This window comes from Pan troglodytes, chromosome 13 (assembly GCF_028858775.2).
Source record: "Pan troglodytes isolate AG18354 chromosome 13, NHGRI_mPanTro3-v2.0_pri, whole genome shotgun sequence".
NCBI lineage: Eukaryota > Metazoa > Chordata > Mammalia > Primates > Hominidae > Pan > Pan troglodytes.
Window position 1 is genome coordinate 124670354 of NC_072411.2, and position 245980 is coordinate 124916333.

Below are 245980 nucleotides of genomic sequence, written 5' to 3' on the forward strand. Positions count from 1 at the left end.
AGACCTGGACATTTCTCTCCAGGTGGCCAGCCTTGCTGATAATAAGAGATGTGCAAAGTAAAACTACCACAAGATATAATATTTAGCCTATCAGATTGACAAAAATTAAAAAGTTTGGTCATACTTTGTAGCCAGCAATAGAGAGGAATAGGCAATTTTATTGACTGAAGAGGAAGTTGGTACATCACTCTCTAGAGGTCCATTAAGCCATATCTAACAATTACAAATGCATAGGCCTTTTGATCCAGCAATTCCATTGCCAGGAGTCTATTGTATGGAAGCGCAGGTGGGAACAATGGTTATTTATTGCAGCATTGTTTGTAGAGTCATTGTTTGGAAACAACCCAAAGTGTTCATGACTAGAGGACTGGTAAAATAAATTACAACACATAGGATGTGCTGCAGTTAAAACAAATGAGTGAACAAGGTCTTTTAATAATGACATGGAATAATCTCTAAGTATATCATAATGGGCAAAAGAAGACAGAGAACAGCATGTAATAAATGCTACTATTTGTGTGGTGAAAAAGAAAGGAAAAGTCAGTAGATTCATGTTTGCTTTAATATGCAATTAAGTGAAATTTCTTCCATCTGAAAAAGTCCTATTAAATCTGAATTATGGGGGCCTATAATGGATATCCATATCTCCAGCATTTCCCTGCTTCCAGACACTATTTACTAAATAGTAAACTTCCCAATTAATTTTCTGGAAACACCGCTTTTCTCATGTCCTATGTCCTTTATTTGCTTTCCAAAGTTTTTTTTTTTTGTTTTTGTTTTTTTTTTTTTGAGACAGAGTCTCGCTCTGTCGCCCAGGCTGGAGTGCAGTGGCATGATCTCTACTCACTGCAACCTCCACCTCCCAGGTTCGAGCGATTTTTCTGCCTCAGCCTTTCAAGTAGCTGGGATTACAGGCACCCACCACCATGCCTGGCTGATTTTTGTATTTTTAGTAGAGACGGGGTTTCACCATGTTGGCCAGGCTAGTCTTGAACTCCTGACCTCAAGTGACCTGCCTGCCTCAGCCTTCCAAAGTGCTGGTATTACAGATGTGAGCCACTGCACCTGGTCTGCCTTTCAAAGATTTCTAATTGCCTCAAACATATACCGTAAAACTCATAACCCAACATCCGGGACTTACTATTGGGAAGACACAATTTATCCTTCCCACATTATATTCTGTTATTGAAATACAGAAACTTTCCATCCAACCAAAATCATGTGCTCACTGACCCCAGACACAGTAAACACTTTTATTTTATTGAGGAGCCTTGACAAGAGTGAGTGTAAAATATTATCAAATGGCTTTTCTACATCTATCAAAACGATGATGTATTAGTGTCCTAGGGGTGATATGACAAAGTACCATAAACTGGTAGCTTAAAACAATAGAAATTTATTGTTTCACAGTTTTGGAGACCAGACATCAAGGGCCATGCTCCCTCTGAAACCTGTAGGGAAATCTTTCCTAGCCTCTTCTGGCTTCCGGTGATTTGCTGGCAATCCCTGACATCCCTTGGTTTGCAGCTGTAAAACTCCAGTCTCCGCCTTCATCATCACATGGTGGTCTCCCTCTGTGTCTCTGCCCTCATGTGGTCATCTAAGTGAGTAAGCATCTGAGTCATAATGGATCAGGGGTCCACTCCGTTACAAGTTGAGTATGCCTTATCCAAAATGTTTGTGGCCACAAATGTTTCAGTCTTCATATTTTTTCAGATTTTGGAATATTTGCATTTCATTGACCAGTTCAGCCTCCCTAATCTGAAAATCCAAAATCTGAAATGCTCCAATGAGTATTTCCTTTGAGTGTCATGTCAGTGCTCAAACAGTGTTAATTTTGGACCATTTTTGAATTCTGGATTTTCAGATTTAGGATACTCAACCTGTAACAGTATGACTTCTTCTTGACTAATTATATTTGTGGAGACCCTCTCTCAAAATAAGATGACATCCTGAAATATTAGGAATTAGGATTTCAACATATCTTTTTTAGGGTAGGGAATACAACTCAGTCCATAACAGATCATATGATTTTTCTCTTTAGTTCTATGAATATGATAGATAATATCAATGGATTTCTAATACTTAACTTATTTGCATTACTATAATGAATCTCACTTTTTAAATTAAAAAGTATTTTTTTAATGAGCTGCTGAAGTCTGACTCCTGATATTTTAAGATTTTTGAATGATTTTCACAAGTGATAGTATTCTGTCATTTTCTTTTGGTACGATTTCAGGTTTCAAGATCAATATATTGCTTCATAAAAGAAAATTTGAAAAATGTCTTCATCTATGATCTGGAATATGTTAATTAGCATTGTGATTACCCATTTTTTAAATGATGGATAGAATGTTTTTGTGAAGCCAGCTAGGCCTGGTGCTTTCCATAGAGGAATATTTTAACCCCCTTTCTCTAGCTGTTTTATGATAATTAGTCTGGTTAGACTTTCTTTTCTGGGATCAATTTTAGTAAGTTGTGTTTTCCTTAAATAATATCTGTTTCATCTATTTTTAAAACTTATTTTCATAGAGGTGTACAAAGTAGCCTCTAAGGCTTTTAAAATTTTTCCTCTGCTTTTAATGATTATTTTTCCTTCAGTATTTAAAATTTTGTGCTTTTGTTTTTCCTCTTGTTCTTTCTTTATTAGATTAGCTAATGGTTTGTCTATTTTGTTGCATTTTTTCCCAATAACTCTATTTTGCATTTGTTAGTTTCATTGTTTTTCTCTTTTCTAATTTAAGAATTTATACTTTCTTTGAAGAGTTCCGTAATTTTGGCAGATTTTTGAGATAATTCTGATTCCGGATTTGAGAATTACAGCTGTGATACGTGTAGTTTTTAATAGAAATTGTCATCTGGTGCTCCATTTTTTTCCCTGTAGTATTTTTTTAAATTATTGCACGTGTTTTTCTCTGTGTATGCATCTTATATGTGTGCAACAGATGGAAGCTCCTTGAGGCCAAGACTATGCATTGTATTTCTTAGGGACAATAAATATTGATATTGTGGCTATGAAATTAGAGAATTAATGTAAACATGAAGAACTTGTAGTATGCAGCTTCTGAAAAGGCCCCCAAGAATCCCTACCACTTACTACTCATATTCTTGTCTCACTCCCTCTGTCCTTCAGTGTGGGCTAGATCTAGGGACTTGCTTCTATGAAGTAGAATAGGATAAAACTATTGGAATGTTACCTCCAAGATTGGGCTATAAAATACTTCTATTTTGTCCTGTTCAGACACTCTGTATGTCTTGATTTCCTCATTTGCTTGTTTTGGTGAAGTAAAGGGCTGTATAATGAGCTATTCTATGAAGACGCTGTATAATGAGCTATTCTATCAAATGGCCCATGTGTTGAAAAAGAGGGAATGGCCTGTGGCCAACAGTCTGCAGCTAATTGAATCTACCAACCATCGTTTGAGTGATCTTGGAAGCAAATCCACCTCCAGTTGAGCCTTGAGATGATGTAGCCTCAACCAGCACCTTGACTGTGACCCTGTGAGAAACCAGAGCCAGGGGACCCAGCTAAAACCACTTGGATTCCTGCTCTGCAAAAACTTTGAGATGATAAATGTTGTTGTTTTAAGCTACTATTTTTATGTGATAATTTGTTATGCAGCAATAGATAATCAATACAGAACCCAAATTCTGTATACTTGTCTTGATCCAGGAAGCATTGCCCAACTGAAAACTGAACAGTCTAGTTGTAATTTGGAAGTAACGTGCTCTGCAGAGAAATAACTCTAAATCAGAACTTAAAATGCAATAATGTAATTAATACCAAAATTTTTCATTTAAAATGAAGGTATTTTGACAACACTTAAAAAATTACTTTAACTTATTAAAGGTTACCAGTTGTCCCTGCCCCCATTTTTTTTTTTTTTTTTTTTTGAGAGAAGATCTCACTCTGTTATCCAGGCTGGAGTGCAGTGGTGTGGTCACGGCTCACTGCAGCCTCAACCTCCTGGCCTCAAGCAATCCTTCTGCCTCAGCCTCCTGAGTAGCTAGGGCTACAAGTTCATGCTACCATGCCTGACTAACTTTTACAATTTTTTTGTAGCAATGGAGTCTCCCTGTGTTGCCCAGGCTGGTCTTGAACTCCTGGCCTCAAGCAATCCTCCGCCTCAGCCTCCCAACGTGCTGGGATTACAGGCATGTGCTACCACGCCTGGCCAATTGTCTTTTGGAATAACTTATTTTTAGTGTGGCTTCTTTTAAAAAATTGTATCTGCACATGAGTATTTATAACATGCCAAGTGAATGACAAACTGCCTAGATAAAATGTGTAGATTATGGCTGAATTATAACATGGATTTTTACTGTACAACATTTTAACCAACATTAGTTTCCTAATACTGGTGGAGACTGCTGGTTGCCCACAAAAAGATTCTGTCCTCCACTTCTTCCACAGGAATATAGCTTCAGCTTGACATAAAGTTGCCCTGCTAGAGATAACATTTCCAATTGTTTCTCACTGATGGAATGTCAGTGAAAGTGATGTGTGAACTTCTGCCTCACTTGCTTAATAAGACATTGCTGCTCAGAACACTCTCTCTCTTCACCCTTTCAGGAGCTGAACTTCAGATGTTCAGCCCTAACCCAGATTCAACCATGCAAAAGAGGACGATGACCTAAGGCTCAGTTTCAGGGCACGGTGGAGCAATAAGATGAAAAGAACCAGAGTCATGGAGTAGGGCCATGGAGCAGAGCTTCCTACTAACCTCAACTGCTTGCCTTAGAACCATTCTATGAAAGAGAAATACATGTCTGTGTTCCTTAAGCCACTCTATTTTGGGGTCTCTTTGTTACAGTAGCTTAACCTTTATCCGAACTAATATTAATATATCCATCATCGATTCCTTTTAAATATGTCATTTTGTAATTGTTACATATATACAAGTGAGCAAAGTACAAATAACTGGATTTCTGCCCTGGCAAAAAAAAAAAAAAAAAAAAAAAAAAAAAAAAAAAAAGGTAGGGGGGCGGGATGTGAAATGTATTTCCCACAGGTATGACTAGTGTTCAGTGATCAAAGAACTACAGGGTATTTCTCTGGTATCAAGAAAAAAAAAATTTTTTGCATGACTGCAAGCTACTATTTAATATCTCTGCACCATTACAGCAGTCTTTCAGTCCTACCACTTCTCAAAGATGTTGATTTTTGTTAGGTTGGTTGGGAAATTCATGTTCAGAATAATCAGACTGGGCCTTAGAAAAAAAAGGTTCTGGGGAAATGTACTTTACCACTGCCCAGGAGGCTCAAGATGTCCTACTCAAGATGTTCAGAGCCAAATTCTCTTGAGGATTCCTTCCTAGATTGAATGACTCCAGCACAATACACCTTCTTATCATGATCTCACTAGGCCTTATAGAGCTTGTCTCAAGGTTATTTTTACAAGAGCCTTATAAGAAAGACAAGAAGTGAGGATTATCATTTCATTACAGGGATAAACTGAGACATACGGTGTCTTACATCAGGTGACTTGGTGAGCCACTAGAAGCTGGAATCAGTAACTGATCCTCCATGGAGATAAAATGCTCTGTCTACAAATACAATTCTTTGGCAATTAACTTAATGCTGCGTGTGCCATGTTTTGCTTTGCCTATTTTTCCTAACTGGTAGAAAGAAAAATCGAAGCACTAAATTCGGGAGACACATGATGCAAGTGCCTTCACAGGAAAACATATTTCTTTAACACATAAGCAGAACAGGTCCCCAACGATCACAGCTCCAGCTTCTAAAACCAAACCACAGGGTTTTGCCTCACACCTGTAAATGACAGCCAGCAGCATTGTGGAGAGATGCTTCCACCTCCTGGGCCGGACATTTCTGTGTGTGATCCCGCCAGACATGACAATAACTCTGCGCGTCTTCTGTAAGAGGAAAATGGTTTCCCTTAAGAGCTTCAGCATTCTCTCAGTCCCCCTTGACTTTTCCAGACAGGACTGAGAAGCAAGAAAAGTAGAAACTAGGGCATGAAGGGGACTACATCATCCTGGAAAGTCACATCCCAAAGACATTCAGGCCTAAAAGGACAACTGAATAAATAAGGCATTGACAGGTGTTCATTAATCATTTGTGCAACCAAATTCTTAGTTGGCTTTGCATGGACAATCAGGAAACATGCAGGTTTCTGCTGCAAACGAAAGACGGGATTGAATTGCACTTTTGTTGCAGACCGATCACCTGGGCCTAATTTGATTGTTGCCTCCCAAGGGATCTCTGAGCCCAGGAGGGAAATGTAGGAGGGAGGAGGGAAAACCAAGGCCGGCCTGCAGGATGTTTCCTTTGCTGTCTTCTGCTGAGCGCTCTAAAGCAGGTGCAGGTGAAATGAGATACCTAATCCTGTCCCCAGTCCTCCAGCACTTTGTTCTCTTCTCGTTTAAACTCCCTAAATGGTCTGGGGCGGTCTTCCCAGTGTCATTGCTTAAAGAGAGGCAGAGCGGAAAGAAAGAAGTAGGAGAGAGCGGTAAGCATCTTTGTTCTCAATGCGGAAAACCCAGAAGGGAGTTTCCTCCCCACCCACCTGAAAGTGTTCCCCAGTTGCCAAATCAGAAGGGCAGGGGCAGCGACGCGGAAGATGACTCAGGGCCCACTTTGAACCTCCTGGGTACTTGAGCAAGCTCAAGGGTGTTCGGACCTCTAGGGAGACGTTGCATCACGCAGTTTGGAAAGAACTTGGGAATTCTCCCTGGGGGGGCTCGCTTATTTACTGGGAACTAGTCTTGCAGGAAGGTGGGAGTACGTGGCTGGCTGTGGGGAGCTGGCGTGCGAGGAAATCCGACTTCACCTTGGGCTCAGAGTTGCAAGGAAGGTCACTGTGGGATCAGCCTGAGCCCAAAAGGATGGGCTAATGGGAGCGGCCGCAGGTGCACGCGCGCTCGGCCGCTCCCATTAGTGTCACGTCTGCCGAGGGGGAGAAGGTGGGGTGGGGGGTTGGGGGCGCCGGGAGAAGAGAGGCGCAGTTCGGACATCTGCACTCCTCCGTCCAGTTACAGGCGGTCCTGCCCCCGTGGCCGCCCGGGGCCGCCCAAGCCCTCCGGGACGGAGAGAATAGGGGACGCGTTGCGCAAGGTGGAGGCAGACACCTGGGCGGGCGCTAGGACCCGGGCGGCGCACCTGTTGGCTGGGCCCGGGGCCCCGCCCGCCCGGCCTCCGCCCCGAGTGCGGGACCGGCGGGGGCGAGGCGGGAGTGGCGGTGCCTGCGGAGGGCACCGGCCCGGCGTGGCAGCGGCGGCGGAGTGCGGCCCCGGGCACACCATGGCCGAGCTGCTGCGGAGCCTGCAGGATTCCCAGCTCGTCGCCCGCTTCCAGCGCCGCTGCGGGCTCTTCCCCGCTCCGGATGAAGGCCCCCGGGAGAACGGCGCGGACCCCACGGAGCGCGCGGCGCGAGTCCCCGGGGTCGAGCATCTCCCCGCAGCCAACGGCAAGGGCGGCGAGGCCCCGGCCAACGGGCTGCGCAGAGCCGCGGCGCCGGAGGTAACCATGGGCAGGTGTTCGCCGGGGACGGGGAGGGGGCGGCTGCGGACGTGCGGGTCCGGGCGACTCCGCCACGCGGGGCCGGCCGGGCCGAGAGGGCGCCGTCCCCGGCAGTGACCCGGCTCCCGCCGCTGCGAGCGGACGGGGAGGCCTGGCCTTCCAGTAACCAGGATGCCACCCTCCAACGCTGCCAGGGGCAACCGGGTCTATTGAGATATCCCCAGACGCTTTCAATGCAGTCCATTTAGAGACTTCCCACTTTCAAAAGTAGTTAAATTCACGTAGATGCCAGCAAATATGTAAGAGTTACGTAATGGAACGGAGGAGCGGGGATGTCCTTGGCACTTCCCCGGGGAGACGTTCTTAGACTCCCCCCCACCCCCGTATTCTTGCATTTCCGCCCATCCCCCTTCCCTGATCCGCACAAATGCGGGTGCAGCCCGGCTCAGCGCGCTCCTCACCGCGCTGCACCGCCAGCTCTGGGCACAGAACTTGGGGCTCACACAGCTCCTAGAGAGATTTACAACCTCCCTGCACTACCCCCGGCGATGATGTCTTAACAGCAACTCCCGCTTGCCCTCCCCCAGAGTCTGGGGGTCCCTCCTGCCTGGTGGGTCTTTTATGGACCGACACCAGTGACTTCTAACAGATGCTTCTGGGAGGGAAGCTCGCTACGCTCCCGCTAGGTGTTCAAAGCGTGGTTATACAACCCACTGCGGCTTGGGGGGAACCAGCGTGCGTCGTCGTCGCAGTGCACAGGGACTTTAGGCAGGAGGGACCAGACGGGCTGCACTTGGCTTCTGGGGACGCATGTCTACCGGGAGCACTGGCAGCACCTGCCTTTTCCCTCGGCAAAGTCAAAAGTGTGGCGCAGGAGAACAGAAGTAAACGTATTAATAATTCGAATTCCTTGTACACAGCCACATTTTGTTCTTCCTAGAAGGTTTTGGTGAAAGAAAGGTGGCCTTTATTTACGTGTAAATTTCTAGATGTAGTAACTGAGGAATTACGAAGAACCTGGCTTCTGTGTGGAATGGAATATTATAGGCATTGGATTACAGAATTTGTTTGGGAGGGTGAGGGTGGTTGTGTGTTCCACTCCAGAGAAATCCCCCTCTGTATTTTTTCCTCTTTATTGTTCCTTCTTTATCCCATGTGACATTCTGGTAACCTATAGATGAGTATGAGAACCCCTCTTTTTTCTCTTGCCTTGTCTTAAAAACGGGGCAGAATAGGGGGGATAAGAAATCAGCTGGGCGTGGTGGTGCGGCCTGTAGTTCCAGCTACTCCGGAGGCTAAGGCAGGAGAATAGCTTGAGGCGGAGGTTGCAGTGAGCCAAGATCACGCCACTGCACTCCAGCCAGGGCGACAGAGCAAGACTCCGTCTCAAAAAAAAAAAAAAAAGAAAGACCAAAACAAACAAACAAACAAAAAACAGTCCCATGGCTGAAACGTGCCGTGACATATTCGGTGCACACACTGTTTACACCCACAGGTAGACACGTGAGTTGCTTTCTGTTGCTCTCTTCACAAGCTTCTACCCTGTTTCTCTAATTCAGGAAGCTGAAAAAGAGTGAATTGTTCCACCAGTACTTCTCAAACTGTTTTAAACATCACCCCTGGTAACTTAACTTTAAACTCCACAGTTGGATCCTCTTGACCTTTAAAAGCAAGATAAGCAGATTTCTTACACAGGTTTATCTTCTTACTGCTTGACAATCCTGGTGGGTCTTCAGTGAGTGAAACTGTGGCGGTTTCCCCACACCCACCCAGCCAACACAGGACTTCTGCTTACAGATCATGTAAAAGCAAGAAAGCTGAATGCCCAAGATAAGAAATCATTGTGTTGGTATATAATGGGGGAAATCATAAACTTGAGAGTGCTTGATAAATGAAAGGTTAATTAATGTTTTTACAGGTGGGTTGGTTTCAAATGACTTGGGAAGATTAATCCTTTACATACACACATTGAGTCCCCCCCTCAAAAATTATCTCTTATCTGCACTCAGGCAATTTACAGAACTTTAAGGGGGCAGTTGTGAAAAGTGTGCTGCCCTCTCTGCAGGCCTTTGTACAGGCCTTGGCCTGCCTGAGCTGCCTGTCTTTTCTCTAAATATCCTCCCCACTCATCCTTCTATTTCCAAAGGTCAGTTCCTCCATGGGTGACTTCTCTGACCTTCCAGCCTAGCTCCCCCTGCTATAGTTTTTCTTTGCTTTCTGCGTTTCTTCATTACAGCATTCATCACATTGTTTAAATGTGCCTTTGTGTGGATATCTGATTATTCCCCGCCCCTCCAGAGGATGATAAACTCTAAGAATGCAGGCAACTTGTCTGTTATGGTCCTTATTTTTTTCTCATAGCCTGGCACATAGGAGGGGCTAGTGACTTTTGTGAATACGTGCGTGTAGATTGCAATATAAAATTATAGTTTTAAACTTTTTTTTTTAAGAGACAGGGTCTTGCTGTGTCACCCAGGGTGGAGCGCACTGGCACAATCATAAGTCACTGCATCTTCCACATCCTGGACTCCTGCAGTTCTCCTGCCTCAGCCTCCTGTGTAGCTAAGACTACGGATGCATGCCATCATCTGGTTTGTTGTTGTTGTTGTTGTTGTTGTTGTTTGTAGAGACAGGGTCTCACTATGTTGCCAAGACTAGTCTTAAACTCTTGGCCTCAAGTGATCCTTCTGCCTCAGCCTTGCAGAGTGCTGAAATTATAGATGTCAGTCACTATGACTGGCGATGTTTCGTTTTTCTTTAAAAAAAAAAAATGAGTGAATGTTGAAAATCAAGTGATTTTTCCGCATAGCCTAGAAGGTAGCACCAGGACATTGATTTAGGACCCTTCAAACAATAGAGAAGTTTTCTTCTTCATTTGAGTGACTTTAGATCTTAATGAATCTAATTTACCTTCTCACCTTTCACATTGTCTGTATTTGTTTTAATTTTGAAACAGGACAAGTGTTTCCTGTTTTCAAGTGACTAAAAGTTTCCTCTACAAGTTCTCATTACACCACACGCTGCTAGCTTAAAGATTAACTGCATCTTTTACAAACCAGGAGTGGGCTTGGCTTGTACAAGCCTGTCATTGAATAAATTGGACTGGGCCTTAGAAATTGCCCAGTAGTCATGAATTTCACAGAAAGTCTGAGTCCTGAAGGGTTAAGAGATTTATTGAGGACTTCCAGGATATCCACACAGTCAGGGGAAGTCAGATCTTTTGACTCCCAAGTCTAAACTTCTTTCCTCTGTGCAGATTCCAGGGAAAATTCCAGGGCCTCACTGTATCTGATTCACTGAGGTGTGTCCTGTTGGTACTGGCTGGGACAGGGTGGAGATTGTGTGAAAAGAGGTGGTATTGCTTTCAGTTTGCAAGGGTATCTGACTTGCAAGAGTAACTGTAGGAAGCCATTTTTGGTTATTGCTTTGGGAGGCACTGCCCTGAGCAGAAGGCAGGATCCTAGGACTGGGCCAGGAAGGTAAAGGTGTGATGAGAATTTCATTTATTTGTCCTGGGGTAAAGCCAGCCTCGTATATAATGGTATTTTGATTTCTAACATTTTTGCTTACTCAATACAGTTGTATTTAGTTAGACTCTGCAGTGCCTTCCTCAGCATTACATTAGACTAAGGATCATCTTTTCTAATATCCCTGTGTGCAGTACTTTTTGATAACTGCTCAGACATAGTTCTCACATTGACTTAGGGAGAGGTTCAAAGATAAGTTGTTTCTAGAAATCTTAGACTCCTAGTTTCCCTCTTGAAACATTTGAGGCTCTAAATCTGTTAATCTACGAAACCTTGATTTCATTGGTGTGCTAAAGTACAAATACTACATCCTGGAAACCAGGAGACCAGGATCTAGTTTTACCTTCATGTCATTTTGGACTTCTCTGAACCTCGGTTGTCCCATCTGCAGAATGAGCAGAGTGGGGGGGAAAAAAACATGGTTTTCTTTTCTTTTTTTTGCGACAGAGTCTTACCCTGTCACCCAGGCTGGAGTACAGTGGCTCCATCTCAGCTCACTGCAACCTCTGCCTCCTGGATTCAAACGATTCTCCTGCCTCAGCCTCCCAAGTAGCTGGGATTACAGGCATGCACCACCATGTCCAGCTAATTTTTGTATTTTCAGTAGAGATCGGGTTTTGCCATGTTGGCCAGGCTGGTCATGAACTCCTGACCTTAGGTGATGTGCCTGCCTCAGCCTCCCAAAGTGCTGGGATTACAGGCCACCTCCCAAAGTGCTGGGATTACAGGCCACCTCCCAAAGTGCTGGGATTACAGGCCACCTCCCAAAGTGCTGGGATTACAGGCTGGGATTACCGCACCCAGCCAAGAACCATGGTTTTCTAACCATGGCTGTACAGTATAGTCACTTAGAGAAGCTTTCAAAACAAAACAAACATAAACCAATGTCCAAGATCCAGGTTAGAAGAGGGGTCCAGAGAAGCTGACCAACAAAGTTGGGAAGCTCTGAGTTCTCTTCTCCTGGGACCCACCACCCTTAGTATATTCAGTAGGAGGGTGGTGATGGCTGCAGGCAGTGGTCATGGCAGCCGTGACATTTTGGCTTCACCATAACTAAACTGGCCAACAGATCAGACTGCAAGTTTTTATTATCCTTTATTGGATGCTTACATCTGAAATGACAAAATGAGATAGTTCGAAAGAATACATTTGATCTTTTTTTCTAGTTACAGATATCATCATTGTTCACAGGAGAAAACTTGGAAACACACGAAGAGAAAGTTAAATTCATGCCCGTTATATCACCGCCCATTGCTAATCCCTTAGTAAATGTTCAGCCCAATTTTTAATGGCCGCATGTTCCTCCACAGGATGGATATACTGTAATTTAGTCAGCTAGGTGCTGTGCCTTTGGTTTATTTCCAGTTTTTGCATTAAAAATGATAACATCTTTGTATAAGTATCTCTCCACCTATCTTTGAGTATCTTTTAAATAAAATGTCCAGACTTGAAATTGTTGAGTGAAAAAAATGCATATATTATTGCTCTTAATAGCTACTACCGAATTGCTCCACAGGAAGGGTCTACTAGGGCAAACCACTACAAGGGCAGGTTTTCTCACACACTCACCAATGTTAGGTATTAATACTCTCTTTAATCTTTGGAGAAAATAAACCACTTTGGCTTCTATCTCACCTTTGCTTTCTTCATTTCCAATCAACATCCATTGATCACTACCATGTTTCTGGGACAGTCCTCAGACTTAGAGACATAAAGATCAATACAATTTAGTTTCTTCTGTGTGAAAGCCCAAATAAAAGGGTGCAGTGCAAAAAATTAAAAAAATACTAGAATAGAACGATGAATACAAGGACAGGAAGACAATAGCAGGAGTAACTCACCTTCCCAGGGGAGCCCATGAAGTTTTGAGTTGGGGCTTAAAGAGTGGGTAGGAATCAAACAGGCAAAAATGGGAGAAGCTCTTTCTTTACCTGGATTCTCATGTGCTAGAACATAAAGACACATGTCATTTTTGGTGAATGATGACAAGTTCAGCTTGGATATCATCAGAGTGTCAGCAGGAAATAGTTGGTCTACTTAAAAAGGGTGATCGAAACCTTAAAAATAGTTAAAATGGTACATGTTATGTATATTTTACCTTAATTTTCTTAAAGAACATAGGCTCTATTCCACCTTTTAGGGAAGGAAGCATAGCTCTCTATTTCTTTTCTTTTCTTCTTTTTTGAAAAAAATAGAGACAGGGTCTCACTATGTTGTCCAGGCTAGTCTCGAACTCCTGGGCTCAAGCGATCCTCCTGCCTTGGCCTCCCAAAGTGCTGGGATTGCAGGCATCAGCCACCACAGCCAGCCTCCCTATTTCTTAAACATGGGCTGCACATAGTGACTTCCTTCCAAAAAGTGCAATATGGAAAGAGAAGGGGGAAAAAAGTAATTTTACAATGTAGAAACTTGACAGACACTCCCTTGGCCAGATGATCAAGGTCAACATCACCAGTGTTAAGTCATGTTGACATCATGTTCTCTTGATGCATATTAAAATTATGTATTCTTGTTACATGTTGAGGGACATTCTGCAAAATATCTGACCAGTACTCTTCAAAACTGTCAAGGTCATCAGAAACAAGGAAATTCTGAGAAGCTGTCACAACTCAAGAGGAGTCTAAGGAGGCATGACTAAATGTTATATAGTATCCTGGATGAGGTCATGGAACAGAAAAAAAAATTAGGTAAAAAATAAGGAAGCCTGTGTAAAGTATGGACTTCAGTTAATACTAATGTATCAATATTGTAACAAATGTATCATACCAACATAAGATGTTAATCATAGGGGTACCTGCCTACAGAGTATAAGGAAGGCTGGGAGTATATGGGAATTGTGTATTATCTTTTCAATCTTTTTATAAATTTAAAACTTTTCTTTAAAAAAAAAAAAAGTCTATTTAGGCCAGGCATGGTGGCTCTCTTGAGGTCAGGAGTTGTAATCGCAGCATTTCGGGAGGCCAAGGAAGTCGGATCACTTGAGGTCAGGAGTTCAAGACCAGCCTAGCCAACATGGTGAAACCCTGTCTCTACCAAAAAATATAAAAATTAGCCAGGTGTGGTGGCACACGTCTGATGTACCAGCTACTTGGGAAGCTGAGGCATGAGAATTGCTTGAACCCGGGAGTTAGAGGTTTCAGTGAGCCAAGATCATGCCACTGCACTCCATTCTAGGTGACAGAGGAGACCTTGCCCCCCCCCCACCCCGCTCAAAGTCTAAAAATTTTACAAGGTGGGGGTAATTGAAGGACTATTTACAAAGATGTGGGCAGGGTTGGAAGAAAACCAACATGGGAAGATGAAGCATCTTGGAGCAAGCAACTTCAGCCTAAAAAAGCAAGAACAGGGAATAGGGTTCGGGTAACCCCAGACCCACTGAGAGCTTAGATGGCAGAGGGAATCCCCTGACCAGAGCTGAGGCCCTTAGCAAAGAAAGGCAGCCACAGCCAGGTAGGAAGAAGTTGAGGGGTGGGGATCAGATCTCAAGCTCATTCTCCATATGCCTTCTTTCTCATATCCTACCAGTGCCCCCACTTTAACCAAATTTAGCCCATAGTCAGGGAGCTTGGGAGCTGGCTGAGGCAGTCCATCAAGGTCAGCCTCCCTGGAGAAAGGCAGAGAGTGGACCAGAAAAGAGAAATGGAACCCACCCAGCGCAGGTTGCATGAAGAAATTGGTGTGATAATACAGCTGCAGTTTTGGGCTGCAGCCAGAGTTTTAGGCTGAAGCCTTAATGTGGCTTACTGGAGAATTTGGACTTTATCCTATAGACAAGAAGATAGCAGTCAATTTCATCCCGTGTGCCAAATCGGAATTGGCAACTGAGAGCACTGTGTTAAGAAGGGATCTCAGGGTGTCTCTGTGCAGGATTGATGGAGGTGCCTGTGTGAGTATGGAGGGAGCCCAGTGGTGAAGCCTTTTAAGAAATAGTGATGTTAGATTCAAGCAGCAACAAATGTAGGACTCACATGAAATCAAACCTTAATGTCTGTTTTGGGTCCTTCGTGATACTTCTATTGTCACTCTCACCCACAGATGCTTTACGAGGAAAAAGCACAAATGGTTTCTTAAGACAGAGGTTGCCATGTTTTGAATCATAGGATCCCATCATTATGACTACAAGCTGATTGAGCCAGGGCTCAGCCCTGGAGTGAAAGGCAGCCTTCTATAGGCTGGTCAGCATTTTATGACATGGCTTGGCATGGGGACGTCATCCAATTAAGATCATGCATATTGTGTAGTGACTAACAGACTCAATCGAATTGCTCCCTCAGCAAGTCTGAATGCAAGACCCAGACATAAATGTTAGAGTTCTGACAAACCTCAGAGAAAAGAGGGAGGTTGTAAAGAAACAGAAGCCTCAAGACACAGGAAACAATAGGAACTCAGAAGCCAGAGATGGAGGGGGGAATGAAAAGTCTGTAGAAAAGATAGGCCAGATACGGTGGCTCACACCTGTAATCCCAGCACTTTAGGAGGCCAAGGCGGGTGGATCACCTGAGGTCAGGAGTTCGAGGCCAGACTGACCAACATGGATAAACCCTGTCTCTACTAAAAATACAAAATTAGCCGGGCATGGTGGCACATGCCTGTAATCCCAGCTACTCGGGAGGCTGAGGCAGGAGAATCGCTTGAACCCAGGAAGCAGAGGTTGCGGTAAGCCAAAATCATGCCTTTGCACTCCAGCCTGGGCAACAAGAGCGAAACTCTGAAAAAGAAAGAAAGAAAGAAAGAAAGAAAGAAAGAGAAAGAGAGGAGAGAGGGAGGGGAGACGAGAGGAGGGAAGGGGAGGGGAGGGGAGGGGACAGGCAAAGCCAAACAAAGCAGAAAAAAAATTTCTGAATGGAAAAAGAAGCTAAGACTTGAGTATGGCAGATTCCACTGAGCATGAGAAGCTAGAGGAACTGTTATGTTTCAGGATAGAATGGCTCAGAGAGGACCTTAGGAAAGAAGCTGGCTGTGTGGCTGCTGCAGTTTTCTTAGTTCTTGAGGAATTATATTATAAACCCCTCTCAGTGGAGGGAGCCTGTGGGGATCTCGCAGTGCAACCAGAATGTGCTGATCCCTACTACTTTGAAGGATTTACACTTAATTGCAAGTAGGTCGTTATTTCTCTCACTGTAGTTGCGAATGGTGGCTGGTGAGGAAGAACAATGGGGAGAGGAGGTTAGATCCCTCTGCTCACCTGTGTACCCTCAGGGCCTGACATGCCTGGAGCAACCAGGTACTTAATCCTACCTGGTGAATGGAAGCTTGAAGGGTGTGCTAAACTCGCCTTTGTCTGACTTGGCAGAAATTTGATCACCTGCCCTTTCCTGTCACAACAGAGGTAACTTATCCCTGGACACTTGGCCTGGCTGTGTCTTCTTGTAGCTTGATGATTTTTTTCCCCCCCATGTTGGCTCCTTCCTTTTTATCCAGGAAACTGATAGAGGGTTTTGATTAATGAATAACTTTTTAATTGCTTTGCTTTCTTCTGATGGATGCCATGAAGGGAGGTATTGCTAAAAAGTTAGTTGATGGTGAAACATCTGACAAGTTTAAAAATGTATTTCAATTACTATGTTTTAGGAAGGCTGTGGACAGCGGGCCTGGTGTGATTTTAACTTTTTTGACTTCTAATTAAGATGTCAAGACATTTGCATTTTTCAAAAAGCACTTTCACTTCCTCTTGTTACAGTTTTCGTTAATCATTAAGTCCTCTGTGGTTCGGATAAGAATTATATCCTGAACTAAGGCATTCTTGCATTTTATCTAGCAGGAGATTTTCTTGTGAGAAAACACTGTCACAGTTTCCAGGCAACGCATCAAGAGTGTTCCTGTCTATATTAGGAATCTATGAAAATACCAAAATTTGGGGCATCTGCAGGTCTTTATTATTCTTCTTGCCTGGTGAGATGCATTCCATATACTGAGAAAGTGAAACATTGAAAAATCAAGGCGAGACTGTGACTTGTATTTTTTGATTAATTAATTTTTAATTTTATAATTGACACATAATAATTGTATATGTTTATGGGGCACAGCACAATATCTCAGCACGTAGGTGTGTGACTCATGTTTTTTGTCCCCTCAATCTTGCTTCAAGCACAACAAAAAGTCCCTGAGGCTTGGGCCAGAACGGATGAAAAGGAAAGGCACCAACCACCTAAGATCTTGAAGGCAAGGCTTGGGAGTCTTGGGAAAGGGGGCAGTGGTTTCCCTCAACCATTTTAAATACTATTCTCTCCTCCCCCAAATGCTCATTGGCAGTGCTATACCTCTATTGTTTAATGAAAAAACAAAACACCTGGTTCATTGTTACTTTGTTTATTTGGTAAATGCCTTCATAAGAAATGCCCTTTCTGCCATCTCAGGGTATGTTTTGATTTGTCCAAATGGCAAAAATTTTGTTTCCATAAAATTTTATGAAAAACTGCCCATCAAAGCAAAGATTCCTGTGGGTAGGAGAAAGAGGTGTGGTAGTGAATGCACAGGCTGCTGGGGTAATGTTTCGGCAGCTAAAAAAGACCAGGCCTTAATTGGTAGAGAAAGGGCTTAGGTGAAAGATAATTAAAGGGTGGCTGTGAAATAGAACATCAAGTATTTTGTTTAAAGCTTGACAAATGGAAGGAGCCTCTGTTAGAAGTTGGTTTGTATATTAGGGTTCTCTAGAGGGACAGACCTAACAGAATGGAGATATATATATATATATATATATATATACACACACACACACACACACACATATGTGTGTGTATATATATACACACACATATATGTGTATATATGTGTATATATATATATACACATATACACATATGTATGTGTATACATATATATGTGTATATATATACACATGTATATGTGTGTATATATATATGGAGTTTATTTAGTATTAACTCACACAATCACGAGGTCCCACAATAGGCCTTCTGCAGGCTGAGGAACAAGGAGAGCCAGTCTGAGTTCCAAAACTGAAGAACTTGGAGTCTAATGTTTGAGAGCAGGAAGCATCTGGCATGGGAGAAGATGTAGGCTGGGAGGTTAGGCCAGTCTCTCTTTTTACATTTTTCTGCCTGCTTATATTCTAGCTGAGGTGGCAGCTGATTAGATTGTGCCCACTCAGATTAAGAGTGAGTCTGCCTTTCCCAGCCCACTGACTCAAATGTTAATCTCCTTTGGCAGCACCCTCACAGACACACCCAGGATCAATACTTTGTATCCTTCAATCCAATCAAGTTGACACTCAGTATTAACCATCACAAGTCCACCTTTTGTCAACTTGAACCCATGTACATCTCCTGAGATCATATGTAATCTTCATATACAGACAACAATAAGGTTATAATTATGTCTAACATAATACAACTATCCTTCATACAACAGGAAACTCACCACGCCCCAACGCAAGTACTATTACATAAAGTTAACAATACTTAAATGCTGATATGAAGTCAATAAATCTTATGTCACATGATAAAGGAGAAAGGAAATAAAATGAAGGTATTTTCTTAGTACAAGTGTATACGTGCACAAACATGTTTTAACAAAAGAATAAGGAAATACTCATGACAATTACAGTCCTGGTTTCTGTAGCTGGTCACGTGGTCATAGCTGGTATTGATGACTACCTTCTACTACCCATTCCCTTTGCCTTCAGCAAGCACTTCAGCAGGTCGTGGTTTTTTTCCTCGTAGAGTGATCCAAACCTTCATTCCTGAAGGGTCTGGGTCATTTGTAGTCTTGCCTGGATTGGGCTGTTGTACTTTCCCATTGACCTTAATCACAGGGAATGGTAATACTAAGAGATGCCCTAATGGATCTTCTGTATTCCATGCATCCTCTTCCTTAACTCTGTTGTGAAGTATCATCTTGATAGTCTGGGTCAGTCACCCCAGGCAACACTGTAACTCCTTTCTTAGCCTGTTGACTTCAAGGTAGGAGAAGCCCAAAGTGTCCAGATGGCAATCTTAACTTCCAGTTTAATGGAATCGTCGTTGTGCCTCCTAGTGGCAGCGTTCCCCACTCTGGAACTAAGACCTCTAGGCCAGCAGAACATAATGTCACAGGAACAGGAAGCAAAAATTTTGCTAGTGAATCCCTAGGGGTGATGGTGAGTTGTGCTACTTCTACTTCCACCCCTTGATTCCTGGAAACATGAATTTTGACTATGAGAGAAATAGTACCATATATTGGACACTGATTCAGAGCATACAAGGCCTTCTGGAGAACTTTGCCCCAGCCCTGTAAACTGTTGTCACCAAGTTGGCATTGTAATTGTGACTTCAAAAGGCCATACCAGCATTCTATCAATCCAGGTGCTTCAGGATGATGGGGAACATGGTACCACCAATGAATTCCATGAGCATGAGCCCACTGCCATACTTCTTTAGCCGTAAAGTGAATGCGTTGATCAGAGGCAATGCTGTCTGGGATACTATGACGGTAGATAAGGCATTCCATGAGTCCACAGATGATAGTCTTGGCAGAACATTGCGTGCAGGATAGGCAAACTGATATCCAGAGTAAGTGTCTATTCCAGTGAGGACAAATCTCTGCCCTTTCCATGACAGACGAGGTCCAATATAATCAACCTGCCACCAGGTAGCTGGCTGATCACCCCACGGAATGGTGCCATATCGAGGGCTCAGTGTTGGTCTCTGCTGCTGGCAAATTGGGCACTCAGCAGTGGCCATAGACAGGTCAGCCTTGGTGAGTGGAAGTCCATGTTCCTGGGCCCATGCGTAACCTCCATCACTGCCTCCATGGCCACTTTGTTCATGGGCCCATTGGGTGAAGACAGGGGTGGCTGGGGAAAGAGGCTGAGTGGTGTCCACAAAATGGGTCATCCTAGCCACTTGATTAATAAAATCCTCCTCTGCTGAGGCCACCCATTGGTGAGCACTCACATGGGATACAAATGTCTTCACAATTTTTGGCCACTCAGAGAGTTCCATCCACATACCTCTTCCCCAAATGTCTTTGTCACCAGTTTTCCAATCCTGCTTCTTCCAAGTCCGTGACCATCCAGCCAAACCATTGGCTACAGCCTATGAGTCAGTATATAATTGCACATCTGGCCAGTTCTTCCATGCAAAGTGCACAACTGGTGCACTTCTTGAAGTTCTCCCCGCTGGGAAGATTTCCCTTCACCGCTGTCCTTCAGGGATGTCCTAGAAAGGGGCTGTAGTGCTGCAGCTGTCCACTTTCGGGCGGTGCCTGCCTATCATGCAGAACCATCTGTGAACCAGGCCCTAGTCTTCTCTTCCTCTGTCAGCTGATCATAGGGAACTCCCCATGAGGCCATCGGTGCAGGCTGGGGGAGAGAAGGCAAGGTGGCAGGAGTGGAGACCATGGGCATTTGAGCCATTTCCTCGTGTAACTTACTTGTGCCTTCGGGACCTGCTCTAGCCCAATCACATATATACCACTTCCATTTGATGATGGAATGCTGCTGTGCACGACCCACTTTATGGCTAGATGGGTCAGAAAGCACCCAGTTCATGACAGGCAGTTCAGGTCCTATGGTGACTTGATAACCCATAGTCAAATCTTCAGTTTCCACCAAAGCCTAGTAACAGGCCAAGAGCTGTCTCTCAAAAGGAGAGTAGTTATCTGCAGAAAATGGTAGGGCCTTGCTCCAAAATCCTGGAGACTCCCACTGTGAGTCACCTATGGGGTCCTACCAAAGGCTCCAAATAGCATCCCTATCTGCCACTGACACCTCAAGCACCATTGGATCTGCTGGGTCATATGGCCCAAGTGGCAGAGCAGCTTGCACAGCAGCCTGGACCTGTTGCAGAGCCTTCTTCTGTTCTGGACCCCACTCAAAACTGGCAGCTTTTTAGGTCACTCGATAAATGGGCTGGAGTAACACACCCAAATGAGGGATATGTTGCCTCCAAAATCCAAATAGGCCCATTAGGCATTGTGCCTCTTTCTTGGTTGTAGGAGGGGCCAAATGCAGCAACTTATTCTTCACTTTAGAAGGAACATCTTGACAGGCCCCACACCACTGGACCCCTAGATATTTTACTGAGGTAGAAGCTCCCTGAGTTTTAGTCGGGCTTATTTCCCATCCTCTGGCACGCAAATGTCTCACCAATAAGTCCAGTGTGTTTGCTAGTTCTTGCTCACTGGATCCAATCAGCATAATGTCATCCATGTAATGGACCAGTGTGATATCTTGCGAAAGTGAAAAGCGATCAAGGTCTCTCCAAATAAGATTATGACACAAAGCCGGAGAGTTAATATACCCCTGAGGTAGGACAATAAAGGTATATTGCTGGCCTTGCCAGCTGAAGGCAAGTTGCTTCTGGTGGGCCTCATGGACAGGAATGGAGAAAAAGGCAGTTGCCAAGTCAGTGGTTGCATACCAGGTACCAGGAGATGTGTTAATTTGCTCAAGCAATGAAACCATGTCTGGTACAGCAACTGCAATTGCAGTCACCACTTGATTAATCTTACAATAACCCACTGTCATTCTCCAAGATCCATCTGTCTTCTGCACAGGCCAAATGGGAAAGTTGAATGGGAATGTGGTGGGAATCTCCAACCCGGTGTCTTTCAAGTCCATGATGGTGGCACTAATCTCCGCAGTTCCTCCAGGGATGCGATATTGGTTTTGATTTACTATTTTTCTAAGTAGATGCAGCTCTAATGGCTTCCATTTGGCCTTTCCTGCCATAATAGCCCTCACCCTACCAGTCAGGGAGCCATTGGGGGGGTTCTGCCAGCTGCTAAGTATGTCTGTGCCAATTACGCATTCTGGCACTGGGGAAATAAACACAGGATGAGTACCCACAGTAAGTTGGACCTGAGCTAAAACTCTATTAATTACCTGACCTCCATAAGCCCCTACTTTAACTGGAGGACCACAATGACGTTTTGGGTCCCCTGGAATCAACGTCAGCTCAGAGCCAGTGTCCAGTAGTCCCTGAAATGTCTGATCATTTCCCTTTCCCCAGTGCACAGTTACCCTGGTGAAAGGCCAGAGGTCTCCTTGGGGAAGGATGGGAGAAAGATTCACTGCATAAATTGTCAGTAATGTAATGGGGTCCTTCCTCAAGGGGACCTGGCCTCCCCTTCATTCAAGGGGTTCTGGGTCTGTAAACTGGCTCAAGTCTGGAAATTGATTAAGAGGCCGTGATTTTCTACTAAAAATACAAAAATTAGACAAGTGTGGCGGCATGCACCTGTAACCCCAGCTACTTGGGAGGCTGAGGCACGAGAATCACTTGAACCTGGGACGCAGAGGTTGCAGTGAGCTGAGATCACACCATTGCACTCCAGCCTGGGCAACAGAGCAAAACTCCACCTCCAAAAAAAAAAACAAAGGAAACAACCAAAACGTTCCTCAGGAGATAAATTGTTAAATCAACTGCAATACATCATGTCATAGAATACTGCTCAGCAGTGAAAAGGAATGAACAATTGATACACATGACAACTTGGATGTATCTCACGGGCAATAACAAGCCAATTTCAAAAGATCAAGTTCTGTAGAATTCCATGTATATAATGTTCTTGAAATGGCAAAATTATAAAGGTGATAAACAAATTAGTAGTTGCTAAGGGTAAGAAAGGAAGGATTGCTATAAAGGGGTAGTCTGAGGGAGATCTTTGTGGTGATGGAATGTTCTGTCTTGATTGCACAAGTCTGCACTTGTGATAAAATGGCTCTACACATGTGCCAAGGTCATATTCCTGGTCTTGCTGTTGGGTATAATTATGTAAGAAGGAAGCTTTGGAAGGAAATGGTGAAGGGTATATGGGACAACTCTCTACTACCTTTGCAACTGCCTGTGAATCTATAATTATTTCAAAATAAAGTTAAAAAATCAATACTGCCTTATAAAAACTGGTTCTGCCATTTTTCTCACAACTTTTACTACAGGCATTATTTGTACTTTCTGCACAAGGAAATGTAGAATAGCATTTGGGAGAAGGTGGCTTCTGAGCCTGCTGTGCTGCTGTTTCCAGAGCTTCAGGGCTTGGCTGTCAACCTTCTGCTCACTGACTGCTGCTATGTGCCAAGGAGAGCACAGAGAAGTGTTTGAGTGTCAGAAAAGCACATTTGTCCTTAATTTTATTTTGACAGACTTGTTTTATAGCCTCATGTTTTGTGTGTTTTTGTTTTTGTTTGAGATGGAATCTCATTCTGTCGCCCAGGCTGGAGTGCAGGGTGCAACCTCAGCTCACTACAACCTCTGCCTCCGGGGTTCAAGAGATTCTCCTGCCTTAGCCTCCTGAGTAGCTGGGACTCCAGGCGCCCACCACCATGCCCGGCTAATTTTTGTATTTTTAGTAGAGATAGGGTTTCACCATATTGGTCAGGCTGGTCTCAAACTCCTGACCTTGTGATCTGCCCACCTCAGCCTCCCAAAGTGCTGGGTTTACAGGCATGAGCCACCGCGCCCGGCTGTTTTTTGTGTTTTAAAATACTGTTTTTTTAACATTTTGTTAAGCTACTTTAAACTGGTGTTGCAAGTAGATCAAATTTGCACATTAGGACAACTTCAGTCTCTCTTCCAGTTGTCTTTTTTTCCTCCTCAGTCTACAAACATACTTCAAGTCATTAATCCCCTTCTTCACCCACCGCAGAACATCAGCTTTCAGCCTAGCAGCGCTGGAATCTGACACTCTCTGCTTCCTTTAACCATGGAACATCTTAAAAGAGCCATCTGAGATCTACACTCCCTTCTACTTTTTCACACATTTCATGCCTGCTGCATGACTCTAGCTGGTATAGTGTGAACTAAAAGAAAATAAAACCAGGAAAGTGTATTCAGCATAAGAGATCATTTTTGAGGGTTACTTTGTCCATGTGTAATTTCATTGAGAGTAGCTGTCTAATTTTAAATGAAAAGTTTTAAAATAGTTAATTCTCTTCTGATGTACATAAAAAGTAGATTCCTCTGTATTTAAACTGTATTCTCAATGGTGAGGCCCAGGGCTTTGGCAGGGAGGCTGACTCATGGTTCAGTGGCTTCTTTCCCTGGCCTCAAGGTCAACAATAGCCATTCCTCACGTGGTAGAACCATTACATTTGTTTAATAGATTTATGTTCTTCTCCCACAAGTAGTTTTCATCATCAGAAAGTATTTGTCAAATATCCAATTGTAAAAGGTTTGTTCAACTGTGTTCTACAAAGGGAAAAATTTAATCACAATATCCAAAGGATATTATAAAAGTAATTAAAATTCCATATACTTCTAGACATGGAAACACATTCATGATCTATTGTTCAACCAGAAAAAGCAGATTAAAAAGTAGAGTTTATAATATGAAGTTTAAATGTACACATTTTAAAACTGTAAAGTATATATTTGAATATATTTTTTCAAAAGGATCTGGAGTGATGAACCAAATGTTTCCAGGGATTGTTCTTGGGCACAGAGGGTTTAAATGTCATTTTTATTTTCTTACTTGTAATTTTCTGTATACTCTGCATTGTTTACAATATGAAGGTAGGAATTTTATATTTAGAAAAAATTAAATTATTTTAATTTTGTAAAAAGATTCTAAGGACATTTTATACTTTTGAGGAATATTAGTTACTAAGATTATTACCATTGATCCACATTAGAACCTTAAATTATCATTGACATCTTTTTTAATAAAGTGCCAAATATCAACTGTATTGATTAAGAACCTTACCTTGAAGAAATATTTATTAAACTATGTGAAGTACTCCAGTAGCTTTCTTAAATGAAACAAAATGGTACCCCCATGTCTCTACGTGAAGACGCCACATGGAATTACAGTATATCTTTTCCTGTTCTGTCCAAGCAACCACATGAAATGCTAAGAACTTAAAATACATAATGTTCTTTTGCACTAATGGGAATTTCTTAATGCACTGAAAGATTTCAGCCTTAAAAATATCTTTCCTTGGGCAAGAATATATTCTTAAAGAACTCAGGAACATCTTAAGAGATGCAGATGTTGAATGTTATATCTCCTCTTCCCTCTGGTATATTTTTGGCATGTATCTTCTGTTGTTTCTTCAAAAGTTGCTTTTGAATATCTCTTTTAATTGTTGTACGTCATTGTTTTAGCTATTTACTCACTTGCAGGCAACGTCTTGGGCATGCTTTTTGTTGGATCTTGGTTTCTCTTCATCTGGTGACAGTGGTTGAAGTAAAGGAATTTTTAAAGTAAGATTAAATAACAATACTTAGTACTTATAGCAGACATAAAATATTATCTGACAGACTTTTTATACTGGTGTGTTTTAAAAGTATCTTTTTATCTTCTCCCTTTTTTGATTTTGTTGGGTGATGTTTTTCATAAATACAGAAAAACATTGAACAATTTGTGTAATTCATCTTCATGTCTGTGAATATTAGATACCAGTATCATAAAATTTGATTAATTATGCAAATATCCTTGAACATATAAAATACCTAGTCCCCTAGGTGGTTACTAAATGAGTTTCTTTTGGCTAAGAATCTAAAATGCTTTTTAAGAAACCAAAATGTAGTTTCTTTTTACAATGTGTTTCTGTACTAGTATTTGAACTCTGAAGTATCTAATGGTTTTTGAATCCACTCTAATATAATGGTGTAACATTGGAAAGATCTGTCTCAGGGGACCCTTAAATTTACCCTTCCTCAGAGCAGACAGTTTTATAGCCCTCAGTATTAAGATTCAGACCGCAAGCTCAGCAGGAGTCAATAGATCAGTCAGAGTGGAGCCTCGCTGAGCAAACCTGAAATCAGAACGATCAAATATTGAATCATGACATTATAGTAAGGAATGCCTCCGAAGTAATTGTCACATTTGCTTGTAGTGACCTTTATAAAATACCCACGCTTGAAAATGACATTTTTAATGCTTCCTCCTCTAAAAAACTGTGACAATCTTAAAATTGGAAACGTTACCAGAATGGCCATTGTCTGGTGAAGTAGAAGTGCTGCATCATGGATTGAAACCATTCTCGGCTTTGCCCTATGAATCATATTTTTTTTTAATTTCAGCTTTATTTTACTAATTTTTTAAAATTTAATTTAGATTCATTGAGTACATATTCAGATTTGTTACATGGGTGTATTGCGTGATGCTGAGTTCTGGGTGTCTAACGATCCCATCGCCCAAGGTAGTGACCATAGTACCTGATGAGTCATTTTTCAACCCTTGTCCCTCTCCTTCCCTCCCCGCTTTTGAAATCCCCAGTGTCTATCGTTCCCATCCTTGGGTCTGTGTGTACCCAATGTTTAGCTCCCACATATAAGTGAGAACATGCAGTATCTGGGTTTCTTTAGCTTATTTTACTTCCGAAGAAAAGGATTTATGAGGGGCTACCATAGAGAAAAGGAATAATGACAATTTTCTTTCCTGTTGCTCTTCCCTCTGCCATTTCTTCTCTCTGGTATTTTCTTTGCAGGTCTGTGTTGTGCCAAGAGTAGATATTGTTTGTTTTCCACTTGTTTGTTTTTTTAACCATTGGTTTTGGTGCTGTTGACTTAGGTTGTGTGCTACAGGGATCTTGGCTATAGTGAGCCTTTCAGGGCCTCACATGGCCCCTCACAGAGGTCTGTGTGTTCCATGTCTGTGCTGTATTTTGCAGGGGAGGCAGTGTAATAGGCTAAGATGGTGCTTGGCTTCTTACACATCAAAAACATGTCATGTAACCTCTACTGTAACCTCTACCACCTTGGTTTCCTTATCTGTGAAATGGGGAGAAATAATCACATATACCTCCTAGAGTTCTGAGATGTAAATAAGATCATCTGTGGAAGTGCTGAACACATGGTATTTGGTGTCAAGTCAGCCTTCAAAGGTTAGTTTTACTATTGTCTCTACCATCCCAACATCACCAACACTGCTGTTGCTGCTACTACTACTAATGGCACTTCTATTATTTTAATGCAACAAGGTCTTTTCCAAGAAGAAATTCCTCTCTTGTTGTAGAGCATGGGTGATGGGAGATAAGGGACCTTGGGACCATACAGATGGTGCAGATCTACTTTCTTATGCCACTTCATAAGGGTAGACTCTAGTTTGAGCTAATCATGTGCTTTAAATTGTTGCATTGCGGCATAGGGAAGCATTCAGCCATATTGTTTTCCAGGATTTGCGTGGTAGGAGTTTGGCAGTCCTTCCTTCTGGTGGTCTGTGGCACCCAATCATTTGCCATAAAAATGCTTTTCCAGGTTCTGCTGCTTTTCATCTACACTTACTGAGTTGTGGAAAGTTTTAGAGAGTTTCTTATTCTGAAATAACACTATTAATATTCAGCCAGTGTCTATCAAGTGGATACAATGTGCCAGACTGTGAACCCTCTGGGGTGGATACGCCTGCTGGTCCCTGCTCTTGAAGAGCTCTCAGTGCATTGGTGGAGACAGGTAAACAGGTGAGCAGGACATATGCGGGAAAAGGACAAATTCTTTTTCAAAGTTCATCTGAACGAGATCTCTTTTTCTCAGAGTCCTTGATTCCCCATAAGAAAACACCAAACCAACAATTTTGAGTGCCGTTGCCTCCAAGACTCCTGATAGAAATGTTAAGAGGATTTGAAACTTATCAAGGATAGAACTAGGTGCAGCAGAAGGTCTCAGGCTTTAGAAAACAATACATTGCAGCTTTGGGGGAAAAAGTCCTTGGAGTTTTTTTTTATTAGAGTATACGAAGTATGGATTCATGCATAAGACTGAAATATTATGTTAAGAGAATTTTAAGATAGGAAAATAAATTGTGAGCATGGGTAATAAGATAAAGCTTTGAGCATGCAAGCATCCAGACTCCAATTAGTCCCTGACCAGACCCTGACCCAGGAGACAGTTAACTGTCCAGGGACCAGGAAGAGAGGATCCTTTAGAGGTCCTTGACTCTGAGCAAAGTTATGAGAATAAGGCCACTTCTGTGGAGCCCCCATGGGTAACGATCATCCTGTGTAAGGTGAAGATAGTAACTAATTGCTGCTGCTGCTGGAACCTGGCCTTGCTGAACTTGGTGGACCTCCTTGAACCTCAGAGCAGGGGATCACAAACCAGGACTTGTTGGACCAAACATTGACCACTGACATGCTTTGTTCACACATGGCTTTACTAGTGGAGCCTGTCTAAACTTTCTGCCTTCTGTTCTTTGAGACAATGGAAGCTGTAGCAGCACTGGCTTGCATTCCTGCATAACCATAAGAGGTTGCTTTCCAGTTCCAGTTGCTTCCTTGCACCATAGCAGCTCCCTCAGTCCCCAGGGCTCCCTCTTGTCCCACACCTACAGTTGCTTTGCTGACTCACACCAGTTGCTTGACCCACATAGGCATTTCAATTCACGACTCCTGGCCTAGAAAATTCCAGAGAGAAGGAGAATAGCCATGGTTCCTGAGGGAGAAGGACTGTGCTACCCTTGGGACTAGGATGACCCTGTCTAATGCTCCCTGATGTAGTGGGCAGTCCCCAGAGGAGAGGCTCAGAATCACTTTGGAACGATTAGACCATACAGAGCTGCGGCTCTCGATGGGAGGATGTGTGGAAAAGGCTGATGACCAGCAATTAGGTGTGAAGTCTTTTTATTCTGTGCCTGCTCTGTAGAACCTGAAGGCTTAGATGTCCTCTCCTCTGAATCCTCCCAATGCCAGGCTTAGATGGATCTACTACCTGCCTCATCATCTGGGTACCATCCCAGGAGCTTCCTGCTTGGCCTAGGCTGAAGAGAAAGGCTACAGTGGGCTTTGCAGAATGTAAAGGGTTCAGATTGTCAGAAGAGTTGGAGAGAACATTCCAGAAGGGCGGAACTACAGAGCAAAGAACTAGAAGTGGGATTAAATGTGCCATGTGGAAGGAACATTTGGGGACTGAAAAGAGCAGAGGAACGAGTGGAAATAAAGTCATGGGTCTACTCAATCTGCCCTTGAATGCTAGGTGAACACTCTGGGGGCTTATACCTAGAGAAACCAGTCATTGTTAATTTTAAATCAGGGGGTAGCCTGAAGAGTGTTGATGATGAGGGAGCTGAGTACGGTATAGGTTGAAATAGTGAGAGATAAGAGGTGGAGGAGTCATTGGAAGGTGGTGACTTCAGTCACCTTGGATTTCTTAGATGCTGGTAATGGCAGGAGAGTGGAGAGACAGGGATGAGTCAGAGACACCAAACACAAAACAAACAAACAACCCAAGAAAACCTTTTTTCTTATTGCACAAGCAGTATGTTTTTAATGTAGGAACTATAAATAGTCAAAAGTTTTAAATGAAACAGTCGATCCGAGTACCCAGAACCCTGAGGGTTACTTGTTGTTGCTATCTGGGGGAATAGCTTTCTAGATAATGTTTTCTATGCATGGGTTATATCCATCTTTAATAAAAGTATGGTTTTCCAGCTTAATTTTCTAATGTATAAGTCCATCTTTAGCTTTGTTCCACATCAATAAACATTCATGTACAAAACTTTAATCACTATTTCATTGGCTGTTCATTATTCATCATGATTTATCTCTGCCAGCCAATTAAGATCCTTTCCATTTTTGGCTAAACAGTGGAATAAATATTTAATGTAGATATCCTTATTGATTTGATTGAGCCATTTTGAACAGATTGACAGGAATCAAAGATGGATGCCTTCTTTGTCCTTCATATCCAGTGATAACTCAACATTTGGAGCCTGAAGGATTTGGGGCATGATGGTAATGTTACTGAAATAAATGAGAAAATATGGAAAAAAGAAGGATTGAGTTGTAAAGGAAGTCTGTAAACTCAGTAGTAAAGAAATTTTTGCTGCTATAGGTGACAGTAATCGCTGTTAATAGTTGCTTGAAATCTTTATTTTTTTCTCATAGAACAAGAGGTTAGAGGCTGGTGAATGCTGACATTTGTTCAGCTGCTCCACAATATCATCAGACTCAAGCTGCCTCTTTCTTTATGCTCCTCCATGTTTTGCCTGTTGGCTTGTTGCCTCATATGCTAAGATAGCTGCTGTTGCTTCTGACATCAGAACCATGTTCCAGCTAGGAACAAGGTGGAGTAGTGATGGCTGCTTGTGTCCTTTTTATAAAGAAAACAAAAGCATATCCAGAAGATCTTGCCTCTGACCCACCCACCTCCCTACTTCTCACTGACAGGACTGAGTGTCATGGCCACCCCTAATTGCAAAGGAGGTTGGGAAAGAAGGAAGTTGAATTGCCAGACTGACTTGCACTATTGCCTGAGGTTTGGCCTGAGTTTGAGTTCTGCTAACAAGCCACAAGAAAGTGGGTAGTGTCCGGTAAGCAATTAACAGTGTCTGTGTGTTATGCTTTGAGAAATTGAGTCCCTGGGCATTCACGAGGTTTTGTTGTGGGCAGTAAAGAACCCCTGATATCTGGGCTGAGGATCCATAATAAAAGAGAAAATTAGAGTGATTGTTGCAGAACCATAGAGGGAACAGAGGTTGACTAATCAGACACATAAAAGTTAAATAACAGATTGTTCCATTTGAAGGAGAAAACCCTATGAGAAGTGAGAAGAACTATGCTTTACTACATTTTACATAGATGGTTTCATTTAATTCATGTAATTTTCCTACTGAGAACCTAGTCATTCTACAAATATTTATTGAATGTTTATTATATGCCAGCCACTGAGCTAGGCACTGGGAATACAGTGGTGAGTAAAACAGGAAAAGCCTCTTCAATGCTGAGCTCACAGGTTAGTGAAGGAGGTAAAAAAAAAAATAACCAGAGGGGCACATAACAAATAATGTCAGGTAGAAATAAGCACAGCAAGAAAACTTATAGCTAAACAAGGGGATAGAGAGAGCAAGAGAGGTGTATCTCCAACACCACGAAGCAATTTCTCTTGTCACCATTTTATTGCCAAGGATGCTGAGGCAGGCCAGCTAGAATCCCAAGTGACCAGGTGATATTCGGCAGAACCTTGCTTATGATCTAGGTTGGACTCCGAAGCACATGCTTGGGAATACGTCATGCAGCTGGGAATTGGGGAAACATTTAGTGTCTGCATCTAAGTGGAGAGCTGGAGTCTCTCATGGGACTCGGTGAGAAGAATTCCAGCTCTGTACCATAAAGCTCTTTGGAGTTTTCTTTGCTCTACATCAGGAACACTCAATGCATGATTTTTACCATGACTTCTTGGTCTCTGCTGGCCAAGTGTGGTTGTTCAAACAAAAGGACTGTACCCCACCATGCCATGAACCATGTGGGACATACCAGCACCTGCTTTGTGTGCAAGCCGGAGGGATGGTTGAAAAGAGCACAGGCTCTGGAGTCCAACTGATTGGGTTTGCACACTTACTCTCCCACTTGTGGGTGCATAAACATGGGCAAGTTAGCCTCTATGGGACTGAGTTTACCCACCTGCAGAGTTTCTACTGTGTTGTAGTGGAGAGCATGTGAGATAAGGCAGATAATGAGAGCACAGGAAATGCTTAATAAACGCTGTGTTGTTTTTGTTGGTAGCATTTAGAAACTCTGCATTATTTTTTGTTATGCTCACATTGCAGAGCTAGCCTCAGAAAGACATGCTTTTCCATGCAGAAGTCTCAAATTCACAAGTTTATAAATTGTGAACAGCCTGGTGACATGATAAGGCACAGTGTTCCCCTGATGGCATATTTCTGAAGCACAGCATGCTCAAAATTTTATCTTCCCGTGTTACATGCTTTTGCAGACAGCACAATATGGAACCAGTCAGGCTCCTAATTATGACAGCAGTCCAGAGCCAGAATCCAGTCATCCAGTTGACAAAGGACTTGGTACAGAGAACAGTGACCAGCTGTTCCCCATCTCCAGTGAGCAGCGAGTAAGAGGAAATGGGTTTAAGCTGCATGAAGGATTTGGGTTATTTATGGCAGAATTTCCTGACCGTGAAGGTTGCTCAACATTAGGACTAGATTACAGAGAGAGGGTGTAGAATTCCCGTCTGTGGAGATTCCGAAAACATGTTCTTGTTTGCGACATGACTACAGATGCTGCCTTCCCACTGTGCGTTCTGTCTTGTCTCTCTCCCTTTCTACCCATCTGGTCGTTGAAACCGAATGAACCTTCTCTGAGACATTGAGGGTGGGGCTGCTATGTGGAGAAGGGAAAAGGGCTCACAGTTAACTGGTCAGAACATCATCCACTTTTTGACATTTTGATTGCAGGCTTTGGCATTTTGGGTGAGGACACACAAACACAAATTCATTTAGTTAACCTAGGACTGAAAAGCCCACCTGGGCCAGGTGAAAAACAAAAATGGTCAGCTTTGATGAACTTGGAGAACACGTGCCCCATCCTAAGGACGCAGCCTTTACTCAGGTCAGCCAATTTTTTTTTTTTTTTTGAGATGGAGTCTCGCTCTGTCACCCAGGCTGGAGTGCAGTGGTGCGATCTCAACTCACTGCAACCTCTGCCTCCCAAGTTCAAGTGATTCTCCTGCCTCAGCGTCCCAAGTAGCTGGGACTATAGGCACCTGCCACCACGCCCAGCTAATTTTTTGTATTTCTAGTAGAGATGGGGTTTCACCATGTTAGCCAATTCTTATCACAAGGACTGTGGGAATGCACACTGCCACCAAGCTGATTTTCAGGAGCAGTATGAAATCTGGGGAGTTTTAAAATTCTGGCAACTAATTTTCTAAAAGCCAGTTATGTGTGTACCAAGGGGAATGTAGATCTGTGGGTCATAATTCCATGTGCAGGGTGCTTGTTTGTGACTTCTGATCTGTGAGGTCACCTTGGTCCGTTGGCCCTGCTAGCAAGTATGGGAATGAGCATCTCTCCAAGTTCAGACACGGGTTTGAGGTGGCAGAATTTGTCTTTTAAAATGGAAAACCTCTATATTTATATTTATGAGCTGAACCATAAGAAATTGACATTTTCGTGTATCAACAATAATCAAATATTGTCAATTTCATGTGCTTCAATCTAAAAGGAATCATCCACTTAAGAGAAACTAGAATATGAAATATAGACTGTGTTCTGTCCTGCAGCATCAAACATTTCTGCCTCCTCTGAGACGAAGAAAGCACTCACTCACTGTTCCAGCACCTCACGTTATTTACTAGCAGACCATGCCTGGCAGATGGAGGTGACATCAGCCATTGCCTGAGTAACATCCATCTTCTCATTTGCACCAAGCAGCTTAAAGAGTCTGCCCTTCCTGGGACTAATGGCTTTAACATTGTTGAAGCTCCTTTTAGGAGCAGCATAGCCATTTGTGGAAATTTTCCAAATAATCATCTTTCTCTTCTTTTATCTTTCCTTCCATCAATTAGTTATAGGCTATCATTTTCTACAGATATTGTTAGTTTCTATAGGTATCATTGCAGAAATCAACTGGACATAGCTGAGGATGAAACAATTGTTACCCTCAGGTAGGTGGACAGACTCCACCTCCAAAAGCAGTAAGATGGGTTTCATCCAGGATCCGCAACTTCAGTGATTCAGGTGTGAATCGAATTGCTTACTCATGGTGCGTTCTCTTAAACAAAAAGGTGCATTGAGAGAGACACAGCTGGCAGACGACCTAATGGGAACCTGGAGGGGAGGTTCTACCTCGGATGCCACATCTTCCCTGCCACTCCCAGACCAAATCCTGGGGTTTGAAAAGGGGGTTGGTACCAAACCTTTGCCATGTTTGAGAGGAAGACAGGAAGAGAGCCTCACTTTTCTCACTGGCTTTCCCATGCATCCTAGAACTCAAACTCTGATGAAAGCATTTCTTTAGTTCCAAGAGCTCTCTGGATGAATAGGGTAATGGGTTTCTTTTTATTTTCTGCATCTTTTTTTTTTAACTATTTAATGTTTACTTCATATTGATTTATAAACAACAACCTCTTTGTGAATTTCCTTCATAATATAGAAAATGTATTTTGACCAAATGTATAATGCATTTTTATTGTCTTAATTAACTGGAATTCCAACATTCCCTTCCCCCATTTCTTTGCTTTTAATGAAAAGTAGCAAATGAATAAAAACCACACAAAAAGAGAAAAAAAAAAACTGCAATCAGAGACTTAACCAAACAAAACTCGCCACTAAAACCAAACTTTCCAGAAACAATTTTCAAAGTTCCTATGAAATCAATCATCTGGAGGGATATTTGAAAGGGAAAAAAGTGCTCTGTAAAATGATTAGCTTAGTTTCTTCATGTGACCTAAAAAAGGGCAAGTGGATGTAATCAACTTCTCACCCCATTGATGGTGAATACTTTGAAAGTCATATTAATCATTTAGAAAGTATGTGACCACACATGAGACACTCCAGCTGCCTCTTTGTCTCATCTCATAAGTGTGTACAGAATTATTTTGATGTGCCCAAGGCACCTAAACCCTACACGCTCTGTGTGGCTGACTGAGAAACTGCAGAGCAGATGTCTGAAGGGCTGATGTGCTGAGCCCTGGGCTGTGTCGTGAGGCACAGCCATCTCCAGCTAGCCTTGCTTTTATCCGCCACTTGCTAGACTTTCCGACTGACCACAGGCTCCCCGCAGCTTTGTGCCTCGGTTTGTAGATTGATGGCAATGCAAGGGGACTAAAAGTAAAGGAAGATAAATATCAAACTCTTAATCAAAGGAAGGAAGAGAAGGGAAAAGATCTATAAATTCAAAAATATTTTTTCATGTTTGCTGAGCATGGTAGCAGAGATACATGGAAACTCATTGCCTAGCAGTTGTTTAATGCTGATGGGTGGAGTAATCATCATTATTATTATCAACAAGAACTTTTATTTACTCAGCACTTTCTCTATGTCAGGCACTGTCTAAATGCTTCTCATGCATCGATGCATTTAATTTTCACAGCTCTGTAAAGTAAGTACAGTTGACTCTTGAGCAACATGGATTTGAACCGTTTGGGATCACTAATAATAGATTTTCTTTTTTTTTTTCACATCAATTTGTACTTTTATTTCTTATTCTTGAGGTTAGATTCTAAACCCTAAAGATATCCAAACTGTATTAGATCTACTTATCTATAGCCAGAGACAGCTTCTATCATGTTGTCCTTAGCAGCCAAGGTTATTAAAATGTCTTTTCTCCAGGAAGATCCAATAGGAAAAAAGAAAGAAACCTCTCTGATTAGGCTTCAACCATACCCCACCCTCCATCATATTGACTGGATAGGCATAATGGAAACCAGAACATGTGGTTTCCAAAAAAGAAAAATCCTATGAGGGAGGGGAGGAGGGGAGAGGAAGGATTCAGCCAGTGCCCAGAGTCAAATTGAGTAATATCAATTTCACTCTCCTTCACAGATCTTCAAGTTGTATGTTCATGGAGTAGTTTAGGAATAAATCCATGGTTTGTGGAGTACTAAAATACCTAGTTGTCTGCTTTATTACGTTATGGCTTTCCCCAGCAGTTTCCAAGGCAAACTGGCAGGAGAATTTGGCTGGAACTACATGCAGGACTGTAGAGATTCCTCTCCACAGTTATAGAAGGGACTGTTCCAGGCCTGATTGTTCCAGAACTGGGTGCACCAGGTCTGAGTGTTCCAGGAGTAGTTGCTCCAGGACTGGATGTTCAGGCTGTGGTTGCTCCAGCTTGAATTGCTCCAGGTCTGGTTGCTCCACATTGGAAGGTTTCCAGTCGTGTTCACCAGGCATTCCTGGTGGTAAGAAGAGTAGAGGCTGGGGTAGGTAGGTGCTGAGGCCTGAGTCACACCATTGCTATTCTGTGGCCAATTGTTTTTCTGCCACCTCTTAGATTTCATTCTCTGGTTCTGGAACCAGGTCTTCACCTGTTTGTAGCTAAGGTTCAGGATATTGGAAAGTTCTTGCATCTGTTGAAGGCTGAGGTATTTCTGTCTCTGAAATCTATCATTGAGTACACACATCTGGGTGGAAGAGAACACAGTTCTGGTCTTCTGTTTCTTGACTGGGACCTTGTCTTCCTTCTTTTGTGGCGCTATTCTCTGCAGCAGTGGGTTGTTTGCCTTTGGGACTGGTAGGAGAATCAGGACTATCCTGAATATGTAGATCCATGGAGGAAGGAAGAGGAGAGACAGTCTCAGTGTGAGGCATCTCAGCAGGAGACATTTGCAAGGATGGATAGTTTTCTTCAGGCCCACAAATGACAGGCATAGGTGAAGATTCTTTACAATCAGATGCTTTGAAGCCAGGCAGGTTTGGGGACAAGCTGGATTCACACTCATGTTATTACTGGGGAAGAGAAGTAAAAAATGTAAGAGCTGGACTGGAAAAAAGGCTAAGGCAGCGTTAAGACTTTTCTGGAAGATCTTAGAGAAATATGACCTCCAGAAGTGAAAGTATCAAGAAGTTGGGATGAGATGAGCCACCTCCACAACAACAGGAGGCAACCAGCTCAGTCCAGCAAAATGTCAATGACAGATTTTCTTCCACCTCTGCCACCCCTAAGACAGCAAAACGAACCCCTCCTTTTCCTCCTTCTCCTCAGCCTACTCAACATGAAGACAAGGAAAAAAAAAATGTGATGATCTACTTTCACTTAATCAATATTAAATATATTTTCCTTATGATTTGCTTAATAACATTTTCTTTTCTCTAGATTACTTTATTATAAGAATACAGTATATAATGCATAGAACATATAAAATATATGTTGATTGACTGTTTATGTTATAAGTAAGGCTTCCAGTTAACAGTAGGCTATTAGTAGTCAAGCTTTTAGGGAACCAAATGTTATATGCAGATTTTTGACTGCACAGGGGTCAGCACCCCTAACCCGTGCATTGTTCAAGGGTCAACTGTATTTTATGTTATATAGTTGAGGAAACTGAGGCATGGCGAGATTAACTCACTTGTCCAGGGCCGCACAGCTAGTGAATAGTAAAGCAAGGATTGAAACCCAAGTTTTTAACAATAGTACTGACCTGCCTCTTTTGATAAGCGTGCTAGAGAACATTTGGTTTATTTCCAAAAGTGTAGATGCATTTTGTAATCTTTTTCTTTTGTTAACAATTACCATTTAATTTTCCTCTCTAGCAAGGAGGTCCTTTTGAATCCTTCAAAAATTTAAGCATTTTTACTTCATGATTTTTTTTTGCCAATACAAATCAGAAAATTTTCTCTCTAACCTGCAAGCATCTGAAGATAAAGAGAGGAGAACCTGCTGGTGTTTATCTTTCTCAAAAAGATAACGGAAAATATGACTCAGGTGGCTCTTGAGAGATGCTGTTCCCATTGCTGATGTTCAGTGTTTTATATCTGCTGTCTGGATTTGACTCTGGAGAAAAGCATGCAAGGTGAAATGTGCTTACAACTCTCTGCCAAGGTGAAAACCTCGATACTATAATAGGAGAGCTTGGATGAGGAAGGAGTGAGTTCAGAGATAAATAACTTGACTCTATCTTGTGATAAATTCTGAAGTGGTCTGTTATGAAAGTCCCTTTCAGACCTATGGGTCAAAGTAGATTTTCTTTAATGTGAACCACAGTGATTTCACAGATACAGTGTAATGGAGGACCAGAAACACACATAGACTTGTTCCTGGATAGCTGAGCTTCTTAGACTTGACAAGCAGGCTTCTGCTTGATTAGCTGAAAACTCAGGCAAGTGTGAGCCTCATTCCCTTCTGTGAAAATGAGGCAATTGGACCAAACAGTGGAGCTGTTAAAAAAAAAAAAAAAAACAGGCCAATTTGAACCTCACTCCAGATCTAGTAAATCAGGCTCCTGAAGTAGAGTCCAGGTATGTGTATTTTTCAAAGCTCCTTGGGTGTCATTAAGAACCCGTAGATGGCTACTTTCTAATCAGAATGTGTGCTAATGGCGTGCTCCACTTTTATTTCTCTGTCTGTTCAGACAACAAGCATTTGTTGAATGCTTACTGCATGGTGGGCAGAACAACAGCCATTGTGTTGATGCCAGGAATTCTGCAGGAACAAGGTGCTCAGGGTCCTTGCCTTCAAGGAGCTTGAAGTCTAGTTTAGATGAAAAAAACTAACAGGTACAAGAGTAAGAGAATTAGGCTGGGCATGGTGGCATACATCTGTAATCCCAACTACTTGGGAGGCCAAGGTGGGAGGATTGCTTGACCCCAAGAGTTCAAGACCAGCCTGGACAACATAGTGAGACCCCCCCACCACTCCAATCTCTTTAAAAAAAAAAAAAAAGTTTAAGAGAATTTCAGATGGGCTACAAGCTATGAAGAAGATAGAACAGGGTTATGATGTGGAGCCAGGGAGGTGAGGGCTTGAGAAGGCATCTCTGAACGGAGATGTATAGGGGAGATGGAATCTCAGAGATGCGAAGGAGCCAACCAGGAGGAGAGTGTGCTTAGGACAAAGCTCAGGAGGCTGGAATGTGCAAGACATGCTCAAGTAAGAGGCAGTAAGCAAAGGCCAGAGTGGCTGGAACATAAAAAAGGAGAGGCAGGGAGGTAGGAGAGAGGAGCAGAGGTCAGATCTCAGTCCTTGACCATGGCTGTGCATTGGGACTTTATTCTGAGTGTGATTGGGAGCCATTGGAGGATGGAGATTGTTTTCAGAGATGAATTGATTCTTGATTTTCATTTGAATAAGACCATTTGGGCTGCTCTGTACGATACCTGACAAGGTGGTTATAAAATTATTACTTGATATTTTGACTAATTAGGCTTTATTTTCTTAACTTGGGATATAACTCACATACAATGAAGTTTACTCTTCTAGAATGTAAAACTCGGCTAGGTGCAGTGGTTCATGCCTGTAATCCCAATGCTTTGGGAGCCCAGGAGTTTGATGCTTCAGTGAGCTATGATTGAACCACTGTGCTCCAGCCTGGGCAACAGAGCGAGACCCTGTTTCTACAAAAGTTTTTAAAAATTAAAAAATATTCCCCGGGTGTGGTGACATGTATCTATAGTCGCAGCAACTTGGGAGGCTAAGGTGGGAGGATTGCTTGAGCCCAGGAGTTTGAGGCTATGGTGAGCTATGACTGTGCCACTACACTCCAGTCTGGGCAATAGAGCAAGACCCTGTCTCTAAAATAAATAAATAAATGTACAACTCAGAGGTTTTTAGTATATTCACAAAGCTGTGCAACCATCACTATTATCTGCTTTTAGAATTTAAGAATAAATTGCTTTAATTTGCAAAAAATGTGATGGTATAGGAAATCATAGTACTGATCCTGGAGTAAATAAAAGAAAGCTTGGCTGGGATGATGGAGAAAACACTCAGACTCTCCCATTCCACACATCTAATGGAAATTTTGTGTGATGATGGACATGTTCTGTATTGCACCGTCCATATTGGGAGCCACTAGCCTCACGTGGCTGTTGAGCATTTGAAATGCAACTGGTACTATTGGGGAACTGGATCTTTTATTTTGTTAAATTTAAATAGCCACATATGGATACCATATTGAACAGCACAGCTCTATGGCAGCTTACAAATTCATAGTCTTATCTGAGATCATTTTCCCCGTCTCTCCTACCTCCCCGGTGTCTAAAATGATTGAAATGTTGAAGCATATTTATTGTATTTATACCTAATCCTCAGTACAAAGAAAAAGCTGGAGAGTTCCCACAAGGAATCTAGATGACAAGAGGCATAAAGGATGGATGACAGATTCTAAGCATCTTCTGGGGTAGAATAGGATCTGAGTGGAGTTAACCCGGTTGTCAACACATGGGTGACATCTGTATGCTCATGGAAGGCAAAGGCAAGTGATGACCTCAGCCCCAGCTTCACAACTCACAGCGAGTAAAAATAATTCCCAAAGCAGAATATTTTAAGAGGGCAATAAAGTAAGGTTATCTCTCCTGCTCCACTTGTGGGTTGCATGTGACAATAGTAACAAAATCACCCTTTCTAGGATTATGTCCCTGAACTATTTAAGAAGCTTCAAAGCGCCATGAAAGACTCTAAACTCTCATGGTTAAACTCATTAAGCCCTACCCTCCCCAAGTTCCATTTAAGCTGTTTCTATTATTTAAAAAGAAAAAAGAAAAAAAATCTTCAGAGCCTTGCATTTTTGTCTAGAGGATTTGCTTTTCCATCCTTCATAAGTAGAAAAGTAGCCCAGGAGGAGCCTTAAGCTTTATTAATATCATAAAATATTCAGTGGTTTTTTTATTGTTCATTTCCTGTTTGTTTTTTAACTACCATGTTTTGCAAATATGAGGCATACATGAAGGTAAACAAGTTTAAGATGTTTCTTGTCTTAAAACTTCCTGTATTATTTTGGAGCCAGAATAAATTCTTGGTATTTATTATGTACGATGTTATGAAAAGATGAGATGACCTTTAATGTGTAAGGCCTATGCATTAATATTTGCCTATAAAATATGGCATGTTCCATAGAAGACCAGAAATACTCTCTTATTACCTGACAGATGTAGAAGGAAAAAAGCAATCAGGCGACCTCTAAAATTGCGAGCTTTTAAGGTAAACACAAATGTAGACTGAGATTCCATAGGTCAATATATTTAAACATTATTTGTTAAACTAAGAAACCATTAAATATAATGTTTTGGCCTCTTATCTTCACATCTGTGTCTTCATGTGACCTGGAAAGTTGGGTTCAAATTTAGAATTCTCGGCCTAGAGATTTACACTAAAAAGTAGCAAAGTAAGGGAGGCAGCCTGTCTACTGTCTAGGACTACAGAAGGGCTCTGTCTGTGTCTATGTTCCCGCATGAACAGCCATCCTCAACCAGGCCTCCAGTCTAGGGTAGTGCATGTCTGTGCTGTCCTCCACCCCAGGGAGGGTAGACCTGGGGCAGAGACCTGTGCAGGCCTGGGATGCAGGCTCAGGCATTTGGGTAGGAAATGCTGGGATTGCCAATGAATGATCTAGAGAATTGAGCATCTTCTCTCGCTTCATAGGGAAGGACATGGCTGGAGCAGGGTCAGAGCAGGGGGCCTAAATCAGAAAGTCCAGGATACGAACCCCAGTTACCTGGTTCTAGGAGCTGATGACCATTAAGTGTCTCTTTGTGTTTTTTGTTTTGTTTTTGTTTTTGTTTGTGATGGGGTCTTGCTGTGTGACTCAGCCCGGAGTGCAGTGGAGAGATCATGGCTCACTACGGCCTCAACCTCCCACTTAAGTGATCCTCCCACCTCAGCCTCCCATTTAGCTGGAACTACAGGCAAGTGCCACCATGCCTAGCTATTTTTTTTTTTTAATTTTTAGTAGAGATGGAGAGTCACTGAGTTGGCCAGGCTGGTCTCAAACTTCTTGGTTCAAGTGATCCTCCTGCCACATCCTCCCAAAGTGTTGGGATTACAGGTGTGAGCCACCGTGCCTGGCCCAGTGCCTCTGTTGAAAGAAACTCTGCTCCTTAACATTCCCGTGATAACATTTCACCAAGCCAGGACAGCAGAACAGTTACTTATTAGAGGGCTAAAATGTCCTATATTGTTTTAGAGCAAAAATAAGTTACTGATATTTATTATGTATGAAGTTATGAAAAGATGAGATGGCCTTTAATGCATCCTTAAGATCTGGCTCTACAGGTGGTCTCTTTTACAGTCAGAAGTTTTCAATTTGCTATTTCTGAGGCTTCCGAGTGCTTTTAAATTTTTTCAAGCTTTATTGAAATACAATTCACATGCCATGCAGTTTACCTATGTTGTTCCTAGTATATTCTCAACTTAGTATATTGTGACCATCACCACAATCAATTTTAGAACATTTTCATCACCCCAAAAAGAAACCCATGCTCATTAGCAAGCATTCCCGTTTTCCTCACCTCACCCCCAGCCCAGCGCAAGCACTAATTGACTTTGTCTCTCTAGTTTGCCTCTTCCTCACTGAGGGCTTTTGTACTTCTAAAGTGGTTTCCCTATACATGTGTACATATTAAGTAGGCCCAGATAGAATAGCAAAATCTCAATACATCCAGATATTTTGTTTTCTCAATAGATGTAGGTTAGTGCTTCTCAAACTTTAATGTGCAAGAGAATCACTCTGGAACCTGGTTAAAATTCCCACTGATTCTGCCAGTCTTGGGTAGGGCCTGAAATTCTGAATTTCTCTCAAGGAGTGCTGCTGCTTGTCTAAAAGACACACTTTTTTTTCTTTCTTTCTTCCTTTCTTTTTTTTTTTTTTTGAGACAGGGTCTCACTGTGACTCCTAGGCTGTAGTGCAGTGGCACAATCTTGGCTCACTGCAGCCTCCGCATCCCAGGCTCAAGTGATCCTCCCACCCCAACCTCCCAAGTAGCTAAGACTACAGGCACATGCCACCACACCTGGCTAATTTTTATATTTTTTGTAGGGACAACAGGGTTTTACCATTTTGGCCAGGCTGGCCTCAAACTCCTGAGCTCAAATGATCTGCCTGCCTCGGCCTCCCACAGTGCTGAGATTATAGGCATGAGCCACCACATCTAGCATGGAAGCCACATTTTAAAGAACAAGGAAGGACACAGGACGCTGAAGTCATTATTTTAACCAAAGCAGCCTCCATTTCAGAGAATGAACTGGTTTAGTATGGCAGAGTCCCATTGTAGCATAGAAAGCGTGAAGGGAGTGGTGTGTATGCATGCATGTGTGTGTGCGTGCATGGGTGTGTGTGTGTGTGTGTGTGGCTCAGAGAGATTGAGAGAGAGAGAGACAGAGATGGGCAGTGGGCAGAGGCTCCCGGAACATGAACCTCTATCTACCATTCTGAAATGAGGGCTGTGAGGACTTTGTACATTTCTTTTCTCCTTTCTGGCCTTCAACTCCACGCTCTTCCTGATTCACCATCCTCCTTGTAAAACTGAGATACTGCAGGTTGTTCAACTTTGGTTCCCTTCTTTATCAAGACTGCAAAACTATGTTCCTCTGACCATCGCTGATGCTCCAGAGTCATTGGTTCTGGTCACACAGCACTTTCTGGAAACTGCATTCTTGTGAAAAGAAATGAGAACCACATTTCCCACACTTTAATATTTTTGACAAGCTCTGTTTCCTTGGGCATAGGAACCACAGTCCCTGTTTTCAGAGCAGGAATCTGAAGCGCGCGGCCCTCGGTGACGGGGCTCAGTCAAAACCCAGGGCCTCCGGGTTTGCTCGGGGTGGGCATTGCACAGCCTGTGGCATTCAGTTGCCATCCACAGAAGAAGGACTCACTTTCTCTGGGTTTTATCACATTGTTTTTGTTCCTGTGGTTTCTTGCTAAATAACTGTATCATCAGATCCCACATGGCAGCGCCAAGGCCAAACACAGAAACCAATTTTTATTCATCTTCCAGGATGGCCCATGAGACTCCCTGAGTACCCAGCTGTTATTTCAGATGTGAGGTGGGAGTGCAGGGAGGCTGCAGTGGGGCTGCTGGGCTGTGGATGGCAGAGGCTGGGTTGTGTATAAAACCCCTGAGAACACGACATAAGTGGTTGAGCTTCATGGCAACATGTCTGTGACTTCTTCTTAAGATACATTTGAATCTGAAAAACAATGCAAAATTACTTAGAAAAGACAAGAATGTGAATCCACTGGTGACCGTTTACAGCAGCACATCTCTGATCATGGCACCTCTTGGCTCCAGCACTTTCAAAGGCTCCCTATTACCCAAGTGCTAAACCCAGCCTCCTTATTACGACCTCCAGGGCTCTCCTCTCTGGCTTTGGCCTCCACTTCTAGCTCTGCTGCCTACAACTCCCTTTATAAATCCCTCACACCCCGGCTGCTCTGTCGTGGGCCATGTACTGTTTCAGGAACACGGTGCCTCACAGCTTCCATGCCTCTCCTCTTGCTGTTCCTTTCTGCTGGAATGTCCCTCTTTCCCTTCTCTGTTAAAATCTGAGTCTTCCTTCCAGGGTGAATTCCTTTCCTCTCCCTTCATGATGCCTTTTTAAAAAATCTCTTTAAATTAATTAAGCAATGGGATCTCACTCTGTTGCCCAGGCTGAAGTGCAGTGGCATGATAATAGCTCACTGCAGCCTTGAACCCCCGGGCTCAAACACTCCTCCTGCCTTCCAAAGTGCTGGGATTATAGGTATGAGCCACCACATTTGGCTGTTTTTCGACTCTTTTTACCGTCTTTCTCTCCTCTGTGTTCTACTCCAACTGGACTTTCTTTTGACATTGTCTTGTGATTTACATTGTTAATAGAAATGCAAATACAATGACCATTTATTGAACACATGCTGTGTGCCTGATGGGGTAGCATGTGATTTACATAAGTGACTCCATTTCCCCTTCCAAATGCCTTAGTAAAGAAGCTGGTGTTGTCTCCACTGCAAGGTGAAGTTAGAAGTTCAGACTTCCCCAGAGTTACCTAGCAGGTCCGGCATTGGTCCCAAGGCTGGTGATGACACCCAGAGCCTCTTAGGCAGCAGTCCCCAGCCTTTTTGGCATCAGAGACCAGTTTCATGGAAGACAATTTTCCCACGGACTGGGCAGGTGGGGGGATGGTTTTAGGATGATTCAAGCACGTTGCCTTTATTGTGCACTTTATTTCTATTATTATTACATTGTAATATATTAATATAATGAAATAATTATACAACTCACCATAATATAGAATCAGTGGGAGCCCTGAGCTTGTTTTCCTGCAACTAGATGGTCCCATCTAAGGGTGATGGGAGACAGTGACAGATCATCAGGCATTAGATTCTCATAAGAAGTGCACAGCCTAGATCCCTCGCATGTGCAGTTCACAATAGGGTTTGTGCTCCCATGAGAATCTAACGGGGCCACTGATCTGACAGGAGGTGGAGCACAAGTGGTAATGCTCACTCACCCTCCACTCATCTCCTGCTGGTTCCTAATGGAACCAGTCCATGGCCCAGGGGTTGGGGACCTGCTCTTAGGTTCTGTTCATATTCGTTTATCTCAACCACAGCTGGCTGGAGCCAACAAAGGAAGTCTCCAGCTTGTGTACAAACCCCTGTGACTTCCAAAGTATAGAGAACTTGGCTTTACCTGTGTGAAATGGGTTAGGGGACTGTCCCTCTGCCTCAGCACAGTGACCGTCATGAGTCATGCCTGTCCCCAGGTCGTTCTTTATTTCTTCAGCAGTGTATCTCTGAGCTGTGGTCCTTGAGAGGCCTTAAAGGGTATGCTTGAAGCTTTTGCAAAACATGGCAGAGAGATCTTGGGTCCTCAGGAGAATAACACAAGCAAACATCGTAAGGCCAAGAAACTCAAGCAGATGGTGGCGGGGAACATGGTCAACACAGATGCTTATTTGGTCAGGTTAAGGAATGAGCAGGGTAGAGAGAGGTCCATGGGAATGGGGTCTCCATGCACCCCAGCAGAAGTGAGTAGGGAGCTAGAAACGCTCTTGGGTGACAAGACTCATGTTAGAGCAAAAGTGAGCAGGGAGTAAGCAGGGAGTTAGAAGACCCTTGGGTGACAAGACTCATGCTCACGTCAACACCGGTCATCTGGTGGGCTTGTTTGCTGTAGGGGTCAGCTGTTGGATCTGCTGTGAGAATGGGTGGATGAGGAAGTGAAATGCAGCAAAACTGGATCTAGACAGGTAAAAAGCTAAGCTCAGCCAAAAGAATGGTCTGAAATAATATTTAGGGACCTAGAGAAATGCTCACAATGGAATAATGCTTTAAAATTTAAGATTTTCGATCTTAATCGCAATCACAATTTCGTTAAGATACATACCACCACCTGTACTCACGATTATGCATAGTAAAGAGACCAGGAGGAATGTTCCAGAGGACTGTCTGAGGGGTGGGACAATGGCAGTTTTGATTTTATTTTTATATAGTTTTTGAACTTCCATGATGTTCTCAAGTAAAATGTGTTAATCAGAAAAAAAATTGATAATCAGATAATCAGAAAAACAAACAAACAAAAATTCTCAGAGCACAAAGCAAGCAGGGTCGGAGGCAGTCTGGGTGGGAAGGACCATTGTTCCCACCCAGCATGGTTTTCTTCTTAATGTTCTTTCATGTGTATGCACCCAACTTCAAAGCTTTTCCTGAGTTTATTTTTGTGACGAATGGCTTTAAACTTCCTCAGCAACAGCCTCCCATTGGGGAACTACAGTGTGAAAATGTGACGGAAATTGATGGAACTTCTCAAGAATTTCTGCTCTAGGCAAGACTTTAGGAGGAGCGTGGAGACAGCAAGACTCTTTCGGCAAAATGTCCTCCCTCTTCCATTCTGTCCCCACTTAGTCTATTCCATCCCTGACTGATCACGGATATCCACTACCACATATCCACAGTCACCCCAGGGACTGGGAAGGATCAAGAAAGGAAAATCCTTCCCAAGCACTGTCTTTACCATCTTGGATTCCTTTAGAGCTCTGAAAAGCAAAGGGCTGGATTCAAGAAATGGGGAAGCGGCTGAGCACAGTAGCCTATAATCCCAGCATTTTGGGAGGCAGGAGGATTGCTTGAGGCCAGGAGTTCAAGAACATAGTAAGGCCCTGTCTCTACAAAATATAAAAAAAATAGTTGATCATGGTGCCACAGAAGGGTCTCTTGAGAATTGAGCCCAGTCTGGACTACAGAGTGAGACCCTGTCTCTATTTTTAAAAAATGAAAGAAATGGGAGGAGTAGCATGAAGATACCATTTTGCTTCATCCTCCTTCTCCACGTACACATGCACCCACTAACATGACTGTCCTGAAGGAAAATTCCAAGCTAAAAATTGTGTGGCCATTTAGCCCAAATAAAGAGGGAAGTGGGAAAGCCCTTGTATAAAACCACCTTGACTTTGGTGACAAATTTGTCAGACTTCAGTTTTGTGTTTGTATGATTTACCTATTTGCTTTTAAAATCTTGGTACATAAAAGATTATCACAGAAAAAACTTTATTTGTGCCTGAATAATTTTCTTACATTTTTGGCAGTGCCTTTTAATGCTTCAGAAAATGTTTTTTGAAGGGAGGTAGGGATGGGTGAGGATATGCTGCCAGGTTAGAAGAGACTGAATCAACCCTCCCAAGTTCTGAATCCTGTACGTGTGTGTTGGGGTGAGGGGAAATGCCTGGATGAAAACGAGTAAACTGAAGTTTATAACACTCCTTCTCGAACATCATACAGCTCTTCCAAGTATCATTTCGATAAGTTAATATAAATGAATCAGAAACATCTGCCTGCCAAATCCCTCCGCACATACAAGGGCTTAACAATTAAATGGAAAAATGTTCGGTTCAATGTGTTTCAGGTTTTAGCAGATCCAAGATGTTTTGAAAAACAGTTAAGTTCTTAAGACATTTTGATTATTTAAAGGGCAGCTGGCTCTCCCACCCACTTTAAAAATGGCAGTGGTTATTTCTGTTCTTTGTATCGATGCCAATGTCTCTTATTGTCTGTGGAAGAAATTCTCTAGCAGAAGTTCACATTCCTGGTCTCTGAAATGATGACTGCAAACTTCTGTCCTATCCAGATAAAGGCTCGCTTCTAACCCTCTCCTTATCCTATGCCCAGATTTGGTTCCTAAGCAAATGCTGTGTCCTTCAAGTACAGAGGTTTTTTGTTTTTTGCTTTTTTGAGATAGGGTCTCACTCTGTTGCCCATGCTGGAGTGCAGTGGCACGATCATGGCTCACTGGAGCCTCCACCACCCAGGTTCAAACAATTCTCTTACCTCAACCTCCCAAATACCTGGGACCACAGGTGTGTGCCGCCATACCTGGCTAATATTTTTAATTTTTTGTAGAGACAGGTCTCACTATGTTTCCCAGGCTCTTCTCAGACTGCTGGCCTCAAGCGATCCTCCTACCTCAGCCTCCCAAACAGCTGGGATTACAGGTATGAGCTACTGCACCCAGCCAAGCACAGGGTTTTAAGTGATGATGAGACAGTGTTTTTTCTAGTTACAAGACCCTTTTCTAGAGTCAAGAAGAGCATTGTTGCCACCATGGGTCACCGTCTTACAATTTCAAGAATTTCTTAATTTGTAGTCCTGGTCCACCTTGAGGAAAAGGAAGAAAAGATATTAGATGTTCAGAGGATGAGCTGAAATATGACAGATTATCAAGAGGAAAACAGTTCAAATTGTGTAAAAGACTACAACTGAAATTCCACTGTAAAATGAAAGCCACATTGGGCTCAGTCCCCTCAACCCCTCCCTCTTATCCTTGGACGCGGCAGAGGGATCCCGACAAACGCCCACTAAGCAGGTGACAGTGATGAGTGTGCAGTTCCCTCTCAAGCTGACTCCAAGAAGTTGTCCTTACATTTTATTGACTTTCAGTCTCGCCATCCTGAAATTTTAATCACCTGAGCGCTGCTTAGACATTGGCTAGATCACCCAACTTGTAATTCTATCTGGACTTGAAGATGAAAGAAGAAGCCCTCGTGCATTTTTGTTCCTTCTGTTTTCTCCTTCAAAGGACACTGTCAATCTTTCTTAGGCTTCCTGAGTAATCATCATTTAATTTTCTTTATAGGTTGGAAAGTCTTGATTCTCTTAAAAAAAAATGTGAGTAATTAAAAGTGACGGGCCAGGTTAGTAAATAGATTTGTGAATTCAGGACACCACAGGTCTCCCTCATGGTAGAAATGATGCCATTTCACCCCAGTGGCTTTTCAGTTCAGAACTGGGAATTAATGATATTTTCTCACCAAGTTTAAGAAATCAAAAAACAAAAGAATTAAAGCAGGGCTTCATCCCACTATTTCAGAGCCAAAATTTGTTCTAGTCTCGCCAGAGTAAATCCAGCTGTGCTCCCATTTAAAACCCTCCCGTGGCTTTCTGCTCCTTCCAGCCTCAGTCTCAAGTCTGGGCTGGGTTTCACGTCTGCTCTTGAGGTCATCTCCTCTCTGTCTCTTTCACACATATCCCAGCAGGCAGAGCTGCCTCCTGCTCGGGGCCTTTCACTAAGTGTTCTCTCTCTGACCCGCAGACCCTCAAAGAAGCAACACCTCTCCTTATCCAGGGCTCAGCTCAAATGGCTCCTCTGTGGTAAGCATCCCCAGACACACATTGATCACTTTGTAACCCATTTCCTGCTTTAATTTCATCATAGCACTTATTGCTAAATGAAGTAGTCTTGCTAGCTGGGTGTGGTGGCTCATGCCTGAAATCCCAGCACCTTGGGAGGCCAAAGGAGGAGGATTGCTTGAAGTCAGGAGTTCAAGACCAGCCTGAGCAACATAGTGAGACCGTGTCTCTACTTAAAAATAATATTTTAAAAATAGTCTTGTTTATTGTCAACCTTACATCACTGAAGCATACACAGTGAATAAATGTTCTATGTAGACATGGCCCCTGTTTGGAAAAACTTTGCTGTTTTCAACTTTTTTTTTTTTTTTTAGACAGAGTCTCTCTCTGTCACCCAGACTGGAGTGCAGTGTCGCAATCTCGGCTCACTGTAACCTCCACCTCCCGGGTTCAAGCGATTCTCTTGCCTCAGCCTCCCAAGTAGCTGGGACTACCAGCGCATGCCACCATGCCTGGCTAATTTTTTGTATTTTTAGTAGAGACGGGGTTTCACCATGTTAGCCAGGATGGTCTCGATCTCCTGACCTTGTGATCCGCCCACCTCGGCCTGCCAAAGTGCTGGGATTACAGGTGTGAGCCACCGTGCCCAGCCTTAATTTTTATTTTCAGAAAACATAACGACAGTTGTTCCCTGCAAAGGCCTGAGAAACCTGTTTCTAAGCCAGGATTCTGACAGTAGTGCAAAAGCCCTTCTTAGGGAAACATGGTTTGGGTTTTTTTTGGTATTGTGATGCTCTGAGAAGTTAGGAAAGGCTTTCAAACTTCATTACTCCTTAACTAATTTCAAATTTGTCATTCCAGTATTTATGTAAACCTCTCTCAAATCAAGGCAAGAAGTGCGGTAGCATATTTCTTTCTGCATCATCAGTCAGTCATTTGATCAGGCTGCTGTCTCAGGGAGGCATGTCTTACCTGTGCCTTCCCTTTGGTACTTTCTAGGGTTGAGGTGCTTGTCTGGGCTCAGTTCCTGTGTTGCAGGATCCTCCATGATATCTGTTCACTGTTCCCCTCTGGTTTGTCACCGGCATTTTAATCTATCACCTGGATCACATTACTTACTCTCTTAATGCCAGTTGAGACAACCTCTAATACTGAGGATTAAATCTGAGAGCCTTACTTTTGTGTTGAAAGACCCTTCACTGGGGTGTTCTTGATCCTAAAGCTACTCACAGTGAGGTCCATGGGCCAGCAACATGGCAACATCAACATCACCTGCGCTCCTGAGAAGTCTCTCCCCTGCCCCAGGTCAACTACATCAAAATCTGCTCATTAACAAGATGCCCAGGTCATTCGGATGCATATTACAATTGAGAAGTGCTTTCTAGAAGCCTCACTGCTACCACCCCCACCATCATCATCGTCATCAACAGCCATGTCCTGTTGAGACATTTCTTTGCCTGCTCTGGTCTGAGTACCTTGCACACACCATCAACACGATCTTGTTTCATCCTCCCAAGGTCTCTGTGTGCTATGTACTGTTATTATTCCCATTAGCAGGTGAGGAAGCTGAAGCTCAGTGAGATCAAGTCATTTATGTGAAATTATCCGGGTAGGGAGCATAGGTAGCTTGAGTTCAATCTGAGACACTTTGCCTCCAGCATCCGTTTCCCTCTCCCCTAGGCCTTCCCTCTTCCCTGCTGGCCAGGTCAGCTCACTCCATATTCATTTCATTTGCTTCCTTCTAGTCAGTCTGCAAAACTCCAAAAGCAAAGCCACTGTGGAGGGAAGGCTGCTTCTTGGTGTGTTTTGTAAAAGAGCTTTGAATCTTAACATTATCTTAAAATAAGACTGAGTTGTACCCTGTGTAGATTTTATCTCTCTCAGCCCCAGAGAACAAGCTCTTTCTGCTGTTTCCAATTAAACTGGATGGCTTAGAGTTGCAGATTACCATCCCCCCGAGATGTGAACTCCTGGCTCTGTTGAAGTGGTGGAGTATCTTGGACTTGACCTTTGGAAGAAAATGTATATTTAAAGCTCTAATCTGAAAAAAAAAAAAAAAAAAAAAAAAAAAAGAGGAAGTAATACAACCTTGCAATGACATTGGTCTACAGTTTATCAAATTCTTTAAAGACCTCAAGGTCAGAATAGCTATAGCCTGTGTACTTGAGACCAAAAGTTAATTACAGGAAGATGATATCTGGCATCTGGAAGAGGTTGAGGTCCATGATTTTCAAATTGATTACTGAACTGCTCTGCTCTGAGAGGATGCTCCCTCTAGGGAAGGACTGGGGCGTGGGGCGGTTGTGGCAGGGCGGGGAGCAGCTGGCCTGAGATAGAGGTTTGGTGGACCCTACTTCATTTTCAGCCAATTAGTACAGTACTTTCAATGAGTACTTTCAATGTTATATCATTTTATATAGTAGGTCCTAGGGTAACATTTTTTTTAATGAGCCTTTCCTTCCTTGTAAAAAAAAAAAAAAATTGTACATTAAAAAACAACTGAGCTAATCCTTCTCCATCCATTGCATTCTTTGCAGTTGAGGCTGTTGAGGCTCGGAAAGGCAAATTGACTTCCCCAAGGTCACACTTTGTTTTGACTGAAAGCTATTTCTTGTATTCCTCCTTTGAAAGCTCAAAAGCTGGGCTGGCCGCCAAGTCTGCTGGGCATTCGCTCCTCTGCTGTGTGGATCAGCCCTTATTATGTCCAGTGGCGCTGACCTGGGTATATTTCCTTTGCATTTAGGACTCGTTTGTATGTGTTTGGAAAGCAAAGCGCTGTTCAGGTGTTCATTGGCAGAGTTTAGTCAGTAAGTCATACATTCTCAATGTTCTTTTTCTTCCACCATGCAGTCAATCTGCATGCCTCCCCTTCTTCCCTGGTTTATTTAAACATTGAAGGCAGCCTTGCAAACAACACTTAATACTCCAATATCAGCAAGATAGAGTAGCTCTTCTGCAACCACAAGGTTAAATGGCTGAAAAAATCCCATTTTAGGAAAATGTGCATTTAAAGAACTTACGACCTGAAAGGGAATATGGGGTTGGGAGCCTGAGATAATAAGGAGCCCTAGGAAAACCTTTTTTTAAAAAACTTTCAGAAAAATAAACCAATAAATAAGAGCCTCTCATGAGGAATATCAGTAACATTTTGCAGCTAGTAATAATGGGTAATAATAATGTGGGTAATTTTCATTTTATCATTTCTTGTTTGTCAGACACTTCTTCATTTGCCGTGTGACAGATGAGATGCATGCTAAGAAACATTTTATTTCTCTTTTTTTTTGAGACGGAGTCTCACTCTGTCGCCCAGGCCAGAGTGCAGTGGCATGATCTCGGCTCACTGCAACCTCCGCCCCGCCAGGTTTAAGCAATTCTCTGCCTCAGCCTCCAGAGTAGCTGGGATTACAGACACGTGCCACCATGCCCGGCTAATTTGTTGTATTTTTAGTACAGACGGGGTTTCACCATCTTGGCCAGGCTGGTCTTGAACTCCTGACCTCGTGATCCACCTGCCTCGGCCTCCCAAAGTGCTGGGATTACAGGCATGAGCCACCGCGCCTGGCTGAAGCATTTTATTTCTAAGAGTGGCTCTCCTCAAAGCCTGCCATCAAGGCCTAGGCCATCAGCTCTTTTGCTGGCTAGTCAGAAATGTAGAGGTAGAATTCTGGAACTTGGTTTCATTGGCCTCAGCTTTTGCTCCTCTCTTCTCTGCCATTCTATTTTACCTACCATTTCTAACCACTATTTCCTCCTTTTCTAATTGTTCCCAGTAGGAACAACACACACACTGGAACTGAAATTCCTGCTATTTCCAAAGATGTATTGAAGTCACACACACTGAGATTTACTACAAAGGAAACTCATCCTTCTTCTAAAAAGACAAATACGTGTTGTTTTATGTTTTAGTGCAGCATTATTTACAATAGCAAAGACTTGGAACAAACCCAAATGCCCATCAATGATAGACTGGATAAAGAAAATGTGATACATATACACCATGGAATACCATGCAGCCATAAAAAAGGATGAGTTCATGTCCTTTGCAGGGACATGGATGAAGCTGGAAGCCATCATTCTCAGCAAACTAACACAGGAACAGAAAACCAAACACCACATGTTCTCACTCATAAGTGGGAGTTGAACAATGAGAACACATGGACACAGGGAGGGGAACATCACACACCGGGGCCTATCAGCGGGGTGGGGGGCAAGGAGAGGGAGAGTAGCAGGGCAAATACCTAATGCATGCGGGGCTTAAAACCTAGATGATGGGTTGATAGGTGCAGCAAACCACCGTGGCACACGCATACCTATGTAACAAACCTGCACGATCTGCACATGTATCTCAGAATTTAAAGTAAAATTAAAAAATAAAATAAAAAAGACAAGTACATGTTGTTTTATTTAGGTACATCTAAGCCCCAAAGAATTTAAAGGGAAGTATTGGCTCTCAAGCGATTTAATCATGTATACAGAGAAGTTATCTAAGAAATCCTTGGGGTGTCATCTATATATGCTGATATTTTAAACTTCACCTTTGGTTATTCTGTTCCTGAGAAGAGTTGGAGAATAGTTAGCTTTTCCCTCAAAAAACAAATTCCTGAGAGATTGTAATAAAGCCTGTCTAAAGATATTAGTTAGTGATATGTAGCACTAAAGCAGTTTGCTATCACTTTTGGTGGTCTTTTCAATTGTTTACTAGGATTAAGATATTGAACGTGGTCTCAGGTCGGTCTCTAGAGTAGGGTAATGATGGTTGCTGAGTACTTATAATGTCATATAACACTTGGGTATCATGAAATGATAGCGGCGAGGCTTTTGTTAGAGTCGGCAAAATTTATCCTTGTAAAGCTTCAAGGCTGGAAAGATTACCAGGTGTATCTGGTAGCTGATGGGCTAAAATAACTAACCTTTATGTAAAAAGGAGCTCTTTATAGGGTGTGCCTCAAGGTCAGGCCTATTGGATTGTATATTTGTAAACAGAACCTGCAGAGATTAGTCCTTACCTCAGGCAGTTCATGATTCCGCTCTAGAGAGAGGCATTTGTCACTTAACTTGTCTCGGACCCTTGTCCTTGTTTTGCAAATGCAACCATGGTATCTTAGCAGAGGGGTGAAACTCTACACTTCCTTATCTAATTCATTTGTGCATTATTGTCATTCCTGTTTAGGATGAATGTATTGCCATTCTCTTTCAATTGAATTCACTTGGAAGTAAAGTTTATCCCTGGTGGGAGACCCCTTTTTAGATTACCTGTACTTACCCCTGACCAGTAACTGTCTCCCGGTAGTCCTGTGCACTGCTCGGCTTGAGACTGAATTCTTATGCTTATCATGACTCCTTTGGATGAATCTAGATCCATTCCCAGAGAGGAGTGTCAACTTTCCCTCAGGGCTATGTTGGGGAGGTAGAGCTGCTGGAACAAAACTGGGAACCTCTTAGTGAGGTAAAAGAGAGGAATGCATACTTGATAGCCAATAGTGTCAAGTACAGTTATGTTCTTGCAGTTTCCAAGGTCATTTTTTTTATTTCTCAAGTATAAAAGTACTCTCAGCCTTTTTAAGGCCTTAAATACAACAATGATCCTTTAAAAATTTATTCCCCCAAATTGTGCTCTTCCCCCCTCTCCCATAAGAGTTTCTTGAAGCAGACATCACACCTGGCTCTTCCAAATATGCTTAGCACTTAGCACAGAATGGGCATCAGAGGCCCAGAATGAATATTTACAGGATAAATACATAAACAAATGTAACTTGTTTTCTGAAGTCCCCCCGGGATTCCAGAACCTCAGACTTTGTGTAGAGCAAAACAAAACAAAAATCCAGATCTCTAAGAGTCTTGAGAAAAATCTCCCTGTAACAGTGTTGTCTCTTTTTCTCTCCTATTTTAGTGTTGGCATTTTACTTTGATTTTATTTTTATAAAGTTTACGACTACCTTAAGTAGGATTAAAATTATGCTTTTTAGTTTCATGTAACAGGGTGACCATGTTTTTGTTTTTTAAGTTGTTAAGATCCCATAATATAAAGGTGTTTACCATATTTTTTACTAGATTGCTGATTTGCTGTTTTAATTCCCTAAGTCTTTCTTTTGTGCCCACTCCCAGGATAAGTAGGAAGAAAAGGATGATAAAAAATGAGAATGCATTTTAACAGGTCTTGTGTGTACTTTCTGCTAAGCATTTCTCACACCATCATTGTGATGGGTTAACTTCATTAGTCCCATTTAAAAGATGAATTTGTAAGGTTCGGAGGCAAGTGATTTTTCTAACATCTTTGTATTAGTTATCCATTGCTGCTGTAACAAATTACCACAAACTTAGTGGCTTAAAATGCAAATTTGTAATCTCCCAATGGGTTCTTCCTGCTGCACAAATAAAACCAATTCACTGAGGCAGGTTGTATTGCAGTTGAGAAAGGGTTTAATTAATGCAGAGCCCACTAGCCAAGTGGAAGACGAGAGTTTATTACTCCAATCAGCCTCTGAGTGGGGGCAACAGGACCAGTGGAGTCATGAGTCATGGGTCCAGGTGGAGTCAGTTGGTCACCAGAATGCAAAAGTCTGGAAAACATCTCAAAAGACAAATCTTAGGTTCTGCAATACTGATGTTATATGACGATGATGATGATATAGATATAGGAGCAATTGGGGAAGTCACACGCCTGGTCAGTAAGTGAATTGTAGAAACGTAAGCTGGGGGACAATGGCTGGTTGTCCTTTATGCCTACATCTTAGCAGAATTCAGGCCTGTCCCAAAATTCTAATCTTGTGGCCTTTCATTAGTCTTACAAAGGTGGTTTTCATCCCCCAACAGGGAGCAGACCAGTTTTAGGGAGGGACTATTACCATCCTTGCTTCAAAGTTAAACTAAACTAAAGGCCAAGGCAGGCAGATTACCTGAAGTCAGGAGTTGGACATAAACCTGGCCAACTTGGCGAAACCCCATCTCTCTAAAAATACAAAAATAAGCCAGGCATGGTGGTGCACTTCTGTAGTCTCAGTTACTTGGGAGGCTGAGGCAGGAGAATCGCTTGAACCTGGGAGGCAGAGGTTGCAGTGAGCCAAGATAGTGCCATTGCACTCCAGCCTGGGTGACAGAGCGAGACTCAGTCTCAAAAAAACAAACAAACAAAAAATAAAAAATAAACAAAGTTAAACTAAACTAAATTCCTCCCATGGGTAGCCTGGCCTACACCCAGGAGTGAGTGAATACAGCCAGCCTGTGACGCTAGAAGCAAGATAGAGTCAGCCAGGCTAGACTTCTTCTCTTTCATAATCTTTGCAAAAGCAGTTTCAGATTTATTCTCTTATAGTTCGGAAGTCCAAAGTGGATCTGATTTAGCCTAAATGAAGGTGTCAGCTAGGTGGTATTTCTTCTGGAGGCTGGAGGGAAGAATCTGACTCCTTGCTTTCTTCCAGCTCCTAGAGGCTGCTCTCCAGATTCCTTGACTCAGGGCCACTCTCTCCATCATCAAAGCCAGCAGCTTAGCGTCTTCAAATCGTTCTCTGACTCTGACCATTCTGCCTCCTCCTTCCATTTCTAAAGAAAATTCTTGTGATTAGGTTGAGACCACCCAGAAAATCCAGAATAATCTCCCCATCTCAAGATTATTAATTTGAGGCTGGGAAGGAGACGGGATGAAGAGAGGTTGTTTAATGCATACAAATATACAGTTAGAAGAAATAAGTTATAGTGTTGGATAGCACAATCAGGTGACTACAGTTAAGAATATGTTATTGTCAGGCTGGGCACGGTGGCTCACGCCTGTAATCCCAGCACTTTGGGAGGCCGAGGTGGGTGGATCACCTGAGGTCGGGAGTTCGAGACCAGCCTGACCAACATGGAGAAACCCCATCTCTACTAAAAATACAAAATTAGCTGGGTGTGGTGGTGCATGCCTGTAATCCTAGCTACTTGGGAGGCTGAGGCAGGAGAATCACTTGAACCCAGGAGGCGGAGGTTGTAGTGAGCCAAGATTGTGCCATTGCACTCCAGCCTGGGCAACAAGAGCAAAACTCTGTCTCAAAAAAAAAAAAAAAAAAAAGAATATCAAAATAGCTAGAAAATATCTGAAATGTTCCCAGCACTAAGAAATGATAAATGTTTGAGGTGACAGACATCTGAAGTACCCTGACTGATCATTATGTGTTATACGTATGTATAAAAATATTACGTGTGCCTCGTAAATGTGTACAATTATTATGTATCAATACAAATTTTAAAATAGAAAGATCATTAATTGCATATTTCAAGTCTCTTTTTCCCTGTAAGGTAATATATTCAGTTCTAGGATTTAGGACATAGAAATCTTTGAGGGAAGCATTACTCTGCCTATTGCAGAGACCCATATAATGTCCTAACAGAATTGACTTTCTCCAGGTTTCTAGCTCTCTGCATATACAAGAAAAAAGTTTTTGGCTTTTTTTGTGTGTGTCTTCTCCTGGTACTTCTGTCTTGGATATTGCTTATTTAATTTTACAAAAAATTCACAGCCTCTGTGTTTGTTTGAATAAATTGAGGTTGAAAAGTGTTCAGCCACAGTAATGATACCTTAATAACCTAATGGGAGAGGAGACAGTGTCTTGGCAATTGAGACCTGTGAGTTTTAGACAGAGATGTTTAAAACTTGACATATTGCATGAACTCACAGAGTCTTCTAACTTTTGTCTTTTAGGCTTATGTACAGAAGTACGTTGTGAAGAATTATTTCTACTATTACCTATTCCAATTTTCAGCTGCTTTGGGCCAAGAAGTGTTCTACATCACGTTTCTTCCATTCACTCACTGGAATATTGACCCTTATTTATCCAGAAGATTGATTATCATATGGGTTGTAAGTATTATTACTACTCATTAACTGATGCTACTTCTAAAACAACTACTTCCTTTGATACTCAAGTACTTTGCAAATATGTTTTTTTTTTTTTTTTTTTTTTTTTTTAACCACTTAGAGTTGAATTTGTTGCCTAATTTACTTTGGAAAAATTAGAAAGCAATAGACACAACTTGTGTTCCCTGAACAGTAAGGGAATTGTAGAAAGGTAAGCTGGGGGACAGTGGCTGGTTGTCCCTTAATGATGCCTACATCTTCGCAGAATTCAGGACTCTCCCAAAATTCTAATCTTGTGGTCTTTCATTAGTCTTACAAAGGTGGTTTTCATCCCCCAACAGGGAGAGGACCAGTTTTAGGGAGGGACAATTATCATCCTTGCTTCAAAGTTAAACTAAACTAAAAGCCAAGGTGGGTGGATCACCTGAAGTCAGGTGCCTCCCAGGTTCAAGCGATTCTCCTGCCTCAGCCTCCCAAGTAGCTGGGACTACAGATGTGCACCACCACGCCCGGTTATTTTGGTATTTTTAGTAGAGATGGGGTTTCGCCATGTTGACCAGGCTTATCTCTTACTGCTATGAACACAACTTGTTTTATTTGTGAAAACCAAACCTGTGATTTTGTGTACTTTGAGATATACTTTCCCAAGGGTAGATCAAAGTAGGAGAGGGCATAGTGATGACCAGAGAAGAAAGGACCTTTCTAAGGACCCATAGAGTGGTATGAAATGCATCCTCCCAAGAGGCCTATTTTAGTAAAATTTGATCAGAACCTAAAATCAGAAGCTGTTGAGCAATACCTCCAAGCAGTATTAAGTGATTATACACATGGGAGAGGCCAAAACACATAAGGCAAAGCAGCTTCCTTGAGGGAACGTCTAGTGTAGCAGGAGCAGCTGCAAATACACAGAAACCATATGACAATCCCAGGTAGACAGGCAGAGCCTTTTTCTGCTGTTTCACTGGTAACCCTGGCATTTAATTTTATTCAGGGCCAAATGAGTTCTGATTTTGTGTCTCATTGAAGGAGATGGTAGTCATTTGCAAGGCAGCAAGGCATACTCCAGATAGGTAGGTTTGGTATCAGAGAGGCCTGAGCTCAAGTACAGTCCAGACCCCATCTGTGTGCCCTTGCGCTGAGCCTTACCTTCCTCATTTGTAAAATTGTGTGAATAATGTGCCTCCCCAGAATCATCGTGGGAATATCTAGAGTGTGCACAGAGCTCTAGGCCTGGCATGTGGAGGACTCTGCAGGTTGCTATTTGAGCATGATAACGCATAGTGACTAGTGCATGAAGGCGAAGGAGTCTTGAAGATCAACCAACTCTAAGGTCAAAGGTTATTTAGCTGGTGGAGGGAACTTCCAGACAAGACTGTTTCCCTGACTCAAGATCCTGCACTAGAAATAGAGGTTCAAAAGCACTTGGTTGGGTATAAAAGAGAAGATTTTAGCAAGTGACTTTCCTATGGTGAGCATTATGTTTTCTCATTTGTAGAACAAGTAGAATGGACTTGATCAGGGGTCATAAATTCGAATGTTCTCAGGGGCAGGGGACAGAAATAAAGCAGCAATGTCCTGGGTCAGGGTGAGGGGTGGCAAGGGCGGGGTATCCACACAAATCCTTCACCAGGTGGTGACAGAGGGACTAGGGAGCAACTGCCCCTGGCTCCACCTGGGACTTCAAATCCCTGTCTCCCAATAGCCCTCTTTTGAAATCTAGCTTCTGTCTAAAAGTATAATCTGAGAGTCCGCAAAAGCATAGGCATCTTGCAAATCATAAAGAGAACATTAGTCCACTTGTCCCTCCCCGTTTCTGAGGCCACTTCTGTGTCCACGGAGCAGGCAGGATGGGGGCAGGAGAGAGAGAATGGGAGTGGTCCTTCTGTTCTTAACATCTGAAAACCTGTGGAAAACCTATGGGCTTGAGTTTCTTTCCTACTGTCGTTTATTTTCTAAGATGTGTGTGTGCGCGTGTGTAAGGTATAACTGTGTATATATATGTATGTGTGTATATAGGTGTGTGTGTATATGTATGTATATAGGTGTGTATATATGCGTATGTGTGTATACAGGTGTGTGTATATCCGTGTGTGTATATAGGTGTGTGTATATGTGTATGTGTGTATATAGGTGTGTATATACATTTTTGTGTGTATACATGTGTGTGCATAGGTGCATATATATGTTTATGTGTATAGGTGTGTATATATGTGTATGTGTGTATATAGGTGTGTATATGTGTATATATAGGTGTGTGTATATATGTGTGTTTATTGTATGTATATAGATGTGTATATATGTGTATTGGAGTATATAGGTGTGTATGTATGTATAGTGTGTATATGTGTATATATAGGTGTGTGTATATATGTGTGTATTTATGTGTGTATGTATATAGGTGTGTATATATGTGTATGTGTGTATAGGTGTGTATATATGTGTATAGGTGTGTATATATGTGTGTTTATAGCTATGTATATGTGAATGTATATAGGTGTGTATATATCTGTGTCTGTGTAAGATGTGTGTATATGTGCATGTGTGTATATATGTGTGCATAGGTGCATATATATATGTATATAGGTGTGTATATACATGTATGTGAGTATATAGGTGTGTATGTATGTGTATATGGGTGTGTATATGTGTGTATATAGGTGTGTATATATGTGTGTCTGTGTGTATAGGTGTGTATATATGTGTATGTGTGTATAGGTGTGTATATATGTGTATAGATGTGTATGTATGTGTGTTTATAGGTATGTATATATGTGTGAATGTATGTATATAGGTGTGTATATATGTGTGTTTATAGGTATGTATATATGTGTGAATGTATGTATATAGGTGTGTATATATTTGTATGCGTGTGTGTATATAGGTGTGTATATATGTTTATGTGTATATATAGGTGTGTATATATATGTGTGTATATATGTGTGTGTGTTTATAGGTGTGTATATGTGTGTGAGTGTATGTATACAGGTGTGTGTATATATGTGTGTATGTGTGTTCTAAATCCCAAAACCTTAATAATTGTTGAGTGGGGCAGATGATGAGAAGTACATTACACGGGAATATCTTATAATGTGTTTGATCTGCTCATGGCCAATTATCTCCCCCACTGAGGGTGGAAAACTTTCCCTGAGAGCTGGGAAGACCTCTAGACTCTATAGAAGGCTGTGGCTAGGGGACACTCTCGTTGCCATTATTGGTGGTTATTTTATGCTTCGGATTCCTCACTTTAAAGCGTCAGAGTGCCTGTTTGAGGCAAAATGACAAGCTTTTGTCATAGAGTGAGGCAAATAAAATCTTTGCCCAAGAAAGGAAGAAATAACCTCTGAATCTGCAGTTTGTCCTGAGGTTTGGCCACCTGTTACTTGACTTTTTAAAATCGGTGCATGGCCTGGTTCACCAGTCCCCCTGTGCTGAGAGTTCTGTAGTTATTCTGTGTGGTCATTGTAAGGAAGTGTGAGAAGCATAAGGTAATGTGAGAAGGCAGTGTGAGAAGCATAAGGTAGTGTGTGCGTTCCTGCCCGTGCCTGGGGAGAGAGTGGAGGCCATTCCAAGGGGCGAGAGGGAGAGAGGGAGAGAGGGAGGGAGGGAAGGGGAGAGGGAGGTGCGGGTGTGCTTGCGTGTGTTTGTGCATCTTCGTGTATGTGCATGCATTTGTGTGTGTGTGTGTGTGTGTATATACGTACGCGTGTTGGGATTAGGGGTGCTCTCTGATGGGCTACAGAGACAATAATGAGAGATATTTGGTTTGGCTCCAGAGTTGAAGGTGGATGAAAGGAAGGGCAAGTCCCGGAGGTTGGGGCGGATTTGGGAGCCTGGGGTGGTTAAGGGTTAGGTTCTGGTACTTGGGCCAGCCAGGGCAATCAGCTTCCTGCTGAGGCAGCCTTTCTTCAGAAAACGATATCCCTAAATTAGTGGCTGCTTCTTCAAAGGGGTAGGGATTAAGAAATGTTAATTACATAAGGGACAGAGCTTGAAGTCTTGTAACTGAACATCTTATCTTGCCCAAAACTCACTGGAAGGCAACTTTGTTCAGGACTGCCAAAGCTTGGCACATTTTATATTAATTTGGGAATTGTCACTGGATGAAGCCCCTATATAGGTTTTATTGCTTTTAAAAATCTTTTGTTACATTAAGGGTGACTCACACTGTCTGAAGTAGCTTAGCAGAATTTATGGTTGTATCAAGTGCTCTCTCTTCACAATCATAATTAGTCCTCACCTGTATTGTACATCTTTGTTGCTTTTATAGGCATCTATGTTCATTATCTTATTTGAGCTTCATAACAATGGGCAGTATCAGTTTTTAGATTGGAATAGTAATATTTCAAATATTGATAAGCCATACCCTATATTGAGCATTTAGTATATATGCCATTCACTGTCAGAGTGCTTTACATATTTTACTTCACTTAATCCTACCAGCAATCCTGAGAAATAGTTATTACCAGCCCACTTTACAGATCCTGAAACTGAAATGTAGAAAGGTTAAATAACTTGCCAAGATCACACTAGATTAAATGGCAAGGTGGATTTGCTCCTGCGCCCAGGCCTTGTCTACCAGGGGAAGCTGCCGTGGTTGTTTCTTAGAAGAACACAGCTAAGTAGCATAAGGAGCACAGTATTTTTTAAAGATGCTAAAACTGGGGCTTCAAGCATTACAATAATTTGCCCAAAGTTTTCTTCTATTGCATATTTGCTTTGGTTTGTGTTCCAGCTCTGCTCTTATGGCATTTATTAACCCTGTGCTCTGCTTAACTGTTTCTCATCTACCCTTCTTTTTTTTTTTTTTTTTTTTTTGAGACGGAGTCTCGCTCTGTCGCCCAGGCTGGAGTGCAGTGGTGCCATCTCAGCTCACTGCAAGCCCCACCTCCCGGGATCACACCATTCTCCTGCCTCAGCCTCCCAAGTAGCTGGGACAACAGGCGCCCGCCACCACGCCCGGCTAATTTTTTGTATTTTTTAGTAGAGACAGGGTTTCACTGTGTTAGCCAGGATGGTCTTGATCTCCTGACCTCGTGATCCGCCCATCTCAGCCTCCCAAAGTGCTGGGATTACAGGCGTGAGCCACCGCGCCCGGCCTCTTATCTACCCTTCTTAACCCATTTATGCCTAGTGTTCCATTATTGGAACGCGAAGCTTGTGGGAGTTATTTATATCCTACTGCTCAAGGTCATCGCTAAGGTCTGATTTTTCACACACAAAAATTTGCAACCTCCAGCATAAATGGGTTAACAAACCTTAACAAACCCCACAGTATGGAATAAGCTTTTGTTAAATTAACTGAAACACATCAATCAATTCACTAACTTCTCTCCTCTGTCCTGTATCAAGGTTTTTAACCTATCTTTGGGCTCAAAAGAATTTTAGACATTGGGCCAAAAAAGACAGCAAATGGATTTTCTGATTAGAATGCTTATAAAGAGATATTGAGGATGATGTTTCAGAAGATGAGTCACTACCCCATGGCATGATTATCTAATCTCTTCACTTTCATTTTGGCATGGTGACAGACCTAACAAAAAAATAAAAGCTTTAAAGTTATATTTCTGTATCTTTAAAAGGTTAGAGGCAACTTCACTGAACTTGTGAGGTATTTAGTTTTGTAACATGAAACAAAATCTCACTCACTTTTTTGCTAAATTCCTCATTTTGTGAAATAGCAATGCAAACATTGACACCGTAACTGATCCTGGGAGTTTGGAAGCCTCATTTTCTCTGTTTTATTATGACATTTTACACTGATATTTCTTTCCACGGATACTTCATGGCATTCATAATGAGATGTAGAAAAAATGAGATAAACAGATACAAAGTGAAAGTAAGGAGAGTACAGATACAATAGAAGATGAAAGCCCAGGCTAAAGTGAAATGTGGCATGCTGGTTCAAAGGTGAGCCACAGATTCATATTTGAGCTTTGTCTTGACCGACCAAAATGAAGTTATGCTATCCACTAGGAAATCATAAGCTTGTTTCTAAGAGAGCAAACCTTTTCCTGACTCGTGAAATTGATAGTGTATTGTCAAGGCTAGTGATACATGTTGCTCAATTATTTTCTCAGAAATATCTGGTGTCAGTACCCGCTTATCATCTGCGTGAGAGTACTCATTCTGACTCCTTTTCCTGAACTTTCTGTGTTCTCATTTTTAAATCATTGCTAATTTAACCAAAGAAAAATGGCATTTCCATGCGTATATTCATTGCAGCACTATTCACAATAGCAAAGTCATGGAATTAACCTAAATGCCCATCAATAATAGACTGGATAAAGAAAAGGTGGTACATATGCAGCCATAAAAAGGAATGAGATCATGTCCTTTGCCAGTACATGGATGGAGTTGAAACCATTATCCTCAGCAAACTATCAGGAACAGAAAACCAAACACTGCATGTTCTCACTTATAAGTGGGAACTGATTGATGAGAACACACAGACACATGAGGGGGAACAACACACACTGGGTACCTGTTGGGGGTTGGCAGGAGGGAGAGCATCAGGAAGAATAGCTAATGGATACTGGGCTTAATACCTAGGTGATGAGGATCTGTGCAGCAAACCACAATGGCACATGTCTACCTATGCAACAAACCTGCATATCCTGCACATGTACCCCGACCTTAAAATAAAAATTGAAATAAAAAAGAAAAATGATACCTCAGTTAACTTCTAGTTCATATATAATTAGTGAAGATGAAAACATTTTTCATACTTTTATTAATCATTTGTATTAACTTGTATGAATTGTCAGTCTGCCTTGTATTTTTTTAAAAGGGGCTTTCATTTTTTATTGATTTCCACCAGTTGTTAACATAGAATGATACTGAATTTTCTGTGTCTCAGAGGCAGTGTATCTTTATATGTAAGATGTTTAGAAGTTCAAGACTTTGAGAAGTGGTATTTAATTCTATAGTATCATCAATAGTGACCTAGGAAAATCCTTTAAAATGGAATTTGAATGCTTTTATACTGAGTGCTCACTTTAGGCACAGACCTCACCATTCCCTTTATGTCTTACCCTTTATGACCTCCCTGGTCCTTTACAGGCCATTTAATGTGGGACTCCTGTCCTCGGGCACTTAATGTTTCTGGTGTGTAGTTTCCCTGCATAAAAGAGTTTACTGGGAGGGTGACCAGCCCTTAGAAAACCTGGTACATGCTGCCTGAACTCCAGTAAAGTTAAAATTTGTTTCTGAGTTTCTTCTTGATTTTTTTCCCCATTTGTAAGATTTGTTTTTTCACCTAACATCAAAAGACAGATTTCCCACCATTCTAACATAGCATGGTTATTTTTAAGTTAAGTGTTATTGTAACTGAACTGTTATTATGGCTTTTCTGATTATGCTGAAGCTCTGGTTGTCCCTGAGAGTTTCCAGACGGGGTTAATCTCTCTTCTAATAATTATTGGCTTTTGATCATCTCCCAGATTGGAAGCAAGGAGTATCTGTGTGAGAAGAGGGTGGGGCTGCTTCTACTTCACCAGCAGCTTTGAGGTTTGGTCAGAAGTTTCTGGTCCTATAATACCATGAAAGGAGCACCAGGCTGATGTAATATAGGTAGTGTTTCTTAGCTTTCAGAAACAGAGACCCACTCAAGCTAACTCAGGAAAGTAGGAATTTGCTGTAAAGTGTTGGAAAATCTAAGAACGAGAAGCTCACAGGAACAAATGCTAGTGAACAGTTTGGCTGTCTGCTATAATTCAACTGTGATTTTCCTGATATCTCCTTCTTTATCTCCTTATGTTGGCTGGTTACTTTCTCAACTGTCTTTTATTTGATTAATTGATTGATTGATTGGAGACAGGGTCTTGCTGTGGTACCCAGGCTTGAGTATAGTGGCACAATCATAGCTCACTGCAGCTTTGAATTCCTTGACTCAAGTGATCCTACCACCTCAGCCTCCCAAGTAGCTGGAACTACAGGCATGTAGCATCACACCGGGCTTAGTTGCGGTCTCACTATGTTGGCAAGACTGGTCTCGAACTCTTGACCTCAAGCAATCCTTCCACCTTGGCATCTCAAAGTGCTGGGATTATAGGCATGGGCCACCCCTCAACTGTCTTTCAGTTCCGATTTTCAAGACAGCCAGACACAGCCCCTGGTGTAGCCTGGTAGCAAAACTCCATCCATCTCTGGCCAATGCATGGATTGGCTGTACTTGGTCCAAACAGCTGTATTGGGTAAGGATGGACAACTAACTAGGGCCACAGAGCCATGGGCCAGGTTCTGGAACATCAGGAGACCTGGACGGCAATCTTAGCAGTGAAACCTTCTTCAAGGAACTTGGAGATTCTGCCCTGCAGATTTCCTAGCTTCAGAGTGAAAGGACCCAGCTAGAGGATCTTCGGAGGCTTGTGATGTCATGACTCTTCATTATATGTTTGTTATGTGACACTTAAAACAGATTCATCCATGGTATAGAGGAAAAAGGAAAAGAAGGAAAGTTGGGCAGGACAACATTAAAAAAATAGAATAGAAGGTATTTCATCTCTTGTGCAGACTGAATGCTAATATGGCTTTACTTATTTTGTCTTGTGTTTTGAATCACCTCAGTATGAGACAGTACACTTGAAATGCATATCAACTCCATTGCTAAATAATTGTTAGCTTGTCTGCTGTTTTGTATTCAACATGACCGAAGGAATGCTTTAAAGGAAAATGCGTAATTGCTTGGCAAATATAAATTTCATTTTTTTTTTTTTGTAGAGCCAAAGTCCTGGTGATAAGGAAGCCTTAAAAGTGGAAGATTCCTTTTAGCAGGTTCTTCTGTTCCTATCCTTCTAAGACAAATTATGTTAAAGAGCTCAAGTTTAAAATGGTGGTTTTTCAGTATCTTTCACATTCTGATTATCAGCAGCTAGCTAGCTGATACTTACAGTAAAAACTACACTGAAAATTTACATTTAAATTGGACATACTATTTAGATAGTGTTTAACTGCTGTAGAGTTTAGGGTATTATTTTATGCAACAGTCATAAATTGGTTAAGAGGTAAACGTTTTGTGATAATGTGTCAAAACAGACTAGTGTGTTTTGGGATGTGGGCAGGCTGCCATCTGGCTGTCTCATAAGGGAGTCTGTCACCTGGTTAAAGACAAGAGGGAAAAAGCCTGTCCCATCCCTGTAATTCACAATCCTTAGACTGGGGTCAGTCTTAGTGCCAAAAGATGACTTTAAATGTGATTATCTCTTAATCCTCTGTTTAAACCACTACCCCTACACTTCAAAAGATTGCCCTGCTTGTTAAGTTGGTTCTTGCTTGAGATTAATGAGTCTTTAAAAGTATTCAACAATGGCCAGATTGTCACCCTCACTAACTTGCATTGAACGGAATAGAATTAGGCGTCAGAGATTCTGCCTAGTCCCTCTGAAGTGGAATCTGTAATTTAGCCTTAGTTAAATATTAAGTAAATGTCTCTAGGGGGTTTATTATAAAAACTGCATTGGTTTGGTTTTGAAACACAATAAGGAAAAGGTTTGGTTTTAGTGTAGGTTTAAAAAAAAAAAAAAGCTCTTAAAACTGGACTTGTGGTGAACAAATAAGTTTAGATCTCTCTAATTATCAACCATCTTTACCAGAAAAATGATTCTCTTTTTTTACGATGATGACTGGAAGACGTGCCCACATTCTTCCGTCCCTCTCTCCTTCCTTCCTGCTGCCCCTTCCCCACAGCTGCTAAGACTGCAGTGCTGTTGGTGGAGTAGAATTGTAGCTGTCCCAGATAGAGCCCGTTGTTCCCCTCACCCCCAGGATCATTTCTGATGCTTCATTCACTGTATCGTGTGGATGGATGGGTGATGGCTTTAAAGCTTTGTCAGGTAGAAAATTGTTTGGATCATCAGGATCCTGGAGGCAGGAAACTTTTAAAGATGAAATTGGGTTGGATCTGCTAAAATGATGCAAAGAACTAAACACTTCATACAGAGTTTTATTGTGGAGTTCATCCTTCTTCCCTCCTTTTGGACTTATGCTAGCTGTAATGTCTTACCGAGAAAAAACAAATAGTCATTGCCAAGTTACATGTAGACCCCAAACCAAGGAGCATCCTGATATGGCAGAGGGTAAGGAACTCAGTTTCTCTCTTGCTGTGGCTAAACCTGATTCCTCCTCTACTGCCTGCAGGCGCATTGGTCCCCATAGAGGCTTCTTTACAAAGGCACTGTTCCAGACTAGATTTTGTTCCAGGTTCTCTCCTACTCATTTGTAAAACAAGAGGAAAGATAATGAGCCAATTTGTAGGCCATGGAGGACTTTCAGATAAAATTTTCAAACAAAATCTTAATTTTCTCTCTCTCTTTTTTAAACCAATCAATTCCACTGGCAAAGCTGCCGTCTTGAATTGTTATGGTTCTCATGGAAGCTGTTCACTGCCCCTCCGCTACATGTACAAGTACTTTACACGCAAGAACCCATTTTACAGATGAGTACAACTGAAGTCCAAAGAGATGAAGTGGCTTGCTCAAAGGGACACAACCCGTAAATAGAATAGGTAGTGTTCATCCCTGGCGTGCTCTCTAAACCCCATCCATTCTTTTCCACTGCGCCATGTTGCCTCAGATGGCGAAACTTTACTCTTCTCCCCAGTCCAATTATTCAGAAATGTGCTTTGCCTATTTGGTTGGAAAGGCTCTGTTTAGCATTACAGTCTCATTTGCAAGTGCCTGTATCTACAGCAGCCATATGTCACAGATTTTCTAGATATTTTCCTTCCAGTTCTCCGTGCCTTGGTACTGGTGCGTCCCCTTCCCACCCCCGCATTTGTCAGACTGAGTGTCCCAGATTTTTCACACGAACTCGAAAGGCCAGAGCATCACAGGGACCTAGCAGGGCGGAGAAGGGCTTTGGTACTTTTGTTTCGGAGCTGGAGGCCTGCAGAGGGCTGCCTGCAGATCCTGTGGGCTTGTCATTCCTGGGCCCATGTTCTACTTCCTTATCCTATTCTGTAAAGCAGCCAAGTGGAAAAGGAGTGAGGGAAAGAGCAGGCCCTTTGTCCCTGTTAGGAGCTAGGGATTTGACCTAAGGGGACTGGGTATTTTTCTTGTCAATTCCTCCCCCTACACAAATTTCCCAGGCTTCTTGCCTCTGCCTGCCTTCATCTTCCCCACACCCCAGGCCTGTCCAGCTCCTGTGTGAGTGACAAGGAGCTTCCAACTCCTTACCAGCTCTCCTGTCGCATTTGAGGGTTAGCAAGCGTTCCCCATGCTGGGAAGGGGAAGGAGAGGCTTTCCTTGGTTAAGTGCTCTATCTGTTCACAGCTAAAGAGGCCACAGTTTATTTTGGCCTCTGGGATTTTCTGAAAGCTTGAGAACTGCAAAACAAATGCAGTCTTTAACTTAACTGCTGTTATTGCTTCTCTTCCCACTCCTTTCACCAGCACAGGGTGGGGCTTCCCAGGGAGCCCTCTCTAGTTAGAGGGCCCGGCCTCAGGGAACTGGCCTTGACCTCCATTCCTCTCTTGTGGGTTTGGCTGCCACAAGATGCTTCTCAGGCTCTTTTGGTGTAGTGGCCTCGATGGGCTGCACGGTGGCAGGGAGGTGCTGCGTTTGCTATGCGGAAGCTGGGCCTTAGCCAGCTGAGGCTACCTCTGGGAAACTGAGGCTTTCTGAATTTGACTCCGTGGGTGCCAGCCCCTCTCTCTGGACATCTGCCCTCCCCCAGCATTCCTGACCATCTCCTGGTGCCTGAAGCCCTGGCTCCAGTGGTCTCCTTGCTTGCGTACCCTTGTTTTTATTATTATTAGCATCATCGTTATTATTATTATTATTATTCCGTCCTCCGTGAGGTGGAATGAAGGGTCTTGAATAAATAATTTGCAAAGAGCCACAATATGGCTGCTTATGAATAAATAACATTATAGAATTTGTAAACATGAGCCACATGTGGCTGTGTGGCCATAGTTTGGCTATTCCTTCAGTGAGTATGGACTGTTTGCCAGCTTTCAAGATATTCACTCTCTGTGTGGCAAGGGCCATCATTTACAAGTCCTGACTACGTGCTAGATGCGGGGCTGTGGCCTTTATAAATATTCTTGAGCGAAGTGTAGGCACTACTATTATGACTCTCATTTTAAGGGGAGGAAACCATGTGAGAAGGCCAGCCGAGCTGACATGGCCAGAGGTGTAGAGCCTAGATTCGAACCAGTAACTCTCTGATTCCAGAATCCTGGCTATGAACTTCTGTACTCTGCTCTAACCTTTTCCCTTAATTATGGTATATATTAAGGCTTTTTTTGTCTGTATTAAACATGTTCCAACAAATTTCATTTTTCATTTTGCGGGTAGTAAACCACATTAACTAAAAATTTTAAATTTTTAAAAATTAAAATTTTTTTTCTTAAATCCTACTGTTTGATTTGAGAGTAAGTCACCTTTTCCTTCCATCTGTCTCTCTGTCCTTTGTTGTGTTTGATCTCAGCATACAGTTTATATCGTGCTTAGGGTAAGTGGTTTGACATAAGATTAGAAATGACTTATAACTCATGATGAATGTGTGAGAAATGGGATGGACATTGGAGAAGACTCATGAGTCTTTTAACCTAAAAGGAATAATTGAATCAAAGGATGGTTTGTTCCTCTTAAGAATTAGGTGACCTGGTTTATAATCCAAGTGAAAATTGCTCAGCCTCTATTTATTTTACCTAGCCCATGTTTTTCTAGTAAGGTAGAATGAGAAATCCAAAGGGAGGACATAGCCAGGTTGGGATGCGCTTATAGCCCGCTGGATGTTACAAGTGTGCAATGAATTGTAGTTCGGCCTTTACTAATAACTAACAAATTGACATTTCTCTGGGCCTCAGTTCAACCATCTGTGAAATGTGAAGTTGAACAAAATGACCACAGGGCCCCTCTCATTTGGAAAGTTTTATGATGATAAAAATACTGGTGGTGATGCATCTTATAGGATATTTAGTGTTTTTCATCATACTCCATGGCTTCAACCATGCATCTGCCGTATGTTGTGCCAAACCCGTATTAACCTCAGTAGAGAAGACACCAGGTTCAGGAGGCCAAAGAAGAGACCTGGAGTGAGCAAACGAGACATGGGGTTTTATTAGGGGCTTTCACAGGAGAGACAGTCCAGTGGCAGTGCGCTGGCAACATATCCGTCCTCCTCCTGTCCAGTGGTGGCAGGCTGGACAGCATAACCACGCAGCCCAGTGGTGGTGGGCTGTACAGAAAATCTGCAACCACTTGCAAATAGCATGCAGTTTATATAGCATTTCACTTAACACCCACCTCCCTTCCAACAATAAAGAAGAGTTCCGCTTGGCAACCTTCATTTAACTCAACTCAGGGCCTCAATCCCCTGTACAACCCATACTCCACAGGACAGGAGTGGGGCTCAGATGTTTATCATAGAGAATAAAATAATCTGCACATTGGCCACTCCTGGATTCCCTAGCTCAGAACATACATTCAGGTGCATCAGCCTTACAGGGTCATTCTAAATGTGTGCCTAAATTATTGCTATCAGGTGCGTTTACCTTGCACCCTGTAAAATCTCTCCTGGGTGACCCCCACACAACTGACTGGGTTGGTTTCTACCAATTTTCCTGTGGTCCCCCATGATAGGGAGAGGATGCAATCATTAATGGTCCTCTGTGAGAGGGGTCCTTAGGGACAGGGGTCCCCTAACCCTGGGCCATGGACTGGTACTGTAGCCTGTTAGGAACCAGGTCATAGAGCAGGAGGTGAGCAGCGGGTGAGCGAGCATTACTGCCTGAGCTCCATTTCCTGTCAAATCAGCAGTGGCATTAGATTCTCTTAGGAGCATGCACCCTATTGTGAACTGTGCATGCAAGGGATCGAGGTTGTGCACTCCTTATGAGACTCTAGCTGATGTCTGATGATCTGAGGTGGAACAGTTTTATCCTAAAAGCATCTTCCCCCACCCCTATCTGCAGAAAAATTGTCTTCCATAAAACTGATCCCAGTGCTAAATAGGCTGGGAACTGCTACTTGAGATACTGGTTGAACCTATCCTAAGTTTGAGTCACTAGGAATCATGTGGCCTTACAAATACAAGCCCAAAGGATATGGAATTCCATGTGAGTTCAGGGCTCCCCTAGTCCAGGCACAAAGGCATGAAGAACATCAAACATGCAAGCCTTACTCTCAGCTTAGGGGTGTGTGTGTGTGTGTGTGTATGTGTGTGTGTGTACAAACATAGACACATATAAATTCATTGTTTGCATAGCATATACTCAGATTTAATAGAAACAGATGTTAGGTTTTTGTTCCTTTTAAAATTAAATTTCTTCTGGCATTCACAGACACTGAAATCAGAGGGGGGAAAATGTTTTGTTCAATTTGAAAATGCTTTTCGAATACATAGCAATTTGATTCTGGGGGTTGGGGAATGCCATTCTGAAGGTTTTCCAAAAACACTGTAACTTGGAAATTAGCAAGTTGTGAGCAGCAGTAAGCTTGCTTCCTTTTAAATTAATACTGGTGAAACAAACAAAGGCTAAATGAGTAAAATAAGAGAGTTGATTTGTTTTATTAGGCCTTAATTGAGGATCTAGACAAAGGAGAACATTAAACCTTGTATTTACTACAAATTCTACAAGTAATTGCACACCTGTAACACTACTGCCAGCAGGATGAGCCCATCCAAGCCCACCCTCAAGGGTTTCTTAAACAAATTCTGCAAAATAAATAGAGGTTGAACAATTTTCAATGTTTGTCTACATAACTGAAAAAAATATTTAGCATGAAGGAATAGACACAAGGTGATGGACTAAAAGTCGCCATTTTTTTTCTGTAGCCAGCAAGGACTGTATGTTGACTGTTAATTAGAATGTATTAAGAAAAAAAAAAAAAGATCAGGGCTCATTGACTTGGGTAAGCATTTTAAACAAGCTAAAGGTTGTTTCAGGACTTTGTCTTTTTGGAGGCTGAAATTAGAAATTTAAACCTAAATTTATACCATAGAAAGCTTTTAGAATGTATGTTAGAGACTGAGCTTTTAAAAAAAAAAAACAAGTCTTCTAATCTACAAAGAATGGTTGACTGTCCTACAGGGCAGTCAAAAGGGCGTGTCTTTAACACTGAAAGGATTAAATTATTAAAACTCTGTGGGCTGGGTGCGGTGACTTACACCTGTAATCTCAGCACTTTGGGAGGCCGAGGCAGGTGGATCGCCTGAGGTCAGGAGTTCAAGACCAGCCTGACCAACATGGAGAAACCCCATCTCTACTAAAAATACAAAATTAGCCAGGCATGGTGGCGCATGCCTGTAATCCCAGCTACTCGGGAGGCTGAGGCAGGAGAATCACTTGAACCCAGGAGATGGAGGTTGCAGTGAGCTGAGATCATGCCATTGCACTCCAGTCTGGGCAACAAAAGCAAAACTCTGTCTCAAAAATAAATAAATAAAATAAAAAATAAAACTGTGAAAGCCTGAGTTGCAGAAAACCAGGTGCCTGTCTTTGTTTAAAACATTTCAGCTACCTAAAAGGATGTGTTTAAGGATGTGCTCATCTGTATCTAGCCCTTGTGGATGTTAATTTTGAGTAAGTTTCTATATTCATGAGGAACATATTTTTATAAATTTTTATGTAGAAGATACAAAACCACCTAGAACCTTTTTAGTATGTCACCTTTAAGATTAAAATATAAAGAGTCATGCATGGGATGGACCCTGGTTCAGGAAATATACTTGGTAAGTGGAACAGGGGTTTTCTGAGTGAGATCATCCTAAAAGCTAAGGGGAACAGGCACTCAAATCAAAACCCAGGCAATGACAAATACTCTTATGGGGTCATTGGACATTTATCAGCCTTTGCAATCTAAAATTCCAAGATTATGTACATTTATTGTTTTGTTTGAGTTCTTTTTGAGACAGGGTCTTGCTCTGTTGCCTAGGCTAGAGTGCAGTGGTGCAATCACAGGTCCCTGCAAGCTAGACTTCCTAGACTTAAGTGATCCTCCAACCTCAGTCTACCAAGTATCTGGGACCACAGGTACAAGCCAACACACCTGGCTAATTTTTTTTTTTTTTTTTTTTTGTAAAGGCAAGGTCTCACTATGTTACCCAGGCTGGTCTCTAACTCCTGGGCTCAAGAGATCCTTTCATCTTGGCCTCTCACAGTCCTGGGATTACAGGCATGAGCCACTGCACCCAGCAGTTATGTGCATTTGAACACTAGAGGTTGATATGAGTGACAAGACAGGCATGAGCCTTAGTAATCCTTTTAAAAGCATCTCATAAAACAGCTTCTGAATCTTGTGTTCTTATAGATTCATCAAGCCTAGGTTTCCACTTGCAGTGTTTTGGTTTGTCTTGTAACCCTGAACATAATTCATTAGTTATCTTTAGCAACACTTTCTTCCTAAACTGTGTCTTGGTGTGCCACTAAGTCTGTAAAACATGTAAAAGAAGATTTTAATGTGCTTGCCCAGTAGGATGATGTGATTGTACTCCAGTAATAATTGTCTCATGCCAGCTTTTCACCCCTAGGAACCATGAGTCAGTTATTATTTCTAAAAATAATCTTTAAGATGGCATAGCACTTCCAAATGTTTTTTTTTTTTTTTTTTTTTGAGACAGAGTCTTGATCTGTCACCCAGGCTGGAGTGCAGTGCTGTGATCATAGCTCACTGCAGCCTCAAACTCCTGAGCTCAAGAAATCCCCCTGCCTCAGCTTCCTGAGCAGCTGGGACTACAGATAGCTACCACCATGCCTGGCTAAGTTTTTAATTTTTTTGTAGAGACAGGGTCTGTTTTCACACTGCTGTAAAGATACTACCTGAGGGTGGGTAATTTATAAACAACGGAGGTTCAATTGACCCACAGCTCTGCATGGCTGGGGAGGCAAAATTCACAATCATGGAGGAAGGGGAAGCAGGCACATCTTACATGGCAGCAGGCAAGAGAGAGTGAGCAAGAGTAGAGGAAACTGCATTATAAAACCATCAGATCTCATGAGAACTCACTATCATGAGAACAGCATGCGGGGAAATCTCCCCCATGATCCAATCACCTCCCACCTGGTCCTTCCCTCAACAGGTGCAGATTATGGGGTTACCATTTGAGATAAGAGTTGAGTAGGGACACAGAGCCAAACCATATTATTCTGCCCCTGGCCCTTCCCAAATCTCACATCCTCATATTTCAACACACAATCATGCCTTCCCAACAGTCCCCCAAAGTCTTAACTCATTTCAGTATTAATTAAAAAATCCACAGTCCAAAGTCTCATCTGAGACAAGGCAAGTCCCTTCCACCTATCAACCAGTAAAATCAAAAACAAGTCAGTTCCTTCCAAGATACAATGGGGGTACAGGCATTGGGTAAATACATTCATTCCAAATGGGAGAAATTGGCCAAAACAAAGGGGCTACAGACCCCGTGCATGTCTAAAATCCAGCAGGGCAATCATTAAATCTTAAAAGCTTCAAAATGATCTCCTTTGACTCCATGTCTCACATTCGTAAGAGTGCGCTCCCACAGCCTTGGGCAGCTCCTTCATATGCTGGCATTGAGTGCCTGCAGCTTTTTCAGCCACATGGTGCAAGCTGTCAATGGATCTACCATTCTGGGGCCTGGAGGACAGTAGCCCTCTTCTCCTAAACTCACTAGGCAGTGCCCCAGTGGGGACTCTGTGTAAAGGCTCCAACCCCACATTTCCTTTCCCTACTGCCCTAACAGAAGTTCTCCATGAGGCCTCCACCCCTGCAGCAAATTTCTGCCTGGACATCCAGGCGGTCCCATACATCCTCTAAAATCTAGATGGGTGTTCCCAAACCTCAGTTCTTGACTTCTGTGTGCCCATGGGCCAAACACCATGTGGAAGCCACCAAGGCTTGGGGCTTGCACCCTGTGAAGCAATGGCCTGAACTATACGTTGGCCCCTTTTAGCCACAGCTGGAGCTGAATCAGCGGGGACACAGGGCACCAAATCGTGAGGCTGCATAGAGCAGGGAGGCCCTGGGTCCTGCCCACTAAACCGTTTCTTCCTCCTAGGCCTCTGGGCCTGTGATGGGTGGCCCAGATCTCTGACATGCTCTGGAGACGTTTTCCCTGTTGTCGTAGCAATTAGAATTTGGCTCCTTGTTACTTATGCAAATTTCTGCAGCCAGCTTGAATTTTTCCCCAGAAAATGGGTTTTCCTTTCCTATGGCATTGTCAGGCTGCAAATTTTCCAAACTTTTATGCTCTGCTTCCCTTTTAAACATAAGTTCCAATTTCAGATAATCTCTCTCATGTTCAAAGTTCCACAGATCTCTTGGGTAAGGGCAAAATGCCAGCAGTCTCTTTGTTTAAAGCATAGCTAGAGTGACCTTTGCTCCAGTTACCAGGATGTTCCTCATCTCCATAAGAACCACCTCAGCCTGAACTTCATTGTCCATATTACTATCAGCATTCTGGTCAAAACCATTTAACAACTCTCTAGGAAGTTCCAAATTTTCCTTCATCTGCCTGTTGTCTTCTGAGCCCTCCAAACAGTTCCAACCTTTGCCCGTTACCCAGTTCCAAAGTCACTTCCACATTTCCAAGTATCTTTATAGCAGTGCCCCACTACTTTGGTACCAATTTACTGTATTAGTCGATTTTCACACTGCTATGAAGATACTATCCAAGACTGGGTAATTTATAAACAAAGGAGGTTCAATTGACCCACACAGTTCTGCATGGCTGGGAAGGCCCCAGGAAACTCACAATTTTGGTGGGAAAGGAAGAGGCACATCTTACAAGGTGGCAGGTGAGAGAGAGGAAGCAAGAGCAGGGAAAACTGCCTTATAAAACTATTGGATCTCATGAGAACTCACTCACTATCACGAGAACAGCATGGGGGAAACTGCCCCCATGATCAAATTACTTCCCACCTGGGCCCTCCTTCCACATGTGTGGATTACAGGAATTACCATCCAAGATGAGATTTGAGTGAGGACAAAGGAGCCAAACCATATCACAAGTCTCACTTTGTTGCCAAGGCTGGTCTCTCACGCCTAGACTACAGCAGTCCTCCCACCTTGGCCTCCCAAAGTACTGAGATTATAGCCATGAGCCACTGCACTCAGCCTAAATGTATTCTTAACTAAGTCTAACATTAATTTTGTAAAGCATTAATATCTACATTTACATATGATGAAACTGAAGGTGAGACATTAATAACATCAGAGCTCATTCTCAAGCCAGCCCTCTTTTTACTTCATCATACTGTTAGGCCTAAAATTAATGATCTCTTTGGAGTGTTACATAACATTTATAGGAGGCTATTGGTTTGGCCCAACAGACCAAACCAAAATGGAGTCACTCATGCTAAAGTTCCACATCACCAAATCAAGACTAATCTGTTCATTTGACCTTCTGAGAGAGAGAATAGCCATAAAGACCAGTTTCAGTGGGCAAGATAATTAATTTCCCTCTGTTTTAATCTTTATAAAAGAGCAACCTGATGTCAACTCATCAGTCATTTTTCTATTATTCTATTTCCCTATTCCCACCTTTCAAGGAAAGTAACTTCAAAACCACCAAACTGCTTTTTGTTCTCTGTTTTGGCTTTCCTCAGCCCTTCCCTGTCTGTAAAACCAGCCTCCTCTGCTGAACCCATTGGAACACTCCTTCTATTTTATGGAATGAAGTGTTGCCCAATTCTAGAATCGCAAATGAAGCCAATTAAGATTTTCAAAGGATCCCAGCTGCACTGAGCACTGGGAAGAAAAAAGATTTTTTAAAAAAATCCTTAAGCTAAATTTGTTGTAATTTCGTCTTTTGACAGGAGGAAATGAAGAGTTTTGGAAAGGGCCCAAAAAGCTGGACTGTAGGCGGTAGAGATAGAGAGAATGTTCACGAATGAGCAAATATACTCCTTATGAAATTTCAGAGAAATGGGTAATGAGACTGACTAGTCAGGGAAATGCTGGGAGAAGGCAGCGGTGGTCTCCCAGGTCACCTTGCCAGCCCACGGCTGCCCAGCTTGCACTTGTGTCTTCACTGAATAGCTATGTGTTCACATGAGACATGCCAAGGACGCCAGCTTGGCCCTGCGTGTGCAGTTCCATGACTGTCACCAAGTGGTCCACAGTCACATACGTATCCAAAATCTTGGCGTGAGGCTTTCTCTAAGGGGAGCTAACCAAGAGCATAAATTCACCTCCAAAACAATTGTATAACTAGTCACTGTAAGATATATGGGGCCAATGAGAGCAGGATTTAAACATTTGCCAAAGACTGTACCTCTCTTTTTTCCCCCCTCTTCATTTTAAAAAGAAGTTTGTCTTTTTCTCTGTGCTAGAAGTCCTGGCCTTGCCTAGCATTAGTCTCTCAGAAAGTTTCTGGAGGCTTTTCTTTAACTTTCCCTTAAAATATAAGAGTTGCTGAGGCAGGAGAATTGACTGAACCCAGGAGGTGGAGGTAGCAGTGAGCCGAGATCGCGCCACTGCACTCCAGCCTGGGTGACAGAGTGAGACTCTGTCTCAAACAAAAAAAACAAAAACAAAAACAAAAGTTGCTGGTGGTTTGAAAACCTGAAGGAGTTTGCTAATGTCAGAGCTTACTTTAAATTATTTGCACCTAGCCAGGCATGGTGGCTCATGCCTGTAATCCCAGCACCTTAGGAGGCTGAGGTGGGAGGATTGCTTGAGGCCAGGAGTTTGAGACCAGCCTGGGCAACAAAGTGAGTCCATATCTCAACAAAACATTAAAAAATTAGTCAGGTGTGGTGGCATGTGCCTGTGGGCCCCGCTACTCGGGAGACTGAGGTGGGAGGATTACCTGAGCTCAGGAGGTTGAGGCTGCAGTGAGCCATATTCATGACACTGTACTCCAGCCTGGAAAACAGAGTGAGGCCCTGTCTCAAAAAAAATAAAAATTAAAAAAAAATCTATCTGCACCGAAGTCCTTTTATATTCAGATTTTCTCCTGCAAATGAAAAACTGTTAGAGAATATCCTCAAGATCTCTTGGCTTAAAAATGAGAGGAAGAAAAATGGCCTTGTTGAATTTTACTTGAGCTCTCTATGCTGCTAGAAAACAGAAACCATGAAGATAATCCTCCCACTCTTTTTTGTGTTCCAAGAAAGGATTTACTACAAGGAACCCCCCCCTTCTCCCTGTGGCTTAGATAAGGCCCACAGATGCCTCCCTTGTTTATTAGTGACAAGGCCGGACACAGACTCTCCAAATTCCCATTCTTTGGCTCATAAATGATTAGCTGAACTCTGTACCCCCTGGTCAGTCTGTACAAAATACCTGCCACCTTGACTTAACCAAACTCTAATTAAGTTTCTCTCCATCTGTAGACCCCTGAACTTTGACCCACCCTTACCACACAGAATAGGCTGACGTCAGGGTACACATGGTTTTAGTATCCTGACCCACCTTCACCTTCCATTTCACTTCCCCACATCCAGTTCTCCTGAGCCTTGTTCATTCTTCCCTAAGTAATAGAAATGCCCGTTCCTCCTTTACATTCGAGACACTTGCAGACCTCTTGATCTCCATGTCACATAGTGCCCCCACTCCCTTCGTGCAAGAATCCTTTCGAATGGCATCTCTCCTTACCTAAATCCAGATTTGCTTTTTATTTGACAAAGATAATAAATAAATAAAGCACAGAGTTCCACCCTACAGTACTTGTGCCTGCCTGTGGAGATGTCTGTTAACACAGGGCAACGTGAAACACAGATGTAAAACAGCTCCCGTCCATGAGGTCTTCACTTCTCAGATTGAGACGCTTTCCAAAGTAGTAAGCAGAGTCTTATTCTCCAGGGAGCCAGGGTTGTTGCATTTATTCATTTAATAAAGACTTACGTTGTATGGACCCTGGAAATTTTGTATTCTGAACATTTCTGGAAACATTCCCTCCGTTCAGGCCTGCATCATCTTTATTTTGCACTATTGCAGTAGATGTTCTCATCAGTCTCCCTCGAGCTATTCTTATACCTTCAAATCCATCCTCCCCACAGCATTTAGTGATCTATCTCAAATGCAGATGTGAACTTTTAAAAACATGTAATGTCTAAGCACCTTAAAATTACCTACAAGGTCTCTCACAGTCAGACTTCTGCCTCAATCTCCACCTCTAGCCCTTTCCCCTGTCTGTTCTTATCTCTGGTGAGACCCCCCCGCCATGCCCTACATATCCAGTAGGTACATATTCTACTTTGTGCTCCTTTTCTGGTGTTCCTCTGCCTTTCATGCTCTCACCATTCCTGCCTGCTACCCACTTTACTCCTGCTAAGTCTCAGTGCAGTCATCATCTCTAGAAAAGCCACTCTGCCTCCTGTGTCTGCATTCCCTCCCAGTTGGTTTCTTATGGCTTCTTGAACCTGGCATCTGGCAGCAATTCAATAAATAAATATTGGGTAACATAAATAAAGGCTATTTCTACAAAAGTGATTTAAGAGATGTCCCCTACAGAAGCACCCATGTAAAGAGGTCATTGCAGTTCAGGATGATAAAGATATATGGAGAACATCTATAAAGTACTACAGTAGCATCCTAGAGGTCTTTTTAAAATGGAATGGTTTCCATCTTAATGGAATGGCTCCCCATTAGCCCTGATGGAAAGTTGCGAAACAAATTTGGCCAAGGTTATCTCAAGGTATTTGCAGGATGAAAATAGAAATTCTACACATTCCTGAACTGCTCAGGAGTCTTTAAACCAGAAACCAACTTTATTTGCTTTTTGAAAAGAGTGTCAGATCTCTTTCTTCTTCTTTTTTTTTTTTTTTTTTTTTTTAGACGGAGTCTTGTTCTGTCGCCCAGGCTGGGAGTGCAATGGTGCAATCTCGGCTCACTGCAACCTCCGCCTCCCGGGTTCAGGTGATTTTCCTGCCTCAGCCTCCCCGGGTGTCCTAGGACTATGTCACCACAGCCAGCTAATTTTTGTATTTTTAGTAGAGATAGCGTTTCACCATGTTGGCCAGGCTGGTCCCAAACTCCTGACTTCAAGTGATCCACCTGCCTTGGCCTCCCAAAGCACTGGGATTACAGGCACGAGCCACCGCACCTAGCAGATCTCTTTCTTAACCTTGTAATTGGTGAGCAACAACCTTTAAATGTATTTAGTCATTTGTTCATTCATTTAACAAACACTTGGCAAGGGCCTACTATGTGCTAAGTGGTACAGATTATGCCATTGGTACATTATTATGTCAAGTGGTACAGATTAAGCAATGTACAAGACAGACTCCATCCTGCTCTGGGGTTTACATGTAGGCAAAACAGACAATAACAAATAATCAATACAGGAATTAAATATTGTAAAACTACTGTTTAGGATGTGATGAGGCAAGAGCAGAAACCTACTTTAGGGAAGGTGGTTGGAGAGGGGCACTTTGTACCAGTTTCCTTTAATTTAAGTCTTGACGGATGAGGAGCCAGCCTCATGAGGCCCCTGGGGGAGAGAGTCCCAGGCCAAGAAAATCTCAAAGCGGAGAAAACTTATCCTGTGGAGTAGTAAGAGAAGCCAATATGACCCGGCAGTGGTAGAAGTGACTTTCTTCTAGAAGCTTCCAGGAGACCACAGGCTCCTGAGTTACTTCACACAGGACCCCTTCTCAGTCTCCTTTTGTGATTGCAGAGAGTGTAGCCCCTTTGGGAGACCTGAGTTCAGTGTTGCCTCAACCATCAACTCACCCTGAGATCATGGATTGTTACTTCGCTGATTAAGACTTGGGTTCTCTCATATGTAATAAGCAGAGGTTGGATGAGGTGCCCTCAACTCTGTATACTATGATGCTATTAACATTAATTACAATGATCACTTCAGCAGCACATATACTAAAAGTTGGAATGATACAGAGAAGATTAACAGGGCCCCTCAGCAAGGATGACATGTCAATTCATGGAGCATTCCATTTTTTTAATGGCAGCCAATATATCTGCGACATTTGAAGAAGCCAACATGGTCTCCCGGGCCAAAGAAAACATTAATTACTAAAGGATCACTGAATCTCAACAGGCATCATTCATTCATTCATTCATTCATTTAAAACAAATGTTGTATTCCGAACATTTAAAGAAATGAATGAATAAATTTTTTTTTTCAAAAAAAAATTTTTGAGCACTTAAACTGCCAGATACTGTTCCAGACTCTGGGCCACACAAAGGCAGAGCATCCACTCAGGGTGAAGATGAGGTTGATAAAATAAAAATATATAGTCTAAATGCAGGCAGGGTATAAAGTTGTATGAAGAAAAACAGAAATAGGATATGAGGAGAGAGTGATGAGAGGCATGCCGTGTTAAGTGAGGTGGTCAGAGAAGGCCTTTCAGAGGAGGTGTTTGTGTACAGGACTGACTTTACTTATAATTTACTTATAACTCCTATTTAAATTGTTTATGGTGAGTTTAGAATGTTTGAAATGTACCATCATCCTTTCTGGTTGATTTCTGTGTTCATATGGAAACCAGTATTTCTCAGAAGTCTAAATTCTCCAGCAAGCAAGCCTTCTGAGAAGATAGCTAAATTTTAAAAAGTACAAAGCCATCTTTGAATTGGTCTTTTCATCTTTAAAACAAAACATGTCCTCTAATTCAAATCTGGTAAGACATTTCATCAAACACGGATTCTGTAAAGACTTCCATTGTCAGCATTGCTGAACCTCAGCCTTACAGTGGAAAGTGGACATTGCACAGAGTAGGGGTGTGCCTGTTTGCCCCGAAGGCAGATTCTGACAGGCTCCAGCCAAGACTTTCTCATTAAAAAGGGTCATGGGGAGGTTATGTGAAGGTTTGAGAGGTGTTGATGGTGTGATCAACCGCCCCTCCTAATGGAGCAGAGTTAATCACTCACTGGCCAAGTGGAAAATCAATGGCTCCCTGCTTTCTCTCCTACACTTTGCCCGTGCTCGGCCAGCCTGCTCCCCTGCTCCCTGCAGTGAACTGGCGTCAGGCAGAGGACTCCAGGATTCTTCTCCCCTCCTACTCAAAGACTGGCTGTTTAGAAGGAGAGTCATCTAACCCCAGGGCACGAGAGCGTGTTCTTTCTACCTGGGAGAAACCTTATAATGAAGCCTTATTGCCAAAGAGGAGGAGGAAGCAGAAAAGAGGACGTGTTGGGGGAAACACAAGTTGGGGCATTGGGGGAAAGACAGTCTTTCTGAGGAAAGACATCTTGCAACCAAAATGAAAAGGAAACAATGTCCATAGATGATGGGCTGGAAGCTTGTCCAATTCAGTGTCATGTGAGTTTTTAGAACCTTTTCATTAAGGAGATGGTGAGTTGCCTGTTTGTGGTTGAGCTCTAAATGTAAATGTCTTCATGTTTACCCTAAATAAGGCCTTCCATGGAACTGACTAGACCAGAGGTCCCCAGGCAGAAGGGCCCAAAGAGTCAGGTTGCCAGTGTTCTGGACCGGAACTTAAAACGTTAAGTTCTCACCTTGGGCCTGACTAGAAGTACAGCTGAACCCTTTGGTTGGCAGAAGGGTGTTACCAGCAGGAAGAATTATGCATTAAGGCCAAAAGAATTGTTCTTTCAGTGAGTCTGGCTGAGTGGTGTTCATCCCAGAGGTATGACAGCCACCACCTGTGCTTCCAGGCTCGGATACTCTGTCACATAAGGAAGAAGGTTGAGAAATTTCCTAGGAGAGAGGTTAAATCTTAAAGTTGGAGCCAGTATTATGATACAGTGAGATGTGAGACTGTGGTTCTCAGTGGTAGTGATGGTGCACCACTGGGATGGAGGGGTGAATGGGGGCTGGAAGCACGGAGGGAAGCAGTTCAGTCATGACGGTCTTGATTCTGACTTCCAGCTGGATGTCTCATTTTCAGTTTTGAAGGAGAAGCAATAACCAGAAAAAAGGGAGGGAGCAATGAGGAGTAAGTGGGGGTGTTGTTACAAACACAACCAGTTTGAGGGTGTTTAAGAAGAGTGCACTCATTCTCTAGACTTTGGACTTAGTTTGCCACACATTGTTGGAAGCCACCCTGCTGACGGTCACCGTGTTGGCAGTTGTTTGGAAAGAGTATGAAATTGGCTTTTCCGGTGTGGATAGCAATAGCCTGTGATATCAAACTGAGAATGGAAACATATGTTGTGTGAAAAAATGGAAGAGTCCATTTGGCTGTTCCCCCAGATTAGCAGATGCACATCCAGGGCGCCCTCACTGAAAACTGGCATTGTCTGCTTTAAGTGAATTTTCTTCCCTGCATCCTGTGATTATGGCTCCCATAACTTTGTTAGCCTTCATATTGAGTTTTTATGCTCGTGCATTTCCTCAGCTCTCCATTTCCTTCCAAGCATCTTAACTGGTAATTCAGTTTGCTCATGGACTGCTTCGTAGCAAAGCATCTCACCATGAAATGGTGCTTCCCCCTACGTGTGTGCAGTTGTTCTAGCGTGAGGAAATAGAACCAGCAATATCAGCCTTTGGAGACAAAGAACTCAGACCTGAGGGTTTGGAGACAATCATCTGCTGTTCTTACCACCATTTGGTTCAGTGTTAATTTACCTGCCACTGTAAGTAAAGTGGGGAGATTTGGTCTTTTTTTAAAGAGAACCAAATTCAGACAAACAGAAAGCCTGTGACCCGTGGGCTTTCTCAACCAAAGACCCTTAGAACAAGTGCACAAGTGCGTTAGGGCTTGAGCAGGAGTCACTTGAGCCTGCCTCATAAATCCAGGTTTCCTTCCTGCAGTCCAGCTAACTGTTCATGGGACAGGAGCTCAGTGACTGTCATTCTGAACCTGGACAGATGAGGTTGCTGCTGCCTGGCTTCTTGGAGTCTTTAATCTCTCCAGAAATAAATCTTACTTATTTTTTTTTTGAGTGATCACCACTTAGATCTTTTCTGAATTCTATTAAGAACAAAAACCTGTGACAGACCCACTAAGGTGACTTCTAGCTCTAACAGCTCACTACATAGGGAGGTTCTCAAACCTCAAAAGCCGTCTTTTTACAGGAGCTTAACATGAAAAGACCCAACTCTGACCAAATGTGTAAGGAGAGTGGGCAGTTGCCTGAAAAATTAGGTGTTCGATGTTAATGATGTTGAGCCTAAAATCAGACTCTTGGTCAGCAAAATGGCAGACCTGACCTCACCTCATCAGGAGACTTCCTCATAAACAGACACTGCCATAGAAGGACAGGTGAGTGAGGTGCGTTCACATTTTCTCTTGTCTCAGGGTAAGTCAAGAATAGATACTCTCTGAGGCTAGATCTCTACCCCAAGATATACTGAGACTGAATCTCACTTTAATATCTATGCTTTTTTCAACTAAACGTTTTCCCCACAAATTGTGAGACATATTAGAAAAATCCAAATAGTCTACAGAGTTGTTTTTGTTGTGTTAAGGGTTGGGGTTTTTTATGATGGTGGCAGTTGGAGAAGACAGGTAAAAACATTTGTTTTTATGATTATCATTTTTAAGACAAATGCTTTCTCAATCTTTATGGTGAAACACAAGTTTACCTGGGTACCACTAGAATGACCAGAGTTTTAAGAAAAGTCTGGACAGATATTCCTTATGCCACCCTCACAAATTTTCCCATTTGTTAGGCACACTCATAGAATACAAGTGATAGAACTGGTTTTGTAAAATGTGTGTGAAGTAAGGAAATTGGCCTAGGTAAGTTGGGAAATTTGCCCAGTTAAACTTTTTTAAACCACCAGGAATCAGGATTTATACATTACAATGTCTTGAGAAAATTACGTAAGTTTATAATTTAGATTTAAACCATATCCCCTTCTTGTTACATCTATGGAGAGAAAAATAAGAGTGACTTTCTGGAGTAATTTGAAGATAGCCAGGATCCTTTGAAGGTAAAGACTATTGCTGTCCTTGAATTATTGCCAGGCATACTCCATACAAATTGAGTATCCCTTATTCAAAATGTTTGGGACCAGAAGTGTTTTGGTTTTCAAATTTTTTTGGATTTCAGATTTTTTCAGATTTCAGGATATTTGCATTTAGCATTCCTAATCTGAAAATCTAAAATGTGAAGAACTCCCATGAGTATTTCCTTTAAATGTCATGTCAACACTCAAAAGATGTTGGAGTTTGGATTACAGATTTTCAGATTAGGGATGCTCAACCTATATTTCTTTATAATATGCGCTGTAGATAGGCTGCTGTTCACAATGTTGATTTCTAACATCTAAATGGCTCCTGAGCAGGTACACATATAAGTGATGGTTTGGATAAAGGCAGCAGCTGCTTATTATCAATACACCATGCTGAGAAGCTCTAGCTTGCTGTTGCTAAAGCCAACAGTGCTGGGGGAAATGGCAGCTCATCCTGGATGCTAACATCAGGAATGGTTTATATTGGAAATGGCACCATTCCTGAGAGAACATTTACACCGTGTACGATTTAGAGAGTTGCATTGCCTTTTAAAAATGTGAATAGGAAGAAATAAGAACTTGAAGTATTCTAGGTCTTCGTTTTAGGCTGGTTGTTAAGTAATGTATAACTGGTTTATTTCTAATTGAAGAAAAGTTACCCATTCTGAAGACATCACCTAGACTATCCTTTTACTCTAATCACCTGCTGTTGAACATTCAGCTTTGGGAGGCCTAAGGAAATACTGAAACTGTATGTTCCTGATAAAAAGATCTATATTTAGATTATGTAGCCCATTCAGGAAAAACAACCAAATAATAGAACCAAAAAGGGTGAAAACCAAGAGCGTTGTTGCTAAGGACGAGGGATGATCAGAAAGTCCTTCGGTTGTAGCTAAAACTATATGTTAAAATGACGATGAATTTAAATTTTATTAAATATGTTATGAAATATTTCAAACATATTAAGGCTAAAATAAAGGGAAGAGAGCATGGTGAATTCTTGTTTTAAAGTGTTAAGAGCATAGATTTATTTGTATAGGTTCACTTTCTTTCAGTATTCAAATCCACCTTCAAGGGACATGTGAGACCCACTTGTAGGGCTGTTCCCATGGCGAAATGACAAAGATCTCAAGTCCCTGGTAATAATTGCTTTGAATCACTGTATAAATTACAGGCCATCATGCTTTTTTTTCAGTATAGTGTGTGGGATTATAATGCCAGTGATTATAATGTCTATTTCATGTGTCTCCATGTGTTTTATTTTCTTAACTGCACCCGTATTGTACACAGTGGAAATTTTCTTGATGGCAGCAATGGTATTCAACAAGGGAAGACTCTCAGGTCCTTCCTTCTTCATGGGTCTTGGATGGGACCTGTATAGAGAGAAAGGAAGGTTCTCAATGTGTTGGGGTGGAATTGGGGCAAGAATTCCTCACTGACCGAGGGCCTCACTCTCCCTCTCATACTTTTGCTGGGGTGAGTGCTCCAGGACTCTTACACCTCAGAGGTCACACAGACCATAAGATAGATCCCCCCAGTCAATTCCTATGGCCAGATTTATGGTCATACCAAAAAAAACAGCTTGATTAAGTGATCATTGAGAGCAATACCCTCCCCAGATCAAAAATGGGATAGTGGTTGTCACAAAGGCAACCAACTGGTCCTGAATGTAGCCCGGGATGCTCTTCCAGGGGCCCTCGATGCTTGCTTCATTGCCTCCTTGATGTCATTATATTTGGCACCTTTCTCCAGATGGCAAATCTCATTCTCAACACACTTTCCACACCAGCGGTGGGGACTTGGAAAGCCAAATCAGTGAACTCTCCATTCAACTCAGGGATTGTCTTGCACACAGTTTTGGCAGGGCCAGGGATTGAGAGATAATGACCACTGACATGACACTACAGCTTGCTGGAGGAGTAATCATGATCTGTGGGGAGCAGTGACGGCATGGACTGTGGTCTGAGATTCCTCCACGTTAGCACAGTCATCATTGATGACTTCTGCCAGGAGAGTCAAGCACTTGGTATGCAGGTGACATTGCTGACAATTTCGAAGGAGTTGTCATCTTCACAATTCTCTCCCATTCTGAGCACAGCAGCATTGGCGCAGGTGGTAGGAATAATAACCCTTTGCTTCCACCTTTCAAGTGATTGCTAGCCTTGTCTAAGACGGTAAAGAGTGCGGTGGGCTCTATGATGTATTCAACATCATGTTACCCCATTTGATGTTGGGGGGATCTTGAACTTGGAAAATGAAGGTAGGATTTCAATTGACTGCACTTACTGTTCTCAGCCTTGATGATGCCGTTGAACTTGCCATGGGTAGAATCATTTCTGGACGCATAGTCCCTATTGTTGAGGTCAAGGAAGGAGTCACTGATGGCCACAGTATCCACTTTGGAAGCAGCCTGGTAACTAGGCACCCAATATAGACAAGCCCATTTAATCCAGCTTTTACAGTCATGACAAGGTGAGGAGGCTGGCACTGCAAAAAAGGTGAGGCTTCTATTTAGTGGAGAGGAACTGAGAGAGCTGCGTGGGTTTTAAATGTGAAAATGAAAGTAATACATTTTAGGCCAAGTCCAGGAAGCAAGCAAGGTTGGATAGCAAGGCTTACAAGTTGTTCAAAGCCATTTGGTTCCTGAATTTCAGATAGCAAGTAACATGAGTTTTGATAGCAAAGAATTTATACAAAAGTTTATCTAAATATATTCAGCTTCAGATTCCAGAAAGCAAAAATTTGGATAGTGAGAGATATTCATATTTACTGCTTGCTTACAGGCACACACACATGCATGCATTCTCTCAGTCATTCATTTAGGACCTCGGCTTATTGCAAGAGCTGGGAGATTAAACAACCATCATCTAAACTAGAGATAATCGTATGAAGGTGAGTGGATATATGTAACTGCATAATTATAAAAGAATGACTATGATTCCCAAAGTGCCCAGTATGTGAGATGAGCTTGTTTTGGTTTAGTTTAAATATGTACATCTTGGATGGAATATACAGTTGATCTTTAAACAACATGGGTTAAATCAAGTGGGTCCACTTATACATGAATTTTTAAAAATAAATATATTGAAAACTTTTCCGTAAATTTGCAACAATTTGGAAAAACTCACAGATGAAAGATGTAGCCTAGAAATATTGGAAAAGTTAAGAAAAAGGTATGTCATGAATGCATAAAACATATGTCAATACTATGTATGTTATTATTTACTACCATAAAATATACATGAATCTATTATGAAAAGTTAAAATAAAAATTAGGCCGGGCCTGGTGGCTCACACCTGTAATCCCAGCACTTTGGGAGGCTGAGGAGGGTAGATTGCTTGAGCTCAGAAGTTCAAGACCAGCCTAGGAAACGCGGCAAAACCCCATCTCTACAAAAAAAATACAAAAATTATCTGGGTTTGGCAGCAGGTACCTGTAGTCCCAGCTACTTGGGGGGCTGAGGAAGGAGAATCATCTGAGCCCTGGAGGTCGAGGCTGCAGTGAACTGTGATTGCACCACTGCACTCTAGCCTGGGCTGCTGAGTGAAACTCTGTCTCAAAAAAAAAAAAAAAAAAAAAAGTAGTTAAAATTTACTAAAACTTATGCACATGAACACATCAAACTATATATGACACCAGTCACAGTTTAGGGAAATTAAACACATGTAAAGATGCAGTATTAAATTATAATGGCATAAATTAATTGTACTGCATACTGCACCTACTGTAATAATTTCATAGCTACCTCTTGTTATTGTGGTGAGCACAAGTGTTCTGATTATCCACTTAAAACACTGCATAACGCTAATCATCTCCACGTGAACAGTTGTCTCTCCAGGAAATTACATCACAGTAAAAAGTGATCTCTTAAAGTTCTGATGTATTTTTCATCATGTTTAGTGCAACACTGTAAACTTTGAATAACACCCGTGGGACCCATTCAAAGTGCCACTAGTGATGCTGGAAGTGCTGCCAAGAAGCAGAAAAAAGCTATGCAATTACAAGAAAAGCTATGAAATTACTTGATATGTACCGTAGGTTGAAGTCTGCCTCTGTGATTGCCGCCATTTCATACAGATGATTCATCTTGTAAACAGATGATGCGTTGATAAATACAACACAGTACTGGAAATGTATTTTCTCTGTTTTATGATTTCTTAATAACTTTTTTGGCTTAGCTTACTTTATTGCAAGAATACAGTATATAATACATATAACAAACAAAATATGTGTTCATCAGTCGTTTATGTTATTGGTAAGGCTTCCAGTCAACAGAATGTTATTAGTAGTTAAGTTTTGGAGAAGTCAAAAGTTATGCATGGATTTCAACTGCACAGGGCACTGGTACTTGCAACCCTCAAGTTGCACAAAGGTCAGTTGTATATTACAAAACATAACTAACGATCAGATCATTATCTCACAAGTGTTTCACTAAAAGGAAGTAAGCCAATTTAAAGACCAGTGTTAAAGAAATAATAACATGGCTTAGAACTTAAAGTATTTTATATAGATAGATAGATAGATAGATAGATAGATAGATAGATAGATAGATAGAAATAATCACATGGGTGGACCATGAGTGTGGCAGAATCTGGAAGGTGGTTTGTGACTGTGTTTGAAAAAGACTTGGGCAGAGTGATCTGGGAGCACAGAGAAAACCTCCAACCCCAGCTTGGTAGGAGACCCACAGAAAGTGTACCAGTGTAGGTCCACTCATATTCCACTTAAACTATTCTGACTCCATCTTGAAAATTTTAAAGAACTAGTCATTAATAAAGAGGAATGATAATGCTTGGTGATTTAGTGAAGGTGATTGGTATAGAGTTCAGCTGTTAGTGCAAATGGCTTGGTTTGCTTTTCCTGAGTTTGTTAGAGTTTATAACCTATGAAAAAGTCCTGGTGCAGGTTTTACTGTTTTGGATGCAAGTAGAAGAAAGAGTCTTTGGTTAGTAATCAATCGGTCAAAACTGAAGAGGGACTTCTCTCCAGATTGGATATTCTGAGACTATCTTTAAGATTTGTGGTATCACATTTAGAGACAGGAATCGTTCATGGTTTTAATCAGATGAGAAAGTTGGACCTGGCATATGACTAACATGTATTGCATTGTTGCCATCAGGGGTTTGTAAAGCTAAAGGTTTTGATCTTTTAATATTATTGCTTAGTCTTTTCATGGTCAGTGGGACTGACAATTAAAATTTATAGCAATGTGAGGGAGGAATCTAGTAGAAAAGGGTTTTCTTAGCAATGCTTCTGTTGCTATCAGAAGTAAATTTTTGTTATTTGTTTTTGCATGAAAAATTGAAACATCACACAAGGTCTGTTTGCAAAGCATGTCTCCTGCCCACTCCAGATCTCAGTTCTAATCCCCTTGTGAATCTACCATGCAGTTTCCCATGTACCTACATGCACTGATATGTAAATAACTTTTCAAAATATAAATGGAAGGAAAATATACTCTTCAGCCTCTTGCTTTCTCATTTAACAGTATATCTCATAATTTTTTTAAGTTACATGATTTATTTAACCAGTGTCCTGTCATGAACATTTAGCTTTGCTCTCAGATTTTGACCGTGGTTGATTGACTGTTCATTTGTTTGAGGGAGGGTGAGCTTATGCATGATTTTCGTGTTTGAGTGTGCTCTACATTTCCTAGGACTGAAGACACCCGTTCCCTCAGTGGGAGTCATTTGGATGTGATGTCCATCTAATGGCAAGTAAAGGACACTGATCCTAGCTTTCTGCACTATTCATTGGTGGGATGGTAGGGATAAGCAATTTTCTCATCAGATGTGATATCGTAATCTCTCAGCCCCAAGGACACTCAGTGTCCTCTATTGAGCTCCGGATGGATCTAAAGAATTAAGATAATAGAGTTTGGGTTTTTAATGCATAGATATCTATTCTCATGTATTATACATATGCCCTCAATTAACTTAGATTCCGTAGTGAGTTTGTGAGATGCTGGACGGCGTGGTGTGGTGAAACGATGATAAAATTTGGAATCAGAAAACCAAATTCAAGTCCAGCTTCTCTACACTGGCATCATTATTGTTGACAAGATACTCACCTTGTCTATGCATCAATTTCCTTATCTGTAAAATAAGGATGATGTGGACATTGAAATAGATAATGTCTGTGAAAGTATACACTAAAAACAATCATTGCACAAATGTCAGTTATTATTTAACCCAACTCCTTTCTTATAATGAAAGGGAGGCTCAAGAGGTGGAAAGTGGCTTTCCTAGGCATATACATACATCTGTGATTTAACAATCTTTGTACCTTTAGTGTTTGTCTTCAAAAATTTCAAAAGCAGAGCTGAGCTTTAAAAAGAGGGAACATTGGAAAGAATGAGAAAATGTTGTAACTTAATTTTTCTCATCTACTCTGTGTGCTTTAGTTATTTCATCTCTATTTTTACAAAACTTGAAATATATAAATGTCAAGTTTGCTGATTATCTTCTATGATTTATGGTGCTTGCTTTGTTTTGGTGGTTTAGACATGAGTAGCACTGTACTAGTTTGAAATTAAAATTGCTTCTCCCAGCGTTACACACACACACACACATCACACCCAGCAAAAAAAGCAAAAAAGCTCTGAATTTAAAAAATAAAAATAATGCCAGAAGTATGAGTGGCTATTCACCAGTTGGAAATAGCTTTTCACACTGGATGGTAAACAGTAGCCTTTAGAGTGTTTCCAAATAACCATCACCAAGAATTGCTTTTAATTCACTCCCAGACGCTAAATAGGAGACCACAGAGCACTTTGTATTCCAAGGAGAAAAAAAAAAGACTGAACATTGAATAGACAAAAACACAATCTAGTGCAGTCAATCTCTTTTTTGTAAGACTGTTGATTTGAGAAGCTTCCGTGATGACCCAACATAAAGAAGAAGTGAATGTTTGGGGTGATGGGTGTCCCAGTTGTCCTGGTTTGATCATTACACATTGTATGCCTGTGTCAGAATATCACATGTTCCCCCAAAAGATGTATAACTATTATGTATTAACAAAAAAAATCAGTATAATTGTTATGACATATAATGATATACTAATTTTGATAAGAGCAATATTTTAGGCATTAATAAATATAATGTAGCTTTTAAAGAAAGCCTCCAAAGCTAAAAATTGTTCTGAAAATGAATCCTGTGTACTTATGGTTGTGAGTAGTGGATTTTCAGCAGCTCTCTGGTATGTACTCACTTCAGTGCCCTGTGGACGGGCAGAATTGAACAGGATTTTTGAAGAAAAGACTATTAATAGTTCTAATAGTTTGCTGCTTCTTCTATTCTGAAATCAATATGTGAAGGCATTGCAATAACATTTTGGAACAAGAGACTTCAAGAACACATAGAAAAGGTACACCAGGACTTATCTTGATGTCTCATTTCTCTTTCTTTTTAAAATTGAGATATAATCCACATATTATAATAGTCAACCTTTTAAAGTATACAATTCAGCATATTCACAGAGTTGTGTAACCATCACCACTATCTCACTTCAGAACATTTTTACCCCCTGAAAAGGAACCCCAATATCCATTAGCACACACTACCGTAGGCAATGGGGCTAATTTACTTTCTATCTCTATGGATTTGCCTCTTCTGAACATTTCATGTAAATGGAATCATACAATGTGTGTCCTTCGTGTTTGACTTCTTTCACTCAGCATTACTATGTTCACCAGTACTTTCTTTCTTTCTATGGCCAAATAATATTCCACTGTAAATATATAGCACAGTTTGTTTATCTGCCTATCAGTCGATGGACATTTGGGTTGTTTAAACTTTTTGGAAACTGAGAAGAATGAGGCTAACAAATGCTAACAACATTTACATACAAGTTCCAGTGAGGACACATGCTTTCCGTTCTCTTAGGGATACACCTAGGAGTGGAATGGATGAGTGTCTGGTGTCTGTTTATCCAAGTCATCTTACTGGTAAGCTGAGAAAAAAAGGGAATGAGATGCATTTGGATAAATTAAGAAACAGGATAGGTACGTACTGGTAGAGAGGCTGTGGTCTTTGGGTTACAGCTCATTGTTCTCTTGCCTCCAACAGTCAATGACATAACCAGTTCCTGACTTTTTGGAAATAAACCCGTAGATAGACTGTAAATCCCAGCAGTTTGCGGTGTTTCTACCCCATGAGACATGAGGAATAATCATACGCTCCTGTTAGTTAACAGCACACCACTTGGGCAATTTCTCCACGGTGGAGGGGGCTATGAGTGTAGCCAAGGGAAGGAAAAAAGATATTGGGATTTTTCAATTTTTTTTAATATGGTGGGTGTAATTTGAAAAGAGCCTCTTGGTGCTCCGTTCATCCTGCAGAGGACTTAGGTTTTATTATGATCATATGGAGCCTTTGCTCTTTTCAGATGAGGGTATTTTGCGGAGATGAAGACAAACAGGGGCAGCTCTGTAGTGTATGCAAAAAATGTAAGCAAAAGTGTAAAACTTTTGTTTTCCTTCAGGGAATGGAAGATGTTAACAGAGAGAAAAGTTTGAAGGCAGACATTTAGAAGAAGCTAGGAGGAGAAGCGTCTTATATTAATGTGGGCCAAAAATGGAAATGTGGCTTGGCTTTTTAAAATCCTGTGGCTGGTTTACTAGTAATAATGTTATTTCAAAATATTTTGTTTTCAAAATTATTTAGGTGTTATTTATGCTAGTGTAAAGAATAAAGTCTGGCTAATTGGAAATGTGTTAGACATGGTACACACTGTCATTTTTTATTGTAATAACCAGAAAGGGCCTCTACACTAAGAGAAAAAGTGCCGTTTTCTCTGCCGTCCCCATATGAGCCCAGCCATCCAGAACAGAGCCCATGCTGGAAGCTTTTCCACACTGTAAGGACAAGTTTCATATTGACCGCATTGGTTCCCTGGAAAACCTTTTGTCTACCTGGGGTGAATGGTCAACTATCCAAAGAACCAGATTTTCTTTCTATCTATATATTACATTTATCCTGCATTCAGAGCAGAAGAAGAAAATAGGCTAATTCCCCTTCGTGAAAACCTACGGGACCTCCATGCCATCCTTCAATACCATGTGGGGGCCCCCAGCCAGTTTACTAAGGTGTTAATGGTCTGTAATTACTTCCCGTGTTGCCTCCTTATGGGTTTTTGCTTTCATGCACAGGACTTTGGGGCCTCAACCCAAAGAAGTATGATGGATGATGGAACTTAATTGAGTCCTTTTTGGAAAGTGGCCTCTTCAACAATACAGAGAAAAGCCCTCCACTTAGGGCAAGCCACAGGTTGAGTTAATCATTATACTCTTTAACTGATAATTAAATGAAGAAATAGTTCTCTGCTGCCGCAGTAATTTTTATTCTTTTGAGACAGGGTCTTGGTCTGTCACCCAGGCTTGAGTGCATCATGGCTCACTGTGGTCTTGACCTCCCAGGCCCAGGTGATCCTCCCACCACAGCCTCCTGAGTAGCTGGGACTACAGGTGTTCCCCACCACACCCGGAAAGTTTTTGTGTTTTTTTGCAGAGACAGGGTTTCACCATGTTGCCCAGGCTGGTCTCAAACTCCTGGGTCAAGTGATCCACCTTCCTTGGCCTCCCAAAGTGCTGGGATTACAGGTATGAGCCACCATGCCTGGCCTGCCACAGTGACTTTTTAAAATAAACTTTTATTTATTTATTTATTTATTTATTTATTTATTTTGAGACAGAGTCTTGCTCTGTCGCCCAGGCTGGAGTGCAGTGGCGTGATCTTGGCTCACTGCAAGCTCCTCCTCCCGGGTTCACGCCATTCTGCCTCAGCCTCCCAAGTAGCTGGAACTACAGGCGCCCGCCACCACGCCCAGCTAATTTTTTGTATTTTTGGTAGAGATGGGGTTTCACCGTGTTAGCCAGGATGGTCTCAATCTCCTGACCTCGTGATCCGCCTGCCTCGGCCTCCCAAAGTACTGGGATTACAGGCGTGAACCACCATGCCTGTTCTAAACTTTTATTTTTTTTTAGAGAAGTTTTAGGTTCACAGCAAAGTTGAGTGGAAAGTATAGAGTTCTCATATACCTTCTCCCCACGCCACATACACACAACCTCCCCCACTACCAAAATTCCCCGCCACAGTGATACATTTGTTACAATCCATGGCCCTACATTGACATATCATTATTTCTCAAAGTCTATAGTGTACATTAGGGTTCATTCTTGGTGCTGTATGTTTATGGGTTTTGACAAATGTAGAATGACGTGTCTATCCTTATAGTATCATACAGAATAGTTTCACTATCTAAAATTTCTCTGTGCTCTGCCTGTTCACCCCTCCCTCTCCTCAGTCCCTGGAAGCCACTGATCTTTTTTACTGTCTTCATGGTTTTGCCTTTTCTAGAATGTCATATAGTTGGAATCATACAGTACGTTCCCTTTGCAGACAGGCTTCTTTCACTTACTGATATATATTTAGGCTCCTCCATATCTTGTCATGGCTCGATGGCTCATTTTTTAGTGCTGAGTAATATTCCATTGTCTACATGAACCACAGTTTATTTATTCATTTACCTACTGAAGGACATCTTGGTTGCTTCCAAGTTTTGACAATTAAAAATAAAGCTGCTATAAGCATCCTTGTACAGGTTTTTTGTGGAGGTAAGTTTTCAGTTAACTTGGATGAACACCAAAGAGTGTGACATCTGAGTCATATGGTAAGAGTATGTTTAGTGTTATGGGAAACTGCCAAACCATCTTCCAAAGCGGCTGTACCATTTTGCATTCCTATAAGCAATGAATGAGAGTTCCTATTGTTCCACATCCTTGTCAGCATTTGGTATTATCAGTGTTTTGGACTTAGCCATTCTAATAGGTGTGTAGTTGTATTTCATTGTTGTTTTAAGTTGGAATTCCCTAATGTCATGTGATGTTGAACATTTATAGTAATGTTTTTAAATCTTAGATAAAACTATTCAATTCTGCCAGACCCAGTACCTCTTTTTTCTTAAAGCATGATGATCCCATTTTATTGGACAAATAACATGCAAAGGAGCTAAGCAGACTTTTTGCTAATGTTTCATTTTTTATGCTTTGTGGGAACAATGATCTCGTCTATCTTATTCTCAGTGGTATTCCCCCAAACCAGCACAGTACCTGGTCCATATGATTCACTCACTAAATATTTACTGTAGTTGGTTAAGTAGTGGCCTCCAAAAAGATATCCCCACATTCGAATCCCTAGAATCTGTGAACATTGCTGTTTTGGGAAAAATGGTCCTTGTAGATGTAATTAAGTTTAGGATGTTGAGATGGTAAGATCATCCTGGATTATCTGGATAGACCAATCCAATGACAAGTACCATTATAAGAAAAAAGCAGAGGGAGAGATGAGACAGACAGAAGAAGAGATAGAAGAGGAGGAAGCAATGTGACTGCAGAGGTGGAGATCAGAGTGATGTGGCCACAGGTCAAAGAGTACCTACAGCTACCAGAAACTGGAAGAGGCAAAGAAAGGACCCTCCCCTAAAACTTCCAGAATGAGTGTGGCCTGGCGGACCCCTTGATTTCAGACTTGTGGCTTCTAAGCCCTACATATCCACTAGTCAATTTTCCATCTCTATGGAGTTGCTTATTCTGGACATTCTATGTAAATGGAATCATACAATGTGTGATCTTTTGTGTCTGGCTCACTAAACTTAGCATAATAGCACCTCCTGTTATATTCTAAATATATTGTAATATTCCTTTTACTTTCTTAAAATTCATAGATAATATGACCTACTTACACATACAATTTTTTAAATAACGTGCTTTATAATAAAAATAACTTTTAAAATAAGTATATGTTGTAACATGTCTACACTAGGCTATTTATTTCATAGGATAGTAGGAGCCTTGAACCTGCTTTACTATTTATGAAGCAGTATCACTATGAATGTGCCAATGATGGTAGCTGGGACACAGATATGCAGTGTTGAAGTCTCAAATGCAATAATCAGCATTTCCCTTGATGATAACCTGATTTCTCCAAATGATGAACAATTCTTTTTTTAAAAAATGTTTAATTTTAAAATAAAATAGAGATGGAGTCTCACTGTGTAGCCTAGGCTGGCCTCAAATTCCTGTCCTCAAGTGATCCTCCTGCCTCTGCCTCCCACAGTGCTGGGATTACAGGCATGAGCCACTCACTACACCTGGCTAGTTCTTGATAAAGTTCCAGATAAACCAAAGTTCAATTTTCTCTCAGTCTACACAGTAGTTATGGCCTTGGAAACTTCAGTGTATGTTCATAACCTGCAAGAAAATATTTGGTGTTTACTTGTAAAAGAGAGTTAGGCTCTCAACTCAGAGGATTACAGATGGATTTTTCACCTACATGAATGTCTGGCAGAACACTTAAGAGTCATGTTAGACACAAAAACTGGTTTTCATAGAGTGGCACTGTCCTGTGCATTGAAAGGCATGTTGCATCCCTGGCCTCCTCCCTCTAAATGCCAATAGTGACCGTAATCACTGCACTGACCAGAATGTCCCCCACGAGAGCATCCATCTCTGCTGAGGACCAGGGGCTGAGCCCTTCTCAACTTCAAAACCACTTCCACATGCCTGATCACCTCTGAGTCCATATTCCATCCATTTCTTTCTCCTCTCTTCCATATGTAATTTCTCCCTGTTGTTATTCTTTGTACATTCATAAACCCATTCAGCATTCTTTCATTAAAAAAAAAAAAAGAAACCACATTCTTCAAACCTCTCTTCTGCCCTACTGCTGACTTACATCATACTGCATCTGTTACCTGGATTTTGCAATATTATCTTAACTGATGTCCTTCCTTCAAGTCCTGATGTCCTCATCCCCACTCTACTCTTGGTATCAAAGGGTGCCATGAGACATGCAGATCAGGTCAGGCCAAGCCTCTGCCCAGGATCTCCCAGTAGGCTAAAGATCCATTCTACAACATGGTGCCTCATCACCAGGTCCTCCCCAAACATCTGCTTCTCACATTTCAGAAAAATGTTGAACCACTTTTTCTTTTCTTTTTTGGGGATGGAGTCTCGCTCTGTTGCCCAGGCTGGAGCGCAGTGGCATGATCTTGGCTCATTGCAACCTCCGCCTCCCGGGTTCAAGCGATTCTGCTGCCTCAGCCTCCTGAGTAGCTGGGACTACAGGCACCCGCCACCACACCCAGCTAATTTTTGTATTTTTAGTAGAGACGGGGTTTCACCATATTGGTCAGGCTTGTCTCAAACTACCGACCTCAGATGATCCACCTGCCTTGGCCTCCCAAAGTGCTGGGATTACAGGCGTGAGCCACCGTGCCCAGCCTGAACATATTTAACAGCTTTATCAAGGTATAATTCATGTACTATACAATTCACCGATTTAAAGCATGTAATTCAATAATTTTTAGTGTAGTCACAGGGTTCACACATGTTTAAAATATACAAGTTGAGGGCTGAGCGTGGTGGCTCATGCCTATATTCCCAGCACTTTGGGAGGCCAAGGCAGGTGGATCACCTGAGGTCAGGAGTTCAAGGCCAGCCTGGCCAGCCTGGCCAACATGGTGAAACCCCATCTCTACTAAAAATACAAAAAGTATCCAGGTGTGGTAGCGCGTGACTGTAGTCCCAGCTATTTGGGAGGCTGAGGCACAAGAATTGCTTGAACCTGAGAGGTGGAGGTTGCAGTGAGCCAAGATTATGCCACTGCACTCTAGCCCAGGCAACAGAGCGAGACTCTGTCTCAAAAAAATAAAAATATATACAAGTTGACATATTTTAACATAGGTACCTATCCCTGAAATCATTACCACAATCAAGATGATATTTATCACCCCCTAAAGTTTTCTTATGCCTATTTGTAATTTCTTTTCCCCTCCCTAGCAACCACTTACTTGCTTTCTGTCATTATAAAGTAGTTTACATTTCCAAGAATTTTACGTAAACAAATCATGTAGTATGTACTGTTTACTTGGTCATTTGTCTTGGTCTGGCTTCTCTTCATTCAGCATAATTATTTTGAGATTCATCCATGTTGTAAGCATATGTCAATAGTTTATTCATTTTTGTTGCTGAGTAGTATTCAGTTGTGTGATTATACCACAATTTGTGTACTTACCTGTTAATGGTAATTGGGTTGTTTCCAGTTTGGGGCTATTATAAAAAAGAGCTGTTATGAACATTCATATATGAGTATTTGCTCATATTGCTTTTGTTTCTCCTGGGCAAATACCTAAGAGTGGGATGGCTGGATCATATGATAAGTATATGTTAAGAAACTTGTATATGTTAAGAAACTTATCATATAAGTACACAGGTAGACTTTTTAAGAAACTACCAAACTATTTTCCAAAGTGGTGGTACCATTTTTGTTTCCTCCAGAGGCATATGAGAGGTTCAGGTGCTCCATGTCCTCACCAACACTTGATGTGTCAGTCTTGTGAATTTTGGGGAACACACTTAGACCATAGCAGTAGGTCCCCAATAAATATTTGTTTAATAAAAATATAAATGCTGACTATTATAGTAATTTATATTGGTCACTTTCTACGTGCCAGGCACTATACTAAGTGTTTTGCATACATTTTCTCATTTAATTCTCCTAACAAATCTAGGAGATGAGCACTATTTTATTTTCATTTAGGAAATGAGAAACTTAGCCCTTCTAGTGGATGTGTAGCGGTGTGCCTCACAGTTTAAAGTCTAGTGGTCCTAACCTCCTAGGAGCTCCCACTACCTATTATCCAGCATCACTTCCCCAAGCCTTTGCTCTGGCTGTTCTTGCAAGCTGGATGCTTCTTTACCCATCCCTTAGTTAAACCGTCTTCCTTTTGATATAGACAGGAGACAGGGAAATACTGGGTAGAAGAGGGTGGTCCCCTGGCAAAGGCCCCACCCTCCAGCCTGGAAACCCACTGCCCTAAATAGGAACAGGCATTCCTGTTTTCTCACCCCCCTATCCTGTACCCATATAAACCCCAAATCCCAGACTCCACAGGCAGACAAACAGAAGAGCAGAAGAGCAGCAGAATGGCACAGCAGAGAAGGGGAGGAGAGGAAGAACATCTGAACATCGAGAGGAGTTCCGCTGGGGACAGTCAGAGGGGAGACTGGCTGCTGGATAACCAAACTCCAGGGGAAGATCATTTTCCCACCGCATCCCCCTTCCAACTCCCCATCCATTCCACAGAGAGCCACCTTCACCACTCAATAAAACCCCTGTATTCACCATCCTTCAAGGCCCTGTGACCTGATCCTTCCTGGACGCTGGACAAGAACCCGGGTGCCAAGATGGCACTGAGCTGGTTAACACTTAAGCTGTCTGTGATGGCAGAGCTAAAAGAGCACTGTAGCATGCCCACTGGGGCTTTGAGAGTTGCAGACACACATCCCTAGACTCCTAACGTGGGGCCAGAGCCCCAAAAGCATTTGCCCAGGCTCCCTGCACCCTGCCCGTCTGTGTGCTTCCCCTCCTATAAGGGGTTTGAGCAGCAGCTGCAGCCAAACAGACGAGCCACACCCCTGTCGCACATCCTGTGAGGGGGGTCAGGGAACTCTCCTATTTCACTTTAACCAGCCCCAGGTTCTCTGGCCATCCAGGTTGAACCAGAGTTTTCTGTATATATACACATACTCATAGAATTCTGTGGATTGTTTTTCAAAGCCTTTTCACATTATCCTCTGAAATCTTCTTATTGTGTCACCATTTTCCCTACTCAAGGATGGGGACCTAATACAAGGCTTGGCTCATCATAGCATCATTGTCACAAATGGCAATGCCAGAAACAGGATACAACCTTCTGAGAGTGATACTTTCCCTCTGCAACTTGAAAAATGTAGCTCTAACTATTTTCTCCTGTTTAAAGAGAGCTGTGATCACAGTCATTGTTATTTGAAAATTATTAATGAGACATAATATGCAGCTGTAGTATTTTTAAATAAAATGAATGATTTTCCTAATTCCACAAAACATTCTTCAAACATAGAAGGTGAAATATAAATGAAGACAAAGGAACTCATGAGCCTCAAAGAAATTTAACTTTATCTGAAGGAGAGTCACCCAATCATTATTTTTATGATTTTAAGGTTTCCTGTTTCTGAGGATTTTAAGTATTTTTTTACCCTTATCCTCTCTGTTAGGGTATGAGGATTTTAAGTATCTTTGAGGGAGGGAACTAGCATTAGTAGTTATGCCTATGATATTTTGTTTATGTTGGTGGGTGAGGAAGAAGTAGGACTGAGAAGTATATTTCAAGCAGCTTCTGAGAAATTCCCAGTAGTCGGTAATACCTGCCAGTTTTTCAACTCCCCAGATAATGGTCAGTTAGATGTGGTTTTTACAGGTTCACAGGAGGGAGGCAGAAACATAAAAAGAGTGAGCTGATTTCCAGGGGAGTAATTCCTGGTGGTTAAGTGGATGGTAAAGAAGTTAAGTTTCAAAGTCCGATTCGAAATTGCAGCTATGGAATTCAGAGTAATTGTCGCTGAGGCTTTATAGCCTGTGGATTTGGCCTGCTGTGCACAGGGAGTGGTTCTTGGTTTTTAGCCCAGAGCGAGTGGCAGTGAAGCACAAACACATATGCAACACCTTCTCAGGGGGTTAGTGGGTTTGCTGGAATTATGCACGGAATTAACCGGCAACTCAAGGAGTTAAAAGAAAGCACAAGAATGTGGGAACTCCTACAGCAATCCAGCTGACTAATCAAAATTATTTTGAAATAGTTCTTCATAGCGGGTTTTGTTCCAAGCAAGGTAATGCCATCCATCACGAGCTAAATAAAACCCTGATAAGGTCAACACAGTCCTGGTAAGATATGTTTTGTGATTAAAGCCCACAACAAAGTGATTTGTACAAGAGGACTATATAGTGCGGTGCTTCTTAAATTCCCCTGTGCACATGAATCACCTGGCAATCTTGTGAAAATAGAGATTCTAATTTAGTAGGTCTAAGGAGAATCCTGAGATGACTACATGTTAAAGCAGCTCCTGGGTGAGGCTGGTACAGCCAGTTCTCAGACAATGCTTTAAGTTGCAAAGGCAGGTACTTACGTAAATATGTTGCTCTTGCATATTAGATTATGAAGTTGTCCTGTAAATTTCTTTGACAGAGTAAATTAGTCTATTGTTAATAATCCTATTCACTCCTTCACAAAGTAAACAAGTCTGTTGTTAATAATCCTATTCACTTTTAGAGGGTATGGACATCCAATTCTTTTTTTAAAAAATCAACTTTCATTTTAGATATGGGGGATATATGCGCAGGTTTGTCCCAGAGGTATAGTGCACCCAGGTAGTGAGCATAATAAACAATAGTTTTTCAACCTACTCCCTCCCCGTCTAGTGGTCCACAGTGTCTGTTGTTCCCATGTTTATGTCCTTGTGTGCTCAACGTTTAGCTCATAGTTAGGATTGAGAACATGCGGTATTCAGTTTTCTGTTCCTGAATTAATTTGCTTAGTATTTTGACCTCCAGCTCCATCTGTGTTGTTGCAAGGACATGATTTTGTTCTTTTTTATGGCTGTGTAGTATTCCATAGTGTACCTGTACCACATTTTCTTTATCCAGTCCACTATTGATGGGCACCTAGGTGGATTCCATGTCTTTGCTATTGTGAATACTGCTGCAATGAACAGATGAGCATATGTGTCTTTTTGGTATAATGATCTATTTTCCTTTGGGTATATACTCAGTAATGGGATTACTGGGTCGAACAGTAGCTCTGATTTTAAGTTCTTTGAGAAATCTCCAAACTGCTTTCCACAGTGACTGAACTAATTTACATTCCCACCAGCAGTGTATAAGCATTTCCTTTTCCCCACAGCCTCACCAGCATCTTTTGTTTTTTGACTTTTTAATAATAGCGATTCTGACTGGTGTGAGGTGATATCTCATTGTGGTTTTTGACTTGTATTTCTCTGATGATTTGTGATGCTGAACATTTTTTCATATCTTTTTTGAGTAGATATGGACACTGGTATGTCTTCTTTTGAGAACGTGTTCATGTACATCAAATTCTGATTTCTATCTTCTGCTTTGAAAAAAAGGAGGGAGAATATGTCTTCGTTAATGACCTCATGGAAAAATCATTTTTAAAAACTCCATATTAGGCCAGGCGTGGCAGCTCACGTCTGTAATCCCAGCACTTTGGGAGGCCGAGGCCGGCAGATCTTCTGAGGTCAGGAGTTCAAGACCAGCTTGACCAACATGGTGAAACCCTGTCTCTACAAAAATATAAAAATCAGCCAGGTGTGGTGGCAGATATCTGTAATCCCAGCTAGTCAGGAGTCTGACGCAAGAGAATTTCTTGAACCTGGGAGGCAGAGGTTGCAGTGTGCCGGGTGCAGTGTGCATTCCAGCCTGGGTGACAGAGTGAGACTCTGAAAAAAAAAAAAAAAAAAAACCCTCCATATCGAGCCCTTTTTTTTTGAGACAGGGTCTTGCTCTGTTGCCCAGGCTGCAGTGCAGTGGCTCCAATCTGGACTTTGCTCACTGCGGCCTTGACTTCCTGGGCTCAAGCAATCCTCCCACCTCAGCCTCTCAAGTAGCTGGTACCACAGGCATACACCATCACACCTGACAAATTTTAAAATTTTTTGTAGAAACAGGGTCTCACCATCTTTCCCAGGCTTGCCTTGAATTCCTGGGCTCAAGCCGTCCTCCCGCCTTGGCCTCCCAAAGTGTTGGGATTATAGGCATTAGCCACTGCACCCAACCTGAGTCTTTATTTAAAGACTGAAAATACCCATGCCATTTATTTGACTGATGCTCCTGATTACTAAAGAAGTTACAGTAAATGCAGTATGTTGCCTTCATACAACGGTGGCATTCAAAAAGTATCTTACTAGCTGTTCGAGTAAGAACAGTCACTTTTGTGGTTAAAATTTGAAAACAAGTGCTGCCTGGTTTGAGTATTAGGTTATCTTTAGTGCAGGACCATCCTGGTTTGGAGGTAGCATCGTGTGGTAGTTTAAGCACAGACTTTGAAGTCAGACTTTCTAGATTCGAATCGCAGTTCTGCCACTTGCTGACTGTGTGCCTGTGGATGAGTGTGCAATGGTTGACTCATCTGTAAAATTGGTCTGCATTCTCCAGGTGTTACTAGATTGAGTAAAAATCTGCAAAGCTCCTAGAACAGTGTCCAACACATATATAAGCTACGTAAGTGTTTGTTAAATACAAGATTAAAATAAATAATATATGCATTAATGTCATATCTTAGTTGCTCAGTGGTCCTATGGAATCCAGAAAGTCTGTTTTCTTTTTACCAACTAAAATATCCTACAAGACTTTGCCAACGAGTAGCTGGTCAGAGAGAAAGGAGCCTTCAATCAACAACCTGAGAACCCCAAAATATATCCATGACACTTGGAAATGCATTCATTTTCCTTATTTGATTAGACTTACCTCGGTCCTTTGGTTTTGCAGTTGGTGATGTATATTGGCCAAGTGGCCAAGGATATCTTGAAGTGGCCCCGTCCCTCCTCCCCTCCAGTTGTGAAACTGGAAAAGAGACTGATTGCTGAATATGGAATGCCGTCCACCCACGCCATGGCGGCCACCGCCATTGCCTTCACCCTCCTTATCTCTACTGTGGACAGATACCAGGTAAGGTGGCCTGGTTCTTCTTCCTACCCACCTACTGAGGCAGCAAATAGAGGCTGCACTTCTGAATTTTCTCTTAAAGCTGCTTTGAGGGACCTTAAGGTTTATGAAATAAAGATTAAGAGAAACTGAAACCGATTAAACAGATGACAATTGCATCATAAATAAAGTGACTATATAATTTAGCATTTAAATCAGGTTATGCCTGTGTGTGAACATCAGCACCATATTAATAATGACACCAGAACAACTAGCATAATATGGGCCATCCCAGGAGACCAGCATGTATTATCACCCTGGGCTGCCTGATGAGACAGTGCTTGAATTAGTGCTCTCATCCTCTGTTTGCAAGAGGAGTTTATGTCCTAGTAAATGATTCTCCAGGGCTGAGATGATTCCACCAAATCCCTCTGCCAGACTCCCCAGGGCCTGGGGCAGCAAAGAGTCTGTGCCTCAAATTAGCCTCTAAGGATGTCTCTGCCCTGGTTAAGGCTCAGCCACTAGAAATGATGGCTCAAAGTTTTCTAGAACAGTCTAAATGGCAGAGGATTAATAAATGTTGAAAATAGAAGAATTTTACTTAATATCTGCTTAAATGCCAATTATAGTAAGACTTAAACAGTTATATTATTACAGCAATGGAAGTTATTTTTCTCCTATTTGAGACCTATGGATCTAATCTTATGTTTAATTTTATAAGTGTTATCTTTTACCCATTGGAAGTTTTATTTGTTTGTTTATTTGTTTGTTTGATTTTAAGACAGGGTCTCTGTTGCTGGGGCTGGAGTGCAGTGGTGCCATCACGGCCCACTGTAGTCTTGACCTTCTGGGCTCAAGCGATCCTTCCATCTCATCTTCCCAAGTAGCTGAGACCACAGCTATGCACCACTACACCCAGATAATTTAAAAAAATTTTTTTCTAGTGAAGGGGTCTTGCTGTGTTGCCCAGGCTGGTCTTGAACTCCTGGCCTCAAGCAATCTGCCTGCCTGGGCCTCCCAAAGCACTGGGATTACAGGCATGAGCCACTGCACCCAGCCCCACTGGAAGTTTTAGATTCCATTAAATCTAGCAGTCTTGTAGATAAATAGCAGTATTGTTTAGCCCTGTCCCTTTACCCCAGAAGCCCAGGGATGTTCCATATTCCAGGTTATGCAGAAGCAGGAAGTCAAGCCTCATGTAGCTGGAGAGACCAGGACTAGTGTGGGGTCCCACCTCTACCGCTGTAGCCTTCTACCTGGTCATCTGGGTTTAGACCTCTGTTACATAAGAAAGGGACAGTTACAAGGAATATATTTGACTAGATATCATCTTTTGTCATAAGTTACTTAAACTTCATGCCAGGGTCAAACAATGTCTGAGCTCCTGGCACTGTCTGAATTAACTTAGTGCAGGCTGCTGAGCCATGTTGTACCCAATGTCAGCTGCCCTAGAAGGACGTAGTGGGCCAAGCACCAGCTCCCACTGGGTTGATCTTGGTGCCCAGAGAAGTCTGTGAGTATGCTAATGTACCTTAAGAGAAAAGCAGCAAGTGGAGGCTCGCAGCAGGAAAACCACCACCATCACCACGGACACATCCATTGCAGAGCCGCCCAGTCCTCCTTAAAAAATTCTCCTCAACTTACACGATGTAGCAGTTTTCATAAGGTTGGAGTCATGTTGTGAATTTCTTTCCTATTTGATTTTTAATAGTGAATGTATTTAGCTAGCTGTTTGCTCATAAACAGCTCTAAATATTGGTTTATTTATATATTATATTTATTGGTTTATTTATATACATATTTATTTTTATATATTATATATTGGTTTATGTGTGTTGAGTACCCCAAAAACTATTGAAATAAAATTTTTAAAATGTGTGTTGAGGCTGCTGCCCACACTCTAATTTCCAAATGTATTAACTCATTAATTCTGAACACTTTTAAATTAAAATCTGAGACTTAGTTAATGATAAACCTTAAGAACAGACATGACAACCAGCTGTTATGGTACTCATGTGTTACAAGGGGAAGAACATACTGGGCTTGGACTCAGAAGGCATGGCCTTCAGTTCTGACTCTCATTTACCAGCTGTGTGACCTCAGGCAGATCATTTCACCTCTCTGAACCCCAAGCTCCTGTTGTGAGGGTCAAATGGGAGCATTGAGGGGAAAGTGCCTTTGTGATAAAGTTTATTAATAATGTCATTTATTATCATGGTTAAGAGCTTCCTCATTTGTAAAATGGGGCTAATAACAGAGCCTACTTCATAGGGCTATGTGAAGACTAAAGGAGATAGTATAAAGTGCTTTGCCTAATACAGACAGTGCCCTATTGTCTTTGATCTTCTTACTACAGTATACCACAGACACTAGTGCTTGAAGCAGGTGGATTTATGCCTATGTCTAGCTTATAAGCAGAGTATCTGTGTGTTCCTTATATGATTCAGCATTAGCCAGATTCCTCTAGCCGCTAGTATTACTCAGCAGCAAATGTTGAGAGTCAGTAGAATCTGCACAAGTGCTTTTGATATCTGGACGCAAATATGCCGATTCTGACTTTAGGCCCATTGCCCCTCCTTCCACAGAGGAGGAGAAGTTGCTTGTTGGGATTTTCAGATTATAGCCCTGGCTATCTATCTACCTTGCTTCTTGGTCAAATTGTTTGTTTCTTATCGTTCTAATTTAAGAATAGGTAGAAATCAAAGTTATTCATTTCACTAAAACTGCCAACACTGTAGTTGTGGTCATGAGTCTTAAAGCCAAGTCCTACTACGTCTCACGTGCATGCTTATATGTTGTGAAACTTCCTCCCAGAACTGTATACCTGGGTATCTTCCCCTTTTCTTTCTTCTGTCTCCCCGTTTAAAAAAAAGTTTTAAGTTAATCAGATTGCTGGTCTGGGGAATGCAAGATTCGGACTAGCAATTCTTGCATTAATGAATCCTATTCCCACCTATGACATCAAATCATGTATGTCTGAGTGTGATCTAATTCCCTTGTTTTTTCTCCTTCCCCCACAGTATCCATTTGTGTTGGGACTGGTGATGGCCGTGGTGTTTTCCACCTTGGTGTGTCTCAGCAGGCTCTACACTGGGATGCATACGGTCCTGGTAAGGCTTTGTGGTCAGGTCTTGTGGTGATTGTTTGAATGATATTGTGGTCACTGTGTCAATATGTTTCTCATACTACTTATTTATAAAATTATTTGCATATGTAATTATGTTTCTCATCATGCCAATGCATTAAGTAATTATTATGTTCGGGTGCATGTATGATAATAGTAATGAAACAGTAAGGTAATATCAATGAGGCTGAGCTACACTGAACCCTCAAGATTTTGAAAATGGGCTAGAACAGCGTTGGAGACTCCGGTCATTTATATTCACATCAGTTTACTGACGATGCAGCAAGCAGTTCAGGAAAAGCCCCCAGGCTCACAGGCACGAGTGAGTAGATGCAGTTCCCCACTTAGGTCCTCATAGAGAGGGGCCTGAAATCAGGGGTCTCCAGTGCCCTTGCAAGGTAAGGGTCCCACCAGGTCAGAGGAGCCCCATATCACGGCTTTGCTTCCTTCCATACTGTTTTAGGCTGGAGGCAGTGGTGGGAACACAGAGTCCCATCTGCATGTAAAGGTCCATCCACGCTTTTACCATATTAGAAATATTTTCCAGGGCCGCCATGATTGGCACAGTTAAAATTCCTTGAGAATTCAATTTCCCACTGTGTCCACGGCTGCCTTGAAGTTCCAGAGCATAAGGCTGGCCATGGTCGACCACAGGGGCGCTATTTATCATCGTAATAGGTACAAGAAAGATTTCTTTAAAAAGAAATGGGCCCTTGCTCATTGTGTGTTTATCTCAATTCTGAAGCTCAAAAGTTAAGTTAGCAAAAAAACCTGGGAGGGAAAGGCCTACACCCCACATGGGCCTTCTTGCTTCTCTCCCTGGTCCCTTGTGTGGGTTTTTTATGGGAAATGTGGGAGAGAGGGGGCAGAAGGGCAGAAGCTGCAGAGTGAACAGATTGAGGAGATCATTTGTCAAAATGAACAGAGGCCGAAGTAACTCAGAGAAGGGGGTTTACGGCTTCCCAAGGGTCTATAAGAGAGCAACATTACGCTTTCCTCTTAAAATGCAAAGGAAGGTGCTGATAGCAATTGACTCGAGGCCAGGCCTCAGAAGAGGCAGGCAAGTCTCCAAGTTAAAGAGTGCTAAAAATCTCAGGAATCGAGATAAATCATTTGAATGCAGTTTTTTAAAAAATCAAAATTCATGCTACAAAACCCCATGATGAGCTAGATAGTCAAATTTTAAGTGAAGACAAGATTTGACCCTGTATTTGCATGCTGTGCCTCAGCTGCTTCACCTCAGCCTGGCCCTGACCTGGGTGCTGCCTGGGTGAAGGCGGGCCTCAGATCTTGGAAATAAGAAAGGAGCAATGAAGGGCCAGTCCTGTAATTTTACCTCCCAAGGCACATCCTTGCTGTCCGCATCCCACGTCACACCACACTGGTGGCTCCTGAGATGGAGGGAAGGAGGGGAGGAGGGCGTTCTCAATTTGCTACACTGCCGCTTCATGTTACAGAGAGGTTCTCTCCAAATATGTTCATAGACTTCAATATGGAATGAAGAACTCTTGGGTTCTCTGGCATCTCTTTTTATCTGGGGCTACTGTTTAATTTCTGTAGGCTTTAATAAAATATGATCTTGGTAATGATAGACTGGATAAAGAAAATATAGTACATATACATCATGGAATACTATGCAGCCATGAAAAGGAATGAGATCATGTCCTTTGACATGGATGAAGCTGGAAGCCATCATCCTCAGCAAACTAACACGGGAACAGAAAACCTAACACCACATGTTCTCACTCATAAATGGGAGTTGAACAATGAAAACACATGGACACAGGGAGGGGAACAACACACACCATGGCCTGTTGGGAGGTTGGGGGTGAGGGGAGAGAACTTAGAGGATGGTCAATAGGTGCAGCAAACCACCATGGCACACGTATACCTGTGTAACAAACCTGCATGTTTTGCACATGTATCTCGGAACTTAAAGTAAAATTTAAAAAAGAATGATCTTGAGAACTCGGGTTAAAGTTAAAATGAAAGTAAGCACGAGCATGTAGAGCTACAGAGATGAGTAAAGAGTACACGAAACCCACCTCAATAGAAACACAGCTACAGCTTTTTCTTTTTAAAGTGAGTTGTGGGGACAGTAAGCAGATATTTAGGGGAAGATAGATTAGGCCTCTCATCCAGATGCAAGGAACATTATATGCTTTTTTTTAGACATAATGCAATTGCATACTTACTAGACAACAGAATAGTGTAAACGTTTTTATATGCACTGAGAAACAACAACAAAAAAATTGTGTGACTTGCTTGATTGTGATATTGACTTGATGGTGATGGTTTGGAACTGAACCCGCTGTGACTCTGAGTTAGGCCTGGATGTCACACTATGTTCATCCATTCATCTGTCAGTGAACACCTGGGCTCACCTTTAGGCTATTGTGAGTAAGGCTTCTCTGAACATGGGGTTTCAAATATCTTCAGAGAGATTTTTTTAGAAGCTTCCCATGGGGTTTGAATATGCAGCTATGGTTGAGAGCCATTATAAAAGACATTCCCTAGAGATTGTGAGGGGCCCAGGGAAGGGGCACCGCCCCCTTTTGGGAGCATTTGTCCCAGAAGAAGCTGGAGCAAGAGGCCACAGCAACCATTGTCCCCAACCCCATCTGTTCTGTCAGGACCCAGGGCTTCTTTCATGCTCATAATTTTATTTCATAAAGATCTTAGACCCTGACTCAGGCTTAGGCCCAGGTACCAGTCAGGCTACAGGACCAGAGAATGGCCTAGGTTGCAATGATGAGTAATTGCTAGTAGAAGGGAACAGTTGGTTTTAATAGTAGGATAAGGGAGAATTATGGATTAGTTGTCTTTATTCAGCAGCAACTTAATCAGCTCCTACAGGCTGCTGGACTTGGAACGAGATCTGGGAGCTCTTGTGGTAAAGAAACCTACGCCACCCCTCAGGTGTCCAAGTCTACTGAAGGAGACAGATGTCTACACTGCTGATTACCTGACATGATGATAGAGTTAGGATGGAATAACTGGATTGAGCCAACTATGATAGCGTGCCCCTTCCCTGGGCCCCTCACAATCTCTAGGGAATGTCTTTTATAATGGCTCTCAACCATAGCTGCATATTCAAACCCCATGGGAAGCTTCTAAAAAAATCTCTCTGAAGATATTTGAAACCCCATGTTCAGAGAAGCCTTACTCACAATAGCCTAAAGGTGAGCCCAGGTGTTCACTGACAGATGAATGGATGAACATAGTGTGACATCCAGGCCTAACTCAGAGTCACAGCGGGTTCAGTTCCAAACCATCACCATCAAGTCAATATCACAATCAAGCAAGTCACACAATTTTTTGTTGTTGTTTCTCAGTGCATATAAAAACGTTTACACTATTCTGTTGTCTAGTAAGTGTGCAATTGCATTATGTCTAAAAAAAAGCAATGTACATATAATATCTTAATTTAGAAATAATTAACTGCTAAAAAATGCTAACAATTATCTGGGCCTTCTGTGAGTCATAATGTTTTTGCTGGTGGAGGGTCTGGCTCAGTATTGATGGCTGCTGACTGAGTAGGGTGGTCATTGCTGAAGGGTGGAGTGGCTGTGGCAAGTTTTGTTTTTATTTTTGTTTTTGAGACATCTCAGTCTGTCACCTGGGCTGGAGTGCAGTGGTGAGATCTTGGCTCACTGCAATGTCTGCCTTCTAGATTCAAGCAATTCTCATACCTCGGCCTCCCGAGTAGCTGGGACTACAGGCATGCACCACCACATCTGGCTAATTTTTGTATTTTTAGTAGAGACAGTGTCTCACTATGTTGCCCAGGCTTGTCTCAAATTCTTGGGCTCAAGCAATCATACCACCTCAGCCTCCCAAAGTGCTGGGATTACAGGCATGAGCCAGCGTGTCCTGTTTCTTAAAATAGACAACAATGAAGTTTGCCGCATCAATTGACTCTTCCTTTTAGGAAAGATTTCTTTGTAGAATGCCAATGCTGTTTTTTTCCTTATTTTTCTCCCCTTTACATATGCCAAATCGTGTGATGATATTTGATAGCCTTTTACCTGGAGGAGAACTTTCAGAATTAGAGTTAATCCTCTCAAACCCTGCAATTGCTTTATCCACTACGTTTATGTAATATTCTGTCCTTTCTTGTCATTTTAACAATGTTCACAGCATCTTCACCTGGAGTAGATTCCATCTGAAAAGATTACTTTCTTTGTTTATCCATAAAAAGCAACTCTTCATCCATTCAAGTTTTATCATGAGATTGCAGCAATTCAGTCACATCTTCAGGCTCCACATCTAATTCTAGTTCTCTTGCTATTTTATTTATTTTTTTAATTTTTTGAGACAGAGTCTCACTCTGTCACCCAGGCTGGAGTGCAATGGCGTGATGTCTACTCACTGCAACCTCCGTCTCCCGGGTTCAAGCCATTGTTCTGCCTCAGCCTCCCAAGTAGCTGGGACTGCAGGCATGCGCTGCCACACCCAGCTAATTTTTGTATTTTTAGTAGAGGCGGGGTTTCACCATGTTGGCCAGGCTGGTCTTGAACCCCTGACATGAAGTGATCCGTCCACCTTGGTCTCCCAAAGTGCTGGGATTACAGGCACGAGCCACTGCACCCGGCCTCTTGCTATTTTAATCATATCTGCCGTTACTTCCTCCATTGAAGTCGTAACCCCCTCAAAGTTATCCATAAGGGCTGGAATCAGTATCTCCCAAACTCCTGTTAATGTTGATAGCTTGACCTCCTCCCATGAACATGAATCACAAATATTCTTAATGGCATCTAGAATAGTGAATCCTCTCCAGAAGATTTTCAATTTACTTTGTCCAGATCTATCAGAGGAATCACTATCTATGGTAGCTATAGCCTTACAAAATGTGTTTCTTAAAAAGTAAGACTTGAAAGTAGCAATGACTCCTTGATCCCTGGGCTGTGGAATGGATGTTGTGTTTAGCAGGCATGAAAACAACATAAATCTTGTACATCTTGTACATCTCTATCTTAGGTGACCAGGTGTATTGTCCATGAGCAATAATATTTTGAAAGGAATATTTTGCTCTGAGCAGTAGGTCAAAACAATGGGCTTAAAATATCCAGTAAATTATGCTGCAAACAGACGTGCTGTCACCCAGACTTTGTTATTTCATTTCTAGAGCACAGGCAGAGTAGATTTAGCATAATTCTTAAGGGCCCTAGAATTTTCAGAATGGTAAATGGCCATTGGTTTCACCTTAAAGTCACCAGGTGCATTAGCCCCTAACAAGAGCATTAGCCTGTCCTTTGAAGTGTTGAAGCCAGACATTGACTTCTGTCTAGCTGTGAAAGTCCTAGATGGCATCTTCTTCCAATGTAAGGCTGTTTTATCTACATTAAAACCCTGTTGTGTAACGTAGCCACCTTCATCAATGACCTTAGCTAGATTTTCTGGATAACTAGCTATAGCTTCTCTATCAGAACTTGCTGCTTTACCTTGCACATTTATGTTTTGAACACGGCTTCTTTCCTTAAACCTCATGAACCAAATTCTGCTAGTGTCAGACTTTTTTTCTGCAGCCTTCTCACCTCTCAATCATCATAGAGCTAAAGAGAGTTAGAGTTTTGCTCTGGATTAGACTTTGGCTTAAGGGAATGTTGTGACTGGTTTGATCTTCTAACCAGGCCACTCAAACTTTCTCTATAATAAGGCTATTTAATTTTCTTATAATTCATGTATTCATTGGAGTAGCACTTTTAATTGCCTTCAAGAACTTTTCCATTCCATTCTCAATATGGCTGTTTGGTACAAGAGGCTTAGCTTTTGGCCTATCTCAGTTTTTGAAATGCCTTCCTCACTAAGCTTAATCATTTCTAGCTTTTGATTTTAAGTAAGAGATGACAGCCAGGTGCAGTGGCTCACCTGGAATCCCAGTGCTTTGAGAGTCTGAGGAGAGAGGTTTGCTCGAGCCCAGGAGTTGGAGGCTGTAGTGAGGTATGCTTGTACAACTGCACTCCAGCCTGGGTGACAGAATGAGATCCAGCCTCCAAAATAAATAAATAAAGTGAGAGACATGTGACTCTTCTTTCACTTGAACACTGAGAGGCTATTAGGGTTATTAATGGGCCTAATTTCATATTGTTGTGTCTCACAGCATAGGGAGGCGAGAAGAAAGCAAGAGAACACAGAGACATAAAATGAACCAGACTGTTGGGAAAGTGGCACTGATAGACTTGCTGGATACAGTATTACCACAAAACTTCAATTTGTAAAAAACACAGTATCTGCAAAGTGCAGTCAAGGGAAGCAGAGTAAAATGAGGTGTGCCTGTCCACATACAATGGAGTATTAGCCTTAAAAGGGTGGGGAATTCTGACACCTGCTACAACATGGATGAGCCTTGAAGACATTATGTTAAGTGAGACAAGCCAGTCAGAAAAGGAAATCTTATATGATTCCACTTACATCAGGTACCTAGAGTAATCAAATTCATGGAGACCAAAATTAGAATGGTGGTTGCCAGCGGCTGTCGGGGAGACAAGGAGGAATGAGAAGTTCTTATTTATTGTGTATAGAGTTTCAGTTTTGTAAGATGAAAGACATTTTGGAATTGGATGATGATGGTAGTTACACAACAACATAAATCCTGTTAATACCGCTGGATATTTTAAAATAGTTAAGGTGGTGAATTTTATGTTACGTGTGTGTGTATACATATTAATAGATACATGGAGGTGGGTCCTGAGCTTTGGTATTTTTTTAAGCTCCCCGGTTGATTTTAATGTGCAGCCGGGGTTGAGAGTCATTGATTGGACTAATGATCTGTCTTCCATGCTAGATATGTGCATGCCCCTGAACAAAACTGGGTTGGAAGGTGGAGACAGATACTCTGTAGGCACCCAGAATCCATATGAACCACTCTGATCGCACACAGCTTTGATGCTCAGGGCGTGTGAGTACATCATTCAGGTGGCCACCTACTTGATAGAAATGGCTCTCTCTAGGCTAGGCACGGTGGCTCATGCCTGTAATCTCAGCACTTTGGGAGGCCGAGGCAGGTGGATCACCTGAGGTCAGGAGTTCGAGACCAGCCTGACCAACATGGAGAAATCCCATCTCTACTAAAAATACAAAAAATTAGCCAGGTGTGCTGGCACATGCCTGTAGTCCCAGCTACTTGGGAGGTTGAGGCAGGAGAATCACTTGAACCTGGGAGGTGGAGTTTGCAGTGAGCCGAGATCGCGCCATTGCACTTGAGCCTGGGCAACAAGAGTGAAACTCTGTCTCAAAAAAGAAAAAAAAGAAAAGAAAAAAGAAAATGAAAGAAAAGAAAAAAATGGCTCTCTCTGCATAAGCAGGAGAGCAAGTCAAGGACAGAAATAATTTGCTTATCCCACCTCTTGGGAAGTCACTCCTTGTCAGATGTGGTTTGGTGCCCCTGTCAAGGCTTTGCTGACAGGCTCCAGCTAGTCTCCTGGGCAGGCCCAACTGAAGCATGGGGAGGCATTAAACCTGCACGGCTGTGTCATCATCCTCACCAAACCAGATCTGGCCCCACCCCAGGGAAGGCGTCCCTGCCTACCAAGACACCCAAGCAAGAAACATGGGCAACACCCCAGCTCCTCCCTTCCCACACCTCCATCAGTCAGGTAGTCACCAAGCTGAATCCGTTCTGGCTCTTAAATATGTCTCACAGCTGCTCTTACACCACTGCTTGGAAATTATTTCCAAATCTGATTATGCTATTCCATGCATGGAGGAGAAGTTTCTCTATCTCTTGCTGGACGTGAATGATGACACAGCCCCATTTGTGAGCAGCAGCCATTTGGGAATGTTTGGGGAATTGGCCTTTGAGAGAAATCAGTATTGTCCATGCCAAAGTATGGAAATAAAACACAGGGGCCCCAATGACATCACTGAGTGACTTTACCACCCCTGGGGCCACCGTACCTCTGGGCTCACCATTCAAGGTAAAACAGAGTTCCTTATTGCTGAAGCCAGTTTTTACTGAGGTCTTACATTTTTTCATGGTGAAAGGCATTCTATGTGAAGTGATAATTTATGAAAACAGTTTTTTGGTGTATAATTTCATGTTCTCTTAGTTTGAAGAATAAACCAATTGCATCCAGCTGAAGGAAAAGACAGAGAGAAAGAGGGAAAGGAGGGAAGATAGAATGTCTTGGAAGGACTGGGGTAGCTTGCGGAGCTCAGGAAGCTGTCAAAAAAACAAGCCTCAGGAGGGACCAGAAGAGGGGTGGCTCTGAGGAGTGTCATCACCTTCCCTTTAGAGTGCCACCATTCAGGTATCCCAGCTCCCGACAACTCCTCCCTCAGATCAAAACTCTAACATATGGAGGTGAGACTTCGGCTGGACCCAGCACTACCCTTGGACCAGTGACTCTTGGCAGGGGGACAGGTCGCAGAGCAGAAATGCAACCTGGGAGCCACTCCTGTAGGATGTGAAGGCAGTGTCCTGAGAACAGGGACTGGAAAGAGCCCAATAAGTTCACCACAATTGAGTATGCCCAAAATCAAGTGGTTACCAGATGCGTTAGTCAGGACTCCTTGAATGAGAATAACAGACATCAACTCAAACTAGTTTAAGCTTACAGGGAAATGTATTGATGTTTATAACCATAGTATAAGGAGGTCAGAGGTGCAGCTGGCATTGGGAGAGTGGGACCCCAGGCCTTGACCTTCATCAGAAACTTCCCTCACCACTCTTACCCAAGCTTATCTCTGCATGGTGGATTCATACTCTCGGGCTGCCATCCTCCCTGAGATTGGAGTTCTGGGCTTCATTTTTTTTTTTTTTTTTTTTTTTCTATTTCGCTCCTTAAAGGACTTCAGGGAGGAGAGTTTCAGGGAAGATGTCACATTGGCTGCACCTGGATAATAAGTCCGTGGCTGCATCAAATGCTATCCCAGGGCTGCTGAGAACTGTGATGGAACCAGCCAGGTCTGGAGCCAACCCGTGCGAGCAGTGGCTCTGATTGGCAGCAAAGGTTAGGGTTGGGATTGGCATACAGGAGGCTGAGTTCTCTAAAATAAAGTGCCTCCTGGCATCAGAAGCAGGGCAGACAAAGTCCCATGATATGCTCTCTGCATCTATAGCATGGCATTTTTTCTACTCTTTCAAAGGCTCAAAATGTGGACCTAATATTGTGTTTGTGGAGGAAGGAGGGCTAGAGCAAACCAAGAAGGCTCGTCATACTATATTTATGATGCCCTGACTATTCAACTTACACAAAACGGATTTTAAGCCCTTTGACTAATGAAACAACCATCCCAAATATATTAAAACTAGCCAGAATTTTTGTTGTTAGCGAATGTGTGAAATATGAACAAACAGTTAATACTTGTTCCATTATTTTGCACCTGACCTAGCTGAAATGCTGCTTTATTTTATTGTCCGTAAATTGTTTGATCTCTGGATAATTATACAGATACTGTTTTATTTGCTTATTCATTTATTTTTTTTTCCTCCCAAGTTCTGTTTTAGTTTTGGTTGGAGTCAGAGAATGTTGAAAAGGTTTCTCAAATACTAAATTATCTGCAGACCATACAAAACTGTGTTCTGGCTTTGGACTAGAGCACTTTTGTTGTATTTTTTCATGTTGTTTAAAAAAACTTACTTCAAACTGCCTTACTTAACATGGGAAAAAAAGCCGATGGCAATATAAATTACACCCTACCAAGCCTTACTTTCTGTTACACCCTGTTGGATGAGTTACTGAGATAAAATGGGAATTTAGTTATGTTTCTGAGCATCAGTCACTATGTTAGTATGTCATTGTTTTCTCTTTACCCTAGAGAGACATATTTTTACCCTTTTGTAAAAATAGGGAATTATTTCTAGTTTCAAAAGTAATGAATACTCATGGTAAAACATTCACTCCCTCTTGGTTTTAGTTTTTTTAAAAGACAAAATAAATCACTATTATTTAACCACCAAAGGAGAAGTTCAGATACCCATTGTTGGGATTAGGCCTTAGCATATTTTCCAGCAAGAACTTTCATATGTATTACTAACAACAAACACAGGCAAATTAATTTGTGTACCTTCTTTCCCAACGCTGTTCAAAAAGCCACAGTGGGGGCGCAGTGACTCAAGCCTTTGGGCACAGTGGCTCACACCTGTAATCCCAACACTTTGGGAGGCAAAGGCGGGCAGATCACCTGAGGTCAGGAGTTCAAGACCAGCCTGGCCGACATGGTGAAACCCCATCTCTACTAAAAATACAAAAATTAGCCAGGCATGATGGCAGGTGCCTATAATCCCAGCTACTCAGGAAGCTGAGGCAGGAGAATTGCTTGAACCTGGGAGGCGGAGGTTACAGTGAGCCAAGATCATGCCATTGTACTCCAGCCTGGGTGACAGAGCAAGACTCCGTCTCAAAAAAAAAAAAAAAAAAAAAAAAAAAAAGCCACAGTGGGGGCACCGTTTTCATCTCTTTGACAAGTGGGGGATGAATCCGCTGCTGGAAGGGCTGGAAGTCTAGGATGGGAGCTGGACGAGCCTTGAGTGCAGACCACAGGAGACGGACAAAGACAGAAGTTGGTCAAGCACCAGAGCGATGCAGAGGTCAGAGGCCCCTGCATGGCAGAGAGCCACAGTCGAAAGGGCTGGAGCAGGCACTGGGTCCATCTGCCTCAGACCAGAAGCCACTCGCATCCTTTCTGCTGCAGTGGAGAAACCAGTTGGCCTCTGACATTCTGCAGCCTGGCACCTCGGAGGCTGCTTCAGCATGGTGTGTGGTCAGACCTGGAGGAGCCTACAATTAACTGACAATTAGCCTGACTGGGAGGGGAAGTGGGGACCTCACTGAGGCTAATGGCCAGGCAGCTGAATGGGCTAGGACTCTGGCTTCAGATGTGGTCCATTGGGAAGTGGCTGGTTTCTCAAAAGACTCAGAAGTGCCAATTAAATTCCAGCATGCTGAGCAGGGAGCTCGATAAAGGCTTAAAGTCTGGGTGGTACTGAGAATGCATCCACTTTTCCCAAATAAATAAAAAGCAGCCACATTTAGGGACAGCATGGATTTGAGATCTAACACTACTGCGTGTTGTATTTGTGTTTCTAGGTGAGTTCCAGTTTCGATTTAAGACTAAGGGGGTGATGAAATCTTCCATAGGAGCCAGGCTCCGTTTGCTTCTTTCTTTTATTAGGTGCTTGCCTTTTGGATTATATAGTGTGTTACAGGTAGTTTCATTGAAGGGTGAAGTTTTTCCATAGCTTATAATTGTATGCCTCTCTTAATGCAAAAAGCACTGTCATGAAAGCACTATTTTTTCTCCCTTATTTATCTGGACTTTATTGAGTCAGATTTGACAAGATTCATCCATTAGTCTGAATATTGCATTTAACATGGGAGCCCAGGCCAGATCATACATTTATTATTTTTTCAGCATAATTTTGTTTAGCTTATAAACTTTTTTTTTTTTTTTTTTTTTTTTTTTTTGAGACAGAGTCTTGCTCTGTCGCCCAGGCTGGAGTAGTGGTGTGATCTCGGCTCACTGCAGCCTCCACCTCCCAGGTTCCAGTGATTCTCCTGCCTCAGCCTCCCAAGTAGCTGGGACTACAGGCATCCACCACCATGCCCGGCTAATTTTTTGTATTTTTAGTAGAGACGATGTTTCACTATGTTGGCCAGGCTGGTCTCGAACTCCTGACCTCGTGATCCACCCGCCTCAGCCTCCCAAAGTGCTGGGATTACAGGTGTGAGCCACCACGTCCGGCCAGCTTATAAACTTTTACTTGTAAAAAATGTAATAGAGTGTCTTGGAACAGCAAATATCATCCAAGCATGGATGCCCACTTTCGTGTTTCTAAAACTCTAAGTTAACTGTGGCAAGTGCAGAGTTGTGTAAGAAACGACCATGGAGCAGTGTGTCAGCAGCATGGGGCTTTGGGGCTGTTTGAGGCACCAGTTCTTAGGACAGAGGGAAGACTGCTGGTAAGAGTATCTCAAGACATGCTGTTTTATGCTTTGCACACTTCATTTAATAAATGGAAGGACAGGATAGCCAGGGAAGGAGAAGAAAGTTCTACAGTTCCTAATGGAATTGAGAATTTCATAGAGGCCTGGTACCTAGGTCTTTATCTGGATATAGGTGTGTAAGTAGCGCTTAGAGATTAAGAAGAGACTTTTAGAGGCTTACTTGTATAGGACAAGAAATGTGCATCCCCACTTTTTTGGTTCAAAATAAGAAAAATATTTTATTTATTTATTTATTTTTGAGATGGAGTCTCACTCTGTCACCCAGGCTGGAGTGCGGTGGCGCTATCTCAGTTCACTACAACCTCTGCCTCCTGGGTGCAAGTGATTCTCATGCCTCAGCCTCCCGAGTAGCTAGGATTACAGGCATGTGCCACCATGCCCAGCTAATTTTTGTATTTTTAGTAGAGAAGGTTGGCCAGGCTGGTCTTGAACTCCTGACCTCAAGTGATCCACCCACCCCGGCCTCCCAAAGTGCTGGGATTACAGGTGTGAGCCACTGTGCCTGGGTAAGAAAAACAATTTAAAACTTTATAAATTTTTATCAACCTGTGGTGTGCATAGAGAAAAGTAAACAAATTGTAAATGTGCAGCTCGGTTAATTTCCAATAAAGTAAACACGCACCTCAGTAACCATCACCCATGTTAGGAAATACAGCATTATCAGTACCTCAGAAGTTCTCTCATACCCTCTACTGTGCATCTCCCCAAAGGTACCCGCTCCCCAAATCTCTGACACCATAGATTAGTTGGATTTCATATTCATATAGATGTAATCATACAGTATGCTTTGTTCTGTATCGGGTTTCTTTTACTCCCTGTTCTATTTGTGAAATTCACCATGTTGCTGTATGTAGCTCTCATTCATTAATTTTTGTTGTTGTGTAGCATGTAACTCATGACCATATACCACACTTTATCCCTTCTGCTATTGATGCATATTTGGACTGGTTCCATTTTGAGGCTACTATAAATGACGTTACCCCAAACTTTCTTTTATGTGCCTTTTAGAGCAAATATGTACATTTTCCTCTTGAGTATGAACGTAGAAGTAAAATTACTGGGTCCTGAGGCATGCATATGTTCAGCTTTAGTATGTTCCATTGTGTTTTCCAAAGAATTTTAACAATTTCATTCTCACCAATAGTGTCTAAGATTTCCAGTTCTCCACATCCTTATTTGCACTTGTGAATATCACTCTTATTTTCGCCATTCTTATGAGTACATCTTTGTATCTCATGTGGTTTCAATTTCTCCTAATAATGACATTTAGCTTCATTTTGTATGTTCATTGGCCATTTAGATACCCTCCTTTGTGGGGTGACGATTTGTCTTTTACCTGTTTTTTTTTATTGGATTGCTTAACTTTCACTTACTGATTTATTGGTGAGTTGTTGATCAGATACATATATTCCAAACTTCTTTTTCTTTTTTTTTTTTCTTGAGACAAGGTCTCACTCTGTCATGCAGGCTCACTGCAGCCTTGACCTCCCTGCTTCAAGCAATCCTCCCACCTCAGGGTCCTGAGTAGCTGGGACCGCAGTTGTGTGCCACCATGCCCAGCTAATTTGTATTATTACTCATAGAGATGAGGTCTCGCTATGTCAGCTAAGCTGGAGCTTTTCCTACTCCGTAGCTTGCTTTTTCACCCTATTGGCATCTTGTGGTGAACAGAAGTTCTTCATTTTAATGTAGTCCAGTTCATCAATATTTACCTTATGGTTACAACTTTTGTGTCTTGTGTAAGATATTTTTTGACTACTAAAAGGTCATAAAGATATTCTGTTATTATATTTGTGAGGTTTTATTGTTTTTCTTATTTAGATCTATAATCTACATTGAATTGATCTGTGATTCCTTTTTGTTCTACATGAATACCCAATTTACTCAGCACCATTTATTGAAAGGGTTACCCGTTATCCTTTAACAGAAACATCAACTTTGTCATAAGTCAAGTGACTTTATGCATACAGTCGTTCCCTGTTATCCTCAGGGTATGCATTCCAAGACCCTCAAAGGATGTCTGAAACTGCAGGTAGTACCAAACCCTATATATACTATGTTTATTCCTATACATATGCACCTGTGATAAAGCTTAATTTATAAATTAGGGACAGTAAGAGATTAACAACAACAACCAATAATAACATAGAACAATCATAACGATATGCTGTCATAAAAGTTATGTGAATGTGGTCTCTCTCTCAGAATAGCTTATTGTACTGTATTCACCTATTTTTGGACTACAGTTGATCATGGGTAACTGAAACCACAGAAGACAAAATCATGGACTGTACTCAGTACTCTTCCCATTAGTCTATTTGTCTATCCTCATGCCAGTGCCACTGTCATTATTTACTGCAGTTTTGTTATAAGTATTGATATCAGGTAGTAACAGCCCCCAACTTTGTTCTTCAAATATCTTCACTATTCTTGTATTCTCATATAAATTTTCGAATCGGCTTTTCATTTTCTCCAATGCTAGACTTTTTCTTGGGATTAAATTGAATCTATAGATTAATTTGAGAGATCTGGTATCTTTTGTAATATTGACTATTCCAATACATGGGCATGGCACATCCCTCTATTTAGGTCTTTAGTTTATCTTATTAATGTTGTTGTTTTCTGTATAGAGGTCTTGCCTATCATATATTAGATGTATCTCTAAGCATTTGATCTGCTAAGTGCCATTCTAAGTGCTTTACATATATTAACTACCTCATAGGGTAGTTAGCAGAAAACTAAGGAGGCACTATTATTATCCCATTTCTACAGATGAGACATAGAGAAGTTAAGTAACCTGACTAAGGTCATGTAGCTGTTAAAAGGCTGAACTGAGATTTTAAGTTAAGCAGGCTGACTACAGAATGCATGCTTTGAATTACTGTTCTGTACTATGCCTCCAACATGTTCATGAATGCATTTAATTGCAAACAATGAAAATATGTTTAATATCCATCAATCAGATCTTGTTAAATAAAGTCATAGAGTGGAATATTATACAGGCCTTAAAATATAGTTTTCCCTTGGTATAGGTGGGAGACTGGTTCCACAACTCTCCATGGTTGTGAAAATCCACAGATGTTCAATTCCCTTATATAAAATGTCATAGTATTTGCATATAATCAGTGCCTATCCTCCTATACATTTTAAATCATCTCTAGATTATTTAGTTTCTAATATGTAAATTCTGTGTAAATAGTTGTTATGCTTTATCATTTAGGGAATCGTGACAAGAAAAAAAGTCTGTACATGTTCAGTGCAGATACAACCATCCATTTTTCTTTCAAATATTTTTGATCCAAGATTGGTTGAATCCAGATGCAGAACCCATGGATATGGAGGGCCAACTATAGTATAGCTCTGTTATTTTGGAAAGGTGCCTGCGACATATTATTAATCTTTTTAAAAAAGCAAGTTACAGAACAGCTTGCACCGTGTGGTGCCAGTGTTACAAAATTGTGAGCGTGTATGGGGCGTTAGTTATGGACAAGGGGTTCTGAAATGCATTTTTAATAGTGGGCCTGACTTGTTATTATAAAATAATAAAGCTATTTTTATTTAATGGACAGAGAGTATTCTTATTCTCCTCCTATCTAAGTATATTTCTCAGTAAGTGATAGCTCATGAAAAATAAAAGCACATAATAGCTATTGACTGAACAAGTAATTTTTTGAGCTCTATTATTATTTACATGAGGATTTCCTAGAAGAGAGGAAAGATTTTAGACTTTACTGCGATGAAAAATAGCTCTACTTTTTCCACTGGTACTTGCATTTATTATGATTTCTTTCTTCGCTCTGTGTCTTTTTTTCTTTTTTTAAAATAGAACAACACTTAATGTAAACTTTGGCAATCAAACAAGTACATGGGTTTCAAAGAGCTTATGTCTTTTTTTTTTTTTTTTAGACAGGGTTTCACTCTGTTGCCCAGGCTGGAGTGCAGTGGCACAATCTTGGCTCACTGCAACCTCCTCCTCCCAGGTTCAAGTGATTCTCCTGCCTCAGGCTCCTGAGTAGCTGGGATTACAGACATGTGCCACCATGCCTGGCTAATTTTTGTATTTTTAGTAGAGACAGGGTTTCACCATGTTGGCCAGGATGGTCTTGAACTCCTGACCTCAATTGACCTGCCCACCTCGGCCTCCCAAAGTGCTGGGATTACAGGCGTGAGCCACCACACCTGGCCTTCAAAGAACTTATGTCTTTTGTCTGTTATTGTTTAGGAATCAATTTTAAAACTCTCAAACTATTGATTTGCAAGATTTCTCTTAATCATTGCAACCCTACCTCCCAAATACAATTGAAAAAGGGAACCATGTTCTCAAAAGAATTAATATCTATCCTTCCCTTCTCTGTGGTGGCTGTTTCAAAATGAGAAATTCCACCTTAAAGAGTGCAGAATTGAGCTGGGCCAAGTAGCCTGTCAAGAGAAATAGCAGATTCCAGCCCATCACAAAAGGGCAAATGGATTGTTTATCCATCACAGCCATAAAACTGCATGAGAACTGGTCTGTTACCAAAATATATCCTGTTGGTGAATTGATGCACGCTGATTGGATACAGCGGCTGTAGAAGAGCAAAGTAGCTGGCTTGCAGCTATGCTCTGAAAATTAGCTAAAGGTCTGGAACTTCATTTCAATCTCAAAACACTGCTAAGGTCTGTGTTTATGTATGCCTGTGGGAATGGTCCTTAAAACATGCTCACTTGGGAAAGGAAATAAACATGTCATGTATCATATGTTTAAATTCACACAGGGTTTCCAGTAAGTGCTATGATTTATTTGATTTTTTTAAAGCCCTGACACCTGCATAAAATTAATTCATGTGCATAGGCCTGTGGCATAGTTGGATTTCCACACCATAATCCTGAGCACTCACCGCATTTCTGAAAGCAAAGGGTCACCGAAGCACCACAATCTTGTACCTCATTACATCTTGGATGTCACTTCCCCATTGTAATAACATTAAATGGCTTAACCTTCTGCTCACTTGAAACATACTTAATAACAAAGATGTCACAATCTCTGTAAGTGAGATTGTCCAGCCTCATCAAAAAGAGAACATGGCCATATTTGACTTCACTGGAACAATCTGCAAAAAACTAACATTTAAAAAATCTCCAGTAATCTCTAGTTCCTAGTATGTAGAAGGGATATAAAGTATTTCCCCAGGGAGTTTTGCTTTTGCACAGGAGCCAGGACTCAACAGCTCAAGCAACATTTCCCAAGGTCAGTGACAAAGGGCTGGGATAGATTTACTTTCCTCTGCATGAGAGCACTCATGTCTCCAGGTCTATAAAGAATTTCCAGATTTTTCTCTTGTGCCTATTTGCGCTTATGTATTACTATATTGGAATATCACTCTAGGACTTTCAAAGACTACAAAAGTACTGATATAATTCAGATGTTTTTATTCTTTTACATATATTGCAAAAAAAAAAAAAAAAAGAACATGCCAGAAGCTCTGATGTGTCCCCTTTAGCATGAAGAGCTCACATTGGCCTCTGTGATTTAGTGAGGTGAATCCTCTGACCAGGAACCTCAGTGTCACCTGGGAGTTTGTCAGAAATGCGGACTCTCAGACCCCTCCCAGACCTACTGAATTAGAACCTGCATTTTAACAAACTTCCCAGGAGATCTGAATGCAATATACAGTTTGAAAAGCACTGAAACAGTGTAGATGCACATCCCAGCAAATATGGTGACAATACCAATTAAATTTCAACCTGCATGGGCCTGCTTAACAATTATATAGTGTCCAACGTAACTCTTTTCTGTTCTCTTATTGCTCAGAGGCCCCTCTGCCCACCCAGATTTGAGCAAAATCGCTTGAATGTTTGACAGTGTCTTTGTGTCTTCTAGCAGATTGCCCTTCCCTAGGCTTGTCATTCTCGCAAGCTGCTTGGCAGTTGTCAAAGATGATGTTATAACCTGCCCGGAGGCTTGTTTGATCTAATGTCACAATCCTATTGACCTGCCAAATCCTGTGATCCATTATAATTAGAACGGTTCATATTTATGTGAATTATGGGTGGGGAAATTTTGTCTGTTTCATGAAGACCTCTGTTTGGACTTGTTAGATTCTGTGAAGTCAAGACAAGCAAGTGATTATATCCTAAATCATGCTTCATATGAAATAAAGTTTAGAAATATATAGTATACTCAAATACTTTTCCAGTTAATATTGATATTATACAAAGTATGCAAATTATACTATTATACTATTATATTATCACATTGAGAAACGTAATACCTGCCTTACTTACCTTTTAGCAAACCAGCACCATTTAAAGAGAACATACAAAGGAAAGCAAAATTAAAATTATAATTGTTTTTACATGCAATATCCATATTCAGTCATCTAACATAATTTTCCTTATAAATATTTAGTCATATAAATAAACACTTAAATAATTATCTACTTGCTAGGGTATAATTTTTAAATGGTAAAATCATAACTCCCTTCCAAATATAAAATGAATATGTGTCAAAGATTTTATTAAATTCATTAATTAATGAAAGTACCAGTAAGATTTAATGAAGGAACTAGTAAATATGTATAGACAATCTAATAAAGAAATATTACATTGAAATTTCTGGGTTATATACAAAACTAGTTATGTGTCCTACAGGGTTATTACCGTCCTACAGGGCAACAAACTGTAACCTTTGTAGGTTTCATTTCCACCAAATCGAAATTATTTGCATTTCAACCAGATAAAAATCTACCAGCTAACCTGTCATTTCACTAAGTCTGAGATCATTAATCAATAGTAAACAATAAGTTGAACAAAGTACTTTCCCTTTTATAATCCTGGGGTGGCCTTTGCCCCCATATGACATGGAAATCAGGTTTTACCTTCTGTCCATGTTTTGTATAATTTTTCTTAACACACTTATAGAAAACCATCTTCTGTTAAAAATGTCAATTTCAACTGCAGGTTTAAATATGCTCACTTTCCAAGTGGACATTTATTCTAAAATTACAGAAGGTGCAAATTGACGTACTTTTTTCTACCTCATGTAGTTACTCCTGAGCCTCAGTCAGTTTTCAGTCTTTTTCAAAGTCTTCTCTTTCCACACCTAATGATTTTTAGTTCTAGACTTGTAACAATGCTGGGATATCTAAGGTGGCTCAGAGGACGGTCATGACATGGAAAAGACATGCTTTCGGTGACAGAGTGCCCACTCAAAGACCCATTCGTATCAGGCGATTCTACTGCTTTTGCTCATACCATGTGACAGGTAAATCAGCTTCCTGCTTTTGACTGATCCCTATGGACATTGATGTGCTTTCAATAGGAAATTAATATTTTTGAACTTATGCATTCACTCTTCTCCCCTATACATATGCTAATTACATGTAGGTTTCTCTCCGTAATCATTTATATTCATATTCATGAATAATGTTGCCTCCTCCTTGTGATTTGGCTGCTATTGAATCTCATCTGCATTATTCTCAGCAACTGATTTCATTTTGTGCTAGCATAGAAAAGAATAAATATTCTGAGTCTGTTAACTAGGAAACATTGACCGATCTATGACTAAAATTTATTTTCTAGAATAACTGCAGTGTTTTGGTTTGTTTCAGTTTGTTTTAATGTCAGTGTCTACTTGCCTACAAAGCATTCGCAGCATCTGCAAAGAAGTGGGTCTTGGCTTTTACTCTGCTTCTGGCTTCAGCTTACTCTGTGAAGGCAGCCAAGGGCAGAGAAGGCCCTTCACATTCTCAGCAGGGGACCTGGCAGAGGGGAAGATGCCAGAATCATAGAGTTCTCGGCATAAATAGTTTCAAGATCTGAATGCATTCTTTCCTAACAATTGACTGAATGGATTTGTTCTCTCCCTTTCTTTCTCACTAGCTAACCTTGTGTTGTGTTGGCCTGTTCAATAGCATTCTTCAGGGAAGATGTTTGGAGATAGAATGGAAATTTGTCGCAGTAAACTGCATATGGGAATGTGATGTAGGGTCAGAATTAATAAATGCTGGGAGTTTTCAGGTTTAGGGTCTGCTGTTGAGATACCCAGTGATGTTTACCAAAAAAAGGAGTGTTTCTGTTTGGCTAAGAATGAAAACACTCTATTTTATGTGTTTATATAAGCATTTACTTTTAAAATTTGTTCTGATGCTTAGGGTAGTTCTATTAGCATTCTTTTCTACACACTGGAGCTTGTCTGCCTCTATTATTGTTTCCTGTAATGAGATATAATAAAGCTCAAGCTTTTACCTAAATATCAAGTTTTATAACTGAAAATGAAAATAGATTAAAAAATCAAAGGGATTTAGAACTTTCTGCATTTGAACGTTGGAAAATGTTAGTTTTGTGTAATGATTCTTTTTTTTTTTTCCAAATAATTTAAAAGGCTACATATAAACCTTGGATGGCAAACTGAATTAAAGGTTGACTGTATTTCAAACAATGCAATCCATAGGGTAAGGCTGGAAACACATCTTGTATGCTTTTTTTTTTTTTTTTTTTTTTTTTTTGAGACACAGTCTCACTCTGTCACCCAGGCTGAATACAGTGGTGCAATCTCAGCTCATTGCAACCTCCACCTCCCGTGTTCAAGCGATTCCCCTGCCTCAGCCTCCTGAGTAGCTGGAACTACAGGCACGCACCACCACATCCGGTTAATTTTTTTGTATTTTTTAGTAGAGACAGAGTTTCACCATATTGGCCAGGCTGGTCCTGAACTCGTGACCTCATGATCCACCCGCCTCGGCCTCCCAAAGTGCTGGGATTACAGGCATGAGCCACCGCACCCAGCCTGTATGCCTTTATTTTAAAAGTTACTTGGATCATGGAGGAATGGTACATTGATTATTATATAGATTCTTAGGGATATTTCTTTTTTTGGCATGATGTGAAAATTATAAACAATCATTTCTAGTTTAGTCTGTTTTGAAACACTCTGATTTTCACATTCTGATTTTTTTCCTCGATTTCATTTTATTATAATAAAAATAACAAGTATTGACTCTAGAAAATTTGGAAGATCTTGGAGTATAGAGAAGATAATAGTCATCTGTAATGTCACAACACAGAGAATAAATTACTCTTAACATTTTTATTTCCTTCTGACATTTTATCCATGCTTACAAGTATATATTTATATAAAATTAGGATCATACTTTCTGTAAAGCTTGTATTATGTTTAAAACATCTCACTTATGGTTACCTTGAAACCATAGAAAATGAGGTTGCAGAAATTTGTCTTTTCACATGGAAAATGTTCCTGCTGTATTATTAAATAAGAAGGCAGCATGGTTTTTATCTCATTTTTGGTGTAAGCAGCATAATATGCTTGATTTATTGTTCTAGAGTCTTTCTTATTATGATGTATGTTCCATACTTTAAGCATTTTTGCTTGTTTCTGATGTTTCTGTAATGGAGCATGTGTTACTTTTTGGACTTAAATGGCATGAGCTGAAATAACCCAACAAGAACCAAACAGGAATCATCCCTGTATGTAAACTTCATGAGCAGCCTTATTATCGTCTCTGGTTATTTTCTTAGAATCAATTCCTAGGAGTGGAATCACTGGGTCTAGGTGTTTGAATATGCTGTATATTTTGTATACTTTGTAGTCTAGTTATACTTCTCTGTGGGAAGGAGTTTTACATTTGTTCTTTGCAAAGTAAAGAATACTTATTCTCACCATTTTTGCTCTCGTGTCTTTCCCTTATCATGCCTTTTGCACCATTCTCTTTACCTGTCTTCCATATATTTCTTATGTTCCCTATCAACCATCTGCACTCTTTCCTCTCTTCTCCCTATCCCTCAAATCCACCCGTTCAGGACAGTTATCTCTATTTTTTCCCCTCTGTTACACAGTCATCTGTGCTATAGCTTGTCCTTGCTGTCCTGTAGAACCGTGAACTGTTTTCCCTCTGGCCTCACATACTGTGCCAAGCACTATGCAGCTCCAAAGAAGTAACCTCCTAACTTTGAATATGCAAAAAAATAAAAATAAAAACAACAGCTCCAGTTCAGAGACAGATATTTTGTGAGCTTTCATAGTTTCTGTGAATTTAGTAGCTTAAAAAAAAACTAACATAAAAAGTTGTTTTCAAATTTTCAAGTATTTAACTGTCTTTATTTTTAGAAACTGTTTGGAATAATTTTATTATAAGAAATTTAGAGACTTATATTAGAAAGCTCATTAGCTAGAGTCCAAGTATTTTCCTTACAAAAATACCTACATGTCTTTATTACAATATCACCTTTATGGCTGAAAATCTCACCGACAGCCATATTAACTAAAATTACTTTTGCCTCAAATGCTGGGGCTATGAACCAAAATAGTCTAGTCTCCTGATGCATTGAAGATGAACAGAATTCATTTATAAAAAATATTTCAACCAGATGTCTGAGAATTTGGTTACAAATCAGCAATTACAAAGGAAGACAGAGGAAAGGAAGACAGATTTTTATTTATATATTGAAACAATGGGTACTAAGTATTATAGATAATCGGGATAAGGGAAAGGCATTCCATTCTTATGCCTTTGGATCCTCATAATTTACCTCCCACTTTTGAGTGAGAGCATAAAATGTTTGGTTTTCCATTCCTGAGTTACTTCACTTAGAATACTAGTCTCCAATCTCATCCAGGTTGCTGTGAGTGCCATTAATTAATTTCTTTTTATGGCTGAGTAGTATTCCATTGTATATATGCCACAGTTTCTTTATCCACTAGTTGACTGATGGGCATTTGGGTTGGTTCCACATTTTTGCAATTGTGAATTGTGCTGCTATAGACGTGAGTGTGCAATATCTTTTTCGTATAATGACTTCTTTTCCTCTGGGTGGATACCCAGTAGTGGGATTGCTGGATCAAATGGTAGTTCTACTTTTAGTTCTTTAAGGAATCTCCACACTGTTTTCCATAGTGGTTGTACTAGTTTACATTCCCACCAGCAGTGTAGAAGTGTTTCCTGTTCACCGCATCCAAGCCAACATGTATTATTTTTTAATTTTTTGATTATGGCCATTGTTGCAGGAGTAAGGTGGTATTGCATTATGGTTTTGAATGACACAAAGGACTCTGGGGACTTGAGGAAAGGATGAGAGGGGGGCGAGAGATAAAAGACTACAAATTGGGTGCGGTGTCTACTGCTCGGGTGATAGGTACACCAAAATCTCACAAATCATCACTAGAGAATTACTCAAGCCGGGTTTAGTGGCTCATGCCTGTAATCCCAGCACTTTGGGAGGCCGAGGTGGGCGGATCACCTGAGGTTGGGAGTTTGAGACCAGCCTTACCAACATGGAGAAACCCTGTCTCTACTAAAAATACAAAATTAGCTGGGCATGGTGGTGCATGCCTGTAATCCCAGCTACTCAGGAGGCTGAGGCAGGAGAATCACTTGAACCCGGGAGGCAGAGGTTGTGGTGAGCTAAGATCACACCATTGCACTCCAGCCTGAGCAACAAGAGCGAAACTCCATCTCAAACAAACAAACAAACAAAGAATTTACTCATGTAACCAACCACCACCTGTTCCCCAATAACCTATGGAAATAAAACATTAAAAAAGGACAAAAAAAGAGAAATGCATTCCAGTGTCCCAATTCCTGTAACTCAATGTCTGCTACGTGTTAGGCACTAGGCTAGGAGCTTTGTGGAATAATGCAAAGACCCTGACCTTGCTGATCAGACCCTATAATCAACTTAGAAGAAAGGCAGGCAACACACAACAATAGCAAAAGGCAATGCAAGAAAGGGCTTTTGGAGTCACATTTAGCAAGTGCCTTCACATTCAGTTCAGGGAGAAAGCGAGAGAAAGGTTGGTTCCAACTGTGTTAATACATGAAGATATTTTGGAAAGGAAGTAGCTTTTAAATTTAGCCTTAGAAGCACCAATAAGATCTTGATGGAGGCGATTAAAGTGTGCTGTACATAAAACAAATGCAAAACTTTGGCCCTAAAATTGTATTAGGCATATTTCGGAAAAGCAAATAGACGTATGTGAGTGAGGCAGAAAGTTCAAATGGGAAAGTGAGAGAAAACCTGGAAGATAGGTTAATGTAACCCATGTCATAGAAGACTTTGTAAACCTCTACGCTAGTATTTCCGAGTTTTCTATTTAGACTCACGACATCAGAATCAGACTCCTGGGCCACACTTCTGATCAGAATCATAGGGCAGTACCCTGAATCTGCATTTTAAGCATCTTCCTAGGAGATTCCAATGCACACTAAAATTTGAGAACGTTTCCCATTCAAATAACCATCAGGGCAGTGTGGCCTAGAGGTATGAGGAAGAAAGGATTCGTCCTTTTGGACGTCCCTCTGCCAGGGAAGTCTCAAAGCAGCATTCTTTAGCTCTGTGCATTCATTATACATTTAGGTAAAATGACTGTTTTTATCTTCCAGGCTTCGTTAGGGCTCAGACTTGAGTCCAGTGGAGCTGCCTGGGAGGTGATCTGAGTGGCAGAATCTTCTGTCCCCCACAAGAGAGGCTTGTTTGCAGTGTGAAACTCATTGCACCTGGCTCTCCTCCTCCCCTCAGAATTCTTATGCCTTTAAAAACACACAAACAAAATGCCCTCAGAGCCTCAGGGGTGAGATTTTATCACACCAACCTGTGTAGAGGACACAGTGAGGGTCCTGATCCCACTCGTGTGGAAGTTGAAAGGCAGATACTGTTTGGAAGAGGAGAGACTGAATTTTATCTTACTTTTTAAAAAGAGGTACTATATTCACAAGATACAAAATTCAAAAGGTACACAGGGCATCCTGTGAAAAGTCTCCTTCCTGATTGTACCCAGCCATCCAAGTAGCACCTCTGTGTATTCAAGTGAAAGAGTATCTCTGTATCTGCCCAGCTTTTAAAAATGGAAATGGTAATATACTGTATGCACTGTTCTGCACCTTGCTTTTTAAAATTTCTTGTCAGAGCTTCCTTGTTCTTTGTGCAGTGGCATAGTATTCCACTGCGTGGCTATATCATAGTTCAATTTCACTAGTCCTCTATAGGTGGAACTTGGGTTATTTCCACTGTGATGCTATTACAAACAATACTACAACAGATAGCTTGTAAATATGTCCTTTTAAACGTGAGCAGTTATATCTCTAAGGTCAAGTCCCAGAATGAGATTGTTGGGCTGGAGGATAAATAAATGTGTAATTTTTAAAACTATTGACAGGCTCCTCCTCATAAATGTTATACCATTTTGCATTCATATGATTAATGAAAAAGAGTCCCAGTTCACCCCTACAGTTTCATTAACAGAACGTTAAACCTCCGCATCTCTGTCAGCAGGGACAGGCGAGGAGTTGATTCTCTGCACGGTTTGTGTGGGAAGGTGGAGAAGGGAGCAACTATACTGGGAACGTCGCCAGGGGTCCAGAGCCTGCTTTGCAGACAGCAGCGGGCATTCAGTGGCAACAAAAGAGCCCACCAGCTTTTTATTTTTGTTTACGTGTCTGAAATATATTTTGAAATTTTAATTTAAAAACTAGCAGTAAAATTGACTTTGTTTGGCATAAAGTTCCATGAATGTTAATACATGTATTGATCTGAGTGACCCCCGCCACGATAAAGAACAGTTGCATCATCCTCAAACCTCCCTCCTCCCATCCCTTCGGAGTCACAACCTCCCCCTACCCTCAAACCCCTAGGCAACTGCTAATCAATTCTCCATCACTATGGTTTTATCTTTTCGAGAATGTTAGCTAAATAGAACCATACAGTATGTATCCCTTGGAGCTTGACTTCTTCAGTTCAGCATAATTTCCTGGAGGTTTCATCCAAGCTGTTGCATGCATCAGTAGTGTGTTGCTTTTTACTGCTGAGAAGTATCACAGTTTATTTACCCATTCACCCATTCAGGGGCATTGGGGTTGTTTCCAGTTTGGGCTGATTATTAATAAAACTGCTATAAGCATGCATGTACCATTATTTGTGGGAACATAAGTTTTAATTTCTCCCTAGCATAATTTTCATACCTTATTATAAGTAAGCTTAGGGATATTTTCATATATTTAAGAGACATTTATATTTCCTTTTCTGTTAGCTGCTCATTTCTTTTATCCGTTTTTCTTTTTGGTGGTTGTTGATTTTTATTTTAGAAAGATTGGTTTAAGGGAGCTGATAGGACATCCAGATGGAAATGTTTAGCATTCAATCAAAAAATGCAGGCCTCAATTTTGAGAGAGAGGCTCAAAGATGTGGATTTGAGAGGCACACTGATAGGGAATGGAGAGTTGAAGCCAGGGAGCGATGTAAACTCGAGAGAAACACACAAGGCTCAAAGACAGAATCTGCAAATGCCCATGTTTAGGATGCAGAAAGAGGAGGATGTAAAGGAAGAAACCAAGAAAGAGACTTCTTAGAGGTCACAGAAGAACCAGGCTATTTCAGGGCAACATTAATAAAAGCTGAATTTTAAAGGTCTGATAAGTAAAGGGTTTAAATCCCAGAGCACAATGTCAAGAGAAAGAGAACATCTTTCTCCAAGAATTCCAAGTAACAGGCCTGCAGTTCATTCTGATTGTTGTAGCAAGGTCACATGATTACCCCTGCGCTATTCACTATGAAAGGAATTCAGTGCGTTGATTGGCCTACCTAGGTCATGTGCTTCAACTCCATCATTTCCCAGAACCTCATGGATCCCCAAGGGGAAATATGGGGCTGTTGGAAGACTTAGATGCTGAAGAAACAGCCAATGAATGTCCAGTGAGTGGCCTTTGAAAGTGGCATATCATCTGAGTGCAGGAGCTTAGAAGCAGCTGCACATTAAGTTGAGAGACTGGAGGCAACATGTGTAGAAAACCCAAAGAGTTTGGCTCAATTTTGGTAACCAAGAAGCCTATATGAAGGATTTTTCTCCCCAAAATTAAGGCAATATCAGTGCATATTCATACACCCAAGAAAAGAAACCACGGGGAGGGAGGCTGCAGAGATGGTGAAGCCTGAGGGGATGGTGAAGGGGAACTGAAGTGCATACTGGTAAAGCCCTGGAGCCAGGTGCAGGCGGTCAGGACACTCAACTCTTCCTCTGAAAGGCAGTCTCCCCCCCACCCCCGCTCCGTCCACTCTCACTCCCCCCCATCCACTCTCACTTCCCCCACACCCTCACTCCTCCCCTGACCACCCTCACTCCTCCCTCCCTCACTCCTTCCTCCCTCACTCCTTGCCTACCACCCTCACTCCTCCCCCATCCACCCTCACTCCTCGCCCATCCACTCTCACTCCTCCCCCATCCCCCCTCACTCCTCCCCATCCCCCCTCACTCCTCCCCATCCCCCCTCACTCCTCCCCATCCCCCCTCACTCCTCCCCCATCCCCCCTCACTCCTCCCCATCCACCTTCACTCCTCCCCCCACTCCTCCCCCATCCACCCTCACTCCTCCCCCATCCACCCTCACTCCTCCCCCATCCACCCTCACTCCTCCCCCATCCACCCTCCTCCCCCATCCACCCTCACTCCTCCCCATCCACCCTCACTCCTCCCCATCCACCTTCACTCCTCCCCATCCACCCTCACTCCTCCCCATTCACCCTTACTCCTTCCCATCCACCCTCACTCCTCCCCATCCACCCTTAGTCCTCCCCATCCACCCTCACCCCTCCCCATCCACCCTCACTCCTCCCCATCCACCCTTAGTCCTCCCCATCCACCCTCACCCCTCCCCATCCACCCTCACTCCTCCCCATCCACCCTTAGTCCTTCCCCATCCACCCTGAGTCCTCCCCATCCACCCTCACTCCTCCCCATCCACCCTCACTCCTCCCCATCCACCCTCACCCCTCCCCATCCACCCTCACTCCTCCCCATCCACCCTCACTCCTCCCCATCCACCCTCACCCCTCCCCATCCACCCTCACTCCTCCCCATCCACCCTCACTCCTTCCCATCCACCCTCACTCCTCCCCATCCACCCTTAGTCCTCCCCATCCACCCTTACTCCTTCCCATCCACCCTCACTCCTCCCCATCCACCCTCACTCCTCCCCATTCACCCTTAGTCCTCCCCATCCACCCTCACTCCTTCCCCATCCACCCTTAGTCCTCCCCATCCACCCTCACTCCTTCCCCATCCACCCTTAGTCCTCCCCATCCACCCTCACTCCTCCCCATCCACCCTCCTTCCCCATCCACCCTCAGTCCTCCCCATCCACCCTCACTCCTTCCCATCCAACCTCACTCCTCCCCATCCACCCTCACTCCTCCCCATCCACCCTCACTCCTCCCCATCCACCCTCACTCCTCCCCATCCACCCTCACTCCTCCCCATCCACCCTCACTCCTCCCCATCCACCCTCACTCCTCCCCATCCACCCTCACTCCTCCCCATCCACCCTCACTCCTCCTCATCCACCCTCACTCCTTCCCCATCCACCCTCACCCCTCCCCATCCACCCTCACTCCTCCCCATCCACCCTCACTCCTCCCCATCCACCCTCACTCCTCCCCATCCACCCTCACTCCTCCCCATCCACCCTCACTCCTCCCCATTCACCCTTAGTCCTCCCCATCCACCCTCACTCCTTCCCATCCACCCTCACTCCTCCCCATCCACCCTCACTCCTCCCCATCCACCCTCACTCCTTCCCCATCCACCCTCAGTCCTCCCCATCCACCCTCACTCCTTCCCATCCACCCTCACTCCTCCCCATCCACCCTCACTCCTTCCCCATCCACCCTTAGTCCTCCCCATCCACCCTTACTCCTTCCCATCCACCCTCACTCCTCCCCATCCACCCTTACTCCTTCCCATCCACCCTCACTCCTCCCCATCCACCCTTAGTCCTCCCCATCCACCCTTACTCCTTCCCATCCACCCTTACTCCTTCCCTATCCACCCTTAGTCCTCCCCCATCCACCCTCACTCCTCCCCATCCACCCTCACTCCTTCCCCATCCACCCTTAGTCCTCCCCATCCACCCTCGCTCCTCCCCATCCACCCTTACTCCTTCCCTATCCACCCTTAGTCCTCCCCCATCCACCCTGACTTCTCCCCGCCCCCGTCCACCCTCCCCACTACAGTCAGACAATCTTTTTAAAGTGAAAACCCAGTCATGTTGCTACCCAGTGAGAGCTACTTCGGGGCCTCAGGCTGCTCCCAGGATGTAGTACTCATGGCGTGGGTTGGACTTTAGGGCCCTGTGTGAAGTGGCTCCTGCCTGTGTTCACTCTCTCTCTCCAGCCCCCAGGGACCATCAGGATCCCTCACTGGCCTTTTTCCCTCTGAAATAATGGTAACTGCCTGTCTCTTCACCAGACCGTGAGGTCCAGGACAGGTGGGGATGGTGTATGTTTGGTTCACGTGGATCCTCTAGCACTGTGTTTGGCAAACAGTAGGCACTCATACATGACCACTGTATGAAGGATGGATGGATGCCCACTAAACTGTGAAACTTGCTGTTGCCTTAGTGATTATTTCTAAGATCTAATTCTCACCCATTGTTTATCCAAATCAGATGTCATTGTATTAGACACTAAGCAAGAGAAATAAATAATGAAGTTATTAGAAAAAGCAAGACCAAGTCTTAGAATTCTATTATACATATAGGAAAAAAAGAATATATGGAAACATGCAAACTTAGGGAAAGTGCTTAACTCTAGGTATTGAAACTAAGAATCGATTAATTATATTGTGCAAAGAGAAGACTAAGGAAAGAGGGAAATGTGGGACATCAAGGAGTTAAAGATATTTTAAGCAGGGAAGGAAGGAGGCGATGGAAGAAAGCAAGCCACTGTTCTAAAGAATGGGATTAATTAAATAAAGCATGGTACAACTGCTCAATGAAATTGTATGCACGCTATTTGAAATCCTGTCTCTGAAGGTGGGGTAGTAGTGTCAAGGCTGACGCAGAAGAACTTTGGTGCTACCACATCCAAATGTCTCCTCAAACCACCCCAAAGGAACATGTCCTCTACATAACACTGATGTGCTTACTGTGTATATTTGGCTCCCCCAGAAGCGAGCTTCCTCCTTTAGCCAGCCTGCAGCCCAACCCCCAGGTGGATGAAAGGATGGTGACACCTCGGTGAAGACGGTGACAGTATTTGTGATATAAGTGTCGAAATACTAGATTTATATAAGTTTGAAGGACAATGAGATTACAGTTATTCATTAAGAAAACAAATACAGAATTTATTCCAAAAGGTAAAAAAGGTGAAAGAAGATATGTAACATGAGTAGTATGGTTGTTAGAAGCATTTTTTCGTATTTTCACTTCAAAGTTTTAGAACTTTACATTTTCTTTGAACATGTACTGTAAAATAAAACAATGCAAAAACTGTGTTTTAAATATCAAATTAGCCATACTTGATTCAAATTATACCTGTATACAAGGAAACACTCATTGGTTCACACTGTTCTTTTCTCTCCTTCCCAAAGGATGTGCTGGGTGGCGTCCTGATCACCGCACTCCTCATCGTCCTCACCTACCCTGCCTGGACCTTCATTGACTGCCTGGACTCGGCCAGCCCCCTCTTCCCCGTGTGTGTCATAGTTGTGCCATTCTTCCTGTGTTACAATTACCCTGTTTCTGATTACTACAGCCCAACCCGGGCGGACACCACCACCATTCTGGCTGCCGGGGCTGGAGTGACCATAGGATTCTGGATCAACCATTTCTTCCAGCTTGTATCCAAGCCCGCTGAATCTCTCCCTGTTATTCAGAACATCCCACCGCTCACCACCTACATGTTAGTTTTGGGTCTGACCAAATTTGCAGTGGGAATTGTGTTGATCCTCTTGGTTCGTCAGCTTGTACAAAATCTCTCACTGCAAGTATTATACTCATGGTTCAAGGTGGTCACCAGGAACAAGGAGGCCAGGCGGAGACTGGAGATTGAAGTGCCTTACAAGTTTGTTACCTACACATCTGTTGGCATCTGCGCTACAACCTTTGTGCCCATGCTTCACAGGTTTCTGGGATTACCCTGAGTCTCAAACAGTTGGAAACTAGCCCACTGGACATGAAAGCCAAGACATAGGAAAATTATTGGTAGGCAAATCTTGACAACTTATTTTTCTTTAACAACAAAAAAAGTCATACGGCTGTCTTGCTACTACCAGATAAATGATGCTGCCGTGTGAAAGGAAAAACTGTCTCATAGCGGTCATTAGTCTGTAGTGGTTATGCTACAGTTGAACCCAGGCTAAAAACCGTAATCCGGATCTTTAAAGGCACACCCCCACCCCGGCCCCTGCTCCTCTTTCTGTTGCATGGACTTTGGACCTAGTCATGGGCTGGCAGGAATTGTGGCCTGGCTTAGGAATAGCTATGAGCCCCACTGGGTTCTGGAGAGCCAGTAGAGATGGGGTGATCTGGGAGGCTGGAGGTAGAGCCTTTCTTTTCCGTTACAACCTTGCCTAGCATGGAGTCTTATTTCTAAAATGGGAACTTTGGTCTAGGAGAAGGGGTGGCGCCATATGAAACTGCATTCCTTGGACAGGGTGACTTCCTTATCGTTTATTTGGTGTTTTTTTGTTTTGTTTTGTTTGAGACAGGATCTTGCTCTGTTTCCCAGGCTGTATTACAGTGGCACAATCTCAGCTCACTGCAAACTCTGCCTCCCGGGCTCAAGCAATCCTCCTGCCTGAGCCAACTGAGTAGCTGGGACTGTAAGCATAGACCACCATGCCCAGCTAATTTTTGTAGAGACAGGGTTTCTCCATGTTGCCCAGGTACGTCTGAAACTCCTGGGCTTAAGTGATCCACCCACCTCAGCCTCCCAAAGTGCTGGGATTATAGGCATGAGCCACTGTGCCCGGCCTCCTCCTTGTTATGATCAAATTAGACTGTGCCTGGTTGGGTGGTAAGATCACTCTGAAAGAAAGCTCACTGTGAAGAGATGAAAGGTGGAGGCAGAGCTGTGAGGTCATGGGGAAAAGCCTGCTTTCCTTATAAGTCCTGCTGTTCATGTTGGAATAAGGATCTGCTCTTCCTTGTTTCCATGCATTTTGCAGGATTCCAGGTACCATTACCACACTCTTCTGACCCATGAAACCAACTGGCTGCTCACACATCACCAAACAGGTTGGGGGTTAGCCTTCAGCACAGGTGGATACATCTGGGATTCACTGAGAGTCCTGCCCTCTCCTGCTTCCTAGTGGTTTGGGACAGGCCCTCTGCCCATCGTCAGCAGTTTTTTGCTTTCATACAAACCTGGAAGGCACTGGCATCTGCCTAGGAAAGTGGATCTGTGAAGAACAGATGAACTCAATCCTTTCTGGAGTCTGACAAAGAAGGGAGAGGCTTCCTTGACATTGCCTGGTCCTGACAAGGCCTCCCTGACATTACTCCTCCAATTTCACAGTTACCTTCTGTAAATCTATTTTCTCATCTACTGAATAGAATCAGGCGCCCTTTTTGTCTTCCCACCTCTTATCTCTCGGCAATTTTAAGGGGAATTAATGCAAGAACAACTTTAGTGTCTCTTGGGAAAACAAGCCAACCAAATACAAAACCCATTAAGCCTACTAGGGTGAGTCCTCTTAACATGGGAAGGCGATGATTATGCAAACACCAGAGTTCCCTCCTCTTCAGTTCCTAAGAATAAAGAACAGGTATCAAGAACTTTCTTTAAAGTTAGTGTAACTATAGTTAACAAAGTATCCATTGAAGTTTAGTGCCTGTAGGACTGAGCCAGTGCTTTATCAACCCAACACATCATCACCATGTGCATACTCTGGAAAAAAAAAATAGCTCCCTTAAAAGTTACAGAGGCTCTTAACGTGTTAAAACCGAAAAATCACATTTTTCTTGATTTCAAATATGTTCTACGGCCTTACTGTTGGGATGATATTTAGTATGTAACTTAGCATTCCAATTTCTCAAGAATTTTTAGGCCGGGTGTGGTGGCTCATGCCTGTAACCCCAGCACTTTGGGAGGCCGAGGTGGGCGGATCACGAGGTCAGGAGATCGAGACCATCCTGGCTAATACGGTACCCCGTCTCTACTGAAAATACAAAAAAATTAGCCGGACGTGGTGGAGGGCGCCTGTAGTCCCAGCTACTCAGGAGGCTGAGGCAGGAGAATGGCGTGAACCTGGTGAGCGGAGCTTGCGGTGAGCGGAGCTTGCAGTGAGCCGAGATTGCGCCACTGCACTCCAGCCTGGGCGACAGAGCGAGACTCTGTCTCAAAAAAAAAAAAAAAATTTTTAGCAAAACATCCTGTTTTTACTTAAAATTCTTCTCATATTTATTATAGTTAGAAGGCAAAGATGATCAAGATGACCTGCCGTTTGACTGCTTTTACATCAAACTCTGCCCAGTATTTGCAGCACAACTCAGGGGAAGGGCCTTAGCTTACAGGTACTCCCAGCCTTCATCTGCCCCTGCAGAGCAGTGGCAGTCAGCTGGATGCGGCACTTTTCTGTATTTTCATCCACACAGCTGCCCAGCCAGAGTTCGCAACACTGGATATTTACACCAAATAATTGTGGTTGACTTGTCTGAAGCCAACTGACAAAAGGATCAGCTTTTCCCACTTGTATTTTTTAAAAAGAGGGATTGTGATCATTGTCACAGAGTGGGTGCTGGCCTCTCATATATATGATATATATATATATATCATTTTATATATATATATATAATATACATAATTTTTACTGCTGTCTCTAGTTTTAAGTCCCAACAATAGGAAGGCCGATCAGCTATACTGATATATTTAAGGCTGTACTTAACTAATTTGGGTTGAGGATGAATATATCAGCCACAGCACATTAAAGAATGAGCCAAGGATTTGTCATGGTTGGTCACTTTTTAAAGTATTTGATTACTGCAACTGGAGAATGAAAAGTGTATATTGGTGACGCCAACCTCAGTTTTTGAGCACTCCTGCTCTGTGGTGAGAATCAGACAAAAATTCATCGGGGTGAAAAAAAAAGGCATTACCTGATTCACACCCTTGTCTTGCTAGCCCTCTTCCATTCATTTCTCACAAAGCACTTTGCTCTGTTAAATCCTCTCTCAGTCTCACACCATTGCCTGCCCCTTCAAAGGGTATGGTTCAGGCTCCTTTCAAGACATTTGGAGTTTCTCTCTGGGGAAAGAGCACCCCCTACTGGTTTGGCTTCAGTCTAGGTCCACCGTCCCTCTCGATCTGGCATCTTGGAGATTAATTTAAAAGGCAAGCTCACCACAATGTAAGCCTATGGTCTGGCCAACCTTGCTTTTGGGAACTGTGACACCAAAGCCCCCAGGACTATCTGCCTCTCCAGGAGCCAGATAGAATGACATGCCTTTTTCCTAATTGTCCACATTCCACCCCCAACCCACTGCCACTGTGGGCCAAGCCATCCGTCTTGCAGTCTTCATCTAAAACAGCTCTAATTTCATGCCAGTTGTGCTCAAACCTGCACCGTCACAAGATATTCAGAAGATGAAAACGTAGAAGACACCCCTGAATTAAAAACACTTACATAGCAGTGGCTGGAATTACTCCAAAACGTGCCCAGTGCTCACACTGTAACATGGGATTTTCTCACCCAAATAGGCAACTCATGCTTCCTGAGTGTAATCAAAGCATGTGGTGTTTTGGGGCCATATGCACCAGGTTTCTATTTTAGAAACCTTCAGCTGTCTTGCTTATGTACCGTATGTAAATTTATTCTTTTTAAAAATCACTTTGATTTTGACTTATTAAATGCTTTAAAAGCCAGTGTTCTGTTTCCTTGCATTTTTTTCTTAACGTAGACCTTTTTCTCTGAATTCACTGGACCTGAGTTGAAAAGGGGACAAAAATAAGAGGCAGGCTACATAATTCTCTGTTCCTGTCATAATCCAATCATGTGCAAATGTTGGAGAGCCTTGGAGGCCCCACAGGTGTGGTAACAGGAAAGAAGTGGCATGTTGGGATCCTTAAATCCCCTCCTCTACTCCATGATACTAAAGAACCTCCTTTTACTTTATATGGAGTTAAATGTCACTATGTTTTGAAAGGTAAATGTTGTAAGTTTTGCTAGTTAAGGTAAGTAAAAGGTTTTTAGAGATGCGTTCTCTATCTGCTGAACCAAATAAACATAACCGTAATTCAAATTCACAGCGTATCACTGCAATGATGTGGTCTGCCTTTAAGCATCCCAAATTTGCTATTTGAGATGGTACATACAGTTGACACTGCCCCTTATTTGCAAGGGCAGACCTAGGACTCTATTTGTACTTTGAGCAGGACGTATGAGATGTAAAGCTCCAACCTATCCTGTGCAGTTTTCGCAGGACAGAGAAGACACAGGGGCAGAGAATTACAATTCAGGAGCCAAATGGTTAAGGCTGTAGGGAAGAGAAAACAACGACATGGGAACTGGGAGGAGGGATAGACTGCATGAGCGAGGTTTAGAGAACAGATGGGGTTTGCACAGGGAATGTGACGGGAAGTAGGTAGGAGATGGTATTCCATGGCTAGAGAACAGCGTGTCTGAGGCACTTCCCAAACACCTCCAGCTCTTACAAGAAAAAAAACCAAACCATGTTGGTGATCGTAAGAATAACAGTGGTGGTGGTGGTGGTGAACTAAAGGATGAGCATAGGGCTGTGACACTGCAAAATCAAACCACACGAACAAGAAGTGTGAGAAGGCCCTCCCAGAGGGGGTGACGTCCAGAGGTAACTTCACAGACTCCTTTCATCACTCCTCATTGAAATACAGTTGCCCCTTGAACAACTCGGAGCTCAGGGGTGCCAACCTCCTATGCAGTAAAAATGCATATAACTTATGACTCCCCCAAAACTTAACTACTAATAGTCTGCTGTCAATGGGAAGCCTTTCTGATAGCACAATCAGTAGATTACCACATATCTTATGTTATAGGCATTATATATTGTATTCTTACAATAAAGTAAACTGGAGAAAAGAAAATGTTAAGAAAATTGTAAGGAAAATACATTTACCCTTCATTAAGTGGAAGGGGATCATCACAAAAGTCTTCATCCTCATCTTCATGTTGAGGAGGCTGAGGAGGAGGAAGAGAGGGAAGAGGAGGGGTTGTTCTTACTGTGTCAGGGGTGGCAGAGGCAGGAGAAAATCCACATACCACTGAATGTGTACAGTTCAAACCCATCTTGTCCAAGGGTTAACTGTACTCACCAGTCAGCCCGAGCACCTTCCCCGTCTGCAATCTCTGCACGCACAGCGTCATTCCCATCCTTCTTCTTCCTCTCTTGGCGGACATGACCAACAGCTGAGACCTCCTTCTGTGTCCTTCATGCCCACTCCCTTCCTCCGTCTTCTCTTTGCTCAGTTCCCTGAACTAGTCATGGGAAACTTCATTTTCAAAATATTTTACCATGATCCTGGCTCTTCAGAGAACTTCAAAATGCTCCAAGTCTTTCTTTAATGATTGTGAATGAAGCCCTCATCCTCTAGTAAGAAGCTACCCAAGAGCCAAGTGGAACAGCAACATACACATATCTCATTTGAGACAAGAGATGTTTTTTCCTCGAAGCTGCTTGTGTTTTGATTTTTTTTTAACTTGAATTTTAACTGCACGTATGGGTTTGCCATTAGAATTCCAGTTAAAATTTGGATTCTTCATTTCTGTGAACATAAGGCTTTAATGGGTGACTCTGTGCACACCATGCATCCATTGTTTTCTTAAAATGAGACACACCTGTAGTACAGACTTGGATATTTACAGAATGCACATTAAGAAGAATCAGAGTTAAATGTAGGCCATGAAGAGGATGCTAAATTCTTAAAACTGTAGCCACGTGAGACAGGGAGCTATACAAAGCCAAAAATAATAATTCTTTTTCCACGCCTGTCTATATGGCATGCAAAAAAACCAAGAAAAGTAAGGATGTAGCTAGGAGTTCCACTGTAATGGTTCTTTAACACACGCACTCAACACATCTGCTGGCCTTGCTCTCTGTATGGCAAGCCAGATTCTGCCCAATGCAGGTGTTCAAATGTCAATGCCTCTTTAATATACACAAAGATGGCCTCAGATCATTAGGGGTGAGCCAGGGTGAAAAGGGGGTGCTGCCTTAATGCCCATGCCTGCAAGAGTCTTGTAATCTACCTGTATCCATGAGTGCAGATAGGAGTGAAGCCTCTTGGGCTTCCAGTCTGCAATGTCTCTGTCACGTGGAAACCTAATGGATGCCACTGTGAGTGGGGCCAATTATGCACAGTGCACACTAAACACAGATCATTTTAGCCTTCCTAACTGGCCACTAATAAAAAGACGCTGAAGTATCCTGAAGATCAAAGAGAGATTTCCACCATGCCTCAATACAAATCCCAGTCCGGGCCTCTGCATGACAGGTGTTGTGCCTAGTGTTTTACACAAGTCATCTCACCTACATGATTTGCTTAAGGGGCACCTCTCTGTCTGGCTCTCTTGTCTCATCTGCCCCAATGTCACCCAAGTGCTCCTTGTTTAAATGTTCTGCCCAAGACTCACAGCCAAAAAATCTCTAATTAATCCCACCTATCTCCACTGGGGCTTTTTCTCTGACCTTTCCAGCACGAAATGTGACTGTTTATTCCGTGTGTCACAACTGGTTTCTTGTCAGCCCTAAGTAGTTGGTTATTGTAGGGACAGGCATATTTTATTCCTGACAAAAAGCTGTGCCATGTGGAAAGCAGAACATTCCTTTTGCTATCAGGCTTGATATCAACCAGGCACACTTTCTCCACATCTTCACCTTCCCACCTAGAAGGCCAGATTTACTTCATGTCTGCAAGTCCTCTGATTCCAGCGGTGTATGCGGCAGCTCTCTTGCATAGCCTTGCCAGCGCTCCTAACGTGATGGATTCTTCCGAATGTTTTTTCTTTTCTTTTTTTCTTTTTTTGGGACAGGGTCTCACCGTGTCACCCAGGCTGGAGTACTGTGTGGTGCAATCCTGGCTCACATGGCAACTACAGGCGCACACCACGCCTAGCTAATTTTTGTATGTGTGTGTGTGTGTGTGTGTGTGTGTGTGTGTGTGTGTGTGTGTATATATATATATATATATATATTTTTTTTTTTTTTGTAAAGATGGGTTTTGCCATGTTGCCCAGGCTCGTCACTAACTCCTGGGCTTTGGTGATCCGCCTACCTCAGCCTCCCAAAGTGCTGGGATTACAGGCATGAGCCACCACACTGAGGCTTCAAATGTTTTCTCCTGGAGATTCATGCCTTTCCTGCCTTTCTTCAACAGAAACAAGGAAGGCCAAACCTTACAGACGAAGAATGAAAAGCTTGAGTGTGAACCTTGAGTATATTCTTAGCACACTCCATTAGTCACTTCAGAAGAAAAAAAAACCTACAGGGTTTGGCCAGACATGATTCAATTAGACCCTTTGCTGGAGATACTTATTCAACCCACAGTCTAGCTACAATATTCACTCATCCTTTCTGCCTACTAGAAAGCCAAAGCAGAGAATACCTGAACATGAAGTAGACATCGCGGAGACTCAAACCACTTTGCTTCTGCGTTGCCCTTCTTGCTGCCTGGCCCATTTGTCAAGCACAGTCATTTGGCAGCTCTTCTTTTATCCAAGCAGGTCGTGTTCCCTACATGGACTCTGGTCAGGGCAAAACACTAGGCACAGCACCTGTCAAGCGGAGGCCCGGACTGGGGTTTGTATTGAGGCATGGTGGAAATCTCTCTTTGATCTTCAGGATACTTCAGTGTCTTTTTATTAGTGGCTAATTAGGAAGGCTAAAATGATCTGTGTTTAGTGTGCACTGTGCGTAATTGGCCCCCCTCACAGTGGCACCCATCAGGTTTCCATGTGACAGAGACGCTGCAGACTGGAAGCCTAGGAGGCTTCACTCCTATCTGCGCTCAAGGATACAGGTAGATTAGGGAACTGCTGCAGACTGTCCCAGAGGTGTACTGCTGCCTGGAATTTTATCATGCATGCCACTCTCTACTTTTTGAATGCAAGTTTTCAATAATGTGTTTTAGTTTGCTGGGACTGTCACAACAAAAGACTATAGGCTGGGTGGCTTCAATAAAAGAATTTTATTTCTCACAGTTCTGGAGGCTAGAATTTCAAGATCAAGGTGCCAGCAAAATAGGTTTCATTCTGATCCCTCTCCTAGCTTGCTGGTGGCCACCATGTTGCTGTGTGGTCATATCACCTCTTCTGTATGTGTGCGCCAGGTAGGCAGAGAAACAGAGCAAGCTCTCTGGTGTTTCTTCTTATCAGGCCACTGAGCCTTTCATGAGGGCCCCCCTCTCATGACCTCATCTAGCTCTAATCACCTGCCAAAGGCCTCATCTCCAAAGACCAACACACTGGAGGTCAGAGGGTCAACATGAATTTGTGGGGATACATTCAGTCCATAATAATATACATAAAGTTATTCAAGGCCCTAATAACATAATAAGCCAGAACTTGGATATCAGATGGGTCAAAGGCTTTCAATGCTTAGGAGGCATATTCTGCTTAAAGCAATGGTGTCCCTTGAAGGCTATCTGTCTGCTTTTGGATAAAATGGACAGAAGGGCCAAAGTCAATACTCAAGTATTAGGGTTAGTGATGTTATATAAAACACCAAGCACAAATAGATTAAGATTGAGAAGCAAGATTGTGAGTAATGTTCTCTCTTACCAAGCTGATGAGCCCATCATTGCTGAGAGCAGGGGCAGTGGTTAGGCTGGCTGTTTTGTAGTAGATTACTCCTGTTTAAAATGTGAGAACAGTCATTCAACATGTTTTAAATTCGAAACACATCCTTTGACCTAGTGACTTCTACATCTAAGATGTAAGGTACTGGAATAATATATAGTTCAAGTACAAACGTCACATCAAAGAAATATCTAATGAACTCTATGCATCTCTGAATGTGTCTGTCAAATGTGGATATTTATACAGTCTTGCACCCATTAGGACTGGTTTTCCTTGGGGTCCTAAGCCAGTGCTATTTAGCAGGATAGGGGGTTCATTGGAGCAGTGTTTATAATTGCAAACAGTTGGAAACAACTGAATGTCCACCAACAGGGGAATAATTGAACAATTATGGACATCTGTACAATAGAATATTACCTCATTTAAAAGAATGAGATAGGTCTATAGGCACTGACCTGAAAAAATGGGGCATATTAAGTGAAATGTCATGAGATATATGTAAAATAAAAAACAAAACTTGTTGCAAACCAGTAAGTAGAGCATGACCCCCAAAAATGTGAGCAGGTGTGTGTGGCTGACTGTACATATCAAGGAAAATGTCCAAACTAAGGAAACAATACAGGCTAAATTGTTAACAGCAGTTAGTTACCTCAGGGAATCAGGAGGAAGAAAGGTAGATTAACTCAGTAAGGCCATAGTTTGCAGAGTTTTTTTAAAGTATTGGACTTAACAATTTTTAACTTTTTGTTTTCCATTATTTTTATATTTTTAAAAAGTGTAGAAAGTCCCATTATTTACTTTCGCATAAATAAGTAAATAATGCAAATCAGTGAGTGGTCTGTGGACTCCAAGTCACTCCTATATAGTGTCTCAAACTCATTTATTGGCTATGTGACTTCTGAGTAAGTTATTGATCTCTCTGAAACTCAACTGTTTTCACCCTACACATCAGGGAGAATTCCTACTCTCATACCGTTATTAAACCAAAAAAACTAAAATGTGAAAAAAGATCAATTCAAAAATAATTTAAAAACAGAAGAGCAGGCTGGGCGCCTGTAATCCCAGCACTTTGGGAGGCAGAGGTGGACAGATTGCCTGAGGTCAGAAGTTCGAGACCAGCCTAGCCAACGTGGTGAAACCCCGTCTCTACTAAAAATACAAAAATTATCCAGGCATGGTGGCACACACCTGTAGTCCCAGCTACTCGGGAAGCTGAGGCAGGAGAATTGCTTGAACCCAGGAGGTGGAGGTTGCAGTGAGCCAAGATTGTGCCATTGCACTCCAGCCTGGGTGACAGAGCGAGACTCCGTCTAAAAAAACAAAAAACAAACAAAACTAGAAGAGCACTGCAGGACTGTGAGGCTGTAGTGGTAGAATTTAAGTTTTTTCTAAGCTAGAACAAAAATCAATTCCATTTAATTTTCACTTTAATACTAGAGCTCCCAGTTTTTACTAAGAAGGTGTGCATCTTCTGTAATAAAGGCTTTTGGCAGTACTCACAGACTGCCCTGGCTCCAGTTCAAATGCTTCACCAGGGACAAGTGTAAGATGATCTGGCTGCAGAGCCTCGACTCATGAGCTGGATTCGCTTCTTCCAATGCAGCCGACACTGTTTTTCTTCCTACCATTTCCTGCTTCCGAGGGCAGAAACATCTACATGATGCATGGAGTTGATCTTTCCCCTTTCATGCTGGGATATACAATTAGGCATTAGTGGGTTTTTCATTACAAGTAATTTTGGCCACCCCCAAAAATATCCAGGTGGGTAGCTGCTGACAGAACAAATGGTTCCACCTACTTCCACAAGGGCTATCATATGATGATCCATAAGCCATGATTTTAACTAGAGCGAACCTGAAACTAAGGGAGAATATATCATTAATAGCTGTGGACCAGTGAGCCACCTTGAGCAGAACTGCCAATTCTACAGTTCAGGCTATTTCTCTAGGCATTTATCAACTGGTGTTATGTAGTTAAAATCAGTAAAATACTACATGTTACATTACATTCTTTTTCTCCCAGCTTTACAAAGGTATAACCTACACCTGAAGTACACCTACCACCTCAATTAAGATAAAATTTCCATCACCCCAAAAAGTTTTCTCTTAACCCACTGCAGTCAGTTCTCTTTCCTGAGGTCCTGCCGACCACCTGCTTTTGACTTTTTTAGACTCTCAGGTAAATAGAATTAAATAGAGTCTTTTGTGTCTCTTGCTTTCACTTAGCATACTGTTTTGAAATTCATTCATGTTGTTTTGAGGATCAGTAGTTCATTCCTTCTTATTGCTGAGAAGTATTTCATAGTATGGATATACTGCAATTTGTAACTACTATAAGTAACACTGTGAACACTTGCATAAAAATCTTTGGCCATATGGGTAAACCTAGGAATAGAATGGCTAGATGGTAGGTGTATGTTTCAAGAGACTGCCAAGCTATTTTCTAAAGTCACAATGTAAAATGTTACATTGTGACTCACCAGCAGTGCATGAAAGTTCCACTTGCTCCAGTCTCAGCAGTATTTGATTTATGAATCTTAAATTTTAGCCATTTTAATGGGTATGCAGTTTATCATTGTGAATTTTAGTTGCATTTCCCTGATGACTAACGATGTTGAGGATCTTTTCAAGTGCCCATTCATCTGTCATCTTTTGGGAAATGTTTGCTCAACTCTTGCACATTTTTAAAAAACAGTTGTTTTATTTTTACTATTAAGTTTTATTATTAAGTTTTAAGAAATCTTTATGCATGCTGGATACAAGTCCTTTTGGCATGCATTATTTTTAGAGGGCATATTTCATTTTTAAAATGTTGTAAGGACCTGCTTATAACAGAGCTGTGAAGGGTCAGCTGGAAGTGTGTGTGTTCACAAATCTTACAGAGTTAGACACTGCTGCCCCAATTCAAGGTTGTAATATGGTCGGGTTTTCTCCTAGTAGTAGACTCAGCAAAAGATCCATAAACATAATTCTTATTTCACTATCTTTGTTAGCTACTTCTTTTTTTTTTTTTTGTAGACAGAATCTCACTCTGTCACCCAGGCTGGAGGGCAGTGGCACAATCTGGGATAACTGCAACGTCCACCTCCTGGTTCAAGAGATTTTCCTGATTCAGCCTCCCAGGTAGCTGGGACTGCAGGCCCACACCACCATGCCTGGCTAATTTTTATATTTTTAGTGGAGATGGCATTTCATCATGTTGGTCAGGCTGATCTCGAACTATTGGCCTCAAGTGATCTGCCCACCTCAGCCTCCCAAAGTGCTAGGATTACAGGCATGAGCCACAGCGCACCCGGCCTTTGTTAGCTATTTCTACTGGGACTTTAAAGTATTATATTTTATCATATTTCTTATTACTTCAATAGTACCTGGGAACTTGTCTCAAACATGAGACCCAGCTTTTTTCCAGAGATGGTACCTACTGGAGAATTCTAGATTGAAGTAAGAAAGGAAATTAGGATATAAAACAAGGAGGATTGGCTGAAGCTTAGCTTCAGAAAAAGAGAGGTCTAATATCTCCCTGGGACAAGAGACAAACTAGTAGCTCAATTAAGTATTTAAAACCATGATTTTATAACTGACTGATTGCAGTAACATGTATGGCCTATGGCAAAAATAAGCTTCTCATTGTTTCCTAATGTTCATACTGCATTGATATCAATACTTGTCCATTTTAACTCTTACAGCAGAACAGATCTTTGTTGCATGTACTCTATCTTAGAGTATCACAGATAGAGTAAAAAATACCTATGCACCCTCACATATTTTGAATCCTTGTATTACAGATTTTTCTTTCACTTTAAACTGACCTCAGAAGCTGTAATTGTTGGACCATAATTGATTCTTAAACGTTTTCTAAAAATATTGTTATTTTAGTGTTTCTCAATGATGAATACATGTCAAATGTAGAAAATCAAAGCTAAACCCCTCAGTTATCTCGAACTCATGCAACATGAATTCTCATCGATTATCTTGTTTTATCATTAAGGAAAGAAATGGGATCTTGTTACGCAGGAGGAATCCGTTCCAATGTGATGTTCTGATGTCTGAGGAGCACGTCTGCCTTTCAGAACAGATCCTGCACTCTGCTAGTGCATTTCTCCAGCACTCCAAGGGGCTTTTACCCAACAATGCAGCTTCACACACAGACACCACATTCGTATATGGCACAAGCTGGCCTAATATGCAGGGAAAGGGTGGTCTCTACCCACACAGCCAGACAGTGCTTTCTACTTTATTAAACATCAAAGCCCAAATAGATGTTCCCTGTGGAGGAGGACTTAAGGACACTAGGGGAGGAGAAAGGGACACCTGGGAAGAGAATCACACCACAGAGACCAATCTTCACAAAAAGGGTCCAATATTGATTTCTAGGGAGGAGCAGGGCATGGTCAGCTCAAATTTGGTGATAACGTCAGGATGAAGGACCCCAAGCTTCCCGACGCTTTGACCCCTGGCAAAGATCTCTGCACATCGCCCGGGGAAGAAAGCAGGCCCTGAAAAAGAGAAAGTGAGAGAAAAATCAATGTTTCTTCTGGCAAAATGTCAATAGACATTTAACACTAAAAGCCCACTAGTCTACTTTAAAAATAACTATTCTTTAAACCACTGGCTATGAAAAGAGAACGCTTCCTCATACTTTCTAGTATTTAAAAGAAGGATTTGCTATCAAGAAACTCTTGCAAGGAAAAAATCCGGGGCAAATATGAAAATAAGGGCCCTGTATTTTTGGTAACAGGGGCCCGAGCAGGAAGGATGAAATCATGGAGGCTGCTGAAGGTCCACAGTCAGAAGTTCTAGGGGAACTCTGCCTGCACTTGGAACTGGTCCTAAAAAGGCCAAAAGGAAAAAAATGAAACATAAAACTGATGAACTTAATGGGAAGAACCTTTTTTCAAACAGGTTTTTCCATAGCAACGCTCACTGGATAAGACATCGACACTGAATTCATTTGCTCTGTACAACTCTTCCTCACTCTTTCTCACCTTATTACATAAAGAAACTGGAGCCGCAGTGTCATAGGCCGGCTACTGGGGGAACCACACCTCTGATGACAGGCCATGCTACCAGAAGGCAACCCACATTCCCATCTGAAAAGAGCTTTCTAAGCAGTTCTGGAACATCTACTGTAAAACCACAGCAAAGGCCAGCCTAACACAAGTCTGGGTTGATGCCTCATTTACTTCAAGACAGGCAGAAAGTTCTCTTTATCTGGGTGCCAATGCACTGATACAGCTTACCAAGGCAGTAACAGTTCTTGAGATTTACAGAGCTAAAAATGAACATATGGGCCCACTCCATATTCATGAAATTACCAGTGCCACAGTAAATTATCAGTGTTTTGTACTCTTCTGAAGTTTACAAATATGCTGACTCACTGCTCTCACCACCAACTTGAAAAGCGATCAGGCCTGCAGCTCCTGACCGATTCAACAGAAACACTTACTGGCATAAACTATAAACACCCATGCAGAGCTGGGCCACAGTGTCCAGCCTGCCCCTTCAGAGTGAGTGCATTATTGATAAAGAGTAAACTGCTGAGTCTCTACTAATGGTTCCAAGGTCAGCATGCTTAGGAAATACAGAATCAGGTTGGAGGGGAGGGGAACCGGCTACTGTCAAGTTAGTACCACAGAGACAAAGGACAATTACATATATTTCTTGACCAGCAGAGAAGGATCTTTGTTTATATTTCTGGGGAAAGAGCTGGAAAATATTCTAAATTGTCATTCTTAAGTAAACCCAAAGCAACAGAGGTGAAGTATTAAGGTGGCCTCTTTTTCACATCTCTCCAAACTAAACAATTCTGCCTCACTGTCTTTTAAAGCAAGAATTTCAGTGACTGCATTTAACTATCTGGCTCTGCACACTAATCCACACTTGGGGTGAGGGATAGGGAGGGAAACCAAATAAAACAATGCAGAAACCAAACCCAACTAATGTTATAGAGCCTTAGTTTCATATTAATATTCATATTCATATGAATATTACTAAATCTGATAAAGATGGCACATTTTAATTCTATCAAAATAAATGTCTAAAAGACAAAACTCTCCTCCCCTCGACTCCCCAAAGGAGAAGAAAAATCTTCAAATGACATGTAAGTGAAGATTATATAAGGTGTTGATGGTAAGCAATATAATCAAGAACTGCAGAACTGGAAGGACTGCTGGGAATTATTTATCCCAGCACCCCAGCACCCCTATACAGAGCTAGACTTGAATACAACCACACTACCTGAAAAAAGACACCAGCTTGCTGTGGTTTTTATGAACTTTTATCTTATTAATAGATTCAAGGGGTACGTGTTCAAGTTTGTTACCTGGGTATATTGTGTGATGCTGATGTTTGACACCAGTCTATTTTTAAGGGACACTCAGAAAGGCAATGTTCAGGATCTTCCCTGATAACTTTACTGTGTTTAAGAATCCTCATTGTACCAAAATCCATCCTTTCATCTATCTTCAATTCCAATTTGATTGGTTTCATTTTTACAAGCATAAAACCAAACTATTTTGGAATCTAAGCCAGATGTGCTAGTTCTAACAATGTTAGCAAAATAAAGCCTAAGAGATAAGAGCTTAGAATTTTTACTTCATAAAACAACTTTTCGAATCAGCACTTTTTTTTTTTTTTAGCAAAATTCAGTTATATTCTTCTTCAGTTGCCAGATCTACCTCTCTCCAGAAGTTTGGATCAAACTTTGCTTTAGCTCATTAATCAGTTAGGTACTTGATCAGACAAAAAATATTTGTGTCACTAAGTATAATTTTCCCTCTTTCCAAAGAAAAGCAAAAAAGAACTAAAATTCATATTATGCTTATTTAAAACATATCCAAGCATATGAGTATTCTACATAACATAAATATCAAAAGCTCTCACCTGTCACCTGGGCACATAGACCCATCCAGGCCACTGCAGCATCTCAAACTGCTCTGGGGTCAGAAGGCCTTCACAGTGGTCCAGTGGAGCTGACAGCACAGACAGGAGCCTGCTGCCCTCTTGTCCAATACTAATCATCCTCCCTACCAACTCACACGTAAAAAGGAAGCATGCTGCCCTATCATCCAATACAAATTATCCTTCCCTACCAACCCACATGTAAAAATGAAGCCCAGTCATAAGATTCCTGTATAAACTCAACTTTGCTGAAACTGCACACTTTATATCTGACCTTGTGAAAAATGAAAAAATGGCAAGTTAAAATTGTCATCACAGGTTAAACACTTCTTGTGATTTTCTTATCGACTCCTCTTTTCAGCAAGGTTAAGGTTCTGTCCTCCTCATACACAAATTAAGTGGTACGCACATAAAAGCTCCTTCAAGTTGTCTATTGGTACAACAGAGAGAACCTAAAAAATGTGCCACTTGACAGATATTACATGTAAACTAGAAATACTGAAGGAAAATATAACGTTACTAAAACAGAAGTATTTCTTAGTGCTTTTGAAAACCTTTAAGGTTCAAACCAAACTTTGCAGGCAGAAGGGAATTGCTTCAAAGGACAGAACAGAGAACAACTACTTCACTAAGAAAACAAGGGAGATATAGCTGACTTGGGCAACCATTAGGCCCTAGAGTTCAAAGATGAGAGCATCTGTCTCCACTGTTGGCAGAAAGGGGGTAGTTGAGCACAATAACTCCGGTAGATTAATGTGATCATAGTGCTCTAGCTAGGACTAATGCGCCGTAAAGCAGAGTATTTCCAGAAATAAAAACAGTCACATTGAAATGGAACAAAATATGAGTCTAGGCTTGTGAAAAATCAGACCTGGGTGGTAGCCAAAGGCTAACCTTATAGCATCAACAAACAAAAACATATTTTTAGAGAAAGAGCAGCATGCTGTGTCTAGAAACATAAAGTTGCCATTTCAAAGAAAATGGCATTGCTTTGTGAAATGGGAATTCTAAAATTCAAATTCTATAAAGTACATTAGTTTTCTCTTACTGATGTTTCAAGATGTGTAGTATTACAATTTTCAATCTAAGCCCAAAATGCTCCCCAGCAAAAAGCCTCCGAGCCCGCTTTTCTACCTACTTCCGTATACTGGTTAAACTCTCAGCTTTGCTGCTATCACAGTAAACGGCTTCCAACATAAAACAGATGTGGGGGAAATAGTGTTCTCTGTTGAAATACATGTGAAAGTCTGGACAAAAGAAACATCAGGTAAGCACAAAAAAGAATTCAATTTCCAAAACTTAGTGGGGTGTTAGTAAGTCCCTTAATTAAAGCCTTTGTAGCATCTCCTAGAGGTCTGTAATTGTCTCTGTGCTCAGACGGCAGGACCACTCTGAGGACCTTGGGGGTAATTCCTGGGCCTGTAATCCAGCACAGCACCCAGGCTTTAGCACATTTTCTGGCTAATTGACCATCAAAGAGTTTGTAAGCTCCCTCTCTTGCTCATTGCTAAACACTTTTCACAGTTTCTTTTTGCCTCATCTTTTTTTTTTTTTTAAGAGAAATATTATAGGCCCAAAGTTTGGATAAGCTTTACACGTAGAGTCATTCCTATAATTTTAGGGAGCATCGGAAGTAGAAGCTTAAGGAGGTAACTGAGCAGACCCCCTAATCTGAAAACATTAGACGGTGTTATCAAGCACCTTCTTAATCAGGGTCTTAATTCCTGATCTTAATCCCCCTGCCACTGGCTATATTCGACTCATTCATTTGGTATTTTATTTAGCCCATCTGTAAAAAGTCATCTACTCATACAATTTTATTTTTCCTTTTTTTTTTACATTACTAATACATGATGTGAGGCTCGAACCCACATATTGTACTGCTTGCAATCTGATACTTAACCACCCAAAATTTCTGCAATAAAGAGATAAGAACAAAATATAAAGCGGGGGGCAGGGAACACTGGAAAAGGAATGTCCCTATGTCACATATGTCATAGCAAACAACAGAAACTATCATCATGAGTTTTAACTATACATAAGTCTCCAACTTCAGGGATGAACTAAAAAAATACAAAATTATATAGATATTGTAAGCCACTGGGCCAACTGAATGTACTGTAAATATGTTCTAAGTGACTAATTATGTACTATGGAGTGAAGGGAGGAATAATCATTTCACAGGCTGATTCGGGGGCTGGCATCTACCCAAGCCCTTCTCCTCCCAGAAAAGGGGAAAAAAACATCTCCAGTGTTCCATACTGGGGTGAAATTGACAGGGTGGGTGACAAGGCAAAGTGTGGAATGAGACTGGAACCATAATTTCCTACAGAGGAGGAACTTCCTCCTGGTTTCCCACTAGTTTTCTGAGAATGCAGTAACAGGAATTGTAGGACTCTGCTGCCAGCTCATCAACATCACCTTCCTTTTCTAAACAATGTTGATTTAAAGGAAGAGACAGCATATAGAGGCTATAAAATGAAACACACACTTATCCCACGTGAGCATGATGTCATTCTTAAAGGTGGCTGTTCTCAAAGTTTTAGAACCAGCAGTTTTTTGAGGGCACCGATGGACTACAACAAGGGGAGAGAACTCAAGGGGGAAAACGGTACAATGTAGGTAAGACATTAGAGCTTATAAAAGGAAAGAAAAAGGTTTAGGAATATGAGGAGGAAAAAAAATCACTATTAAGATATGAAACACACAAACATTTTTTCAGATCCTAGTACACTCAGTTGGGAGAAAATGTCTCTGCAAAGACCATTTAATTTGTAAGTGGAGACTGAATAATTTCCAACTGGTAATATAAAACACCTATTTTCCCCTGATGTATACAATTCTTCACCTTGCATTTGAAGTGAAATATTTATGGTACCTAAAGTCTGTAAAGAGAGGGGACCTAATCCCTTGAGTTTAATGGCCATCTTTCATCCCTTTCTGAAGATCAAAAGAAAGAAAACCCTCTCACACAACTTTACAGTGCTAATCCCAACACACCTGCAGACACCATTAACTCTTAAAGTGAAGGCAACTGGATGTGAGGGAACTGGTACCTACTTAACCCCACAGCATGGAACTCAGGGAGCCCATGACGCAGCAACATTCCATCAACACAGGGCAGGGCATACTATTACAAATCCGGACAGCATCCTGTAGGACCTTATGCTTCAAAAGAAATCAGCAAAACCCACACTACCTAGTCCTCTAAGTGATGGAGAAATGTCTTCAATAAACAACCATCTTTTAACAATTACCACAATCTCCTTGTGACTAAATATTTAGAATCGTAACTCCAAAATTTCCCGGTCTTAATTTGTGTAGAGAAATTTATCATTTATCATTTATTCCTGTGGTTTTTACTTTTTAACATTTCTTATGAAACATTTAGTTAATTAGGGCAAATACGAAATGATTAAATAGAAAATGCTCGGGAAACGTTGAGATCTATTTTAAAGTCTAATCTTAACTATGTGTCTCTCATGCACACATGCACACCCATATTTTAAAACCTAAAGGAGGTCAGGAATGTTGGAAGAGCTTCAAGATGACCCAGCTAATTGTAACTTTAAATCACTCTCAAACTGTGTAAAACCAAAGGATTTTTACCTCTAGGTTAAAAAGTACCCTCACTGTCAGTCTGTTTTGAAAACTTCTGTTCTTAAATAATGCCATCATCCTATATTTGTCTGACACCCATATCATTTTCCCCCAAAATTTTCACATTTCTTCAATATGTATAGAATATATTTAGAATAACAACTTCAAAAATAAAAGAAATCACTCTGCCTTCTTGGGCCAACAAATGGTTCTTTACTCAGTCTTTCACCTGACAAAAATCTTTAAGGGGATTATTTCTCAAACCAAAAGGAATAATTTATTACTTCCTCCACAAGTACAGTGAAATAATTAAAAAGAGACTGTGGTAGGGCTAATTAAGGAAAGAATGGAAATGTCGACTATATGAGATTGTATCCAAATTTCACAATTAGTTAACTTATTCAATTGAGACCTTTAGCTAACTTAGTGCAAACATAACTTTAAACATGTAATTTTGATAGCTGTTTTAGTTTCAGAGTAAGATTTCAGGTGACAAGTAGGGCATGTAAAAGAAAAAGGAGGCCGGGCACGGTGGCTCACGCCTGTAATCCCAGCACTTTGGGAGGCCAACGCGGGAAGATCACGAGGTCAGGAGATCGAGACCATCCTGGCCAACATGGTGAAACCCCGTCTCTACTAAAAATACAAAAAAATTAGCTGGGGCCGGGCACAGTAGCTCATGCCTGTAATCCCAGCACTTTGGGAGGCCAAGGCAGGCGGATCATGAGGTCAGGAGATCGAGACCATCCTGGCTAACACGGTGAAACCCCATCTCTACTAAAAAATACAAAAAAAAAATAGCCAGGCGTGACGGTGGGCGCCTGTAGTCCCAGCTACTCGGGAGGCTGAGACAAAAGAATTGCTTGAACCCGGGAGGGGGAGGTTGCAGTAAGCTGAGATCTCACCACTGCACTCCAGCCTGGGTGATAGAGTGAGACTCCATCTCAAAAACAAAGAAAAGAAAAATGAAAGAATAATGAAATTGCAAAAACATGGCACCTCGCCTTCTATTCACTCATTCCCAGTGCAGCCCTGGCCAAGCCCTTTGTGGGACAGACAAGTTACAGATGGGAAAAAGTGAAGCACAAGGAGATTAGGAGGCTTGCCCTAGGCAAGCAATATTAGAGGCTGGAGAGTAAGCAAAAGGTGAAGAAGGGCCGTGGAATCAGCTCCTCTGTGTGTGGCCCATAGGCACATAAGGCCTAAAGCAGAATGTTTTTAAGCTTTTGGTCAAGCTGTCCATTTCGTGTTTACAAACTTCTTCTGGTTTACAATTAAATAAACAAACAAAACTTAAGAGAAAATAAGAAAGACTGACAGTTCATCATCTTCCACCTTAGGACATACCCAAGTAGGGTCTGTAATATTAATACAGCACAATACTGACAAAACCTAGAGCCTTCCATGGAAAACAGAACTATTTATTTTTTAAATCCCATATAACACAGGTACTTGTATGAATAAATTTCAGATTCTTGAAACAAAGCTGGAATTATTTCAGCAGACAAGTACCACAGGGACACCATCTACAAAGGCAAAGAAAAAGAGCTGAAATGTTAGAACTTGTGGCAGAAACTCCTTCTGAATTTAAACTCCTGCAAACTCTTAAAACTGGAAATGACCTTGGAAGCAATCCTGTCCATTTCCTTCACTTAATATACGAAAAAAATAGATACTAGACAGGTTAAGAAAACAGGTAGGAGCAGAATTGAGATCAGAACTCAGGTTTTCCTGAAACCCAGTCTGTAGCTCATCCAACGTTGCTTTTCTGAAGACAGATAGACCTAAGATCTACTCCAAGTTTACTCTGAGGAGATTTACACATTCCAAAATGCTTTCACAAATTCTTGCAACTGCCTCCCCTGACAACTCTAGGGTGTTGATGGGATAGATATCGTCATTGCCATTTTACAGATGAAGAAACTGGCGTGAAGGAATTAAGTCTTTAATCACATGGATTAGTGACAGAACGACTTGCCACAACACTCAGTGTTATACGGACTCTATCACAGTTGATTGGCATGCATCCTAAGGTTTTACAAACAACATATTCATTACATATAAGTAAATATTATATACATGAATATTATACATAATAAATATTATATATAATGAATTAATGTCTATTCCATCTTGGGAACTGCTTTTTCAAGTGAGTTTGTATTCACGTGTCTAAAGACATTTTAATCGCATTCCATTATATTTATATGTCATAGCTTGTCAACTTATTCTTTAAGTATTTAATCCTGAAGTTGTTTCCTATTATTCATTAGTATAAATAAGGCTTCTGTAAGCATAGAGTCTTTCTTGGATTACTTCCCTTTTCTAAAAGTAGTACTAAAGATGAGGCATAGTGGTGTACACCTGCAATCCTAGTGCTTTGGGAGGCTGAGGCAGGAAGGTGGCTTGAGACCAGGTGTTCAAAACTAGCCTGGGCAACATAGTGAGACAACATCTCAAAAAAGAAAAATAGTACTACATAGGTAAAAAGAAAATGAATCATTGTATAGCTCCTTATATAGCAAAATGTTAAACAATGCACTTCTAGTAGTGGTACTAGCAACAAACCACAAATAGAAGATTATACTGATCTCATCTTGCACAATACCAATAAAAAACTTTCTCCTGCATAATACAACTACTGCCTTTAAAAAAAAATTCCACTGGTAGGAAAAAAAAATGCCCCAAATCAACCTAGGAAAATAATTCCAAGAGGAAACCTTTTTTCAGAGAATGCAATTCACAAACTAAGGGACTTTAGGGATTATGAGAGTGACTAGAAACCTTTATCTCCTGAAAGGTGAGCGACAAAATATAGTGACTCGGAAGGGGGAAAATGAGGGTTCTGGTTCTTGGAAGGGGAGAAGTAGAGGAAAGTACAACTATAACACAAAAAACCCTACAAGACAGGAAGGGCCAGGGGGTCTTGAGACATTTTACTTGGCCTCATAAGACCCTCAGCAAGAAGATCACATTCCTGACCCACAGCCCACATGAGCCAACAGGTGCTCAGATGTATTTCCAAGGTTGCCTAAGTCACCCAAATGAATGACAGCATTCATTTCTCAAAAAGCCCAAGGTTAGGCCACAGCTATTCAACCCCAGTGTAAAACAAAATAATTGGTCAAAGTAAAAACCACAACTGAGACCTCAGTAAAGTTAACGGGCCTCCTATCATTTTTATGAAGGTATTGGGAATACTTTAAATGAATGTCAATCTGTTGGATTTCTGCAATGATGTAATATATATATAGAAGAGTAATTTAAGCTAAAAAGCAGAAAGGAGTCTCTCAAAAAAGGAATAATATGGGAGAGAAGAAATGTGCTGACAGATGAATGAAACTGGAGAAGACAGATCTCTAATGGATGTTCTGTTATGTTTCTGCATCCCCACTGCCCCAAAAGTCCATAGTAAAAGAAACATTTCCAATTTTTAAACAAAGCAGACTATGGATTAACATATTTTTAAAAATCAGAGCAAGCATTTAGTTATTAAAGGTTTCTAGATCTTTCTTGTTAGAAATAAATACAGGAAATGTCAAAAAAGTGGTTTTTCAACAATTTTCTAATTTCCTAGATAAACCATAATAGATATGCTATTAGCTTCTGAGCAGTTGGAGTCAAAAGACAGTTGAAAAACTGAAAAAATAGCATATGTATATCACGAAGGGTTGACAGCCACACTACATAGAAGGTTCCTAAAACTAGAGAATATTGACAAACCTAAAGAAATAAGGAAGAAGACAGGTGGATCACAGAAAAGGAAATAAAAATGTCCTTGTAAACATGTAAATATGTTACACTTGCTCACGGCAAGGGAAATTCAATTAAAACTACAGTGAGACACCATTTCCCATCTGAAAGACTGGCAAAGACAAGAAGTCTGGTGACCATGGCTGTGGAGAAATAAGTCCTCTCAAGTGTTGCTGCAGTGTTTGTACAACGTTGGAACTAGAAATCCTATGGAGGGGTGTTTGGCAGTGTCTAGTGAAAATAGGAATTTATTTACTTTGTGCCAGTGATCCCATACTTCTAGGAATCTGTCCCAGAGATACAGTGGCATTACCAAATAACATATGCACAAGACTATTCTCTGTAACACAATCTGTAATAGCAAAAGATTGGAAACAACTCAATGTTAATCAACAGCAAATTAGTTGATTACACTGTGGAACTCCATAAAATGAAGTACCCCAGAGAAGTCAAAAGGAAGGAGGAAGATCTCTATATGCTGCTACAGAATCATCTCCAATGTAGGCTGTCAGGTAAAACAAAGAAAGGTACAGAACAGTGTGTAAAGTATCAGCCCCTCAGCTGAAAGAGTGGAAGAGAATATGAACACACACACGCAGTTGTGTGCACACATACATCAGAAGGATAAACTGAAAACTAATAAAAATCATAACCTATAGAGGCAGGGAGGGAACGGTGTGGAAGCCAGAGTTCTCTCTACGTCCCTTATTTATAGCCTATATTCTAAGTACAAAAAGTAATAAGGATAAATTTTAAACTGCTTTCAATAATCATATTGTTGATAATAGTATTTTTATTTTGAAACTATGATAGATAAATAGATAAACAGAATGAGCAAACAAGCAATAATGTAAATTCGGGCGCAGTGGCTCACACCTGTAACCCCAGCACTTTGGGAGGCCGAGGAAGGCAGATCACTTGAGGTCAGGAGTCAAGACCAGCCTGGCCAACATGATGAAACCCCATCTCTACTAAAAATACAAAAAATTAGTCGGGTGTGGTGGCAGGCACCTGTAAGTAATCCCAGCTACTCGGGAGGCTGAGGCAGGAGAATTGCTTGAACTCAGGAGGCAGAGGTTGCAGTGAGCCGAGATCACGCCATTGCACTCCAGCCTGGCGGACAGAGCAAGACTATGTCTCCAAAAGAAAAAAAAAAAAAGAGCAATAATGTAAATTCACTAGGAACCAAGATTCTCAATAAAGAAAAAGAGATAAACTAAGACAGGAACAGAAAACCAAACACTGCATGTTCTCACTCATAAGTGGGAGTTGAACAACAAGAACACATGGACACAGGGAGGGGAACATGTTAAAAGCAAACTGAAGCCAGCTTCAAGGGACTCCTGCTGGCCAAACTGGGGACAATTTGAGCATCAAAATAAATGACTGTAATGGATCTAAATACACTGACTAAAATCAGCAACTGAGTCCATACTGACATAACTAAGTATATAGGAAAACTGATTAGAAACAGTATATTTACATAATTTCAAAGCTCTTCCCCCACAAGACATTTATTAATTATAATGGAGAAAAGAATAACTTTACAGTACAGATGACTGGTAGCTACAACCTTAATTAAGTGATTACAGTGAACACTATCAGTTATGGGATAAATGAAAATTTTGTGCCACTTCATAGCACGCATTGGGAAGTTAGCATTACTTCTCTACCATTCCTCCAAAGATGCCTAACAGGAATTTAATTAGTGAAGAAACATCAGACAAACCAAAATTGAGGAACATGCTACAAAATAAATGGCCTGTAATCTTCAAGTGTCAAGGTCATGAAAGTGAAGAAAAGACTATTCTAGAAGTCACCAGAAGGAGACTAATGAGACATGATGGCTGAAGGAAACAAGTGACTCTTTGCTATTGATATGGTTTGGCTGTGTCCCTACCCAAATTTCATCTTGAAATGTAGTTCCCATAATCCCCATGGGAGGGTGTGGGTGGGAGGTAATTGAGACATAGAAGCAGTTATCCCCATGCTGTTCTTGTGATAGTAAGGGAGTTCTCACAAGATCTGATGGTTTTTTAAGAGGCATTTCCCCCTTTACTCACTCTCACCCCCTTTACTCACTTTCCTGCTGCCCTGTGATGAAATGCCTTTCACCATGATTTTAAGTTTCCTGAGGCCTCCCCAGTCATGCAGAACTGTGAGTCAATTAAACCTCTTTTCTTTATAAATTACTCAGTCTTGGATATTTCTTCATAGCAGCATGAGAACGGACTAATACAGCTATAAAGGACAATTGATAAAACTTGCATAGGGCCTGAGGGTTAAATGGTGGTTAACATAAACATCAATGTTCATCTGATTTTGATGATTATTATTACGGTTATAGAGAATGATGTCCTTGTTTATAGGAAATATACACCAAAGTATTCAGGGGTAACATGATATCAGATTAGCTCTCAAACAGTTCAGAAAAAAAATTTTTGCATACCACTTGCATTTTTAAAATAAATTTTGACTATTTCAAAATAAAAAATTAACAAAATGGGGACTTCAGTTATAGAAGTTGCTTAAAGGGAGTTTCCATCCAATTCCCCCCAAAAAGTTTAAAAAATTATTGCCCTGAATTTGGGGTCCAAGATAGCCGAATAGGAACAGCTCCAGTCCCAGCGTGAGCAATGCAGAAGACAGGTAATTTCTGCATTTCCAACTGAGGTACCAGGTTCATCTCACTGGAACTTGCTGGAAACTAGGTGCAGCCCATGGAGTGTGAGCCAAAGCAGGGCAGGGCATCTCCTCACCCAGTAAGCACAAGGGGTCGGGGAATTCCCTTTCCTAGCCAAGGGACGCCGTGACAGACGGTACCTGGAAAATCAGGCCACTCCCACCCTAGTACTGCCCTTTTCCAACAGTCTTAGCAAACAGCACACCAGGAGATTATATCCCATGCCTGGCTCAGAGGGTCCCACGCCCACGGAGCCTCGCTCACTGCTAGCACAGCAGTCCCAGATCGAACTGCAAGGCCGCAGCGAGGCTGGGGGAGGGGCATCCGCCACTGCTGAGGCTTGAGTAGGTAAACAAAGCAGCCAGGAAGCTCAAACTGGGTGGAGCCCACCTCAGCTCAACAAGGCCTGCCTGCCTCTGTAGACTCCACCTCTGGGGACAGGGCATAGCTGAACAAAAGGCAGCAGAAACTTCTGCAGACTTAAACTTCCCGGTCTGACAGCTTTGAAGAGAGTAGTGGTTCTCCCAGCACAGAGTTTGAGATCTGAGAATCGACAGACTGCCTCCTCAAGTGGGTCCCTGACCCCCGAGTAACCTAACTAGGAGATACCTCCCAGTAGGGGCCGACTGACACCTCATACAGCCGGGTGGCCCTCTGAGACAAAGCTTCCAGAGGAAGGATCAGGTAGCAACATTTGCCGTTCTACAATATTTGCTGTTCTGCAGCCTCTGCTGGTGATACCCAGGCAAACAGGGTCTGGAGTGGACCTCCAGCAAACTCCAACAGACCTGCAGCTGAGGGTCCTGAATGTCAGAAGGAAAACTAACGAACAGAAAGGAATAGCATCAACATCAAGAAAAAGGACATCCACGCCAAAACCCCATCTGTAGGTCACCATCATCAAAGACCAAAATTAGATAAAACCACAAAGATGGGGAGTAACCAGAGCAGAAAAGCTGAAAATTCTAAAAATCGAGCACCTCTTCTCCTCCAAAGGAATGCAGCTCTTCGCCAGCAATGGAACAAAGCTGGACAGAGAATGACTTTGACAAGTTGACAGAAGTAGGCTTCAGAAGATCGGTAATAACAAACTTCTCTGAGCTAAAGGAGGATGCTCGAACACATCGCAAAGAAGCTAAAAACCTTGAAAAAAGATTAGAATGGCTAAGTAGAATAAACAGCATAGAGAAGACCTTAAATGACCTGATGGAGCTGAAAACCATGGCAAGAGAACTACGTGACGCATGCACAAGCTTCAGTAGCTGATTGAATCAAGTGGAAGAAAGGGTATCGGTGACTGAAGATCAAATGAATGAAATGAAGCCAGAAGAGAAGTTTAGAGAAAAAAGGGTAAAAAGAAATGAACAAAGCCTCCAAGAAATATGGGACTATGTGAAAAGACCAAATCTACGTTTGATTGGTGTACCTGAAAGTGACGGGGAGAATGGAACCAAGTTGGAAAACACTCTACAGGATATTATCCAGGAGAACTTCCCCAACCTAGCAAGGCAGGCCAACATTCAATTCAGGAAATACAGAGAACCCCACAAAGGTACTCCTCAAGAAGAGCAACTCCAAGACATATAATTGTCAGATTCACCAAGGTTGAAATGAAGGAAAAAAATGTTAAGGGCAGCCAGAGAGAAAGGTCCAGTTACCCACAAAGGGAACCCCATCAGACTAACAGTGGATCTCTCAGGAGAAACTCTACAAACCAGAAGAGAGTGGGGGCCAATATTCAACATTCTTAAAGAAAAGAATTTTCTACCCAGAATTTCATATCCAGCCAAACTAAGCTCCATAAGTGAAGGAGAAATAAAATCCTTTACAGACAAGCAAATGCTGAGAGATTTTGTCACCACCAGGCCTACCTTACAAGAGCTCCTGAAGGAAGCACTAAACATGGAAAGGAACAACCGGTACCAGCCACTGCAAAAACATACCAAATTGTAAAGACCATTGATGCTAGGAATAAACTGCATCAACTAATGAGCAAAATAACCAGCTGACATCATAATGACAGGATCAAATTCACACATAATAATATTAACCTTAAATGTAAATGGGCTAAATGCCCCAATTAAAAGACACAGACTGGCAAATTGGATAGAATCAAGACCCATCAGTGTGCTGTATTCAGGAGACTCATCTCACATGCAGAGATACACATAGGCTCAAAATAAAGGGATGGAGGAAGATCTACCAAGCAAATGGAAAACAAAAAAAAAGCAGGTTTTGCAATCCTAGTCTCTGATAAAACAGACTTTAAACCAAAAGATCAAAAGAGACAAAGAAGGCCATTATATAATGGTAAAGGGATCAATTCAACAAGAAGAGCTAACTATCCTAAATATATATGCACCCAATACAGGAGCACCCAGATTAATAAAGCAAGTCCTTAGAGACCTACAAAGAGACTTAGACTCCCACACAATAATAATGGGAGGCTTTAACAACCCACTGTCAACATTAGACAGATCAATGAGACAGAAAGTTAACAAGGATATCCAGGACTTGAACTCAGCTCTGCACCAAGTGGACCTAATAGACATCTGCAGAACTCTCCATCCCAAATCAACAGAATATACATTCTTCTCAGCACCACATCGCACTTATTCCAAAAATGACCACATAGTTGGAAGTAAAGCACTCCTCAGCAAATGTAAAAGAACAGAAATTATAACAAACTGTCTCTCAGACCACAGTGTAATCAAATTAGAACTCAGTATTAAGAAACTTACTCAAAACCACACAACTACATGGAAACTGGACAACGTGCTCCTGAATGACTACTGGGTACCTAACGAAATGAAGTCATTAATAAAGATGTTCTTTGAAACCAATGAGAACAAAGACACAACATACCAGAATCTCTGCTAAAATCTCCTGAATACTGGGACATATTTAAAGCAGTGTGTAGAGGGAAATTTATAGCACTGAATGCCCACAAGACAAAGCAGGAAAGATCTAAAATCAACATCCTAACATCACAATTAAAAGAACTAGAGAAGCAAGAGCAAACACATTCAAAAGCTAGCAGAAGGCAAGAAATAACTAAGATCAGAGCAGAACTGAAGGAGATAGAGACACAAAAAACCCTTCAAAAAATCAATGAATCCAGGAGCTGGTTTTTTGAAAAGATCAACAAAATTGATAGACCACTAGCAGACTAATAAAGAAGAAAAGAGAGAAGAATCAAATAGATGCACTAAAAAAATGATAAAGGGGATATCACCACTGATCCCACAGAAATACAAACTACCATCAGAGAATACTATAAACACCTCTACGCAAATAAACTAGATAATCTAGAAGAAATGGATAAATTCCTTGACACATACACCCTCCCCCAAGACTAAACCAGGAAGAAGTTGAATCCCTGAATAGATCAATAACAGGCTCTGAAATTGAGGCAATAATTAAGAGCCTACCAACCAAAAAAAGTCCAGGACCAGATGGATTCACAGCCAAATTCTATCAGAGGTACAAAGAGGGGCTGGTACCATTACTGCTGAAACTATTCCAATCAATATAAAAAGAGGAAATCCTCCCTAACTCATTTTATGGGGCCAGCATCATCCTGATACCAAAGCCTGGCAGAGACACAACAAAAAAAAGAGAATTTTAGACCAATATCCCTAATGAACATCGATGCAAAAATCCTCAATAAAATACTGGCAAACTGAATCCAGCAACATATCAAAAAGCTTATCCACCATGATCAAGTTGGCTTCATCCCTGGGATGCAAGGCTGGTTCAACATATGCAAATCAATAAACGTAATCCAGCATATAAACAGAACCAAAGACAAAAACCACATGATTATCTCAATAGACGCAGAAAAGGCCTTTGACAAAATTTAACAGCCCTTCATGCTAAAAACTCTCAATAAACTAGGTATTGATGGAACGTATCTCAAAATAATAAGAGCTATTTATGACAAACCCACAGCCAATATCATACTGAATAGGCAAAAACTGGAAGCATTCCCTTTGAAAACTGGCACAAGACAGGGATGCCCTCTCTCACCACTCCTATTCAACATAGTGTTGGAAGTTCTGGCCAGGGCAATTAGGCAGGAGAAAGAAATAAAGGGTATTCAATTAGGAAAACTGAAGTCAAATTGTCCCTGTTTGCAGATGACATGATTGTATATTTAGAAAACCCCATCGTCTCAGCCCCAAATCTCCTTAAGCTGATAAGCAACTGCAGCAAAGTCTCAGGATATAAAATCAATGTGCAAAAATCACAAGCATTCCTGTACACCATTAACAGACAAACGGAGAACCAGATCATGAGTGAACTCCCATTCACAATTGCTACAAAGAGAATAAAATACCTAGGAATCCAACTTACAAGGGATGTGAAAAACCTCTTCAAGGAGAACTACAAACCACTGCTCAACGAAATAAAAGACGATACAAACAAATGGAAGAACATTCCATGCTCATGGATAGGAAGACTCAGTATCGTGAAAATGGCCATACTGCCCAAGGTAATTTATAGATTCAATGACATCCCCATCAAGCTACCAATGACTTTCTTCACGGATTTGGAAAAAACTACTTTAAAGTTCATATGGCACCAAAAAAGAGCCTGCATTGCCAAGACAATCCTAAGCAAAAAGAACAAAGCTGGAGGCATCACGCTACCTGACTTTGAACTATACTACAAGGCTACAGCAACCAAAACAGCATGGTACTGGTACCAAAACAGAGATATAGACCAATGGAACAGAACAGAGCCCTCAGAAATAATACCACACATCTACAACCATCTGATCTTTGACAAACCTGACAAAAACAAAAAATGGGGAAAGGATTCCCTATTTAACAAATGGCGCTGGGAAAACTGGCTAGCCATATGTAGAAAGCTGAAACTGGATCCCTTCCTTACACCTTATACAAAAATTAATTCAAGATGGATTAAAGACTTAAATGTTAGACCTAAAACCATAAAAACCCTAGAAGAAAACCTAGGCAATACCATTCAGGACATAGGCATGGGCAAGGACTTCATGACTAAAACACCAAAAGCAATGGCAACAAAAGCCAAAATAGACAAATGGTATCTAATTAAACTAAAGAGCTTCTGCACAGCAAAAGAAACTACCATCAGAGTGAACAGGCAACCTACACAATGGGAGAAAATTTTTGCAATCTACCCATCTGACAAAGGGCTAATATCCAGAATCTACAAAGAACTTAAACAAATTTACAAGAAAAAATCAAACAACCCCATCAAAAAGTAGGCGAAGGATATGAACACGTACTTCTCAAAAGAAGACATTTATGCAGCCAACAGACACATGAAAAAAATGCTCATCATCACTGGCCATCAGAGAAATGCAAATCAAAACCACAATGAGATACCATCTCACACCAGTTAGAATGGCGATCATTAAAAAGTCAGGAAACAACAGGTGCTGGAGAGGATGTGGAGAAATAGGAACACTTTCACCCTGTTAGTGGGACTGTAAACTAGTTCAACCATTGTGGAAGACAGTGTGGCGATTCCTGAGGGATCTAGAACTAGAAATACCATTTGACCCAGCAATCCCATTACTGGGTATATACCCGAAGGATTATAAATCATGCTGCTATAAAGACACATGCACACGTATGTTTATTGCGGCACTATTCACAATAGCAAAGACTTGGAACCCACCCAAATGTCCAACAATGATAGACTGGATTAAGAAAATGTGGCACATATACACCACGGAATACTATGCAGCCACAAAAAAGGACGAGTTCATGTCCTTTGTAGGGACATGGATGAAACTGGAAACCATCATTCTCAGAAAACTATCGCAAGGACAAAAAACCAAACACCGCATGTTCTCACTCATAGGTAGGAATTGTACAATGAGAACAGTTGGACACAGGAAGTGGAACATCACATACCGGGGCCTGTCGTGGGGTGGGGGAAGGGGGGAGGGAAAGCATTAGGAGAAATAACCTAATGTAAATGGCAAGTTAATGGTTGCAGCACACCAACATGGCACATGTATACATATGTAACAAACCTGCACATTGTGCATATGTACCCTAGAACTTAACAGTATTAAAAAAAAAAAAAAGATATCCCACCCTTTTAGGCCAAAAAAAAAAAAAAAAAAAGACAATTGGGAAAGGGGGACATTGACTGGATACTTGTTGATATTCAGAAATTATTAATTTTGTGTGAGGATATTGCAGTTATGCTTTTTAAAAGAGGAATTCCTGTATTGTAGAGATGCATCTTGTATTTACAACTGGGAATAATGCAATGTCTTAGATTTGCTTCAAAATAATTTAGTAGTGTGGAAAGTGGGTGAGGGTACCAATGAAACAAAATTGACTCTGTACTGATCATTGTTGAAATTAGACAATGGGGACATCGGGACTTATTATGCTAGTCTCTTTATTTTTATGTATGTTTTTAATTTTTTATAATAACAAAGTTTAAAAAAATTATTGCCCTAGTCCTACACCTTGATAGAAAAGGAAATAACTAAATGTGAACACATCAATGGAGATGGGACTTTTGGAACATAGATAAACTCAATAAACTCATTTGCTTGGACATTGGACATATCTACTTAAAAAATAAAAGAATTAGCTGGGTGTGGTAGTGTGTACCTATAGTCCTGGCTACCTGGGGAGGCTGAGATGGGAGGATCACTTTTGCCCAGGAGTTGGAGGCTACAGCGAGCTATGATCATCAAGCCAGGGTGCTCCAGCCTTGGTAACAGAGTGAGACCCTGTCTCTTGAAAAAAAAAAAAAAAAGAAAGAAAGAAAAAGAAAGAAATACGAGCTGAACCATCAATGTTCTGGCAGACATTCCTTTTTAAGTCGGTGTTAATGAAAAATAATTACTCTTAATTTTCCAGTATCCAGAAATGTCAAAAACCTTCAAGTACCTAGAGTTCCTGTGCAACCAGAACTAGAGAACACCCAAAGCCTGAAATTTAATTGATTTATGAATAGCTAGACAGATATCAATCACTTTTCACACTCACAATGTACTACCTCTATGTGATATGATGAGTTGGTATTGCTACAATCTTAGTACTCATAATCACAGCACACAAAAGAAAAGCAAGTGAAAGTAAGGTAGAAAGAGAAGAATAAAAATGCCTAATCATCTTTGCTGTAGCATTCATAAACTTCTTCATTTTCTACAAGGGTAGGCTTCAAACTTTTTGTAAGACAGGTAACCCTTTGTTCAAATCTTACTTGGAAGCATATATACATTTTTTTTTTTAAGTGGCTTATCAGTGGGAGCCAAGAAGACATTTTAAAAGCCAGTCCTCTGAAACATATTTCCTGGGAGTGGCCAATGCCTTCATTAGCAAATGCAAATGCAAACTGGAAATAAATGCCAATGGTTACCAGTAATAACCTTAAAGGCAATAATTTAAAGTGTGTCCAGGAAAACACTTTACATGTAGATACAAGAATGAGCCATCTAAATGTGTTCAAAATAAAGGGTTATAGTGGGGACAGGCAATGAATGAGAATGAACAATTTCACTAAGAATTTTTAAATAACTTAGAAGTTAGCTTGAAACTTGATTCAGTTTAGAGCTGGATGGCATCTTAATACTGCCAAGGGGTTCCGGCAAGTAGGAATTAAAATACGATTTGTAAGTGAGGATTAGTTTCAGCTTTAAGAAAGAAACTCCCAAATGGCAATGGTTTAAACAAGATGGAAGTTTTATTTCTCTCTCTTGTTAAAGCCATAGTAAGTGCTCCAGGGGAAAAGGCCTTTATTTTTTGTGGTCATGTGCTCAGGAGATCACTCCACATTTACCATCCGTACCTAGGGATTTATTCAATGTGTTTTCCTTCTTTCCAGCCACCCACCCATCCATTCTCTTAATCCTTCTGGAGTAGAGCTGGACTGGCCACTTAGAGCGTTGATAGTTTATCAGAATACATCATGTTCTAGGAATTCCCAGGACAGTGACTCTTAACCAATATGCTGCAGCACACAAATGTGCCAAAACCGAGTGCTGCACCATTTTGGCCAATGTATAAAACTGCTGATACCTGAGGAAAGTAAAACTGTCTCCATGTATAAGATAAAAACTGAGTAATCAGAATCATCCTAAAAATCCTTTGAACTTTCAGGACCCGGGCCCTTGAAAGATCACAAGCTAAAAATGAACTTCTTTTATAATTCTTTGTATTTGGGCCACAACATCGTTTTCTATAGAATAGTGGAGGCCAAGATCTAGTATGGATGCAGAAGAGAAGAGAGGACCATGAGGTAAATGAAAATATCTTCCTCTTTTTTTGCCCAGTATATACACCTGGATGTAAATACAGTAGTCTCCATTTATATACAGTTTTTCACTTTCCGTGGTTAACTGAGGTCTGAAAATATTAGGTGGGAAATTAGGGAAATAAATCATTCCTAAGTTTTAACTTGTGCACTCTTCTGAGTAGCATGATGAAAAACTGAGTAGAGTTGTCCCTCTCTGACCTCCCCAGGACATGAATCTTCCTTTCGTCCGGTGTGTCCACAGCGTATACACTACCTGCCCGTTAGTCACTTAGTAGCTGTCTTGGTTAACAGACTAAAAACATATCATATATATAGTGTTCAATACTATTTGCAGTTTCAAGCATCCATCGGGGGTCTTGGAATGTATACCCTGCAGATAAGAGGAGACTACTATAATTCCAAAGTATTCATTATGTTATAGCACGCATTTTCCACAGGGGCGGAACTGGTTCTTAGAGGAAAAGGGGCGGGGCAGGGGGGTATGAAAAAAATCTTCCATATTAAAATGGTTTGCGTTGCTCCAAAGCTGAGCCCTACTTGACAAAAACCTTACTCCTCAGTATTTAATTCCTCTCATTGGGTTTTCTTGGGTATCCCACAAGCAACATTAATATGGAAGATATAGTAAATGTGTGCAAGAACACTGCTATAAAACTATGGCAACAGATGGCTGTGATTGGAAGACTCTATCCATTGCTAGATCTCCAAGTCATATTGAATGGGAGGCCATTTGACTGCCTTGTGGCTGATCTTTAGAGCTTTTGTGTGTAGCTTAGACTCTGATAATTAAACAAAAATAGTTTATATTTTACTATTTAATTCAAAAGGTTATTTAACACATCATTAGTTATGGTAAGTACTCAAAAGACTAGGCGTGGTGGCTCACACCTGAGGCCAAGGCAGGAAGATCACTTGAGGCCAGGAGTTCAAGATCAGCCTAAGCAACATAGAGAAACTGTCTCTAAAGAAAACAAAACAAAACAAAACAAAAATTAGCCAGGCATGGTGGTACGTGCCTGTAGTCCCGGCTACACTGATGGCTGAGGTGAGAGGATCACTTGAGCCTGGGAGGTCAAGTGGTGATGGCGCTACTGCACTCCAGTCTGGGTGACAGAGTGAGACCCTGTCTCAACAACAACAAAAAGTACTCAAAAGAAAAAAATGCTGACAATATCTGACTATCAACTAGATAAAAGTTATTTTCTTATATCAAGGAAAAGTTAAAAGTTAATTCACTAAAAATTATTTTAGCTGGGCGTGGTGGCTCACACCTATAATCTCAACACTTCGGGAGGCTGAGGCGGGTGGACTGTTTGATACCGGGAGCTTAAGACCAGCCTGGGTGACATGGCAAAAACCCACCTCTACAAAAAAAAAAAAAAAAAAAAGAGCTGAGCATGGTGGCATGCCCTGTAGTCCCAGCTACTTGGGTAGCTGAAGCGGGAGAATCACAGTGAGCCATGATCATGCCACTACACTCTAGCCTGGGCAGCACAACAAGACCCTGTCTCAAAAAATAACAACTGTTTTACTTTTGCTAAAATAAGTTTTGAATGATTTTTATAATTTTTTATTACTATTACCATATATATGTATAAATTGCTGATTGGCAAATATAATTTGATACACTACAGTTTATGTAAGTAAATAAATAACATTAAGAGTTACCCAGCAGATATAAAGTGAAATGTTAATCATTTTTAAATTTAACTTAAAAATTTTGCTTAGTTATTGATAACCCTGCATTGAAATTTTTAAAAGTAAGCTTTACACTTACTATTTTTATGTATACAGCACAGCTATACATACAGTACATAATAATACATATATACCGTATATATATAGTGTATCTGTGGTATTAAAATTTCATGAAGGAACAATTAAGGAAAAAGAAAATATCTAAAAAAGGCCCTTAGTGGAGAGATTAATTTTAAAAAGGTTAAGAAACACTGTTACTACAATATCTATCAGAGGGAATACCAAGCTGACCAAGCCATTCATCTTGGGACTTTATTCCAATTTGCTACAAGTACTAAAGTATCACGAAAGCATCAAAATACCTACCCCTCGAAAAGAGTTAAGTGAACATAAGTGGAGAGAACTTTGCCTTGTGCATACAAGAGAGTGAGGCAAGAGCAGTAAAAACAAGGCAGGGCTAAGTGACTCGTGATGATTGCTGAAGCTTCTATAAAAACAGTGCCTGTGTTATACCACTATTCCAACTGTGTGGGAATCACTGCTTATTTGTTTAATATTGCTTTGTCTTTTAATTCCTTCAAAGAAGCTAAGAAAAATGATAGTATTTGAAAGCTTGCCTCAAACACAAAAAAGCAGACATCCAGAGGAATCAAAACTGTTTCCATACAGACTAACCAAAGGTCAGAAGCTTAAAAACTTCCAATTTTTTTCAACCTGTTGTCTTCACAATTTCTTTGTTGATGGTAACTAAATGTGGGCATGCTAGAAAGATCTCCCTTTATTATAGTCCAGAATGTTTTGTATAAATCAAACCATAAATTGAACACTTTTACTTCAACAAGTTGTTCAATAGATATTTTTCTCATATATTTCCAAGCTCATGTTACACTAAAAACCAGTGTGACGACCAGGGAAACATCACAATTTCACCCATATTTTTTAGCATCTGAAATCTTTCACAGGTGTCCTGAAAGGGGAAAAAGGTCATGAACTCCAGGTCATTAGGTATTACTGTAGCAGAAGGTACTACCCACTGTGTATACAGATGGTATAGGATTAAATGTGCATATTACTTACAAGGTTATTTTTCATTTCACAAAATGTATTCTGAGCAGCATGAAAACTAGAATTGTCAAAACTAAAGTTCTAAACCTTCTGTCTCTCCAACAGGGATCTTGTCACAAGTCAAATTCAAGTTTTCTGTAGAACTGTAAATAATCAAAACTGAAATAGGTAACAAGCTAAAGGGGAAAAAAATCACAGGCTCAAGTCAATGCAGCCAATCACACACAAAGCCCATACATTCTACAAGAAATAATTTTTGCCACTGATCTGCCCGGCAACCACATAACTGTTCCAAATACAAAAATGTGGAGAATTTTCCTTGCCCAGAAGTGGTTTTTGAAAAGGATAGATGCATCTTAACATACATAATTAAGTTTGCAACAAACCACAAAAAACGAAGGGGAAGAAGCCTGAAAAAAAGAAAAAGCATGTGTATGTGTGTGTATATATATGTGTATGTGTATATATATATATATATATATATATATATATATATATATGCCATAATAATCTGATCCAAAGCCACTAAAATATTTGGAGTTGAACCCTTTTGAAACTGTTAAAATGCTCTGCAGTCTGCTAAAAAGTTAAAGGTTCTTCTTTTTTTCCCACTCAACATTGACCTTATTCTGTCAACTTGACATTCTATCTCAAGTTGTTAACTGCAAGGATGCTCAGCAAATAAGAAATATGTAAGACCAGGGGACCATGGCTTTTCACTCTAGCTACAACTACAGGCTTTCTGGGTGCTTTTGCAGATACTCCACATGCTGCAGAGGACTGCCCCCTGCATAACAAGCAAGGTTACGCTCCAATGTCAACAAAACTCCTTAGGTTAATGCGAAGATCAATCAGATGAATTTCCAGATTTCTTACAACGCACGGAGCCAGGTTTCTCAAAGGTGAATCGAGTTCTATTCCATTCATCCCTACCACCAAACAAAGCAGTACAAAAGAAAGCTTAGTAGTGTACATTAGAAGGACAGGAAGAAATAGGTATAAGTGCCGATGTAACTGACATATGCAGGAATCTCTGGAGAACAGACTTAGCTCAATTATAACTGCAAAGCCACTAGGGATTTTTAATTATTAAAAAGTAAGCCATATGCCAGAGTAATATCAGACAACTCAGTAATCAAGAATGGCAGGGAACAGTAGTTCTTAATCTGCTTCCACTCTACTTTTTAATACTCTGAAGACCTTTTCTTAGTTGAAAAAGCTGTATGTAAAATAACAATAAATTGGAGGAAATGATGCAGCTAAACATGCCCCAGTAACAAAATTCCTGTGTTTACTGATTTGCTTAGGAGTCTGAAAAACAATTTTGTTCCTTAGTTGTGGTATGTATGTGTGTACGTGTGTGTGTATTTTATATACACACACACAAACACATACATATATATTAGATGAAAAACTTAATACCAACTTTATTACTGACTTATTTTGACAAGCCACTTCTTTATATATACATTGGTTTCTTCAACCATAAACAAAAAAGGATAATCATACTTGCCATTAGATAATCAAAACAGAAATCCCTATGAGAAATGAGGAACCATTATTTGTAATGATACCAATTCTCTCTGGCTTGATGGTTCTTGCAGAAAGCACCCTGAGAAAAAAAGCACTCAGAGCTAGATGTGTGCCCAGGACTCCAAGAGACTAATGCGGCCAATGATGGTGATAGGGGGTGAAAGTAAATCTCCTGCCCTTTTCCGAAGAAAGCCCGTTAGATATACTGAAATACATACTGATTCAGGCTGCCCATGTGTAAAAAGCTTTTCATGTTCATAAATCTTGGACATTTCATACATGGAAAAACTTCAAAAGATTACAATGTTCTACTATGACAGCCAATGTAGATTCAAAAGGAACCACAAGTCTGAGTCTGTAAATATTCACGCTAAATCAAAAACCAAAATAACAACCTGGCCTAACAAAATTGAACATAAAGATCTACAACCACATCAGAAGTAGTGACAGTTTAGGAATGTGTATTTCCTAATTAAAAAAAAAAAAATTCTAAACAAAAACAGCAGACATCTACATGTTAGGAAACTAGATACTAAGTACTATATTCTGTATGGGTACTAAATTATATGGAATTCAAATTATAACATCATAAGTTTAGAAATAGAAAAACCTGACTTTTAAGAAGAAGATGAACACAAATTAGCTGTATCACAAAAAGTTCCAAGTGGCACTATCACAAAATTTTCCAAATGATGAATGCTGTGGCTTCTATCTTCCTAAGGTTTCTTAAATCAGTCTTTTCCTTGGATCCTATGAGCACGATCCAGGCCAAGTCCTCATTATCACTCCTCTACAATGTGCTAAAATCCCTTCCCACCATTCTCTTCACCTCTGCTCTCCATCCCACCCAACCTACATATTGCTGCTAAATTAATCCTTTTAAAGTACAGATCTAATATCACCTACCTGCTTTAAAAGAAGAAAAAAAAGAAGCTTTAATACTTTTCTCCTAACTAGCTGCAGCCTTTCCCTAGCATTCAAGACTCCAAATATAGTTTCAAGCTCCTTCCTCACCCTATAGCCAAAACACTACAAACTGTCTGCTGTGTTTCCAAACACACAGCCTGTGTTTCCTATCGTTAGTTTGCCTTGCTTCCCCTGTCTCCATCTATTCTTCCAAAGGCCCATCTCACTTTGCAGAAACTCCCTATTGTTTTTCTGGATGCCCTGAAGAAGTTGCACTTTCTTCCTCTTCGGAAACATCAAGACAATCATTTTAACATCTTGGTTTGAGGGTCGGTATGTGGTGGTCTTTTCCCTGGCTGGTTGCTTGACAGCAGCACCTGTGTCCTACTTATCATTGTCTTTTCTGAAGTCTGCCTTATAACTAGGAACTCACACTCTTCTGATAAATAAATATCTAAGGAACTGATTGAAGCAGGAGAAGTCACAATATTAAGATACCAGTTTACAGAAATATTATCCATCTAAAGGTTACACAAAGCGTCACATCCACCACAAGCTATGCTCTCATTTACCATTTCAGCTCTTTGCAACCTTTCAAGTATGAAAGAAATTGGACCTCACATTCAGGACGCAATCTGCATCAAATTTTTATCTAGCTAAACTGTTTAAGAAATAAGATTTCTGAGAAGATTGTGCATGGAAGGAAAAGAAATGCTTCACATCAGCTTACAGGTTGCCATAAGCCTGGATGACCTGGTCTTAAAGCAAAATTCTAGGATGGTGAACTGGTGAATGAGTACATATAGGCACTAAAAAGGCAGACAACACTGGCAAGGATACTGGGAGGCAGAAGCTGTGGGGTCAACATGCATGACCTGGCTCCGGCTTCTTTAACTTGCCTAACCCCAGTTCCCTCACTCATAAAAAACCGGGCTCGTGGGCTGGATGAACTCCAAAATCCAGTTCTAACATCTAGAACTCCACAAGCATAACACATGTCTGTATTTTATTATTTATCATGGAAAGTGGGTAAGAAACAACTTCCTGCTTATTTAATCTCTCATTTATTTAAAAAAAAAAAAAAAAGAACTACACACATCTTCAATCTAAAAAAACCCATAGATTTCAGGGTTATTTTCAAAGGAGTCTCAAAATGAAAACAAAAACAAAAATTAAACAACCACCAACAAAAACAATCCCTGAGGACTAATAAATAAAAGAAAAAAAAATATTACCCCACCAAATCTCACTACTAACTGTTAAATAACACTTTAAAAGTAAATGTTCTGTTAGAAATTTAAGATGCCAAATAGAGTTATAAAGCACAGTGAGGTAAACGGTAGGAATAAGTGGTGAAATATTTCTCTCAAGTTGTTTCTGGACCTTTCATCTAACAAAATAAATTCAGATTGAAGCTGCAGAAATATGAAAAGCAAAAATTTCAGAGTTCCTTGGATAATGAGAAACTATTAATAGAATATTAGGAGCACATATATACCATTTAGTTAGCCTAGCTTAAACTCTCCAACAAAGATTTTACTGTACTTGGGATTTTATACACGAGGATTCCCACCCTTGCTCTGCAAACTTTATGACTTGATTAACGTGTGAAATCTTTCAGAATAACTTCTGAGGTTTTTGTTTTTGTTTTCTTTTTTCTTTTGTCTTAAAGCCATCAGACAGGCAGCTTTTGAGTGCAAACCATCACTTTAGGTCTTACCAGCTTCCAGTTAAAACTTCTGGGTTCACAGTGTGCTGATGGCTTAAAGGTGCCAGTAATTTAGCCATTTTGATGGCTTAAAGGTGCCAGTAACTAGAGGTTACAGCTCAGTTGGAACAAAAGTATACTGTGCAGCACTTACGAGAGTTCTGAAAAGCGTTTTCTTCAAATGCTGGAGGGAAAGGGGATATTTTCTGGATAATATTGACAATTAATTGAAATAAAACTCTCCCTTTCTTTCTAAAACCCCAAATCAAAACCACCAACTTCATCAAAAACAAGGTGTAGCCTCTTCCTGACACTGTCACTAACTCTGGATTCGGCTCATCTGTCTTACCTTCTGATGCTTTGATCACATATCCCCCCTTGTCTTCACCAGGAGGCACATCGAGCAACTGCATAATTCTGTCCAGCAGCCCATGAATAATCTCAAACCCAGGATTCTTGTTGTAATAAACAGCACAGAGATGTCTGTAGTTTTTTGCACCTACATCTAGAAAAATAAAGGAACTGGTCACAACGCTGTATTAACCATTGCTTAAGAAACTGATTTACCCCAATACAAACTTAGAAAAAGTCAACAAAAAGAAAACCAAATATTAAACATTCAGAGAAGGATTCAACCTCAGAAATGCAAAATAAGATAAAATAGTCTTTTTTCAGCTTATCAAATTCCCTAAGGTGTTTTATTTGGGGGAAAGAGTGAAAAACCCTCAATGCTGACCAGGGAAAATAAGGCTTCACTGAGGTATAAGTTGGTAAAATTCTTTGTAAACAATTTACTAATATATCAGAGCCTTAAAGCTTCATACTCTCTTATTCATAATATTAATACTACCCAAAGGAAATAATCCTAAATTCAAAAAGGCTTTATGTAGAAAGACATTTACTACAACATTATTTCCAATAGTAAAATTATAAACAACCTATATTAGGGATGGCTACATAAAGTACAGTGCAATCACTCATCAGGATACTAAGCGGCTATTAGAAAGCATCTTTATGATGGTTTATCATAACATAGCAACAGCAAATACTTATCATAGTAAATGAAAATTCAAAAGAGACCACAAGGTTCAAAAAGAGGCAAAACTAAATTACATTGTTTAAAGAACAAACATAGATTGGAAAACTATGAAGCAAGTAAGGTAATGACTATGACCAAAGTTAGGCTAACAATTACCCTAGGTTAAAATGAAGAATCTGTGATGGGGAGGGGTCATATAAGAAGCTTAGGAGACTGGCAATATTCCATTCTTAATGCGGCTGATGGTTACACTAGTGTGTGCTTTGTAATATTTTAAAAACTACCTATGTTGAATACATTCTTCACAAAGCATAAAAAAAGCAGAATACTAAAGTTTATGAAGCTATGCTACCACATGGGTGAATCTTGAGGACATTATGCTAAATTAAATAAGCCACTCACAGTAAGACAAATACTGCATGATTCCATTTATATGAAGTATCTAAGTCATGAAACTCGGAGAAACAGAAAGTAGAAAGGTAGCTGCCAGGGGTTGGAGGGAAAGGGAATGGGGAATTGATATTGAATGAGTATAAAAGTTTAGCCATGCAAGATGAAAAGTTCTAGAGACCCACAACAACGTGCACATAGTTAACACTACTGTAACTGTGCGCCTCTAAAAGTTTACTAAAAGGGTAGCTCTCATATGTTTTTTACCACAATAATAATAATTTTTTAAAGTATATGAAGAATAGGGCCAGGCAAAACAGCTCATGCCTGTAATCCCAGCGCTTTGGAAGGCCAAGGCAAGAGTTTGAGACCAACCTGGGCAACATAGCAATACCCCATCTCTACAATAATAATAATAATAATAATAATAAAAAGATGAAAAACAGAATCACAACTACATAAATATAGCCATAAGCCAAAAAACCCCATGAACAGAGAAAAAGACTGAAAAGAAATATACCTAAATGTTAACAGAGGTTATGTTTGGGCAAGGATAATTTTTTCCAACTTTTATTTACTTCCCAGTTTTTCCATGATTAGTATATATTATTCTACTTTGAAAACTAAAACAAACTTACAAACTCAATATTTCATTTTATTTCACTTTATTTTTTGAGATAGGGTCTCGCTCTGTTGCCCACCCTGGCGCAACCACAAATAATATAAAAGTGCACTGCAGCCTCAACTTCCTGGGCTCAAGCAATCCTCCCACCTTAGCCTCCAGGGTAGCTGGGACCATAGGCACACGCCACCACACTCAGCTAATTTTTTAATTTTTTGCAGAGACAAAGTCTCACTCTGTTGCCCAGGCTGGTCTCAAACTCTGGGCTCAAGTGATCCTCCTGCCTCAGCCTCCCAAAGTGCTGGAATTAAGGTGTGAGCCACTGTGCCCAGCTAAAGGCAATATTTTAAAAAAGAATTCCAACAGTCCAAATGAACACTGATAACAAACTGGTACATCCATACAGTAGGATACCACTCAGCAACAAAAAGGAACAAACTGTAGATAGACTTGACAACCTGGATGACTCTCAAAGGCATTATGCTGAAAGAAAGAAGGCTCTCAAAAGGCTACAGACAGTATGAGTCCATTTATATGACATTCTGGAAAAGGCCAAACTTATGGGAACAGAGAACAGATAGTAGTTGTCTGGGATTAGGTATGGGGAAAAAATGCGACTAAAATAAGGCGTTTTTAGGGTGATGGAACTTTTTGATCTTGTAGTGATAGTTATAATCATCTAAACCTCTCTCAATTTACAAATCTAATGTGATCTTCAAAAAAATACCAATAGAATTGAAAAAAATTACATAAATGGATTCTAAAGTTCATATAAAAAAACAATAGTGATAGAGGGAGACTACTAGATATTAAAATTTATACATCTACAGCAATTAAAACAGAGTGGCAATAATTTGTGAGTAGTCATACAGATGAGTGGAACAGAACAGTTCAGAAACAGATCTAAATACTTACAAGAATTGAGAATATGATAAAGGTGGCTTTTCTTTTTTTTTTTATACCATATTATCCAGTAATTCTACTTCTTTTTTTTTTTAATTTTATTATTATTATACTTTAAGTTTTAGGGTACATGTGCACAACGTGCAGGTTTGTTACATATGTATACGTGTGCCATGTTGGTGTGCTGCACCCATTAATGAGAGAAGTGATATCTTTATGATGCTGCGTATTTCTATGAAAGAACGTGGTGTATCTTCCCATTTGTTTGGGTCTTATTTCATCTCTCATTAGCATTTTAACATTTTCTACAAATAATATTTCTTGTATTTATTCCTAAGTATGTTATCATTTATGTTTTGTGCTGTTATAACATGGGTCTTTTCTTCCCTTAGAGCTTGAAATTAGACATATTGTATCTATAAAAGCTATTGATTTCTGAAAATTAATTTATTAAATTTTTATTTTGTAAAAAAAAAATCATCTAAACCTGTAACAAAACTCATTTTTAAAAAGAAGTACCTAAGTATAGAGAGGAAGACTGAAAGTCAGCAGTCATCACTTAACTTTATAACACTTGTGGCCCTTCAATACATTCTGGAGACCGCTGCTCTAACACAAACATAGAACGAATGCTGGCCTCATTTTGCTTTCCAAATTAAAAAGAGAAAAAACAAACTAATATCTGAGGGAATAAACTGAAAATAGAAAGCTGCTTCATGTTAGCATACATTGAGCAAAACTTCTTCCACGGATTTACTCCCATAGGTAAAAGCTACTAGCAATAGTTGACATAAAATACAGAATGCCTTTTATCTTCTAGATATCCAAGTAAAACATGAATATTTTAAGATACTGTACTCTAATATTAAAATAATATAAAAGTAAGCACATAAATGGAGGAAAACGAAAACTAACATTAACTGTTAATCTGTGGTATCGATTATCTGGCACATGCTAGGTATTAACTATCTGTCAATTTATCTATAATCTTATTTAATTCTCAAGACAACCATGCAAAGTAAGTATTATTATTCCTATAAAACAGATGGAGAAACAAAGCTCAGAATGATTAAGTAACTTGGCCAAAGTCAAACTAATTGGCTGGAGCTAATACGATTAATTATATTATTATTAATATAATTAATATTTTATTATATATTATTATGTATATTATATAATAATAATATATAATATTAATTATATATATTAATTAATTATATTGCTAATACGATTAATTATCTGGCCAAAACCAGGATTTGACCAGAATTGACTGACTGTAAAACCCATGCTCTTTCCACTATAGGGTACACCCAAAAACATTTAAATGAAAACAAACAATATAAGGGCAAGCTTATGTATGGCTATATATCCACTTAATATGGTCAAAGATGTGCATTGTTGAGGCCAGGCGCGGTGGCTCACGCCTGTAATCCCAGCACTTTGGGAGGCCAAGGCAGGCGGATCACAAGGTCAGGAGATCGAGACCATCCTGGCTAACATGGTGAAACTCCGTCTCTACTAAAAATACAAAAAAAATTGGCCAGGCATGGTGGCGGGCACCTGTAGTCCCAGCTACTCGGGAGGCTGAGGCAGGAGAATGGCGTGAACCCGGGAGGCAGAGTTTGCAGTGAACCGAGATCACGCCACTGCACTCCAGCCTGAGCAACAGAGCGAGACTCCGTCTTAAAAAAAAAAAAAAAAAAGATGTGCATTGTTGAAATGTTTTTTATATGATAAACAGATGTTTTATTTTCAAAAGTTTTTGTGAAACTTAAGAATTCCATTTAAGCAACTGAAATAAATTATTTTTAAGAGTCAGTGAAGTTTCTAGCCATGAACAGTATTGTTACTTATGGAAAGTATATTCTGAGTTGAACTTCGGACTGAACAGATACAAAGAAATAACTGCCCTTGCCATTTAACATTTCTCAGTACACACTATATTCAAGGCGCTCTATTCTAGATATTCTTTGATGATAGAGGTCAAAGCCAGTAAAAGACATCTACAACCTAAACCGTCAGTAATTCTTCATTGTTTCTTTGAGACAGGGTCTCACTCCAGTAGCCCAGGCTGGAGTGCAGCAGCATGATCTTGGCTCATTGCAGCCTTGACTTCCCAGGCTCAGGCAATCCTCCCAACTCAGCCTCCTGAGTAGCTGGGAGTACCAGCACACATCACCATGCCCACTGATTTTTTTTTTTTTTTTTGTATTTTCAGTAGAGACAGGGTTTTACCATGTTGCCCAGGCTGGTCTCGAACTCCTGGGCTCAGGCAATCTGCCTGCCTCAGCCTCCCAAAGTGCTAAGGCTACAGGCATGAGCCACCATGCCAGACCTCAATAATTATTTTCTGAGTAAATGCCTACAGCCTAAAAAGAAGATAAGCACACACAAATAGCTATTAAACAGGGCCAGGAGCAGACAGTGGGCCATATCTATGCCAGCTGAGATAAGCGAGGAGCATACCACTGTCACCTCCATCATTTCCATTTTTAAAGATAAAGAAATTTGGTATCTAAAAGCTATAAGTCGACATTAAAATCAGACAGGCACAAAACCTCACTAAACCAACCATATTCATAAACTAAAATGAAGAGCCTGATTCCACTCTTCATTTTAGTGAAGAGAAAGGAATACAAACTTACTTTCTCTCTCTCTCTCTCTCTCTCTCTCTCTCTGTCTCCCTTTCTTTCATTCTCTCCCTCTGAAGGGAAAAAAATGAAACGAAACAGAACTAAATTATCCCTTTCATACTACTGACTTGCTTCTGGGTATTTTTGCCATGTGGTACCCATTTGTTGGTGTGGATGTCACATGCTTCCACTTTAACACACAGGCACGTATTGAAACAACTTTGGAGTTCCATTTTTGCTGTAAGAGAAGAGCCCAACAGTAATACTACCATTAAGAGAGAGCTTAGCAACTAAACTGGAAGCTTTATTTTGGTAATCTTTGCCAAATTCCAAGTACTTTTTTCCTGATTTCTAAATTATGTAAAGCTTTTATATTTCTGATATGAGCAGCAATATCTGGATTAAAAATTTAGAATTTTAAAAAACAAATTAAGTAAACTTGTGATGAGAATAATAAAATCACAATTAAAAAATATAGAACTTAGGCCAGGCACAGTGGCTCAGGCCTATAATCCCAGTACTTTAGAAGGCCGAGGCAGAAGGATCACTTGAGCCCAGGAGTTTCAGACCAGCCTGGGCAACAAAGTGAGACTCCATCTCTACAAATAAATTATTTAAAAAAACGTAAAGATTAGCCAGGCACACTGGTGGTGTCATGTGCCTGTAGTCCCAGCTCCTTGGGAGGCTGAAGTGGGAGGATCCCTTGAGCACAGGAGTTCGAGATTGCAGTGAGCTATGATCATGCCTGAGTGACAGAGTGAGACCCTGCCTCAAAACAAAACCAAAAACAAAAGAGAACTTAAAAAATTTATACTCTATTTCATTCAAGAAAGGTTTCAGGATGTTTATAGCATACACATACAATAATGAACTATATATTTTTAGATTTAATTTTGCAATATTTTTAAGAAAAGCCTGATTTCTAGGGCTTTGTATTAAGCCCACCGTAATAATTAGATTAACCTCATTATTTAGGCGCCCCCTCCCAACTCCACACTGATTGGCTGGCTTTTTACATTTCCCAAGGGTTATTGCTCTCTCCGGACTTACTTCCTCATATCTTGCTAAGATACTCCCTCTACTGTAGCTGAACTGAATCAAAGGAGAAAATAACCACAAACTTTTTTCCACCCATTCCTCCTTGAAATTGCTGGGTATAGTAACATTCCCATTTCCTAGTATGTTGCACTAAGAGACCATACTACATCATAGAAAGTCCACTGACTACACACCACAAAATAAGAACTATTTAAAAGTCATGCCAAAGCTGGGGTTTGTTGGAAATGCCTCAGTTCTTTTATAACTCAGTTAACAGACTGCTTGTGTCATGCCATCAAACAATTCTGCTTTTTAAATGGGCCTGGCAAGTATGTCAGCCTAAATTATCTATGTATTTCACAGACTTCAAAGTACTGCCTGGAGAGGGCTGATCTAAGCTGCGCAAAGGAGGGGCGGCTAGCTACAATTCTATAAGATGAAAGAACACGCCAAATGATTTTTTAACAGAAAAGAAAAAGGAGTGGTACATGATGTCCCCTTGTAAATGACTATTACATATAACTCAAATTTTTCAAATAGGCTCCTGTTTGGTATAGATCCTCTTCCACCAAAGTACCAATGATTAAAAACTAAGGTGTTTGGTTATGTTATCATACATGGCACAGACTGGAAAAGAGCAGAGTCTTCCAGGGAAACTTTCCACTCCTATTCTCACATTCACCTAAAAGCCCAAAGAAAGATGATAGGAGAAAACCTATTGGGAGACCAAAACAGCTTCTAGAATAATCAGAGGCTGATGTGGAGCTTGAGGTTAATAGTCTGGCCAAATTCAGAAAATAAAACAAAGCAATTTGATTCTTCTATTCCATCCAACAAATTTATTTCACATTGGAACCCACAAGACTATAATTTATATTGCAAATTTTATACATCTCCTGAAGAATTTCAGAGCAGGCCTAAATGATTCACAAATGCAACAAGAATCTTGTGAAGACATAATGCCTCCAAAAATCATATCAAATGTGGGTAAACAGGAACCTTTCTCTTGGTAGGATGCTAAGTTTGTAAAAAATCCTTTTATGAAGAGAATTCAACAAATTATCACACATTTAGATGTTTACACCTATGGAATGATCAATTCTAGTTCTAAAAATACCTATTTATAAAAAGGTACAAGGACATTTCTTGCAACAGACATAGTTTAGCAAAAGTTTGGTAAAAATCTAAACATTCATAACAATCTAAGCAAATAAATTATAGTACATTGATATGATGGAAGATTATCCAGCCATTAAAAAGAAATGAACTTGATAGAATGTGCTCAGAGGAGAAACGAGGTGCAGAACAAGACAGGTAAAGTATATCCCATTTGTATAAACACTAAAAAGTATTTATCCATTATCTATGGCTGTAAATAAAAGCATAACATATGCTTGTATAAGCACAGAAAAAGGCCGGCAACTAATTCTAAGAGTAGGACTAAGGAGAAGTTGGATATTTAAAAAAAAAAAAAATAAGAAAAGATTAGAATTGCTTTTAAATTAAAAATACATATTCATGAAAGGTCTTAAAACATCACAAATATATTTTCAATTTTTTTAAAAAAAATAAAGCTTAAGAACAATTTTCCTTAAAATGCCCTCCTATATTATAGCACCAAAGTACAGACCTTCCTTTTTAAAATAGTGCTGAAAAGCCAAGAAACAAATATGAGGAAAAATCTATGACCTTCTCAACGCATGAAGGAAAAAGTACGTCCTTGTGGGTTGGCTTTTATTTAGTTAATGTAAACCTGGAATGGATTTTTTACCTATTAAAAAAAAAACACAATATTCAATGCATGACAGGACACATTATACTCACGTTAGCAGATCTTAACTATGTGGAACCAAATGTACTAAAATAACTTTCTATATTAAAAATGATGTATTTACACAGTTAAGATGCCATCACGTATGCAAATGTGTTACTTCAAAAATTGTTAATGTCAATGCTCCTTACACCCATATTTTTTGAATTATTAATTGGAAATTCTACATGCCAAAAATATGAAATGGTGAAATTAAATTAATCCAGACTGATGACATAAGCTCTCTTCGGAAAACCACATTCCACATGTGGACGCTAGATAATCCTCCATTATTTGAGGGCTCCAGAATTACTGGATAATTTCTCAGAACTGAAGTATTTCACAAGCCCACAATGAAAATGCTTTTATTGAGTTATTTTTAAGCATAGAGTTACACAAAAACCTTTAAAGATCTGACCGCTATATTTTCGTAACTTATAAGACAGATACACAAACACCAACATACATATATGATACAAACCAACAGCAAATTGAAAGAACCAACCAAATCATAAAAAAACAGTGAATTAGGTTTGTTCTGTGATGGCCTTGGTGGTCAAGGGAGGAGAAAGGAACAAGAATCTTAAACATATATTGTGACTAAAGTTTAAAAAAAAATTCTGTATTTCTACATCCAAACTAAGCAGGTAAGAAGAAGTAGATCATTCGCTCATTTAGAAAAGTTTCAGGGAAAATGTGAAATTTTAAAAACTATTTTGTCAGTGATTTGAGGGGTAGAGGAAATGTAGCTTGCACCAGGACTACAGCAATGCTTTAGAGAAAGTTAAGAATGCTCTGAGCAAAAAGTGAAGGCTTAGCCTGCTTCATGAAGAAAGTGACACTAACTGGAGCCCTGTGAACGGTCAAGAGGCTTTAACCTATCCTATTCCATCTATGTTTATTAAAATCCAACATTTTGTAAATGTAGTAGTTATAAACAAAATGCATGGCAATTTGATTTTCAGGGTTCTCCACAGATATATGTCAAATTGACAATTGGAGGATTGTATCTTACTAAATCTAAATCACCCTCTTACATTGCAAAGCCAAACCAATCTTTCTTTGGCTCTTGTTCCTTTTACACTTAAACTCACTCAACCCAGTGATATGTTTTCTCTTGCCATTTCAGAGAGATTCTATGTATATACATTGGCAGCTTCAGTGACCATAAAGGAATAAACTGCAATCACAGAAGTCAATCTGTGTTTAAGAAAAAGCCTGAATATTGGATTTTGCAAAATACAGTTGCTTTTCTGGGCATAAGGATTAAGAATTCACAATTAGGTCCTTTGTTCCCCAGAAGTCATTTTTCTTTTAAACTATTTTGTTTATAGTTTAGATGTTCCTGACATTTAACAGAAAAAATTAAAATGTTAAGCATTTAAACCAATCACCAACCAATAGCTCACACAGCAGCCTGATATGGCAGCTTCAATGCTGCGTCTGCTGACTTCCTTGTTATCAACTGAAAAATTTACCCCACAGCAGAGTCTGCATTCAACTTCTCATTCCAAAAGCATATGCCACTCTGCCCAACAAAATGCATAAATCAGCTGAGTCCCTTGAGTCATGACTAATTTTTTTAAATGTTGCAGCAACTTCATATCTAGAGTCTCAATAAATGCAGTGGTTGGCTCAGCCTCAAAGAACCTGAATGTGTCTGATTTAGAGTGGAAGTCTTAATGCTCAAAAAGTGTGCCTGATGCAGTCTCTAAACTGGCAGCCTGATGGCCTCATACAACACGGATGGTCAGTCAAAAAAGTCTACATTAGAATAAGAAACTGTCCAATGAGGTCAAGCATGAAAATAGGGCTAGGAGTCTTTCATCTACTCTTACAGGAATACTGGTCACATAAAATGTGTGGGAGGCATATCGAAATCCAGTATGGATTCTATTTTCATTTTGGAAGACATGCTTGCCCACCCCAAATTGATACAAGGCTGGGAAGGTTGGGTTTTTCCTTAATATTAGAAAACAAGTTAATGGCAACTGTTGCTCCCTTCTGAGCTACCAAGGGGCAACTGGTACATTCTCTCAGCATTATCTGTAAGAATCTGCTCACAGGTTTGTCTCCCTTAAGACTGGCAACTCTTTCTCTGATATTCTAAAGCAGTCTCTAGCAATGAAAAAGAACTTAAAAATCTTTTCCACCAATGTGCTGTGCTGAATGAGACTGCCTTGCTCATTCTTGCCACTCTATCTCTACTCTTTTGAACCAGTAGTTTAGGTACTGCTCCCACCAATGAAAACCTGAGGAATTTTCACATCAACTGGAAAACTATGGTTTAGACTTTTTTCTTCAAAAAAGTTTCATTATTTAGAAGGAAATCGCTAATGTGAATCCAACAGAGAAAAATGGTTACTGGTTTGAGAAACAGTAAAAACATGTTAATTCACTCAAAAAAAGTAGGTGACGAATTACTCAAAAAACAACATTCCTGTTTCCATAAATAAATTCCCACATTCGTCTGTTTTGGTTTTCTTATTCTAAAAATAAAAAATAAAAAAAATAGAAAATAAAAATTAAAAAAAAGCATAACAGAACCAATTAAGTCAAAAGTTAGGATAAGAATTGGCCCCGAGTGCCTCAGCAAGGTGACATTAGCCCTTTAATGGACAGCTAAGGCTTTCAAGTCATTCTAGTAAAAAATTCCCATAAACCAGGATGCTAAATTATCTGAGCTTAGGAATTGTAAATATCTTAACAACAAGAGCAAACACCAACAGTTCTTATTACGTGGCTAGAACTTTTCAAACTGCAATTTCATTTAATCCTTATAACATATCAATGAAATAAGTGCTATCATTATTCCCACTGTACAGATGAGAAAGCTGAGCCACAGAGAGAATAAACAAATTGTCCGAATTTAAGCAGCTGGTAAAGCCAGAACCATGACTCAAAGCCAAGCACTCTGGCTGCAGAGTCTCTCTATGGAACTGTGGTGCTTTGCTGCCTCCCCTGTTGTCCTCTATGTACAGCAGATGACAAGTAGGGAATCCATATGTACATTTTTAGAATACTCCATCAGAGAAGCTCATTTTGTTATGAAACAAAATCCAGGCCTACCTAAACAGAAAACATACTCCAAATAAACTAAAGCAAACCTATGTTTTCAAGATGGTAGACTTACCAAGCACATTTACCTCCCTTCATTTCTCAAATCCCATTGATGATGGAAAACTTTTTTAAAAAAGAATAAAGAAGAATGGTACAAGACAACAGGCAAAAGTAATACCAGAAATGAATCAATGGAGAAAATAGAGTGGTGTAATTATAACAAAAGACAGATAAAGAAGAGGTTTCCTACAGAAATAGAACTATACTTCCCAACGAAACAAAGTACTGCAGAAACGCAAATCTAAAAGATATATGAACTGAGTTTCTGGGATAATCACCTAAGTAATTTGTTCTTTCTTTCTTTCTTTCCTTTCTTTCTTCTTTTTGGGCGGGGGGGGGGAGCGTGGGGGAGACAGGGTCTTACTCTGTTGCCCAGGCTGGAGTGTAGTTAGTGTAAACATAGCTTACTGTAGACTCAACCTTCTGGGCTCAAAAGATTCTCCCACCTTGGCCTCCCAAAGTGCTGGGATTACAGGCATGAACCAACACACCTGGCCACCTAGGTGATTTGTTAGAAGACGGCCTATAGCACTAGCACTTAAGAACAGCTCTCTCAATAGGAAGTCATCCTAAGCATAAGCCTTCGGGCCAGAAACAGAAGCAGAGTACAGTCTACACCTGGGCCTTTCCAACAAACACAAATTAAAACAAAAATAGCAAAGGCACCACTACCCAGGACTAAAATACTGCCAAGTGCCCCATCCCTACAACAGCCCCAGCTTCCTCACCCGCACCCTCTGCCTGGTTGTGAGCATGCCCAGCCCCACAGAACCGTGCATGGCCCTCAGCGAACCCTAGCAATTAGGGAAGAGGCCTACTGCTGAAACAGTATTACAAAACTTTTGAGGAAACCTAGTGTAATTAACCTAACCCTGACTTATAAATGTAACCATATATTTATAAACATGAACAGATCATCAAGGATCAAAACAATACAAAACCCAAAGAAATAAGATGAATGGAAACAACTCAAGGCTAACAGAAAAATTTGACAATGGAATTATATCAAATTCTCAGTTATCTCTACCAGTGGAGGATTTAAGGCACAAGAACACTCAAAACTATTTGCAGCTGGCACTAAACATGTTTTCTGATTTCTATTATAGTAAATTTACCACCTAAAGAAAATTCTACATAGTGATATTAAACACGAACTTTCATTCTCTAAGGATGTGTGACTGAGATCTGTACTATGGCTCCAGCTCCAAGTTCAATATTTTATGCAGCCCTGGGCAAATTACCACTTTCTGTCTTAATTTGCCAATCCATTAAATGGGACAATATTGGGGAACAGATGGAATCCAGCCTTGGCTGGAGAGTTTGCCATGGACAGTAGTAGCTCTGGTCATACCTCTATAATTCCTAAGATAGGTCGATTTACAGTCAATAGTTGTGACTACTTTGGAAAGTTAAGAATGATATGTTTATCCTCTTCAGGAGAAATTGAGAATAAGGTCTCTGCTTTTGTCAACTGATTCAAAAGAACACACTCTGAATTCTGCAGCGTCTAGAGTAAGCATCGCTGCATAAACACTGCTAGGAATTGATCTGTTAAATCCAGAAACCAAGGAAACACAGCAATTGAGTCACTTAAGGTATTGCTCACCAAGGGACCAATGCACATACAGCTTTGAACAGTCAGATTTGTATCAGAGACTGGAGATGTGGAGTTTGAACAAGACTGAATTCCTTGGCAATCAAGTGGAGGTACTTACTAAATATATACTCATTAAATAACCACCAACCACCACATTCCAAGTGTTGGACCAAGCAACCCACTGTACTAACAAGTCCAGGGCTTACTCAAAAGTAACAAAAACTGGTAAAACACATTCGCAGTCACTGGTACAATGGTAATGGTGGACAGTCACTGCTAAACTAGAATGACATGATATCAAGTATGTTAAGACAATATGCATATAAATCACGCCATATAAGAAAATGTTCCACAGTGCTTGTCAAGTTGAGGTTTTAACAGTAATCTTCTTAATTATTAAATTCTTTGTTGAAAAATGCTTTCCATTAAAAGAAATGAGAGACATAGCAACCAAATAGCTGGACCTTAAATTCTGATTCAAATAAATTAATCATGAAAATTAAATTTATAAAACAAAACTGAAGTGGTAGTGCTTATCTTTTAGAAATACATACTAAAGTAGTTGGGCGCCAGTGGCTCACGCCTGTAATCCCAGCACTTTGGGAGGCTGAGGCGGGTGGTCAGAAGTTCGAGTCCAGCCTGGCCAACATGGTGAAACACCGTCTCTACTAAAAACACAAAAATTAGCCGGGTGTGGTGGCACATGCCTTTAATCCCTGCTACTTAGGAGGCTGAGGCACAAGTATCACTTGAACCCAGGAGGCAGAGGTTGCAGTGAGCTGATATCAGGCCACTGCACTCCAGCCTGGGTGAAGAGTGAAACTCTGTCTCCAGGAAAAAAAAAAAAAAAAAAAAATACATACTAAAGTGTTTGCTGATGAAATGATACAATGTCTATGATTCATATTAAAATAATATGGGAAGTTGATAGTGGTATAGATGAAAGAAGCCTGTCCATGTGTTGGTAACTGTTGAAGATGGGTGCTGGGTACATAGGGGCTAATTATACTATTTTTTTGCTTTTATGTATAGTTAGGGTTTTCATAATGAAAAAAATGTTTTAAATACACAAATCAAATCAAAGGTGACTTATTCTTACCTGTATTAGAATCTTTTATTACAATGTCAGAGATTTCAAACAGTTTCAGTGGAAGGGGCATCTTACGATTTGCTGCTATGGTCTTCAGGAGGCCAGGAAGAAGGGTAGTGCGTGCCACCTACAGGAAAAGACATGAAATTGCACTGACCAAATAGGACCCAAACAAAGACACTTGGTTAAAGACAAAGACTATGGCAGAAAGACTATGGCTTCATAGGAAGACACTTCTGGAAAATGCATTGCCCTAAAATATCCAAGTCACTTTCAATTTTCAATTCCAGGACACTGAAATTGAACTGAAAAGAACTGAAAACATTCTGGCTTCCAAATTTACAAAATGAAAAATCATAAATTTGATTAAAAAATAAACGAGAAACAAATACAACCTAAATATGTTTGCTTATCTCTAAGCCTTGGTTATTTTATTCATTATCATTCATTATTTTATTTTTTCTTTTTTTAGAGACACAGTCTCACTCTTTTGCACAGGATGGAGTGCAATGGGCACAATCATAGCTCACTGCAGCCTCAAATGCCTCAAATGGCTCTAGTGATCTCCTGCCTCAGCCTCCCAAGTAGCTGGAACTACAGGTACACACCACTGCACCCAGCTAATTGATTATCATTTTAAAAACTAAAGTTTGCTTTCAAGATTTCAAATGCATGTTTGCAAGTTTTCATATCCTGCCTCATTTCACAAAGTAATTGAAATAGACTACAAGAAATACAAATGTTTAAATAGATTAAATATAGGTCAGGCACAGTGGCTCATGCCTGTAATCCCAAAGCTTTGGGAGGCTGAGGTAGGAGGAACACTTGAGGCTAGTAGTTCAAGACCAGCACAGGCAACATAGCAAAACACCACCTCCATAGATTTAAAAATTAGCTAGGTATGGATACATGCCTTTAGTTTCAGCTACTCGGGAGGCTGAGGTGGAGAATTGCCTGAGCCCAGGAGTTCAAGGTTACAATAAGCTATAATCATACCACTGCTCTCCAGCCTAGGCAACAGAGAACCTGTCTCTAAACAAATAAATAAATAAAACCATAAATAAATTAAATATGAATTAATCAGAATTAGGACCAGGAAAAATGTAAATGCAATTAAAATATCACAATGAGGAAAACAGAATACAAATATGTAGGTGCTAAAAAATATATACAGCTGCTATGGGTAAGCTGTAACTACAGTTCTAAACTTAACTAAAGCAAATGTGAAAGAAAGCATGTACAGTCATTTCATTCTTCCTATTCCTAAGAAATGCATACCCTGGTACATTAAAAAAAAGCAAAAATTTCCTGCTTTGTCTGTAAAATATATTTCTCCCTGTAAGCTATACGGAATATATTAGCTTCCAACACATGTTACCAGAAGAGTTTTATAAGCAGTGGTATAACATTATTGTGAGAGTCTGGGCTCTGCAGTCAGACCACAAGCGCTATTATCTTTTCCCCAGACTACTGCATAACATTCTTAAGCTGGCTTCTGTGCTTCCATTCCTGCCAACTTGTGGCCTATTCTCCATACGGAGTGGTCCTTTAAGATGGAAATCAGACCATGCAACTCCCCTGGTCAAAAATCTGCAAGAGGTTTCCATTAAATTTTGAATAAAATCCATGGCCTACCTGGGGCCCTATGTGATGTGCCCTGACGCCCTCTCTACCCTCAACCCCTGCTGCTTCCGCAGGCTTACTGCACTCCAGCCACACTGGAGGCCACACTGGTCAGTGAGATTTCCATCCTGGGGCCTCCATGCTTACTCTGTTCCTACATTCTTCCTCTAGGTTCACATGTGGCTTCCTTCCTTCCTTCAAGTGTCTGCTCAAATGTTCTCTCCTACAGAGGTTTGCCCTGAACACCCAAGCTAAAACACAGACACTCTTAGATCCTGCACAAGTAACCATAAGACCCTAAATGGAATTGTTAGATTGTGTTTTGAATGAAAAAGAGAACGTCTTTCCCATCACACTCACTATACCAACAAGCTGCTACTTGCCTTCAACTTGGTGCTTCTTAAATATTATTCATTTTCCCCATTGGAGGGCAAGTGCCCAAACCATTCACAAAAACGAAACTACAATGTTAAAAGTTAAAAGGAAATTTAACTTATTGAAATATAATAAACAAACTACTGTTATAGAAAACTTTTCTTAATTTTATCAGTGTATTTTATAGATATGCCTTATTTGCATATTTAAAAACCTACAGAAATACAAAAAATTAAACCTGAATCTGATCAAGCTTCTATATCCAACTACCAATTTACTGGAAATTTAGGGGGCCATTGGAACATATTCAGCAAAATCCTAAATGTAAGAATTCTATAGGACAAATGACTCAGTTTCTTCAATAAACTGAAAGGAAAAGAAAGACGGAAGGATGAGAGGTGCAAGTTGTAGATTAACAGAGACATGAAAAGCATATAAATCAATGTCAATGTATGAAACACATTTGAATCCCAACTCAAACTGTTAAAAAAAAAAATTGATGGGAGGCCAAGATGGGCGGATCACGAGGTCAGGAGATTGAGACCATCCTGGCCAACACGGTGAAACCTCGTCTCTACTAAAAATACAAAAATTAGCTGGGCGCGGCGGCGCGTGCCTGTAGTCCCAGCTACTCGGGAGGCTGAGGCAGGAGAATTGCTTGAACCCAGAAGGCGGAAGTTGCAGTGAGCCAAGATTGCACCACTGCACTCTAGCCTGGCAACAGAGTGAGACTCCATCTCAAAAAAAAAAAAAAAAAAAAAAATGACAATTGGGAAAACTAAAACAATGACTGGATATGTGAGGTGATTAAGGAATATTATTGTTAATTTGGAAGGGGTGTGGTAATATTCTGTAAGTTTGTTTATTGTCACTATAATAAAATTTTACATATTTTAGCCAAGTTACATTTTTATCTTGCCCATCCTCCAACATATTTACTATCAAAAAAGAGCCCAAAGTTAAGAATTATGCAGGAGAAGGAATGGATTTAGACAAGAAACTGAGTTATAGGCCCATGAAGAACTTTACATTTAACTTAACCATAAATATAAACCTCTTAGCCAAATTAATGATGGTAGGACTCACCTGTTGGTAAAGCAAGGTAAAATATAGAATCTGTTAGGTCAAAAGACAGGCACTCTCTTTGATCTTTAAGGTACTTTATGCAGAAAGATTGATTCTTAAGGGTGCTAAGCCACAGCTATTTATAGTGACATTTAATGCATTTCTGATTATTTTCCTTCGACTTATATAAAATAGATAAGACAGGATGTAAATCCTGAAGAACATAACAGTTACCACATCTTAAGAAATCTATCAAGCTTCACTAGGGGAATACAAGGCGAAGAGGGAGGTGGGGGGCAAGGGCTGAAAAACTACCTATTGGGTACTATGCTCACTACTGGGTGATGGGTTCAGTCACACTCCAAACCTCAACATCATGCAATATACCTTTGTAATTAGACCTACGCATGTACTAACTGAATCTAAAATAAAAGTTGACAAAAGGCCAAGCGAGGTGGCTCACACTTGTCATCCCAGCACTCTGGGAGGCCATGGTGGGTGGATCACTTGAGGCCGGGAGTTCGAGACCAGCCTGGCCAACATGGTAAAACCCCATCTCTATTAAAGTACAAAAATTAGCAAGGTATGGTAGCACACGCCTGTAATCCCAGCTACTCGGGAGGCTGGGGCACAAGAATTGCTTGAACCCAAGAGGCGGAGGTTGCAGTGAGCCAAGATCAGGACACTGCACTTCAGCCTGGGCAAGAGAGCGAAGCTCTGTCTCAAAAAATAAATAAAAATAAAATAAAGTTTTTTAAAAAAGTAATCAAGCTAGATAAGTAAAACTGGGAGAAAAAGGTGCATTTGGAATAAACAAAAATCCATTAAGATTTACTGAAAAATCATTCTATGCAAATGAATTTGAATACCTCTTATTAAAAAGAACACCATGGGCAAACTTTAAAAGCAATAGGAAACTAGACCTCAGAAAATAAAATATAACAACTCATTACTACAATCCTTCCAAAATTAGTATAAGGATTCTTCAAAGTTCTGACCCTAAGTATAGATAAAGAATTCATATACTTGATATATATTACCAATTAGTTCTTTAATTAGTCTAGCTCTAATCTACAACATTAGTAGGTGGTTCTATAGATAAACTTTAGAATTTTTAAATTTAGTTTTAAACACTTTTAGAACTTTTAGAATTCTTTTTAGAACTAACCCAGTCCCTTATTTTTGTAGAAGTAAAAACCAAAATCCAAAGAAACTATTTCAAATCAGAATTCAGATATTATTTATAATAGCATTAACCTTCTTTAAAATATAACCTTCCAGTTCTAAGATTCCCCTTGATTCTAGAAGACATGATTTTCTCTAAAATCTAGGTTAAAAAACATACAGACTTGCATATGCAAGAGAAACAGAACAAGAGCTTATCAGTATAAAAGAGAACTATTTAAAGTTATTAATAAGCAAAGATGTTATAATCTTAAAATGCCCTCCCTTTATAGTTAATATCCTAATCTATAACACAAATCACTTAACACTCAATATTAAAGTAGTATCATTCTCATTTAAATATTCCTAATCTCTAAATGAAACTGCCAATAAACTCAGACAATTACAATAAAAGACATAAGCAGCACAGTCAAGAACTGATATAATGGGCAATTTCAAAGTGAATGACTAATGAAGGAACTGGGAACAGGTTTTGATTCATTTATTACAAATGAATGGAAAAGAGATGAAATCTGGCTAGGTGCTCATGCCTGTAATCCCAGCACTTTGGGAGGCTGAGGTCACTTTGCGGATCACTTGAGGTCAGGAGTTCAGAACCAGCCTCGCCAACATGGTGAAACCCCGTCTCTACTAAAAATACAAAAATTAGCCAAGCATCATGGCATGCACCTGTAATCCCAACTACTTGGGAGGCTGAGGCAGGAGAATCGCTTGAACCCAGGAGGCAGAGGTTGCAGTGAGCCAAGATCATGCCACTGCACTCCAGCCTGAGCAACAGGGCAAGACTCTGTCCCAAAAAATAAAAATTAAAAAAAAAAAAAAAAAAAAAAGATGAAATCTGAAAATAGTATTAAAAAATCAATTATGAAATGGAAAGTTCAGACAAGACAGATTGGGCCAGATAATACAAAGCAAGTAAGAACCCAGTATGAAGTTAATCAAGAAAATATTATTTTTAAAAGTGTTAAGAATTTTTGGCAGCAAAGCACATAATAACCAACTATAAACTTACCCAAGAAGGTATTATTAAAAAGCTCTAAGATTTCACCATCTCAGGTATAATAACTGAAGAGACTTTTCCTAACTCATGTACTACCTCTCGGTTTTTACATGAATTCTCACCTACTTAAAATTCTTACCTGAAATTCAGCTGTTTTAGGATTACTTATGTGGACTGCCTTTGTTGCAGAGATATCCACACCAAGTTTATCAGCAATATCTTCTTGGGAGCACTGTGAAGTACATACAAAACAGATTAATATGGAAAAGCAATTACTTAAGTTTAAAATAAAAAGTAATGCTGTAAGTCAACTTCTAAGAGCAATTTATATTCTCTACACATATCAGCAAGTTAAGAATAGGCCTGGTGTGAGCTGAAGTAAATGTAATAATAATAATAATAAAAAACAAACAAAAAAAGAATAAGCTAACAATAAATACACATCAATCTCAGGCCCATAGCAGATGGAATTTAACATTAATACTTCTTTCACAATGAGTCCTAGCCATCATACAGAGCTAAAGTGAATTTTTCACATGGAGATGGTATAAACTGTACTCGGGCCCTTCCTAAGCTAGTTTCCCATTTACCTTTCCAATCTAATCTCCCATGATGCCCTAGCCATTCCCTAAACCTTATGTTTCCCTACCTTATCTGAAATGTCCTCCCAGCCTCACCTGCTACCATTCCCTAAGGCTGACTTAAATGACCTCTCTTCCATAATATTCCTAATGACTCTAGTCAGAAACTTTCTCTCCCTCCTTGGTATTTCATGACTTTCCATTTTGACTACCATTATAACCCTTGCTAAATCCATACTGACTTGTGGCAGAACAGTAGGACTGACAACAGAATTCAAGTGACTGGAACTCTGCCCAGTGTTCTTTTACTGTATCACTTAACTTCTGTGCACATGCCTGAAACTCATAACAGATAAACTGCTGAGTACCCACCAATCGAAGAGAAAGATGCTTGCCACCCTCAGAAACCAGCATTGTAGGCAGAAGTTATGAAATTAAAAACTCACTGACGATTAGATACATCAAGTCTAATAATAAATGATATAATGAGATAATGCAAGTATGGTGCCTGGCACAGAGTAAGCACTCAAAAAATATCAACAATGATGATAACTGACAAATCATTACCAAGGATAAATTATTATCATGTATATTAATGCTAGCTTTTTGAAAAAGCATTTAAAACGTAACACAAAAACTGACGTACCATCAGATTATTGTACTATTGTCCAATGTTAGGCAATATTGTTCATTATGCTGTTCTACAACTAGTTTTCAAAGGCTAGTTGGCCTGTATTTCACTTATTAAAACAAAATGATACACATCAACTGAAATGGTAAAAAAATGACATTTCATGTCAATGTCATTTCTAGTGATTCTTGCCATGCTTTCTTGAGAAAGATCCTGAAGCCACATCCAGGCATAGCAGAAAACAGCTCCCGGATCTGCTACAGCTGCTGAGGTGGAGAATGGTGGCATGCACACTGGGGATAAGCGTTTTCCCCACAGCATAAAGAAGTTTTACAGCAAGACTTAGGTATAATGTGATTGATTAATTAGGAAATGCAACTGACATGAAGCAATCTATTCTCAAATGAAACTAGTCCTCTCTGTGTAAAAGAAAAACACTCCACAGACACATGGCAACGCAGTTGTGTATCTGAGTGACCTTGTATTTTATCATGGCAATGGATAATAGGGGATAGTGACAAGAGGCAATTTAAATTAAGCTACCCTGAAGTGGCAGTAGTTAGTACACAGTAAGAAACTTTTTTTTGTTTGAGACAGAGTCTCACCCTGTCGCCCACACTGGAGTTCAGTGGTGCAATCTCGGCTTGCTGCAACCTCCACCTCCCAGGTTCAAGTGATTCTCCTGTCTCAGCCTCCCGAGTAGCTGGGATTACAGGCATGCACCACCACACCCGACTAATTTTTGTATTTTTAGTAGAGATGGGGTTTTGCCATGTTGGCCAGACTGGTCTCGAACTTGTAGCCTCAAGTGATCCGCCCGCCTCGGCCTCCCAAAGTGCTGGGATTACAGGCATGAGCCACCATGCCTGCCAGGAACTTTTTTTAATGTTAATATTTATGTGTTTATTTTAATGTGTTAGAAAAATACAACAAGTAAATGAACCTTATAGTTTTTACAGATATTATTCCTATAACAAGGCTGAAGTACATAAGCCAACTTAAAAGTGAGCCAATTTAAAAGAAAATATTACTACTATGCAGATATAGCAAAAATCAATATGATGAAATGTGAATTATTTACACTTGGAAAGTCAGAGACTAGGCTTCAGAAAAAAAAAATGGCTGTTACTCTTGTGCAAAACTGGATTTAACAACATAGACCATCTTTGCTCAGCGATGCTTAGGCTTGCCTATAAACATCTTTATAAACATCTTTAATGTTGAAATTCCTACAGGAAAATTTAGTACAAATCTGAAACCCTCTAGGAGCTCACTCCTTTCTCTTCCCCCCAGTGATAAACAATGAATGTATTAAAGTGACTTTGGACAGCTGAACAGACTGTTTCTAACATCCCTGGTGTGACAGTTTAGTCACAGGCCTTGGATGCAGACAGGCATGGGCGGGAATCCCTGATCCACAGCCATGGCGTAGGACAAGTTACTTAAATTAACTGCTGTGAAAGACAGGAATGCCCACTTCACAGGAGTATACTGAGAAGAAATGGAATCATGTACACAAAGCCCTTGGCACAGGGTAAACATTCCCTGCAGAGCAGCCACTAGTCAAGACTCGGCCTCTGTGCTCCTTCGAAGACACGTGAGGCTCCAAGGTCACAAAATCAAACTGGCAATGGATATTGTAATAAGTATAAAGTATAAGTATAAAAAGGATAAAGTAATAAGTAACTTTTTTCAAACTGGCACCACTAATATAAAAGGGCAGGGAAAAATGCATACCCAAGTTTTAACAGCAGTTGTTTCTGGGGAGGAAAAGAGGATTCGAAGTGGGGAAGAGAACTGTTATGGTTTAATCTACATGGTTAAAGTATGAGTCCTTTAAAATAAGATGTATTTCTATGACACTCATATGTTTTAAAAAATAAAAATATATTTTTCAATGTTATTTTTGGTACTTCATTTTATATGAAATCCTGGATGCTCACAACTACAAATGTGTGTATATATATGTGCAAAGATGAATGACATGGCATTACAGACCTAGTGTACACGGTATGAGACCATGGAAAAGCACTGTTCTAGGAGGCCAAAGGTCAGGACCCTGCTCATGATATAATGAGATCATGCCGGTATGGTGGCCTGGAACACAGCAGTTCTCCTGCTGTCCGTGTAAAATGTGCTACGTACTTATCCTCTCTCAGCCTCAGGCTTCCTCATTGGTGCAGTGCCTGACATATAATAAATGCTCAACAAATGTTGAATGAATGACTCCTGAATCAGAAAAATCTTAATGCTTAATATTTATTAAGCAAACTAGAAGTAGAGTCCCTTAAATACTCTAAAATATTGAGAATTTCAGAGGTAGGGCTAAGTTGCAGGGGAGAAAAAGAAGAAGCTTCCTTTCCCCTCATAGATTAAACATACTTGAATGCTCAAGAACTACATTGCAGGCACCACAGAAATGCTCAGCAAGAGGGAAAAACGGAACTACAAATTGCATACACATTTTATTCTTTCAAATGGTCAATCTGGTGGGGGAGGGAAATTTCCTTCTGATTTTGTAATAAAAGTCATTTCCTGATTTAGGCCTTTTATGTCAGCTTTTCAACTCAAAGCAAATGTTTGTGAACATGTTCAAAGACAAAGAAATTAATTTAATGTGGAACAGTCCACAAGCCTTTACCCAGGACGGCATCTAGTGGGCACAGCCATAACCAAATTAAGACCAAATATTCTAACTTAATAAATTTGGTTATGAAATACATTGTGAACTCTCAACACTCACATGAAACTATAAAATACTTTGTCATCTCTCATTTAAGGTATTTTTTTCTAGGCCTTCATTTTCTTTTGTGGCTGTAAAAACAAAAGCTTCAACATTACTTTACCAGGAATTGTATAATCTCAAGTAACAAAGTTATTCTTCCAGAATCTGGAAGTTCTAACAGTCTAGATTCTATAAATTCTTATAAAGCATCATAGAATAAATAATTCAGAGAGTCTAAGTAAATAATCATCTGGGCAGAAAAAGCATGTAAGACATACCAGGGCAAAGGTAAGTGCTTCAGTGAAGCCAGCGGCTGCCATGTCATGTCTGAGAAGTTCAGTGAGCTTATTAAGAGGAAACTGAAAAAAAAAGCATCCACTTGATTTCACCGCAATTATTTCTTGTTTTTTAAAAGGGAGATTTATACAGAACATGCCAATAAAGCTTTTTAAAATAAAAATGTTTAAAAGATTAAAAACCTTTTCACCCTTACTAACGTACTGCTAATGCCACTATTTCCCTACCAATATTACCTCCTCCCTCCCCACCGCTCTGCCACCCCTCTGCTCCTACACAGATGTACAAACCACCCCCACTTCCATCTCTCCCACACACAGCTTCTGCCTTCAGGCCCAAGTTGAGAAAATGAATCTCTGAGAGATTCAACAAGGGCTCCAAACTCAAAACCTGTCTTTCTTCAAAGAACTAGTCATCACAGGTTTTCAACTTACTCTAATCATTTGGGCATCTGTTTTGTATCCTCTCCACAGCAAATGCCTCTCATTGCAGAGCATGTCCAAATACTGCTTGATTCCTACGTTCTGTTTTCTCGAAGCCTTCCTGGCATTAAATAATCAGTTTCTAACAATAAGGAGTGTTTATTTAAGGGTGCAATCTTACTTGATTAGCTATGGTGTAAGTTTTCGGGAGAGTCATCTGAATGTTGTTATATCCATAAGCAATAGCTGCATCTTCTACAATATCACATGCATGGATAATGTCAGCTCTGGTTGGAGGGATTTCAATCTCAATCTGATTCCCATCACCTATGACTTCTGATTTTAAATACATCCTGGTCAGAAGTTTGGCAAGATTTTCTGGAGTTTCTCTGAAAAAGGAATGAACAAACCATAAACTTCATTGGATTATTTTTTTAATGTTTACATTGTGTTTCAACATATGCTACTAGCTGAAACAGTAACCTTTCTTTTTGAGTTCTATCAGAAACCAGATATCTTAACTGATGTTTTATCATTCCTTAACCGACTCTGAAGGATCGCAAAAAAAAATTAGTCATACGTGTACTTTGTTCTTGAATTAAGTGAAGTTTTCAGAGCATACCTGATTCCAACTTTCTTGTTAATTAGGTCAGCTCTCACCATCTCCTTTCGGTAAGCTAATTCCTTAAATAGAAAGAGTTTAAAAAGTAAATCATTTCCCATGAGATACAGCTTTAGAGTCTTTTCCATTAGTCATTATTGCAGTTCTATTACGTTCCCAAGAAATTGTCATTAGAGCCACACATTGAGAATAAACTTGATGTTTCAAAAACAGTATTATGAGGGATAAATTTGCTACATTAGATTCATATATGAACATTCTACTTGCTAGACAGTTTGCACTGCCTGGAAATAATATAAAATGCCAAACAATTTTCCCTTTCAGATAGTCAATCCCCATTCCCCACAGTAAAACACTGTTGTGCTACATCATTCCAAAGACGTTTATAAATCCTGCTAAAGATTTTCAGTCTCGTCCTATGCAAGCAGATGGATATGACCAAGAAAGAGTAATTCCAATGTCACAGTGTCCATCATACTAAGTCTAAGAGCATGATGAAGATATTCCTTTCTTACCATTTCCAGGTGGAGAAATGCAATGATGAATTTGGTACTCAGTCTCCTTCAAACAGTACATATCTCCACCGTATTAGTGAGGTGAGAACACACACACATAAATCCCAGCTTTTCAACACCTTTGGAAATGTCCTTATGAATATTTCTTATCACTCATTCACTCTCAGAAGTATAACATGCCACTAGCAAAAAGGCCATAGATTTTAAAACCTGTTTTGATTCAAGTAAGGCAATGGTCTGGAACCTTGCTACTCAAAATGCAGTCCTCAGAGCAGAAGCACTAGCATCACCTGAGTGCTCGTGAGAAAGGCTGACTGCAGGTCTTGATAGCTAGTGGCAGTGACACCAGAGCTACTGAAGCCCAATCTGCACGTTTTCAAGATCCCCAGGTGATGAGAATGCACTGCAGGGTTTGGGAGGCACAAGGTGAAGATTGCAAAGTAATAATAACTTTTCTCAATAGTTACTATGACCTAGTTATTATGAGCTGAACAGTACGAGATGCATTTTAAAGATAATCTTACTTAATCCTCACAACAGATGCTATTAGTATTCTCATTTGACAGGTAAGGAATTTGAATTTTAGCTGAATAACTAGTTCCAGGTCAGAATAGTAAACTGCCAAGTCCAAGTGCTGCTATATGCCCAGTGCTTAGAAAATGATTATCAGATAATAAGCATTTGGTATATGTATTTAATAAGTGAATGCATGCATACAAGAAGTAACAAATGGCTGGGCGTGGTGGCTCACGCCTGTAATCCCAACACTTTGGGAGGCCGAGGTGGGTGGATCACCTGAGGTCAGGAGTTCGAGACCAGCCTGGCCAATGTAGTGAAACCCCATCTCTACTAAAAATACAAAAAAGTTGGCTGGGCATGGTGGCACAAGCCTGTAATCCCAGCTACTCGGGAGGCTGAGGCAGGAGAATCGCTTGAACCCAGGAGGTGGAGGTTGCAGTGAGCTGATGCTACTGCACTCCAGCTTGGGTAACAGAGTGAGACTCCATCTCAAAAAAAAAAAAAAAAAAAAAAAAAAAGAAGTAACTAATGAACAAATTAATGAATTAATAAATTAGGACAACCTAATTCCAAAGTACACAACATTAACCATTAGTCTGACTACTGACAACTTATCTCCCCTAGTTCTCTTATTTTAAAACTTTGTTTTTTTCTATGAAATAACAAAACACAAGAAAAAAAATTTTCAGAGTTTGAGAAAATATGCTATTTCATGTGAGAAAGAATCAGTTTCCCCCAGAGGATCCTTCCCTAAGAAAAGCTGTTCTAATTTAAGTTTAGGAGGAAATAAATGAACAAATGCCAAAACACTCATGCAGTACTCCTTTTCAGAAAGCCCACCATTTCAAATTTACAAAAGGTCTCTATATTACAAATAAATGATTTTAAGGGATTATCCATATGAGGAGAAGAGTGAACCAAATATTAAAATATATTTCTCCTTTTCTTCCCAAAAATATATAATCACTTTTATTAACACTTGACAAATCATCATATTGAAAAGAGGCTGGACGCGGTGGCTCACACCTGTAATCCCAGCACTTTGGGAGGCCAAAGCGGGTGGATCACAAGGTCAGGAGATCAAGACCATCTTCTCTAACATGGTGAAACTCCATCTCTACTAAAAATACAAAAAAAAATTAGCCGGGAGTGGTGACGGGCACCTGTAGTCCCAGCTACTCGGGAGGCTAACGCAGGAGAATGGCATGAACCCAGGAGGCAGAGCTTGCAGTGAGCCGAGATCGCGCCACTGCACTCCAGCCTTGGCGACAGAGGGAGACTCCATCTCAAAAAAGAAAAAAGAAGAAGAAGAAGAAAAAGAAACTTTTCTCTGGCATTATTTTAAAACCATCTAAAAAGCTATGTCCAGCTAATCCCAATTGCTACTGTCATAAACTGCAAAAATGGCCACAAATTTCTCCCCTCTCTGTATCCATGGCCTTGCAATGTGACACTGCCAATCTTCCAATCAGGAGATGACATCTATTTCTCCACCTGTCAAATCTAGCCAAATGACTGGCTTTGGCCAACAGAATAATGTTTGAAAAATGCCTGGGCACTGGGCATGCTCTCTTGCTGCTAGGAACCATGCAACCAACCCCAAGTCAAAAAGCCCAAGCTAGCCTGCTATATGATGAGGGACATGTGAGTTGTTGACCCCACTGCCAAGAAGCAGACATGAGTGAGGCCATCCCAGATCATCCAGTTGCTAGCCAACCAGTCAACAGACTACATATGGGTAAGCCCAGCAGAGATTAGCCAAACTTGCTCAGACCAGGAAAACCACCCTATTGACCAAAAGAATCATGAGATAAATAAATGGTTGTTGTTTTAAGCCACTAAGTCTTGGGGGTAGTTTGTTAAATAACAAAAGCTAACTGACAATAGATACTTAAATCCAAATCAACTTTTAAAAACTAATATTGCCTATATAATTTCAGTTATGCTTCATACAGTTATGTTTCTTTTGAAGTATAATTAACACTCTAGAATAAAATATGATGCTAAATGTTAATGTCTTCCGGAATAGGGAGGTTTTGATCTTAGCAGGTTTCATCTACTGTAAAAGCTATTTAAATAGCAGAAACTATTTCAGGCTGTGATTTACTTCATAAATGGCAAGGGAATAGTGAAAGATTCAAAGGGGAAGAAAAAGCTCATCAAAGAATGCTCTCACTGAATGAGAACCATGAAGTGACTGTGATACTGTTATGTTTTAGAACAGTCATCTTTATGTCAAGTCCCTTGGGGACAAAACCACCCAAGAATAATACTGGTTTAGATTTTTTACCAAGATCTTACGCTTGAAAATAACTATGTGGTTACTACTAAATTAGTCTTAATAATACATTTGCAATTATTTATTAGTTACAGTGATGCCTTCAGCAACTGTTAATTCAAGCGTGAACAGACTATGTTCGGAGGGCTGAGTAATCTTAAAAGGAGTGAGACTATAAATTACTTATTTAATAAGTTCTATTGTTCTACAGCACTGTAGGATGCTACAAAATAATTAACGACAATTTATTGTATATTTTAAAATATAGAGGAGCAGACTACGAATGTTCCCAACACAACAAAATAATAAATGTCTGATATGATGGATATGCCAACTACCATGATTTGATCATTACATATTATATACATGTATAGAAACATCACACTGTACCCCATAAATATGTACAATTATTATGTGCCAATTAAAGAATAAAAACATTTTTTAAAAAACTACTCAGTTAACTAGTTAATAGAATAAATCATAGGAATTATGACCACACAATGTTGTTGTATAATGTTGTGTTTACAGCTGCTGTCAAACTGTCTGAATTTAGATCCTAGCTCTACCACTTAAAAATAATAAGCAAGGTATTTAACATCTCAAGGTCTCAGGGACTCCATCTGGAAAAAGCTTAATAAGAGCACCTACCCTCACAGGATTATGGTGAAGACTAAATCCATGTAATGCACATAGTATAGCGCCTGACCCACGGGTGGGTAGGTAGGGGATGGATAGACAGACAGAACATGAGTGCTCTATAGCCATTATTATTAGCATTGTTGTCATAATCATGAAGTCATTTCTTAAGCACTTACTGGAAAGGTATGTGATTTTCCATTAGGAAAAACCACTTCAGCAGCTTCGACCCTGAAAACAAAAGCCAGAAATAAAATACTTAAGAAAAAAATGTGCCATAAATTACAGACATGAGTATGGTTATCAAATCTTTCATTTGGGCTACAACTACAGCCTCAACATACTCCATCTATCGCATTCCAACACTGTTTGGATTGATCTTGCTATAAACAATAATACTCTACTGTTTCATCTCCTAGGGCTCCGATGTCCTTTTTCAGGCACCACCTACTTGAAAGGTTTATTTTCCAGTACTGCAAAGCATGCATCCGACAGGGACTCCTTGCCAATACTGACACACACATTCTAGGCTTTACCAGGGCAGTGTGTTACATAATAAAACTGAAAGAATCACTGAAATGAAAATCAGTTGAAAAAAAACTGATACTGCCCATATAATTTCAATCATGCTTTCTACAGTTATATATTTATTTTCAATTATATTAATATTCTAGAATAAACTATGATGCTAGTACTAAGGACCACATAGATGTGTTAAATAGTTTTTTAAACTAAAAATATGCTTTGGAAAAAATACAGTAATCTTACCGACATGGGATACATGCTTTGCTCTTATATATGCTTCTCTACCTCTGTTTAGCTGCTCTTTTGCTGTTCCTCCATCTATATATTCTCAAATCCAATGATCCCCAAACACAGCTTAAATTTCATTGCCTCCATGAAGCCTTCTCAGATTGTATCAGCTGGCAGTAACTTGCCCTTACAAACAGCCGGAATATCACCAAAACTTTTTAAAGTACTTAATGCTTGTGACTTTATCCAATATTTATGCGTATGTCTTATCTCCCTGAACAGATTATATGTTCTAGTTATAGGAACCACATTTTTAATCTTTATATTTGTTTATTCATTCATTTTTTTAAAGACAGTGTCTCATTCTGTGACCGTCTCAAGTGCAGTGGCACAAACATAGCTCACAGCAGCCTCGACCTCCCAGACTCAAGCAATCCTCCTGCCTCAGTCTCCCCAATAGCTAGGACTACAGGCGCAGGCCACCAAACCCAAGTAATTTTTTAATTTTTTGTAGATATGGCGTCTTCTTGTGTTGCCCAGGCTGGTCTTGAATTCCTGGGCTCAAGCAATCCTCCCGCCTCAGCCTCCCAAAGTGCTGGGATTATAGGTGTGAGCCACCGCACCTGGCCTATCTTTACATTTAGCACAAAGCCTTGCCTTCAGAACAATGGGCCATCAATAAAGGTGCTGGATGAACTTACGTAAATTGATTCTCACAATATTCACTGAACATGGTGACAATAATATCAAGAACTATTTTTGCCTGCAAAGAAAAGAAAAACAAATATAGTAATCTATAAATATATTCTCTTCACTCAGATGGAAATGAATTAATATTTAATATAATTGTGTCCTCACATCTAATGGACCTTTACGTATACATTTTAAGAAAGGAAGTGGAATAAAAACATGAGTAGGTCTAGCCTTATCTTCAGGTGTTCTGCATTTACGCAGTTCTCTGACAGTTATAATCCATGACTGAGACAAATCGTTTCGTTCCCCCACCCCCAACCTCAGGTTCACTGGGCTTCAACAGAGACAAATGGCTAATTACTGGAATAAATCTTAACAATCTCCTAAGTCTCTGAAGCCAGACTGCTTGAATCCTGGCTCAAGCACTTATTAACAGTATGACACTAGGCAAACCACTTTTCTTACCTGTTAAGGAGATAATGAAAATTCCTATCTTGTCTGGTACTTACAAAGATTAAATAATTGGCATGTAGTAAACACCATATAGATTTGTTAAATAATTTTTCTATTTCAAAAAAAATTCTTAGAAAAAAAATACCGTGACCTTATTGGAATATATGCTTTACTCTTATATAAATATTTCACTCCTATATATACAGGCTTCAGGAAAGACATTCAAGGTCTGTAAATGCACGAATTAAATTTTTTAAAAAATTAATATTAAAAGCTGTACTACCCTGACAATATTTCTGAAGGCAAGGAGTACCTAAAAGTTATAAAGGAAATACCTTACAATGGTCTCTAATCCTATAAGATGTACATGAATACCATTTATTTGCCCTATTTCTATACTCCAGCCTTCTCCTGCCATTTGAGGTTACCTTTTTTAAATTTTTAACTGCCACCTCATTTAACATATGTAAAGAAGTCATATGTCATAGAATAAGCTTTCATAGCAATCCATTCCAATAGATGAACTGACTCAAAGTGGGTGAAGAATTATATTCTAGATAATTTTGTGTGCATAAACCAACCATCTATCAATTTACTAAATAAAGTTTCTTCATCGCCAGTTCTTTTTTTTTTTAAGATTTTACCAAGTACACAAAGGTACCAAATTACTCCACATATAAATTAAGTCAACTAGATAAACAATTTATATGGATTTCGCTATAGTACTCATTCCATTTTGTGTTTTATAGTTATGTATATGACTAACTCTCCCCCTAGGAGTTCTTTGAAGTGAAGAAACATGTAACTCATTATTAAATTCTTGGCACTGGAAAGACATTTGGTGCTCACTAAACATTTGTCGAATTAATGAAAGCACCATAACCAAAGTGTAGAATATCTCTATCTTTTTAATTGTCTAAATTTCTAAAATATGTTCCCACCTACAAAATGCACATATTTTAAATTTTAGCCACTTAGTCTTGGTCCGGAAATAAAATCTATCCCAGCTGATCATACAAAAATTGAGTAAAAGTTTTATTTACCTTAGTAAAGTCAGTTCCCGTGCATTCAATAAAAATATTTCTAGTATTTACTGTTATTTTGGAATGATCCCCTGCAATGAACACAAAACAATAACATCAAAATAACTAATTTCAGAAATAGAAGTGCACTATTAAGCTCAACAAAACAGAAACTACATTTTAAATGTAAAACTAACATTTTAAATTAAATTTACATTTTAAATTAAAAACTAACACCTTGGCCAGGGATGGTGGCTCACACCCACCAGCACTCTGGGAGGCCAAAGTGGGCGGATCACCTGAGGTCAGGAGTTCAAGACCAGCCTAACTAACACGGAGAAACCCCTTCTCTACTAAAAATACAAAATTAGCCAGGCGTGGTGGCGCATGCCTGTAATCCCACTTACTTGGGAGGCTCAGGCAGGAGAATCGCTTGAACCCGGGAGGTGCAGGTTGTGGTGAGCCGAGATGGTGCAATGGCACAACATGGTGCAATGGCACGACATGGTGCAATGGCACGAGAGTGTGCCATTGCACTCCAGCCTGGGCAACAAAAGCAAATCTCTGTCTCAAAAAAAAAAAAATCAAAAAAAAAAAAACCTAACATCTTAAGAGCAAAGGGATAAACAACTTATATTTAAAGCTCCTACTGCAAGTGGAAGAATAAAAATAAAATAATTAACAGGCCTTTACTGAATGCATACAATGTGTCAGGTGCTATGCCAAGCACTTAACATAGGTTGTCTCCTCTAATCTTTACCACAATCCCATGATGTAATTGCTGGCAAGAAACTAAATTCAGAGAGATTAAACTATTTGACCATGATCATGAGCAGCAAGGCTAGGATTTGGGTCTAGAACTGGTTACCTCTGGGGCCCATGTTCTTAACCACTGTAACTACTAGGGTCCAAGATCTTGAGAAGAAGCTTCTCCTTCTCATAGCAAATCAGCTAAGCCTCCTTCTTACCTCCAGAAATGCAAACATCTATGTCTCAGACATCATTAAGTTTTGTAAATACATTCAAACTGCCTCATAAAAATAGCCTTCAGAAAGGAATTAAGAGGGCAAAATTTAAATTAAAAGTTTTTGTTTAACTATATAACTAGGCAAGGCCAGGCATGGCAGCTCACATCTATAATCCCAGGGCTTTGGGAGGCCAAGGTGGGAGAATCGCTTGAGCCCAGGAGTTTAAGGTTTGCAGTAAGCCATGACTGCAGCACTGCACTCCAGCCTGGGTGACAGAGCAAGAGCCTGTCTCAAAAACAAAACAAAACAAAACAACAACAAAAAAAAACAAAAGAAAAAAAACTACAGACATGACAGAGTTTGACTTTGAGTTTAACCAAGTGAATTACCTGCTAAAACCAAAACATCAATAACCTTTGAAGAAACATAATAGAACCCAAAACCTAGCATCAGAAAATATTTATAAATGTATGAGCATAAGTTACATAAGAATCACCAATAAAATGTTGTTGAATAAATGAATGAAAAGAATGATTAGAATCTACAAAAGACCTGAGATACTCAGATTATGAGTTATTTGAATTTGATTCAGCCAAGTCTATTGAGAATTCTACAGAAATGCTGAAGATTAAAAGGAAACAGCAAAGATCTGTGATGCTTATAAAATAACTCACCATTGATGATGGGAGGCATTGAAAGGACGACACCATTGCTATCATAGATAACTGGATACAGGGGTTTGTTTTCAATGATATGTAAATAATGTTTCAGGTGACTGTCAGTCTGAAAACAAATTAAGTCAAATAAAATTAGTTTTTTTTTTTATTTCTATCACTATAGTTCACATACTGACCTAATATTAAAAAAGAAGAGAACGCCAGGTGTGGTGGTTCATGCCTGTAATCCCAGCACTTTGGGAGGCCGAGGCCGGTGGATCACCTGAGGTTGAGAGTTCGAGACCAGCCTGACCAACATGGAGAAACCCCATCTCAACTAAAAATACAAAATTAGCCAGGCGTGGTGGCACATGCCTGTAATCCCAGCTACTCGGGAGGCTGAGGCAGGAGGATCACTTGAACCTGGGAGGCAGAGGTTGCGGTGAGCTGAGATTGTGCCATTGCACTCCAGCCTGGGCAACAAGAGCGAAACTCCGTCTCAAAAAAAAAAAAAAAAAAGGAGGGGAAAAGTTAGAAAAACATTAAAACAGACCCAAATTAAAGAAAGCTCTAAATTTATAAGATTTTCTAATATAAATTAATATTCCAGTATTCAATGAACACAATTGAATCATTTCTCAAGAGTGAAAACAGATTTGCACTGGTATGCCTGAATCATTTCAAAGGAAACATAAACCATGACAAAACTATTTAGATAAATACGAAGAAGTCACTTGCAAATCAGGGCAAGGATGACCCTGCTTTTTCTAAACGACACCTATTTTTTCTACTTATTAAATACAATCCAAAGTGACTACTGAATTCATTTTCGCTGCTGGACTTTTAAATAATGGGAGATAGACAGCCTGTAACAGTATTTCCCACAAAAAACACTAGCTAAGTTTTACTGTTCTTTATACTTGCATGAGTTTCAATTGAAGATTACAATGTGGTATGGTCTACTTCAGTGGTTCTCAATCCTAGCAGTACACTGAAATCATATCAGAGGTTAAAAATTTAATAATAAATAAAATAAAACTATGTTCAGGTCCCACTCTAGATCAGATGAATCACTGTCTCTAGGTTGGAGTCTAGACACTGCTATTTTTTAAAAGTATTGATTACATTTCCCTAGTTGCAAGGCTTGACTTTGATGGAATTTCATGATTTTTGCAAAGCTGCTGCATAATCAAAAAGAATATTTACCTTGTATATGTTCATCAGTTCACAGGCTGTATACTCCTTGGTCTTATTTAGAGGCTTGAATTTGATATCTGAAGGACGCTTTGCAGTATAAGTAAATGGGCCCGACAAAGTGTCCAAATCATGGGTACCAATGGCAACCAGTGCTCTTTTCCTAATTGTTGAGAGGGTGAGGGAGAAGGAGGGAGAAAAGGAAAGGAGGAGAATGAGACAGATTTGAATATTCTAAAGCCAACATAAATACAGACTACATATTTTTTTAAATTATTTCAGACACTTCCCTGAAACAGCATATTGCTACTACATGGCATCATTAGTGGCATATAATGAACAAATTCTCACAACCATTAAGAGTACTGAGAAATCACAAAACTACCTGAAATACATGATTTCAGGAGCTGAAGAAAATTCCTTGCCATTATGTTTTCCCAAATATTGTTTCTAGGATATCTTCAAAGTTAGCATTTCCTTTACCTCTTTTAACCTATTTCTTCTTGATATACTCAAGTAAACATGTTTTAATAAATTAGAATGAACTACCAAATTGTGGGTTTTTTGGCTTTTCTATGTTTTCCTAAATTTTATCACATAGCTGCATTACCTTAGTCATGGAAAAAATTTAATTTTAATTTTAACAGCTCTGAATTACAGTTCAAGTTTACTTTAATGTATAAGGAAAGTTCAAAAGGTATTCATTTCACTTGTTCTACAGTTTATCCACAAAGGATTTAAGGTAATTTTAGGAAATTACAGCAAGCTACAAAATAGGAGAGAAAGAAATAGAAGTAGGGATGTAAAACCGAGCCACGAAATGTTAATTCTGAATTGAATCTAAAGGCCTAAGTCTTACCAGGAAAGGACACAAGTTTGGCTTTCTAACAGTCAATTTGAAAGGAGGAACTTGGTCAAAATTTGTGTTCTTAACATTCTTTAGTTTAAAATGTATGTACACTAAATTAGTTTAAAATGCTTAATATTAAATTTTGGTCAACTTCTAGGACTGCAGGACTGGTGAACTACAACTTTAATAAATAGGGTTAAAAAGAATTGCTAACAGGCAATAAGGGAGTGTTACTTTACTCAATTAGTCATATGCTTACAGAAGATAATAAACCCAGAACTATCATAGGATAAAATATGCATGGTTTGATAAATGTAGGTAAATTAATAATTGACAAATGCACAGGTAAGAAAGTCTGTCTTCTTAGATATTAACATTGGTCCCTTAATCCTAAAACAGTACCTCAAAACATCACCAAAATTTCAACTTCAAATCAGCAACAAAAAAACATAAATCCAGATGAATCAAAGACCTAAGCATTTTGAAAAGCAAAAGACAAACACACAGGCACACATACAAAAGACACCATAAAAATTATTCAAAGAAAATATAGAGGCCAGGTGAGGTGGCTCACGCCTGAAATCTCAACACTTTGGGAGGCCAAGGCAGCAAGACTGCTTGAGCCCAAGAGTTCAAGACCAGCCTGGGCAACATGGTGAGACCCCATCTCCACAAAAAATGTAAAAATTAGCTGGCTGTGGTGCCACACACTTGTGGTCTCAGCTACTTGGGAGGCTGAGGTAGGAGGATCACTTGAGCCAGGAAGGTCAAGGATATAGTGAGCTGTGATTGCACCACTGTAGTCCAGCCTGGGCAACAAGGTGAAACTCTGTCTCAAAAAAAAAAAAAAAAAAAGATAAGAAAATATAGAAGAATATGCTTAGGCCGGACGCGGTGGCTCACGCCTGTAATCCCAGCACTTTGGGAGGCCAAGGCAGGTGGATCACAAGGTCAGGTGATCAAGACCATCCTGGCTAACATGGTGAAACCCCGTCTCTACTAAAAATACAAAAAATTAGCCAGATGTGGTTGGCGGGCGCCTGTAGTCCCAGCTACCCGGGAGGCTGAGGCATGAGAATGGCATGAACCCAGGAGGCAGAGCTTGGCGCACTCCAGCCTGGGCGAGAGTGCGAGAGTCCGTCTCAAAAAAAAAAAAACAAAAAAAACGATATGCTTAAAACTGTAGAGTCAACTTCCAGGACACCACTTCTTAAGTAGGTCATAAAATCTAAAAGTCATACAGGAAGACTGATAACTATACCCAAATTAAAAACCTTACATGTCCAAAAGAAACTAAAAGTCAAAAAACACAAAAAAAGGTTTACAACATATATACAGTAAAAAGATTAACATTCCAAATATAGTAAGATATGAAAAAACTAAAAATATTCAGAAATCAAGGTTTTATCTAACATAATGGTAAAAATTTCAAAGTCTTGCTATAATAGAGCAGCAACTGAAAGCTGAAAGAACTGAGCAGAAAACTGAACCACTGCTGAGTCTGAATCTAGCTAAGTATTCAAGTCTTTGCCTGAAAGAACAAAAACCACTCTTCAGAGAAACATAGCAAAGTCAAGACTCTTCCCTAATATGATATTCTATATGCATCAAAAGGCAATGGACATGAGAAGAAATATGGAAGACATGACTCTTACTCCAGACAAAACTAGTCCATAGAAACTAACGCTAAGATGCCCCAGATTCTGATACTGCCACATAGATTTTAAAGCTGCTACTAAAAAATGTTCAAGAATTATGGAAGAACATACACATAATAAATAGACGAGGAAATATCTGCAGAAAAGAAGGAACTATTTTTTTTAAAAGGCAGTGGATTGCAGAGATGAAAAGTAAAATAACTGAAGTAAAAGACTCACTAGGCACTTCAGGCCAAGACAGAATAACACACTAGATTTACTCTTGCCTGAAACAACCGAAGAGCAAAATATATGGAGCAATAGTTTTTATGGCAACTAACAGCAGGCAATAAAGGGCAGCAATCCCTGAGACACAGGAAACAAGTGAGGTGAGCCCTGACTATAGGGCAGGAAAGCAGGCCCAGTGGAGCCCAGGAGACTCCCTGAGAGCAAGAGACATAGCTGAGAGTTTGGGGAGGCCAAGGTGGGCAGAGTCCCAGAGAAAACCAGAGAGCTACACAGAGAGAGAACTCTGAAGATATGCAGAGGGTCCCACTGGAATACTGGTGAGCTCAGTATTGATCAGAACGTGAAGCTGAGAAAACTACCCAAGGCCAGGAAAGAATTACTCAACGGAATTAGAAGAAACAGTGCTCCATGCTCACACAGACTAAAACTTCACTGCTCATGTAGCAATGGATATAGTAGGCAAAGGGTCTTGCCTCAGCAGTAGGGACTAATTAGCCTAAAAAAGAGGCTTAATCAATAAAAATAGAGGAAAAAATAAGAGAAGAATCAATGAAACCAAAAGTTCATTCTTTGAAAGATCAATAAAATGAGTGGTTCATGCCTGTAACCCCAGCACTTTAGGAGGCTGAAACAGGAGGATCACTTAAAGCCTATAAGGCCAGCCTGGACAATAAAGCAAGACCCCTGTCTCTACAAAAAAATTAAAAAATTAGCCAGGTGTGGTGACTCATGCTTGTAGTCCCAGCTACTTAGGAGGCTGAGGCAGGAGGATCACTTGAGCACAGGAGTTCTGGAGTTACAATGAGATGATCATGCCACTGGACTCCAGCCTGGACAACAGAGAAAAACCCTGTCTCAAAACAAACAAACAAACAAAAAGATCAATAAAACTGATAAACTTCTAGCCACACTGATCAAAGGAAAAAAAAGAGAGAAGACAGAGGAATGAAAGAGGTGACATCACTACAGATACCATAGATATTAAAAGGATAATAAAGAAACATTATGAACAACTTTGTCAATAAATAACTTAGACAATATCGATATATTCCTTGAAATATGTAAACTTCCAAAGCTCATTAAAGAGGTTAATTAGGATTTACTGACAGAAAAGAACTCTGGCACACCAAAGTATTAGGATGTGTTCAATTCTTCCCCTTAGAAAAAGCTCATGATTTCCAGAAATACCAAATAAAACAGAGCTTAAAGTTAAATTAAGTAAGAAAATGTCTGTTTAGATTAAAATAACTTCTTAAAATAAACAGATAATAGAGCCAGAGCAGATAATCTGGCTCAACCACTTAAGTTATACCTATACTTGTCAGAAATCTTGTATTTTGTTCTTAATTTTGAAATTATATTTAAATTGTTATTGTTTTGCTTAATAATGACATATTAGCAAGCTGACATATAAACTCTTTTATATACAAGGACTGGGAATAAATGCTATTTGGAATCTGAAAAAAATGTTGCTACTACCACATGGACAAAGATGTTTTTCACCACAGCAGAAAATGTCTACGGTTCTCCCTCTATCCTGTCCCTAGCCCATCCCATACACATAAACCCCTCCTAGGCTCTACAGTTTACTAAACTACAATTATTAGCAAATAACTGCAGCAGATCTCACACAAAAAAATAAATAAAAATTCTTTTTCTATTTTTATTTGAGACATATATAACTATCAATCATACCTTTGGATCAACATGCAGTAACTTATGCTGATCTATTTCAGAACCAACACAAATAAGCTTAATATGTTAGGCTAAAGTCTGAGGTTTCTCATCATCAGTAAGTATACAGTTTCCATTAGGATTTTGAAATACTTAAATTTGTTCAAGGATTCCCGTTGTTACCTTCACTGACCTTTAAGAGTTCAGAAATTATAGAGGTGTGAAGATTATTGCCCTAAAGGAGCTGTGCAGGAAATTATGCATAGTAAAGACTGAATAAGTAAAATTTAATCACTTAAACTCAAGTTCTGTCAATTTATAATTACTCTCACTCAAAAAGTGAGAATAAGCCAAAATGTTATTTCCATTTTAAAAATGATATATCATACTTCATTACCACGGTTTATACTTAGTAGCATAATCCACGACTGATCTGAACCAAAACAACAACAACAAAAAGCAGGGAAGTCTCTAGGACTAGATAATTCTTCTCTATACAGTATTCAAAATATACCTCCTGTTTCTCCATGCATATGGCATTTACAAGCAGTAAAAGGTATCTGGTAAAGCAAAGTGAAATTGTCATATTCTGTCACATACTATTAATTTAGAAATGATTTGTAAAAAATCTGCAGAGGAAGAAAGGAAGGAGAGAGAGAGAAAGAAGGCAGAAGTGGCAAGAGAGAAGAGGGAGAGGGATCAGGATGGAAAGGAGATAGGGAGACAAAGGGAAAGGGAAAGGCAAGGAAGAAAGAAAATGCAACCACAAACCTGCAAATATTCTGATGTAATTTCTCCTGAAGTTCAATGAAGCTGTCATATCGATCTTTAGTAAACTTTATATTACGGAGAACTGCTGCTACCGCAAAAGGACGTATCTTAGCTGTCTGAAATTCATAATATCATTAGAGATAGCAAACAGTAAGGCTTTTCTTTGTAATATCTTGTAATAGGAAGGCAGCTGCATTCTTGCCACTGGCATACATTTTCATTCAAACAAGTATATATTAATTTATTCAGTCAACAAGTAATAAAGTGGTAAACAAGAGAAAAAGTCACTACCTTCACAGAATTTATATTTCAGTAAGATTTCTGAAAATGTATTAAATAATTGAGAAAAAGTTTGCTCATAATTCATATATTTACCAAACAACCCCTCTGAAAAGTTTAAAATCTTTTAAAATTTCATTAATGTTCCACAATTTAAACAATTATATCTCAAATGTGTTTTAAACACGCATTGGATATTATTATCCAAAATTATTTATGGAAAGCAAAGGCTTTGTTCTTTTTCATTCCTAGGTTAAAAAAAAAATGTTTTTTTAAGGGCTAGGGGCTAAGTATGTAATCATTTTAGCAAATGATCAAAGAAAATCACATTTTTTAGAAGGGTAAGCTTTGGACCAGGCACAGAGGCTCACAGCTATAATCCCAGCACTTTAGGAGGCTGTAGGGGAAGGATCCTTTGAGCTCAGGAATTTGAGAGCAGCCTGGGCAACATAGTGAAACCCCATTTCTAAAAAATACAAAAAATTAGCTGGGTGTGGTGGCGTGTGCCTGTACTCCCAAATACTCAAGAAGCTGCAGGGGAAGGATCCTTTGAGCTCAGGAATTTGAGACTAGCCTGGGCAACATGGTGAAAACCCATTTCTAAAAAATACAAAAAATTAGCCAGGTGTGGTGGCGTGTGCCTGTACTCCCAAATACTCAAGAAGCTGCAGGGGAAGGATCCTTTGAGCTCAGGAATGAGACCAGCCTGGGCAACATGGTGAAACCCCATTTCTAAAAAATACAAAAAACTAGCCGGGTGTGGTGGCGTGTGCCTGTACTCCCAAATACTCAGGAGGCTGAGGTGGGAGGATCACTTGAGCCTGGGAAGCAGAGGTTGCAGTGCGCCAAGACTGCACCACTGCATTCCAGTCTGGGCAAAAGAGCCAGACCCTGTCTCAAAACAAAAAAAAAGAGTAAGCTTTGTTTCTCTTTCCTCCCCACTTTATACAGACATGTACAAAAGAAAATTTTTAAAAGAAAAATAAGAATTTATCCTTATTACCTCTTCTGTGATAATCAATTTCTGGATTTTTCCATCAGGCATTACCCGTTTATACACTGGAGCCTTTATCCTAAAATAATATTTAAATGAATTTACTCATAATTAATCAAGACATTATATAAAATAATTACATTCTATGTTGTATATAGTAAGTATACAAAATGAATTAGGGCAATGGGTTGAGTTACAGCAAGTCAAATTTTGGCTGAACACTAAAAAAAAAAACAAAAAAAAAAACTAACAAGCTTTTTAACATTTAAAGTTGTCCAAAAATGACATAAGATGCCTCATAGTAATGTATTTCCTATCACTAGCATCCCAGCAGAGGCTACAAACCATTAACTGAGCAACTGTTTAAGGAGCATTTCAACATCAGCTGAGGGACTGGATTAGATAACCTTTAAGTTATGATAGTTATTCTAACCATGAGATTCTGAGCTTCTAGGAAGAAACAGAGCTTATGGAAAATACAGATTCCCTGGTTCCATCTGGCCCTACTGAATAAAATAAGTGAAGACAAAGATTTGGTAAATGGTGCATTTTGAAGGCATCTCTAGGGAACTCTTATCATAGGGAGAAGTTGGGAACTACTGTTTTAAGGCAGTGCTTCTCAAATTTCAATGTGCTTACAATCAATTGGGGAGTTTGTTAAACCACAGATTCTGATTAATAGGTGTTGGGTGGCGACTAAGACTGCATTTCTAGTAAGTTCTCATGTGATTCAGATGCTGCTGGTCCATGGACTCACTTTAAGTAGAAAACATTTTAAGTTGCTTTCCTAATTCTGTCTGATCATAAAAATCACAAGGTGACTGGTAAAAATACAGATTCTCACTGGGCAGGTTTGGGAAACGAACTCTCAGGAGCTATCCTTGATCCTAAAATAAAAGCATCTGATTGTCCCGCAGGAAACCAACTGAGTCAACTCTAAAATTTTAACCATCCTTAACCTAATGCCTAATTATCACCATTTCACCAATACCCATCACTCACCTAAACCCTCACAATTTCAGAATCTAGCCCATCAGTTAGAACTCTTATTCTTTTGCAGCTGACCAGATAATGAAGAAGTAATCAAAAATAAAAACAATTTTTAATAGCTGTTCATTTTTTTCACTGTATATATTTGTTATCCTCTATCTTTTTTTTTTTTTTTGAAACAGAGTCTCCCTCTGCTGCCCAGGCTGGAGTGCAGTGGTGCAAATCTCGACTCACTGCAACCTCCACCTCCCAGGTTCAAACGATTCTGTGCCTCAGCCTCCTGAGTAGCTGGGATTACAGGTGCACGCCACTATGCCTGGCTAATTTTCATATTTTTAGTAGAGACGGGGTTTCACCATGTTGGCCAGGCTGGTCTTGAACTCCTGACCTCAAGTGATCCACCAGCCTCGGCCTCCCGAAGTGCTGGGATTATGGGCATGAGCCACCATGTCCAGCCCCTCTATCTTCATTAAATGAAAAGCTGGAAGGGGCCTTATAAATCTTCTTCATTATAGATTAGGAAATTGAAACTAGAAAGGCCAACTAACTTGCTCAAGATCACAGAGCCGTCATAAGATCTTTGGTTTTTCCAGTTAGGAGGCTTCACTCCTGAGCTTCCTTAGAACTCATAATGTAAGGGTATTTATTGCTAGCTCTCCATTTCCTCTCAACTTTTAACACATCCAGTGAACTACTCATTCCAATTAGATCACGGAGGGGAATCACACACACCTGCTAAATAATTTTTTAAGACGCCATAAAAGCATTAAACACCAGTTTTAAAATATGTTCTCGAAGATGAATGGCTATGACTAAAATTTTCATGGAAATTTTCAAATGGCTACAATCTGCATGAATCTAATTCCTCAAATCAACCCTCTATTAAGAGCTAAAGCTACGTTCCTCTACAAGCTTTTTCCTAGAAATTTAAACATGGCTGCTGATAATGACAAGGAAAGAAAAGAAAACCCAACTTAGCAAAGTCTTTAAGGAACATATTTCCTTACCTTTCTTTGAAGACCTGAAGTCCTCGAACCAATCCTTCCAGACACAGGAGATCATATCTATTGGCAGGGACGTCAATTTTGTAAAGAACAACATCAGAGGCTCCTGCTGCCTTTACATTACCTTGTTCTTTACTTATTATTTCCTTCTCAGATGTCTAAAACAAGCCAAAAAGTAATGATAAAATTAAATAATTTAAACTCTCTTTAAAAAGTAAAAGTTGTCAGCCCTATAAGGCAGTAACTACATTATACATATTTTCTACAACAAGAACATGGGATTATTATATCCACGACAAAAACAACATGAAAATATTAAGTGTTATAATCATAGCAGACAGAAAAATACTTCAGCTTTAACTGAGTTCAGATATCTGGCAACCTCAATCACCCCAGAAAAGCACAAATCCATCTAAACAAGGGTCAGCAAGCAATAGCCCCCTGGCCAAATCATACCTGATACTTGTTTTTGTAAATAAAGATTTATTGGAACACAGACAGACCCATTCATTTACATATTATCTACTGCTACTTACACACTGCAATAGCTGAGTTGTAACAGAGACTATAGAGCCAAAAAGCCTAAAATATTTACTATCTGGCCCTTTACAGAAAAAGTTTTCCCATCTCAAGCTAAAAGAAAATTAAAACATCACCAAGAACATAAAGTAACAACAACAAAAGTGTCAAAGGGGTAAAAGAAAGATGATTCACTAAATAAAAGAAACACAACTTCTTATAGGATGACTCTAAAACCTAAATCCTGTGGGCACCCAAGTCCACATGAGAATGAGAGGGGTAGTATAAAAACTAAAAACAGTCAGAGACCATCAGACACTGGTAAAAATTAGAAGGGATAATAGGTGCAATGGGAAGCAAACTAGTGATAGCAAAGGGATAGTGCAGCAGAATGAAGGCAGCCAAGAGGGAGATGACAGAAGAAACACCACTAGAATCACGTTTAATGCAGTGGCAAAGAGTTTAGAATATCTCAAGCACCACACTACAGCAGAGTAACAGATTTTCTTAAACATAACCACTGCAGAGAAGTTACACTCTATTCCTTATGTTTACTACAGCAGGGAACTGTAAATATATTTAAGAAATTTTCACTTGAAATGATTACAAGTTGTATTCCAACTGTTAATGTTACCCTTTCATTATGTGGAAACTCCACTTAACCAGAATTCCTACTATTTCCACCAACAACAACCTGCTAAAATAACTGATGGATTTCTATCAAAATATGTAACGATTTTTGTTTTACATGATGCCCTCCCACTGCCACAATATAAGTAGTTCAAATTTTTGTCCAAATTAAGAATTATATCCACATTTGCACAATATGCAGAGAAATTCACTTCTGGCCACGAGTATTATGTGCCAAAGTCCCACCCGAGGAACCACAGGAGTCTATGCAATGCTGGGGCTGTACAAGGTGGTGCTGGGCTCCAAAAAACATCTACCTTGGGCATCTCAAACTTAGGAGGCAAATTTTTATAATTAGGGAAAATGAAAAATGAAAAACAAGCGAATGAAGAGGAGGAGGAAGGAGTAAAAAGGGGGAAAAGAAAAGAAGGGGAATGGGGAGAGGCAAAAAGAGAAGAGGAAGAATTCGAGTTTAAACAATGTTCAATCAAAGGGGTTAATAAAATTACTGTTTCAATAGTGAAGAAAGCTGAGTCACCTCCCAGGAGACAGCAGATCTCAGGAGGGACCTATATACAGAGAAGATAATATAATAACCGGAGAAATGAAGGCATCTGCATTCATTTTTCAGCAGCACCCCCTTATCCACAGGGGATATGTTTCAAGCTCCCCAGTGGATGCCTGAAACATTGGATAGGACTAAATGTTACATATACCATGTTTCTTCCTATACATACATACCTATGAAAAAGTTTAATTTATAAATTAGGCACAGTAAGAGATTAACAACTAATAATAAAATAGAACAATTAAAATAATATACTATATAATAAGAGTAATGTGAATGTAGTCTCTTTCTGTCTCAGAATTTCTTATTGTACTATACTCACCTATTTTCAAACCACAGTTTGCTGCAGGTAACCAAAACTGTGGAAGCAAAAAACTGTGGATAAGGAGGACTACTGTAAAAAAAGATCTAATTCCTTCGCAAAAAAAAAAAGACACAGAAGCTTACATCTTCTTTCAGTTTCAGCATCTCAGCTCATACAATGACCATATGTAAAGACTGAATTTGTCAGTGCTACCTGACAATAATCTTACAGAAATTAAAAATCACATAAATTTCAGAGTCAAAAAAGAAAACCATAAAGATCATATAATCCAAACCCCTTATTTCACAAATGAAAAGGAGGCCCAGAGAGACTCGTCTGGACTATAGAGTTCAGACAGGCAAAGTAATTGTCCATAGTTACACAGCTAGTAAATGTTAGAACTAGAACTCAAATAATCTAACATCCAGTCCAACACTCTTAGATATCACATAATTTCAAACATAATTCTGAGGTGTAGTAAAATTACGAATAGCAACTTATAAACTACAGAAATCTCAGCCAATTTCTCAAGTATACAAATAGATTAGTACAAAGATGATCTTTCTGTAACATTAGTAAGGCAGCAGGAAAAATAAGGTAAGATAATGTACAATTTTTTAGCCTGAACATTTTTTAACTTTACACCTAAGGTAGTGTTATAAAAGCACTGAATAGGTGAAGATAGAAGGCTTAGGAAAAAAATAATACTAACTACCAGAAAATTATCTTTTAAATTAAAGTATGTCTTTTTTTTTTTTTTGAGAAAAAAATTGGGCTTTTATTGGCAATTACAAAAGTAATAGATTTTCTTACATAATACGTTTCTTCAGTAATATATTTTTCAAGTATTTTACCATAGAATTTCTAAAGTACTTTGTCATTGACCCCATAATTTATTATAAAGTAGGTCCCATAATCACATTTTTTGGAAGCTGCTGAAATTGAGATAAAAAATATTGTTTTTTTATGAGAAAAACTGGACAAAATACAGAATGGCCAAAACTAGATTAACTGGCTCAGTTATGTCTACTAGGTGAAAGAAAATAAAATGAGTCTTCTAATAGTTCATTCAGAATCTGTTACTGTAGAAATTTTAAGAGGTTTTGAGTCAGTTCCAGTATAAAAATAAGGCCAAAGTTCTCCTGTAAAATCATCATTAAAAGTACAGAGAAGAGATCTATCATTCAAATTATAAAAGGAAACCTCATTCATTTCACAGTCTAAAAAAATGCCAATCTTACTAGGTGTTACTTTTGGCAGCAGAATAATTTCCTTATGGCCCAATACAATATAATTATTCTGACTAGATTACCAAATTCCCCATAATCCATCCTGTACTAAAATTGGTTGACTCTTCCTCCTTCTGGGAGGAGAGTCATTACAGACACCAAGAATCCATTCAGGCTTGTCTTTAACTTGTACTTCCCAGTACTGCCTGCCACAATTTTATCCCTTAGAACCCAGAACAGCTGGGAGCAGATAAAATCTTCTTGGGTTATGAGGTAAGTTTTGTGTTGTATTTCCATATCGCACAGTTTTTCTATCTTCTGAGACTATAAGTTTACGATGTGCTGCTTCAGGATCTAGAATTACATCTACTTGAAATCGCTTGATAATTTTGTTTTGGCCACAATATTGTGGAGACAGATGGTAACCATATTCTTTTAATTTGAATAAAAAAGGTTTAGGGAATTTTAAATTCTTATATCTGTGATAGATATCCTTAACATTAGCCAGTAATTCCAGTTCTGACTTCACATATATGCTCTCTATCTTCTTTAGTAGATATTTTAATGAGGAGGTATAATCTGAAAATTTTGTTAGGCTTTCATTTAGTTGTGCTAAAATATCCATCTCGTCATCTTGTAATTGCCCAAAAACAGTCTCTTGCTCATTTTGCAGAAATAACCTAAGTTGCTCAAATTCAGACTTGACTTCTTCTGCCATATGTTTTACCTTTTTCTTCAGTTCCAGTGATTTTCTGGTTTGTATAGTTATGACTTTTTCAATTAGTTCCACTCTCTCCTTCCACGGTGCATTGTATTGCTCCAGTTTTTTCCTGATAGGAGGCAGCCTTCTTTATGGGCCAAACACAGTGATGCTGGTGATCAGTGGACAAACTGCACCTTGGACATAAAAGCTCTAGGTCTTTCTGAGAGAAGAAAGTCAAAACCTGATTATGCTTCTTACACACATGCTTCTCTTCCTGCCTCTTCCTCTTGCTTCTTAGCTGGAGTTGCTTAGCAATTTCAGTCAAACTACCCAGCTGGGGATTGCTTATAAATTTCCTTTCTGGACAGCACAAGTGGCAAAAGGGGCAGGGGAAACTATCATCTAGATCCTTCCAGGACATAATGATGCAGGAGAGACAGAAGTTATGCCCACAGCTGATGGTCACTGGGTCTTTCAAGTAGTCCAGACAGATGGGACAGCTAGCCTCTGCTCGGAGGTCAGCCAGGGCTGTCACAAATTCTACGGAGCCTGGAACAAAGATGGTAGGTAAGGTAATTCTTTTATTTTAGCAAGGCCTAGCTCTCTAGAGATCAAGACCCACTATGCAGTGGATTCCTCCCCAGACCTTGAAATCTGACCAGCTTTCAGTTTTACTGACTTGGCATGTTGATGGCAGCTTCTAGAAACTTGTTAAGCCCTCAGCTCCTTAGCTTCAGACTTCACAGCCTGCAGCCTATTGCATATTAGAACTTATTAGCTGGGCTGCTGCTCTTCCCACTAAATGAAATAAAGTCAAGTTTTCTTCAAGAAAGCAGCCTCAGGTCCAAGATAAGGACTCCTTCCTGTAATCCCAGCTACTCAGGAGGCTGAGGCAGGAGAATCGCCTGAACCCGAGAGGAGGAGGTTGTGGTGAGCCAAGATCGCGCCGTCGCACTCCAGCCTGGGCAACAGAGTGAAACTATATAAAGCACTTTGGGCCAGGCATGGTGGCTCACACCTGTAATCTCAGCACTTTGGGAGGCCAAAGCAGTGGATCACTTGAGGTCAGCAGTTCGAGAACCAGCCTGGCCAACATGGTAAAACCTCGTCTCTCCTTGCATTATAATCACCTGGAGGGCTTGGTAAAAGGTTGCTTGGGCCACATCCCCAGTTTCTGGTTCAGTAGGGCTGGTTTTTTCCTAAGTTCCCAGATGATGCTGCTGGCCTGCGGACTGTACTTTGTGAACTTATGCTGGAGCAGATGGATCAGAAACCCCGGCCAGAGGATGCTCAGGACCCATCGAGCCCCCACGAGCAAGGACTCAGACCTCCAACCCCACCAAATTAAAGTATGTCTTTAATAGATAATCATTATTAACAATATTAAAATGTATAGCCCAGACTTGATTTTTTTAAATATTATAATCATTATACAATCAAAAGTCAAAGAAAATGCTTCCTCATTTTTATAAGCAAGTCCTTAAAAAATATTAGTTCATTTTACAAGACCAATGAATATAGTAATGCATTAGTACTGGTTGAAGAGGCACGGAGGAAGGTTATGGGGGCAGAGGAGCTGAAGGAGGAGGCGCTGGAAGTGAAGGAGGCAGGGTAACTCTGGTTGAAGCAACATTTCTACTGCTTCTTGGTCCCTTTCTGTGATTAATTTGCCAAAGGAGGGAGCTTACTTTCATACTGGGGTTATCTAACACATTCTATCCATTTCCACAGCATGAGCCTGATAACAAGGTGATTGTAGATGGAATAAGGCATGAACTCTTTTTGAGATTTTAGTCAAGGCAACAGACAGACATGGAGCTTAGCCCTCTGAACACAGAAATCATGGCCCACAAACGTTATCATCTTAGTCTAACTATAAGGTAACAAAGATGAAATACAGTATAACCCTGAAAAATAAGCTTATGCACACAATCTTTGAAAAATAGACAAATATCCAATACATACAATTTCATCAAGCTCCAGACCAAATTCAAAACATAGTTCATCAAATTCTTCGTCAGCTAGGAAAATAAAAAAGGAGATGGTTAATTTCACTCTGTTCAGTATAAGTGAAAACTACATACAAACTGCATTTTCTTATTACTAATTGCCTTACACCAATCATACTACTAAATATCAGGCATCACATATTATCATTTAAAAACAAACAGGCCAGGCATGGTGGCTCATGCCTGTAATCCCAGCACTTTGGGAGGCCAATGTGTGTGGATCACCTGAGGTCAGGAGTTTGAAACCAGCCTGGCCAACATGGTGAAACCCTGTCTCTACTAAAAATACAAAATTAGCCAGGCATGGTGGCGCATGCCTGTAATCCCAGCTACTTGGGAGACTGAGGCAGGAGAATTGCTTGAACCTGGGAGGCAGAGGTTGCAGTGAGCCGAGATCATGACATTGCACTCCAGCCTGGCTGACAAGAGCGAGACTCCGTCTCAAAAAATTAAAAAAAAAAAAGCTGGGCCAAAAAAATTTAAGATTAAAAAAAGAAAAAACTATTAAAGGCTTGATTAATCTACACTAATATCAACTGTAGTTTAGGTTACCTGCACTGGGAAGTTTGCATGTACACAGAAGAAAAACACCTGTTAAGTAGAGATCAGATATAAAGTAGGCTCCAAATCACAGATCTCACACAACAGAATGTCACATAAGTCCTATCAGGTAAAATGGTCTGAGGCGGCCTGACACTTTTGGCTTTGAAGCCAAGTCAATCAGAGTTTGAATTCTATCCCACTTATTAGATCTGAGAGTTTGGCACCTTATGTAAACTTTCTTGGTACCTTGTGTCAACATTACAGCTGCCTCATCTATAAAATGGTATTTCACAGCCATTATGGCATGGTACTATTGGAAAGATTTAAATGCTAATGCATAAAATGGACCTGGCATAGTACCCTGAGACACAGTGAGTCTACAATAATTAATAGTTTATTAGCAATTAATAAAATAAGTTCTCTTCCTTATTTTAATATTATATCCTACTGTTTAGCTTTTCAGGGTTCTCACATTACCAAAAATTGAACACAAAACATCATTAGCAGTATATTCTAGCGAAAACTGGTCTTAAGATTCCGATTCAGACACTAAATTTCAATTTAACATCTACGTACTGAGTACCCACCTTATACCAGGCACTGTACTAGGTACCAGGGTTACAAAGATAAATAAAACACAATTCCTGCCTTAACTACTTCCTCATCTAGTAAAGAAGCCAGATGTGTAAATAAATATGACTGTGTTAAGTACAAGGTACAGGGCTGGCACAAAAGAAGTAATCAGTTTCTCTTATGGTCAGCTAAACCTTCACAGAAAGGATGAGTTCGTTAGGCAGAGATTGTGGGGCGTGAAACAGCATGGCAAATTTGGAAACTCTTAAGTAGTTCAACATGGATGAAACATAAAGTTCGTATCAGAAGATATGATGGAACAAGGAGAAAGGGGTCAACTAACAATTTGCCCTCTTTCTTACAGGCAGGCAATGGAGAATTATACTGAAGGGATTCTTCGGCTGGGCAAAAACATGATTACATCTGCATTCTAAAGACTGCTCGCAGAGTAGAGGATGGATTGGAGCAGGGAGTCTACTGCAATAGTACAGATGCGATATAGTGAAGACTTCATTTAAAGCAGCACCAGCAAGAATGAGGAAGAAGGGATTAATATGAAAAACGTTAAAGAGGTGGAATGTATAAGGCTCGATGGCCGAATGATGGGAGGTAGGAATAGGGAGTGTGTAGAAGGAGTCTAGGATGACTCCCCGATCTCTGGTTTGGGGGAAAAAATGGGTGGGGATATCATTAACTAGGGCAGGTAGTAATAGGTACCCAGCCTCCAAGACAGCCTGTTCCATGATCCCTGCCTCCTTGTATTCATGCTCCTGTGTGAACTGAGGTCTGCAGCAATCACCTGAGTGAGTTTGGAAGCAGATTCTCCAGCCCAGCCAAGCCTTGAAATGACAGCAACCCCAGCTGACAGCTAGACTGCATCATGGTGAGACCCAAAGCCAGAACCACCTTCCTAAGCTACTCCCCGATTCCTGTCTCTCAGAAATTTTGTAAAATAATAAAGGCTTGTTTTACACTCCTAAGTACCAGGGTAATTTGTTACGTAGCAACAGACTACTAATACTTTGGAATAATTTGTTACATAGCAATAGATTACTAATACAGACTTTAGTCCCTGGAAGTGGCGTACTGCTGTAACAAAAATGAAAAACATGGGAATGGCTTTGGAACCAAGCAGTGGGCTTTGAGGCGTGTAAATGAAAACCTCAAGAAAGACGCCTCATAGTCTTTGGTAAGGATGCAGGTGAGGACATGGAGGAAAGTGAGGTAATGTTATCAGAAAGCAGAAGAAGAGGAATCCTGGTTAAGAAGAGGCGGAAGGCTTAGCAACACCATTCCTTGCAGTAATGTGGACTGTAAAAAATCAATGGGGTGATGTAACTAAGAAGATTTCCAACCAGTGTTCACAGTGCCACCTGGGTTTTTCTTGTGCTTATGTGAAAAAAAGAGATAAGCTAAAGGAAAGGCTGTTAAACAAAAATGAGCCAGGATGTTGGGGATTTAAAAAATTCTCATCTTCTCCAGATGTGAAACAATGCTAAAATTAAGAAATAACTTCTGAGCAAAGACCAAATCCAAGGCACTGCCAGGAAAACATGGTCCAAAGATAAAATCAAGGATATGACCATAAAATCTTAAGACCCAGAAAGATCAAAGGCACTAATCATTCCAACAAAGGGTGCTATTAAAAATTATAAAGAATGCACCTCATAAATCCAATTAATCACACAATAGGGCTTAATTAAGAGCACTGTTACCAGCAGAAACTCAATATATTTCAGAGATGTGTAGGTGGTGTGGCTTTTGACTAATAAAATGGAAGCCAGTAACATGCACCAAAGACCTTCAAAGTTTTTAGAAGAAATACATATGCAGAAGCATTGCCAGCTAGAATTGAAAGGAATAGAAATAGGATAAAATAAAGTCTTTGAACTCTCAAAATTATATTAGCAGTAAGTAGACTGAGAAAACCAACCAGCTGTAAAGCACATGCTTTCTAGGGATCACTCAGAGGGGTGGAAACCAAGAGCCTAGAGGGCAGGGCAGACAGCCATGGAGAATTATTCCAGGCCTTCAGACCTAATCAAGAACATCCAACATTTGCCACTTGATTCCAGAATTGCCATGGACCAATGACTCCTTTGTGTCTCCCATTTCCGCCCCTTTGAAGAGGAAGGGCTACAGGAGTTATCCTATGCCCATCCCACCACTGTATGTTAGGTATATGTGGGGCAGATAAATGGTCTCTCGAGTCTCTCAGGCCAACAGTGTACTAAAGAAGCTATACTGAAGGAACTACACCCAAGGAGCCACATCCACATCTGGTCCTGATTTAGATGATGAGATTCTAGATTCTGAGCTGCTGCTGTAATGGGATGACACTTCTGAGGGCCTTGGGAGGGGGTGAGTATATTTTGCATATGGGAGGAACTGAATCAGTGGAGGTTAGAGGGGAAACGGTGGTAGTCAGCCTCCAAGATGGGCTCCAATAATACCGGCCTCCTGGTATTCACACCCTTGTACTGTTCCCTTCCACATTGTGCTAGGATTGGTCTGTGATCAAGAGAATATGAGAAGGGCTAGTGTATCACTTCTGAGCTGTTATTGAAAACAGGCGTCTATCCTCGGCACTCTCTTACTTACCTACTCTCTCGGACCTCTCCATCTGGGGCAAACAAGCTAACATGTTCTAAGTAGTCCTATGGAGAGGATAAGGTGGGAGGAACTAAAGCCTATGGCCAAAAATCAGCAAGGAACTGAGGTTTGCCAACAACCACTTGAATGAACCTGAAAGCAGTTTCTCCAGACCCAGTTAGGCCTTGAGATGACTACGGATCTGGCAAACACCTTGACTGCAATCTGGTAACAGATCCAGAGCAAAAACCACCCAGCTAAGCCAGTCCCCAATTCCTGACCCTCAGAAACTATATAACAAATGATAGCTGCTTTAAGATGCTAAACTTTGGGATAATTTAGTATGCAGTAATAGATAACTAAGTGGTACAGAACTATTAAAATACGCTGAATCCTAATTATCATATGTTTTATTCCTTTCAGCTGTTATTTCATGGGTTTCTATACAAAGAAAAATCAACAATAAAATCGTGATTAGTAATTTCCTCTAACGAAATGACACATCAAGTAACCACACCTTAGGGGTGTATATGATATACACAGAAGGTTCTGCCACTACTGCCAGCTATTACACCACGCCAGAACAGGACTATAATTGAAGAGCAGTGATAATAAATCAGTTAACAAGAAAAGGAGTGGCAAGAGGAAACCATCTGCACAGAAAGTCCATTGAAAAGGTAGACTAAGGAGACAAAACTGCTCCAAAGGAGTCAGAAGAGCAAAATAACCAAAATGGCAAACAGCTTGAAAGAGAAATATCCTTGCTAAGCAAAGAGGTGGTAAAAAGGAAGGTGGGGACTGGTAGAAACAATGGAATTTCAAATAGAAAGCAACCCTTGGAGGGACTAAAGAGAGAGAATGTGGATTTTAAAAGTGTGAATGAGACATTATCTGAAAACAAGAAAAAAAGAGGAAGACTGGGGAAAAAAAAAAAAAGGTAAGAAACAAGATGTATCCATACTACTTGGAAACCACATGTTTGCTGAACATGCTTTTTCAATTCTGACCTCAACCCAGTTAACAGTTTCAAGCAAGAACACAATAAAGGAAAACTAATGAGGAGAATCATTTCTGACCTCTTGAAAGTACATCTCAATAAATAACATCAATCCTTCTGACTGAATTTTTTTTTTTTTTTTTTTTTTCTGAGACAGGGTCTCACTTTGTGGCCAGGGCTGGAGTGCAGTGGCTTGATCACCGCTCACTACAGCCTTGACCGCCTTGGTTTAAGCGATCCTCCGGCCACAGCCTCCCAAGTAGCTGGGACTACACGTATACACCACCACACCCAGCTACTTTTTGTACAGACAGGGTTTTGCTGTGTTGCCCAGTCTGGTCTCCAACTCCTGAGCTCAAGCAATCTGCCCACCTCGTCCTCCCAAAGTGCTGTGATTACAAGCATCAGCCATGTACCTGGCCCTTAAAAGATTCAGTAGCTAACAAACACATATTTGTGAAAAAATCAATCTTAATTGATCACTGACAATATGAAAAAAAAAGGGAAGCAGACAGAATATGTTAAAACATCAGATGATAGTAAATAGGTTATAAATCTCACCATTTTTAAAAATCTGGATTATTTCTTACCTCCCTAGAAATGGAGACTGGGATGGGAACTGATTATAGATGTTTTGAACAAATATTTGCCACCTACCATCTTAGGCAATTCAGGTACACAGACTGAGCATTCCCAATCCAAAAATCTGAAATCTGACATGCTCCAAAACCCAAAACCTTAAAGTGCAGACATGATGTCACAAGTGGAAAATTCCACACCTGACTCCATGTGACTTGTCAAAAACACAGTCAAAACCTTGTTTCATGCAAAAAAAAAAATTATTTAAAGTATCCCATAAAATTAACTTCAGGCTATGCATATAAGGTATATGTGAAATATAAATCAATTTCATGTTTAGACTTGGTCCCACCCCCCAAAATATCTCATTATGTATATGCAAATATCCCAAAATCCAAAATCCAAGACGCTTCTGGTCTCAAGCATTTTGGATAAGGAATTATTAACCTGTACCACATCCCATTAGTGAGAATATGGTTTAGAAGGGCAGGTAAGAAATATAAATAAGCTCATTATAAAATAAAGCGATTAGGCGATTAGAGCCAAGTACAAAGGGTAAGAGTAATACAATATCCTTGTATTTCCTTTACTTTCAGGGACTTATGGCAGAACTTACGAAGAATATCACATTGAGAATAGGTACTATCTAAAAGTACACACTTAGGAAAGATTCTTAAAAGCCAGCTTTATTTTCACTGTAACAGTAATCTTATTCTGGGAAGCGGTGGCTGTCATTAAACCAATTAGGCCTTTGTTAACACACTGAGCCCTAAAAACAAAAAAAAGCTCTCACGAACCAGTTGGTCCAGCCTTTACACAAGCTAAAAATTATGGGGTGGGGGCCGGGCGCGGTGGCTCACGCCTGTAATCCCAGCATTTTGGGAGGCCGCGGCAGGTGGATCACGAGGTCAGGAGTTTAAGACCAGCCTGGCCAAGATGGTGAAACCTGGTGTCTCTAAAAATACAAAAAAATTACTCGGGCGCGATGGCGGACGCCTGTAATCCCATCTACTCGGGAGACTGAGGCAGAGAATTGCTTGAACCGGGAGACGGAGGTTGCAGTCAGCCGAGATCGCGCCACTGCACTCCAGCCTGGGCGACAGACCGAGACTCCGTCTCAAAAAATAAAAACAAAAAAAAAATAGGGTGGGGCAGCCGCTACGGCTGTGAGGTAACTGATAACTGCATTTAATATCTCCCTCCTTTTTTTCAATGGTTGTGTTTTTAGAACTGAATAAAAGATGAAATGTAGAATGAAGTCTACACCCATTGAATACTCCTCATTCAGGTCTCAGATCAAATGTTACCACCCTATCAGGCACAACACCTTTTCTTTCCTTGATGGCATTTAACATTATCCGAAATCATTTTATTAACGTGCTGGTTAATTGTCTGCCTCCATCAGACAGAACGTGGACCTGACGTGTCGTGTGCACAGCTCTAGTCCTAAGCTCTTAGAACAGTGCCTGACACATAACAGGCGCTCAGGAAACATTAATAAAACGAAGACAGGTGGAATGCCGTTCTCCACCCCGCTGCACAAATCTCTCCTCCTACCCCCTTATAAACTGAGTTCCCACAGCGCTGCTATTGCAATTAACTGGCTACGCTCGGGATGCAACCCCGGGTTTCCTTCCTGTTCTATCCCCTGGCTTGGATGTCGGTGCCAGGCACGCTGTAGGCACTCGATGGCAGATCGCTGAATGAATGACACGGCAAGCCGGGCACAAGCAGCGGCACCGCTGCGATGCCGGTTCCGAGGCTACCACAGCCCAGCCGGACCGCCACCATCATCGGCCTTCCCGCGTAAACCCCGGCCTCCCGGAGCCAAAACCTTCAGGAAGGCATGAATGTCGCCACATTGCCCTTTAGGAGGGAGGCCCAGCCTCCGAGAAGAGGCGTAGGGCCCAACGTATAGGGCCGCCACTCACTGTAGGTGCGGCCCAGGGCTTGGAAGAGCAGATCACGCTTCACGCTGACAGTCGGCATGGTGGGTCGAACTCACTGCGCCTGCGCAGCGAGCTGACCCGGGCTTCCCTAGCGAAGCGCGTAGGACCCGCCTCTTCTTGTGCGTGTTGTCTTGAATATCGCCATTCTGCTGCCAACAGTTCCTGTTCTCTTTTTAACCTAAAAACACTCATCATGCCATTAGCTCGCTGATTAAATGTATCTTTGTGAGACTAATAGCTTAAAAGCCTGTAAGAAAGATATAATTTGATAGAACTGGCTAGGATTTGTCAGGCATTGTAATGTACTGACCCTGAAGTCCCGGATGCTTCCAGCGCGCTAACGGCCGGGGACGCCCACCAGGTGGGCGGGGCGAGAGTGGGGCGCGTCAGGGAGGGGGTGGGGCCTCCACGTGGGAAATCTTGCCTGGAGGTGGTGGAAATGCGAGTGGAGAGGGTTCAAGGCTTCCTGCAGAGAAAGGTGTGCAAATCCTGGCGGCGGGAGAGGGGCTGTTAACAGACCTCAGTTTTTACTTCATTCTTTAATCTCTCCTCTACTCGTATAAGTGATATACCTGTGCTTTGTTTGAACTTTACGGCAGCCCTATAAGGGAGGCATTGTAAGAGACCTCTTTTTAGTGTATTTGCTCAGTGCTCTCTGCTGTCAGTGGGCTGTGCTCAGCCCTCTGCCAGCATTAAATTTCCACCTTAAAACAACCCTGAGTGTAATAGGCTGAATAACGGCCCCCAATAATATCAGACCCTAATCCCTGCAACCTCTAAATGTAACTTTATATGGAAACAGCGTCTTTGCAGATTAAGTTAAGGATTTTGAGATGAAGATTATCCTGGATTCGAAAGACGAACACTAAATGGAATCACAGTATCCTCATCAAATCATAAAAGGGAGGTCGAGAGAGACTATTTAGCCACGGTGGCAGAGATTGGAGTATGGCAGCCACAACCCAAGGATGCCAGCAGCCACCAGAAACAAAGAGACAAGCACACACTGGGGGTGAGGGGGTGGAGGAGCGGGGAGCATCAAGAATAGCTAATAGATGCTGGGCTTAATGCTTAGGTGATGGGATGATCTGGGCAGCAAACCACCATGGCATACGTTTACCTGTGTAACAAACCTTCACATCCTGCACATGTGTCCCTGAAATAAACAGAGACAAGGACAGATTCACGCCCAGCCCATGGGGCAGCCCTATAATGCATGCTGATTTGGGCCCAGTGAAACTGATTTTGGGTTTCTGGCCTCCAGAACTCTGAGAGCATAAATTTATGGTTTAAGTCAGCAAGTTCGTGGTAATTTGTTTCAGCAGCCAAGGGAAACTAATACATCAAGATAGGTACCATTATCCCTGTTTTACAAGTAATGAAACTAAGGCACAAACTGGCAGTTCCAGGGGGAGGCTTGCCCTAATCCTTTCTACTGTACAGTGAGTGAGGGCTTCTTCCAAAGTCCTTCACATGAGGGGAGAAAAGCTGAGCCAGATGTAAGCCACCCTAACTATTAATCAAGCAGTTTTTCACTATATAGTATTAGCTCCCCTCAATGGGAAGGCAGTCCCTTCCCAGTGACCAACATAACAGATTGGCAACACCCCATAAATGGCAAACATCCCCAATGCAAAATACAGCTTTCTACCTAAAATTGGTGCTTTCTGCTCAATTAATAAGCAAAGGACTAGTGCCAGGCACGATGGCTCACACTTGTAATACCAACACTTTGGGAGGCTGAAGTGGGCAGATCACTTGAGGTCAAGAGTTGGAAACCAGCCTGGCCAACATGATAAAACCCCATCTCTACTAAAATTACAAAAATTAGCTGGGTGTGGTGGCGGGCACTTGTAATCCCAGCTACTGGGGAGGCTGAGGACTGAGAATCACTTTAACCCAGGAGGCAGAGGTTGCAGTGAGCCAAGATCACGCCACTGCACTCCAGCCTGGGTGACAGAGCAAGACTCTGTCTTAAAAGCAATAACAACAACAACAACAACAACAAAATAATAATAATAAATAACCACAGGACTTCCTGCTGACCTGCTCTTCTTTGGGCACTCCAAAGTGTTCTGTGGCCTCTGAACCTCAGTTTCCTCATCCATAAAATAGGGATAATAATATACACCTTAAAGAATTATTGTGTCTCATATCTGTAATTCCAGCACTTTGGGAGGCTGAGGTGGGAGGATTACTTGAGCCCAGGATTTCAAAACCAGCCTGGGCAACAGAGTTGGACCCCATCTCTAAACAAAAAGAAAAATTAGCCAGGCATGGTGGCAACACACCTATGATCCCATCTACGCGGATCACTTGAGCCCGGGAGGTTGAGGCTGTGGTGAGCTGTGATCGCGCACTCCAGCCTGGGTGATAAAGTGAGACCTTGTCTTAAAAACTAAAAAAGAATTATTGTAAGAATTTGAAATAATACTCATAAATAACTAGCATAGTTCTTATCATGTCAGAGGTCCTGGAAATAGGGCAACTGTCATTATTTTTTTTAATCCTCCTAGTTAGTTTTCTGCTAGTCTCAGACCACCAAGGGGCATTTTGTTCCCATCTCTCACATCTCCCAACTGACCCATCCTACTTTTTATCATTGCACATGTTACAGGTACTCTGTCCCTTCTCTGTGAGAAGCTAAACTGTTAGAAGATTCTAATGGAAAAGAGGAAACTAGGCCACTAGGGCTCATCACAAATGGCATTAGCTGACTGAAAGGAAAGGTACATGGAAAATGATGAGATCGTATATCACAAAATGTAGGTACATGCTTCTTTCATCTAACTTTGGGGCCAGACTGAAAGCAGGAATGAGGTGGCAGCATTTCCTAGGAAGGAAAGACGAGCTGGACAAAAGGCATGGAAAAACTCTCAGCTCAGCAGAAATTAAGGAGATGCAAATTAAAATTATAAGGACATACATGTTTATACCTAGGAGACTGCTAGAAATCTTAAAGTCTGAAAAAAATCAGATCTTGGCAAGAATTTGGGAGTATAAATTGATATAACCTCTTTGGAAAATATGGCCTTACCTAGAAAAATGGGGCATGTCCATATCCTACTACCCAGCAATTGCACTGCTAGGAATATTCCCCCAGAGAAACTCTTACCCATGTGCACCAGAAGACTCAAATAATAATTTTCATAGTTACATTGTTCATTATAACAGAAATCTAGAAACAACCCAATGTTTGTCAGTACTAGAATGGGTAGACAGTTATGATAAATGTATACAGTGAAACACCATACAGTTATGTAAACAAATGAACTACACCTGCATGTATCAACTTGGATAAATCTTACGTTGTAATTTTGAGGGAAAAATGTAAATCACAGAAGAATATGTATCCTTGATGCCATTACTATAAACACTAAAAACCAGGCTAACCTAAAGAGTATATTGTTAGGCATACATAAATAGAATGGTAAGCCTGTAATAAAAAGCAGAGGATGACAAACACAAAATATGAGACCAGTGAGTTCTGAGTGAGTTGGCAGGGCTGCAGCCTGGAGTGTTGGAATACCTGTGTTACTCAGAGTCCTCCAGATAAATAAATAGGAAACAAGTAGACAGATATTTATTATAAAGTATTGTCTCACATCATTATGGAAACTGAGAAGTCCCACAATCTACCATCTGCAAGCTGGAGACCCATGAAAATGAGTGAAGTAGTTTGAAGCCCTGAGAGCTGAAGAGGTGGTGGTGCAGATGCTGTCTCAAGGCCTGAAAGCCAGGAGAACTGAGAGCAGGGAAAGATCTATGGCCCAGCTCAAGTAGTCAGACAGAGAGTGAATTCAGCCTTCCTCCCCCTTTTTATTCTCTTCAGGCCCACCATGGATTGGATAATACCTACCCACATTGGGGAGGGCCATTTGCTTTACTCAGTCTATCCATTCAAATGCTAATCTTGGCTGGGTGTGGTGGCTCACGCCTGTAATCCTAGCACTTTGGGAGGCTGAGGCAGGCAGATCACTTGAGGTCAGAAGTTTGAGACCAACCTGGCTAACATAGCAAAACCCCATCTCTACTAAAAATACAAAAATTAGCTGGGCATGGTGGTGCATGCCTGTAGTCCCAGCTACTTGGGAGGCTGAGGTAGAGGAATCGCTTGAACCCAGGAGGCGGAGGTTGCAGTGAGCCGAGGTTGCACCACTGCACTCCAGCCTGGGCAACAGAGCAAGACTCCATCTCAAAAAAATAAAAACAAATGCTAATCTCTTCCAGGAATGCCCTCACACACCCAGAAATAATGTTTAACCAGCTACCTGGGTACCCATTAGCCCAGTCAAGTTGGTACATAAAATTAACCAACACAGTACCCAAAGGGTTTCAAAAATATTGGTAGTGTTCTATTTTATCTGGTATACCTTTGTGGATGTATTTTAAGAAAGAAAAGATGAAGGTGGGAAACAACAGATGAGTGTGGCACTCTATTTCAGTGGTGGGGAGACAAATGCTGGGTGGCAGATGGCTGAGCAGAAACGCAATAGGAATACTTGACACTTGATTTCGCTTTAAGGTGTTCTTTTTCCTCCATAAAGGGCTTTTTTTTTTTTCCTTTTGAGATGGAGTTTCACTCGTAGCCCAGGCTGGAGTGCAATGGCCCATCTTGGCTCACTGCAACCTCCACCTCCTGGGTTCAAGCGATTCTCCTGCCTCAGCCTCCTGAGTAGCTGGGATTACAGTCACCTGCCACCACGCCCAGCTAATTTTTGTATTTTTAGTGGAGATGGGGTTTTACCATGTTGGCCAGGCTGGTCTCGAACTCCTGACCTCAGGTGAATCACCTGTCTTGGCCTCCCAAAGTGCTAGGATTACAGGTGTGAGCCACCGCACCCGGCCTGGATAAAGGGCTTTTTAAAAACTTTAGTCTAATTTATTATTCTTTTCCTTTATAGGTTATGGGGTTTAGGTTATGTTTTAAAAGGTCTTTCTTAATCCCAAGATTTTTTTTTTTAAGTATGTTTCTCAGAGTACTTGAATGGGTTTTTATTTTTCTTTTGCATTTAAATCTCAGATCTTTCTGAAATTTGTTTTGGTTTTGGAGTGAGTGAATGAACCAGCTTTATGTTTGTTTTTAAACAACTCAGTTAATACATTATTTATTAAATAAGCTTCTTTTTACTCATGGATTTGAAATACATTCTTTATTAAATTTCCATATATATATCTATATATTTAGGTTTATTCCTGAACTATGTGTTCCATTGCCTGTACGAAGCTTTTTCAATTACTATAGTACTATAATACATTTTAATAGTTGGAAAAGTTAGTAAATTAGTGTACCTTCGATGCCTTCTTTTTCAAAACTTCCATGACTTTTATCTCATGTTAATTTTTCTAGATGAACTTTAAGATTTTTTCAAGTTCTGGAAAACATTCTTTTATCATTTATTTGGAATCAAACATAATTTATGGATTAATTTAGGAATCTTTCCATCCAAGAACCACAGGCTCCATGTAAGTTCTTAAGTGTGCCAGGCAGTGGCCCACCTTAGGCCTTCTGCTTGAATGTTCTTGCCCATAGATTCCCATAGAGCTAGATCCCTTGGCTCTTTGAAGTCTTCCCAGAAAAGCCTATCCCTGACTATACTATTAGTTATGGTTGTTAGATATATACGTCTCTCTCTGCTAAAACATGAGCCTGTAAAGGCAGAGATTTTTGTGTTTTGTTCACTAACACATGCCAAGAACCTCAGACAGTGCCTGGCAGAGGGCAGACCATCAATAAATATTTGAAGTTTTAATGTTAGGAATACTTGCTATATTACCTTTTCTTTTTACAAATACATACTTCAGTACTAAAAAAATGAGCAAAGGAAGTGAGCACCAATTAAATACAAACAAAAAAAACAAGAAGAGAAGAGAATGTAAATTAAAACAACAGTACAAGTTATGGATATTTTCTCCAGGGAGACGGGCTGGCATTAAAGAAACAAATCATACCGACCCTGTATTGGCAAAAATTTAGGAAGCTGGCACTTTTAACTCCTGTTGGGAATGTAAGTAGCAGTTTGACAATATAAATCAATATATTAAAGATTTTTTCTCTTTGATCCTAAAATTCCACTCCTATAATTATTCTAAGGAAATAATGAAACAAGTCTTTGCAATGTAGAAAATGTTGAAACAACCTAAACATTCAACAATATGAGCTCGATTAAATAGAGTAGGATACCTTTATGCAGTAAAATACTATGCAAACATTAAAAATGATGTTAGCTATCTACCTTTTTTTTTTTTTTTTTTTTTAGATGGAGTCTCCCTCTGTCATCCAGGCTGGATTGCAGTGGCGTGATCTTGGCTCACTGCAACCTCCGCCTCCCAGGCTCAAGCAATTCTCCTGCCTCAGCCTCCCAAATAGCTGGGACTACAGGCACACACCACCACGCCCGGCTAATTTTTGTATTTTTAGTAGAGACAGGGTTTCACCATGTTGGCCAGGATGGTCTCCATCTCTTGACCTCGTGATCCACCCACCTCGGCCTCCCCAAGTGCTGGGGTTACAGGTGTGAGCCACCACACCCAGCTCAGCCATCTACATTTTTTAACATGGTACAAACTTCATAACAAGTGAACTTTATGATATGAAAGTACAGTTACTAAGCAATATACTTTATTTTTATTTATTTAATTTTGTTTCATTTTAGAGACAGGGTCGTACTCTTTCACCCAAGCTGAAGCACAGTGGCATGATCATAGCTCACCGCAGCCTTGATCTCCTGGGCTCCAGTGATTCTGCCACCTCAGCCTCCCAAATAGCTGGAACCACAGGCACACACCACCACACCTGACAAATTTTTTAACTTTTTTGTAGAGACAGGGTCTCATTATGTTGCCTGGGCTGAACAATATACTTTAAGTGACCAATATTTTGTTTTAAAAATGCATATATAGCTGGGCACAGTGGTTCATGCTTATAATCCTAGCACTTTGGGAGGCTGAGGTGGGCAGATCACTTGAGGTCAGGAGTTCGAAACCAACCTGGCCAACATGGTGAAAACCCATCTGTACTAAAAATATTTAAAAAATTAGCCAGGCATGGTGGTGGGCACCTGTAATCATAGCTCCTCAGGAGGCTGAGGCATGAGAATCACGTGAACCTGGGAGGTGGAGGTTGCAGTGAGCTGAGATCACGCCATTGCACTCCAGCCTGAGCAATAAGAGTGAGGCTCCCTCTCAAAAAAAAGGAAAAAAAATGCACGTATGTATGAGTGTGAACAAAAATAAAATGGCTACCATGATATACAACAAAATGTTAGCAGTCGCTATTCTTGGATTGGTGAGATTTTTTAAAATTGTATCTTATATTTTACAGAATTGTAACTAGCAAGTATTATTTTATTATGAGAAAATAAAACCAAGGCTATCATAAAACACAATCATGCTCACTCCTTTTCCCTGACTAATCAGACATTGGTAGATTGTCCAGCTCTCTCATTATCACCTGGAATCAGAGCCTGCACCCGTGGATTGTTTTTGCCTATAAAATGTGTAATAAGCTCAGAGAAAATTTCTGAAATGATTGTGTCACTTTCCTGTAATGCTTGTGGGTTGGCCAGTAACTGTGAAAGCTATGCTGTCAGGTCTGAAGTTCTTCTCACACAGGTCCTAAATTGCAGTACGGGGTCAGATGACATTTTACACTAGAGCTACTGATAGCTTAAAGGGGCATGCTGATACTGTGTAGTGCTTTCCTCTCCAAAAGCAAACAGGCTCCGCTTGCAGCCTCAGTTTCTTCATTCACAAAATGGAGATAGTATTCCATCTGATGCTTGTGAGGATAAAGTATGTGGAGACAATTTGAAACCTGCAAAGTGCTATTTGATTAGTAGATATTTATACTGAAAGTAATTACCCAGTATATTACCTTCAGTATAAATTACCCAAGTGATCTGAGACTATGACCTCTTTCTGGTGTGAAGTTTAGTAAAATTTGAGCTGCTATCTCCCAGAGGGTGAGGCAGGGCTTTCAATACAGGTAATGGATGATACAGTTTACTGTAACTGGCCTTGCTTTTACTTGCTGCATATCCAAAACTGGTTCTGTTCTATCCATAATCTTATATGCCTTTCCTATAAATTTCCTGGGGGCACTCCAATCTCTCTGTAGATTACTCTGAAACTTTTAGGACATAACCAAAGTCCGTACATCTTTTTGCGTTTCTATTGCTAGATCCATCTAGAATCAAGAAGGTCTGAAAGACCTCACAAGAATCAGTTTGATCAGCACTAAGGAATTTGTCAAAACGATGGTCATTTTAAATTGGATTTTTTTTTTTTTTTGGAGATGGAGTCTTGCTCTGTTGCCCAGGCTGGAGTGCAGTGGTGCGATCTTGGCTCACTGCAAGCTCCACCTCCCGGGTTCAAGCCATTCTCCTGCCTCAGCCTCCTGAGTAGCTGGAACTATAGGTGCCCGCCACCACGCCCAAGTAATGTTTTTTGTATTTTTAGTAGAGACGGGGTTTCACCATGTTAGCCAGGATGGTGTCGATCTCCTGGCCTCGTGATCCACCCACCTCGGCCTCCCAAAGTCCTGGGATTACAGGCGTGAGCCACCGCGCCCGGCCTAAATTGGATTTTTCAAATAAACTCATTACACATTTTATAGTATTGACAATTCCCTCGTTCCTGATATTCTTCTTCCTTAGTTTTCCTGACTCCAGGCTCCTGATTAGCTCCTTGGATTTTTCTACTGTCACTATGCGATAGGCAAAAGCAATACAACATAGTATTGAGTTCTATCAGTCACAGATTTAAATCCTGGATCTACTGTTCACTGAGACCTTGGACCAATGACACAATACTGATGAGCCTCAGTTCCTCATCTGTAATGTGAAGATAACAACAATACCTACCTTGTAGGTATACCATGTGATGGTTGTGAGAATTTTAAGAGAAATAGTTCGTGTAGGGTTTGGCCTATCATGAACACTGAATAAATATTAACTCTGTTGCGGCCTCCTCTACCTCCTACACTGCACTTTCCCTTCCTTCTATGTGGGGTGCTATCCAGAGTTACGTGCTTAGAAATCTTCTCCCGGAGTGAGGTCTGCAGCCTCCACTACCACCTAAACACAGACGGCTCCCTTCCTATGTTCAGCCTTTATCTCTCTTCTGTACATATTTCTTTTTTGGGGGGGGGATGGAGTATCACTCTGTTGCCTGGGCTGGAGTGCAGTGGCGCTATCTTGGCTCACTGCAACCTCCACCTCCCGGGTTCACAGCATTCTCCTGCCTCAGCCTCCCAAGTAGCTGGGACTACAGGCGCCTGCCACCACGCCCAGCTAATTTTTTTTTGTATTTTTAGTAGAGACAGAGTTTCACCGTGTTAGCCAGGATGGTATCGATCTCCTGACCTCGTGATCCGTCTGCCTCGGACTCCCAAAGTGCTGGGATTACAGGCGTGAGCCACCGCGCCTGGCCTCTTCTGTACATATTTCTTACTAGCTTCTGAACATCTGCACCTGGCTGTCCAACATGCTGGCATCTCATACTCAACATGTCAAAAACTGAAGTTTCCCCAAGATTCATTTTTTCCCATGTCTGCCTTTCCTTTTCAATGTCACCACCATCCACTGAGTTATCCAAATCGGAAATACTGAAGTCAACTTAACTCCTCCTCACTCATTTCTCCCTTCTGATTGGTTTTGATTGCAGAAGCTTGGCATCATCTGCCCAGAATTTTCTTTCTCTGCCACAAGGGCAAATTTGACAGCCACCATGTTACAGCAATGGGACCCTGTATCTCATTTGAATGAATTGATACAGAAGTTGATGCCTGATGCCAGCTGGATTTTGGACTTGGGACCATAGGGAACTTAAGTCCATTTGATTTAAAGGCGGAAGCTGTAATGTAAAAGTGTAGGGCCATTAGTGGCCATGTTTCCCACCCCATGGAGAAAATTAATCTCCAGCAAGGTAAAATGACTCTCACAGCAAGAGAGAAGACAGAGAGAGAGAGGGCCTAGACACATCAAACTGACTGGTTGTTCTTGAGACCCATGTGTCTCTTTCTTCCTCCTGAAACTTGACTGTTCAACAACAAATTAAGTTCAGAATTATTAAAGCTTAGCTTGCGAGCATTGGAAAGTTATAGCTGAGACTCAAGAAGTGAGATGTAGATGACCTATAATGCAGAGTCCAAAACCATATTAAAGAATTTGGACTTTATCTTGACAGCAATTGTGAAGAAATTCAAAGATTTTAAATGATGTTTGAAAAGTAATGGAAAAGATCACATTGGGCACATTGTGGAAAGGGGATAAGGAGTAGTGGTTTGGAGGGTAAAACTCACGGCAAGAAGATCAGTTAGGAGGTTGCAATAATGCAGAGGAGAAATGATAGCAGTCAGGACTGGGAAGATGGCATGTGT

At 40.7% G+C, this 245980-nt stretch overlaps 2 protein-coding genes, 1 long non-coding RNA gene, 1 other non-coding gene and 1 pseudogene across 6 annotated transcripts; 2 read left to right on the forward strand and 3 right to left on the reverse strand.

Annotated features, from left to right (window-relative positions):
* The first annotated feature begins 6963 nt into the window (after window positions 1-6963).
* SGPP2 (sphingosine-1-phosphate phosphatase 2) lies at window positions 6964-142476 on the forward strand. The gene is made up of 5 exons (XM_526109.9): window positions 6964-7483; window positions 57334-57492; window positions 104620-104799; window positions 107796-107885; window positions 138203-142476. The coding sequence occupies exons 1-5, from the start codon at window positions 7265-7267 to the stop codon at window positions 138752-138754; spliced, it is 1200 nt and encodes a 399-aa protein (XP_526109.2). The 5' UTR covers window positions 6964-7264; the 3' UTR covers window positions 138755-142476.
* On the reverse strand, window positions 35040-36252 carry NANOGP2 (Nanog homeobox pseudogene 2; annotated as a pseudogene).
* On the forward strand, window positions 81210-81317 carry LOC112208436 (U6 spliceosomal RNA). Its single transcript, XR_002942921.1, has one exon. It is a non-coding gene; the product is annotated as a U6 spliceosomal RNA (small nuclear RNA).
* LOC129143349 (uncharacterized) lies at window positions 86476-89058 on the reverse strand. The gene is made up of 3 exons (XR_008546712.2): window positions 88986-89058; window positions 87526-87726; window positions 86476-86612 (listed from the first exon to the last, which is right to left on the reverse strand). It is a non-coding gene; the product is annotated as an uncharacterized LOC129143349 (long non-coding RNA).
* A 9061-nt stretch (window positions 142477-151537) lies between the features above and the next one.
* Window positions 151538-235662, reverse strand: FARSB (phenylalanyl-tRNA synthetase subunit beta). 3 transcript variants are annotated; one of them, XM_063790268.1, is made up of 18 exons: window positions 235582-235658; window positions 228323-228378; window positions 226382-226577; window positions 222408-222562; window positions 220420-220489; window positions 219138-219253; window positions 213969-214119; window positions 212781-212889; window positions 211160-211230; window positions 209672-209733; window positions 208397-208448; window positions 204270-204331; window positions 203829-204036; window positions 203207-203287; window positions 199131-199223; window positions 193753-193870; window positions 179851-180006; window positions 151538-151877 (listed from the first exon to the last, which is right to left on the reverse strand). In XM_063790268.1, the coding sequence occupies exons 5-18, from the start codon at window positions 220459-220461 to the stop codon at window positions 151726-151728; spliced, it is 1473 nt and encodes a 490-aa protein (XP_063646338.1). In that variant the 5' UTR covers window positions 220462-220489; window positions 222408-222562; window positions 226382-226577; window positions 228323-228378; window positions 235582-235658; the 3' UTR covers window positions 151538-151725. The 3 variants fall into 3 exon arrangements, with proteins under 3 accessions (XP_063646338.1, XP_063646339.1, NP_001233467.1); XM_063790269.1 differs by having other exon boundaries at window positions 226382-226906; NM_001246538.1 differs by lacking the exon at window positions 226382-226577 and having other exon boundaries at window positions 151602-151877; window positions 235582-235662.
* Between the last annotated feature and the right edge of the window lie 10318 nt (window positions 235663-245980).

Coding starts and splice junctions, on each gene's coding strand:
- SGPP2 (XM_526109.9), top strand. CDS start 7,265: ATGGCCGAGCTGCTGCGGAGCCTGCAGGATTCCCAGCTCGTCGCCCGC. Junction 57,493..104,619: donor GATTGATTATCATATGGGTT/GTAAGTATTATT, acceptor TTGGTTTTGCAG/TTGGTGATGTATATTGGCCA. Junction 104,800..107,795: donor CTACTGTGGACAGATACCAG/GTAAGGTGGCCT, acceptor CTTCCCCCACAG/TATCCATTTGTGTTGGGACT.
- FARSB (NM_001246538.1), bottom strand. CDS start 235,639: ATGCCGACTGTCAGCGTGAAGCGTGATCTGCTCTTCCAAGCCCTGGGC. Junction 220,490..222,407: donor CTTCAGGTCTTCAAAGAAAG/GTAAGGAAATAT, acceptor ATATTATTTTAG/GATAAAGGCTCCAGTGTATA. Junction 211,231..212,780: donor AATGCCTCCCATCATCAATG/GTGAGTTATTTT, acceptor TGTTCATTGCAG/GGGATCATTCCAAAATAACA.